Genomic DNA, 223,473 nt, shown 5'->3' on the forward strand with positions numbered 1-223,473 from the left:
TTAAAATACCCACTTGGCTATCTCGCTCTTTTTGACAAATGTACATTTATTGTAGCACCTTTGTGGGGTTTAATCCAGTCATTTGCAGTCTAGAATGTTGGTGACTACACTGGTTTCAAGTTGTGGAGCTGAGAAGATTTCCAGAAAAAAAAGCACCATGTGTTCATCAAGACTTGAAAAAAGAACACTTTCATTGAGTAAATTATGATGCAGAATTTCCCTGTTACCCCTTAGGGGTCCCAAGTTGGCCACTGCTTGTCTAGTGCATCAATAATTAATTCTTACGCTTAAACATCAAAGAGCACTGCTGTGTGTGGGCAGGGTCGGGGGGGGGGGGGGGGGGGGGGGGTACAAAATAATAATCATTAATACCACGAATGGTTTACAGTGCTGTGAAAAAGTATTGTATCTCAAATGCTTATATTTTTGCATAGTTTCCCTACTTTAAGATCATCAAACATAGCAAATATCTGACAAATATACCCCAACTGAACTTTAAATGCTGTTTTTTAGATGGTGATTTCATTTATTAAAGGGGGGGGGACGACGACTATTCAACGTTACCTGGGCCTGTGTTGAAAAGTAATTACCCCCTTTGTTAAATCATGACTTAATAATTGTGGCTAATCACAATTTATTTGGTTAATTTTCACTGGTCACGCCCAAGCCTGATTACCTCTAGACCTGTTCAATCAAGATATCACTTGATGAGGAGAAGTGGCTCAGAAAATGGATGGCTGGTCTGCAAAGAGTTACAAAGCCATTTCGAAAGCTTTTGAAGATTCCAGCGAACCATGGGGAGAGCCATTGTCCGCACATGGAGAAAACGTTGAACAGTGGTGAACCTTCCCAGGAGTGGCCGGCCTACAAAGTTTACCCCAAGAGAACAGCAATGACTCATCCAGGAGGCCACACAGGCACTCGGGACAACTTCTAAAGAACTGCAGGCCTTCGTTGCCTCACTTAAGCTTAGTGTTCATGACACAACAATAAGGAAGAGACTTGGCAAAAATACTTACAAAATACACTTCTGAATGGCTTTGTGTGGAAACTATGCAAAAATCCAAGAATTTCAGATGGGGGCAACTACTTTTTCACGGCACTGTAGAAGCCTTGTTCTGAATATCAACTTCAAATAGTTGACAGCGGACTTTGAGATAAGCACGCTCTTGAGAAACTTTATTGACACGCCAAACATATAAAGCAAACAGGCAACCACATTCATTAATGGGCAAAGTCAAAGGCGTAGTAGGCTACGGATGTTTTCAAATGTAGAGCGAAAGAGTAAAAAGTTCCCCGCAAAGTACCAATACCTGAGGTATTTACTTAAGCACATTAACTACCTGCAAGTATCTTATTATATTTTATTTCCCATCACTGGTCACTCTACAAATTGTAGTAGTGCACCTTTGAAAACACAATCTGCAGTTGGAGTTTTGCACTGTTGTACCAGGAATTGGGTGTATGTGTAGCTACATGCTGCCATCTAGTGTTGAGATTATTGTGGCGCACTTGAGATTGAGAAGTGAGTACATCAAAATCGAACACAGTCCAGTGTCGTAGTAGCAGGCCTATCTGCAAAGTCTATGAATTACAAATCATTATGGTAGGCCTACTTAAAATTTGAATTTAATTTGAATATGTTCCCTCAACCCCCCCCCCCCCGCGATTACTGCGCTAAAAAGCCTGACAATCTATTGAAAGGAATCACAGTAACCAAATAACCATTCAAAACTCATTTGTTTTCATTCTTTTATTTGGTTATTTTACAAAAGAAAGAATTTCAACATTGTTTTTCTTTTAAAAATGTATTTACAAGTTTATACAAAAATACAAAAATGATTCAAATCTGTTATGTCCTATCTACCTTTAAACCTGGAGCTTCTTTTAAATAGACAGTTACACTTGCGTATTTTCTCACATATATTTTTAAAATTTTAAACTCTGTTTAGTGCTATTCCATACTGTACACCTTTGAAAAAATTTCCAGTGGCTGTCACATTTCATTCGAGCGAAATTGAAACTTTTGGAACAAAGTAGTCATGAATTCAAGAATCTTGATTTTGTGGTACTCTCAAGTCAAATGAGGTTTCATCGTTTTAGAAATTAGAGCTCAAATTGATTTTGAACATTTCCCCCCGACACATTGTCTTACTTATCCAATAGTGTTAGTCATTTAAGTGCTTATTTCAGAAATGATACAACTTGTGTCACAACACCATTGGGATAAATGATGGGTACAGTACGGAAAAACAAACACACCACACAAATCTTCAACGCTGGTCGTGCTTTTCTCGTCTTTGTGTCCTAGTCTTAAAAAAGATTTTTCACATTGCATCCTTCAAGTGGCGGCGAGAAAACCCATTTGCTGTCATATTCAATGGGAATTCAAGTTTTCAAAATAACTAAAGTACAAGGACTATTTTACAAGTCACACTTCGAAACAGCGTCTTACCATCATGAATTATTATTATTATTATTTTTTTTTTCCAATTCAAAGTGAAAATATCTCTCACGCCAACTTTTGCAGCTCCGGCAATACTAAGACCCAGCACCGGAAATATTCCGATTTTTCTCTATAATTTTCTGTTCAGTCTTTTCAAACGTATGATTGTCCAGTGAGTAAGATATACAGTACAAGATAAACCCCTGTTGTGATCACACCTATACAGAACAGAATTAGCCAGACAGTTTGTACATCTATTGAACACACTATTTAACTTGACAATAGAACAGAAAATACAAATTCTTTTCTCATCTGGAGACATCCCTCAGATAAAAAATAATCATACAGTGGTGTCCCTTTTCTTCTTTTGTCACTTGTGTCTTATTGCATGCGATAGAAAACACGACAAATAAAAAAAAAAAAAAAAAAAAACAATGGTCAGGAACAAGTGCCATGAAGCCATGAAGTGTGCCATGAATGTCAAATTCTTATGAGCAATTCACAGCTTTTTACTCACTCCAACGTACACAGTGTCAGTTCTGTAGTTCAGGTTCGCTGAGTATGTTTGTCTGCTACGCGCTAGCTATCTATCTATCTATCTATCTATCTATCTATCTATCTATCTTGCATTTACAGTAAAACAGTAATATGTTTGTCGAGGTATTCACAGAATACAGTGAGTGGTTCCTATTGAAGTGCGGTCTCTGAATGTGAGTAAATGTTTGCTGTGATACGCAGGTGAGAGTTCAAGCTGTCAACCGATGGTCCTTTCCCTCGTAACACAAGTTCACTGATTCTCAAACTGTGTAGTGGAATGCGGGCTCCCTCTAGCAGTACGGGAAAGAATTACTGCCTAAGTACAGTTCGGTTGTATTTAACATTTCCATGTATTAAAAATGTGTTCAGGCGTATGTTTTATTTGAATTGATGTGGATTAATTCTTAATTCGGTACAAGTTCGTCCATCCATTCTATTTTCCATACCGCTGATGCTCACTAAGTTTCACGGGTGTGCTGGAGCCCATCCCAGCTGTCTTCGGTCGAGAGGCGGGGTACACCCTTAACTGGTCGCCAGACAATCGCAGGACACATAAACAAACAATCATTCACACCTACGGGCAATTTAGAGTCTTCAATTAATGCATGTTTTTTGGGATGTGGGAGGAAACCGGAGTACCCGGAGAAAACCCACGCAGGCACGGGGAGAACATGCAAACTCCACACAGGCTGGGCCGGGATTTGAACCCGGGTCCTCAGAACTGTGAGGCAGATGTGCTAACCAGTCGCTCACCGTGCCGCCGACAGTTTTGCTATTTTCCTATTTTTAAGCGCAGTGTTAATGTGCAAAATGTGTACAATCTTACAATAGGCGTGCGCCGCTTACTGGTTTCAAACCGATTTTGTGTTAAAAAGTCACAGTTTCAAAACCGCAAAAACTTTTCATCAGCGCTGTGAGTTGTGGTAGCGGAAGGATATGCAAAACGTGCTCACTTCCAATACGAAATCACATTTAGCAAAGTGCCACCCATCACTCTTTGACAAATTCAAGGTAACATTATCCCGTCCATCCATTCATCCATTTTCTGAGCCGCGGGAAAGCCAACATTAATATATTGCTATAACGCTGTCTTGAAATTTAACTTTTGCAACCAGCTACAAGAGCTAGCGTGCCGAGAATTAGTGATCGACTTGCTACCGAGGCGGATGGCATGGCTAACTAGCATGGCTATCATTAGCTCGTTTCCAGTCTGACGTTACTTCACAAAGTGGAGAAGTAGCTAGCTACTCATTTTCTAAGAAATAAGTAGTTTTACTGTTGTATATTTTGATTTTGTTAAGAAAAATTCGATTGTTTACTTTCGTTTTGTGTTTACGAATGTACCAAATATTCTGTGTTGTTTAAAAATAAAATATCTACCCGAATTTAAACAAACAAAGACAAAAACATTTTAGAGCTGTAATTGCAATAGCGTGACAGTGTGTCAGAATTGAATACACATACAGTAACTTGTCTCGGGTAACGTTCTATATTTGTGTCTTTGTTTTCCCTTGCCTACCTTACAATAACGATAAATGTCCAAGCTTACCAGAACAACCTCCCTTTTTTTTTTTATTTTTTTTTGTAAACACGTCGGCCTGCTGCGCTTCAGCACTTAACTCACTCACTGCCAGCCATCGCAGTTAACATGGATATTTGACTTCTAAAGCTGGCTGCGAATTTAATGTTGGCCATATTGGTGGTAGTCAGCGTAAAATGTCTTTCGAAATGCACAGGCGTGCTAAAATTAGTATCGAACGGTAACCTTGGTAGGAAAACGAGTCCTAAGGCCACAGCCATTGATGAATTGCTTTTTAAAACGTGGGAGAGTGTGTTCATTGTGAACAAAATATGTCAATTTGGATAAAATGGCGGGCACCAGTCAACGGGTTGAGCTCTCACCTGTCTCATGCTACTTGGGTCAGTGCAAATGAAGGATAGGCAACTCGGAGAGAACAGTGTTCATTGTTCAGATTTCGACGTCATGTTGTCAATGAGACCTGTTCTTCTTTGCTACACTCTTGATAAAAATGTCTTCTCCTTGTTTAGTTCTTTTTTTTTTTTTTTTTAATATAGACATGACTTTATATTCAATACAAATATACATATTCAAATTCATTATAAGATATAACTTCTTTTCAATATTCTCGAAGAATCGTCAAGTGCAAAAGATAGGTCGGTTATTGGAAAGCTTCGCAAATGACTCTGGTCAACCCGATTTAGGACCCTCGGAAGCATTTTCACCATCTGCACTGAATGGTGCCTTTTAAAACTTGAAATGCTTCCTTTCTACTTGAAGTTAGAACAGTATGAGAGGGTTTTAAGGTTCGTTTAAAATATGATTCTGGCCAGGGTCCATGGAGAGTCACCCCAAACAAAAGCAAATCTAGCAGAGAAAGGCCACTGTGCGATTGTCCCAAAGTTTTTCCACAAATTGATCGTCTACTATAGTAATGGGCCCCTCGCTCCTTAAAAATCCCAGAAAAAAAAGATCCATTTGGATCAACGGTAATGTGTTACAAATGTCACAAAAACTTTTCACAGGATCGTTTTTCCCATATGAGGCCGAGAGAACCCCCCAAAAAAAATACAAAATAAATAAGTGAATAGATAGCTGAGAATCTAGGGGATGTTTCCATTCGGGTCATGCAACATGATGAAACTTTAGCATCGTGTTTTGAGACGTTTTACAAAAATACATGCATCATATTAAAAGTTTAGGATATAATTTATGTGACGAAATCTGTGGTCGTCTCTATGTTATCTTGATCCCAGGTCTGCTGATGTAAATAATTAAAAACTTGGTTTTGTGTTGGGACCATTTTGTAACCTACGCATAAGACAAACCTTGCTTGTTGGCAGGAATATTTAGAATGCGCTTATGCAAAGTCTGGTTACTGCTTTTGGGCACCAACAGTTGGAAGAATATTACATTTTGTCTGAATTTTCCGTTTCATAAGAAAGCAGTTCCTCAACAGCACACACGCCCACACCACACAAAACAGGAAGTACAAATATCAGTGAATCTTGCATGTGCTTGTACATGCAGTCGTTTCACAAAATGTCTCATCTTATCTTTATTTTGCAACTTCATAGCTTTTTTTTTAATTACAAAAGACAGTTTGATCAAAATATGTATTTTATCTATGAGGGAGCTATCCTTTTTATATATAGTTTTAAGTTTTTTTTTTTTTTTTATTTGACCCTTTGTCATTCAATTTCTCACAACGTTTGGAACCCAAAAGTTCCATTGTCAGATTTGGGGGAGCATTAGACCAAAGGCATCAAGAGACACCCAGTATTATGAAAAAAGTAGGAAGGGGGCCATTTCAAAAAAAGAGAATGTCCGTCAACAAATTCTACGAAGATCTGTCATCATGGGGACTTCCATCTGAGTTCTCTGTCTCCCCTTCAGAGATGGCTTGCATGGGAGCAGTGTAGAGGCGGCTACGAGTACTATAGCGACTACTGTTGGCTACTGGAGGAACCCGAGAACGTCCCTGTCGAGATGCAGCTGTCATAGGCAGTATTTTCGGGGTGAAGCTCTCAGAGTTGGCCCTGGGAAAGAGGCCTGGTATCTGGATTGGGTCCAAGCTGGATAGTGGGGGTTCCTGATGCACTGAGGTGGTCTCTTCAGCTTGACCAATGGGGCCTTCCAGAATGGACTCCCCGTGGGTCTTTGGAGTTATAGGGCTCTTGAGAATTTCCGTGGCTGACATGCGGTAACTTGAATCAGATCTGCTCCCTTTCTTAAGCAACAGGAGTTTGAACTCTTCATTGGACGTACTGGATTTCTTAGCGCTGCGGTAGATCGGAACAGGGACACGTTGTGACCCAGAAACAGCGGCTACGGTGGCTGGGGTGCTGAGTGGAGGGGGTGGTGGCATAATGGCATTGGTGACACTGTTAGGATTCACTGGTGCTGAAGGGCAGGGACGAGACTTCACATTTAAGTCTCCGGAATCTTTACGGCCAAGGACTTTTCTCTTGGATCTGATGGGAAAAAGTCACAATAAAGTAATCATTACCAAGACTTTAAACACTCAGATGAGTACATATCACTGGATAATGAAAACCAACAAGCAGTAAATACACACTGTACTGTATTTTCACAAATGGCAAATGGGCTTTCACTTGTCTGACAATTTTCTACCTTGGAGGTACTCAAAGTGCCGTTTAACCCTTTGAACAACGGATTGAAAACAAATGGTTCTGCAATAACGTGGCAGATAATATAAAGGTACTTACAGTCATATCCTCTGAGGAGAACAACTCATTTTAGTGGCATACTGATGAGCTCAGAGAGGAGTTACGACATTATTAATCCCACTTCTTCTAGTTCGAGACAGGGCGTGGCCCGCTGCAACATGACTGGCTGCTGCCAAGTGGCAAGGACTGCCTGGAACTCAAGTGGGATTCATAATAGCGCCTCAATGAACAGAACGGCCGTTTGTCTGGCTTATACTGCCCCAGGTGGCCAAGGCAGAAAAAGCAGCATTTAATTGATGCAGAGTGACAAGTCTTTTAAATTCTATTTACTTATGTAGTGACTATATATTATGCTGTGCTAATTTCTGTCATTTAAATACACATTACAACCATTTCTGTTGTTTTTTTGATTGGGAAGGCTGGAACGGATTAACGTTCATTTAAATGGGAAAAGTTGATTGGTGATACAAGTGTTTTGAGGTACGAGCGTGGTCACGGAACGAATTAAAGAGACGGAATTTCACAGTAAGAGTGCAGTGGTAAATTTACAACACCTGTGTATCATGGCAAACAGATCCTCGGTTGTTCTGGACTTGTTGGGGGACGTTGTTATATCATCATCAACTTTGGCGTCATCCGTCAAAGGGGAAAGTGAATTGTCAGTGGGCGTGGAATCTGCGACAGTAAACAATCCTATCACACGTGAGCTATGTCTGAACATTTACGTTCAAATGCACACAAGCGTACCTTTACTGAAGTAGTCTTCTGTTTCGGGCGTCGTGGAGTCGTCTTTATTCTCATGTGGCAACAGGTGATGGGCACTTCTGGTAGCACCTGATGTCTCTTCCTCTTCTTCCTGCACCACTTGTCTTATTCTCCTCGCATCGCTGATTAGGTAAGGATGCGATGTCTCCACTGTGGTACCAGGCACTTTGACTGGACTAGTCCAGGGCCCTGAGTCCAGGTGGGATCCTCCGGCAAACTCATAGGCAGGAGGGGGAGGGTGATCTGTTCGCATGCCCACCCTGTGACATGTGGCCCTCTGTGATTCTTTTACTTGTTCTTCTTCTTCCTCATCTTCCTCATCGTCATCATCATCTTGGGAAAAAGAACGCTCCCCCAAAATCCGAAACTCTGGGTGGGCGCAAGCTGAATGTGTGAGCCCTCTAAATTCTGTGTGTGAGCGGATATGTGTGTGTAGATCCACTGGTGAAGGGTGAGGAGCACGTGGCACCGGCCGATGCAAAGGCGAACTGTCATCGGAGAGTTCTGAAAACGGGTCTATACGGGTCCTGAATGCTGTCATTGACCAGAAGGTACCAGGCCCATATCGATCTTGTCTGAGTAGTAGGCTTTCGTAAGATGGAGGTCCATCTGGGTGACGTCCAGGGGTAGGTGGTTGAGCGTGATCCGGAGAGGTGTGGTCCTGAGTTGGAGGTCTGGGGGGCAGTCTACGAGGAGGGAGCGGCCTTGTGTTGATTGGGGGTGGGGCTAGAGTGGCACCACTGGGAGGACATTTGGGTTTGGTAACAGTTCTTGCTGCGCTTGGAGATTCCAGGTCAGAGGTGGTCACGATATTACTAGATTTGCTGACAGAGTGAAGCTGCACTGAACGTAGAACTGATGGCGTTATCGCCAAAAGATTTGAGGTTGGAATTAAAGCAGCAGCGTTTGCACATGGCGGAAGGTTGCTATTTAATGTCTCAGGGACCAACGTCTTTGTTCCAGTGGGCATAACATTTGCGACTCGGTGTTTGCTGTGGTGAAGTGTATGCAGGTGTTGTGTTCTGTGGGACAGTGTCTGTCTGACATAGCCACCATGAAGAATATTAAGATCAAGCTGAGAAGGTGGAGGTGGGAAGTCTGGGTCTCTCTTGTAAGCAGAGGCAACAGAAGTTCCATCTCTCGGAAGGTGTTGCAACGAAGAGAGAGAAGACTTTCTCTCTGGCACTTTGGGCTTTCTTTTGCCGGTGGAGGGGGACAGCGGTCCTGGAAAGAACGCTGTTGAAGTTGACGGCAAAGTAGAAGTTGGTGTTTCTGATTGACTGGAATAACCACTGGATGGCGACGCCAGGCCAGCCAACTTCTCAGGTGACCCAAGTTTGAAGTCTCCTGGCGGCTGAGGTGGACTAGCAGCTCTCGTCTCAGAAGACTGGGAAAGATTCTGGGATTGTGTGTCAGTGGAGGAGGAAGAGCTGTCTGGGGACTTGATACAATCCATAACAGTTGTGCCTGTCGCTGTGCTTGAGTTAGACAGGGATTTGTACTCACAATTGTTGGACTTCAACTCAGCATTGTGAAGCCACAGGTCTGCATAGTCAGATTGCACAGCTCCTTCGTCCTTAAACGAGTGCGTGTCTGCTGAGCTAAAGGACATGGGTTCTACAATATCTGTTTCTCCTAGCCCCATGACCCATGTTCCCATGGGCTCTGCCACAAGACAGGATGTCTCTGATGGTTCTTGAATGCCTACAAGTTCCAGTTCCAACTTAATATCTGTGGAAGACAATGCACGGTCTTGTTCACTAACCATCTTTGGTTGGTCTTGATCTGCCTGAGTGTCTGTTCCTACATCAACACTACTACTAGCGTCTTTCAGGGAGGATGTCCGTATAGGTGGGGGAGGTTTACGTTTGGGTTTCCTCAGTGGACGACAGGGCCTACCCAGTGTCATAGTGCCTGTTCTGTAGTCAGATGAGGCTGGGGAATAAACAACATGGGAAATGGGATGTGCTGCCACAATGTTGGATTGACCACAATCACGCCCTTGGTCTGCATAGTTATATATGTAGCGTTTGTAACTCTCATTACTCTTACCAAATTGCTCAGATGTGTACAAACCCTCTGCATCAGAGGAGTAATGAGAGCCACTGTCTTTGTCAGTGTTGTTGGTCTTTTCACTGAAACATGTTTGGTCTTCTAGAGCTTGTTTGGAGCTATAGTCCTGGGATTGACATACGTTTTGGGTCTGGTGATGGTATTGGTCTGGGTCAATCTGGTCCTGGTCTGGAGGATATGCCCATTCCCCCTCACTGGCTGTACTCACCCCTGCATCATCCAGCTGGTCTGTTGCCGAGGATGTGAATGAGCTTGACCTGTGGCCTGGTCCTTGAGGTCTCATTTCAGAATGGTACGAGGGGTCCAGGGAAAATCCCTCATCCATCGCATTGGGTACAGTGTTAAGTGATAGCTCAGAGTCACAGTGGGACGAGCCTGTAAGTGGTGGAGAAGAAGGTGGTGGGATAGTTTCAGAGGTTTGGGATGGGCACGTAGAACTGGAGCCACTCCAATTGCCACTTGAAGACTGATGGTCTTCCTTGTGGTCTACATGGCTACTCAGAACTCCTGTTGTAGACACAGAATGAATTGGGCTGCTAAAAGTATCAGAACTTGATGAAATCTCACAGCTGCCCATGTCAGCTTTGCGTGGCAAGCGAGAACGGCCTCTTTCCATCCAGCAGTGCTCTGGGCTCCCTCCTCCTCTATCTCTTTCCCCAGATCGTTGCAACCGTTTTAGGCTTCCTAGTTGCAGTGGCTCAGGAGCTGCCTGGTCATCAGTGCTCTCCTCTTCATCCTTCATCATCATCATCTTCATCCTCGGACTTGGGCCAGGTGGAATAAAATCCTCTGCTTCATACGGTGACAATTCCTCATCGTCGTCATCATCATCGTCGTCATCGTAATTGTCGTCGTCATCCTCATCACTATCCATCAGGCGTCCGCCTTCTCGTGGGAGGCTGCGAGATCGTAAGCGTCCAGTGTGAGTTGCAGTGCTTGTGTATGTGGAGTCAGACTGGTCACCAAGGGAGGAAATGTTGCCTGTTGAGTGGGACAGAGATGCTGGGATTCCCTGATGGCCTCGTTGAGCTCTAATACGTCTCCTGGAAGGAGCAGCTGTACCTGCGGAGAATACAGTGGGAGACAGGGGGAGACATTCCTTAGATCACTCGATTATCGACGATACCATTTTAATTCCAGGGTGCTGGATCTACAGTGAACCCCCGCAAATTCGCAGTTCGGAATTCACAGATTTTTCTTTCTTTTAACCTAACCTCCATTAGTCACTGAAAACCTTTTTGTGCTCAGGCCAAAGCTATATAAGTATTACTTTGGCACCATTTTGTAGAATATTTGTGTTGTTGTTGTTCGGTTTAAACAATAAAACTCACAGGATTTTCTCACCCCTACAGCCCTACCAGAGGTACGCCGAATGGCTTCTTGGTTTGAAACTGCCTCCCACCTAGCCAAGTGGCTCCTCTCTGGGAGTTCTAGTGTTAACACTAGTTAACATGAATTCATTAGTGTATAAGAATTTTTTTGTGGCTTTTTGCTTTTCGCGGCAGGGCTCGGTCTCTATCCCCCGCGAATAGCATGGGTTCACTGTACTCGAAAATGGAGATGCTTGTTTGATATTGGCGAGGCCAACAGATGGCTGTCACCTTCAAACATAGCAATAGTGAAAGGTCAACATGAGACTATGCAGTCACAATATCCATCCATCCATCCATCCATCCATTTTCTTTTACCGCTTATCCTCACTAGGGTCGCGGGCTGCTGGAGCCTATCCCAGCTATCTTCGGGCGAGAGGCGGGGTACACCCTGAACTGGTCGCCAGTCAATCGCAGGGCACATAGAAACAAACAACCATTTGTGCTCACATTCACACCTAAGGGCAATTCAAAGTTTTCAATCAACCTACCATGCATGGTTTTGGGATGTGGGAGGAAACCGGAGTGCCCGGAGAAAACCCACGCAGGCACGGGGAGAACAAACTCCACACAGGCGGGGCCGGGATATGAACCCCGATCCTCAGAACTGTGAGGCAGATGTGCTAACTAACCAGTCGGCCACCGTGCCGCCCAGTCACAATATAGTTGTATACATTTTTATTAGGAATTCTACCTTGTTGGTTTTAGTGGGTAGTTGTTTTAACAACAAATGGGAAGGAATGACATGAGGAAACATACAAAGGAACTTACATGCTATGAGGAAATCATCTGTTTGGCAGCCAGAGTCTCGAGTGTGGTGAAGGCGACCACTAATTGAGAAGTCTTCGTGACACAGCGAGAGTTGGTGCGGATTGGCATGGACAATTACTGTCCGTTCTCTTGCTACTGGTGATTCATCTGAGTCTGAATGTAAAATGACACAGCATGCTGAGTCTCAGTAATGTCATGTTAAAGTCACTTTCATCATGGGATATGAGGGAGTGACGGTGAACCACAAGACTGTAACAAAGTGCTTTAGCATCCTCTGATTTGTTAAAAACGTTTTAGTTAGGTCCGAATGTAGGCAAATTGTTAATAATATAACATGGTCGTTTTTTTATGAAAATCTAATTTTAAATGCAACAATGTAGCACAATGTACATTACAATTGTAAATTGTATTGGAAGACTGCATGTGCAACCCCAATTCCAATGGGATGTTGTGTTAAACATAAATAAAAACAGAATACAATCATTTGCAAATCAAGTTCATCCTATATTTAATTGAATACACTGCAAAGACAAGATACTTCATGTTCAAACTGATAAACTTAATTGTTTTTAGCAAATAATCATTAACTTAGAATTTTATGTCTGTAACATGTTCGAAAAAGCTCCGACAGGCGGCAAAAAAGTTGAGGAATGCTCATCAAACACCTGTTTAGAACATCCCACAGGTGAACAGGCTAATTGGAAACAGGTGGGTGCCATGATTGGGTAGAAAATGCGCTTCCCTGAATTGTTCAGTCATTCACAAGCAAAGATGGGGTTGAGGTTCACCTCTTTGTGAACAAGTGCGTGAGAAAATAGTCGAACACTTTAAGGACAATGTCTTGCAACTGTTTGTTGCAGTTTTTAAAATTCCATCCATTCATCTATTTTCTGCTGCTTATGCGGGGCATGAATGGGAATCTGACACCTCAACGTACAATTGCAAGGAATTTAGGGATTTCATCCTCTACGGTCCATAATATCATCAAAAGGTTCAGAGAATCTGGAAAAATCACTGCATGGAAGCGGCAAGGCTGAAAACCAACATTGAATGAGCGTGACCTTCGATCCCTCAGGCGGCAATGCATCAAAAACCGACATCAATGTGTAAAGGATATCACCACATGGGCTCAGGAACACTTTCGAAAACCAATGTCAGCAAATTCAGTTCGGCGCTACAGCCGTAAGTGCAACCTAAAACTCTACTATGCAAAGCAAAAGCCATTTATCAACAACACCCAGAAACGCCGCCGGCTTCTCTGGGCCCGAGCTCATCTAAGATGGACTGACGCAAAGTGGAAAAGTGTTCTGTGGTGCAACGAGTCCACATTTCAAATTGTTTTTGGAAATTGTGAGCGTCGTGTCCTCCGGGCCAAAGAAGAAAAGAACCATCCTGACTGTTATGGACGCAAAGTTCAAAAGCCAGCATCTGTGATGGTATGGGATGTGTTAGTGCCAATGGCATGGGTAACTTACACATCTGTGAAGGCACCATTAATGCTGAAAGGTACATACAGGTTTTGGAGAAACATATGCTGCCATCCAAGCAACATCTTTTTCATGGACGGCCCTGCTTATTTCAGCAAGACAATGCCAAACCACATTCTGCACGTGTTACAACAGCGTGGCTTCGTAGTAAGAGTGCGGGTACTAGACTGGCCTGCCTGCAGTCCAGACCTGTCTCCCATTGAAAATGTGTGGCGCATTATGAAGCGTAAAATACGACAACGGAGACCCCGGACTGTTGAAGCAAGAATGGGAAAGAATTCCACCTACAAAGCTTCAACAATTAGTGGCCTCAGTTCCCAAACGTTTATTGAATGTTGTTAAAAGAAAAGGTGATGTAATACAGTGGTAAACATGCCACAGCCATAAAATCATTATTTGCTAAAAACAATCAAGTTTATCAGTTTGAACATTAAATATCTTGTCTTTGTAGTTTATTCAATTAAATATAGGTCGAACATGATTTGCAAATCATTGTATTCTGTTCTTATTTATGTTTAACGCAACGTCCCAACTTCATTGGAATCGGAGTCGTACATGAAAAGAATAAATCAATAAATAAAGCAAAGATGAACCAGGAGATAGCTCAGATCTTTTGGTGCCTTTCCTTCCTTTTATTTGGGGGTAGTAGAGGTTACATCACAGCAAATAGTAGACTTAAAACCATTCATTTTTAGTTTTTGCTTTTTGCGTGTAATTGTGATACAGGGGGTCCTCGATTTATCGTCATAAATGAAATTAATTATCACCACACAATAAACGCTCTATTTTCTCAGGAAAGCTTTGGAAAGTATTTGACAAATGTTTAACTTTAGCACAGTCTTTTACGACCTTGTAATGGGGCATTTAAGTATCATGTGTCATTTTAAAGAAAATTAAGGCCTTAATTTTGGAAAACCTAATGTAGCTACAGTCTAGGAACACAATGTTAGAAATGCCTCTCAGTATTACGCAGTACCTTTTTATGAACACACAGTACTACCAGTGCCAAGTACAATAATAAATAGGTATTACTTTAACAATACTGTATATCATATGTATGTATACTGTATATATAATCCAATGTAAATGAATACAATTCCAAATTGTTTTTGATTCAAAGAGATATGTATTTTTTTTCACACATAAAACATATTTTACCATTCGAGGGGAGGTCAGGTCTCGTGCAAATGCGAAACTGTGCTGAACCAGTCCCCCTCTACTGCAGGGGATGCCAACATGAGTAGGGCTTAGTGTTACCATGGCTGCCGGGGCAGAGCTGTTTTGAGCCCTGGATCTGAATTGGCACTTCATTACCCAGCCACTGAATTACAATCAACTGCGCATGCAGTGGACATACCTCCAAACAGAAATACGGCACCCACCCCGCATTTGATGGGTGGACAGACACTGCAGAGACCCAGTGACTCAAATATAAGCAATTAAAAAGTCAGTTTGCATAATATGTCCCCTTTAAGTAATACATTTCTTGTATTGAATCTCATTATTGTACCATGAAGCACTGGGTGAGTATAATATTTTGGTCCTTCACCAGATCTGAGCCATCCATAAATCTATAAAAAGAAGAAGACAGAAAAAAAAGATCAACATGACCCAACATACCCATGTCCTGTTGTACTCGTTTGGGTATTCCAGTGATGGTCTTCCTCCTCCTTAACTTCCTTCTTCTCTGAAGAACCGACTGGGAATGGACAAGGGAGCAACGTGCACTTGCCTCTCTATCAAATCCAACTCCTGGGAAAAAAAAAGAATGAATTTATGTTGTCTTTAATTTGAGTTTGCAAGTGTTAAAGGGTCATTTTGGTGATATCCATTGTTTTACTTCCACCTTGTGGTCATAATAATTCATTAAGATACTGGACAGTGAGTGGACATGATATTGATGCTGAATTCTGTCTGAAATGTTTCTGCCATGGAGACGAACAGTCACTGTGTAACTATCCAATACCTATGTGTATTGTAATGAGAAAAAAGACTGTTTGGGATTCCAATCTCGTTTATTAGCCATACTAGTTCTGTTTAGCTTGTCGCTTTACCTTGTTTTGCTTGTAGCTTGTACTGTAGCAATCTCGTTTGGGTTTTAGCTTGTAGCTACTTCGTGTAAGCTATTAGGGCTTCTTATAGAATAGGTAGGCAGTGATTGTATGGTGTGTACAAATGTACAGTGAATTGTGTAAAATCCTGTATACGGATTTAGTCTTATTTCTGTGGTACAGTTTTACAAAAAAAAAATAATATTACGAATGACTTCACTAAAGTACAAGAAAAGACCAAACCTTGTGTGTTTATTGGAGGACATTGAATTGTTTGCTGCCTGTCAAGCTACACACAAGTATACATGCTGCATTGGCCAGTACAGACATTATGAAATATTTAAATATTTGTGTACTTAGTGTCTATTTTCTAAATAATCAAATGTCAGGGTACTTCTATTGCTGTTGAATGTCAAATTGCACTCCTATATTTTACCTGTGACATTGATGGGGATGATACAGGAGGAGACGGCACGAGATTCATCAAAAGTTGTCTTCTGATCAGAGTGGGACACGTTTTCCTTCGACCGTTTTGTCTCTTTGTCCGGGGTAGAGGGAACAGCAGCAGGTGCTGAGGTCTTTGTTTTGTAACCTGTTAATACCTCCTCATCGTCTCCTTCGCCCGTTGAGGTAGCCTAGATGTATAAGTCAAGCGCAACATGCAGTATTCAAAGTGTAAGTAGGCATCCTTTCAGATACATCTTCAATCTAACTATAGGAACATCACCCGGTGTTACATGTGAGGACAGAACAATAAAGGATATGGTACTGGGTCATTCCAGAATTGGTGGAGAATTTAGGCACCAATGTTTCTGAAAAATGGAACATTTATTTTAAAATTTGGTTGCATTTTCAAGAAAAACTAATAATAAACCATGGTACTATATTGTTGGGAGGGGCCAGTGCTATGTTTAAGTGAATGGGAGCAGAGGACGAGCTTAACCTCAAAAGATTCCCCCTCCCTTTTTATTTTCTCCCATGTCGGAGTTCAGCTCATATTCCCTATTAGTGGGCCAACAAGCCTAAGAACGCTTGGCGAATTCTGCTTCACAATGATAGTGAGACCACATCGAAGGATGCGAACGGGACGTCACTATGATCGCTTGGCTGCCACAGGACGCTGTGAGATCGCCAAGCATCAATCAGAGCAAAACTGTTTTCCATATTTAAATTAAGAATAACAGCTATCCAATCAAAGTAAAGCTGATTTACATATCGAATATTCATGAGAAATACGGTCGTTTCCCCGGTCCGATCAGAACCCGAGCGGTGTTCTGTTATTGGACTTCTGTGCTCATCACGGACTGTCCATAACGAACACCATGTTCAAGCATAAAGGTGTCCACACGTGCACTTGGCAATAGGACACCCTCGGTCGCAGTTCGATGATCGACTTTGTGGTCGTGTCATCGGACTTGCGGCCGCATGTCTTGGACACTCGAGTGTAGAGAGGGGCGGAGCTGTCAACTGATCACCACCTGGTGATGAGTTGGGCTCCGATGGTGGGGGAAGATGCCGGTCCGACATGGCAGGCCCAAACGTATTGTGAGGGTCTGCTGGGAACATCTGGCAGAATCCCCTGTCAGAAGGAGTTTCAACTCCCACCTCCGACAGAACTTTGCTCACGTTCCGAGGGAGGCGGGGGACATCGAATTGTTCCGCGCCTCCATTACCGAGGCGGCCGGCCGGAGCTGTGGCCGTAAGATGGTCGGTGCCTGTCGTGGCGGCAATCCCCAAACCCGTTGGTGGACACCAACGGTGAGGGATGCCGTCAAGCTGAAGAAGGAGTCCTATCGGCCTTTTTTGGCTGGTGGGACTCCTGAGGCAGCTGATGGGTACCGGCTGGCCAAGCGGAAAAGCAGCTTTGGTGGTCGCTGAAGCAAAAACTCGGGCATGGGAGGAGTTCGGTGAGGCCATGGAGAAAGACGGACGCCATCGAGGAAAATTCTGGTCCACCATCCGGCATCTCAGGAGGGGGGAGCAGTGCACCATCAACACTGTGTATAGTGGAGATGGGGCGCTGCTGACCTCGACTCGGGACGTTGTGAGTCGGTGGGGCGAATACTTCGAAGACCTCCTCAATTCCACCGACACACCTTCCCATGAGGAAGCAGAGTCTGGGTTCTCTGAGGTGGGCTCTCGTATTTCTGGGGTTGACGTCACCGAGGTGGTTAAAAAGCTCCTCGGTGGCAAGGCCCCGGGGGTGGATGAGATTCGCCTGGAGTTCCTCAAGGCTCTGGATGTTGTAGGGCTGTCCTGGTTGACACGCCTTTGCAACGTCGTGTGGACATCGGGGACGGTGCCTCTGGATTGGCACACACTTTTAAGAAGGGGGACTGCAGGGTGTGTTCCAACTACACGGGGATCACGCTCCTCAGCCTCCCTAGCAAGGTCTTGTCAGGGGTGCTGGAGAGGAGGGTCCGTCGGGAAGTCGAATCTCAGATTCAGGAGGAGCAGTGTGGCTTTCGTCCTGGATGTGGACCAGCTCTACAGCCTCGCCTTGGTCCTCGAGGGTGCATGGGGGTGCTGATTCGGATGCCTACCGGACGCCTCCCCGGTGAGCTGTTCCGGGCACGTCCAACCGGGAGGAGACCCCAGGGACGACCCAGGACACGCTGGATAGACTACGTCTTTCAGTTGGCCTGGGAATGCCTCGGGATCCCCCTGGAATAGCTGGATGAAGTGGTTGGGGAGAGGGAAGTCTGGGCGTCCCTGCTAAAGCTACTGCCCCCGCGACCGACCTCGGATAAGCGGTAGAAAATGGATGGGTGGATGGATGGATACGGTCGTCTCACCTACCAGTTGTAAAAGACCGACTAGAATAGCTTGAAAAAGGGCATCCTGGACATTTCGAAACCAAATTATCTTGTTAAACCGGGTTAAAGGACATCAAAGATCATGGGGTGAAAAAAATGATGGCACTGGACCTTTAAACATGTTTTAACAATTATAATCCACAAAATCATACCTACAAAAGGTGATTTAAAAATGTTGAGTTATATTAGGTATGTAAGTTGGTCATCAAGCGGGGTGAGGTGAAAAAGAGCATTTTGGGGGCGCTCAAGAGCTATTTGGTATTTTAAATAATATTTGGGAATCACTTTTACTCTAGCTACTATTTTATTATTACTATTGCTATTTTACAGAAAATGTGCATGGATTATTTTGAAATTTCATGGAAATGGACAGAAAATGTCTTCCAATTCTGGAATGACCCCCTTGCGATTGAATGAAGCCAACAGAAAAAGTAAGAGCAGAACTAATGTGAATATGGCATAAACTGAAGTTGAACATACAACACAGATCCAATACCTTTCTATTCCATGGAATGAAGATACATCCCTCAAAACGATGAAGTGAGTAAAAGCACTGAAACTATAGATAAAAGGTGCAACAAAAGAAAAGACAAAAGATGCCATGAATAAAAAACAAAAATAAAAGGATGAACTAATGAGCGTTTCATTCCATTGGCAACACCTCAACAAAACATTTCCTTAAAATACAATACTGTACTGCCCTATTTCCTTGTATAAATATCCTCCTTATGATCACTCAAATCCTCATTTACATTCCTTTATTTGATCCTAATCAGCGTAAAAAAAAAAAAAAAAAAAAAACATGCTTCGCTGTTTAAGTCTTTGAAGTGCATCTTTTCATAATTGTCCTTACCTTTTTTTGCGTTGTCTGAATATCCGCTTCCCTCCCTGGTCTCTCCTACAGAGGCGGAAAACACAATAACTGTCAATGTCATGCACAAACTCACTACTTCAGCTGATACTACAGGTATATTTTGAATATCTTTGCATGGACAAAGATTTGAAACATGTTCTTGCCTCTCATCCTTACCTTTCTCTGAATTGTTTGGATTTCTGTTTCTCCCACTGTCCTCTCCTTAAGGAAGTGAAACCGAAATAATTAGAGTTAGTGACTGAAAATACATCTCATCAAACACAAAGCGGTGGAGATTTGATGAACAACTTTAATGGGCTATATTTACCATCAAAATCACAACAATGGAATTGAGTATGAAATGGAAGGAGAGTTTTTACAGTCCAAGTTGGAATGGAGTAAACACAGATGAACTTTCTTTTTTTTTTTTACCTTCCTGGGTTGAAAGTCTAATTCTCGCTCTCTCTCTTCTCTTTCTTGCTGCATGGCAACACCACAATGAGATTTTGTGTCAGTTTGATTATATTTGGAAAATAATATAATGTCAACATTACCATTTTTTTTCTCCTCAGTCTATCTTCCCTTCTGTCTGTCCATCCTCACCAATTACAAAATCTGTCTTAGAGGCTGAAGTCTCCCCCTTGTTCACTGGCTCTGCATCTGATCCATTGGCTTTACAGTGAACACCCTGTTTTTGATCGTTTTACCCTCCCGCATGCTTTAAAGACATTTAAACTGATTAAAACACACTTTTAAATAATTCCTTAGTGCATGTTCTCACTCTGTCAAGAAACGGGAGACTATCGTATAACAGCACTTCGAGTTAACAAAACGAAAACGCTCTCGCTTGCAGTTCTCCAAATTAGGTCACCAAACAACGCAGGGGAAAGCAACTGAAGATGGCAATCGCAAAAAAAATTTATAGTCGGGGACTCTACGCCTCACACCGCACATCTACCAACGCGCTGCAGCGAAAAACTGCGACAATGTGTCTGGTTTTGAGGCTCCAATTACAATATACAGTACTGCAGTGTATAACTTTTTATTAAACCACAAAAAACATGGTGCAATTGTCAAGGAAGTAGCGGATAGCTACAAAGAAGGCGAAATGGGTGTGGCTAAAGTTGAGAGAATGGATATTGAGAAATGATGGCGTGCCCCATTGACTGACTGCACCTGTGCATTTCAATGACGGAGACTCCCCATGCTTTGCTTTCTGGCCACATGTATGTATATATTAAATTACAAACAGTAATATAAAATAGTTAAAGGGACACTGTAACATTTTCACTTATTTACTGGTTAAATTCGATGTCTGTGTTTATATGTGTTATCGTTTGTTTACGTATTGTGACCTATGCGAATAATATGATACATTCGGGTAAACAAATAATTTTAGATTTATACATAAGAGTGGTGACCCAGTAGAGGAGCGCCATGACAGTCTGCCATCTTAAAACAGAAGTTGCCAGCTTTCTCCTCGACGTGTAAGTCAACACTGCGTAATTAGGCTTAGTAATTTTGGTATAAAATGTAGGGATGCACCAATCCGATCATGTGATAGAAAATCGAGGTCGATCACCTGATTTTCAGCTTATCGAGATTGGGTGAAAAAGATCGGTTTTATTCATTTTCTGACATTTTAAATGTCAGAAAATGACAAAATAATACAAAGGTACAAAGATCTTGCCAAATGGAACAGTAAAAGCTTCGTTTTATATTAAACAATGTAACTTTTCGGGGTATTTTTAGTACCAGTATAACATAAGTGACTGAAAGTGACACAAACTCTGTTTTTGTGGGCGTGCGTGACAATCACACGCAAACACAGTCAGTGCTTTAAACTGTTTAATGAGACCCCAGTTGTAGTTTTATTTTAAAGTAAACACGCAAGAAACATAAATACATTCATTGTATATTTAAATACAGTCGTTTAATAAATCACCAGCTAAATGCTAGCCGTCAATGAAACCCCAATTGACGGGCTAGCTAGAATTAGCAGGTCACAGGTGGGATTGACCTTCAAATAGTTATCCACAAACTTCGTAGTAACACATATAGACAGGTCATATAAAAATACTTACAGCCATATATTCTTCCCAATCTATGAAAAACGAGTTAAATTAATGTTTTATCGCGACGTTGTTCTTTTTTTTCCCCCCAGCAAACGTGTAGCTCCATCCACGCATGCATTCGAACACACTGCCCCTTAGAGGCCAAAGTGCGCACAGCAGGAGCAGAAGATACATTTTACCCCTGAATTTTCCTTTTTTCAATTAGGATTACCAAAATTATTTGCTAAATACATATTGTTTTTCATTTCATTTTTTAAAATATGACTATTTTACTTGTTACTAATTACATTTTTGGCATTTTTTTTAAAAAAAGTTGCGTTTCGGTAGTTATTTGTAGTGGATCTGGTCTGATCTACAATCAAAGACTTGTTGGAAAAACAAGAGTGCACGATTCGCTTGCATGCAATACACAATTTCAACGCTAGATGGGAGTAATTCATACACAGTGTCCCTTTAAGTATTATTTTTTTTAAAACACACACATATATATATATAAAGTAAAAACATTAACTACCATGTAGCGGATGTTCATTGTATTTGTTGAACAAGTTTACTGGGTAAACTGCTGATTCCCCCTCATGCTCTCGCGTTGACTGCGTCGTGCTTACCGCTCGAGCCAGGCGACTTCTCTGTTGCCGCCTGATGGAATGTGGTGAAGGGAAGGTGGGTATAGGGGGCACCGTTGAGATGGAGATGGTCACCCTGTTCTTCTCCCGACTCGTGGGGCGCTCGTTCTGTTTTTCGTCTGAAAATTGTAAACACACACACACACACGTGTGCGAAAATAAGCATCCAAATGGCCCAAACGGAACTCTAGGATGCAATAGTTGTCACCTCTGTGCAGGGCTCGCAGGCTGAGCTGAGTGTTTTTGTGCAGCTCCTCCAGACACGGCGGTCGGGTGCATGGATGAAACACGTTGTGTTGTTGGTGCCATGGGGCCTGATAGTGAAGGGACAGCTTGCTTTCTATTTCCAAGTTTGACACAGCTGAAATGAGAGATCAAATGTCTTTGAGCAACTTGACAGTAAGCAACTTAATGATGCATTTGTTTGGAGGGCGTGCTGTCTTCAGCGCGCATAGACATCCCATTATAACTTGCAGCATTTCGTCACAAAGCCACCAAAATCCACTCGTCAATTAATGTAGCGGTGTCGTGTGTCAACTTAGCGGATCATTACATCATAATAACATTATTTTCATAAACTAAAGGTGGCAAGACTGTAAACTAAAGGTAATCTGTGCCAACACTTGACACGATTGTGGTTTGGCCACCGTTTCAAAGCGCTTCCTTTAGTCTGAAACCTCCGCCAGTCATTGGATGAGAACATTTTGTGTGGGAGTGGTTATTATGTTAATTAGCCCCACTGTTTTGTAACAGTTGAGTGTAAGTCCAGAACGACTCACTCACAAACGCGCTTTGAGGTCATTTTGGAAAAACATGTCACGGTTGTAACTACGGCAGAATGGCACATGACCAGAGAGAACCAATCAAAAGCTTCTGCTTTACGAGGAAGTGATGTGAAAGAAAAGAAAAGAAAAAATCGGAGCTTTTGCAGCTATTTTTCAAATATAATTAAAATTGTAATCATTCCAAAAGCAACTGTCATTTAATTAAACATCTTCTCCCAGTAATGTCATGGATTACAATTACATACATTTTGTATTTAAATTACGTGATCTCGTTATGCAGTTAGTTAGTTTGTCACTCCCCAGTACTGGAGACCACTGTAGCCAGCATTTGACTTCACCTCAGTACATGTGTAACATTCCATCTAAAGGCACACATGCCTGCATTATAGGATCATCTAGTGCCATCTGTGATGAGTGAACTAGAGCACGAGTGCGCATACTCTGCATCGTAATTACACATGCCCACAGTTATCCTTGCGTCATGTCACAATGGATGTACAAGTATAAAAAAAAAAACCAAATGTGCAAATCTGTTACGCGTGACCCGATTCTTCGTCTCCATTGATCTTGGTGACACTCATTTTCAACATCTGTAAAAACAGGGATGTATTTCGGCGGGTTGCACTGTTGTCTAACAGGAGCTAGATCTGTGAGTCATCTGCATATAAATAGAAACTTGAATTGAATTCTGTAGGATCTATTCAAAGAGAGAGAGAGAAAGAGATAGCGTAACGTGCAAATGGGGAGAAAATAATAAATAGGAATCAGTAATCAAATATAAAAACACAGTCCAAATACACAACTCGGATGTGGAGGAATCAAATAAAGAATCCATGGACGGAAAAATCAATAGTCCGAGCCGGACGGCGGAGACAAGCCAAGATGTGGCTGAATAGAAGTCATTAAGCGAGGACGTATTAGTGTGTATCTGGGTCAAGCAGCACCATCTACGGCGCTAAGTGCAAAACCTTGTCATTGGCAGCTGTTAGATACAGTTGTGGTCGCAAGTTTACTGTAATCACCAGTTGCTCATAAGAGCAAAGCTGAAGAGCAATCGCACGACATCTCAGCGTTAGAAGTTGCTTGTGATGGCTGCTCGTTTTCAAAACGGATAGCACCTGTTGCTGGAAGACAATCGGCGCTGTGTTTAACCCTTACGTACGCTTCATTTTCAATAAACGCAGACGATGCTCAATTTTGAGCCGGGCGAAGAATAGGTTAGGGTTAAGGTTTCTAGCTCCCTCTCCAACGCTGTTACGACTGTCCCACAGAAACAAACACAAAGGGAAAAAAAATAAAACACACATTTATGCTATGTACAGTTTTACAGCATCAAAATCATTTCCACAATTGCCAGCATTTTTCTTGATTGACAAAGTGGTAAATGTAAAATCCATTTGACTTGACATGAGTCAAATTTGACCCACGACAGCCCCAGTGTACAGAATGACACTTTCAAACATTTTCAGTTTTGGTGTATTTTGGGTCACATTAGGAAAAGTCATCACATTTCATTGTCCATAAGGGTAAAGCTGTTATGGAAAAATGACTACATGGTAGATGACCAGGTTTCTGTTTTACATTATGTCCACACTTCATTCCACCGGTGCCATATTCACATACCTCTACAAATGATATTATTACACAAGTTATTGAATGAACCCTACCTTCAGATGGGCGAGGGGCACAGCCAATCCCAAGGCAAGCCAAAGCCATGATTAGCAGCTGTTCACTCGTTCCCCCTTTTCCCTGTTGTCTTTCTTTGTTTGCCACTCATCCCTTTCTCTTGTATGTTCCAGCTCTTTAGCCACTCTCGTAAACTCAGCTAAAAATATTTCTGCGCAAAGCGAAACATTTAGATGAGCAACATCTGTAGGCTCACAACCTCCCCTCTCCACCTCCTCGCCCGCCCACCTGCTGTTCCTTCTTTCCCCTCCCCTCATCACATGGCAACTGCCTGAAAATATCTCTTTCGTCCAGTGCAAAAGTGGCGGTCATTTATTTTGTATTATTATTATTTTTTTGCTTGTGCGTGAAATTACTTTGAACTTGAAACAAAATGATATTTCATCACAAATGTTGTGTTTTTCACATGAAACATTATTTGAATGCGGTGGTAGGGTCCCGCCTGGGTATGGCCAATCCCTGACCGTAATCTCCTCATGATGCGGGAATATGTGGAAGGGGGTGGCGGGGAGGGGAGCGGTCAGCTACAAAGTATTAATGCATTAATCCATCACATGCTGCGAAAGTGTATCACATGCTTCTGTGCAGTAAGTGACATTCGAAGTATGCTCATGTGTGTGAAACAAACACTTTTAAATAAACATACAAACACAACGCAATCTCATCCCAGTGATACGCAAAAAGAAGCAATATTTTTCACAAACATAAAAGGGGGAAAAGGACCCTGCTCGTAATCTTATGTAATCCAGAGCTCTGGCTGTCACATCTTCTGGTGTTGGCAGTTGACTTGAGGAACATTTGAGTTCTCGACCACAGCTGGCCAAGACGTCAAAAAGCCTTTTCAACGAAGATAACATCAACTATACAATCTAGACGTTATTAATGTGGTGAAAAAAAGAAAATGCTTTTCTTGTGCCATAGCACCAAATTTAACACACCTTGTAACACTAACGGACGAATGAAAAATGACTAATTTGACCGAATGTGGACATTTTCACTTGGGGGTGTACTCGCTTTTCCTTCCAGCGCTTTAGACATTAACGGGTGTGTGTAATTATTATATTCAGCGTTGCCACCAATTTAACACACCTGCTCCCCATTCACAACTGAGACCTTGAGACACTCATGAGTCAGGTGACACGGGGAGGAGAAATGGCAAATAAGACAAGAGCGTGCAAAATCCTCTTGGACCCTGCGCATCCCGGTTACCGGCTCCTCCGGCTCCTTCCCTCAGGTAGGCGCTACCGATCAATGCAAACTAGAACTAGCAGATATTCCAAACAGCTTCTTCCCTCTTGCGATCAACTTCTTAAACACCTAACCTATAATTCCATTACAATAGGCTGGCAATTTTTTGACTGGAGTTCGTTGTCACATTTCTGTGGGGCCAATTATGTATTACTCGTGCACTCACCGTGGTAGTCTCGCCACGCTGCACTATTTGCATATCTGTTGTTGACCAATACTGGCCACTCATGCCAGAGGAGCATCTGCACCACTTGCACACTGACTGAGGAGTATCTGCAACATTTGCACAATCAACATTGTCCCAGACTATCGCACTACCCGCTTGAAGTCTCATTGCACCGGACTATTGCTGTATTAGTCATTCAAAGTGCTAGACATCTTTTTGCACAATTGTCAAAAAAAAAAAAAAAAAAAACATGTACCGGCATTACCAGATAACTAGCAATCCTTTATTGCTCAGTGAGTGTTTTATTTTTTTTTGTCAATGTCTTCATGTCTCCAAAGTGTTCTCTGTCAATTGACTGTCTGTTGTCGTACGAGAGTGGCTCCAATTACTGGAGACAAATTCCTTGTGTGTTTTTTGGACATACTTGGCAAATAAAGATAATTCTGATTTGGACATTTTCGTTTAGGGGTGTACTCACTTTTGTTGCCAGTGGTTTGGACATTAATGGCTATCTGTTGGGTTATATACAGTGGGTACGGAAAGTATTCAGACCCCCTTAAATTTTTCACTCTTTGTTATCCATCCATCCATTTTCTACCAGGGACAGTGCCTCTGGATTGGCAGACTGGGGTGGTTTTGGCAGAAAAGGGCGGAGTTCCCTCTCCATGTTGAGGATGAGATCCTACCCCAAGTGGAGGAGTTCAAATATCTGGGGGTCTTGTTCACAAGTGAGGGAAGAATGGAACGGGAGATTGACAGGCGGATCGGTGAGGCGTCTTCAGTGATGCGGACTTTGTATCGATCCGTTGTCGTAAAGAAGAAGCAAAGCCGAAAGTCAAAGCTCTCGATTTACCGGTCGATCTCCATTCCTACCTTCACCTACGGTCACGAGCTGTGGGTCGTGACCGAAAGAACGAGATCCCGGATACAAGCGGCCGAAATGAGTTTCCTCTGCAGGGTGTCTGGGCTCTCCCTTAGAGATAGGGTGAGAAGCTCGGTCATCCGAGAGGATCTCAGAGTAGAGCCGCTGTTCCTCCACATCGAGAGGTGCCAGATGAGGTGGCTGGGGTATCTGATTCGGATGCCTCCCGGACACCTCCCCGGTGAGGTGTTCAGGGCACGTCCCACCGGGAGGAGACCCCGGGGACGACCCAGGACACGCTGGAGAGACTACAATTCTTGGCTGGCCTGGGAACGCCTCGGGATCCCCCCGGAAGACCTGGAGGAAGTGGCTGGGGAGAGGGAAGTCTGGGCGTCCCTGCTGAGGCTGCTGCCCCGCGACACGACCTCGGATAAGCGGAGGAAAATGAATGAATGAATGAAATATCACACAGCCATAAGTATTCAGACCTTTTGCTCAGCATTTAGTAGAAGCACCCTTTTGCACCCTAACACAGCCATGAGTCTTTTTGGGAATAATGCAAAAAACTATTTCCCACCTGGATTTGGGGATCGTCTGCCATTCCTCCTTGCAGATCCTCTCCAGTTCTGTCAGGCTGGATGGTGAACGTTGGTGGGCAGCCATTTTCAGGTCTTTCCAGAGATACTCAATTGGGTTTAAGTCAGGGCTCAGTCTGGGCCATTCAAAAACACTCTCGGAGTTGTTCTGAAGCCACTCCTTTGTTATTTTTGCTGTGTGCTTTGGGTTATTGTCTTTTTTGAAGGTGAACCTTCGGCCCAGTCTGAGGTTCTGAGCACTCTGGAGAAGGTTTTCGTCCAGGATATCCCCGTACTTGGCAGCATTCATCTTTTCTTCGATTGCAATCAGTCTCCCTGTCCCTGCAGCTGAAAAACACCCCCACAGCATGATGCTGCCACCACCAGGCTTCACTGTTGGGTCTGTATTGGACAGTTGATGAGCAGTGCCTGTTTTTCCTCCACACATGCCAATTAGAATTATGGGGGCCTGTGTGTACATTAATGAGGAAAAAATGTAACTAGAATGATTTTAACAAATGGCTGCCATATAGCAAAGGGGGTCTGAAAACTTTCCGTACCCACTGTAAATGAGCTATAGCACCAAATCGAACACACCTGCTCCCAACTGTCAACTGAGACATTATAACGCTAATGAGTCACATGACTTGGAGAGGAAATATAGCCAATTTGGCCGAATGTGGACATTTTCACTTCGGGGTGTACTCACGTTTGTTGCCATTGGTTTAGACATTAATGACTGTGTGCTGAGTTAGTTTAAGGGGACACATCCTGTCGGTGGCTGTAATAGTAATTAATACCTATTTTAACAGCAATCTTCCAAGAAAGAAACAAAGTATTATTAGCAATTAATAAAATATCGGCGATATGATAGTTGCCCCTGCGCACTGCTGTATTTCTTGGTTTGATGGCTCACTATTTAGATGAATTTCATCAAGCCAATTCCTTTTCTCATGAGGGCCATATAAAAAAAGGAAAACAAATGACACTACAACATTAAATGTGTAATCTTGGCAGAAAAACAAGGACTTTTGCATTCCCACACAAAAATATTTTGTCATTGTATGTTGGGAAGTGAAGGAAGGTTACTGGAGAAGTCTGGTACGAGAAAGTGGCGGCTCTCCGCCCGGCCTCGCTGCCAGAAGTGCGTGAAGGGCTGTGACGTCGCAAAATTCGGGACATCCACAGACGCCATGTTCAAAATTAGACAGCTGACAAAACATTTACTTGGCTGTATAAATTCACAAACGTGTTGTGCTGCACACCTGCGCTATTGTCTCGAGGCCCTCTTCCGCATCGCCTCTGACCTGCAAATCGTTTTCTGGCATAATAAGTGTGTGCGATTGAAAAGCTCATTTAAATTCATGTTTATGGCTTGTCTGTACAATGTGTTCAAAATAAGCCTTTTAAAAAAATAAATAAAAAAAAATCACTGTTACGTCACAGCGTGCTTGGCAAACAACATCGACAAAATAACTGCAGGTTAAATGTTTGAGGGATTATCCTGCTTCTGCACACTAGTGCTTCTGAAGGTTCTTTTGCTGCCCCCTAGTGACACAACATATTAGGTGGATGAACCGCTTAGTAAAATGAATAGTGTTGATAAGTTATACAAAATTGAAAATAAAATCAACATAAGTGCCAATTAAAACGGAAATAATTCAAATGATAGTAATATTAGACTGATTGTATGATAAACCTGTACAATAATTTGAGAATAGGTTAGAAAGATAGATAGACCCCCTTAATTTTTTCACTCTTTGTTATATTGCAGCCATTTGTGAAAATCATTTAAGTTATTTTTTCCCCTCATTAATGTACACACAGCACCCCATATTGACAGAAAAAAATCGGAATTGTTGAAATTTTTGCTGATTTATTAAAAAACAAAATATGAAATATCACACATAAGTATTCGGACGCTTTGCTGTGACACTCATATATTGAACTCGGGTGCTGTCCATTTCTTCTGCTCATCCTTAAGATGGTTCTACACCTTCATTGGAGTCCAGCTGTGTTTGATTATACTGATTGGACTTGATTAGGAAAGCCACACCCCTGTCTATATAAAAGACCTTACAGTTCAAAGTGCATGTCAGAGCAAATGAGAATCATGAGGTCAAAGGAACTGCCTGAAGGGCTCAGAGACAGAATTGTGGCAAGGCACAGAGATCTGACCAAGGTTACAAAAAAAGTCTGCTGCACTTAAGGTTCCTAGGAGCACAGTGGCCTCCATAATCCTGAAATGGAAGACGTTTGGGACGATGAGAACCCTTCCTAGAGCTGGCCGTCCGGCCAAACTGAGCAATCGGAGGAGAAGAGCCTTGTCTGAGGGAGGTAAAGAAGAACCCAAAGATCACTGTGGCTGAGCTCCAGAGATGCAGTCGGGAGATGGGAGAAAGTTCTAGAAAGTCAACCCTCCACCAGTCGGGGCTTTATGGCAGAGTGGCCCGACGGAAGCCTCTCCTCAGTGCAAGACACGTGAAAGCCAGAATGGAGTTTGCTAAAAAAAAAAAAAACACCTGAAGGACTCCAAGATGGTGAGAAATAAGATTCTCTGGTCTGATGAGGCCAAGATAGAAATTGTTGGCCTTATTTCTAAGCGGCATGTGTGGAGAAAAACAGGCACTGCTCATCACCTGTCCAATACAGTCCCAACAGTGAAGCGTGGTGGTGGCAGCATCATGCTGTGGGGAGACTGATTGCAATCGAAGAAAAGATGACTGCGGCCAAGTACAGGGATATCCTGGGCGAAAACCTTCTCCAGAGTGCTCAGAACCTCAGACTGGGCTGAAGGGTCACCTTAAAAAAGACAATGACCCAAAGCACACAGCTAAAATACAGAAAGGAGTGGCTTCTGAAAAACTCCGTGACTGTTCTTGAATGGCCCAGCCAGAGCCCTGACTGAAACCCAATTGAGCATCTCTGGAAAGACCCGAAAATGGCTGCCCACCAACGTTCACCATCCAGCATGACAGAACTGGAGAGGATCTGCAAGGAGGAATGGCAGAGGATCCCCAAGTCCAGGTGGGAAAAACTTGCATCATTCCCAAAAAGACTCATGGCAGTATTAGCTCAAAAGGGGGCTTCTACGAAATACTGAGCAAAGGGTCTGAATATTTATGGCTGTGTGATATTTCAGTTTTGCTTTTTTAATAAATCTGCAAAAATGAAAGGTCTATTCAGGGGTGCTGGAGGAAAAAAAAATATAATTTTTTTTCCGTACCCACTGTATGTAAACTACAGGTCATTGTATTAATTATTCACCAGCAAAGTAAATCAAGTATGTTTTAATACTCCAATAAATATATAAATAAATATATAAAAACATTTTTTTAAAAAATCACAAATATAAAATGAGGCTTCAAAGTCCAAAAAATCAAATGTCGTGGGTGTGTCCGCTGAATATGCCGAAACCTGCTCAGCTGTCAACTGTCAATCAAATACCACAACAACGAAATATATAAAAAAAAAAAAAAAAAAAAAAAAAAAGGATGCTACTTTGTCTAGCATCTTTCTTATGCCTAAACATCCCTACATGTTTGAAAATAGGTCCGTTCAAAGTTATCGGTGGCTGGTATATATCCCAAATGTATCTATTTACACGAATTTTGTACCGCACTCGGTGTTTTCAGGCCAAGAAAAAAAAAAGTCTTTCAATTTAACAGACAATCAGATTTAACGGACGACCCCTACCCCCTATTAGTCTGTTAATTGAGGTTTCACTGTATGGGCATTCTTATCAACAATGGGTTTTCTGCACTCTCTCTCTCTCTCTCTCTCTCTCTCTCTCTCTCTGGCCGTCTCTCGCTTTCTCTTTCTCAAAAGTGAAATGTACTTCTTATACCCCGCGACCTGACCCGGATAAGCGGAAGAAGATGGATGGATGGATGGGATTGAGAAAATGGGTGCAGCTGTCAAGAAATGTGTTAAAGCAATTGAGAAAAACTATAAATGTCCTCCACCAAATGGTAGAGGGTATATAATTAATCTGCGTATCCACCTGGGGATTATTCATACGACAGAATAATAGCAGTAATACTGGCTCACATTTCACATTTGCATGCCAATGTGGAAATAAACCCAAATGAGATCATCGCTATTCTAGTTGATATATTTTGTGACATTTTTGGTTTCGTGGTGTGCATTCAGTAATTTTTGTAATTATGTAATAATATAATATAATAATAACAATGATTATTATTATGTAATTTTTTTTTTCCCCTAATGAAAATTACGTGACTTGGCTCAATAAAGTTTTGGGACACGCTGCTCGAATAGACAATGGGCTGAATGTCTCGTCATCCGCTCTCTTTTCCCATCAGGAGAACAATGGATGTAGTATCTGTGACTACCTTGTACATGACACATTTGTGGACTTGAAATAGTAAACTATTGAGCCTGTTGAGCCAAAACTGCAGCGCCAAAAGCACGTAAACAGTGTCACAGTCCAGCGGTAAGCGAATGGGATTAAAACGGGCTATATAAGTTATTATTATTGCGTCCGGTTGAGAATGTATCAGCCATGTTGTCGGAATGGCGAAAAACAAGCCATCGCCCATGTTATTTTTAACGGTGCGTCTCCATGGAAACCGGCGCATCGTCAGCAAACGGGTTACTTGCGTGTGTCTTTGGGGGAAGTCTCCTACTGCTGGTCATTGCGCGTGTGTTCATAACAACTATTTTTAAATGGACAAAGTCTTAAATTTAAAGAAAGCACTTTTTAGATCATCAACCACAATTTATACCGTGATGTGGGACCGGACTTCAATTTGTTTGACATTCATTGAGTGTATAAATTATATTGGGAATACTTCTTTCCAGAGTTCAGACTGTTGCCATCATTAAATTATTTAAAGAAATTCATACCCTTAAAAATTTACAGCCCCACTCTATGAATATGTGATATGTTCCAGATCCAGCAGATCATCCAGGCGATAAATTTTAGAGACATACTTTTGGTCCCTTACAAAGTGTTCCATTCCAAATCCATTGCGTCGGTGTTGAAACCCAAAAAGATGCTCATTGTCTTGATGTCCCAATATTTATGGGGCTGAAGGATGAACCGCGATATAGCAGCGTGGGGTTGACTGCACGCTGTATCTGTCTCGGTGTGATGCGGAGGGTGGGCGCTACGCTAGCTGTGCTCCAAATGTCCTCGACAAACCCCAGCAAATGTACAAGCATATAAATTAGCAGGGGAGGGGGGGGGGGGGGAAATTCAGACTCCAAGAATAAGGACATTAATAATCGAAGTACTGCGTGCCGCATGGTCAGTACTTACTCTTCATTATTTCTAATGGATGGATCAGTGCGTCTGTACAGTGAGCAAGATGCTCTCTTTATTATTGGCTTGGGCGAGGGCGTGCGCTCACTGAGGACATTCCCCTATATACGTCTTGCTTTAGCAGCCATCTGACAGTTACTGAGCGAACATATCGTTTCTATGGAAACAACTTCAAGATTAAAGCTGTGAAGAGCCAGAGCCTTGCCAGAGAGAATCCCACAATGCCTTGTGCCTGGGGATCTCTGGGAAAGAGAAAGGCGGAGGCACATTGTCAAAGTCGTGGATGTGTGAATTTGGGTGCGTGTGTGTGTGTGTGTGTGTGCCCACATGTGTCTTTGCCAGCTGCAGAGGTGTTGTGCTACAAATTGGCTCTGTATTGTGACTGTTTGTTACACCAAAGTCAGCATCCATTAGTCTCTCCTTCCCTCAAAAACTATTTTTTTTAATTAAAAAAAACAGTGCCAATCAAATGCTTAGAAGTAAGCAAACTTTAATACGTGATGTGACAAACACACAATATTATTATCATGGCTTTAAGACGATTCGCTCCTTATCGTATATTTACCACACGAGAACCTTGACCGAAATTCCATTGCAGGAGCAGCTTCCCACACCCGATATGGGAATTACATGTAAACAATACAAATATGTTTAAACACTAGTGTCACGTTGACCTTGTCGCCACACGCTGCCTCCCATTTTTCATCCATCCCATCATATTTGCCTTTTCCTTTTTTTTCTCCCATTATTATTTTTTTAAATGTATGTGCCTCCACCCCATATCTTCATCCCCCCCCCGCCCCCCCCCCACCTCCTACCCCCACCCCCCTGGGTGATGCCAGTGCTGTTGTCAGGCTAGAGCTGAAAGCAGCCAATCACGCAGCTCCATGCTGAGGAGCTCTGGGGTGATGTTAGGCAGTTTCACGCTCATACGATGAGCTTTGCCAAATGTAGGTCATGTTTCTCCTCGCTCGCCCCGCCTTCGTGCGCTCGCTCATGTTTTCATACACACACACACACACACACATAAACCTCATCACCCCTCGCAGATGTACGTATACGCAGATAACGCACAAGTGCATTTTCGGCCGTTCACAAGCGACAGATGCGCTAAAGTGCCGCCTTGACTTACAGGTCTAATTCATTCCCTGACCAAGCTCGTAACTCAGTTCAACGCCATTTGGACCCAATACTGAGCCCCCCGAAACGATATTTTGGGGTTCTGTTTTTTTTTCAATAAAGAAAAATAGCACAGTATTGGATCAAAACATAACACAACGTAATAAGAACGAACATAAAGGAATAAAATGTTTTCTACAGTGTACTAGACCAGCCGATAGTCACAACAATAACCACTGTAGTATTGTACGAGTTCATTTAAATACTTTACAAATGTTATATGTTTTGCTATTTGATTTGGAGGAAATAAAAAACAATTTAGTTTAAATCCATACTTTAGTCATGTCCCTGGGTTTACACTCAGTCCTGTTACCCTCTGAACGTTTTAGTCACCTAGACTTCCATCATTTAGATCCTCTGCAGGCCATGGGGAGGCCAAAAGTAAGTCCACTCCTTTATTTGATGATATTTCAACTCCACCCGGTGGGCCGGGGTTTATACGGACGCGCATTGCTGCCACACCCCTCGAGGACTTCGTCAACCCTTGTTGCGACCCTGTGGTCACTTCAATCCTTCCAAGGCGGAGTGAGGGACAGTGAGGTGGCCTCTATCGTATCTATACGTACGTGGCGCTAGTAACTTTCATATATAAGACACAAAAAAAGACTCTGAAGTCAAATGTATTACGTTATAACTTTTTACATTATAACGTGAAACTTATCATGTTAACCATGAAATTTATCACGTGATAATAAACTTTTTTTTCTTTTCTGGTGTGGCAGCAATATGCTTGCGTAGGTTTACCAACTCGACTTAACTTATTTTATGATGTTATTTGTCTATTTTCAAAATATTGTTGGGGGTTGAATCACTGTAATGTGTTTAGTGTCGACATGCTACTTGCCTAAACGACGTGGTTGTACTTAACGTATTTGCTGATTCCACGCTTACCTGAGATGGGCTAATGCACATTTTGAGTAGTCCGGTATGTTTATGAACAGATTTAAAGAGCTACTGTATTATTTTGTGAGCGTTCCAACACCGGCAAGTGGCACCGATTCGGTGGCACAGATAACGCACTGGTGCATTTTCATGCATTTCGAAGCATCAGATGCAATAAAGTACATCCGTGCTGTGATGCAATTCAATTTGTTCTTTATAATTTGATATAGACAATTAGAATGAAGATCTTCCAAATTGACCCAGAACATACAATGTGAGCACGGAGAATGAACAATGTGTCAAGGTTTCATAAAGGTGGGGGGGGAAGAGTAAAATTAAATAAAGATCAAGCAGTAAGTGCTCTTTCTTCTTGTGAACTCCTGCTGAACCGCTCAACTGTGCTGCAATATAGCACTTGTGGGATTACGATGTAAATAGCAGCCACACGAGCAAGCAGATTATATATAAATGCATTTAGCGGAAACAATCAACGGCGCGTTTGACGTATTTGTGAAACACTTTAGATAAGCCTTTTTAAAAAAAATATATATATATATGTATGTATATATACATATACATAGCTGTAATTAGACTGAGGTCATCAGTTGTCAGTTGACTATCAGATTGTTTCAAGACATTTCTTTATTCCACCAAGGTCCAAAATTTGATGACAAAACAAAACATCGCGTGTATTTCTGGATGGCAAAATCTGGCATTTTCTCTGGTGGCACCGCTAGTAAACAAACCCTTACACGGCATTTGAGATTGAGAAAACAGGGTCAATGACTTGGAGGATGATTTTTGCCTTCTTCTCTACCGCAAAATATGTGAAGTGTCATTCAAAAAGAAGATGCCACGTGAGGTGAATTGCTTGGGAGGAAGATGAAACGCCAAGTCACAGTCTCTAATATGCATGTCAACAGGTAAGTTTATTTAAAAAATAGATGTAATAATAATAGGTGGAAGTGCTGACAAACTGTAGTTAACAAGATCATTGAGTGACTGGCAAATTAATTGACTTTTATGTCGCTCTGATTAATGGGACAGATGTGCCTTACCACCAAAATGGCAAACATTTAATTACGCTTTCGTGTATATATATTTTTGGGTAATTACTTTTGACTTTGACCGCTGAAATATATGTTTTCTGAAAACTCGCACACAGACATTTACAGTACGTGCAGACGAAACGGCCAAGTTCCTGATGTCACTCAATAGGCCACGCCTCTTAAAAAGCACTCATACAACACTACAGTTGTTGTTGTGATTTTTGGCTTGTCTCAACAAACAGTACTTACACTTTATAAAGCCAGTTTATTTCTTTGCATTGTCTTCTATTAGTTGTTTATGCAAAATGGTGGTAGAAATTTAAGTTGATTTCAGCGGCGACTAATGATTTGAAATACCGCTTGGTCACGGAACAAATTGAATTTGGAAATCAAGTTACCGCTGTACGATGTTGCGTCACAATCATCGTGATTGTTTGCGTTTCCGTAATGGCTTCCTTTTATGCACAAGATGTACTACTTATGTTTTGACATACACTCAACACGACTGGCTTACGCTGGTGGTGGTGGGGGGCTTTGTTGTCTGGTAGGAATAAGTGCTCGTGAGCTCCTTACAAATATGCAACCTTCCCTGACGCACACGCACGAAGACACACAGCGAGCTCCTCCTCAGAGAGAGAATCATTTCTACTTGCCTGGGTTGCCACAACTAGGTTGACCTATTTTTGTCCAGACCTCTCTCTCTCTCACTCTTTCTCTCGCTCTCTCGCTCTTTCTTTCGCCCTCTCTCGCTCGCTGCAGCCCCATAATTCACCTCTGCTTAATAATTCACAACAGCTTTGGAAGCCCCCGCTCAGCAGAACCACTGGCTCAGGAAAACAAGGGAAGGACATCAATAGAATGTATTGCACAATGTGGAAAATTGAGTCTATTAGGACGCTACATTCATGTCGACTTCAGTATACTACTTGTAGTGGCTTGAAGAGGTTAAGGTTGATGGACAACAGCCCCCCCTTCGCCCCACGACTCCCAGGCCTCCTTAACGAACATCCACGACACAAAATGAATGGTTTCAGCATGCAAAACAAAGCAGGTAATGCTGCAGAGAGATGGCTGTGCAGGTTGTGTGCTGTTATTGTAAAAGCGCAGATTATTTGCAAGTCTGTGCACACACTCGTGGCGCTAAATGTGATTGGATGGCCAGATTTGGCAGGAACCAATAAGGACACCAGGAGCAAGTGAGCAGGCACTGAGAGTACTCGTGCTGATGCTGGGCACACCCTGGAGCTGTGTGCACGTGTGTTTGTGTGTCCATGTGCATATAAAATGAAGATGGATCATAAATTTGTAATAAAACACCTTGGAAAGACACAATATTCATATTAAAAGAGCTTTCCAGGGTCTTTTTCATCTGTTCGTCTATGTATTGTCTTCCCAGGAATTGGTGCAGAAGACAACTGTACGTTGCATTGGCAGTTAAGGCTTCTTTATACTCGCGCGGGCGGCGACCGCGTTGACTTCACTGCGGCTGTCCCGCGCGTAGTTTGCCTTTATACTCGAGCGCAACCCACGCGCGCAGTTTTGAAAATGTACTGCAGTTCACCTCCAGGTCGGGGGTGTCGCCACGGCTGTTATTGTAACAAAACAACAGAGGAGCCGCGCGGGCCAATTCGTCGGTCACGTGATGCAATGCGGGCGTTGTCGGCCGCGCGAGCGCGGGAGTATAAAGGGGCCTTTACAGTACTCATTGCCATTATAATTTACAGTAGACTGAGTACTTAAATCCTAAGACCGAATGGGGGCCGGGTAAATCATCATTTAAACTCATTAGGCCTGATTTACTAAAGGTTTACATGCACAACGTTTTGACATCTTTAAATACGGCATCCCATAGGCAGGTGTACATCGGCATTGCCGTGGGTAACGATGACTGTGCTTATTGTGGCAAGGAGGATTCGAGTGCTCATGTAAAAATTCTTCAAATGCCAGAAACCAAAATGATCAAGACACATCTTCTATTCAGCAATAGAATTTTGGCGCATCTGAATGATCGAAGGGCTGAATTGAAGCGAGTCGCAAGAAGGAGTCATGCCATCACCTATCACCTATGACAAAACCTCTTTGGACTCTGCAATTCCTTGTTTCTGGGTCATTTCAGCCCACACAGCAGTTGTTTGGGTGTGCTATCCCAACTGTTAAATGTATTCTTACTCAGGAAGTGCTGAATTGAACAAAACATAGCTTTTATGGAGCTGCTACCTATTCCAAAATTAATGGAGCAATAGACTGTATTTGTGTAACTTGTTCCTCTTCAGACAGGAAGTTTATATTACTGCAATCGTAAGCACACAGATTCTTTGAATGTGTGCGATTCAAAATAACAAACATTGTGGCAAGATATCCAGTGTTAGGTTGCCTCTTCCACTAGCACTTCCAATTCCATCACTTCGAACTTCATTTTGTGCTTGCAGTGCGCTTCCAAATCTTCCATGGTGAAAAGTTCCCTGAATCACAAATGCCTCTTTTAAAATAGGGTGGTCTCTACCACTTTTACACCTGTTGCCAATTGTGCCAAAGTTACTGTAGAATAGATCACGCGCAACACGCCTACCAGCACATCATGCAGATCATATTTTATGCCTGTGTTTTAGGATCTTAATAAATCAAACCAATAGTCCCTACAAGCACAAGAACAATTTTAGAGGTGTTATTTTAAAGTCTCACTGCAAGTCACTTAGACAATATGACAAAGGAAGGCTATGTCTTCTACTGCGGACGTCTAAATGTAGAAAAAATTTCATCACATGCCAAACTATTTAGTACAAGGTGAAATTCATCTCTTCGATTAAAAAATCTGGCTTCCTGGCTTCTCTTATACCGATGCTATAGTTCCCATTAAAGAGAGGGCAGGAGAGGGAGGCAGTGTTGAGTGCGTGAGTGTGTGATGTTGTCGTCTGATTGATGTGACAGTGAGAGTGAGTCTCCTCCAAGAATTCTGGCCTTATTGCTCTTCTCGACACTGCCCCATCACACGTACAACATACTCTGTCTCTCAGCGTTACACACACATTCAGGAGCACACACCTCAGAGTGTTAAATGGCTACAGTTTGGTTTTTTTTTCTCCTGTTCGGCTGTTAGGTCAAGCAGAATGGAAGATCTGTATCCCTTTTATGCCGGAACAGTTTTACTGTGTCACAGTGGAGTTTTTAAGCTTCCCCGGAGGTTTCTTAGTATTATAATTGAAGTTTATTGAGAATCAGAGTCGATCAGTCGAACAGGACTGACACAAAGACAAAAGACAAAGCGCTAATTGTAAACAGGATGACAGAAGTAAGTCATTCCATCATCTACAACAATGAAACATGAAATATGAGTGTTGCATGGGGCTGTAGTGCTACACCCTGTGAGGGAAGGACAGGACAAGATAGGACAGGACAAGGACAGGAGAAGAAGCATGCAGGACAAGGGTCGTGAACCCGACTGTACAACTGTAGTGTGGCGGGCTTAACTATGTAAATGATCAAAGTCTACAGGATGAGAGTATAAGTGAGGGGATACACAAGCGATTTGCATATTCATTAGTTATTTGTCGCAATAAGTGTGTGACCCCACACCCAGTGAAAGAGTCCTAGGCGTGTGTGCCTGCGGATTCATGTCAAGTGAATTGACACCGTTTTACATGCACAAAGACTGAAAGAAGTGTCCTGTAATTGCTGTGCCCGCACCGCGGAGGCTGACGACCCCACCCGATCAATCGAGGGGTCCACCCGAGAGCAGCCCGGCTTGATGGGACACGTCCCACGCCGAGGGACTCAGGGCGCCCCGGCAACTGGCCACCCGGTGGGGGTCGCAGGGACCCAATGCCAACCCCCCAGCCACCCCCTGGCTTTCTGATACAACATTAGACCGAGTATTAATTTTCCATGCAAAACACCTTCAGACCTTTGTATGACATCTCTTTCCTATGTTTAGTATGCACAGTATGATCATTCTTATGTTATGCTGCTTTATTCTTTCAGTGTTTCCATGAGCCTACAAAGTCCAACCGATCAGGTCCATCCAGCCACTCGTGCCTTTTCGAGGTGTGCCTCGTTGTCTCGTCAGTTTGCTTGTATTTACTTCCCTGGTTTTGTTGTTGCTGCCGTTGTCAAGTTTCCAAGTAGTTTGTAGTGGGGACTGTTATATTTGTTGACTGTGTTTCTTTGTCCCTTTTTGTCTTGATTTTTTTTTTGGTGTTTAGTATTTAGATTCTTCCACAAACCTTGTTGGCCTTTTTAATAAACACTTTTGGGAGATTAGGAGTCTTTGCCTGCTTCTCTGCATTTGGGTTCACCACTTGGCTGCACTCTATCACAACCCATCCATCCATCCATCCATCCATCCATTTTCTGAGCCGCTTCTCCTCGCTTGGGTCGCGGGTGTGCTGGAGCCCATCCCAGCTATCATCGGGCAGGAGGCGGCCAATCGCAGGGCACATACAAACAAACAACGATCCGCACTCACATTCACACCTATGGGCAATTTAGAGTTGTCAATTAACCTACCATGCATGTTTTTGGGATGTGGGAGGAAACCGGAGTGCCCGGAGAAAACCCACGCAGGCATGGGGAGAACATGCAAACTCCACACAGGTGGGGCCGGGGATTGAACCCCTGTCCTCAGAACTGTGAGGCAGACGCTCTAACCAGACCACGCCTCCATCACAACCAAACCCTACAATTCTGACAGAAAACATTGAAACGACTGAAAGAAACCAGCGAACCAAATACAACCAAACAGATGAGATAATGAGGCACACCCGGACAAGACACAAGAGCTGATTGGTTGACACAAGGAACAGGGCTGACGAGAACAGGTAGAAATGAAAACCTAACAAGTTGACGAAACATGAAAAAGGCACACTGAAAAACATGACATAACTTGAAATAAAACTAAATCTAATACAAACAACGTGAACAAAAGTCTGCAACAGTCCTGAAAAATGCTGTGTCCTGCCGCGAAGCACATCATGGATAAAATAAAAAAATGTTGCTATAGTTTCAAAGCAGTGAGCACATTAGTGAAGCCAAAATGTGCCCTTGGCCCAGTAATTACATTTCATTACTTTGCATATTATTTCCGTTATAACACTGAATTACAGAAGCTATGACACGTTTTATCGACTTTATCCAAATTAGCAACCAGTCATTAACTGTTGCTGGTATGTTACACACTTGGCTGGTGTACTGGTTTGTGGGGACCACGGTATCCAACTCCACATTTGCTTTCACTGATGTGACTCTTCCAACCCTAAAATATATGGTATGATATTGTAGTATGACAGCAGACGTTTGTTTAACACACCTTTGGTTAGCATGTTTACTTAAAAAAATGCAAGGAAATTGTTTTTAATACGGTGATTGTGATACACAAATCCACAGTGCCACCCTCTTTCAAATGTTAAATATTCTCAAGTAAAAGTAACAGCTACCACAGTGTCTCCCAAGCAGAACCAAAGACTCATGTTACTGTATCAACAAGCTCTAAAGCTCAGACCTGCTGTCAATCCTACTTCTCCTAGACCCAACATAACAAGACCAGTGTTTATCCTATCCAAGCTATCTGTTTACTCCGGAGTTAAGTAAGGCATTTATTCCCTAAATCTGTTCAAAGGCTTTGAAACTGCCGCACTTGTTGTATTTCACCATGGATTTACCATTAGAGCAGGCCTCCACCATATGGACTCCAGCCATTACAAACTATTCCCAATGCTTCGTAGGTTTGTGGCCACCCTCAGAAATAAACTGAACTGAGCACATAGAACATACTAAATAGCCCATCATATCAGAGCAGATCTTAAATTCAGTGCACTGAACACCTGTTTCTGGCAGCGGATACGTTTCATACCCACCTGTGCTATAGTTAACAAATTTTTTTTAAAATAGTTTTAACCTTCCCACATGCTTGAAACACTTTTCATTTTATTCAAACACACTTAACCTATTAATACAACACACTTTTTAAAGTATTCCTTGGCGAATCACTTCTCTATCACTTTAAGGACACTCTCGCGCAGTTCTCCGAATAAGAAGCAAAGCGTGCTTTGCTTTGTTATTGTGTGCTTGCGGGGAATTTTTGACACAAACTGATCAATCAATTGTTTTTCTACACATCAATCGACAGATATCACAAAATGTCTATTAACATTATATCTGAGTATCACCTTTGACGATGAGGTTTTTGCGGCAAGCTTCATTCTCATCAGAAACTCTGTGTTTTGAAGCTGAGGCTGTAACATAATGAGCAGTTGAAGAGAAGAGGGAATGTATTATGCATTATCTCCACCCTCCCACTTTCATCCCAAGGATGAGAGGAGGGCCAGTTTCTCTGGGACTTCCAAGCGTTGGTCATGGATTTGTGCAACAGTCTGTTTGTCTGACTGTGTCGGACGAGCGCGAGTGGTTTTTCTGCATCTGCGTACCTTAAATTGATTGATTACCTTCAAACAAAGAGCCAACAAGAGACAACGTAACAACTGGCCTTGTGTGTCTAGACCATCCCCATCACTGCTGCATTGCATTATTTCATTCCGAATACTTGAGGGAAATCGCTTAAAAGATGATTGCAGCAAAATTATTTGCAATTATTTATTATCTGTGTGTGTGTGTGTGTGTGTGTGTGGTAATCCTTATGTCCTTGACGGCCCCTCTCATATTCTCAGACATCATCAAAGAAATATATAATCAGAAGAAAACAGGATATTGTCAAATAGTCCAATTAGCATTCAGCTAGCTCATACTTTTTTTTGTTTTTGTTTACATTTGGTACAAAATCTCGCCACAGCGAGTCCTATGAAGGGGTTACAAAACTGTCCATTTGAAATGCATTCAATGGAGAAGCGCATATGCTAATGTACAGTTTGTGCGATGATAAACATCAGATGGTGTAAATATGTTACACACACACACACACACACACACACACACACACAGGTTCAGATGGGGTCGTATCATCCTCAGGATCACTGCTTCTGATCCACTCCAAACCATATGGCTCTGCTTTATTTCAACCGGCGTGGATTAAAGGTCTAGGCTGCTCAACCACGGACTCATATCTTAACTCTCGACTGAATGCATTTCCTGAAGATGGCAATTCAATTCGTTTCAGTTCCATTTGAATGAAATACTGCACAGTGTGTAACGTTGCTCTGCTAAATTGTTGAAATTGCTTGCATGTCACTGTAATCTCGTGAGGAACTTCAAGGAAAAGCACATCGCCTTGATAGTTGCTTTTGTACATTAGTTACTATTTACTTATTAATTGGTTTAATTTGTCTGGGATCTGAAGTTTTCTCTAATGTCATGTGACACAAAATATCTGACTATAAAACACTCGGTAGAATATAAAAAAAACAACGTTTTTTTCCCCCCTTTTCTGATCATTGCACAGTTGAGTGAAATCACAGCGTATTATATAATAATCTTTGTGTACCATCTGTCAGTTAACTGTGATTCGTTTTGGATTATAGTGAAGGTGACGCCAAGTGATGACGAAGCAGTTCTCGATACAAAAGGGAAATAATAGGGACTGTGACTTTAATATGTTGAACTATTAATCTGCTATCATCTATCATCTGGAGGGACTTGAGCTCACGGGAATAATCTGCACACACACGTGCACGCACACGTGCGCAAGGGAGTCCCCGCATAAGTCACACAATCAGTTAATTGTAATTTGCTGCGAGTGTAATTATTCAACTCCGTGGCGATAATTACCGGCTCAAAGAACGGGGGCAGTATCTGTCGAGATACTGTAATTATTTTAGCAAGTTGTATTGAGAAACACGTGCAATGTCAAGGAATTAATTTCTGTCCTTATATAGAATTTGATCAATAACAGGAACGACACATTCAAACAAAATATTAAAAAAAAAGAAATCATCAATCATTTTTGGAAAATCAGACTTTGGGCGTGCCTGTTTCAGCATGTGAGACATTTATCCATATCTCAGTAATAACGCCATTTACTTTTCTGTCTGCTATTGGGTGAGATATACAATGATGGACTGTATTTTGTTGGCTACTCTGTTTGTATGTGTTGCTGCTCCATGTGTGTTAAAGTAGCAATGGTTTGAAAGTAAATATTTACTGTCAAATTGATGCTAATTAGGCTGCCAATCATTTTTTTTTTTTTTTTTTTTAATAACAATTCATTGTATTTAGTTTTCAAGCCACTCAGAGTCACCGTACAAACATCGTTTAAAGAAATCAAGCAATACAATAAAAAGAAGAGAACATAAAACATCAATTAAAATGGCAAACGATATGGGAAGTGTTAAAGTGTTTAGGCAGTCAGGAATAGGTGTGTCTTGAGTTTGGTTTTCAAAAAGGGTTCATGAGCCTGTATGTCTATGTGGTTCTGCGTTACAGGTTAGCATTAAGCTAGCGCGCATTTGTTCTACGGTTTGGTTGAACATGTCAGTGTTTAAATATACAATGTTTAATTGTCTTTGTTTTATGTGTCAGTTTTACAGTCAACATCAACTGGGAGTGACAAGTGAACAGCTTGAAGCAAGCGCACGTTACCTCTATTTGGAGAAGTGTGCAAGCGAGAGTCATCGTTTCATTTTCCCAAAGTGATGTTTTACAATCGTCTCTCCTCGGTAGTGAGACAGTTAAGAGTCGAGTGTGTCTTAACTTTAAACACTCCCGCACCACTTTAGCAGCAGACGATTTGTGCTAAAAAAAAAAAAGAAGGGGGCTAAAACGACAGCTGTTCTTAGAACAAAAGTGCAGGACAGAGCGAAGATGGGCAACACGGTGGGTTTTTTTTTTTTTCCTTCCCGACACTCTCTTCTCTCCACTGGAACAGCTGCGCTTGCCTGAAGCGTTTGGCTCACACATCTCTGGCCTGTCATCCAGAGGTACATTAACTCACTCATCGTGAAGGACAGCACGTGCATGTAATTAGCGCGGCGTGGAACGTCCACGGACCTCGTGTCGAAGAGACTTGCAGAAAAGAAGTTTGACTTTATTGTGAGGACAGAGGAAAAGAAGCTCGTTCCCAAGTGCGTATGCTCGTGTGGAAAGCGGTCAGCGTCATTTGGCTTCTCTGAAACAACTATTAGTGACAGATACACGGCTGATTAGTAAAGCCTCGTCTGTCCTCACCTCTCGACTACCCGCGATGAAATTGGATTAATTTACCCTGCCTAAGTAAACCACATCAGCTCAAACCCGCAGCAATTGCTTTTGATGGGATTTTGAACCAGTTTAGAAAGAAGCTTGTTTGTTTGTGTTCTATTCTGTGTTCCAAGCCAACAACAACAACAACAACAACAAAACGATCAGGACCTTGTCTCACCCAAGTACAAACACGCAGAGCAGCAGCGTGCGGTGCCAATGTTATGTAGTGCAAAATCCGAGCTTGCTACTAGTCCAATTAGGATGGGTCCTCTTCGCAGCGTGCTGAGGATCTCGCAAAGCCATAGTATTTTTAAGTTGTCAGCAAGTGTGCAGAAATGTCCTACAGTAGTGGAAGACAGAAGTGGGGGGAAAAAAACATTACTAGTAAGACAGTTCTACTAGTGTGCTGAATTGTCTTACTCGTGAGGACAAAGAGTTAACTAGTACATGGCCCTTAAAGTGGTTATTGAGGATATCGAATGAATGGTCAAAGGGCTTTCCATCAAACATGCTATTTGTCGTCACCAGTGAGACAATTCAGCGCACTAGTAGAACGACTCGGGTGCACAAGTAAATTGAGCTTCTTCCAAGGGTTAGCAATGCTGAAACGTAGCATAAAAACACCTTTTCTATTTTGTAATGGGCAGAAACGGGTACTTAAGAGAGTTTCCCCTCTCTCTGGGGGATTACGTGAAAACTCATCTCTCCTAAGTGGCGCTCCCTATGGAGGCCTGCCAGGGACAACCTATCATGGGAATAACGTTTTAGGGTTGAATGCAATTATGGCAAAACTCTGCTTGATTTTCCATTTGTTTGATTTTAGACGAAGAGTTTTGTCTCGCGGTAACCTATAGGTGTTTGGAAGTTGAATCCTCTTTGAAAGATATGGCGCTCCTTAGCTGGGGACGCAAAAGCAAACTCGGTGGAGGGAAGTATGCGCTTTCTAACGTGCTGTCAACATCAATTGTTTGCTATCATTTGAATCAGCGCGGAATCTGACCTGCCACATGGAAATATTCGATTGTACTTGCGGATACGACCAACAGAAATATTCACTGTCTTATTTTGTTCTTGATGCTAAATGTGATTTTGAGTTAGTGAAGGAGAGCCACGGTAGAAATACACATCATCTCAGGAAGTTGAATCATTTGAATTCAAGTTTCCAAATCGTCTGACCTTGTTACAGAGTGAGGTCATTTGCTAAGGAACAATGTTTGCTGCCAGTAAATTTACATTCTTTACGCAGTTAATAATCTCCCGTGCTTCGTACTCAGAGCTGAGCACTCACACTTGTCAATAAAAAGTCTACTGTTACGTAAAATCAAGCTGGAGGGAAAGTTACTCATGAATCCCCGTGGAATAACAGCCTGCTTACGCAGCAGAGCCCCCCCCCCCGGGAGGACCAAGATGTCACAGAGGTTGCCGATTTTAGAGTTTGGATTTGAAGCCAGCATTTCGCCGTCTCCCTCGTAGTTGACGGCGATGATTGAGTTTGACATGCTGCTGGAGCATGACACAAATATGTAAAACAAACACCAAATAGAAAACAAAACAAAAACAGTGAAGCTCCATTTATTGCACGCGACCATACGAACAACAAATGCTGTATACTGTTAAAAACCCATTAGAAATGATATTTGATAAATACTTTGTTTTTTTTCTTTACATTCTCTTTTTGTTATGTTGTATTATGTTTCTCTATTTCTACTTTGCAATGCACTGCTATGTTCCCTGATTTCAAATATGCAAGAAAAATAGTCGTGGTGTCGGGTTGAACGGATTAATGTCATTAATTAAATTCAATTAAACTGGGTGCCACTGTATAATGTGAGATTAGGGTTTAGGGCGATCAAATTACTGGCCATTTCATTCAGTACACCTGCACAATTAAATACTAACCAATTTAATAATGCTCAGTGTTTGTTGTGAGCGATAATATCATTGTTACAAATAATACTCTATTTTGACCATTAACGTTATTCGCAAAGGCAGGATTATTTATGAATTTTTTTGTATATATATTTCTTATATTGGATAAAATAATGTTGTGCAGGCGAAGCTAATTGAGAGTCCTACGTGTTTCTTGACAAAAGACCCAAGTGTAAATTGGAGAAATGACCATTTTGGCCTGAACTCCAACTCTCGTCTTTATTCTGACCTCCAGGCTTCAGACTGATGAAGAAAATGTCACTGTGCGTTTGCGCTTCAAATTTGCCCTTGTACATAAAACTGTCTATGTGCTATGTTAATGTAATGACGCGATAAAAATGTGCGCATCCCCAACTATCTCCTCACGGCCTATGCATTTCAATTAAAGAGGCTCGCCCTGCGCGCACACAGATGAGAGTCACGTCGTGCCTCCGATTGGCTGATTGCCCACACGAGTGAATAGTCTCTTTTACACGTTCGTGTACCCCAATGGCTCTCTGCGTGACAAGTGAAATCCCAAACTCCTAAATCTCTATGTATCGTTGACGCTAATGCTTCTCATGAAGCGAATATTTATGATGATCACTGAGATCAGTAGATCCGATCTCGCGAACCACATGAGGAGCTGGTGTGGTCCAGCAGCGTGAGGGGCCATTGACGGACTGTTGAATTAGCTTGTCTGAGTGGAGCGGAATCGTTTGTGTGTCAACAGGGCCGTGTGATATTGTCAGACAGCGTTGGGGAAAAAAAAATAAAAAATCCAAAATACACACGTCGCTGCAGAGAAGTCACTTGGGGTTATTTGTGTTGCATTTGTGACGCTGACAAAGTGTAATTCAGAGGCTCCGTGATGAAGTGCTGCCTCCATGAGGGAAAATACAGCGCAATCTTTTCGGAGGGGATAAAGTATGGTGAAAGTAAACATATGACGGAGCATTGACATACATGCATAGATAGATACAGTAGACACGATAGTGCTGCTATTGGCTATATCTAAATGTCGTCATATTTAGTATGTGAAAAGTGAACAACGCAACTCCGAAATGAAAACTGATCATTCTGCTTTCGTTGATGAAATCTTATAAAAGTTCCTAGGTTTGATCGTCATGTTGGAAATGATGGTGAAATATTTTCGGCAGCATCTTTTATTCCTAAACCTTTTTAAAGCGTCTTGTATTATTCTCCCTGTTCACAGCACAAGCGCCACACTTATGCTGCCACGTTTTTTTTTTTTCTTTTCCGTCTCTTATGCGCCTCAGTCTTTCACACTCTTATCAAACTTTCTCCTCTCCTGCTTATGTTTGGGTGGAAATCAAAGTGCATTAAACATTAAATACGCTGTCAAGAGGCACAAGTCTCTCTGTGCTGCTGAGGATGGGGAAAGTAGGGCAGTGTGGAATACGAGGTATGGATAGAGGAGGAGGAAGAGGAGGAGGAGAATGGACACGTAAGCAATGCATGGAGGCCAACACGAGAGGATTTTGATTTGCAAATCATGGTCAACCTATATTTAATTGAATTGTTTTTAGCAAATAATCGTTAACTAACACGTTTCAAAAAAAGCTGGGACAGGTGGCAAAGAAGAGTGAGAAAGTTGAGGAATGCTCATCGAAAACCTGTTTGGAACATCGCACAGGTGAACAGGCTCATTGGGAACAGGTGGGTGCCATGATTGCTTCCCTGAATTGCTCAGTCATTCACAAGCAAAGATGGGGCGAGGTTCACCTCTTTGTGAACAAGTGCGTGAGAAAATTGTCGAACAGTTTAAGGACAATGTTCCCCAATGTACAATTGCAAGGAATTGAGGGATTTCATCATCTCCGGTCCATAATATCATCAAAAGGTAAGTGCAACTTAAAACTCTACTATGCAAAGCAAAAGCCATTTATCAACAACACCCAGAAATGCCGCCGGCTTCTCGGCTTATCTAAGGTGGACTGATGCAAAGTGGAAAAGTGTTCTGTGGTCCGACGAGTCCACATCTCAAATTGTTTTTGGAAATCAGCGGGTAACTGACACTCCCCCCAAAAGTACAGCAAACCCCCACATATTTGCAAATCAAATGTCAGAACTTATCCTAGTATTTCTCTGGCACCATCCGGTGGCATCTTGGTACAGAGGACCTGTTGAAATGAGTTGAGGAGCTTCATTTTCACAAAGGTAGTCATTTGCCACCATCTTGTGGCATCTATATGAAATTACAGGGCTGTATAAACATGTTGGGGTGGTGTCAATTACTCACCGTTCCAGTGTTCGTGGCAGGACTCGGTCGGTATCACGGGTGAATAGCGGAGGTTTCGCAAAATTGCTTCAAAAACACAAATGGCTGCGCTCACAAATGCTGAATTGCAAATATGGCGCAACTCTGCGCCACAGACCGCTGTTGTTAACAGCTCACATCAGTCGCCGCCGATCACAGCGGCTCCTCTCATTCCCTTTAAATGCGGCACAATGAATTGACAGTCTCCACTGAGACATGGCAAGTTCCGTATCTGTCCGTCTGTACACCGGTCACGTTCACCAAAATCACATTACACCGGGAGTTAGACCATAAGTTCACATCAACTTTCGGCCACCAAATTGTCACTCCGGCAGGGTCCAGCTCACCGACGATCCTAATGTAGAAAAGTGCTATTGAAAATCGATGGATGGATGAGGGATGAAATTTCCGCCTGCCGCATACTACTGTTATCTGCTTTTATAGTATGATATCTGTCTTTTTATTCAGGAGAAACCTTCTCAACATGACCATTTCCAACCCAGCGGTGTCGAGCTGTACAACAACAACAAGTTCAAATGCAGGCCCAGGGAGAGAGTGACAGAGTGATTGACTCAGCGGAAAGGTTAAAGCGCACATCTCCCTCTCTTCTGTTACTACGCAGACTAGAGAGATGGGGCCGTTCCCCCCGCCGGCCGCACTGGCAACATTCAAAGTCAAGTTTGCTTTGAGGGCCCGCACACAGGAAAGCAAGAGTACAATCTTATTTGCCACAAGATCAATATCCGAAAATCCCTTCCGACTTGTGCTCAGTGCTCAGATCTCTACTAGAACGCTACAATTTCCTAGACTAGTAGATTAGTTTAATTTATGCAGAAGATAAACGTTTTGGGTGGAACTTATCCGCTGTTACTGTTTTTCGTGCTCCATGACTAAGATAAAATTTTGCTTTGATGCCTTCTTGTGGGCCGAGGAAATATGTTCAAGTGAAGCGAGAAGCTTTTTTTTTTTTTTTTTTTTTTTTTTTTTTTAGTCAGGCCATCGAATCGAAAAAAAGTGATTTGTTGCCATCGTGTTGCATCTATAAGCAAATACAATTTTTTCGGGGTGGCTGTCAAATACTCGTATCTCGTTACAATGGTGCCTTGAGATAAGAGTTGAATACTTTTTGTGGCCATGCTCGTAACGGAAAACTCTCACATCTTAATAAGGATCGCCATATAATATTGAACTCTATAAAAGCATACATTCATGACATAATGAAAGAGAATGTCAAGACACATTTCTACGCATTTATTAGTGGATGAGGCCCATTCTGCGGCTCCTTCTGGTGCGCACACCTTGGCCACTTGGCGGCAGTATAATACAGATTTATAGACACAGAAGAAGATTTGATACGCCTGTGAGTTTTGCTAAAGTATTCGTCTACATTTGTTGCGTCACTGTTTGCGTTCAAATATATGTTTCTTAAAGGGTCATATCACCCGTCTATGGCAGTTTGCATCGTTTGTTAGCATTAAGCTAAGCAGACTTCCTAAAGGCAAAGTTATGTTTTTGTTTTGAGTTGAGTTTGACAGTAAGTATTTTACCTTATATTACCTCATCTTGCCTTGAAATAAAAAGCTTTTTTTTTTGTTTTTTTAATGCGTAATAACATTCCAGTGACAGATTGGTGTGATGAAGATCGGTAACGGTACGCTGTACATCGCTATGCGACTGCTTTTCCTGTGTAACATCCGCTTCATGCGTGGACGTTAAATGATAGAGAATGAGCTCAAAGGGGTTGAAAGCACCACAACAAGATGTCAGACAATTCTCTCAGGATCCACAGTCGCTCTCGGGACATGACGCAGTCCCGTGAGTCATCATTCATCGAAAACGCGCCTGTTTGATGTGACATTTTCCCAGCAATTCAATGTTTCCAGTCTGCCTTTAAAAAAAGGGCAATAATGCGGAGTCTTTCAAAGGTTGAATTGATTGTAACGCAACGGACGGATGGCGTCTCGCTTCATTTGAATTGGGACCATTCATTTCATATGCGAGTCAACTGAGTCGGAAGCTTGGTCACGGGAGGGATTCAACTCGTAAGTCAAAACTCGCGTCACAAAGCTTTTTTTTTTTGTACTTTCTGTTAAAGCTGCTTCAGTATATACGGCAGTGTTCCGCTCACTTCCTCCAATTTGACGTGGAAGATCAATAGTAATACGAATCGAAGGCTTAAAAACCTCCATCGGATTGAGCGCGGCGCATCTGATTGTGTCATTAGTAACGTCTAACGGATGCTACTGACCGCCAGTAATAACAGCTTTTTTTTTTCCTGCAATATCGGCCATCTGCCCAACGCCAAGTCCAGGATCAATCCCAGTTTGCGCCATATTGACTGTCTTCTGTGTTGAGTGGCTCAACGCACAAGTGAGGAGACGCCGTTGGTTGGAACGGATACCCAATGCGGCCGCGTACAGAAATATTCATTTCCTCGGGGTCCTTTTCCAAAAAAAAAAAAAATAGAATAATAATAGCAAATGTTTGGTGAGCTTCCAAGCATGAGAGTTGGCGAAGAGGACGGGCACAAAGCAGCCGCCACCATGTGCTTACGATCGTCTAAAGAAATCTTGGTTACAACTCGTCAAATTTGACCCATCTCGAAAAAAACTATAATGTCATTCTTTTTTTTTTTTTTATGAGACAATGTTCTGAAACAGTCCTGAGAACTGTCTGTGTTTCCGCCACGTTTGCGCAGGTTGCCGCAGAAACTTGCACCTGCACCTCTTTCAAGGGGTCATGGGTCATGGGGGAATCTTGAAACAGTGAACGGGAATTAGAGTGTACATAAATAGGACATCGCATTCCCATTGTTTGGCAGTCGCGTGTTTCCCTACAACACTGATTAAGGATTAATCATCCATTTATTAAAGTCAGACGCGCTATTTGGATGTGCTAAATCAATGTCGTGTGCTTTGAATGCAGCAGGAATCCCCAGCCCAAGGCTTGTTTTACCTTTGAAGGGTGTGTAAAAACTTTTTTACAGTGCTACCTTGAGATTCTTTTTTTTTTTTTCACGGATGCGAGCCATTGTTGGTCCAATTTTCCGGTTTGAAAAATTGAGACTGAGCGCTGCATCGAAGCCGAGTGATCGACTCAAGCTGTTTTATGCCACTCCCACCGATGTTTAAAACTACGACATAAATTTGCCCTAAAGTCTGCTAGGTTAATGCTAACGCATGGTGAGAAACGCCATAGATGGACTAACCAATAGCTATAACTGTGCAGCAACACATGTAGACTAACAATATGGTAACAGTCACGGGTATATATTCTTTATCCTCTGTGCACTACAACTGTTATTACTGCAGCTTACTGAACAGTTGTGACCCTCCTCTTGGTGTACATGTGCATTATAATGCCCTCTGGTGGCGATGTCGCGCATGCCAGTTTAGCCGTAATGAATTACTCATGATACACCAAGCGTGGTACACGTTTTGGTCATTTTCAGCCATACTTTTTGCTCCTATTTAGAATAAATTGGCCTTACTCATTAAACGCAAGTGTACTATTTTTGTTGGCGTGCGAGAACACGCACAAGAAAAAAAAAAAATAATTATTGTGTTGCAAGAAGTGTAGAAACACTTGGGAACCACCCGGTAAGGGTTACTGACGATATTTCGACAGCTACATCCGTTCTTGAGTTTGACATTGCTCGAAACGTGATCAACAGGTGCGTGTTTGCGGGAACCGATACAAACGCGGTGAGAACACAGACAGTTCTCGGGATTGCTCGAGTACTGTTACCACTGCCCCTGTGAAAACACACACATTTATGTCGTTTGACATCTTCAAGATTCCCCTGGTTACCACCATCTTGCCTGATTTAACACACACATGGGAAATCTCAAATCCTTTTAAGTAGACACGGCTCAAATTTGACCTGAAACAGCTTCAGTGTACACAAACTTTTTTTTTTTTTCATTTTTGTGTATTAAGAGTCACTTTAAAAAAAAAAAAGTCATCAAATTTCAGAATTTAGGTTTTTATTTTTTTATTTTTTTGTTTAATTGTTGTCAAACGAAAAACAAATAGTATGTAATTATGTTAATTGCGCCGGCGTAGGCACGCGGGAGCAAACGAGCCGAGGCCTTGCTGTCGCTGCTGCAGAGGACATAAATAATATGTTGCTGTTGTTACACCAATGTCGTCTTTTGTTGATGCCAGTCAAGGCTTATGCTGCCCGTGCACGTGAACGCGTGCGTGCACGCGGGGCACATCCCGCACACCCTTGTCACGACCGTCGGATCCTGTCTACGCCGCTGCAACGCGGTCAACTGGACTCATTATTGATGCTGGCTTGGTGGCGCTGCGTGCGTGTGCAAAAAAAAAAAAAAAAAAAAAAAAAAGGGTGGGAATGGCGCGCGCGTGGGGGATTGGCGCGCGCGCGCACACACTTAAAAATAGTCGACTGGATTGATAACAACGTGACATTCTTCCGAGATAAACCCGACGTGCGCGCATGTGTGTGTCTGTGTGTGTGTGTGTGTGTGTGCGCGCGCGCAAACCGCAGTAACGGAACAGCGATGCGGGGCCAATGCAGCGGCAACACACGCCCCTCACACGCGCACACACGCACGCAAGCGCGCGCGCGCAAATCCCCCCCCCCCCCCCCCCCCCCTCTTCCAGTCTGGATAGTCAACACGTACCGGAACCAATGTGAAAGCACTAATGTGTTTAAAAAAATAATAATGTGTGTGCGTGTTTGTGCGTGCGTGCGTGTCAGAAATAACATGTATGGGTGGGCACCCTCGAAGCATGAACGCACACGTGTGCGTCATTAAATGAGTGTTTAAATAACATACACATGGCTCAGGTGTTTCGTTTTTTGTTTTTTGGGGGGGGGGGGGTGGGGTGGGGGGAGGGCGTCATCCGCTTCTACTTACGCACTGCCTCCTTTTTGGGGTCTAGGGCACTGGCACTCTGCTGGATCTGGCCTATTTTATTCTGGAGCCCCCAGACCCGCTGGCTGGTGCTGACGATGTCGTTCTCCAGCTCTTGGAACAAGGAGCAAGCGTGCCGGGCCAGGTCGGACAGCTGTCGCAAGGTCCGGGACAGAACCGCGTTGCTGATGGCGCACAGGTCCTCGAAGAGCAGACCTTCATCGTTGGGGATCTGATACCTGCACAGAAGCGGCGGCTCCACAATCCTTTTGGCGAAAGGCATTTTGCACGCCCCGAAGCAAACGTAAATTCCCAGTGTCTAGAAAAGGTGGAAAGAGGGACAACATCCAAACCAATAGATCCCTCCCAGAAAAAAAAAAAAAAAACCGTGCAGCCCGACGAGGTTCAGGTCGACCGCGCGTTATTCCCGAGCGTCAATCCAAAGTTCTCCTTGACGTCCTCCATGCTGCTGCTGCTGGACTACCGCTGGCATCGCTGGCTCGCGCGCGCGCACGCACACGCGCGCACGCTCGCATGCAGTCAGGACACGGCTAAAGCTCGGGAGCTCCCTCAGGTCAGTGGCGTGAGCCAGGAGGAGGAGGATGCGTGTCGCCGCTGCGATCGCGGGCGGGCTCGCCTCAGCGCACCGTCAAGGCACAAAAAGCGAGCGTCAGGATGCGCTCGGGTGCGATTTTCACAATTAAAGCGTGTCCGGAAACGCTATATACGGTTTGTCGCTGAGCGACGTTGACATTTTTCCCGAACGTTAACGTTCCGGTCGCGTGACGAACATTGGGCTTTTATTTTCAAAGGCAAGCCTCCCACTTCCGGTCTAATCTGGATCGCGTCTGTGTAACTTGACGCTACATGGTGCTGTGACCTGAGCAGTATAAAACCTCGAGGCTATGACCGGTAGTGAGCAAGGCCATTTTACACACGTTTTTTCTTCTTTGGAAAATATTTTTCAATTTGCACGGACCGGTTGTTTTATTTTTATTTTTATTTTTTTGTTATATACACCGATACTACCTCAAAAATAATTGTCTGCCAAAGTATCACTATAATGACAGCGATGGAAGAAAAAAAAACAAAAAAACAGCTGTGTAGTAGAATCAAGTGTTCATCAATCAAAAACAAGGCAGAGGTATTGCGGGAGGGGGGAGGGGGGAGTGGGGGGGATTGCAATGAATTTAACAAACAAGAAGAATCCAGTTGCTTCGATGTGGATTACCGTAACCTGGATAACTTTTTTTTACTGTCAATTTTAGACAATAAATATTTTGATAACTAGGCACAAAGAAGGGGGAAAAACACAAAATAGTTTCCCTGTTTGATTAACTTTCATTTGCTCATACTGAGAAGAAAGAAAAAAAACAAATACTGTACACGCTATGAAAACTATGTGCTCCCATATAGCTTTGCTAATTTTGTGCAATGAGTAAAAAAAAAAAAATCAAATGTAAAATATGTGCCTCGGCTCAATTTAGCTTGCGAAATTATGATTATTTTTCACTTGATTGTTGGCCAATTTGAATGGAACAGATGCAACATTGTATGTCTAATGGTCCAATAATATTTTATATATATATTTTTTTTGCTGTAACAAATAAGTAATTGGAGGACTGAAAGCCATTACCATCCACAACCAACAGAGGACACTGTTTCCTTCAGATAATCGTCCCTATTTACTGTACCTACTGTACAGTACTGATCTGTATTTTATGAATACAGGTTTATTTACTCAAGGTATTAGTGACACTCCAAAATACAAACAAAAAGAGAATAATATTTTTCTGTTGCTGTATATTTACATGTGATTTGCGGTGGGAAATTAGTGTCAAAAGAATCCTTTGGTGTTGTTGTTATAATGAATGACAATAATAACCACCCTTTGCTGCGGTGTTATCAAGATTTAAAGCCTAACAGGGCACTCAGTGTTTATGATGCAACGAAATCCACTGTTAGCTGATAAGAACTCGCACTGTTCTATTGTTTCCTGTTTTTTTTTGTGTTTTTTTTTTTATTGTTTTTTTTTTGGACACCTCAGGGTCACGTCATATTGAATCGCATTGAAATGTTGCTATGTAATAAAAGAAAGCAACATTTTTCATGTCACTTCTGCCAAGTCATGTACGTTCCATTTTTCTCTTCCTCTAGATCACCGGTGTCAAACTGGTGGCCCGGGGGCCAGATCCGGCCCACCGCGTCATTTTGTGTGGCCCGCGAGAGTGTGCGCCGACTTTGTGTTTCTTGCTAAAATTCCAAATTGGCTTCACTTTTAAAAATATTGAGATATTGCAAGCATTCTGTTGTTACCAACCCCACTTTTAAAATACAATTGATTCATACTGTAGTTGAACAAAATTTTTTTTTTACTGGCTTTTGATTTCAAAAGCAATCATCCATTAATTTGTGTATCTGTAATAATATGAGGCAATCCTACATTCATATGGGTTTGCAGCCATAACGGCCGCCCGAGTGGAACCGTAACTGCGATGTGTGTCCCGTGACAAAAAGGAGTTTGACGCCCCTGCTCGAGATGCTAAAATGTTTTAATAACGGGGTTGCGTGTATGTTGAGAGACACGACTTCACAGTCTACTGTACTGTACTTATTTGATCTGTTGTATTTGATATGTAAGTGTGTGTGTGCGTGTGTGTGTGTGTGTGTGTGTGTGAGAGAGAGAGAGAGAGAGAGAAGGGGGGGGGCATTGTAGGGTACTCAAGAGCTATTTGGTATAATTAAAAAAATATTCACGAATCACTTATTATTTCTACAATTTACACCCGTGATTCTCAAAGTGTGGTAAAATTGTACATAATGTAAGAGTGGTTGAAACTTTTAGTCAAACCAGTACAGTACATTTATTAAGTACTGCTCAGTCGTATTCGACTTTTAAGTACAATACAGTCGGGGGTCGTCCAGGGTCGTGCCTGAAGTTGAACCTTTGTGACGTGCCTGCGCAGCAACTTTTCAAATGCTCCTTCATAAAACACACGAAAGCCGTCTTACTATTATTTTTGTTTTCAAACCCTGTACTCTTCGGGAAGCCCGCTCAGTGTCCACTGGAGTGAACCACGCAGCGCTATCTGGAAATGAAAACTCAGACACACCCTCAGTTATGACTCTGTCCAAAGGCCAAGGCAGTACAGAAGATAATCCAAAGTGTTTAAGCATGTTACAGTGTCCTTCCTTCTCAGAGTGCGATTGTGCGCCAGCGTGAACGGATCGCAGCATGTCCGGAAAGATTTTCTTGCGCTTGCTGGCTCTCTGCGGTGCCGTCTCCGCTCAGTCGCTAGTGGAGAACCAGGCGAGGGACTTCCTGGAGAAGTTCGACGAGGAGGCCAGCGCGCGCATGTACCAGTACTCGCTGGCATCGTGGGCCTACAACACCGACATCACAAAAGAGAACTCGGACAAATTGGTGAAAATGTGTTGTGGATTGTCAAATCGACATCGGTCTAGATCGCGCTGGTGACATATTGAAATCGTTGTCTGTCTGTTTTCGTGTATTCAGTCCATAGCGGGTCAAATGTGGGGCAAGTTCTACACCGAAAGGTCAGAGGAGGCTCAGAAATTCCCCATTAACCAAATCAAGGACGCTCAAATCAAATTACAGCTCATCTCACTACAAGACAAAGGTGCCGGTGCTCTGTCACCGGATAAAGCTTCACACGTAAGACTCGTCTTGTAGTCGACTTCCATCTGGTCTACTCACACGCTGCCTCCGCTCTTGTGTGTTTTGGTCACCGCTTTGCTTCAAATCTGCCCCGCAGCTGAGCAAGATCCTGAGCGACATGAGTACCATCTACAGCACGGCAACCGTGTGCATGATGGACGACCCGCTTAACTGTCAGACTTTGGAGCCAGGTACACGCTCCGCTCTTGCGGAATCAGGCAGTTTAGAGTCAACGCACAGTTGTCTTTTTTTTTTTTTTTTTCAAAATGTCCCATTGAAACGGACACAATTTCTTTAACTGGCTTTTGTGTGACTCCTTTAACCTCTGACTTCCATTGTCAAACTCATTTTCATCTCAAGTCACATTGCAGTTATGGTTTTTCCTCAGAGGGGCGTTGTGACTGCGACCATCGTGTACATTTATTTATAGAAGGGCCATTCCACAATATCCCCGGGATATAAAATGGAGAAATGCACAGTAAAACTATCTATAAAATGATTTTGATCCAGCAAAGTGTCCTGCACATTGGTCTAATTGCATACTTAAGAAATACAATTTAAAACATTAATTTAAACTACCTTAAACACTGGAAAAATAACATTTGTAGCCAAGTCTCCGCTTCCTAACATTAGACTAAACCATGAAATAAAACATCTAAATTATTTAGAAAATATTTTCAAGTATTTTTATTTTTTTTTTTTTACATATTTGTGTTACTCCTTATCCTAACTCTACATTTATTATTCAAAAACTGTTTAGGTTTTCACTCAGTCCTTGTTACGCTGAAACAACTGATATTTAATTTATTATTATTATTATTTATTTATTTTTTTAATTCCACAAAGTTCACTCATTTCTTTTTCTGTATATTAAATGAGTCCCTGTGACCTAAACGATTTTTTTTCAAAATGCTTTGTTTTTGTTGAATCACTGCAATGTGCCGAATGCTATTGCGGCTATATTTCGTGCTTGCTCACTGAGTTGTGCTGAATTTTTAAAAACATTTTTTTGCAGGCCTGGAACACGTGATGGCCACCAGCCACAACTACTCTGAGCTTCTGCACGTGTGGGAGGGATGGAGGAGAGAGGTGGGGAAGAGGATGAGGCCTCTGTACGAAGATTATGTACTTCTGAAGAACGAAGCCGCCAAACAGAACGGTGGGCCGGCTCACATATAGGGCTGCGAAATTTTAAAAGTCGTAAATGTTCCACGGGAATTGATGGGAACAAACGGGAACGAACCGCATACTTACAAAACTGAAAGTTGGCTCTGAAAAGAGAACACGAGTTTAGTCCGGGAAAATCTATTTGAGCATAATCCATGTGCGTCGGTGGTATAGTGGTTAGCATTTTGGCATAATCATGACTTTAAAAAGTAAAAAACAGATTTCATGCAGGTATAGTATGACTTTGACTTACAAGTGCCCCGATTTAGGTTTTCTTTTTAGCAATCACTGAGTCGAATTTTTTTAATTATTTTTTTTTTTTCGCTTACGAGCAAGCTTTGCTGAGGGAAGCGGGTAGGGAAAATGAACAATTAAGCTACTTTAATGCCCTCACGTGGGCAATGAGAGCTATCTATTTTGTATTTTGCCTCTCCATTTAACACTGACTTTTGACTTCTAAAGCCGTCAATGGCAGTGAATGTTTAAATGACCCACAATTTGCCACAAGATGGCGGCAAAGGACTACTTTTGTGTACATGAAGTTCCTCGACTGACTTTAACAGTTCCTTGGCACCAAGATGCCAAAAGACGGCCTGAGCACAAAGGAAGTTTTTAAACCAATAACGGAGGACAGGCCCCCCCCCCCCAAAAAAAATTGCAAATGCCGAACCACGATTATGCTACATTTCCAAAATTTCCCATCTTAACTTCCTATGGAAATTTACTGAGAGCGTAGCAGAAAATGTTCACTCCTTTGCAATTCTCCTGACAAAGAAGAACATCATGCACTATTTTTTGAACTGTTCTCTCCTCTGATTCATGCACTTGAAGGGTTTGAGGACTATGGCGCTTACTGGAGATATAACTACGAGACTATTGACGAGAAAAGTCCGTACGATTACACCGGGGATCAGCTGATGGAAGACGTACGCTCCATCTATCAACAGGTAGGTCTGTGGAATCTGAAAGATGGAAGGTGAGAGGGAATTTACATTATGTAGACAAACAGCAAGATGTCTTCCAACAGATCCTGCCATTATACAAGGAGCTTCATGCTTATGTGAGGGCGAAGCTCATGAAAGTCCACAAAGGCCACATTGATGAAGAAGGACCTCTGCCAGCCCATCTCCTGGGTACAGAATGTTTACCTTTGCTGATTTTGGGTTATTCCAACTAATCAGACGTACTTTCAATTTGCAGTCCATATTTTGTCTTCTGTTGTGCATCTTGGATGACTTTTGTCCTTCGCATCCATGTGACTTTACCAGGCGACATGTGGGGAAGATTCTGGACTAACTTGTATCCTCTGTCAGCGCCCTACGAGGGTGAGATTGATGTCAGCAAAACAATGGTGGCACAGGTACGGCACCACTGAGTCTGTTTACACTCTTTAAAGTAATATGATAATAAGTGTTAAAACATTAAGCAGCTTTTTTGTTTGTTTTAATTGCCATTTTCACAGCAACCCCCACCCCCGACGAAAAGGTTTCAAATTGCCTGTAGAAGCACATTAAGCGCCTCACCTCACTTCAACATAGTTTGTTGACAGCGAGATGCCGGAGAAGCACGACGTGACGCTCCTCAATTTACTTTAACATAGTTTCACTATGCACCACGATGCCACAAGATGGTGTCGAAGCAATACTTTTACATTAGACAGCACAAAAAAAGCAAATTTGTTTTTCAGCAAATAATGAAGGAAAGGTCCGCTCCCCCCCCCCAGAAAAAAAAAAACAAAAACCTAAGCTGTGAGTAGCAAATCATGAATATAGCGTAGTAGCCCCAAAATTAGTCAGAAGTTTTATTCCTAAAAAGTTCATATTGTTGTAAGCCATTGGTAATATGTTGCACAGTTGGAACATTACAACTGTGCTTAAATAAAGAGGGGAAAAACAGACTCTACTTAAATGATGATTTAGAGGAGGGTTGGTGATAGGATAAGAAAGAAAAAAAAAGGTTATTAAAGGTTTATTTTTACAGTCAAGCGTCACAGTGGCATCCATGGAATCATCCGGCCCTCAGAATCTTAATGGCGTCGCATCCATCCATTTTCATTCAACATCAACTTGAATTTCAGGGCTGGACTGAGCGTCGACTATTCAAAGAAGCGGAGGATTTCTTTATGTCGGTGGGCCTCGACAAAATGTTTGACAACTTCTGGACCAACTCCATGCTGGTGAAGCCTGAGGATGGACGCAAAGTGGTCTGTCATCCCACAGCCTGGGACATGGGCAATCGAGAGGACTTCAGGTAGCGCACACACTCATTTACGTTCATAAACCAAGATGAGCAAAGCGGCAGGAAACATAAGAAATATTCAAAAGTGTATCTTTTGTTTTTTTTTAGTGTAGTTTATGATTAAAACATCAACTGCGCCGCAGAGGGTGTTAACATGTTTGAGCGTTTATTCAAAAGCCCTGTTACTAGAAAGGCACATTCCAGGAGTCTACTAGTGCATGACGCCTGCCTACTAGTTGGGCCAAGTAGTGTTACTAGTGCAGCACTATAGTTTACCAATACGGTTTAATTGTAGGACAAAAGTCACACAAGTAATGGGGAAAAAAAAACATTACTAGTAAGAAACAGCAGTTCTACTAGTGCACTGAATTTTCGTACTAGTGAGCACAAAGAGCGTGTGAGTACATGGGCCTTAAGCGGGATGTCAAGAATATTGAATAAATACTCAAACAGCTTCATGGAAATTGGATATCCAGCTTAAGGTTTGTGTACTAGTATGCTCTTTGTCCTCACTACTACAAAAAACTACATGTTACAGGTGAGGAAAAACTGTGCACTAGTTGACAACTGTGTACAGTATCAAATTTGACTACTGCTTCATAAGTAGTACGAGTAGCATGCAGATGTCAACTATTGTAGAGTTGTGCCTCAATAGTAACATGTAGTTAGTTGTCCTTTTAGTATGCCAAAATTGTCTTAGTAGTGTGCACAAACGGCATACGATAGTGGGACCAAAATGTTACCAGTAAGACAAAGTAGTTCTACTAGTGCGCTGATTTGCTGACTAGTGAGGACAAAGAGCATCCCAGTTCATGGATCTTAGGCTGGATATCAGCGATATCGAATAAATGCTCACATGGCTTTCCACAAACGTGGGCATCTCGTCATAGAAATCTTTTTTAGTCCTTAGAGTGACCAACTTCATTCTGTTTGATTTCACTATTTTGCCTTTTTTTTTTTTAATGTAATGAAGTACATGTATTTGCGATGATATTTATGCTTCGTGTCATGCTTTGACGGCAGTAATTTTACTGCTGATCAGCTACGACTGAACCGTCGGTGCTGATAAAGGTAACAATAGATATTTTGTCTGTCAAACATTAATCCGTATACTGCGCCCACGAGATAAGGTCGGACAGTCCAAATGCCAAATATAACTAAAATGATTATTAAACACCAATTATTCATCAAGAGCTATAGCTTTCTGTATGAACAAAAAACGAAACTCACTGTTCACTTATTGTCTCCCTTTTACAGTGCATACTAAACTACAGACACAAAAAAAATGGTTTAGAGCAATTATTCTTAAACTGGAGTACACAAAAGAAACAATGAGGGCAGTTCAGTTGTATTTAACTTTAAAGCTCAGTACATTGACATTCAAGCATTTTTACAACTGTTTGTTTTTCAACATTTATTAAAGTACAATTTATATTTAACTTTAACGGGAAATACATTTGAATTGAATTGAATTACAGTTTTGAATTGAATTGTTATTTAAGTACAGCTTTTTTTTCCATTGTCCTTTTTCAGTCTTGTTCAAACTGTGCTTGCTTCATGTGACAATAGCTTACGATAATTAATACTATAATTAATATTATAGTGGGCAAGGAATGAACTTTACAACTTGATTTAGCTCAGTCGCTTTCCTTGTCCTGTTCCATCACATCCGCCAACGTGCCGCTTATTTTCCTTTATTTATTGTTTGTACTTTATCTATGACTCATGAGAAACATCACCATCTGTTTTATTGGTACTGTATCTCGCTTATGGTATCATAACGCATCTTACTTCCACAATAAAACCGCTATCATCCACATATCTGTCGTACCACCCTCAGGATCAAAATGTGCACTCAAGTCAACATGGACAACTTCCTGACGGTGCACCACGAGATGGGCCACAACCAGTACCAGATGGCTTACCGAAACCAGCCCTACCTCTTGAGAGACGGCGCCAACGAGGGTTTCCACGAGGCTGTCGGGGAGATCATGTCCCTCTCTGCTGCCACACCCAAGCACCTGCAGGGCCTTGGCCTCCTGCCTTCTGACTTCACCTATGATAACGGTAAAAAGAAGGTTCCCCGAAACACGTGAAAAGATTTAGCGTGACAGATTCATCCTTGTAGTTTCGTAGCCTTGTTTCTTATTCGTATACAAATGTAACTTCAATATCGTATCGATTCGTTTACTGTCGATTCAGGTATTATATGTGGTGCTATGTATTATTTATTAGGTACCGACACGTAACATCAAATTTGAACGCCTATCCACCAACCCGCACATCTGTCCGTCCATCCATCATCCATCCATCTATCCATTTATCCATCTACTGTATTCATCTCTCCAGCAGGATCTCTCCATTTATCTGTCTATGCATCCGTCCATCCATCTACAGTATCTACCTATTGTACCAATTTACTGTATCCATCCTTCCATTCATCTCGCAGGGGTGTCAACCTCATATTTTGTCACGGACCATACTGTGGTAATGGTTTCCCTTCGAGGGCCATTCTGTGAATCCATATAAATATATAATCGCCTCATATTACATACAACATACGCCAAAAAATCTGGACAACTAGTTTTGAAGTCAAGGAAAACAATTTGTTCAACGATTGTTGAATGTAATTTAGTTGTAAGTGGTTTATGCCTTGAATCTCTCTGTCACTAAAAAAAAAAAGAAAATGTTCAATTTTGGAACAGATTTTAGCGAGAAACATTAAGTAGACCCACATGATTTGCTTTGCGGGCCACATGAAATGACGTGGCGGGCCGCATGTGGCCCCCGGGCCTTGAGTTTGACATCAGGGATCTACTGTATGTACTTACTGTATCCATCCCTCATCCATCCAGATGTCATCCATTATCCATGCACCCATCGATCGATCGATCTATCTATCGATCTATCTATCTATCTAAGCTCGTGTCCACCGCCATCAAGTGGCACAACAACAACCCAACTAGTAAATTTGCATAAAATGTCATTTTTCTTTTCTTTTTTTTCATCCCCCATAGAGACAGAGATTAACTTCCTGCTCAAGCAGGCGCTAACCATTGTGGCCACTCTGCCTTTCACCTACATGCTGGAGGAGTGGAGGTGGCAGGTCTTTGCGGGAAACATCCCCGAGGATAAATGGATGGAGCGCTGGTGGGAGATGAAGTAGGCCGACAAGACACTTTGCCTCCTTACATCATTCCATTGCAAACATGAGAAATCCCTGCTGGTACCGTCATCCGCTCCAATCAGTGTTGTCTGACGTAACAGGAGGGAGCTGGTCGGCGTGGTGGAGCCGGTGCCGAGAGATGAGACATACTGTGACCCCGCTGCTCTGTTCCATGTATCTGGAGACTATTCCTTCATCAGGTAAAACACCGAACAAATGGACATGTGCATTTCAAAGTTTAGAGAAGGCCAAATGAAGTTCATCTGTAAAGGTTACAGTGCATTATAGGTTGTCTTGTTATTTACTGCATCCCCTCAACATTCCCAAAGAAAGTATACATAAGAACAGATGTATGAGCTGCACACATACAGAGATCCATGACATGAATTTAAGTAGCTGATTCCCACAAACATATTTCTGTTTTTGATGTTTTGATGATGCATTTACATTCAGGTACTTCACAAGAACCATCTACCAGTTCCAGTTCCAAAAAGCCCTTTGTCTTGCTGCCAATCAGTCTGATGCGTTGTCTTCGTGTGACATTACCGGTTCAACAGCAGCAGGCACCAAGCTCAGGTACCATTACTACTTCTCCTTTCCGCCATTTCATTCACATCTTAATACCGCCGCGCACTATCATGCCACAATTATAGAAACCATCAATATTGAACAAAAAAAAGCAACATAAGAGCCTGTGTCTTTGCAACGTAAATCCTCTGGAGCAGTTCGCAAATCAAAATTATAGGCCAAATTTTCTTATTGGTACTCCATAAAAAAAAAAAAACTGTATTGTATTTGATCACATTAGTTCGTGTAGCTGTACCTAATGGTGTGGCCCGAGTCTTCCTTTCAGCAGTCATCACCAATCGTTGTTTTGTCAGGAACATGCTAGCGTTGGGTCGCTCCCAGTCGTGGACCAGGGCTTTACATACAATATCTGGAGATATTAAGATGGATGCCAGGCCACTGCTGGACTATTTCCAAAAACTTAACGTATGGCTTAAGGAGGACAACAAGAAACACAACCGCACTGTTGGCTGGGATGCAGCAGTAGAGCCATGTGAGTAGTCTGATGAAAACAACCACACGTTGTCAAAAAAAACTAAAAACTGCCAAACATGATATGGTTTTTTTGTGGGAAAAAACAACTTTTCTGGCATACCACAGTATGTTTACTCACAACATTTAACAAAAGTAGAACGCACTTAGCATACTGGACTCATTGACCCTCATTGCAGATTCCAATTATGCCATCAAAGTGAGGCTGAGTTTAAGAATGGCCATGGGTGATGAAGCTGTGAGTATTACGATTATTAATCACTATATCCTGTAAAATGACATGGGAAGTATTAATTGTGAAAAATTATGTTGCAGTATTCTTGGAACTCCAATGAGCAGTACCTGTTCAGGGCTAGTGTGGCTTACGCTTTGAGGCAATACTACAGCCAAAAGAACATCACTCTTCTCTTCACGTCAGTACGCTCCGCTTTGTCTCGACTTGAACTCGTTACCGCTGTTGTGTGACAACATTTCTCTCTTTTTACATTGGCAGAGCGGACAACGTCATAACATATAAACAAACGCCCAGGATTTCCTTCTACATTGTGGTTACCGATCCTAAGAATCCCTCCGTATACGTCCCAAAAGAAGATGTGAAGGCAGCCATACGGTGAGGGAACTTTACTGCACTTAAAACTAAATGAATGGACTTCGGGTGTACTGTAATTAAGTCATATAACCAGTTATAAAAATCAGGACAATTACCCTAATTTCTTGTGTATAATGTGCATTTTTTCCCCCCCAAAATTGTCAAAAGTCAATGGTGCGCATTATACATAGGTATAGGGGAAAATGGAAAAAAAGACTTTCACATTTTATAAACGTATGACGCCATCTAGAGGTTATGAAAAAGCTGTACACATCCATTCCTATATGCCACCGCCAGCTAGAGGTTATGAACTAAATGTACACTTTCATTCCAATCTGACAGGTTTACACATGACTGCATATATGTACAGTTGTGCTCATAAGTTTACATACACAGGCAGCATTTGTCAATTTATTTTTCTTTTTTTCTTTTTTTTAAATATGACTGATGACTGAACAACAACCACCATTAATTTCTTTATGGGTATGTTTTGTTTCATGGTAATGTTTTTCTGAACTGCTTGACAGTTTAATTTGAATCCCATTAAAATAAATGTAAAATTACTTAATAAAAGTAGAGCTTTCAAAATAAGAGCAAGTAAATTAAAATAAAGTATTACGTGTTCAAATAAAGTACTTAACTTCAGAATAATTCTTTGAAAAAAAACTAACAAAATAGAGATATTACTTCATGTTTTGATCATATGGGTAGAAGCAAAATCATGCATTGTAAAAATGCATTATATATAGGTGGAAGGGTTTTCCAGAATTTTGAGGTCAACTTTGGGGGTGCGTATTATACATGGGTGCGTATTTTACATTATACATTAAATGATTGTATACCTAATATGAAAATCCCTCTCCACCAAGATATTAGATTGATACATGTGTGATATGTCGCAGACTATCCCGAGGCCGACTCAACGACGCTTTCCAACTGGACGACAAGACGCTGGAGTTTGAGGGTATCCCAGCAACCCTCTCACCTCCTGTGGAGCAACCGGTGGAAGTGTGGCTGGTGGTGTTTGGAGTGATCATGGGAGTGGTGGTGCTAATGGGGCTCTTTCTCATCATCTCTGGCATCAGAGAGCGCAGGAAGTAAGTTTAAACGTGTAGGAACCCGGAACCAACTGTATACATTCTACGCTCACTTCCAATTAGATGACACATGACATGCGGTTCTCCTCCTTTTGCAGGAAGTCGAAAAACATGGGAGTGGAAAATCCTTACGAGCCTGACGGACACACCAACAGAGCCTATGAGGACAGTAGTGATGAGCAAACCGGTTTCTGAGGAATGGTGCAGTCTTCATCGACTTCTCTAAGCAAATAGAAGGAAAAAGTTGACCTTAGTTGGACATGCGGCCTCTTCTAAACATCATCATAAGACTTCCAAGGTGGAAACTTATTTTTGGGCTTTCACAGACACTTATAGATAGTATCATGGACAATTACACTACTCTCAAAAAAATTCACACAGAATGCAATCTCCCACTTATATTTTTTAAAAGCTCTGTACTATGTTCTAAAATACTTACATAGCAATATGGGAGAGCCTCACATACCTTGAAATAGATTCCTGGCTTTCTTTCATGTTGTTAAGGTGGATTTATTTATTCCGACTATGTAGGCTGTTTAATGTATAATTAAAAAAAATAATAATTATTATGCTGATTATATATAATGCCTCAATATAATTGTACCGTGGAATGTAAAGAGAGTTTGTAGATGAGTACAATTGTCTATTTGTGTAATGGCAAGCGTGTTTTCATTGTGTCAATTTAGTTTACAATTAAAAAAAAAAAATCATACCTCACGTGAGACGGGCACAAATGTAGAATATTCATTAAAAGCACTATTACTTGATAGCAGTATTTTATAACAGTAGTTTGGGATGCCGGCACGACTGGTTAACACATCTGCCTCACAGTTCTGAGGACCGGTGTTCAAATCCCGGCCCCGCCTGCGTGGCGTTTGCGTGTTCTTCCTGTGCCTGGGTGGGTTTTCTTCTTTTTGAAATTTGGGATAATGCATAGATGGATGGATGGTTCATTAAAGGATCAATAAATAGCAAGTTTGTCATTTTTGTACAAATTTAATCTTGGAGCGACACATTTAGACAGATGATATAACAGTACTCACAAGCATATGTTCTTTATTTTCTATTTAAAAAAAAAAAAAAAAAAAGTAGTATTACAGCATGGTACTGAGTCACAGTAGTGGTAGATGTCTATTCATCATCATTTATGTCCACACAACTGGACAGTATTATATTGCCTCCCGACTGCCATGGCAGGCACACCAGAAGGAGTAGCACAATGAATTGAATTGCGGTATTAACTTATGATTTACAGACTGTTTAATTCTTTACATTCTATTTCATTTTAACCATTTTTGGGGAGTGGGGCGCTGGAACGGAATAATGGAATTAACATTCATTGCAATGGGAAAAGAAGGTTTGAGTGTTTTGCGTTATGCGCTTCTTTATGGAACAAATTGAACTGGAATCTCAGGGCACCACCGTACTGTAATGTCTAATGCGCCTTCTGTTGTTGCTAAGCAACAACATTGCACTGAGGGGAGGAGCTTCATGTAGCCTGTCTTGTCTAATTGAAACATGTACTTTGCTGCCATCTTGTGATAGCTATATACAATTACAAACTTCTTTGGGGAGTGTCAATTAGGGATTTTTGCTTTTTGCGGCAGCTATGCCCCGTGAATAGTGGGGAAGACTGTATTTCCATTTTTTTTTTTTTTTTTTTTACATGTTGCTTTGATGATTGTCAAATTATGAATGCAATATGGTGTATAACTTTCCATCATTCTATGTTTGAATAACAAAGAGGAATGATTGAATTCCTTGCCGTCCGTCCGACTTTACCATTTCCACAGAGTCTGTGGAAGCTGAAGTCGCTATTTGGATGTACCAGCCACGGTAGAGTGCAGATTCAAACCTCCGCTGCTTTGTGCTGTCAGTTTTCATGTAGAAGACGAAGGAAAGTGTGGTCTCGTCGTTCATGGAAATGCTTTTCAGCTTCTTCTTATCCACTGCCTATAAAAACAAACATGCTTCTTATACATTTTAAAATGGGTCATTAATTTTGATGAAAATATATATATTTAAAAAATAAAACATTTACATTGGTACATTGACTTAGAGTTGAATTAATTCTGTGACCAAGTTGTAACTCAGTTTACTCAGTTTTTTTAAGCACCATTTTGCCACCCATGGATTTACCTATTCGCTGATTTTTTTTTTTTCCATTTCCCTCAGTTTTTTCATTTAAAAAAAATTTTTTTTTTTTGGGGGGGGGGTTAAATTATTATCTGCAGATTTTCGCTATTTCCGCTCCAGCCTGGTCCTTTGTTTTTAATAAAGAATATTGTATCATAAAATATAAACATTAAAACATCATAAAAGAGAATGTGAAAAAATAAACTTAATTTTATAAAGTGTAATTAAGACAAAAGTCACACACACGCTGTAGTGTGTTGTGTGCCTTTAAGGGGCGTGGCTTAGTGAGTGAGTCAGTGAGTCAGTTTACCACACAGTTAATTTAGTGTTAGCATCTGTTCCATGCTCCTTGTGAGTGTTTTCATTTCAATTCACCTATTTGCTGTTTTTGTGCACAGGCCACAGTCATGTCTAATATAAAAATATTGCATTGGCGCCATCTTGTGGCATTTGGGGCCAAAAAAAAACATTTTGAAGAGATGGGACGAGCTTGATTTACTCAGGCCATAGCCCTATCAAACACAAAAAAGCACTTTACCGCCATCCTGTGGCATCTTTAAACGGTGAACTTGCTGAATTACATGCAATATTTCCAAATTCGGAAAGACATTTTTTTCATACCTCTACTTGCAGGAGCACCTGCTCTGCTTTCTTGGAGCACTTAAGAAAACAGTCGGAGTCTGTGAAGTTCAAGACCACTGGGTAATGGTGGTCCAAACAAGTTGACTTGTAGCAGTAAATGGTCATTTTTTCTGAGTACAAAAACATACAGAGAATTGTCCTTAGTTAATGTGTGCACGTGAATCCATCTATTTATATTTCCTAGAAAGTACTTTATCGAGCATGTCTCAAATCTGATAAAGAAACGGAAAAGTGAGACAAGTTGTGTTATTTCTAATTTTAGGGTGACTAGTGCCCATTGTACTGTATGACAAACCTGGTTGAGGTGAAACATAGAGAGTCTTCTGCGAACAGAGTCCTCGTAGATATTTGTGCGAGGCCACGTGTTCAACTGGAGTGTTCAACATCTTAATTTGTTTGAAAGTGCCCCCTCCTCTTGAAACTGCAACACAACATCCCAAAGAGCAATGATATAGATCAGGGGTGTCAAACTCATTTTCGTCGCGGGCCACACTGTAGTTACGGTTTCCCTCAGAGGACCGTTATGACTGTGAAATAATAAAAATCTTTAAATCGCGTCATCATATTTACACACGAAATGTATGAACTAGTTTTGGAATCAAAAATCAAGGGTAATGGGTTTTTCAACTATTATCAATGTTTGGTAACACAAAAATGCTTACAATATCTCAATGTTATCATTTATGATATATGGCAATTTGAAATTTTGGTCCAGATTTTAACAAGAATCATGGAAGTTGACACACATGATTTTGCCTTTGCGGGCCACATAAAATCATGTGGCGGGCTGGATCTGGCCCCCGGGCCTTGAGTTTGACACCAGTGATATAGCTAGTTCTAGTTGTTTGTTTTCAATTCGTTGGTCTGATAAATATGAGCGAGGCTGATAGTGAGTATTATTGTTCAGCACTTTGTTGGAGAACAGCGAGTTGTGCAAGAAGGACTGGAACATTGAACTGTTAGACAAGGTCAAATTAAGTTCCCCTTTATAGGTCAGAGTGCATTTTAGGTTCAAGTCAATGCTGAGTTTCATTCCTGGTGATGCTTCTTAACTGGCCTTAACTGGAGTCACCTTCACTTGTTGCGTGTTTGTTTTTGCCTGCACTTTTGTCTTCCGTAAATGAAAAAGGTGAAAGTGCCCTTCCGAACAGTTTTGCATCTGTACAGTGCAACAGCAAAAAAAAATTGGAATGTGCTTTTAATGACAAAAGTAGCATTCTATAAGATTATACTTTGTAAAAAAAAAAATAATAATAATAATATAGTAATGGCATATGCAATCAAATACAATTTAAAAAGAATTAATCAGTTTACACTTTCTCCTTCAGTAGTGCTGCTCATTCTGGTGTGCGTACCCTGGCCACCGGGGGGCAAGACAGGCAGGCATACGGAGATACTGTACTGGAGGCTCGGCTCCTCTGTCAGCTTCTCAGTACTGCAGTAATATTAGTCATTCTTCGCAGAGGATAAAGAATATATGTCTGTGAGTATTGTTATATGGTATGCCTACATGTGTTGCAGCACCGTTTATGCTCCGATATCTGTGGAGTTTAACGGTGTGAGTGTGGCTTCGAACCCAAATGCAGCACAGCAGGAAAGTTTTCAAAAGACTTCAATCAATCGGATATCAATTGTGACAGGTCAACTCAAAGCCAGCATACAGTGCAGTGAAGGGCAGTTACTTCACACTTCACAGTCGAGAGGGTCAGGCTTGGAAGATCACTTGGCCTCGGTCCTGACGATGCAATGGTGTGTAATCCACACATAGCAGGTCAGGAAATGCTCAGATTTCACTGTCTTCTTAATTCGCAATTCGCAGAGAGCAGAAGAGGGAAAACGGGAAACTCCGACTGAGTTGACCTTGTAACAGAATTACGGAGACCGGGAAACAGACTTAGCAGGACTCGAGGTCATGATAGAAGGCTAGTCCAACAGCCACAGGAATAGGCAACCTTGAGCTGGCAGAACTCCCGGTCGTGGGTAGAAGTCAGAAGGCTGGCCAACCAGCCAGCAGGAACAAATAAACTCACGGGGTAGGGTTCTCGCATCTTGAACGCAAGATCACAACATCATCCAGGCCTTAAAAAGGGAAGTGTCACTCTGGCTATTCGTGATTGGCTGACAGATTGGCTGGCTGACAGATTGGCTGATGTCACAGAAGAAATGGCACACTGTGACATAAAGGGGAACAACACTGCTACATAGATGCTAATTGTTAGCCTATGTGCCTATGGAGTTTCCCATTGCATGTTAGGATTCAGGTGCCAGTGGCTGTGTGGTTGCCTTAAATATAGTTATTCTTCTGAGAGAGCTACATTGTTTTACTGGAGGAAAAAAAAATACTCACCAAGTGTCACAGTGCTGGACTTTGCAACCATCACAATGTCATTAAGGGTGCATCCTGTCCCATGACATCCACCACAGGCGCTCCCTGCATCGCAGCCCCTGCCTCTCAACACAGAGAAGCTAGTTTCTGTCATGGTGACAACAAGCAGATCGCTTTCCAGCTTGTTGGTCTCATCTTCAGCTGGGCAAATGTCATCCTCAGCACCACCATTCTCTTCTGCATCACCCCCTAAATCGCTCCCACTCTGCTGCAGGTTTTCCTCTCGCACCATCTCCATGCTGAACTGAAGTACGGTGACCTCCTTGGAGACTGGCTGAAGAGAACCCTGCATTGAGCATGACTGCTCATTGTAATCTTTCTTCCTCCTGGCCTTGTGCACCGTCTGATGACAGAAAAAAAGAGGTCAACATCGAGTTTGAGAGTCTTAAATTAGGATAAATGTTCATATGCTTCTTAAAAGGCAGTGGTGGGCCGTGCTTTTGGTACCTGGGTCTTCAGTGGAGACTTGGCAAACTGTATCCACCTCTTATTAACACCACCATCAAGTTGCAATTATGAAAACTATCAATACTATGCAAAGACACAATATAACAGCATGCAACTGTGCCATGTTGAGCATCTGGAAAAGTTCATTGTCAAACCTTATCTACTCACACAACAACAGTATTTTAAAAATTAATAAAATCTGTCGTACTGGAGATGAAGATAATAGACAGTTGGGAATAATTGAGTACAATTTAATGAAATGAATATGAGAATTTAGACTGTAAAGGTAGGTCAGTGCTTCTGATGGGAGGCTTTCGGCAAAAAGTAATGCCATGTTACTGGATTCAACTTCCGGCTCGCCAATGATTGGACAGACAGACAGACAGACTACTCGACCGGAAATGGAAGATGTCATCTCACCAACATAGGCTGACCCTCTGCTATGGCCTGAGCCACCTCCTCGGGGGTTAAATCCTGCAGGTCGGTGCCATTTATCTGCACCAGCTTGTCTCCTCTCCTAACAAAAAAGCAAGAATGGTGAGACGATGATTTTCCAGCACTCTCCAGGGACACAATGGATATCTAATTCGTAATCAAGTCATTCTACAAATACTGATGATAAATATATCACTGCCTCACTGTCTGATTTGCCATTACATAAGTGACACCGTGGCAGAGGATCAAAGAACTCACCGGCTACAAGGACAGCAGCACGACCCCCGACCCATCGGACAGTACCTCACAGGACACCGTGAAGCTGTTTTTCACCTGCTTTGACCGGCACAAAAGCGGAACCCACAGCTATCCTGCCCTTCCAGAGCGGTACGACGCCCCCATCCAGCTACAGCGCCACCATTTACGAATCAACGAAAAGAAAGCAACGGGTCCGGATGGATTGACACGAAGAGTTCTTAAGGCATGCGTAGACCAGTGAGCAGAGGTTTTCACCACCATTTTTAACCTCTCGCTACTGCAGTCTGCAATCCTAAAATGAACACAATAAGCTGCCCGAACGACGATCGGCCAGTCACTCTCGCACCCATTATCACCAATTGTCTGAAGACATCTATCCTGTCTCACATTAAGGACGCGCTTCCCGATGACCCCGAGACCCACCAGTTGGCATATTGGACAAAAAAGGTCAGCAAAAGATACAATTAACACAGCACGCCACGCAGCCCTCATAAACCTGGATAATGCTAACACTCATGTTAGGATGCTATTTGTGGATTTCTGCTTTGTATTTAATAAAGTTGGACCCCCCCAAAAACGGTTAGAAGCTAAGCAACCTGAGCGTTGGTGGCTAGCTGTGCACATGGATACTGGACTTTCTCAGCAATAAGACCCCAGAATGTCAGGATGAGAAATAATACTGCCGCCACGCTCTTCCATTCACCCCATCAACACCATCGTCAAATTTGCTGACAAGTTAGCCTGCGGGGCCCGGCATCTCAGGAATTCAACCTGAAATCAACAATCTGGACCTGAACACAGCCAAGATGAAGGAGATGATGATGGACTTCAGGAAATCAAAGAGCAGTGACCACACTGCCCTCTATATCGATGGAGAGAAGGTGGAGAGGGTGGAAAGCTTCATGTTCCTCCGAGTCCACATCTTGGCACACCTTACCTGGTCCACCAACATCTCCCATCCGGTGGGAGAAGCACGCCAAAGACTGCACTTCCTCAGGTACCTACACCAACCCCAGCTCCCAGGACTGCTGCTGACAAACCTCTACAGATCCACCATGGAGAGCCTCCTGACCTACTGCTGTACAAGTTGGTTCAGCAGCTATACTGCAAAGGACAGGAGGGACCTGCAACGTGTGGTGAAAGCAGTAGAGTGGGTGATTGGATGTACCGTACACTACCCATGCTAAGGGACACGTACACTGGCAGACTGCGGAAAAGCCAGTGGAATCACTAAGGACCCTTCGCACCCCAGAAACACACTTTCCCTCTGGAAAACACCACAGGACATTAAAGTCTAGAACCAGAAGGCTCAAAAACAGTTTCTACCACCAAGCTGTGAAATGCATTTGCCCACACCCCAAAACCCTCCATGGTACGACCTAATGACTAGACCTCCCTTAACACATACGTAAGTGCAATATACTGAACAAGCTCTTCGCAATATTGTCTGATCAAAAATCTGTACGATGCCTGTATGTTAATAATCCTATCCTACTATAACCATATCAAAATATCGACATGAACCCAGATGTGAATAACTGTACGTTCTGTAAATAAGTGTTTTTGATAATTGCGTACTTACATCTTTGACCTCAGTAACTGTAACAGTGACCATAAAGTTCTATTCTAGTCTATTCTATTTGAAGATATCTTTCCAAAGACAATTTGCAGTTGATAAAGTCATGACTGTTACTATTTCTTTGCTTTGCGCTGTTGAGTTTTATGTTATCGTCTTTGTTCAGTTTTTCCTTACATGTGAACATGTTCAAATAGCAAAAAACATAAAAATACTTCAGTGGTCTAAGTGCTAATACCTGATGATCTGTTTTGCTCCGCTTGAATTCTGAGGCTTGACAACATTTTCCACTTCATACTGGTGCTTCCCTTCATGGAGCTGGTGAACTATTAGCACACTTCCATTCACAAGTGAATCCTGCGGTGTGGAAATGAAGCAACCGATTTGAACCTGAATCCATCCAAATGTATCTGTATTAGAGGGCGAAAAAGGAGAGAAACCTGGGTTACCCACCGCCACATCCATGCTGCTGACGACGTCCACAAATGATGATTCAGATTCTGTTGAGCGTGTATTGCAAACACTGTGTTCTGTTTTATATTTGTTCTCTGAGCAGAAGAGGAAGCAGGAACCGGAGACCACAGCGAAAAGAGAACTTCACTTTGAGGGCCTTCACATCAATACTGCATCATAATGATACTATTTTGCTCAGGCCCACGTCAGTCAGGTGGAATCATTGTCGCTCCCCAGTGATGGCAGCACTCATGTAGCCCCATACCATGACACCCCTACCACCATGCTTGATTGTCTTTGTACTCAATTTATCGTGGTCTCATGAGACCACAGGACATGGTTCCGGTAATCCATGTTCTTTGTCCGCTTATTTTATGCAAACTGTTTCCAGGCTTTCTTGTGCATCATCTTCAGAAGGGCGTAAGGTCTGAGCACAGCAAGGCTGACCCCCCCGCCGCACCTCCCCATCCCTTCAACCTCTGCAGCAATGCTCGTCGCGTTCATACCGCTATACTCTACTTACTGTACATCAATGCCCACACTGGACTGCGATGTGCTCTCACTAAATACCAAGGGCGGGACACTTCCCTAAAGATTCAGCACCACCGCGTTTCTAATCCATGAGCAAACACTTTCAGAAGAGGAAATGCGAAGTCCTCGATTGTACCGTACGCTACTGACATGAGAACTTAATGGATACTACTTCCCCTGTGACTGTTCATTAAGGATGTATAAAACTACTGATATTAACGGTCGTGCCAGAAACGGAACTACTCAAACCACAGGGTCAGTATGTCAGTCAACGATTTTAACAAAGACTTTTGAACTTTTTAATCAGCACAACGGACAGAAATCATCTTTAATAATTTGATAATCTGATGCATTTCTATGCTCTTTGTCTTTACTAGTAAGACAATTCAACGCCGCCCGGGAAGAACGGCGAGGGCGCGCCTGTAGAATGACCGTCTTATACTGGTGTGCACTTTTGCTTTACCAGTAAGGACAAAGGGCATACTACTGCCTGCACTCAAAGCTTTCAACAGGTGGACACAAAAACCAAGAATGGTTAAGTAAAAAGCACTTACAAATATAGAACACCCACCCACCTACCCACACACACACACACACACACACATACAGTATATATAAACACTGAAGCTATTTCCAGCCATCCCTGTACGAGACGGCTAAATGCGTAGCTGGCTTGGGTTACATGAAAAAGCACATGGCACTGTTGCCAAGTTTCATGTCCTCACAACAGCTGGGACACACACAAAACATTTGAGAAGAGGACACAAGCGGACGGGCAAAACGCAACAAGGTGCGGTAATGTTATTCATTCTGAAAAATAGGCTATAATAGTAAGACTTATTGCTTAGCAAGTTAGGGTTTAGTGACTCATTTTATAACTTGAACGTGTCTTTAATTTAATTGTGGTTAGCGGCGATTTTCAGTACCGTGCAAAAGAGTATAAGTATAAAGTACTATTGTCATGTTGACATGTCTGCTGTGAAGTCAGTTAACTCAAAAATAAGAATGCTCGTTATGCCAAACAACAAATGATATGATATGAGAAAGTGTACCATTGATGTTTGAGCTGGACTCAAATGATTGTACGTGATGCCTAAATTGTCCTCCAATTCTGGACGAAGAGTCTTCCATAGTTGTGACGTCTAGCATATTAAGTGACTGTGTTCCTGTATCAGATGGTGATGCTCGATGTGTTGATAATTGGAGGCGGGCCTCACGCCTTGACCCTGGCCAGCACGCTGTCAACGTTCCTACGCCACACCGAACTCAGCACAGGAGCCACGCCGTCCCGCGTCCTGCACACTGGAACGCCAAGACTTGAGCTCAACCCCGAAATCCATACCATGCAACGCAAAGAGGAAGGTAACAAATGGTACAGGATTTTCAGCCATACTTTTCATTAGAAGTAATCATTTTTTTGGGTACAAACTATGAGAGCATTTCGTCAGTGTGTGTGTGAGTGAAAAGCTTTAATGAGTCTGTCTGAGAGAAAGAAAAAAAAATAAAACATTGAGTAGTTTGCGTAAGAATTTCAGTAGCGTACGATAATGCTTCATTAGCATGTGAGGGCGTTTTAGTGGTGTCTGAGAGCATTTCGGTAGTGTTCACAGGAACGTTTCAGTAGTGCGTGTGAGCTAAAACGATTTCATTTGTGTGTATGAGAGCATTTCAGTGGTGTAAGAGGTCATCCTTAATTACATCCCTGACGGCCTTTCGTATATTTCGGCAGAGCCGACGCAAGAGAAACACCTCGCCAAGTCCACAGTAGCAGAAGGCCTCATTCGGCCGCCGGTCGTCAGTCTCCAAGTGGTTGACACGTATGGAGAGTGGACTTGCTTGTGGAAGAGTCAATTCGCAGCCCTGAACATCCGGCACCTGCGCTCGCACACGCTAGTGCACACGGACCCGGGCGACAAGGTCAGAAACTCACACCGAGCATACGCCCGGTGAGAAAACAAATCGTTCAAGCGTACGTACATATGTGATGTTTGTTAGAAAGCGCTGCAGGAGTTTGCGTTCAAGCGCAATCGCTCGGCCGAGCTTCACGGCCTCCCGGACCAGGCGCGCATTCTGGATGGCAACGCTTTCTTCAACGACACGCGGCTGGGCAAGAAAGAGAGAAAACGTCTGAACGTCTCATCCAACCTCAAGAAGAGTTTGTCCTTCAGCCTGCCATCGACTAAACTCAGTTTGGATTTCTTCAAAGATCAGGTCGGGCTGTATGTCATATTGTTATGGAGCAAGATGGCTCCATATATTAGTGTGTTTGCGTGTTTACAGCATGACGTGTCACTTGTGTACTCTATTATTCACACATTAATAAACAAGGTTATGAGCATGAAATCTTGCATTTGTGTGTGTTTAGTATTATAATATTTTATACTATAATATATATTAGAATTCTTACGTTTGCATTTTGGTGTCGGCTGTTGTTGTGCCCATTGTTCTCTCGATCTTGACATGATTTATCTTGCTTGTAGTACATGCGTTCTTTTTTTATTATGTCACCATTGACTAGTGTTTTGTATGATTGATGTGTACCTTGATATTTTTTTTTAATCAACTGACCTTTTATGGGAGTGCTTTAAAAAGAAGTTCTAACAAAAAAAAACCATCTAATTTTAAAGGTCATCATACTCATTATAATTATGTTATTGGACAAATTTGATCAGTTAAACTATTTTTCTTGCACAAATACTTTCCAATATAGTCATTCTGGGATTATGCTTGTAACGTAAAACCTCCGTATCTCCAATCATCTTTCCCCATTAAAATGAATGGAAATGCAGTTTATCAAAAAAATAAGGAAAACAACGCTCTATGATACCGTATGTTATAAAAACAGACTAATCACAGAATTAAATAGCATGTAAAGAACTAAACAGTTTGTGCATCTTTGATTTAAGGCTTCAATTCAATTTAATGCGCTGCTCCTTCTCGTGCGCCCATCATGGCCACCGGGGTCAGTATAATACAGTAACGCTGACACAAATGAAGAATAGTTCCACGACTACTGTGACTGTAATATTAGTTGTTTTTCATAGAGGATACATAAAATATGCCTGTGAGTATTCTTATATTGTTTGTCTACAGGTGTTGCTCCACTGTTTTTTTTCTTTTTTTTTTTTTTTTTAAACATACTTTTCAGTCGCGGCACGGTGGCCGACTGGTTAGAGCGTCAGCCTCACAGTTCTGAGGACCCGGGTTCAATCCCCGGCCCCGCCTGTGTGGAGTTTGCATGTTCTCCCCGTGCCTGCGTGGGTTTTCTCCGGGCACTCCGGTTTCCTCCCACATCCCCAAAACATGCATTAATTGGAGACTCTAAATTGCCCGTAGGCATGACTGTGAGCGCGAATGGTTGTTTGTTCCAATGTGCCCTGCGATTGGCTGGCAACCAGTTCAGGGTGTACCCCGCCTCCTGCCCGATGACAGCTGGGATAGGCTCCAGCACGCCCGCGACCCTAGTGAGGAGAAGCGGCTCAGAAAATGGATGGATGGATGGATACTTTTCAGTCTCGGTGCCAAAGTTGAACATTATGAGGTCAACATAGAGCATATTGAAAATGGGTCACTCATGATTCTCGCAGTGTTTTCTAGTCAGTGTTTGTATGTGCATGGTGGATTGTGGATGCCTTACAGTTACGAAGTTCTGGGTTCAAATCTCAGCTGAGGCGAGGAGTTTCCATACTCTGCCCATGCTTGCGTTGGTTTTTGTTTGAGAACTCCCACATTCCGAAAACATGCATGCTCGCTTCACTAAAGTGGAAATGTTGTTTTGGGATTAAGTTAGTTCTATTAATTGCAAGTTGTTTAACCGGCTGGATATGAACATACAGGTGGCGAGATATAACTTGGACAAGGTGCTTGTGAAAGGAACCGTTAGTCGCATCACGGCGGTGCAAATGGGCCAAGAGGATAGTGCAATAGATGAAGAGGTTTTAAGAAGAAGTGACAAACAAGGAGGTTGGATGAGGAAGAAAAGAGTGAAACATTTCCAAGTCCAACTCGAAGGTGGCGTCGTGCTGGAAGCACGCCAGGTTGTTATGGCAACAGGGCCCACCCGGGCCCAAATGGCAAACATCCCACAGTGGGTGACTAATATCCAAGAGAGCTTTCCAGAAGGGCGCCTGCAGCACACTGTGCACCTCATGCACTGTCAGCAAAACCTTGAAGACACTGATGATGTCACAGAGGGTAAGACGATTGCGCCACAAAACATACGTCAAAAAATACCAAATTCTGTCTAGTAAGGATCATTTCAATATGCCTTTTTCAGAATTCAACATTTTTGTTGCCCAAGAATTGTAAAACGGAAGGAGTTTGTCTCTGCTAGTTTGAGTAGCTAACTGTAGTACTTTTGCTCATAGACAATATCAATTAAAATAATACACGTTTAGGAAATAAACAGCACAGGGAATGATTTTTAAAGTCATATGCACATTTATAATAGTTTAAAAGTCCCATGCCGTCCAAAGCTAATTTGACTATTTTTCCAGATAGGTTCCAAAACAAAAATCTGCAGATTTGCAAATTTGTTCACTATACAGTACTTGTTTACCTTTTGTTGTTGTTGTTGTTGTTGTTGTTTTAAGCTTTATCCTCAAAGTTGTGCATACCTGTGTGTCTCTAGGCTCATGTGTGGTGTGTGAGCCAGGCCACAGAGTAATGGTAGTTGGTGGAGGTCTGACCAGCGCTCATGTCGTCTCCATCGCACTGCAGCAAGGTGCCAGTCACGTGACGTGGGTCATGAGAAAGCACCTCCAGGTCCACTAGCACAATTGCGACACATTTGCAGAGGGGGAAAAAAATTTACTTAATTCTTCTTTGTCTTTGTTGTGTTTAACGGCAGTTTGCAAACCACAATAGTGATTTACCGCCCCCCAATGATCTGTAATGATTACTGCATTTGCTTCCAAGCTAAAGCACAGGTGTCAAACTCAAGGCCCGGGGGCCAGATCCGGCCAGCCACATCATTTTATGTGGCCCGCGAAAGCAAATCATGCGTCAAATTCAATGATGCTTGCTGAACTCTGTATCAAAATCTCAAAGGGTCATGTGTAATAGATAATAGCTTTGAGATATTGCAAGCATTATTTTGTTGCCAAACCCCTTTTTACAGTCACTTGAACAATAGTTGAACAAACTATTATCCTTGACTTCTTATTTCAACACTAGTTATCCCTCAATTGGTTGTGTACATGTAATAATATGATGAGGCCATTAAACGAGTGAGTTTCACAGCCCTGATCTGAAGTTTTTGTTTTCTTAAAAACAAATATATATATTAAATAAACAAAGGATATACGATTACAATTCAATTTGAGTTGTTCTGCTCATATTTGACACTACATAATTACCGATCAATGAATTCCAATTTGATACATAGATCCATTTTCCATTAAATGTTTACCCACAAGAATAATTTATACATATATATATATAAAATCCAAATTTCAGCACTTTTCACAACAATCGGTATTTCCTCTTCTCTATGTTTTGCTTATTGGGTGCAATTGATTACTGCAACCATAAAATATTGGACTTTTACCTAATTTACAATCATTTTGTCTTATTTTACAGTGCAAAATTTCTTTCCACTGCACATTTGACACTCCACGGGGGAAAAGTCATTCTTTTACTATCTCTGTGTGCGTCTCACAGTTGAAACAGTTTGATGTGGGCGATGTGGAGAGCCTGGTGGGTCGCTATTCGCACGTGGAGCATGGCATCAAGATGGATGGCCAAGCCTTCCTGAGACAGTTCTTCAATGAAAGGAGTCTCCACAAGCGACTGGCAATGATTCGCCAGGCGAGGAAAGGAGGTGCCATCACCCCGGAGGCCTACATCCAATTACAGCCATTTATTTCGAAAGGACAGGTGGATGTGAAGACATACTGTCAGGTAAATTGCATGGGCATTATACTGATGTGAGGTTGTATTGTAACCGATGGGACAGAACAGTGATAAGTATAAGTATTGTATAGCACTAGCGGTACATGGGCTTCCTCTAGTGCAGTGGTGTCAAACTCATTTTTGTCGCGGGTCACCTCGTAGTTATTGTTTCTCTTGCAGGGCCGTTATGAGATGAGGATGGGTAACAAATAAAGTGCTTGCAACATGTCAGTAGTTTTAATAGTGAAGAGAATTTGCAATTTCGGTATTTTAGCAGGAAACACGAAGTTTGATGCACATGATTTGGTTTCGCGGGCCACATAAAATGATGTGGCGGGCCGAATCTGGGCCCCGGGCCACCAGTTTGACACCTGTCCTCTGGTGGCACTGATACGCAAACTGTTCAGAATGTTACAGTTGCTAAAATCCAGTACAGTAAATTAGATAAGTGCAGTTCAGTTATATTTAACTTTTAAGTACATAAAATACTTTTGTTTTTATGTACTTAAAAACGGTCCCAAGCCTGGACAAATGCAGAGGGTTGCGTCAGGAAGGCCATCCGGCTTAAAACTTTGCCAAACAAATATGAGCGTTCATCCAAAGAATTCCATACCGGATGGGTCGTGGCCCGGGTTAACAACGTCCGCCACCGGCGCCGTCAACCTGCGGGACGCCGTTGGAAATTCAGCTACTGTGGGTTGAAGTCAAAGGAAGAAGAAGAAGAGGTGGAAAGCGGGTTCTTCGGCAGAAAGAGAAGAGGAAAGCACAGAGCCTAGAACTGAATGGGGGGACTTTGAATGTTGGGACTATGACAGAAAAATCTCAGGAGAAAGGTTGATATATTGTGTGTCCAGGAGACCAGGTGGAAAGGCAGTAAGGCTAGAAGTTTAGGGGCAGGGTTGAAATTATTTTACCATGGTGTAGATGGGAAGAGAAATGGAATCGGGGTTATTTTAAAAGAAGAGTTGGCTAAGAATGTCTTGGAGGTGAAAAGAGTATCAGATCGAGTGATGAGGCTGAAACTTGAAATTGAGGGTGTTATGTGTAATGTGATTAGTGGCTATGCCCCACAGGGAGGATGTGACGTAGAGGTCAAATAGAAATTCTGGAAGGAGCTAGACGAAGTAGTTCTGAGCGTCCCGGACAGAGAGAGAGTCGTGATTGGTGCAGATTGTAATGAACATGTTGGTGAAGGAAATAGGGGTGATGGGTAAGTACGGCATCCAGGAAAGGAACTTGGAGGGACAGATGGTGGTAGACTTTGCAACAAGGATGCAAATGGCTGTAGTGAACACTTTTTTTCCAGAAGAGGCAGGAACATAGGGTGACCTACAAGAGCGGAGGTAGAAGCACGCAGGTGGATTACATCTTGTGCAGACGATGCCATCTGAAGGAGGTTACCGACTGTAAGGTAGTGGTAGGGGAGAGTGTGGCTAGACAGCATAGGATGGTGGTGTGTAAGATGACTCTGGTGGTGGGGAGGAAGATTCGGAAGACAAAAGCAGAGAAGAGAACCATGTGGTGGAAGCTGAGACAGGACGAGTGTTGTGCAGCTTTTCGGGAAGAGGTGAGACAGGCTCTCGGTGGACGGGAGGAGCTTCCAGAAGACCGGATCACTGCAGCCAAGGTGATCAGAGAGGCAGGCAGGAGAGTACTTGGTGTATCTTCTGGCAGGAAAGGACAGAAGGAGACTTGGTGGTGGAACCTCACAGTACAGGAAATCGTACAAGGAAAAAGGTTAGCTAAGAAGAAGTGGGACACTGAGAGAACCGAGGAGAGGCGAAAGGAATACATTGAGATGCGACATAGGTCAAGGTTTGATAAAATTAGATTTTTGACATTTGGATTGAACTATTAAGAATGTTATTTTTTAAACATTTATTTAGGTCGAATTTTTATTTAACTTTAATGTGCAATACATATTAATTGAGTCATTATTTAAGTACAGTTTTTTTTTTTTTTTCAGCAAGCTGGATAATGGAGATTCAAGGGGCCTAATCATGACTCCTGATGCATTACACAGTACAGTATCATGCTATCATGCCCAGAAACTCAAGTGTGACTATCTTATCAGGTGACCGAGGCCAGCTGGTGCTACAGGAATCAGGCCTGGAGGCTATCCCTCAGCAATGGAGAACACTGGACAGGAGATACGATTTGGTTGGCCACTGGATGTAAACTTGATGTCAAGCAGGACCCTTTGCTTTCTGAAGTGATGAAGGAATTCCCGATTCAAGTGAGGCTTAAGAGTTTGGATGTCTTAAAGTTATTCGCTATTCATGAATTTTACCGAATCATGTTTTTTTTCTTTTTCTTTTCTGTGGAACCTGTCCTCAGCTACTCAGGGAATTGCTGCATATTTTGGGATATATGTATTATTGGACACAAGATGTCGCCAAAGCCCTAAATTATAAGACAGTAACAATTGGCGTCAGGGAACTACAGTGAAGTGATGCGCCTCAACTTTTCTCACATCTTTGTACAGTATGTCGAGGAGGAGCTAAATTTAGTCTGGGTTGTCAGCGGAAGTTGTGTACTTAGCACTGAGATGCCACCAGATGGCGCCAAAGTAATATATATATATATAATTTTTTTTTTTCTTTGCCATTGTTTTGGCATTGTTTTCACTGATTGTGAAGCACAATTGACCAAGCATTATATTTGCAAATAAGTACATTTGTGATTGCCAAAGTGTGAATATGTAGTGGTTCACTCACTGTACATGTGTTCTCATAAAGGTGCTGGATGGCTGGCCATGCATATCAGAGAGTTTACACTGGGCAGAAGGATGTCCTCTTTACTTGATGGGGCAGTACACCGCTCTTCAGGTAACCTTTTAGAGTATACAACAATGTAGTATATATATATGTAATTACTTTACAGACAGCATCCAAACCATGTGTGTTGTTGCTCTCGCCCACCCACAGATCGGACCTCATGCAGTAAACCTGGCAGGTGGACAAGCAGCGAGTGCGAGAATTGCCAAGCACATCCTGCGCCATCGCAACGGCATGGAGGCGACTGAGCTGAGTGCAAGGAGATCTAAAACTGAAGAATATATTCAGCAAATGCAAGGACTTTTATGGCTCTAACGACAACATTTCCCATCTCATTCTTCATGTGCTTAGTGACAATAAAAAGCATTCTAAAATGTGTACGAGCACGTCGGTGACCTTTCGTATGCCTGCAATGGGATTAGTTATTACTCAATGCTCTTTTCATGGTAACATTAGTCACCCTTACATTACTGATGTACCACAATATACAACATATTTTTCCTTTTATGTATGGTCTGTTGATGAATGCTTTTTTTTTAACCTTTACATACTTTCCATTGAACTGTTTTTTTTTTTTTGGAAAGCAATGTGTTTGAAGATTGTCAGTCATCAAGGTCATGGCAATCCGCAGAGGTTGTAAGTAACAAAGTACAAATAGAAAATTAATTATCGTGTCTGTGCTTGAGTATTTATTTTTCTGATGACTATTTACTTTTACTCCCTACATTTGAAAACCATGAAAAACACAGACAGTTAAGGTGTATTTTTATTTTTTTCCATAAGCTAATTTTCCTTTTTTTTGTGTGTGTGTTTTGTTTTTGTTTTTGTTTTTTTGTTTTCCATGTTCTGCTCTGTTTAACCTGTTGTCAGTCAGATCAGTCCTCAATACTTTTTTTTCTTCTTAGTGTAAACACGATGTAATTTCATTTTTTTTTTAATGGGGGGAGCTCTTGTGTGCAGGTTTTCTTTTTGTTGTGCAAAATTGTCCAAATGGTATAATACAGTTTGCAGCTGCTTACTTGTACTTAAGTGAAGGAGTTGAATATATACTTCTTCTTGATCAAAGTATCTTTTTTTTTCAAGTATCAGTACTTCTAAATACAGAGTCTACTACTTTTGCCACCTCTGCTGTGAAGTATGGAAAAAAAATCAATTCGAAGTATCTGTCATAATTATACAAAGTACACTCGATGTACTGTTCCTTACATTTTTGTTTATTTTCGTTCACCTGCTGAAGAACAAGCTTTTGGACAAGAAATCGCTGAGTCATTCTATGACTCATAGCCACGCCCCTCGAGGGACTTCCGTGTTTTGATGAAGCAAGTGGACAGAAAATAACTCAGTCACTTGGATACATTACCTTGAAGGTAAGTCTGCGTCCTATACTGTATCTGCAAAATTAAATATGACTTGCTCTCGTAAGGTATATAATATATACTATAAAGTAATATCGAACGCATGTGACGTTCCTCATTTTATTCAAACACAGTTGCACAGGGCGACACATGCAAAAGTATGCAATTAACGAGTGAGCAACGTTCCACATGAGATGTTTTTTTAATTATTTTTTTTAATCACATTCATGAATTGATTTCGCGTCTTTGCGATTTATGAACGGCAAAATAAAGGAAGCATAGCGTTGACGTCACCGAACCGCGACGCTCTGGAATAGCGATCAGCTGACTCGACCTCAGCTGATCGGCTTTTGATTATTTAATCCTTTATTTTTATTTTAAACCCACAACCACAAAGGTACCACTGCTAAAATCAAAAAATTAAGAATTTCAGACGTCATAAGAAACACCTAAAAATAATAAATTATACATACATATATATATATATATATATATATATATATATATATATATCATTACACCTGTATCTGTTTATTTAAAAAAAATAATGTTCTTTAAATCATTCATTCTCATGTATTTAAAATTTATATGTTGCTGTTATCTGGAAAATTTCTGGAAAAGCACATTTTCTATTCCGAAGTCATGGATTTGTCAAACAAAAAAACAAAACAATCACCGTTTTACAGCACAATGAACGTGAGAAAAGTGGAGAAAACTGTGCTGAGTGTGGAGCAGGGTGAGGGAGTTGGCGCTCGTGTTCGCAGAAGCATTGGTAGAAAAGAGGTACAGTATGTGTCTAGTTGTTTTCTTTTATTCTTTTTTTTTCAGAATATATCAACGTCTATTTTGTTGTGAATGCAGTTATTCCCAAGTGTCTCTCCCAGTTGCAGAACCTGGATCCTTTTTTGATGTTGGATGAGTTTCGTGTCAGCAAGCCAGCAGGTTTTCCAGACCACCCTCACAGAGGATTTGAAACAGTAAGGGTACTCCCCTCACTTCAACATAGTTGCTTGACACCAAGATGCCACAAAATGGTGGCAAAGCCCTATTTGTGTCTACATGAAACTCCTCAGCTCACTTCAATACATTTCCTTGACAGCAAGGTGCCACAAGATTGTGGCAAAGGACTATTGTCTTAATACATAATATTATTTTAGCTCCATCTTGTGGCATCTTGGGGCCAAGGAACTATAGTGAAGTGAGGGGAGGAGCTTCACTTCGTCAAGCCAAATCCATATCTAACAGAAAAAAGGGATTTGCTGCCATGTAGTGGCTTCTATAGGCAATTACAAGCCTTTTTGGGTGGGCATCAACTACTGTAGAGCAGCGCACCGTATCCATAAAGAGAAATTTCAAACAACTTTATCGCAGACATTCCAGATGTAATCTCCCAGTGTGGGTGCATACGGCAGAGCTCCCAGCATGCCTTTCTGCAGGTGTGTTTGCTCACACTCACATAACTTTGGAGGACGGTGCAGCTGTGCTAAAAGATCACAGGCAGCTCGCAGTAGGAAACCCAACTTTCAGATGTTCCCCAGTGAGTTCCCGACCCTGAACTCAGCACTTTTTTTTTTCCCAGCCAGCTTGATCACTGGGGCAGCGAAAAGATCACACACACACAAACATTCACGCACGCACGTAGAAAAAATTATCACCCAGGTTTGATCCAGACTGTGCATTTAACAGCAGTTCAAAGGTCATATGGAAAGTCCAAATTGTTCCAGCTTGCTGTATACATCGCAGTTCATCGTTCGCAACCCCCGCTTTATGGCAGATTTGTCAGCAATTTGTTTTTTAATCGCCTTTTACATTATTCGGACTGGCAAGTCCAAATTTAGAGTTGCGCACCTCGAGTGTTGTACCATGTTTTGCCGCAACATGCTGGCCAGCACTGAGGTCTACTGGAAGACATTTAACATAATTAACAACGGGAAGACGTTCCACAACGACTATAATCTCATGTAATAGTTATTGTTTCTATAGAGTGGAGAAAATATACCACTAGATGGCAGGAGCGGCACGGTGGCCGACTGGTTAGAGCGTCAGCCTCACAGTTCTGAGGTGCGGGGTTCAATCCCCGTCCCCGCCTGTGTGGAGTTTGCATGTTCTCCCCGTGCCTGCGTGGGTTTTCTCCGGGCACTCCGGTTTCCTCCCACATCCCAAAAACATGCATTAATTGGAGACTCTAAATTGCCCGTAGGCATGACTGTGAGTGCGAATGGTTGTTTGTTTCGATGTGCCTTGCGATTGGCTGGCAACCAGTTCAGGGTGTACCCCGCCTCCTGCCCGATGACAGCTGGGATAGGCTCCAGCACGCCCGCGACCCTAGTGAGGAGAAGCGGCTCAGAAAATGGATGGATGGATGGATAGATGGCAGGATACATTTCTAAAATGTGAACGTTTTTTTTCCCCAATTGCCCCGATACCTATGTATAATGCGCACTATAGACATGTGACAATTGTTTTTTTTGGGGGGGCGGGGGTGCGCATTATACACAAGAAATTACAGTATTTCAGGTGGGTCTACTCTAGAATGCCATAATGGGGATTAACTGTGTTTTTCTTAAGATCTTTAGGAAAATGTATCAGGTCAGATTATGCATTTTTCATGAAAATTGGGCCTCTGCATGTACCCCATCAGATTTTTGTATCACAGCAAGCACACACACTTAGTGACACAGTGTACATCTCATGAAGCACCAAGGGAGCAGATGAGGTGACCTACTTTTCCTATACTTTGGTCTGCTTCTCCCTCCCCATCGGTCGACCACACTGACCAAGCCAACTGTTGTGCTTATGTCGGATGTTATGACATTTCGTTCCCTTGAAACCGTCCTCTGGATCCAGATGAAACGTCCTTTAATCTTTCAGATGCTAGCCGTTGGAGGAGGTCTTGTTCTGATGACCATTTATCAAAGCGTTAGGAATATTAATGGGGAAGTAGAGCACGTTTGCTTTCATCTTTGCTACGTTCTCTTTTACACCGTCGCTGTGTTGTTCCCCGAACAGGTAACGTACGTGTTGGAAGGGGTCGTAGCCCATGAGGACTTCTGTGGCCATTCAGGGCGACTGCAACCTGGAGATCTGCAAGTACTTATTTTCCAACAATAGCGGATGAAATTTTAGAAGGGAAAATCCATGCCAATCATGTCTGTGGGATGAAGATACCTTTAGTGGTCCAAGCTCAACAAATCACCAGTTGTAAATGTTACAAATTACTTTTTTTTTGGTCATCTTGCCATCTTGTGGCATTTTTCTGCCAAGGAACTATGTTAAAGAGAAAGGAGGAGCATTATTTAGTCAGGCCATAGCCCTATCTAATAGAAAAGTGGTGCTTTGCTACCATCTTGTGGCAATTCTAAAGATTTTGGGGCGGTATCAGTGACTTACTTGCTGATTTTCACTATTCGCGGCAGGGCTCAGTCCATGTAAATTGTAAGTACTAAAATGATGTTCATTTCCAAATTTCGGTAAATCAGGGAGGTTTTACGGTCATCTGTGTTTTTCTCGCTTGTCGCGTAACAGGTATTGTGGATGCACAGGTGGCTCGGCGGTTGAGGGTTTGTTCGATTCAATGGGCTAGTTAGCATAATGGTCAAATTTACAGCAAGGATAAAAAATTGCGAGGACATTTGAAGGTACCAGGAGGGTTCATTAGGTATATTCTGCATTTGCTTTGCTTCTGGTAGTCAAGAATAAGGTGTACCATAAAAAATGAAAATGTGTGTGTGTGAATGTCTGTGCTTGTCCAGTGGATGACTGCAGGACGGGGAGTGGTTCACGCTGAGATGCCCATGTCTGAGGAACCCTTGGTGGGTTTGCAGCTCTGGGTGAACCTGTCCAGACAAAACAAAATGGTGGAACCAGCCTATCAGGAGCTGCGGAGCTCTGAGATCCCCAAACCAACTCAGGGCGGAGTCACGGTGGCTGTGATTTCTGGAGAAGCCCTAGGAGCAAAAGTGTGTGTTTTGTTTTTGTGCTCTTGCATTTGTTTGTGTATTGATTTGTGCTGTCTTACAGGCCAAGGTCTTCACAAGGACATCGACCATGTATTTGGATTTTGCGCTGAGGACAGGAGCCCAACATGTGCAGCCAGTTCCCTCAGGTAAATAATAACAGTAATATATTTGCTGTATGGAAGCGGTTTGGTTATTGAAATCGTCCTGTTGTGGTCCATGTAATAGATTTGTTCAGACCAAATTGAGAAACGCAAACTTCAGAATAATTCCATTGGTTTGAGTTTGAGTTCTTTGGCTATCAACGGAGTAACGGACAGTTGGTAGTGATTTTAAAAAGCAAATTATCTCACCCATTGTGAGGAATATGCAAGCTGTATCACTGAAATAAATGGACTTTTTTTTTTTTTTTTTTTTTTTCTCTCAACAGGATGGACTGCTTTCATTTACACTCTATCAGGAACCATTGATGTTGGTGAGTGTCTGGTTTTAAATATCAAATATAAAAAGATGTTTCTGTTAATAGTTTTACGCCTCCCACATGCTTAAAAATTTGTGAGCAATTCAAAACGGTTCATAATTTCCAAAGCAGAGCCAGGCACTAGTTCTGTCCAAATGAAGCTCCTCAACCCACTTCAACACAGTTCCTTGGCACTAAGATGTCACTAGATGGTGGCAAGTTACTACTTTTATTTCTTTGGCCTGAGCACGCAAACAGCAAATGGGCGGATAGACTGGAAAGAATTTGCAAATTTGAATTTGCAAATTTGTTGTGAATTTGCCGGGCTTCACTGTATACCGATGAGGACATCATGGCTTCATTTCATTTGACTTGCCATGTTAGTTGTGCTCTTTGAACATTTTCACTTGATTTGGCTTGGCGTGAGAGGAAAGGTAAAGATCAAGGTTTTATTCGGGGCAAGCAAGCGTTTCTCAGTTTTTGGAAATATTGCCGTCAGATGTTTTGATGAGAGCAAAACAATGGAAATTTGAATTTACTTGAGTTAGTGTCCACCACCACGTTTACTGGACAAATAACAAGGAGTCAAATACTTTTTGTCAAGTAGATCATTCTTAGGCTGAAATTGATTGAAACTGAGATGTTCCATTTGGACTGTTTTTCTTTATCTTTTTCTTTTTGTTTTATTTTTAAATAAAGGTCCAGATGAGGAGCAGCAGAAGGTGGAGCCCCATCACACGGTAGTTTTTGGGGATGGAGATTGTGTGCGATTTGAAAACAAAGTAAGAGATACTCCATATATTCTCTCTCTTACTTATTCTTATTAAGTACTTATTCCACTTTTTGTCTTTTCCTTTCAGGGTTACGACATTTCCCATTTTGTCCTGATCGCCGGAGAACCAATCAACGAGCCTGTGGTGAAACACGGTACGTTTGTTCCACAACCTTTTTTTTTTTTTTTTTTTTCCTGACGTGCGTACGGAAAGGAACAAACAGCTTGATGTGTTTTCCCTTCAGGTCCATTTGTTATGAACACGCAGGAAGAGATCAGCCAGGCGATCAGCGACTACAGGAATGCTCAAAATGGCTTTGAGCGGGCCTTAAATTGGAGATCTAAGATCGGGGATGCTGTTTGACCACAATGTTGTACAAAATATCTTGTTGTTTGTCTATATGAGTAATATTTTATATCATAAAAAGGCATTTTCATTTTACCTTTCATTTCATTAGAGCAGCAACCGTCTAGCACTGCGGTTCTTAAAACTTTTTGCACTAAATCGTAAATGCCACATCCTAAAAAAATCGTGGCTCTTCAAGTACCACCATAATGACCGACATTAACATACAGTAGCATAGTAGGTCTAAGTGTTCATTAAAAAAGGAAAAAAACACAGGTTTTATGCCTAAAAGTTTCATTTGATAATATTGTTAGCCACCGTAACATTATGCACAGTTTGAACATTGTAACATTAGAACATTTTTAAAAATGACATAAGTAATGCTTTTATTCAAATGTACCTGACAAAAATTGTACCGAAATAAATGTTTGAAAGCAAACAGTTCAAAAAGATTAAATGCTAAGGTACTGTACTTAAAGGTTACATAACTGTACTCAACAAATGTACTCTCTTGGACTAACATTATGAACAGTTTGCGTATCACTAGAGAGCCCACATACCAACCCTTGAGAACCACTGGTCTCGCAGACGTTCTTGATTAAGCCTTTGAAATCTGTTTCAACAGTAACTTTGTCCGTCTTCTGCATCCTCCTTGTGTCCACAAAATGTCTCCTGGAGATGATAATTGGATGGATGTGCATGTATCTTATCCTTTTCATCTGAAGGTTTTGAATGCAACGCTTTATTGGATCTCATTAGATGAAACAAGGGTACCTAATGAAGTGTCTGCAGTGATTGCATTCCCTCCTTAATGTTAATTCCATCCGAGCAGGGGGGGGCGTCGCCGGTTGCTTGTTTCTCCCCTCACGTGTAACACAAGTCTGGATCACATTTAAAACACGTTAGCGGTCGTGCGTGTGCAGAGTGAAATGCTTGGTGACGGCCTGGAAGGAAAGGATGGTAGCAAGAAGCAAATAAGTTGGGGGGGGGGGGGGACAAAGAGGTACAGTAGGTGTCAGGGATCCGATGGCTTGAACTTCTAAACTTGGGCGTGTAACCGAAGAGAGAGGAAACAGACTTCAACTCTCTCGGGCCTTCCCACTCTTTGAATTTTATGAGGTCATTTTCAGCTTACTCAAGTGAACACTGCGTCAAAGCTTCACAAGACGTTCCAAGTTTTAAAGCCCCTCCATTTGGCTGGCGGGTGTCTGGGGGGGCTTCTGTTGTGACAGGTTACGACTGGCTGACGTGCACGCACGCAGTTGTGGAGGAGTTTATGCAGCACATACACAGAGGAGGTCAGCTGGTCTGGCAGTCAAAGAGAGGAAGCCAGCTGTGAAAAAGAAGGAAGTTCATAGCGAGTGTTTCTCCCAGACGACGAGAGGAGAGGGTCCAGGCGGGACGCTGATGGAGATGAAGCGGACTCTTTGTCGAACCTCCTGCTTGGTGACTCTGCTGGCGGAGCTCAGCTGGATCAACGGGAGCCTCGGCCTGCAAAGGGAGGCGGGAAGTAGGGTGAGTGGCGTGGAAGGTCATCTTTTGGGCGGCTTGTAGGGCAGAGATCGATAGATATAGGGGGGGGGGGGGAGAAAAAAGAAGTAAAAGCACTGATTCAACTGCGCTACTTGGGTAAAAGTAAAAAGTGCAGATGAGATCTACGGACGTATGTTGACAAAGTATTTGTTACTGAGAGTTAGCAAGAATAAGGTAGGCGTGAATAAAAACGTCGTCCCCTCGGTGGGCTTTCTGTGGTTGAGTGAATATAAATGTAAATGTCCCATTTGGGGATTTTCTTGACGCACTGAAGTTGGAATCTATGAAATTGGAAGCAAGGACAGCAGTACTTTCATTGGAGAAAAACACTCAACTTCCCATTTCTCTACCTTGATTTCATTTTTTTTCTCGCTCCGTGCCACATGCTGTTTCACTTCCCCCTTCAATATCATCATCATCATCATCATCATCTCGGGAGCTGTTCCTCATTAGCTGACGCGACTCTTTTGGGCAAAATTGCATGTAAACTTTGTTTCTCCTATTAAAGTGGCAGAGCACTCTTACACACTGATGGTTTATGATTGTCATTGTGCCTCCTCTGCAGTAGTTTTTAATTTATTGTATTTATTTTTGCTCATACGCTAATGAAATGCCCCCCCCCCCCCCCCCCCCCCCCCCACACACACACACTGATGATTTATTTTATTTAAATTTTGTGTAATCCCAAATTACGTCACACGTGTGTGTGTGTGTGTGCATGAGATCTGGCAGGTTCGTGTTAGGATTGTTATTCTTACGTTACGTAAGCACGCCGACGCGGCACTTGAGAATGAGAAGTGTTGACGGAGTGAGCTGTGAAGGTCGTGACCCGCTGCATGACGGTCAGATTCTGAGTACTGACCGAAACCCTCGAACAGAAATTGTTTCGGGCTCGCGTAAGACAAGACGTGTGCGTGAGATATTGAGTTTAGAGATGTGTACGTAACCTTCAGCGCTTCAATTTTGACGACGCTTTCAGCTCATTTGTGGCCATGTACTGTTGATGAAAACATGCAGGTGGCGAAGCAGTGGGAAAGGAAGGTGCGCTCGGCCTCCGGCCTCGACGAGCTGCTCGGGCTCGCCGACTTCCCCGACTGGAAGTTGTGGAAGTGTCGCATGAGACTGCAGCAGTCGGACTCTCTTTTCTGGCCACCTTTGGCCGGCTCCCATCGCTCGACGCGTTACGCGGCGGAGTCTTACAGCCTGGAGATACTCAAAGGTAGGACAACGGGCTCGTGTCCAGTGTGTCTGCGCGTACCGCATTTGGTTCATTCCGCTATGATGTGTGGAAGGATTTCAGTGGCGTGTGAGAGAGGCGATTGTGAATTCTGTCCACGATGGCTCCTTCATAGAATGTTGCGTCTCCCATGCAGCCATCGATGAGGAGTGGCAACGGACACAGTGCATGCCGAGAGAGACGTGTGTGGATGTGGCCAAGGAGCTGGGCACTGCCCCGTCCATGTTCTTCAAGCCACCTTGCGTGTCCGTCCACAGGTTTGTTTAGCACAAAACCACAGCCGCATCATTCGCTTAATCTTCAAGCTACCGCGTGATGGAAAGCCATCGAATCGTTTCTTCAATATCCTCGATATACAGCCGAACGTGACAATGCTATTTCAGCGATGTGTTTTTATTTTCCTCATCACAGATGTAGCGGCTGCTGCAATCAAGATGGTGTCACATGCAGAAACACAAGTACAGTACTGGTCAATAAAACTGTAAGTGGGCCAGCGTACTTCTCAATGGCGTCACAGTCTTGAGGAGACGAAATCTCTCACGCGCGTCTTCTGTTTGCGTGCACTGCAGGTCCTTAGCGTGTTTCCGTTCAAGTTCGTACCGGAGCCCGTGTTGATAAAAGTAGCGAATCATACAGAATGCCGATGCATGGAGCCGGCCATTATACGACGCAACGCTCAGCCTCAGAGGAGCAGTGGGTGAGTCTGAAAACTGTCACTTCGCTCTCTCAAATAGATGGAAGATGCGGTTGCTGTACAGTATTAATCTACTTCTTTTTTTTTGCAGTTGTTCTCTGATCAGTCTGCTTCCAGAGGCTGAGAACTCCATGAGACTTTGCGTCAGCGGTTGGATTTGGGATTGTGCAAGTGACAGATGCATACCATACCCCTCCGGTGGTAGACCAGGTGAGCGTAGAGTCTATGTGGTCGTATGGCGGGCGAGGGGCCTCATTCTTCCGTATATTCAAAGCAAATACGCTTTGAAATGTACCTGCTAATTTGTTGTTCATTCGTCACGCTCCGCTGTAAAAGATAAGTAAATACCACCGAATGCCCAGAACTGAATCAGCGATCGTGTACATTGTCCATCAATGACTCGCAGCGATCCCAACATAATATAATGACCTCCTGTTTAGAGTTGCCACCGACGTCACGGATGCCCGACTGTGAGATCGATGTCGAGCGTTGCGACTGTATTCCAAGAGCCGAACCCACCGCCCAACTAAGACCGGTCCAACGCTGTCACCTGAACAGCTCCATCTGTTCTCACAGACGTCAATATTTTGACCCCTCATCCTGCAGGTATAGGACACACAGGACCTTGGCATCATGGAGAAGTGCGCAGGGCCCTTTTGCTGTGTCTAAACGCATATGTTTTTGTTTTTGTTTTCTCTCTCCTAATGGCAGGTGTAAGTGGCCCAAGTAGCTGCAATTAGGACAAACTCGGGCCCGGTCTTATTGGAAGCAGAGAAATAGAGGCACATAATTTATTTCCAATACTATTTATGCAAATCACGTGAACTAATGGAGATGATAGTTAGTCACAGGACCATGTTAAGCGATTTTTAACGTGCTGATCTTATATTTGAATCAATGTGTGAATTTTTTTTTTTTTTTTTTTCGTGTGTGTGTGTGCACTGAATATATAGATTATAAAAAAAGATTATTTTTGTATAATTTATATTTGTGCAATTGTGGATTATTGCTCCCATTTTATTTGATTTGTATTTTGCATTTGAAAGTATCTGCATTTCCTCTCATGGGGAAACGCAACTTTCGGAAATAACAACGTGAAACTCCATCCTTTAATATTCATCTGAAATTTAGATCATTTACACCAAGATAAAATCATTACAATAAACACATCGGTAATAGGACAATACTGGTTTCTGCAATGGACAGCCACTAGGAGCCAAATGCCATGCGTAGGTACTTTATTGTCACGAGTCATTTTCTATTTTTCACTTTGTTCCATCTCCGTGACAATATAATTGACCGAAGTTGCAAGTACAAGTAACCCATTTTGTACAATAAAGGAGATTTAGACGCAAGTCAAAGCTTGAGGGTGCCACGGAGTGGCGTGGCAGAGGTCATGCGCATGTCACGATTTGGACTGTGCGTGGACGCTTTGATGATCTCAGGGCAGAAACAGCAGAGGTTCTCCTTGAACTCCTTCTGAAAGTTCTTGCTGAGCAGATAAAGAGCAAAAGGGTTCAGGCAGGAGTTTGTGAAGGCCAGGATCCGAGCAACAACGCTGCACACAAAGTGGATCAGGGACGTGTCCACCTAATGGATCCACAAAGATATTGTATAGACAATAATGTATTTATGCACTGGGGAATTCAAAAAATACCATTGGTAGGCAGCATTTCAAGTTGTTTTGCTTTGAAAAAAGAACAGTTGTGTGAGACAGTGAACTCCTGCATATTTGCACTTCAGCATGAGCGAGCCTGACTACTCGCTGGTTTTTTGTCTGTGAAACTATTTCTCTGGCGCCATCTTCTGGCATTTTAGGGACAATCAAACAATTATGACGTGAGGGGAGGAGCTTCATTCAGTCAGGCAATAGCCTTGTCTCCTAAATAAATTGAAGTGCTTTGCTGCCATCTCCTGGCATCTACACGCAATTACAAGTATTTAGGGTGTGAGTCAAGAAACAATATTGCCTCACGTATGCCCTGAAATGGACTCCAAAGTCATTCCAAAGACTGTGCATGACAAAGATTGACTTTGAGCCAAAACAAATGAAATGAATAACAAACTGCACAACAATGTAAAGTTGCAGGAAATGACTATTTAAAAAAAAAAAAAAAAAAGCTGTTTAAAAATAATTAGAATGAAAAAGCTTGTGGCTATTTATAGCTGTTTGAGCATTTATTTGATATCCAGCTTAAGGTCCATGTACTAGTATGTCCTTCGCCCTCGCTCGTAAAGCAATTCCGTACACTATTTGAACGACGAGGGTGCAATAGTAGGCGGCACTTTAAAAACCTTAGTGCCTTTGTGCCCGTCTAGATCCAAACTGAGCATTATCGTGTTTGTAAAAGCAGAATATTTATTACCTATCTTGTATTTGGATTTGGATTGCGCAAGTCGCAGCTTGTTGATGCCTACCTCTGAGTAGTGGTAGGAGCGGTATAAGAAGATGACGTGACTGGGCAGCCAGCATACGGCGAAGAGGGCCACAAATGCCAACACTGTCTTGGCCAAGCGTTTTCTGGACTCGACCTGTTGAAAGTTTGAGAAGGAACATTTCAGAATATTGGAAGAACTAGTTTCCTCGGGCACATCAGTCAAACGGCTCAAGAATACAGCTATACCACGCAAGAAATGCTTGTTACAGTCTGTAAGTAAGTACGTTTTATGGGTTGCTGTTCTGTGTGTGTTCAATAAAGTAGCAGTTGTTTCAAGATTCACCTGTAATATTGATGCTAATTTACGTTAGACCGTCTATGGCGTTTCGCATAATACGGTACGTTGGCAATAAGCCAGGAGTCTTTTGGTAATATGTGATTTTGCTTCATTTTTGATGTTTGTTTGACCTTTCCAATGTTTAATTCTCTTTTGTTTGATGCCCTCTTTTGTATGTGTGTGTGAAAGTCGCGGTTGTTTGAAGGTTTCTAATCACCTCATGCGTCCATGTTAATATCTGTTAGCCTGCTATGGCGTTTGACATTATATGTTAACATTCAGCAAGTGCGCTTTTTTTTTTTAGAAGAAATTATAACGTTTTTGGGAACATTTTGATCTCCAAGTAGAACATTTTCTTTGGATTAATACGTCGGTTTTACAGTAAACTTCAACCGGAAGTCAACGGATAGCTCGAAGCAAGCAGGTCTGAAACTTCCCTGCTTGTCTTGCATGTGTTTTCCCCTCCACAGGCAGCTTGCATACACTCCTCGTCAGGCTACTAGCGATGAAGCTATAGTACACCGCTATGACCAGCAGTGGGAGGATGTAAAAAACGAGGAAGGAGACAGTGGAGTGGATCTTAGGGTGCAGCTTGCCACGAGGGGGATAGGGCGCACAGGTGACAAAGCTCTTATTGCTGGAAGGAACGTTAAAGACGTGAAGGTCAGAGAAGATGGCCTCGGGAGTTGCCAGGACGAGGGAAACGATCCAGATGAGCGTCGCCCGCAGGACGATGCCGGTCGTAGAACTCGACGTCTGGATGTCGAGCGGCCTCACGGTGGCCCTGTACCTAATGTAAGAAAAGCCGGTGGAGCGTTTATTCAACAATCCTTGATATTTATCTTCAAGTCGCACTAAAGTGGACCAACAAAAAGCCGTCATCATTTGGCACGCCACAGTGAAGTGTTTTTTTTTGTTGTTGTTTTTTTTTTAAAAAGGCTGCCAAATTTGAATGGATTAAAAATAATAATAATAAAGTCAACTACTGTGCTGCAGACATAACACTAGTAGACATCTGTCAAGCACTAGTAGCGGCCTGGACCCTTAAAAGTAGTGCTCATATACACTACTGAAGCAGTCTCATATGGACTACTGAAATTCTCTCATACAAATGACTTTTTTCATACTCGTATACACTACTGAAATGCTCTCATTCAAACTACCGGACTGAATTATTTTTCACTCATATACACTACTGAAATGCTCTCATACAAACTACCAGACTGAATTATTTTTCACTCATACAATACTGAAATGTGCTCATATACACTACTGAAATGCTCTCATACAAACTACCGGACTGAATAATTTTTCACTCATATCCAATACTGAAATGTGCTCATATTCACTACTGAAATGCTCTCATACAAACTACCGGACTGGATTATTTTTCACTCATATCCAATACTGAAATGTGCTCATATACACTAATAAAATGCTCTCATACAAACTACTGGACTGAATTATTTTTCACTCATACAATACTGAAATGTGCTCATTTTCACTACTGGATTCTCTCATACATGCTGATGTTTTTTTCACTCACGCTGAAATACTCATTCACATTACTGAAAGACTCTGAGACACACTATTGAGTGCTCTCATATTCACATATTTCTTTCACTCATACACACTACTGAAACACTCTCATATGCTGCACTCTACTGAAACAGTCATACATCCCTCCTGAAATACTCTCATCCTTTTCACTTATATACACTACTTAGACGCTCTCATACACACAACTGAATTTCCTTCCACTCATATACTGTACTGACACTTCTTCTTCTGTGCTCCTCACTATAAATGTTTTCTGCGGCCCCGCCTCCGCCCTCTTGTGAATCAAAATTAAAAACAAATTCAAATGTACCAGCAAACTCTCAACCACCAAACAAAAAAAACCCTCTCACACTCAACAATAAAACTCTCACAGGCACCCAAAAAATGATTGCATAGATCAAGAGACCTCTCACACGTAAAAAAAAACTTGCACTCAACAAAAAAAACAAAACAAAAAAAAAAACCCTCTCACTGTCCCCACAAAACCTCTCACACAAAAAAACTTCCACTGTCAAGACAACCTCTCACAGGGACCGGGAAACCTTTCAAACTCACCCAAAACCTCTCGCTCACATGAAAAATTAACTTCTCACGCACAACCCAAAAAACACTGAAACAGTAAAAAACTCTAACATACCAAAAAAAACCAAAAAAACTCTGACACAAAAAAAAGAACCTCTCACACACATAAATAAAACTCACACTCAAGAAACTCTTACACACATGAAAAAAAACTCTCTCTCTCTTCCTCTCTCTCTCTCTCTCTCTCTCTCTCTCTCCTATCTCTCTCTCTCTCTCTCTCTCTCTCACACACACACACAAACCTCTTACACCCAAAAAACTCTCACGCTCACACACACAAAAAACACATACAAACAAAAAAAAATTCACACACCACAAACCTAAACACCCACACTCCCCCAAAAAATGTTTACACTCACCAAAATACCGCTCACTCATGTCAAATAACTCACAAAACAACTCTCACACTCACCAAGAAACCTCTCTAACTTATCAAAAAACGTCTCACTCACACCCAAGAACCTCTGTGGCAAACAAGAAAACAACTCTTTCTCTCACCAAAAAAAACCTCTCACATCCTTCAAAAAAGTTCTCACCACGATGCCACAAGACGGCGCCAAAGCAATATTTTTAGATTAGACATGGCTTTGGCGTGAGCACAAAACCACAAAGTTTTCAGCGAGATTATTAGACTGAGATAGTTTCAACTCAAATAGCGAATATGCGGGGGGACACTGACGTTCAACGCACGAATCAGGGAGTGACTCATGTGCAAGAAGTTCGAATGTTTGCACAGACTGACTGCTCAAACTCCCCCACCTTCCTGCCTCCACCTCCTGCTCGTTGTCTGGGGCTCTCTTCCGAAATCCATAGTTCTCTTGTAGCTTGCCTGCTTCAACAAAATGGAACTTCGCAGGTACCACAAATGAAAAGGAGCGAAACCATCAGGAGACACTCAAGACGCCACTTAACGGTCATGTAATATAATGATGCACACCCAAAAAAAATAAATTAAAATATAGAAAAATACTGACCAGTAGGGTGTACGAGGTAATATGCTGGAAACAGAACATCTTTTCATCTGGTGGGTTTAGGCCTGCAAGGTGATTTTAGGCTCTTTTGTTGGACGTGAAGGTGAGATGATCCGGCCGAAAGAAAAAGAAACAAAATGGGTTGTAGCAGCGGGGAGTATGTTTTGGGGAAGAAAGAAAAAAAGCAGAATTGGAGGGCGCAAGAAGAGTTCATCACACATATGAAACCTCCTTTGTAAATACGCCGGTCTTTGGGAAAATACAATCCAAATCATTCGTGACAAATACAAGCGGAAGGAAACGTAGCGCAAAATGTCATGTAAATATCAAACCGACAATTTAGTCAGGCTTATTATACGCAACATTCAGTAACGACTTAGTGACGCAATAATACGGTCACTGCTTTTCTTACGTCGCTGCGCTTGCTCGTCTCACTGCGTCAAAAAGCCAATCATTCACACCTATGGGAAATTCTGTCTTCTAACATAAACCGATAAAATCTCACACTAACAAAAGCAAAAAAACACTTACATAAAAAAAAAAAAAACACATACCAAAAACACCCTCACATTAAAAAATCTCACGGGAACCCAAAAACCTCAAAAGAACTCCCACACCCACCCAAAAATCTCTTGTTCACACTAAATAACTTTTCTCACACATTACAAAACACACACACACCCAAAAAAAACTTCAGACACGCACATAAAATCTCAGTTAAACCAAAAAAAAAAACTCACACCAAAAAAAAAAAAAACTCTTACACGCCCTCCACAAACTGTCACACACACCAAAAAAAAAAAACTCTCACTCGCCAAAAAACTCTCACACATCCAAAAACAAAACAACTCACCAAATATCACCTCGCATTCTCCAAAGAAATCCCACCTTCCCAAAAATCTCTCACACAATCTCATTCACACCAAAAAAAACTCACATGCACCCACAAAAAACTCTCACACACACTAAAAATCCTCTCGCAATCACACCCTCTGTGACTCACCTCTCTCGCTATTATTACTCTTACTCACACACGAAACAACCTCTCACTCACAGGAAAAAATCACACACCTCCAAAAACCTTAGACCGAAAAATGTTCTCACTCACAAAAAACATTTTACTCACACCCAACAAACTCACACCCACCTAAAAACCTCTCGTGTATAAACCAAAAAAAAACAACTCACACCCACCAAAACCAAAAAACTCTGTCACAAACAAAAAACGCGTCAACAAACCTCACATACCAAAGAAACTGTCACATACCAAATACCTCTCACACACCCCAGAAAAACTCTCATAGTCCAAAAAAACTCTCACACACATCCACCCAAAAATACTCTCACATGCAAAAAAAAAACCTCACATGCACACACACGCACACAAAAGTTCTCTCTCACACACCGAAAAACCTCTCTTACCCAATCAAAAACTCATTGTCTATTGTACTTAAGCACATTTCAGCATCTGCACTTGTATACTATTATTTCAGTAAATGAGTCAAACCAGTACTTTCTGTCCAACCAGTGCATTCATTTTTACGCAAGTATCTGTATTTCTATTTAAATACAGGGGGTGTGTACTTTTGCCACCTCTTCCAGGTATAGTACGTTAAAAACACACAGGTCAGATTCTCATCCGACCAGTCTGACAGGTTCCAACATCTGCTGTCGAAACCTGTTTGCTGTGCCACCCCCCTCGCCCGTTTTGACATGCCCGATGGGTTAACTGAATCTGCTCAGTTTGGGCACTTTTTGTCAACAGTGTAACTAAAATTTATAACAGACACTATTGAATGTGAAAAGAGTCTCTGGTAAAAACTCCTTTCCAAGCCAGGTGGTCGACATTGGAGGAGCGGACGGGCCAAAACATGTTTGGTGGGCGGGACAGGAATGTTACCTGTTCAGCGAGAGAGGCTGTGATTGGCTCAGGGGAGCTGTCAGTCAATAGCTGAGCCCCGGGCTGAAGCGTCTCACCTGGAGCAGCGCACAGTTCGACGAGGACTGGTTTCGAATGCGCTACTCGATACCGGTTTCAACTAGTACAAGACGCACAAGGCCACAGTCCAACTCGTCGCGTTGGACATGGAGATGAGGATTTTCACCTTCACTCTTCTGTATCTGAGTGAGTCATTGCACACGATTTTTATTTTTTTTTAAGAGGCCACACCAGTTTGTGTTTGTGCTAATTGTAAAGCGTTCTCAAAGGTTATCACTCATGTGAAGTGTTTGTGTAGTTACTAGAATAGTGAAATTGGTCTGATTTAAAAAAAAAAAAAAAAGGTGGCTAGGGACGTAACTGTGTTTCTCTGTCTAAATTGAATGTTCTTCAAAACCGATGGCAATAAAACGGGGAAACGCCCAACATGGCTGTCTCCCTTTTGCTCGACAAAGTGCATAGAGGCTGAGTTCATAATCACTGCCTGTGACCTATAATGACCTCTATATGTATTGCAATTTTGTGGTGCTGTTTGAATGTGTAGTGAGTATCGCTTATATATATATCTATATATCTATATCTATATCAGAGGTGGCTTTGTTCTGTTTCACTCTGATTTGTTTGTCTGGGTTTTTTTATTTTTTTATTTCTTTTATTTCCATTCCTTCATTCAAAAACAGGACATTTCAAATGGACAGTGCAGGAAGTGCCCAAACAATTTCATTATAAGTTGTTGATTTTCATAAAATGGGCAAAAATGTTGTTCATTGTTTTTGATGATCACTTGTTTTGTTTAAACACAAAGATAATCAGCGTGCTTTCATGGAGGACAACAGAAATGTGAAACTATTTACTGTTGAGATGGTGAAATTCCGAAGAGTTTGACAATTTTAAGTTGTCTTAAAAGATTCATCAATTATCAACATAGTTGTTGATTAATTTGGTAATCTATTAGTGGCCGATTGAGTAATTGTTGCAGTCAGTTATATGCAGTGCCCGTTTTGATAACTTGGCACAATGAAAACTTCTCTCCACACAAAAAGTTTACTTCTCTTATTAATTTGCATAGTGCTCGTACCGAGAAGAAAAATAAATCACGTTCCATTTTTTTATTTAGAGCGAGCCAAGGTTTGCTTGACTTTTGGCATCAAAGCGTGTTCCCATAGCTTTGCTAATGTTGTGAACTAACAACAACAAAAATGCTAAATTAGCATTGTATGGTCCACGGAGCTTCAAAAAGTACAAATGTAAGGAGTAAGCCTCATTTAGTCTATATTTTAGCTTAGCTTATTTACAACCCCAATTCCAATGAAGTTGGGACATAGTGTTAAACAAAAACAGAACACAATGATTTGCAAATCATGTTCAACCTATATTTAATTGAATACACTACAAAGACGAGTTATTTAATGTTGAAACTGATAAACCTGATTGTTTTTAGCAAATAATCATTAAGTTAGAATTTTATGGCTGCAACACGTTCCAAAAAAGCTGGGACAGGTGGCACTGCGTCAAAAACCGACATCAATGTGTAAAGGATATCACCGCATGGGCTCAGGAACACTTCAGAAAACCAATGTCAGTAAATACAGTTCGGCGCTACATCCGTAAGTGCAACTTGAAAGTCTACTATGCAACGCAAAAGCCATTTATCAACAACACCCAGAAACGCTGCCGGCTTCTCTGGGCCCGAGCTCATCTAAGATGGACTGAAGCAAAGTGGAAAAGTGTTCTGTGGTCCGACGAGTCCACATTTCAAATTGTTTTTGGAAATTGTGGACGCCGTGTCCTCCGGGCCAAAGAGGAAAAGAACCACCCGGACTGTTATGGACGCAAAGTTCAAAAGCCATCTGTGATGGTATGGGACTGTGTTAGTGCCAATGCCATGGGTAACTTACATATCTGTGAAGGCACCATTAATACTGAAAGGTACATACAGGTTTTGGAGAAACATATGCTGCCATCCAAGCAACGTCTTTTTTTATGGACGCCCCTGCTTATTTCAGCAAGACAATGCCAAACCACATTCTGCACGTATTACAACAGCGTGGCTTTGTAGTAAGAGTGCGGGTACTAGACTGGCTTGCCTGCGGTCCAGACCTGTCTCCCATTGAAAATGTGTGGCCCATTATGAAGCGTAAAAATCGACAACGAAGACCCCGGACTGTTGAACAGCTGAAGCTGTACATCAAGCAAGAATGGGAAAGAATTCCACCTACAAAGCTTCAACAATTAGTGTCCTCAGTTCCCAAACGTTTATTGAATGTTGTTAAAAGAAAAGGTTGAACATGATTTGCAAATCATTCTATTCTGTTTTTATTTGTTTAACACAACATCCCAACTTCATTGGGGTCGTAGCTGCAAGAGGAGGAAGCTGGATTCACTTCTGTATGGGTACTAAGCATTTATCATTTTTGTAAAAATGTGCATAATGTTGTGCCTATGTTCAAAAACAGTCATTGAAATCAAAAATCTACAGTATTAACTGTTGTGACATCATTGCAGTGGTGATAGGTGCTGGTGCCTTACAAGTGAGCATCGCAGAGGATCAGTACGAGTATGCCAGAGGTGACAACGTCACGTTGCCATGTTTGTTTCAATCTACAGTCACCAGGCCGCCGGTCATGGTCATCTTGTGGTCTGTGGAAGGATTAGAAGCTAATGCTGACGAGGTTTGTTGTTTATCTAGCCGTCTGTCTCACTCTCATAGCAGTAAGTAGATAGAAAAGACAATATGGTCTTCAACTTTTAACCATCGGGCCTTTTTGGTTTTCAGTTCCCCTTCAGCTTGTTGGTGGCCATAAATAAATGTAACTGAATGATTTTTTTGTTTGTTTGTTTTTGCCTTCTTTTACTGCATAAAGTGTTGAACTAACATCGGCGCTTGTCATTAGTATAAAGCATGCATTGAATGCATGCATTTCTTTTTTTGTCCAAAAATTGTGAAATGGTATCATCTGGTAGAAAACATTGATAACTAAAAATTTCAAGTGATGAGTCTGGAATAGAGCTGCTGTCAAATATTTTTAGAATCGAGTATTCTACCGATTATCCGATCAATCGGGTAATGCGAGCACTTTTGATGCAGAGATTTGCTTCAGCCTTTTTTTGAAAGAATTTAATTTCCCCAGTTATTCAATTAATCGTTGCAGCCCTTGTCTGGAATTACATCCACTGGATCCAAATTGAATGATTCAATCCAGTAAATTCAACACTGAATTAAAAAGTATAGTTTTTCCATGCGTTTAAATTTGACAAGAATTGCCACAATAGTCAAAAGGTCCCATTTGATGTAAACAATATATTGTTGAGATATTCAGAGCTTAAATTGGAAAAAAACCAATCAGGCAAGAATCGCCATCCGTGGTGTTTTACTACATTTGCCTTAACGCAGTTAAAAGGTTTTTTAAAGAAAATGGAACGAGCCCAGATAGTGAACCGTTCTGATGTTGTTCATTTGAACAGAAAGTGATCGCCGCTTATTACTTCCCTGGTGCGTTGACGGACATCAAAGAAGCCTACAAAAAGCGAGTGTCCATGGATGTGGACTTGGCCGCGGGAAAGGCCGACCTGAAGCTTACCTCCATCTCACTCGCGGATAACAAAGAATTTGAGTGCCGCGTCCAGATCCCAGGCGACACTGAGGGCACGCTGTTCGACACTGCCCGCTTGGTGGTTCTAGGTAACATTTTTCATTGAATGCAAAAGAAATGCACCTCACATATTGCCTGTCTTTTTTGTTCATTAGACATATGAACACCTTTCCCCTCATATATTGCGTGAAAATCATCATGATAAAGATCTTAAAACATTTTCAAATATTTTCACTCCTCCCACATGCTTTAAAATTGTAGGACGAGTGTACTTGTTCTCACAAAAAGAAATGTACAGGGGGTGCAGAAAGTTTTCAGAATCCCTTTTAAATTTTTCACTCAGGAAAAAAATGGAATTTTTCGATTGATTTATTAAAAAAGAAAAACTGAAATATCACGCAGCCACAAGTATTCAGACCCTTTGCTGTGACGCTTGTATATATTAACTCAGGTGCTGCCCATTTCTTCTGATGGTTCTACACCTTCATTGGAGTCCAGCCGTGTTTGATTCTACTGATTGGACTTGATTAGGAAAGCCACACCCCTGTCTATATAAAAGACCTTACAGCTCAAAGTGCATGTCAGAGCAAATGAGAATCATGAGGTCAAAGGAACTGCCTGAAGAGCTCAGAGACAGAATTGTGGCAAGGCACAGAGATCTGACCAAGGTTACAAAAAAAGTCTGCTGCACTTAAGGTTCCTAGGAGCACAGTGGCCTCCATAATCCTGAAATGGAAGACGTTTGGGACGATGAGAACCCTTCCTAGAGCTGGCCGTCCGGCCAAACTGAGCAATCGGGGGAGAAGAGCCTTGCTGAGGGAGGTAAAGAAGAACCCAAAGATCACTGTGGCTGAGCTCCAGAGATGCAGTCGGGAGATGGGAGAAAGTTCTAGAAAGTCAACCCTCCACCAGTCGGGGCTTTATGGCATAGTGGCCCTCTCCTCAGTGCAAGACACGTGAAAGCCAGAATGGAGTTTGCTAAAAAAAAAAAAACACCTGAAGGACTCCAAGATGGTGAGAAATAAGATTCTCTGGTCTGATGAGGCCAAGATAGAAATTGTTGGCCTTATTTCTAAGCGGCATTTGAGGAGGAAAAACAGGCACTGCTCATCACCTGTCCAATACAGTCCCAACAGTGAAGCGTGGTGGTGGCAGCATCATGCTGTGGCGGTGTTTTTCAGCTGCAGGGACAGGGAGACTGATTGCAATCGAAGAAAAGATGACTGCGGCCAAGTACAGGGATATCCTGGGCGAAAACCTTCTCCAGAGTGCTCAGAACCTCAGACTGGGCTGAAGGGTCACCTTAAAAAAGACAATGACCCAAAGCACACAGCTAAAATACAAAAGGAGTGGCTTCTGAAAAACTCCGTGACTGTTCTTGAATGGCCCAGCCAGAGCCCTGACTGAAACCCAATTGAGCATATCTGGAAAGACCTAAAAATGGCTGCCCACCAACGTTCAGCTGACAGAACTGGAGAGGATCTGCAAGGAGGCATGGCAGATGATCCCCAAGTCCAGGTGGGAAAAACTTGCATCATTCCCAAAAAGACTCATGGCAGTATTAGCTCAGAAGGGGGCTTCTACCAAATACTGAGCAAAGGGTCTGAATATATAAAAACTGAACTTAAATCATTTTAGCAAATGGCTGCAATATAAAAAAAGTGAAAGTTTTAAGGGGGTCTGAATACTTTCTGTACCCACTGTATATATGCAGTATTCCCTTACTGACACTGACCACTCTTCAAATGATGCTAAACATGAGTATTGGTACACTTATTCCTATGTGATGATTTATTTCTGTTACTGTTACTGTTGCTTTCAGTGGCTCCGTCTACACCCACCTGTAAAATTGAAGGGAAAGAAGAATATGGGCAGAACATTAATCTGACCTGCATCTCAGAGGAAGGCTCGCCACCACCCAAGTATGAATGGACCAGTCTCGACGTACGTAATGTTCCCCATATCAAAGACCGAAGGACTACTAGCAGTAAGTACACGGTACCGTTTCTCATCCTGTCAACTTACTACTACCTGCCATCAAACCAAAATTCGCGTGAGAAACAAATGAATGACTGACATGTCATTTTTACCACATAAAGTGTGAGGAAGTAAACCACAAGCGCAGTGTTCGTATGTTTCTGTTCCAAAGGCCGGTTTAAATATTTTTTTTTTGTATGCCAACATCAAAAATGTAGACTGTTTATTCCTGGTCATGAGTTTCATGTAAATGTGTACGAGGAATGTCAGGAAGTCCAATCATCTAATCATCAATGTCATTCTGATTGTTTCTGTCAGAGGGCGGCGTCCTTTCTCTATTCAACATCACCAAAGACACGTCGGGATACTACACCTGCACCTCAAGCAACAAGATCCGCTCTGCCAGCTGCAACATCACCCTCACAGTCATGCCACGTAGGAAACGCCTCCGCTATATATTTTTTTGCAACAGTGTATTGTCATGTCTTCTCCTCACGAGTTGGTCTTCCGCTCTGTTTGTGTAGCATCCATGAACGTCGGCTTCACAGCAGGAATAATTGCAGGAGTTGTTGCAGCGTTGATCATACTGGTCGTTGTCATCTATTGCTGCTGCTGCCGCAAGAAGAAAGAAAAGGAGGAATATGCAATGGGGTAATAGTTTTTTGCTAAAACTGCTAAATTATCGAGTGCCAGCGCTCTGGCCCTGTGAGGACCAACATGAAATCTGATTGGGTACAGAAACGGTGCCATTGCTAATATACGCATTCGTTGGGCAGCACCATTGATTCTCAAGGTCCTGGGCAGATTAGATTGACATGGCAACACACGGAGGCTGAAATCTGATTGGACAAACGTACACATACTGGAAGAAGTGAAACTCTACAAAATGAAGAGAATAAGTTGAAGAGAACAATTTCTGTCACGTAACGTTGTTAACTTTTCAGAGTTCGCGAGGAAGGGCACCCCGACAAAGTGCCAGACAAGAACGGAGCTGAGAGGTCAGCTGTTAGACGCGATGAGGACGATTCGGATGTGAGGGCCCCCCTTCGGGACCAGTACGAAGAACGACGCGAACGTGACCACAGCCCCCGCAGCGACTACGACGATCGTCACGGGGATCCTGACAATCGCCGCAGGGATCCTGACGACCGCCGCAGCGACTACGACGACCGCCGCAGCGACTACGACGACCGCCGCAGCGACTACGACGACCGCCGCAGCGACTACGACGACCGCCGCAGGGACTACGACGACCGCCGCAGGGACTACGACGACCGCCGCAGCGACTACGACGACCGCCGCAGCGACTATTCCAACGTACGTGACGAGTACAGCCGCGAGCGCTATGACGACAACCGCCGTACCGATCCCCGCGATAAGTACAGTGACCGCCGTGATCACTACGACGACGACAATGAGCAAAACGGAGATAAGCGCAACCATGATGACGACCGCTACGATGAACCTTATGATGATCGGGAAAGGCCTCCTGTCCCATCCGATAAGCCACGCCGAAGAGACAACTAAGCCATTCATCTTGGTTTTGAACCTCCAAGGGCTTTTGTCACGCAGCAGGAACTGATTACGGATGAGCGCAAAAAGTGGGAAAGTCATTGCCATCTAAAAAAGAACCCATGGGACCGGTGTCCAACTTGTAAACTTCATTCTTTGTTAGATAATATTGGAGTTTCAAAGGGGTGGAAAAAGTATGGACATTTTCTGGCAAATTTCAATGGGTGTTTAATATGGGGGGGAGTAACCCCCGCGATTGGTGAACGTTCGGGAGATTCTTTTTTTTTTTTTTTAAATTGAGGACAAAAAAAAGTTGATACTGTACTATAATTGCCTATAGATGCTAGAAAATGGCAGCAAAGCACTAGTTTTGTCAAAATGAAACTGCATCTCACTTCAGCATAGTTCCTTTGAATTCAAAATATGCGGGGGTTCACTGCATTCTAAATTGGAGACTTTCCATGGGAATTATTGGAATTTACATGACATTGAAGCTAATTAACGGACATCTTGGCGTCAAGGAACTATGTTGGAGTTGAGTAGTTTGATTCAGACAAAATAGTGTTGCTTGCACGTACCTCAAATTATGACAAAGCGACAACTGGTAATTTGGGAGAAAAAAAATAAAAATAAAACTCAAATTGAGGCACTTGTAAGTCAAGCCTCCTGTTCATGGCCGAGGCCTGTTTGTTGCATTTGAGATGTGTGTGAGTGTAATTTTACGACCGTTCAGTCGGGTTCGGACACATTCTTCCGAACAATGTGACTGCAATTGAACATGTAATTCTGATTGTACTTACTGTTTGTTGCGTGCTTGTCTCTCTGTAGAACAACTGCTTGAGTTACCTGCTGCAATGCTTGGGCAACCAGAAAAGCTAACCAAAATCATTGTTTTAAGTTTTGGATGCAATACGCTTCGGTAGTTTTGTAGTTCAGCTTTGATACATTTTTTTTTTCCACACGCCACAGTGATGTGCGTAATGTTTTGTTAAACGATGCAAATATATCCTATTATTGTATTTTATTCCATCGTAAATATGAAATAAAGTAAGGCTGATAAGACTTTTAAAAATGGTTCAATAAATCTTAAACACTAGAGGGCAGTACCTCACGATTTAAGAAAGTAGTCCAACTCAAGCTGTGGCTTGGGTTAGATCCAGAAGGGTACACATACTAGTACAGTAGAACAATTGTCTTACTAGTAACTTTTTTTGTTTTCTTCCCCCCACTAAGAGTGACCTCAGTAACACTATTATGCTCAACTAGTTGGCATATCATGCACTAGTAGCCTCCTGGACCCCACTAGTAGCACCAAAATTGTTTTCCCTCATTAGTAACATATGTCAACATAATGTCAAGGACTAAGGACAAAGAACGCATACCATTAAGATGAATATCGAGGCTATTGAATAAATGTTCAAAAGGCTTTCTCATATGCTGTTGCCGCAGTTGTAGTTTCTTTCACTTTTATCCTGAAAGGAAATCACTGACAGTAGCGCTTTTATTGTGGAAAATCTTGACCGGAAAAGGCTGCGTTAGTAGTGAGCTTGACGCTTCGTGTCCCGTTATGTGCCACTCGGTCAGTGCGCCGACGTGCCAAGATTGTGGGAGTTCAAAAAGGTGACATCCAGGATGACCGCAAAGAGAATGGAGTGCATCTTCCACTTGGATGCAATGGAATACACCCATGGCGTCTGGAGGATGTTTTTCATACCGAAGTGGTGGATCTGGGTCGCTTGTTTGGCAGGTAGGTGGACGAGAAGAGAAAAAAGAGAGCGAGCAGGTTCACACAGTGAGTGCTCGTAAGTGTACGCTTCACTGGCTGATAGATGGATGCAGTAACTACTTTTAAACAACAAACAACTTCAACGTTCTTTTGTTTTGTTTTTTTTCTTCCCAGAGCTCAGTGATTTTGAAAGTCTAGTGGAATTTAAGTTTTCTTAATGGCCAGTAACCTGTGTAGTAGACTGTTAAAACTAAGTCATGGGTGAATAATCTGAGTTTGGAGGAGGGGGGGGAGGATTAAAAGAGGTCTGAGTGACTGCAGCCAGGTTTATATGGTTCCCTCCCTTTGGTCATTTTGGGAGTTTTGAATTATGACAAGATAATCAGGACTAAACTGACAAGATCAAAAAGCTAAATGACCTAATGATAACATGAAAAATTACACCTTGTCTTTTTTCAGCCTCGAGTCATTCTTGGCGCTGACAAAAAGCACACAATTCTCCGAGGTCGGTTGCTTAGCGGCCTAGCAGTAAGTAGCCTGGTGGCTTTTCCCACTGGTTTGGACGTGAAGTAGACCGCTTGTCATTTTTCTTGTCAATACAATTACTATATTATGACTTCCTCCATTATGTTTACAGTACAAGCGCGCCAAAATCTTTTGCTGATAGCAATAACTTCGCCAATCCCTCTCCTGTTGGATACGCCGTCTGACATCACAATGACACCGCTCCGGAACGAAAATTTTTTCAATTCGAGGAAGCGTGGGAGCGAGGTTTGTCAGCGGCGCACTGCGCTCTGCTAAGTGCGGTGTGAAAAGGCCTTAAGGAGTAGAAAGTACAGATCAAATCAGAACAGAAAAAGACATATTAAAAAAAAAATAATACACATACCTGAAAACTCTACTTGAGTACCGTAACAAAGTATTTTCCCATTCCTTATTTCCCACTAATGTACACATTGTATGAGTAAAGTTTTATTCACCGAACAAAGCAATAACAGGGATAGTAGATATGCAGGTTTAAGTCTGATTTAAGATCTCAACCTTCACACCACGCCTTGGGAACATTCTTAGCGCCTCTTGTAATATTGCAACAGGAACCCCCAACCCACCTCCTTCTGCTGCTTATATGTTCTCCACGGGAGGGATTTTGTTCTAAGAAAGTAATAAAGCGTTGGGTTGCTCGAGCCGGTCCTTGATCCAAGCAGAATCAGTCTTCTGTGCTTTTGCAGTCGGGGATCCGTGGAAAAAGCACAAACTGTTGCCTTGGAGTCCTCTTAGGAAGGACACCGTCCGTCAACCTCTTATTTGTTTGGATTTGGGGACAATTTTGAACGGAGAGAGAAATCATTTGTTCGGGGGTCAGACAGTCACCACTGTGAAGCTATATTAACTGTATAGATGTTCCTTTTAATTTATTTTTGGAAGTAACATCTATCCGCTGAAGCGGAAGATGGATTGGATGGATGGATAAAAGTCACGTTCAAATTCATAATGGTTATACAAGTGGGAAAATCATGTGTACTAGACATACTGTTTGTGTCAGATTTGACAATTTGTTTGACATTTCACAGCAATCAATAAAAAAAAAGATACATTTTCCTAAATTAATCCAAAATACACAAAAAGGAAAATATTCTTGTATACAAATTTTCTGGATCAAATTTGACCCGTGTATCCAAAAATAGATTTTCAGATTTACCAGTGTGTCTTAAAGGAAGGTTGTTGTAAAGGTGGGAATCTTGAAATTGCAAAATTGTACATCCCATAAATGTTTTTATGAATGAATTTTTTGAACAGTGTTCAAGAGGGATCTTGAACTGTCCGTGTCGCCGCCACATTTGCACAGGTTGCCGCATCTGTTGGTCTTTGAAGCGGAACGGCGGAATCTCAAAACAGCGAAAGAGTAAAACAGCATAAGAAGGATCATACATACCAAACATAAGCAACAAATGAACAGACTGGAAAACACCATGGAATCAGGAAAGACCATGTTAGACCGTGCCCACCCTAAAACACCTGATCCTTGGACCTGATCTGTTTTCACAGATGTTACTTGGTGTGGATGTTTGTGTGTGTGTGTGTGTGTGTGTGTTTTTTTTCTGGGGTGTGTGGTGTTGCTCCTGAAGTGCCGGGTTCAAGCTCCTGGTCATCATTTGACTCCAGCAGCCTGCAGCTTCACAGCCTTGAAAACAACACCAAGTGCACCTCAGCCTTGGTTTTTTTTTTAATCACACCAAACTGCGCATTCGCTCGGAGGGGTTTTGTTTTGCATTTCTCCGAGTGGCTTTTTTAGACGCAGCATGTTGTTATCTGTGGTCTTTTATGGAAAGCGGTTTGAGCATTTATTCGATAGCCTTGATATACAGCTCAAGGTCCGTGTACCACTTCATTCTTTGTCCGCACTAGTAGTCCTTACCCTCTCAAAAACCTGCACCTTTTCCCCTCCAGATTGACAACTCCTCAGTTTCCAGTAGGATATCGAACAAATGCTCAAACAGCATTCCGTAGGGCCTAGTAGTGTTACTAATGCTACACAATAGTTTACTCGTAGTAAAAGTGGCATTATTACTGGAAAAAAAAAACATTACTAGTAAGACAAAGATGTGCTAATAGTGTGGCAAATATTCGTACTAGTGGGGACAAGGAGTGTACTAGTAGATGGACCTTAAGATGGATATCAAAGGCATGGAATAACTGCTCAAACGGCCTTCCGTAGAGCTCTTCACTGTACATTTCCAGTTATTTCTTGAACCTGTGTTGTGCGAAAAAAGAAAACCTTGCTGTTGTTCTCCCACAGGTCTCCTCCCGCAGCAGTGTTGTGGAGTTCACGTGTTAGTAAAAGATGAGAAGAAGTACGCGGTGTTGTTCCAGTCGGTGGTGTTGCCGTGCCAGTTCAACAGCGTGTCCACCCAAACGCCGATCGTGCAGTGGGTCTACAAGTCGTACTGCCGGGACCGCACGAGGGATTCTTTCAGCCTTTCCGACAGCCTGAGCGGAGGGCCGGGAGGAGCGGGTCACGACATCGGGAAGAAAGCCAGCTACCTCGACTGCTCCGACAGCAGCCGCACGGTGCGAACCGTGGCCTCCGTCTCCGGATCCTCCATCACTCTGTCGGAGTACTACAAGAACAGAGATGTTTCCATCATCAACAGTAAGGACCGCGCAAATGTGTTCCCAAATCAAATTCATGCGGCGCGTTTTGTGAAAAAAGTTAGCTAGGCCTGCACTGGTGCCTTGAGATACGAGTGACCTGACTTGGCTGTTTTTTTGTTTTTTTTTGCTTTGACATGCAAGCGCAAACTTGAGATACAGTACATATATGTATGTTTGGGTGCAGTGAACTCAACTTAACTCACTTCTCAATTTGTTTGTCAGTTTTTCCGTGAGTCCATTTATGGAACGCATATTTGAACACAAGAGGTGGGGCAACACATAGACAGACAATATCACTATTATCCCTGGCATGTATTCTTTATCCATTGCAAAAAAAAAAAAAAAAAAAACTACTAATATTATTGCAGCTTATTGAGTCGCTGGGAGTAGTGATTCTTCCTCGTTTGTCAGTATAACTGTATTATACTGCCCCCCGGTGGCCCAGGCGGGCACACCAGAAGTAGCAGCACATTGAGTGAATTGAAGCATTATATCATGATGCACAAGCTGTTTTATTCTTTACATTAGATTTAATTATGATGATAATATGTGCATGCATAAAGTACAATATTATATTATTATAGAGTTGGTGCTATATTCATACTTTAAAAAAACATTCCAGCAATTTGTAGGTTTTTTTTTTTTTAGGAGGCTGGAACAGATGAATGGCATTTCAGTTCATTTTATTGCGGAAAGATGATTTGAGATATGAGTCTTTTTGCATGGTCACGGAACGAATTAAACTCATATCTCAAGGCGCCACAGTACACTGGGAAATATTTGCGCAGTGGGAATATTTTAACTGATCAAATCTCTGCAAAAACATAACGAGGATGAATATGATCACCTTTAAAATGTTTTGGTTTTTGTACGAACAGCAACCTTTTAAAGTGCTCCTTTTAAAAGTCAGTAATCATACGAAAAAAACCCAAAGAAACAGTCAATGGACTGATACATTTGCATTTGATGGCGTGAATGACACATTTGATGACACATATCGAAGGAGAGCTTGCCCACTGTAAGCGGTGCATGTCTGGACCGCTCCGCCCGCTTCCTTGGCAAACAGGAAAGGGAAATCGAGACTACAACCCGTTTCCTGGCTGTGGTTTTTTTTTTTATGTCTGATCTCTTACAATAGAGTCAGCAGCCTTGTGTTGTCCTGTGCGGATAGCTCTCCAGCCAAAATACACCAGGCATTATTCAAAGCCGCGTTTATTCCATATCCTTGATATCCAAATTAAGGTCCAAGTGCGAGAACGAGCTCTGTCCTCACCAGTATGGCGATCCAGTGCACTAGTACAACAGCTGCGTCTTACTAGTAACCAAGGATATCGAATAAATGCTCAAACAGCTTTCCATATCTGAACAACGTAAGCAAACACATTTATTCCGTCGCCCTTCATTCTTTTGTGCAACGCGTGATTCGTTTCCATCACTGGCATCTTGAAAAAAAGTACCAACGGTTGAATGATTATTTTGGTGAATTCGATCTTTTCGTGTCTTGCAGAGGCAGACCTGCGCATCGCAGAGGTCCAGTGGGGAGACAGTGGAGTGTACACATGCAAAGTGGTTATAGCTGATGATGTGGTCGGACAGAATGAAGCCTCTGTGGAGCTGTTGGTTCTGGGTAAGGTGCTAATACTTTCTGAGGACAAGCTTCAGTCCGCCTAGAAATGCAGCTGCCGCACTAGGATGTTGTAGTGAGTCCCATTGCCTCTTGTTGTACAGTAGAAATCCCATCACACACACACACACGAGTCAGCTATTATTATTGAAGTAAAACGTTTGACAAGCTTTGTAACAAACAAATACTGGAGCCCAAATACTGTAGATACTGTTGCATAATGTGGCATTCCTAAGTGGACCGATTCATCACCAGGAGAACAAGAGAACCTCATTAATAAGCTGATTTATAACGAGCAGTTTTAATTCTCTGGAACTAATGGCCTGTTGTCGTAGCAACTCTTCTCACTCATTTTGTTTTATTGACGCTCAGGGCTTGTTTGATTGCGCTTATTTTACGATCCTTTGTGTGATTCAGTCCAGTAAATCCGAAATATAAAAATGGAGTCGGCCATGATCCAGCCAAAATCTACAATTTACAAGCGTAAACATTATAGTATGAATACATTAAAGCGACTTAGAGAAGAGTGTCGTTAACAATCATTCAAACTTGAATGATTAAAGAGATCGGAAAGTATGTAAAATAAAGCTTTCGAAATTGGGAAAAAAATGAAACCGCTCGCTCCTCCCTCGAGTGCTGCGGGCGCGCCCGCTGAATGCGCGGGAAACCGCGCTTTCGTTGTCAACTGTCAATCAAATAGAACCAGTCCGACCGGAGGGAAAAAAAATGGATGCTACTTTGTCTAGCATCTTTCTTATACGCTCAGATAACTAAACCAAATGACTGAATAAGTCATAAATCTCTGAAAATAAATCAATAACTGAAATGCTGTAAAACCGTATAAAGGTATCTCTCCAAAATTCCGTACGACATACTGTAGTTCTCAGTCTTTTCACGCTTATCAGCTATCTTCCAACATATACTGTATCATGTATTCATAAACAAACCTCTGAATTCACTTGACAGCGTCTTTAAAATAGCGTCACTTTTTTTTGTCACTCTTTTTTTGAATCTGCCGCATCTGTGTACCGTCGTTCTATTATGTGTATTTTGTTGCACTTTACAGTGACAGTGTACTGAATTTATGGGCGAGTCCAAGCGTCACTATAGCAACCGTCGAGAGGCTCGGTCCGCTCATTCATCCTGAGGCTGAACCTTTTGTCTGTCTGCCACTCGAGGACTTATGCGTAGCGCACGTCAGCGACTCGCCAGTATATGTTCGCCGGCAAAGATTATTGGAATCCCGTCACACGTTGAGTTGGACCTTTGCGGATCATCACAGGGTAGAAGAACGCCGCAGGATTTTACTGACTTGAGCGCCACCTGGAATTCAGGAAAATCTGCGAGATAAAATGAATCACCTTGTCTCAGTGTCGGGCTTGTGAGCCACTTCTGTTTCCATAGCAACTGTTGGGGCCTCTGAGAATGGTTGGAGGTTTCTTTGTTTTATGAGCAAATGGCTCGACTGGCAATAATATAGGCATGAGTTCATGACACGGAGTGGGTAGGGGGACGGGATCGTGTAAAACAATCGACGGAGGGGCACCTAGCTCATATTGATCACTGTAAGCCTGTATGTATTGCCCACACGAACCAACAAAACACACTGGTAGGATGGCCTTTCATATTTGGCTATGCCGGGCAGGAGTATTGCAAAAATATATCAATAAAAAGATAATACACACAAATGAAGATAACACAATACGTCGGGTTTGTACCTGAAAACAAACACATTGATTCACATGTAGACTACTTCGAAAAGTGTTGTATTCGACAGTTTGGACAAGATCAGGACAAATTAAGTTCACCTGTAAAGGTTATACTGCGTTTTAAGTCAAATGCCACCTGAAAGCCCAACAAGGACTTAAACACCACACAATCGCAAAATCCTAAAGTCATTCAAAGAAAGGTCTTTCGATTGATCTTTAAGCCTCCCAAGTTTCAAAATGTTTCCACACAGCCTATTTGTCTGCTGAGTGCTGACTGCCACCAATGATATTTGCCGCGCAGCATTTAATAATACCCACTGCAGCCCTCATCACTTCAAGGATATCGGCACAAATCAAACGATCAATCTGCTTCGATCACATTTCGATTTTTCATCCGTTTTGAAATGAGAGTGAATGGTGCATGCTGATTTTCTTTCACTGCATACCTGATACACTCACATTCTTTATCTGTGCCCAGCCGCATAATTTACACCTGTACACACTGATGTGATCCAATAGAAAAGATGCCTTTACAACTATATTAATGGTCATTTTTATCAACAGTAACAAACCCAAGGACACACACTAATCTGAACAAAAGTGGGAATTGGAAGATTTTTTTTTTTTTATGTTAGTGAAAAAAAACAATCAGTTGTTGTAATGAAATATTGCTTTAAAAATGCTCTGGCATTTCGAAAACAGGAAAAGTTTAGCCTGATTTCATGTCAGACAGTGAGAAAACAAAACAAAACCAAAAAAAGCATGTGTTTTTATATAGTGTATGGAAACATCTGCTTTCAGCTGTCGTTGTAGAATGCAGTCAGACATACGTAAATGCAAGAAACATTTGACATTTTATAGTTAACACAAGAAAACAAAACAAAAAATCATATCAAAATAATGACAAATACAAAATGCAATATGAAAAAAAACCTAAATGTATGAATTAAAAGAATATATAATTTAACAGCAAATACAAACAATCTAAATTCGCTTTCTAAATTGCTGAATGGATCCCCAAGGTGAGTACAGGTGTACCTAATAAGGTGGCCAGTGATTGTGTTCAATTGCTGATATTTCTCATTGTCTTCATGCATGTTGCCGCACCAATAACTTCCTTTGATGCAGTACTCTTGGTTACTTCCACTCCATTCCCTTTCCTCTCCTCCTTCACCTGTGCTCTGTCTCTCACCAGGTTTCTCAGGTGTGCCTGAAGATTTGCTTCCTGACTTTGAATTGAAGATTATGCCAGGTAGGGGAATAATGTATCCCCACCCTCACCTGCTTCCTTTCACTTATACTAACACTAACTATGCACTAACTGTATATCTCTGCTTACATTAACTGAGCAAAAAAAAAATGTGTCATGGATTGGTCATAGCTATACGAAATCATTGCAGAAACATCTTGAATAGGCTCATGTGAACACACAGTCTCTGCGGATTTTTAAATCGTACATTTCTAATTTTATTTCTTCATTTATTTATGTTATTTTTTTTTTGCTATATCACAGGATTTTGGAGTCACATTTTTCACACGGACCGGTGTTACTGCATACGCGCGTAGCTATATGCTCAAGCCAGGAGGAAAGAGTGTGTAACAGAATAGTAAATAGAACAGAAAGTCCAAAGTTTGGGATGATTTCAATTTCACCCTTAAAGCAGAACTCAACCGTAGATGTCAAAACGTCTTGTTATATTGTAAATATGCATATCGTCTTTCATGTTTAATGTTGTTTACTTAAATCTACTAAGTACTGAATTTATTCTTCAAAAAAAAAAAAAAGAAATAGAAATGTTTAAAACACCTTCTACTCGCCTACGGGGGCCACCATTTTTACAGAATGATGTGTGCAAAAATGATTATTGGCTGACAGTCTGCCTCTAGTGGTATGCAAAGGAATCCCTGAATGAAATACAAATAAAATTGACATTTGTAGCAATGCAAATAGCCTGTTTAAACTTGTGCTTTTAAATCCAGTACAGTACTTTTTTTTTTTTACTTTTTAAGCGCAGTACATATTTTAAGTACATTTCAGTTCTATATAACTTTTAGTACAATACATTTCCATTTAATCTTGAAAAAATGGTGTCAAAGTACAATTTTGAGGGCTGTTTAAGGCCCCCCCCCCCCACATGAATCCGCTCCCGGCTTTTGGTGCCCAGCTCCCAGATGAGCTGTGTTGGGAAACGGCTATTATGGTCATTCAAGCTATATTTATGTTTGTGGTGTGCGTGCTATCTCATTGTTTGAAATGAGTACAAAATTCGTCATCTACAGGGAGGGACTTTGATTTATGTGACATCACGTTCCCCTCACATATTAAATCATCATAGTGTGCTGCCGGTGGAAGAATGTATAGATGTGTCTTGACAACATGACATGGATTAATTGGGTCATGCAAAAAGCTTACTGGAATCTTATCTTTGGAAGGGATGTGTGTGGTAATGTTTGTTAATGAGATCCCATTACAAAAACGGATTTGTTGATACAGCAGCGTGAACTATTCCTTTCCTTCCTGTCGCCAAAACAGGTTTCCTCTCTGTGCGTGTGTGCGTTTCGAGAGATATTGTTGTCCTTGCTTTCACATAGTTTGAACGTCTTTATCTGAGTCTTTATCCTTCCCATTCTGACATTGTGTCTACGTGGAGTTCATCTGCTTGCTGAATGAAAGTGGAATCATCAGCACTCACATTTTTTGAGGGATTGAAAGTTTGTTTGTTTGTTGGTTTTTTTTAATTCAACTGGTTGTTTCTCTCGGACCCGCTTTCCTTGAGCGAGACCCCCATACCCCGAGCTTAATTAGCCCCCTGCCCCCTGCTCCACTGTGCGCCACGAACAGTGTGTGTTTGCTGTGTCCACAACTGTGATGGGTTAGATGCTGAGGGAAAAGAAATTGTGTCCATGCGTGTTCACAACAATCAAAGATGTTTATTCTTCTTCTGGAGATCAAACAAACAATGTGTCAGTCCACTTTTGTCGTAAAGAGGATGTATTATGGAAAATTCTGTTGACTCCAGACCTGCAACATACTATGTGATGCATGGAAAATGTACAGTATGTAAATGTTTATGAAATGAAAAGGTCTCAATCAAATGCTGACTACTGTCCACCTCTTATTGGAATTTTGTCTTGTTGGTGTCTGTGCTCATTTCTTTGTTTATTCTCTTCCAGAGTGGGTTTTTGTGGCTGCTGTGGCATTGGGCAGTTTGTTATTCCTTCTGTTGGTTGGCGTGTGTTGGTGTCAGTGTTGTCCTCACTCCTGCTGCTGCTACGTGAGCTGCTGCTGCTGCCCGGACACATGCTGCTGCCCCAAGCATTGTGAGTAGCCACACACAAATAGAGTCAATGCCGCACAATGCGGACAGCTGTTTGAGCATTGATTCAACATCATTTGTATCTAGTTTACTAGATAAGAGCGAAAAACTCAAAGCACTCGTATTGTGTCTTGGGTTTTCTAGTGTACGAGGCAGGTAAAGGTATAAAGACGGGAACCTCCACCCTGCAGACACCCGCGTACCCGCCATACTTTGTTTCTGGCGTACCAGCAATGGTACCCATTGCTCCCCCGTCCCTGGTGGAACAGATGTCATCTGTCCCCCATTCAGATGGTAGTCTACTCACAGCGGGTAAGTCCAACTCTCTTCTAGCTCAATATAGGATTAGGAGAACTCACAAAAAGTTAGGGTTATTGAAATTTCACATTGAAAAGTCGGATGTGCATTCAAGTTCACCTGTAAAGCTTCTAGTGTATTTGAGCTTCATCCTGAAATTTCAGAAAAAGAGCGCAGTATCTGTAACTTTTTGTGAGTACTGCGATTCAATGCTAATTCAACCACAGCTAATAATATTGAAGACAAGCAAAGGCATCAAACATAGTGTTTCCTGTAGAAAAATAAACAGAAGCGCCCAGTGCTGATGGGATCCAGTGTTTATGTCCAGTTCCAATACATGCTTTAGGTGCTCCCTACCGCTTGCCGTCACCTCAGGACCAGGACTCTCTCAGGGTTCTACAGTATGTAGAGAACCAACTGGCTCACTTCAACCCTGCCAGGTCCACCAGCCACCAGTGTAAGCTTCAGAAACCTGTCCACGTGCTATCAAGAGATCCTTCAGCATGCTCATGTCATCCTGGGATACTCATTTTAGTATTACTTATTAGCTTACTAGGTTTGTCTTTGCATGTTTCTCTGGATTCAAAAATTCGGCCTCTTCGATAATTCTGATATCCAAACTTGCATGTTTGCTTGGCTGGCGGACTATTTTTAACATCGCTCCCTCAGATACGTTTAAGCTCTCACACTTTCTCGCTCTCTCTCTCTCTCTCTCTCTCTCTCTCTCTCTCTCTCTCTGTTCATCTATTAAATCAAATCGAAAGTGTGCTATTGTAGTTATGCGAATTCATCCATCTATTCATTTGTACCAATCCAGCCTGTGGCGTGTCCGAACTGAGTTCCCTCCACGAGGGAGAAACCACTTTTCGCCAGACATTTCGAAAGGTCCAGAAGAAAGCACTTCCGCCCATTCCGGATGGCGATCCTCAACCCGAACCGAGACGATACCGGGACAACCGCAGCCCGGAGCCGCAGCGCTTCTGTGACAACCCCCCTTCTTCACCAGAGCGTTATCGCCAGGACCCTGAGTCGGAACCCCGTCGCTGTGCGGAGGACTCCCTCCTGCCACGCCGCTACAGTGACGACCCTCCTTCCTCTTCCCAGTCTCGAAGGCACATACGTGATGCACGGCAACAGAACCGCAGTGAAGAGAACCGCCACAACAGGTATGGCTAGGCAAACCGAAATCTTATACTCTACTCAAATGAAGTCAGGGATAGGCTTGCAGGTGCAATTTCAGGAACTTCAATCCCAGAGTAATTGTACATCTGTAATTGCCTCTAAATGCCGCAAAATGGCGGAAAACGACTTTTTTCAATTACACAAGGCTACGGCCGGACTAAATGAATATCCGCCCCTCACTTCACTTTGTGACCACGCTCGTAAATCAAAACACTCCTATCTCAAGTCATCTTTCCCCATTTCAATTAATGGTGAGAAATAGCACTCTATAATACTGTCATTTATAAAAACATACAGGAATGAAAATGAAATAGAACGTTAAAAAAAAGAAAAGTTTTTGTAACACCTTTTTTGCTTCAATTCAATGGACATTGTGCTGCTCCTTCTGGTGTATGCGCCTTGGGCCCCTTATACCGACATGCAGATATACAGTAGAGGAAGATGGTCAGTCCTCAGTAAGCTGCACTAGTATTAGTCGTTCTTCCCAGAGGATAAAGAATGTATGCTCTCCAGTTTGTGTTCAAATATCCGTTGTTTAAACGGTTATACCAACGCCACATCGATGCCATCCGTTAGCTAGCTGTCAATGGCGTTTCCCATTATGTGTTAGCATTAAGCTAGCGGACTCAAAAGCGCAATCACAATGTGATTGTTTTAAAGACACAACATGTAATTCCCTATTTATGTTTATAGTAGTTTGACATTAAACTTCAACTGGCAGTGGCATTAAGCAGCTTTTCTATCTGCCATACCGCTGCTTGGTGTGAAAAAAACGGCCGAACGACAGCTCGTATCTCGAAAAACGTCCAAAAAAGTCAGGTCTGCACTGTACTCACCTCCTTTTTTTGTCCTGCCTTGTCGTGTTCTTGTATTTTGCAGGTGGAACCCTCGATCGGAACATCTGGAAAGAAAAACCTACCACACTGCGGGACGGACTGGCTCACTGGATGAACTGGAAGAGTTCGCTGCTACCTACAAGCAAAGAGGACGCAGACAGGCAGAGAACAGGGACGACGAAGACGATGAGCCAGAGCATCGGGAGTTCAGACGATATCCTTCATATCGGCACGGTCCGCCGCAGCACCGCTACGACGATCCCAACGAGCTCAGAGACAGCGGTGACCATGAAGACCGACCCAGAAGAAAGAAGAAACATGAACATGACATAAGTCCACTCTCATCCCCTAAAAAGGGGCGGGGCACCTGGGTAAATGGGCGTTCTGCCTCACCCCCTCCCATTGTGACTCCATCATCAACTTCTTCTCAAGATAAAGACTATGACAGCGCATTCCTGAACAGCCTTTTGGAGCATAAAGCTAAGTTACGAGGAGTCAACCAGGGGAAGCGGGGCGCCCGGGGAGAGGACGATTCAGACACACCCTCGAAGGGAAGCTCGAAAAAGAGCAGTGGGGAGTCCGGCCGGCACTGTAGCAGGTCACCTAGCAACAGGCCTGACGCTGATTCACTGGCCCTTTACTCTGATACAGAGCGAAGCCGCAATGACAGGCCCTCTCCGCGGCCACTCCCAGCACGCACCCGCTCTCCACAACCTTCCGCTCCTTCCCCGCTCAATCGCCGCGGGGAGACCAGAGACAAGGCTCGCAAAGTGGTGAGTTATAGTTGCTAGGGCTGGATGCAGTACAGAAACATGACAGTGAACCCCTGTTCCCTGTTTCGCTTGCTCGCGCTGTTCTCCAAGTACGAGGCAAAGAAAGCATGCTCGCTTCGAGCTGCTTAATTGTCACTCCCAGTTGACGTTTACAGTGAAACTGACCAGAATGTTAAATGAAACCATATCATTTCGTCTAACAAAGGTCCTCTATCTTATTGCTAATATATCACGTGACACACCATATACAGTAAGGGCAAATGGAAAGTCGCATACAGGCTCTCTGTTCTGTTGGAACAATGACTTTGGCTGGAGATTAGTTGATGACCATCTCTGCCTCCACTTCCTGCTCTTAATTACTTGTTGCATGCTTTCAGAAGATAACAGTGCCGCCCGGCATTTTGTGGCACAGCATGATATTACACTCAAGGCACGCGACACTAAATTAGGATTTGGATGTATACTGTAAAAACACACCAAAAATAGTCGCTTAAAAATGGGCGAATTAGATGGGGCTCAAAGAAGTAACTGCGATATATATGTATCCACTTTAGTGTCCATTTTGTTTGGTTGTGTGCTGTTCGAAATTTTTTTTTTTGGATATAAAATACATGCCTGGGCTCAATAGAGATTGCTAAACACTTGTCTACATTATAAGAGAAATGTATAATGGTGAAACTTGTCATGTCTGATTGGATTCTTTTGCGTTTTTTAGTCGCGTTTCCTCAAATGTTATTGCTTAAATAGCATAGAATATGTCGCTCTTTTCAGTGTATAATGACTTTTTTACCTTTGACAGGTCAGATTCGCATGCTACCAGGATGAAAACTAGGTAGAATTTTGTGCTCTGCATCCAACGCCCCCACCTTCACTAACATCTACCCCCTTACAATATTGGGCAAAACGCTCTTCAACATCCAAAGTGCCACTCCAAATTGTATATTTACCAAGTTTGGGCACCTTTGAATGATTATGACATAAGTTGAAGCGTTGTTGGTCCCAGGTTCTGCTTCACCACTATAACAATGTGTGGCCTAACCTGGGAACGTCTTCATTTATAGTGACATTTTTTATTTTTTTTTATTTTGTTATCCTCAGCAGGGGACTCTTCTCAGCCGGGATTCCCTTATCGTGTGATTGGCTGAAAGAGCCTCGGCGCTTGGAAGGGGGCGGACTGTCCGACCATGTGATTCAATGGGCGCTACAGTATGTGTGAGCTGATAATAGGCTCAGTGTAACTGGTACACTTGAATGGAGACACGGATGACACGCGTATAAACTAAACTGCTGATGTCATTGGTGCTTCGTTTGTGTCACTGGTCGCCAAGCATATGTCTCAGCTGGACTAATGTGGGCTTGGTGCGTGACCTGGAATGTCCCTCCTGGCAGGACCACGCCACCCCCCCCTTCCTCCCTTTTAAAGGGGGATGGAAACCAGTGAAAGTAGCTTTATGCCTCCTCCGCAATGAGTGCTTTCATTTCTGTTTGATGAGACAAAAAAAGGATTAAAAAAAGAGTGGAGAGTATATGACAACAATATGGTAGACTACCAAACACAGACGTTGAAATAAAATGTTTTTCAATTTAAAAATCAATACATGTAGTACACAATAAACAAAAACAAGAATAAATGTACAGCAAATAGCGAAAATCCACGTAATAGCATTGATGCCCCCAAAAGATTTACAATTGGCAGAAAAGCACTTTTTTTTATTATTATTAGACAAGGCTATGGCCTGACTAAATGAAGTTCCTTCCGTCACGTCAACATAGTCCCTTGGCACCAAGATAGCGAAGTGTATCCGTGCCATTTAAGTTTGAATAGGAATTTCTAACACTTTTTTTAACCATCAAATTTCTTAGCACTGAAATGTTCAACCCGAAAAAAAAATTCAGATACAAAAATGTTAACGTCTTAAATTCGAATTCAAACTCAGATGGCAGAAAAATACTACAATATATAGCTGTGCCACCTATATTAGCCTTTTGGTTTTTTTTACACGGAATTTTTAGATGCTAAAAAAATTCTGTGTTAGATCTTATTGTATTTTTGTGGCATCTGGGTTTCATCAGTGTTCGTAATTTCATGAATTTAATTGATTAAAAAAATCAGCATCTTAAATTCAGATTCAAACGCAGATGGCACAAAAATACCAGAAGATCTACAGTATCTGTGACACCTGAATTAGAATTTATTTATTTTTTTTAATTAAATGTCTTAAATTCGAATTCAATATCAAATGGCACAAAAATACCACACTGACTTTTTGAGTGATGAAAAAAATTCAGTGTTAGAAATTGAAACTCAGATGGCACATACAGTATATACTTCCCTACCAAGATGACACCAAAACAATATTTTTTTATATTAGACATGGCTTTGGCCTGGACACAAAAACAGCAAATAGGTGAGTTTTTCAGCAAATAACAGGACAGATTCCATATTCCAAAAAAATCAGCAAAACACGAATATGCGGGTAACACTGTTTCACCCAATAAGGAAATCTGTGCAATTTGAACCTGGAAGTTAACATGGATAGGGAGCTCAATTAACAATGTTAAATCATTTGTGACCTTGATCGCAAGCCTTCATTGGATTCGTTTATCTTTAAATCAACCATACTCATAACAACGCAGTCGTTTAAACAGCGAAGAAACACAAATGAGTTCACCAGTCAGGTGACTTTAGGAGTTTGTTCTCCATCCAAATGCGTGCAAGGTGAAGGTAACACTGTTTTGAGATGCACATGCGATGCATTAACGCCAGTCTAGTAAGGGTTTGGACTAACACTGCTGCCTGTTCTCTGACACAACATGACCCACATTTAATTCGCCATGTGCAGTGTGATTATTTTGTTGTAAGTCCCTATTAATCAAACTATACATGATGTACTGACCCTCTGTGTAAGTGCAGCTTCCGTCCCCATTAAAAGCTGTGAAATTGGTACTCGAGGTTTTCCTTTGTTTTGTAAAACATTGACAATACAGAACGTGACATTTTTCAGAATATATGTTCACAATGTGCATCCAGTAACAGGTACAGTATTTGTGTGTTGTTGTTTTTTTTTTTTTTTAAATGAGAGAATATGTCGTCATATGAATATGAAACCTTTGTTTGATTGTTTCCGTTTCACCTAGTTTTCCCTCTTGGGTGAATAAATGTCAACTTGTTATCAGTCAAGTATACAAAGGTGTTTCAGCATTTATTTGATATCCTTGAGCTGCAGTTTAAGGCCCATGTACTAGTAATAGCGCGTTGTCCTCACTAGTAAGATAATTCAGCGCACTAGTATGACAACTATGTTACTAGTTAGGCAAAACTGCAATGGTTGACATGTTTGCTACTAGTACTACTAGTTAAGTGCGGGATGTGAATTGGTAGAATTTTATAACGGCAGTAGTATTAGTAGGACGCTGTTGTGAACTGGTGTGCAGATTTGCCTCACTTGTAACATGTAGGTGCCCTAGTAGTACACCAAAGTTGCTCTACTAGTGAGCACAAATAGTGTACTAGTACAGGGACCCTGAAGCTGGACATCAGGGATATTGATAATAAATGCCCAACAGTTTTCCATAAAGATCCATGTACTAGTATGCTGTTTATCATCACTAATAATACAATTGAGCGCACTAGTAGAATGACTGTATCCTACAGGTAAACGTTTTCCACTACTGTAGGACATTTTTGCACGCTATTGGACAACTTTGGTAATAGGACAGTAGTTTACTAGAAAGGTTTAGTTGTGCACTAGTAGACCTAAAGTTGCAGCACTAGTGGATAAAACATTACTAGTAAGACACAGATCTTAAACACAACCTACAGTAGCAGTTACATGTCAAGTTTACCTATTTAGACAGAACCTGGTACGATGTTGGAATATCATCATTTGTGTGGAGATGCCTTTTTTTTTTTTTTTTTTTTTACTTTTTGCTAACGAAACAGTGCCAAGTATGACTCACGTCTTTGTCCATTGTTTCAGTGACAGGCTGCCTTTCTTCAATGCACAACTGGAGTGAAACTCACGCAGCACTTCTGCTTGCTCAGCCTCGGAGATCCGCGCAAAACCGTTTATTCGATACCTTTTATAGCCTGCCTAAGGTCCGTGTATTAATGTGCTCTGTCCTCACTAGAAAGACAACTAGTAGAATTAATATCTTACTAATAACATTTTGTCCACTACTAGTGTCACTTTTTGCACCCTGATATTTGATGACGTTCCCTAAAGTGTTCCAAAATACACGCACAAATTTTTTTTATTCTTTTATACAGGTGCTAAAAGGTTTTTTGCATACAGTAAGGCTGTTCCGGGTTGAATCTGACCCATATCTACTAAAAATGGATTTTAGGTTTACCAGTGTGTTATTTTTTATTTGCCGAGTGTGAAGCGGCTGGGATGAGAATCAGCACTTCCAAATCTGAGACCACGGTCCTCAGTCGGGAAAGGGTGGTGTGCCCTCTCCCGGTCGGGGATGAGATCCTGACCCAAGTGGAGGAGTTCAAGAAGCTCGGTCATCCGGGAGGATCTCGGAGTAGAGTCGCTGCTCCTACACATCGAGAGGAGCCAGATGAGGTGGCTTTGGCATCTGATTCGGATGCCTCCCGGACGCCTCCCCGGTGAGGTGTTCCGGGCACGTCCCACCGGGAGGAGACCCCGGGCACGACCCAGGACTCGCCGGAGAGACTACGTCTTTTGGCTGGCCTAGGAACGCCTCGGGACCCCCTCGGAAGAGCTGGATGAAGTGGCTGGGGAGAGGGAAGTCTGGGCGTCCCTGCTAAAGCTACTGCCCCCGCGACCTGACCTCGGTAGAAAGCGGTAGAAAATGGATGGATGGATGGAGTGGTAGCAGTGTTCAAGGGGGAGCTTGAAACTGTCCCAGTAACTGTTTGTGATCCCAACACATTTGCACAGGTTCCCATAGAAACATGCACCTGTCTTGGAGAGGTCATGGGAGAGTCTCCAAACATTGACAGAATAAAGCATAAGAATGATCGTATACTAAAGATAAGGAACAGAAGTCAAACGCAGGTCGGAGGCTAGCTCGACACATCTGAACCTGCAAAAACAAGTACTGTACAGCGGTGCTTTCAGATATGAGTTTAATTTGTGCCGTGACCACGCTTGTATCTCAAAATCGCTCATATCTTAAATCATTGCTCCCCACTGAAATGACTGGAAATGCAGTTAATCTGTTCCAGACCCCCCAAGAAGCATTCAAATTCGTTTTCAATGTTTTTTGTTTTCAATGAGAAAAAAATGCACTGAACAATATTCCATCCATCCATCCATTTTCTGAGCCGCTTCTCCTCACTAGGGTCGCCGGCGTGCTGGAGCCTATCCCAGCTGTCATCGGGCAGGAGGCGGGGTACACCCTGAACTGGTTGCTGAACAATATTCTACTGTAAAAAAAAAACAAAAAAACAGTAATAACATTTGTTCTTTGCATAACCTGCAAACATGGAAACTGCAAACATTAAAGACAACTGCATCTAATGTTATGGTCCTCGCTTGTTCTCCTTCTTCTGTGGGGTCTATTGGCAGTTGGCAAAGCAACTAATATTGCCTTTCCACTACGAGGAAACCAATGTGAACTGATGGTGGCCAGATGTTGTGAAGTTTGTTGGCGCCATCTAGCGGTGGGGGTTCTGAAGGGCACCCATATCCCAAATTGCTTTTCGTATCTCAAAATGGCCAAGAGATGGGTCATATCTGAAAAACATGTCTATCAAGGCACCGTTGTTTCTACAAAGTAGCAAATAAAACGACACTTTGATTTTCTCTGAAGCATGGATTAAGGATTAAATGTCAGACAGGCTATCAGTGGCGTGCTATTAATTTTTTGACAAGACCTGTATTTCATTATTTTACCAAGGGGATTATAGTTTTGGCCCATGTGCGCATGGAAAATGCACAGTATGGGGTTAAAAGAAAACTGACATTTGGAAGAATCCCTTCGAGGTGGTCTTGAGTGTTCGATGGGAGGTCAATCCAGTGACCGCTCATGTTTACAGATTTTGTTCGGAATGCAGTTGAGCAACTCCCTGATCTCGCTGAGATCATGATGGCATCAATAGATTAGATATTTGAGGAGAACACAAATCTCACTTTATTATCTATTTTTTAGATTTATTTTTTTTAAATGTGCTTATGCAAAATCTAAGGATATCTGAAACTGCACCGTCTGACGCTGAGGTGACATTTCCACCATGCTATGTGTTAAGCTCTGTAGCGTTAAAAAAAAAAAAAGCAATAAAAGTAGAAACAAGTCTCAAGAGAATTATATCCAGGTGTTGTGGTGGTGGAAAGAAAACCGTTTGGATGGTGTATTGCAAGTTTAGACTGACACCTCGTGGCTTCAGCCAGACAGCGTCTGGAAGAAGAAAGAAGACCACAGAAAGAAATATCAGTGTGTGTAAATATTGATATCATATTTTAACAGCTTGCTCTTTACAGGTTAGCACCCATGAAGTATTTTGAAAATGACTTCTCTCACTTTGTTTTGAATTTATTTTTATTTTATTTTCACGAAAAAAGCCAAGACGATTTCCAGTCTTTAGTTATTCCAGTTTTTTTTTTTTTAAGTAAAACTCGATTTATTTTTTAATTTTTTTCAAAATCTAACTCAAAATTCCCACCGTATATTATTCTCCTAAACACAGTCACGCCTCGTGACGTCACCCCACAGGAAGCGCTCACCTGTTTCGGGGCGTGGCCTCGCTGCTGAGCCCAGTGACTTCACTTCAGTCACATACTGAACCATTCAAGAGGGACCAACGAATAGCTTGTTGTTAAATACGGCTTGAAACCACCACTTCATTATACTTTTTTTTCTATTTTGTACGGTTTTTCTTCTCGTTTTAAAAAGAGGTTGTTGTTTTTTTTAAGTCTACTGCGCCGTTTTTACAACATGCGGCGATTATTGGCCGCCTGTATCCTCTCGTCGCTACTAAAAGGTACGGAACACTTTTTTTTTCTCTATCTGGAGTGGAAATGTTGTGGGTTTTTTTTAAAATTATTATTATTATTATTATTGTTTCATTTCATATAAATCTGTTCAAGGGGTAATACAATCGCCCTACCCGTTTCGCGGTACTTTCAAAGGATGACATTTGTTTGCATGATATGTGACCTGTTTTATTAATCATGAGGAGCCTTTTGCAAATGGAATTGAAACCAATTTTGGAAGTAATTTCATATATATATATATATATATGCATCCTGCAATATGTCCGAAAGAGCTGATTTTGGAGTTGATCGCACGGTTTCATCCCACCCACCTTAATGTTTGTTGGTTGGTTTCACTTCCTGTGCCTTTGTCTGTGTCACCTGTTTTTCTGGTTGGGCCACTGTCGGATGAGCTCAGTGTTGTTTTAGCAAAACACTCACTGTTGCATTCTTACCATACTCCTTTTATTTTGCTCCGAATAAGGTTGCAAAAGTCCAGGAATTTCTATGGGAGCGGCACGGTGGACGACTGGTTAGAGCGTCTGCCTCACAGTTCTGAGGACCGGGGCTCAAATCCCGGCCCCACCTGTGTGGAGTTTGCATGTTCTCCCCGTGCCTGCGTGGGTTTTCTCCGGGCACTCCGGTTTCGTCCCGCATCCCAAAAACATGCGTGGTTAATTGACGACTCTAAATTGCCCGTAGGTGTGAATGTGAGTGCGAATGGTTGTTTGTTTGTATGTGCCCTGCGATTGGCTGGCAACCAGTTCAGGGTGTACCCCGCCTACTGCCCGATGATAGCTGGGATAGGCTCCAGCACGCCCGTGACCCTTGTGAGGATAAAGCGAAGATGGATGGATGGATTTCCATGGGAATTGATAAGAATTTGTGGAAATAAAACCAGGAAATTACCAAATTAAAGGCTGTATCTTAGGGAAGTAAAATATAGTTGGGGGAAATATCCATCCATTTTCTGCTGGTTATCCGAGGTCAGGTCGCGGGGTCAGTAGCTTTAGCAGGGACGCCCAGACTTCCCTCTCCCCAGCCACTTCATCCAGCTCTTCCGGGGGGATCCCGAGGCATTCACAGGCCAGCCAAAAGATGTAGTTTCTCCGGCATGTCCTAGGTCATCCCTGAGGGTCTCCTCCCGGTGGGACGTGCCCTGAACACTGCACTGCTTCCCCCTCCTGAGACGCCGGATGAGTTGGGGGAAATATATTTGAGCAAAATCCTGATTTAAAAAAAAACAAAACAAAAAAATACAAATAAAATCATAATTCATGCAACTACAGTGGTACCTTAACTAACGAGTGCCTCAACTTCGAGTTTGAAGCCATCAATTGGTCGTTTTTTTGTTTTTTTGTTGTTGTTGTTTTTTTGCTTTAATTTGTGTTGCGAGCCCAAATTGAGGTAACACGCTCGATTCAGCTACGCTGCCGCTCAGGTGAAATGACCAGAAATGGAACAGTTCGGCTACAGTACAGTGGTACCTTGACGTACAAGCAGTCTTGGGAACATGACTTGGAAATCCAAGTAATTGGTTACAATTACAAGTTACCCTGTTGAAAATGTAATGGTAGTGTAACTATTTGAATTAATTTCTCAAAGTAATATAATTGATTACGTTTGGTTGCATTTTGATTACATTTTTAATTTTAATTGAATGCATCAACAGGACCCTTGGATGTTTCCTTTGGGGCAAAAAAAATGGATTAAAACCATAGATCATTGTTTTGGAATCAACCCCATACAGTATTTGTTCTTTACACAAATAATAAACTCGTAAAAAATACAAACTGTCTCTATTTTCATTAAAATATTACATTACAACCAAGTACTGTGGTTTTACACATTTCTTGGTTGTTTAAAAAACGAATTATAATTTAAAATATGGTTTGATCCCTCAAAATAATAATGTGATGCTGTACCGCGGCATCAGTGATAGTTTCGTTATCACGTCTATGGTGTTTTGCATTGTGTGTTAGCATTAAGCTACCGTACCTTTTTTAAGGCAAAGTTATGTGGTTTGGTCAAATGCACAACGAGTAGTTTTCTGTGTTTAATGTTTAGTTTTGCAGTAAACATTAACTAGGAATGGCAATGAACAGCTTGAAGCAAGCACACGCCGCCTCTTATTTGAAGACGCGTTCGCTATCGGCCAAGCTACCTGATGTTGTGAAGCGCGCTGCCGCCGTTTAGGGTCGTAACTCAAATCATTGCTCACAAAATTTGCCAAACGGCGGGTCGTATCTGGAAAAAACCCACTCGTAAATTGCGGTGCCTCTCGACTGTTATGCCCTCGCAATCAAGTCTGATTCTCAATAAAGCTCAATTATAATACCACAGCGGAAGCTTAAAAACTCCACTGTGACACAGTAAAAATGTTCTGGTGTGAAAGGGATACAGATTTTCCATTCTGGTTGACCTAAATATATGTCATTGTGTGTTTGCCTTACCTTTCCAGTGTCGGTGTGTATTCAAGTGATCGTCCCCCAGCTGGAGCGCAGCACTGCTCTGTTTGCCTCAGTAACCCTGCGCTGTGACTTCTCCACGTCGGCACCCCTCCAAGATGTACTGGTCACCTGGAGGTTTAAGTCCTTCTGCAAGGACCCCGTGCTGGAGTACTACTCCACAGGTGAGAGATGTTTATTGATCTATTCATCTTTTATGCCAGTGAGAGATCTATGGAAAGCCATTTGAGTATTTAGTTGATATCCAGTTTCCGGTTTATTAGTGTGCTCTTTGTCCTCGCCAGTAACTTTTTTCGTGATTCCAGACAAAACAAAAACAACCATAAAAGAAGAAGGGGAAAAAAAAAAACCTATACCTATATAATATACAGTGGGTACGGAAAGTATTCAGACCCCCTTAAAAGTTCACTCTTTTTAATATTGCAGTCATTTGCTAAAATCATTTAAGTTCATTTTTTTCACATTAATGTACACACAGCCCTCCATATTGACAGAAAATAAAATGGAATTGTTGAATTTTTTTGCAGATTTATTAAAAAAGAAAAACTGAAATATCACACAGCCATAAGTATTCAGACCCTTTGGTCAGTTTTTCGTAGAAGCACCCTTCTGAGCTAATACAGCCATGAGTCTTTTTGGGAATGATGCAACAAGTTTTTACACCTGGATTTGGGGATCATCTGCCATTTCTCCTTGCAGATCCTCTCCAGTTCTGTCAGGTTGGATGGTGAACATTGGTGGGCAGCCATTTTCAGGTCTTTCCAGAGATGCTCAATTGGGTTTCAGTCAGGGCTCTGGCTGGGCCATTCAAGAACAGTCACGGAGTTGTTCTGAAGCCACTCCTTCGGTATTTTAGCTATGTGCTTAGGGTCATTGTCTTTTTTGAAGGTGCACCTTCAGCCCAGTCTGAGGTTCTGAGCACTCTGGAGAAGGTTTTCGTCCAGGATATCCCTGTACTTGGCCGCAGTCATCTTTCCTTCGATTGCAACCAGGCGTCCTGTACCTGCAGCTGAAAACCAAACCCCACAGCATGATGGTGCCACCACCACGCTTCACTGTTGGGACTGTATTGGACAGGTGATGAGCAGTGCCAGAGATTCTTATTTCTCACTATCTTGGAGTCCTTCAGGTGTTTTTTCTTTAGCAAACTCCATGCGGGCTTTCCGTACCCACTGTATATATGCATTTATATATTCTCCCATATAATAATAATGATATACCGGTAATTGATACTACTTCCTCCTCATATTTTGTATTTGCATTTGTTTGAATTTGTTTTTACATTGGTTGATGTTTGGACATTGTTTCAGCTCCTCACTCAGTCTGTTCCATAGTCACACTCGATTATTTGATTTTGTATTCATTTATTTATTTTCATTGTGGTTCTGCATTTTTTAATTAAAAAATTTGTTATATCTCTGAATTTATACTCCCCCTCCCTTTCTTGAAATATTTTGTTAATTTTCTTCGACGATATCATTCTTCTTTTCTTTGGGCTTGTCCCGTTAGGGGTCGCCACAGCGCGTCATCCTTTTCCATGTGAGCCTATCTCCTGCATCCTCCTCTCGAACACCAACTGCCCTCATGTCTTCTCTCACGACATCCATCAACCTTCTCTTTGGTCTTCCTCTAGCTCTCTTGCCTGGCAGCTCCATCCTCATCATCCTTCTACCAATATACTCACTCTCTCTCCTCTGGACGTGTCCAAACCATCCAAGTCTGCCCTCTCTGACTTTTTCTCCAAAACATCGAACCTTAGCTGTCCCTCTGATGAGCTCATTTCAAATTTTATCCAACCTGGTCACTCCGAGAGCGAACCTCAACATCTTCATTTCCGCCACCTCCAGCTCTGCTTCCTGTTGTCTCTTCAGTGACACTGTCTCTAATCCGTCCATCATGGCTGGCCTCACCACTGTCTTCTAAACTTTGCCCTTCATCCTAGCAGAGACTCTTCTGTCACATAACACACCTGACACCTTCCTCCACCCGTTCCAACCTGCTTGGACCCGTTTCTTCACTTCCTGACCACACTCACCATTGCTCTGGACAGTTGACCCCAAGTATTTAAAGTCCTCTACCCTTGCCATCTCTTCTCCCTGTAGCCTCACTCTTCCCCCACCGCCCCTCTCATTCATGCACATATATTCTGTTTTACTTCAGCTAATCTTCATTCCTCTGCTTTCCAGTGCATGCCTCCATCTTTCTAACTGTTCCTCCAGCTGCTTCCCGCTTTCACTGCAGATCACAATGTCATCTGCAAACATCATGGTCCACGGGGATTCCAGTCTAACCTCATCTGTCAGCCTATCCATCACCACTGCAAACAGGAAGGGGCTCAGGGCTGATCCCTGATGCAGTCCCACCTCCACCTTAAATTCGTCTGTCACACCTACAGCACACCTCACCGCTGTTCTGCTGCCCTCGTACATGTCCTGTATTATTCTAACATACTTCTCTGCCACTCCAGACGTCCGCATGCAGTACCACAGTTCCTCTCTGGGTACTCTGTCATAGGCTTTCTCGAGATCTACAAAGACACAACGTAGCTCCTTCTTACCTTCTCTGTACTTTTCCATCAACATCCTCAAGGCAAATAATGCATCTGTGGTACTCTTTCTAGGCATGAAACCATACTGTTGCTCGCAAATACTCACCTGTCCTGAGTCTAGCCTCCACTACTCTTTCCCATAACTTCATTGTGTGGCTCATCAACTTTATTCCTCTATAGTTGCCACAGCTCTGCACATCACCTTTTGTTCTTAAAAATGGGCACCAGTACACTTTTCCTCCATTCCTCAGGCATCTTCTCACGCACTAGAATTCTATTGAACAAGCTGGTGAAAAACTCCACAGCCACCTCTCCTAGATGCTTCCATACCTCCACAGGAATGTCATCAGGACCAACTGCCTTTCCATTTTTCATCCTCTTTCATGCCTTTCTAACTTCCCCCTTACTAATTATTGCCACTTCCTGGTCCACCACACTTGCCTCTTCTCCTCTCCCTTCTCTCTCATTTTCCTCATTCATCAACTCCTCGAAGTATTCTTTCCATCTAGCTAGCACACTGCTGGCACCAGTCAACATATTTCCATCTCTATCCTTAATCACCCTAACCTGCTGCACATTCTTCCCATCTCTATCCCTGTGTCTGGCCAGCCTGTATAGATCCTTTTCTCCTTCTTTAGTGTCCAACCTGGCATAGATGTCATCGTATGCCTCTTGTTTGGCCTTTGCCACCTCCACCTTTGCCCTGTGTCGCATCTCAATGTATTCCTTTCGGCTCTCCTCGGTCCTCTCAGTGTCCCACTTCTTCTTAGGTGGACGTTGTTAACCCGGGCCACGACCGATCCGGTATGGAATTCTTTGGATGAACGCTCATATTTGTTTGGCAAGGTTTTAAGCCGGATGCCCTTCCTGACGCAACCCTCTGCATTTATCCGGGCTTGGGACCAGCCTACAGTTTGCACTGACTTGTGCCCCCCATAGGGCTGCATTTCTCTTCGACAATATCATTAATTTTTTCATTTTTTTTTAGACTAGACTTTACAATCAGCTGATTAGTGTGTTCAAGATAACCTACCTGATGGACTCCTCATGGCGTTCTTGTTTTTTGCAGTATGAAAAGTGGACGTAGTTACCTCGTATATGTATTGCCCCTATTCTCTGTGTTGTAATTTAGGTAAGATAAAACCATTGAATTGGAATGCCGCATTACATCCTGATGCACAAACTGTTTAATTTTTTACTTTCTATTTAATTATCCTATTACTCTGTTTCTATGACATACAAATTATATTTGTTCTTATATTAGTATTCCTTGTCGACAACACAATTTTTACGGATTAATAGCATTTCCATTCATTTCAATGGACAAAGATGATTTGCGATATGGGTGTTTTGAGTTACGAGCGTGGTCTGGGAAAATGTTTTAACTTCTATCTTAAGGCATCACTGTATTTCACAGTTTGTTGTGCACAAATTAAACATTGAATTGTGGTGTTTGCACAGTTCCGGCTTCATGAGAGGAGAGGAGATTTGATCATTGTACCGATGATGGCTGCAGATATGATAACCTATGGATCTCTCCTTTTTTGTGTGCGTGTGTAGCTTACCAGTCAGCACTTCAGTTGGGGCAGGATCCAGCGAACGACTGTCCCGATCGCCAGCGCACGCTTCGCACCGTCATTCAAAAGAGAGGAAACAATGAGCCGATACGTGGCGCAGAATACCGTAATCGCAAGATCTCCATCGAAAATGGTGAGTTCATCCCACAGCATGTTTGCTTTTGAAAAGGTATCGTTAAGAACATCTAATTGCTTCACAGATGTTATTCTTCACTCTACACGGAAAATAACTTTATTATTTCCAGGAAACCAAGAAATCTTATACTGTATTGTTTCTACTTGTTAAATATCACAATACTGTAGGCTCACCGGGCAGATTACAAAAACAGGAACAAGGCTGCAGTGGACATAAGAAGTATACACACCCTTGTTCAAATGCGAGATTTTTGTGATGTAAAAGAATTTTGACCAAGATAAATCATTTGAAAACTTTTTCCACCATTAATGTGACCTAGAATTTGTTTGTACAACTTAACTGATTTTATTTGTCTATCTTTTTGAGAGGGGAGGTGAAAATAAACAACTGAAATAAACCTGATTGACTTGGACTTGATGTTTAACAGCCTGGAAACATATCAAATATGTCAGAATTTTATTGTGAAAATGAAGCCAAGACCTTTGAACTTCTTGTTAACAACCATGACTCTGAGTCTAAACTTCTACTCGACTGTTCTTAATTATTGAACAATTGTGTTTGTGCAGATGCCGATCTGGTCATCAATGAAGTGATGTGGTGGGACAACGGCGTGTACTTTTGTGCAGTTGACGCAGCTGGAGACACCACTGGAGACAATGACAAAGAAGTCAAACTGATTGTTTATCGTAAGAAAACTTTTCATATATTATAAATGTCCAGTGACTTGTTCCGAGGTTGTTGTTAGCGTTTCTTTGGACGTACGATGGTGAACGTGACACTTCCTCTCCCGCCCTCAGATTGGTTAACTGTTCTCTTCATCATCATCGGAGCGCTGCTGCTCATCATCTTATTTGGCATCTGCTGTTGCCAGTGTTGTCCTCAGAAGTGCTGTTGCTATGTGCGCTGTCCCTGCTGCCCACAGCAGTGCTGCTGCCCAGAAAAAGGTAGTCGGGCTTGATAGTTTGTAGGGAAACTACTACATTGGCTTCGAGTATATGGAGTCATTATGTTGAGAGTTGACACAACCCTCGTCGTCTTCTCAATATAACGGCGGCGTAACTGCGTCCTTCCCAAAGCATGTCCAGGAGTTGTATCTTCTCCTGAATGTTCAGATCTTCTTCTGGCGCTTAGGCTTACTACCAGCATCAGTAATTCAATTAACTTGAAAATTTCCGCCCCGGGCAACTGCCCCGTGTCGCCCCACAACAAAAATTGCCACTGAATGGAGGAAATGTAGCGTGTTACTAGCTAACTCTGCCCAAAGTATATAATATTCTTTGGTAGTGAGGATAAACCCTACAGATGGATGATCTGAGTTACTGTATGATCATATGTTTTGGCTACCCGTTTGTAAATGAGTAAATTCATTGCTGTGGTTGTCTTTCAGCGGTAATGCAGCATCGTATGATGAAGGAGGCTCAGAGGGCTATGGCTCCCTGGATGGGAGGACAGCCCGTCTATGGACCAATGAGTCATGTTCCCTCCTCTCAAATGAACCCACTGCTATACGCAGGTAGGTCTACAACACGCACTGCAAGAAAGATACTTTTGATTTTGTAATCTGCTCATTTGGGACTGTGATTTGTCCCGATAGGATCTGTGTCAGGGAAGAGCATGCATATGAAGCCCATGCCCTTGCCGCCACCACCACAGTCCTCAGCTTACGGCATACCGGCCCCTAGTATCCACGGCAGCCACACACCTGCCAACACCAATCACATGCTTGACTACATGGAGAGTCAGGTGAGGGGGTTGGACGTGAGCAGTCCGCTGCTTCAGGTATGCACCGTACTGTTATTGCCATTCAAACCAAGCTCTCACAAACTTTCATAACTAGCAATTTGGTCACTCAATTGGAACCCAGACCTGCATAAATAAATTGACATGACATGAAGGGAACCCCCGCTTATCGTAGGGGATACCGTATATTCTCGACCCACCCACAATAGGGGAAACACTGCCATATATAGAGACCATATGAAAATATATTGATATATAGTTTAAACCCCTCGCAGACACTTCAAACACATTTAAACTTTTTTTTTTTTTAATAAATTGTCTTCCTGCCTTCAGGTGCAGCCGCCTCCACCCCCTCACATGCAACAGCTTCCACCTGTTCCCCAGCACATGCCCATCAGTGTCCCCTTTTCAGCCGGGCCTCCCAGCATGATATCTGGACTCGGTGAGGTGCCATCAGACCGCCGCGTCATCACCCTTCCACCAATACGTGAACCGGGCCGAGTGCAGCCCCCCGCGCCTAAGACTCGCCCCCCGAGCTCCAGCGACAGCAGCCGTGGCGGTTTCGGACCCCGCGAGGAGCGCAGGACACCGGGTCGACGCTATCCCTCACCTCCACGGTCCAGAGGCATTCCGAGGAGCTACAGCGAGGAGTCACTGGATGGGCGGTCGCGTGGCGGGGCACGGGGAGGCATGGACCCCTCTCGATCCCGTTCCAGGGATGATCTATTTGACAGCAGGTCCAGAGGAAACTATGCCCCACCGGGAGCACGTCAACCAAGAGGGTCATGGAGCTCTGATGATGAGGACATTAGTCGGAGAGGAGGGGGCGGAGGAGGAGGGAGGAGAGGGGGCAGCGGCGGCTGGGGTGAGAAACCTCCCAGCTACACAGAGTACGAGCCTGGAAACAAACCAGGACCAAGGAGGAACGAACACTACTCTGTAAGAAAAACACTGCTTTAGTTCAGTTGCACTTGATAATTGAAAGTTTTTTTTAATTGATTCTTTTTTTTTTTTTTTTTTTTTAAAGACAAAAGTCAATCAAATTTTTCTGGCTTTTGAGAAAAATGGATCTAAAGTTAGTGTGTCTCTCTCAGGTTAAGAGCTCTCGGAGTGGCACCAGCGTCGTCATCTGAACGGAGCTGTGAAAACGCCCTTTGACCTCTGTTTCTGAGCGCACGCACGCCTCACTTGAACTGGGAGTTGTTAGCAGCCTTGCTGTCAAACTCCTGGTAATTTTGAAATACCTTATGAGCCACCAGGATAAGTTTTGTGTTGCCCAATACATGTTCAGAAAATATATGCTTGAAATACACTTGTGAAGTATTTGGCTTCATCTGGAAGCACAGAAATAACCCTGGTAGCAGAGAAAACATTCCACTCAGCCCGGGCGCGTAGAAATAGCTCCCGGTAGCATAGAACTGCTTTAAAATATACAGTACGTCAAATGTATGAACGCCCTCGGCTGGTTCATCAATGAAATTAGAACGTTGGGGAATGTTGATGGCCTGCTGGTTAGGAAAGCCGTTTGAGCATTTATTCAAAATCCTTGATATCTAGCTAACGGTTCCTGTACTAGTACCTTCTTTGTCCTCACTCGTAAGACAATTCAGTGCACTAGTAGAACAATAGTGTCGGACTAGTCATGTTTTTTTCCCCCACTATGAGTCCCACTTTTGGCCTACTCTTACTCGGTTAACAACTAGTACCACTAGGCTATTGACTAAATGCTTTCCATAGTTATTGAAGTTATTGTTTTTAGAGTTGACTTAGTTTTTTTTTTCTCCAGGAAGTGACCAACTTTGTCTTTATTTTATAAATGCCAACAAAAAGTAGGAAGGGTAATAAAGCTCTTAAAGGGTTAGTAGGATTGGATCACTCACCAAAATATTACAACTGCTATATTATATTGAAATTATTTAAAGCTACACAATGTTTATTTGTTTGCCTTAATTGTGTGCAGTTTTTTCTGTGAAGCCTTAAATTACAATGATGAAGCTTTTTTAGTATAGTTGTACGTAAAATCCATTAGTGTAAATAATTGACATGCTATACTGTAGCTAACGTATCATTTTGTGGGAAATCAAGGATGCTTCTATCATTGTAATTTCTAGGATCCAATTTTACCGGTAAATGTTGAAGTATGAACCTTTTTTTTTGTGTGTGTTTGTAAAACACATTAAGTTTGTGTAAGACAATTTTTTATAATTCAAGTGTTTTCTCGACATTATTTCTCTTTGAATTTGAGTAATAAAAACTTCACATACAAGCTTTCGACTTTTTCTGGATCCCCATACGGGGGTCAAACGAGTATGTTAGAGATTTTGCTAAAAATGCACTAAGAATTGACCATGTGATACACATACCTCAAAAGTTGTATTTTATTTTTCTATTTCCTTAAAAACAAAATCTAAATGAATCCAGCAGAAGATGTGGAGAAGGTGATCCATCGAGTGCACGTCATAAATAGTTGTAGAGAGATCGCAAAATCGTCTGTGCATGTAGGAGCCACTTCCAAGCAGGGGTCAGCAACCTTAAATCAAACCCAGTCACAGAGGGCCACACCTGAAGGATGAAAGAGCCACCTTGGTGCTCGAGATTCCAACAGACTCTGTACAGAAACTGGGGCCTCAGAACACGTGTGTGAATACCGAAACGTCACATTAATGCTCGATTGCACATAAGTGAACTTCATTTCAGAATCAGAATCCGTTTCATTGGCATTGTCACTGAAAGCTACATTCACAATGAGGATTTTTTTTCTCCCCCCCCTCTAATTATGTGACTTTTGGAGGTAATTGGTTGCATTTGAGCTTCAAAACAGTTCCTAAAAAATACATTTCAATTCAAGACTTAAAGACTATTTTATGCGGAGCCATCAAATAAATTGCCGATTTAAAAATAATAATAATTAGATGTAACACACTTTTGAAAGTACTGTACAGCACCGTAAATTTCTTTGACTTACTACTTTAAATATGAATAACTGCTTCCACTTGACCAGTTTTTATCCCACAGGTATCTGTACTTCTACTCAGGTAAGTCGAAAAAAGTACCACCATAATGACCATCATTAAAATACAGTAAATTAATTGTTAATCAATCAGAGGTTTCATTCCTAAAAATCTATATATCTATCTGACAGTTTAAAAAAAAAAAGATCTACTTTTGTACTCGAGTAGATATCCGAGTCTGTGCTTTTTTTCCCCCACTTACGTACAGGAGTTAAATCAGTACTTTTATCTGAGACGTTTTCCTCCACATGTATTTGTACTTACACTAAAATACAGCGTGAGCACTTTTACCACCCTTGATGTCGTATGTAACGATGACTTTCAAACGCAACGGTTAAAAACCTTTTTTTTTTCTTTTTTTTTTTTTCATGTTTACGATTCATGTCGCGCAATGATGACGTCGTCCCGAGGAGGTGCGGGCTTGCCACGTCGGTCTCTGTGAAATGCATTTACACAGTCGCTCCTCGCAGCTTTGGGCTTAACTTTTTGAAAAAGACTCCTTTTTCATTCCGACACCGAGTGACCGGGGACCGCACCAACTTGTCCGGAGCCACGGTAGCTCATCGCCACGGTGCTGCGTTGGGTCTTATTGGAGTATTATTATTATATTAAAAAAAAAAAAAAATAAAAAAAAAAGGAGTCGGTGGAATGCTCGGTTCCGTCTGGACTCGTCCGGCTGGAAGCCACACAAGTGACTGATGCATCCTCGTTCACTTCAGCCTCCCGCATGTTGTCGTGTGAGTAAAATGTGACTTTGCACAGAGCTTGAAGCAATCTATACGAATGTTCCAGACACACGCGCTCACGTATATAACCCCCATCTTTGAAGCTATTTGCTGAAGTTTCTGACGGGCGTATATTAAAAAAAAAAAAAAAAAAAAAAAAAAAGAAAAAGAAAAGCCATACTGCCTGGTGTCATGCTTGAGAAACGCCAGGTTTAGTGCACGTCACCGCGGTGTCATCAACATGAAATCTGCCCACGGTTGTCTCGCGTTTCTTTCCGTGTCGTTAGTTTAGGGCAACACAAAAGGCTAAAGTCTGACGAAATGACAAAATACTCTCCAATAGTTCCCGTTTTCTCCAGTGACTTTCAACTGAAACGTTGCTCCGTTACTGTTTGTTTCTCTGTGTTGAAGTGACTGACTTAAGTCATCCAATGTTTTAAATCTGTGGTTCTCAAACTTTATACTCCCAGTACTACCTAAAATTAAAAATAAAATAAAATAAAAAAATGCTTTGCTATGCATGTGTTGACAAAATGATTGACATTGATGATGGTAAAGTAGTAGGCCTAACTTTCTATCAAACACGAGCCAACATTATTTCTGCGAAGTATGTATTCATTGTTATCCACTGTAGCATTAGGTACATTTGACCATTAACACAGCAATTACATGTAAAAACTGTACCTAAATGTATTGCACAGAAAAGTCACACCTAAATTAAATGTCAGTCATTTTCAATACAGACTTCCCCATATTGCTATTTTAGAACATTTTGACAAAACGTACCACAAGAAACGTACAAGGCTTTCTAGCTTTTTCCAGTCTTTAAAAATCAGTAGAACAGATTTCACGAGAAACATGTTTCATTGAGCAAATGTGGAGAAAACAAAGTTGCTGTGAAAAGAAACAGTCAGTGGCATTTGTACTTAATCAAACCACGTGTGAGCTTCAGTTAGCTTAATGCTAACACACGATGAAAGACGCCATAGATGGGCTAATGAAACTCGCATCAATGTTGCGGTGGATGAGGGATGGGTACCTTTCACATTTGAACTGGTACGGTACCTGGCAATCGATACCAGCACTCACCGGTAACAATCTTTGGTACTTTTGTGTGTTTATGTCGTAATGTTAAGTTGTCAATTAATAGAATAGCAACATTTTTCAATTTAGCATTTGCTTTTCAATACAGCGATAAACACTTTGACACTTTTTAACAAAACGACATCCTAAGTTTAAAACAAAATAAAAATAAATACATCCATCCATTTTCTGAGCCGCTTTATCCTCACAAGGGTCGCGGGAGTGCTGGAGCCTATCCCGGCTGTCATCGGGCAGGAGGCGGGGTACACCCTGAACTGGTTGCCAGCCAATCGCAGGGCACATACATACAAACAAACAACCATTCGCACTCACATTCACACCTACGGGCAATTTAGAGTCGTCAATTAACCTAGCATGCATGTTTTTGGGATGTGGGAGGAAACCGGAGTACCCGGAGAAAACCCACGCAGGCACGGGGGAGAACATGCAAACTCCACACAGGCGGGGCCGGGGATTGAACCCCGCGCCTCAGAACTGTGAGGCAGACGCTCTACCCAGTCGTTCACCGTGCCGCGCAAGGTATAATATTTTACAAATAATAATAAAGTATGAAAATACAAACAATAAAATTATAAAAGTACAAAATGTGTGAAGCAAACCTCTTAGCAAAGAACTGCACAAGGAACAAAGATATACAGTAACTGTATTTCGATGTATTATTATAACTAATGCAAGTTAAAAATTGAAGCTTTTCACTATGCACTATACTGCATGTATTACAGTAAAACAAACGGTGTCGCTGGCAAGCTGCACCACTTCCACTGTTTTCACTATTTTGTATTGATTTACTAAAGTATGTCTGATACGAATGCTAAACTTTAAACCCATTTGTTTAAATCAAACTTTGACTATAACAATTTGCAATACACCTGTATAGCAATGTGTATTCAAAAAAATCGCATAGCAGCTACAAATGCAACACTCAGTGCTTCACAAAAAAAGAAAAGAAAAGAAATCACAGCAATACGACCGAAAGGAAAGACGTATAGTTACGTGGCTCGGCACTGAGCTAAGGTGCTAAGGCTATAGATTGTGCTGCGTCTGACTCTCAACCTTCCATCCATAGTTTTTTGTTGCGAGTGACATCGTTACGCTCTTGTGCGGCACTGATGCGTTCAAGTGCGCCATGGGAATTGGCCAACTCTTCGCGCAGTCCCAAAAAAGTACCGATTTTGGTACCAAACCTTACGGTGGATGTAATTCGATTCAATTGTATTTACATAGCGCCAAATCACAACAGAAGTTGTCTCAGGGCACTTCATGACACACCCAGCGCATTAAAATTGAACCCCACTGGAGCGAGCAAGCAAGGGAAAACTCCCTCTTGGAAGGAAACTTCGAGCAGACCCTTTATATAACCCTTTACACAAATGGTGCAGAAACATGTTAGCGTCCATGTTGAGGGCAAATAAAAAAAAAAAAAATACAAAAAAATTGCTATTCACATGTAAAACATTTTGAATCGTGAGTAAAAAAAGAAAAGAAAGAAAATCTTAATTTGAAACAAGTGTGACTCTTGACTACTTCAGAGTATGCAATAGTTGGGGGTGGCATTCCATGACTGTGACACATATTGACTTATTTTCCTATTGTTCATTGCAAAAGCGCCTTAAATGTGTCAAATTGTGAGGGCACCATCGCCTGTGCATCAGGTCACACCAGATTTTCAACTTGATTCCAATCAGAATGGATCATTACAAAACTAAATTAATCAAGCAACATACAACCACTCAAACCAACTTGATGTTAAGGAAAGCCGCTTGCTCCTCTGGCTTTTGTTCTTTCCTCATACAAATACTTTACAGTACATGTTTTACTGCATGGTGCATTATCAGTGTTTGTGTTCTGGAGGCTTCAGGTCACACCGCACTCGTCAATATTAGATCAGGATTGTATCCAAACTAAAACCATGATGAAAGTGCTCAGGACATGAATTAAGTTTCCAGACGAAAAATCAGCCTTCAAATTCTTAAAATACAATCACATTCAGTTTTTTTGGTTCCCAATGAAAAGTGAAAGTTTCCTGTGATAAGAATCCCTCTTTTGCTCTCCTTCGCAGTGGCCTCAGCGTATATGGTCGCTCATTAAGGAGCAAGGGAGGTGTCCCAGCGTCCGGGGTTGCCACGGTAACCGGCGACCATGCCAGGGGGTCGCAGGGGTCCCAGCAGACAGCAGTTGAGCCGCTCTGCCCTGCCCTCCCTGCAAACTCTTGTTGGAGGCAACCTGGGCAATGGTACAGGCCTCAGGAACAGGTCTGGCCTGCATTGTTTCTCTCAGCCTTCATCTTTGTGTCACTTCCAGAGGCATCTCCACCCTATCTTGAACTTCTTAATTAGATGCCATGAGCTCAGCTTAACTACGGGAAGCCGTTTAAACGTTTATTAAATATCCTTGATATCCAGGTTAATGATCCATGTACTCCACTTTGCCCTCACTTATAAGACAAGTCCGCACACTAGTAGAATGACTGTCTTATTAGTAACTTTTTATTTTTATTTTTTTTATTATTAATAATAAACAGCTTCCCAAGAAGCTGTTTGAGCATTTATCCAATATCGTTGCTCAAATGGCTTCAATATCCTTCATGGCTATGTCCATGGAGTCCATGTACAACCCCAATTCCAATGAAGTTGGGACGTTGCGTTAAACAAATAAAAACAGAATACAATGATTTGCAAATCATGTTCAACCTATATTTAATTGAATACACTACAAAGACAAGATATTGAATGTTCAAACTGATAAACTTGATTGTTTTTAGCAAATAATCATTAACTTTGAATTTTATGTCTGTAACATGTTCGAAAAAGCTGCGACAGGTGGCAAAAAAGAAAGTTGAGGAACATTGTGTGAGCAACAGACATGTACTTGAGTGACTGGTGAAGGTCGAGGAGGGCATGTTTTCAGCGCATTCAGCGGACACGCCCACTGCGTCCTACAGCTGAGAGGAGGGCTCTATGTTTCATGATTTTGGAGCCTGATTTATATACCGTATTTTCACGACCATAAGGCGCACTTAAAAGTCTTAAATTTTCTCCAAAATGGCCGGGCCGCCTTATAATGCGGCGCGCCTTATGTGTGACTTTGATGAGCGCCCCGCTTGACTGACTGGGAGCATTTCCTGCCGACACGCTGCTTATGTAGCGGAAAGGCGGACGTGACTGAGGACAACATGCGGACGTAAAGGGGGGAAGGGTATACCGTGCCGGGGTGTGCATTGTGCAAAAACAACATCGGTTTGGCTAAGGACCCCCGAAAATGGCACCTACGAAGAGACACGCTTACGAAGCACAGTTTAAACTGCAAGCTGTCAGTTACGCGGGGGAACGTGGGAATCGAGCAGCCGCGAGAGAATTCAAGATCAACGAATCCATGGTTCGCAAGTGGAGGAAGCAGGAAAACGAGCTTCGCCAAGTCAAGAAGACGAAGCTGAGTTTCCGCGGAAACAAGGCGAGGTGGCCGCAGTTGGAGGACCAACTCGAGCAATGGATTAATGAGTAAAGAACAGCCGGGAGAAGCGTCTCTACAGTCACCATTCGACTGACGGCAAAAACGCTCGCAGAAGAAGTTCAAATCGAACCTTTTCAAGGAGGTCAGTCTTGGTGCTTTCGTTTTATGAAACGGCGCCATCTATCCATCCGGGCCAGGACTACCGTGGCGCAGCAACCTCCGGCGGATTACAAAGAAAAGCTGGCCATCTTCCGCTCCTACTGCAGTAAAAAGATTGCCGACAAACACATCCTGCCCAACCACATCACCAACATGGACGAGGTGCCGCTCACTTTCGACATCGCGGTGAACCACACTGGAGAGAAGAAGGGGACCACCACGGTAGCGATACGCACAACGGGGCACGAGAAGTCTGCTTTTACTGTTGTGCTTTGTTGCCGTGATAATGGACAGAAGCTGCCACCTATGGTGATTTTTAAGAGGAAGACGCTGCCTGAAGAAAAGTTTCCAGCCGAAGTCATCGTTAAGGCCAATCAAAAGGGCTGCATGGACGAAGAAAATGAGAGAGTGGCGTAGGGAGGTGTACGTAAAGAGACCGGATGTTTTTTTCCACGCGTCACCGTCCCTGTTGATCTGTGACTCCATGCGCGCCCATCTCACAGCCGCTGTGAAAAAACAAGTGCAACTACGACTGGGAGGCAACGCCGGGCGAGTTACGCCACCATATGTGAATGGATTGTGGATGCTTGGGCTAACGTGTCTGCTTGCACTGTTGTTCGAGCTTTCGTAAAAGCCGGTATCATTTCCGAGGAGCCGCACGGCAACGAGACGGACTCCGACAATGACGAGAGGGAACCTGGCGTGTTTGATGGAGAACTTGCCCAGCTGTTCATTTCGGATACAGAAGATGAGGACTTTGATGGATTTGTGGATGAGGATTGATCAAAAAATAACGTGAGTACATAGTTAAATACTTCAATAAAGTACAACCGAACTCAGTTTTGCTCTCGCTGCCTTTTTAAAAACATTGTTTTACCGTGCATGCATGCAACAGTATGTTTTAAGCTAGCGTATGTTTTACCATGCCTGCGCCCAATAATGCGGTGCGCCTTGTGTACGTGTTAAATACGGAAATAGACCCCGTAACTGAGACTGCGCCTTTTAATACGGTGCGCCCTATGGTCGTGAAAATACGGTACTTGACGATTTTTGTATTCAAATTTGGCAGGCTTGTTAACTCCTCTGTGGTGTTTCAAATTTACAAGACATTACATTTTCACTTTACAGGTCCTTTAAGCTGGATATCAAGGGTATTGAATAAACGCTCAAACGGCTTTCCATACTTAATAGCCCTGCCCTTTCACACTACTGATACATGACCACAAATGCTGCTTTGGTCCTCTCATAGTGCATCTGGCATCTGGATGGGCAACCATGTTGTTTGGTGGCGAAGTTTTGGTCACCCTATCTTAAGTGGTTGGTTTGTCTGCAGGTCATTCAAGTTTGGGAGGTTAAATATTTTTTACAGGCTGGGTAGTGTGGATTGGCATCCTCGTTGAATTTAAATCACTTGATTGCGCCATTGTTGTAAATCCAACCACTGTGAACCCCTGTTTATCACTGGTCGATATCTTCCAGATCCACGTGCGATTGATAAAAAAAAGCAAAATAGAGCGACTATATTAAATAGTTGTAAACAGTTTTACGCCTCTTCCACACTTTAAAAACATTTAACCTCGTTAAAACACTTTAAAAGTATTCCTGAACACAGTATTTCCCAAGTAGCACCCCTTTTGCAAGAGAAAAATGTCAAAGCACACCACCAAACAAAAATGTCAGGGAACGTATGAATACTGAAATAATGACGTTCTCATCTCAGTTTACGCACAAATTTACTTGTTAAATTGAACACAAAACTGATACTGTTAGGGTATTGATTGTGAGGAGGACCCAGGTGCATGTAAGCGAGATGAACAGCAGAGTTATGATGCACAGATGTTTAATGTACATGTGACTATTGTTGTGGCTGGACGGAAAGGCTTCTGTTCGGAGATATTTGGAGGAAATGTGGTGCAGGGTCCAGGCAGGCAGGGAAATGGATCCAAAGCAAGAGTTCAAGGGATGATCAGGAGGCAGGCATGATGCAACCAGTGCACAGAGCTGGGTAAGTATTGCAATATATTAACTCGAATATTCGGCCTGATGCGACAAAGAGTTGACGATCTGGCGGCTCAGTGGTGTCTAAGAGTCGATCTCATTTCCCATAATTGCAACGGTCCTAGCTGCTCGATGCTTTAAAAGTGACTCGGAAGTTGTTCTCTCGCTGTCACGTTGAGAAGCAAGTCAACTGTCTTATGTCGCATTGAAGTGTGAGGATCGAGCATCGATGAAGTTCTATGGGCGGAAGTCTTATAGCTCCTTGACAGTGACATATAAAATTGGGCGTGTACCAGCTGGATTGTACACTGAGCAGGTCGTAAAATTAAATAGTTAAAGTAAAACCAAACGGACAAAACAACTGTGTTGTAAATATGACACATTACAGAAAAGAGTCTTGTTTACAAGCCGGACAATTAATGAATAACTAAGAAAAATTGTAAAGTGTGTGAAATCATTTTTCAAAATGGACAAGAGACTTTTTTTTTAGCTTGCAGGCGTTGAGGGCTTGTCGCTAAATGCTCTGATAACCCCGCCTCCCCGGAACTTTCATCTGTCAATCAAATATGTGCCGCCTTTCACCGCTCCTAAGCGGGAAGAGGAGAATTGCTCTACTGGTCGTAATGAGTCAGGTTATAATGAACGGGGAAGTGGCAATTCCGCCGAATGGACACTGCATGGAATAGGGTCCATCCATCCATTTTCTGAGCCGCTTCTCCTCACTAGGGTCGCGGGCGTGCTGGAGCCTATCCCAGCTGTCATCGGGCAGGAGGCGGGGTACACCCTGAACTGGTTGCCAGCCAGTCGCAGGGCACATAGGAACAAACAACCATTCGCACTCACAGTCAAACTCCACACAGGCGGGGCCGGGGATTGAACCCCGGTCCTCAGAACTGTGAGGCTGACGCTCTAACCAGTCGGCCACCGTGCCGCCTGGAATAGGGTCGCTTAGTGTTAAATCTAGTGGGGGACGGCGTCATGCTACAAATTACACGCCCCAGCTCGCTATCGCGACGTCACGCTCAAAAGATCTAGCCAATTCAATTCAGCACTAAATTGTTCAGTCTTTGCACATTTTCACAATTTACCTTCATATTTCATTATGAACAAACAACAATGAGTTTGGTTCAACTTTAATCTTTAGTTTGAATGTACATATTTTGCTGAGTGTTACTAAACAATATTTAATACTAAAATGATTTAATTACCATGGCCAACCGTTATATAGCAGGGTGCCACTGTGTTTTACCTTATCACTTGTGTGTTACCTTATAGTTTGCGTGTCATTCCCTGGTAGAGTTAAATCAACATAGGGAACATACAAAATCTTCTGCTTCGCAGCTCCTTTACTAATCACTTCCTGGACTAACTGAAAACTGAACATTTGCTCATGTAAGCGCTTGTGCTTCTCAGTCTTCTCATGTTTGTTTGTGGTGTCTGTGTGCACAGTTTATCTACACTGTTTACCCACATTAATTAAGATCAAGTTGCACACACTTTTAATAAACAAGTGGATGAGATGTTTCTTGCAGGCTTTATTCAGTACAATTTGTTTGGTCAAAAAAAAAAAAAAAAGAATAAAAATGGATGTATAGTTTTTGTTTTGCACACTTTTATCGCTGGTATTTGTGTGTGTGGGTGGGGGCTTCTTTTAGGAACAGTGGCTCCTTGGGTCTGTCTGCACCACCTATCTCGGCCGTAATAAGACCAGAGCCCGTCCGCCACTCAAAGATTCCCGTACTGCCATTGGACAGCAGCCTGCTGTTTGAGTTCCTGCTCTTTGTTTATCTTCTGGTGGCCTTGTTCGTCCAGTACGTCAACATCTACAGGACAGTTTGGTGGTACCCATACAGCCAGCCACCCACCTCTACCTCACTCGTAAGAACACACACACTTTTGGAAGCGCCAATATGGTAAGAGAGCTAACTTAAACCTGTAAGCAGTAAGTCTTTTTCACCCAAGCAACTACTAGAGGAGATGACACACTGCTGATTAAGCCTATCAACACCTGTAACATCTTGCTGTATTTTTCAGTATTTATATTTAGTGAATGCCCGATTCATTTCCCGCACTGGCGCGCCGTAAATCACAAATGCCGCATTTTACCTGGCAATGGGCGGAGCACCGCCTCATGTCTTTTGTAAAAAGCTCACTAAGATATTATTTTGCGTTTCTGTAGGAGAAAATAATCATACAATAACAAAAACAATAATTGCCGTGAATGAACAAAACCTCTTTGTGAGGACCCCTTAGCTGCCCAACAAGGTGCCTGACGTTAAATACATGCACAGAACAATGCATGCATAAACAGCAACAATATGGAATGACTCTGTCTGCATTTTACTGCCTGGGATATTTTGGATGTCTCTATCACAAATGCAGACAGGCTTCGATGATAAAACAATATAAACTGTATGCTGCGACTGAACGCCATACAGCTTCCTGAGGACCCCTTAGCTGTCCCAACAAGATGCCTGATGTAAAATACATTTTGTTCAGCAACGTCCGAGCAGTGCATGCATAGAACGCAGCAATAATAGTAGTGAATTTACAACAACTGTCTCTTGCGAGGAATCCATCTTTTTCTTTTTTCCCCACTGGTTGTCCTTTAGAAAATATAATAAAAATGTAGAATGTTGGAGACTCAACACATAAAGCAACAGTTTCTGTTGTAATACTGAATTCCAGCCTAAGGGGTGACACAATTTATGGATTATAGCTTTAACAATTAAAAACCAAACTTATTTTTCTACCCAATGAGGAGTAAGGTGTGCTTTATTTTTAGTAGGTAATTCTTCTTTTTTCCATTCACCAAATTTAGTCATTACAGATATAGCAACAAGCTCAAACAATATTTAGATTTTTGTGTAGTAATTGCTGTAGAAATTGTGCAAATTAATAGCTTTTTTTGATCATGTTTGACACAAATCAATATAGAATTAAACTTTGTATATTTAAACACCAAAATGATCAACCAAGCCATATAATTGTGTCGAATGAAAATGATCTATTGCTGGATTCATTGCTCAAGTTGTGCGCATAATACTTGAACATTGAACAGTTGGTCATGCGAAAGTTTAGAGAAGGTCAAATTAAGTTGACTGTAAAGTTTATAGTGCCTCATCCTGAAATTTCAACCGAAATCCCTAACGTTTTGTGATTACCGTAATTTCTCGTGTATTAGGTGCACCCATGTATAATACGCATCCCCCGAAGTTGACCTCAAAATTCTGGAAAACCCTTCTACCTATGTATAATGTATTTTTACAATGCATGATTTTGCTTCTACCCATATGATCAAAACATGAAGTATTATCTGTATTTTGTTAGTTTTTTCCAAAGAATTATTCTGAAGTTAAGCACTTGATTTGAACACTTAATTCTTTTTTTTTTTTTAACTTCACAGCCCTACTTTTATTTAGCAAATTAGAAAACACAGTTGTGCTCATATATTTTATTACCCATGCAGAATTTGTAAGATGGGTACAATTATTTAAAGAAAACATGAAGGACCAGGTGAAACACATTTTATTTTAATGGAATTCAAATTTAACCGTCAAGCATTTCAGAAAAGCATTATCATTAAACAAAACATAACCATAAAGAAATTAATGATGGTTGTTGTTCAGTCATCAGTCGTGTTTAAAAAAAAAAAAAAAAAAAAAGATATTTCACAAATTCTGCCTGGGTATATCAGAATCATCTTTATTTGCCACGTATGTCCAAAAAACACACAAGGAATTTGTCTCCGGTAGTTGGAGCCGCTCGAGTACGACAACACAGTCAATTGACAGAGAACACTTTGGAGACATAAAGACATTGACAAAAACCAGTCACTGAGCAATAAAGAGTTGCTAGTTATCTGGTAATGCCGGTACATTTTTATTTATTTTTTTGACAATTGTGCAAAATGATGCAGAGTCCTCTAGCACTTAGAGCAGTTCGAAAGACTAATATTGCAATCGTCCGGTGCAATGACCATTGTGCAAATGGCGCTGAGACTTCAAGCGAGTAGTGCGACATTTCTGAGCACAACTGTGGCATATTAGAATGAAAGAGTAAACCTCTCTCATAACCACTAGGTGGCAGCGTACATTTATAAAATGTGTAATTGTTTTCCCTTTGCTCCTATACCTATGTATAATGCGCACTATTGACTTTTGATCATTTTATGGGGGGGAAATGCGCATTATACACGATAAATTACGGTAAGTGTATGTTTGCTTGATTCTAGTTTGATGTTATGCAATGAAAACGAACCATAATTTTTTATCTCTCCTTCTGACCGTTGCTTGTTTACCTACAGAGCTTCCATCTAATGGACTACCACCTGGCTATCTTCATCACAGTCATGCTGGCCAGGAGGCTTGTTTGGACTACAGTTTCAGAGGTGAACTCAAGTTTTCCCAGAGAACCTAGGAGAAATGCAGTGGTACCTTGACTTATGAGCTTGATTTGTTCAGTGACAATGCTCGTAACTCAAATCACTCCTCTCTCAAATCAGCTTTCCCCATTGAAAAGAATGGAAAGGCCATTATTGCATTGTAGCCTCCCCCAAAAACCTTTTTTTTGTGACGTGCATTTTGATAAGAAAAATACCACTGTACACTAATAAACGAGAATGTAAAGAAAGTTTTCCTTGATTGCATTTTTTTTAACATAGAAATTGTTTGAATGTCCGTGGCTGGTGTTCTAGCCTTTATCATCTACTGCTACAGTATAGTACCTATCGTAGAAAGTAGTACTACAAAGCAAAAAAGAAAATTGACTGAGCGATACTTGTAAATCAAGGTATTAATGTTATCTGACAGCTGATGAATCCATGTTTTATCTCATAAGTAAAGATATCTGTCCTGCTTCTGTTCAGCTGTCTCTCAGCAGCAGGGAGTCGCTGGTCTGCTATTTGGTTTTGCTCACAGCAAGATTGTGTCTGCTCACCATGTGTTGTTGGGTGCTCTGCTGGACGCTGGTCAACCTTTGCAAGAACCACTCTGTTCTCAACCTTCTCTTCTTGGGATACCCGTGAGTGTTTAGTACCAACCTGGTCCACTCTGCTTCCATGGAACTAGTTCTTAAAACCTTTGATGAGAGGTGGACGGAGGGCCAGCGTTTTGTAAGGACCCTTTTCAAAGACATTAGTGATTATGATGTCAGAATTTATTCGATATCCTTGATATCCACATTATCCAGCTTCATGCCCATGTACTAGTTCGCTCTTTTTCTTCACTAGTAGAACAACTTTGCCATACTGGTAGAACGACTAGGGCGCACAAAGTAATGTTTTTTTCCAATAATTTCCATAAAGCTGTTTGAGCACTCGTTCGATAACTTTGATATTCAGCTTAAGGTCCATGTACTAGTATGTTGTTTGTGCTCACTCGGAAGACAATTCAACGCACTAGTAGAATGACTACGGCGCACTAGTAATATTAGTTGCACTACTAGTGAGACTTGGATATTGGTACGCAATTAAACCATACTATTAAACTACTGTGCTGCACTAGTAACATTGCACTAGTTATTTGTCACACACTAGTAACTTTCTTGCCCACTAGTAGTTTTGCCTCACTTGCAACATGTCCTACTAGAGTGCAGAAATGTCATACTGTAGTGCAAGGCAGTTGTGAAAAACACTTCACTAGTAAGACACGGTAGTTGTACTAGAGCGCTGAATTTTCTTCCGAGTCAGGATAAAAATTTTGACATCTGCCTGCTACTACTACTACAAGTTACACTATAAAATTCTACTAGTTTACATCTAGTGCTTCACTAGTAGTTACTGTATGTAAAGACTTTTAAGCATTTGGTTTCTGTCCTTTATATCCAACTTCAGGTCCATGTACTACACTCTTTGTATTTATTTGATACCAAGGATATCGATACATTAAGTAATATGAGCATACAGTGTATATTGGGTAAAAAAAAACAACGTTACTAGTAAGACGGTCAATCTACAAAGTGCACCAAATCGTCTGACACCAAAGCGCTTACTAGTACATAGGCCTTAAGTTGCATATCAAGGATATGAAATAAATGCTCAAACGGCTTTCCATACGTCACCGTTTGTACATTTTGCACAGTAGTCACATCAAAACAGCTGATTATAATAATATGGTACATTATTCACAGCTTTAACATTTTTTCACCACTGAATTTAAGTACTTTCTAGTAAAACATAAGAAACAAAGGCAGTCAGTGGTTTTTAGGAACTGTAAATAAAAGGTCTACGTTGGACTAATTCTTTGTCTACTTTATTTTCACATTCTGATGTCGCTCTCACTGCTCTTCACTCAAATGATGAGTCAACAAGGATTTTTTTGGGCGTAAACTTGCTTTCATCCTTTCTTCCACTGGAAACCAGCACAAAACCCTCGTAACTATTGTGATATCGCTCATCTAATGATAACAAAATAGTGATTAATCTTGCCAGACCCATGCGCTAAAGCAGTGAATTTTATCTTATTGAAAGTCAGCATGACAACCCGATTTTGGTGTGTAGGCACAACTTCCCTTTTTTTATTTTTTATTCACAACACTCAAAAGACATTTTTCTCTATGCTAATCAGTGACTGCTATGTCTATACACTCTTGTCGAGGCTTTCACATGAGGATACACTAAATCGATTACTTCTCCTGCTTGTAGGTTTGGCGTGTATGTCCCGCTCTGCTGTTTCCACCAGGAAGGACCCAAGAGCCAAATGTCAACGGGCGACTACGATTACTCGGCCGACCACCAGCAAACGGACCTAACGGACGCCGCCTTTTTTCGACCCCGGGATTTCCTCCTCTTGTTAAGAGAGAACCTCAGAGAACAGTTTTCCGCACCGCAGCACATGCCCACGCACACCTGCCCGCCCCACACGCACACTCACACGCCTGAGCTGATTCGATCAGAGGTGGAGGAGCTGAAGAGCGATTTTAATCGACGGATTAAGGAAGTGCTGTTCAACTCGCTGTTCAGTGCTTATTATGTTGCCTTCTTGCCTCTATGTTTTGTGAGGGTGGGTTTGCTCTTCTGCTTCTGTTTAAATTCATCTCAACGCTTGACTGCATGTTTCAGATTAATAAGACTCATTTGTTCTTCCAGAGCACCCAATACTATGACATGCGCTGGTCATGTGAGCATCTGATCATGGTGTGGATCAATGCCTTTGTAATGCTGATGAGCCAGCTGCTGCCCCCAAACTACTGCGACCTGCTTCATCGCTCGGCGTCCCACCTGGGCCGATGGCAGAAGCTGGAGCACGGCTCATACAGTAATACACCTCAGCATGTGTAAGTGAATCCCTCTGTCCTGGAGTTCGTAAGTCTCATGGTTCTTCTCTGAATGCAAAAAAAGTTTGGTTTTTGCCCCCCCCCCACCCACAGATGGTCAGAACACACTGTTTGGCCTCAAGGTGTGTTAGTACGACACAGCCGCTGTCTGTATAAAGCAGTTGGACCTTATAATGTTGCTATGCCATCGGATGTTTCACACGCAAGATTTTATGTGAGTACCTACACCCATAAATCATAGTAACCGGTAAATGATTCACTTGACTGATCAAGGGTTGCAACCCCAGCTAGTGGTAAACTGACGAGTTCAAGCGCAAAAAGCCGACAACCGCCATTTAAAAAAAAAAAAGAAAAAAAATCACATCACCTACTAGCAGATTGTCTGTCACGTCATTGTTCAGTGTTGCATTTTCTAATCCTGCAAAACAACCGCTCCTGTGTAAAACTCGTTGAAAATAAAGGTTTTATTTCAGTAACAAGCCAATCACGTGCTAATACGCATTGATGTCACATTCTCGTCACTCGTTACATAGATTGTCAAACATGTCTTTCTTGTTAACTTGCTGCTTATTATAGCTTTGATTGCGCTTGAAATGCCAACTGTGTTGCTTGTGGTTAATTGCGTGAAGCATTCCAAGAGTGAAAATGTCGAGAAACTCACCGGTGAGATTGGTGTTTGTGACCAGGTTTGCATATTCTACGAGGAAACCTTATCAGTCGAGGTCAGGTGGGTCGACAGGCTAACTGACTCTGTGCAAAAGTGACTTTTCTCTCACTTTAAAGGGTTAGGATTAAGGGTGAATTTAAATTAAGGTCAAGGGTTAGTTCGAGATTGTGGTTCAAAGCATAATACCATTACCATTTCAACCACCAATTTCATAGTTATGTGAAAAGGTTGGACTTGTCTCTTTTTAGGAAAATTACTTTCTTGGAGTTGTCTGGTTTTGCGATGTAATGACGTTAAAGACCTCTTTGAAAGACTTTCCCCCCAATTTAGCCTCTTAATTTTGTAACTTATATTAACTTTAGAATACACTAAATACAATTTGGCTTTAACACAATTCACAGAAATTGGAGGTTGCAATGTCTGCTTTTGTGGTTGAACTCTTCAACTTAACAGTTAATATTACAGTGGACCCCTGCTATTTACAGGCAATAGGAACTCAGCCCTGCCGTAAATAACGAAAATCCACAATTGTCACCTTTAGCCCCGGAAAAACAACTTTATTGTAGTCTATAGATGCCACAAGATGGCGGCAAAGCACTCATTTTGTGTAAATGAAGCTCTCCAACTCACTTCAACATAGTTTCTTGCCACAAAAATTTAAAGGTGAATCGCAGAATCACAGATAAGCGCGGCCGCACTAGTTTATCTTGTGCAGAAACTAATTCATATATAATTTTATACATGAACTACAGTAGTCAAGACAACAATGCTTATTTTATTTACATTTTTATCGGGAAAACAACTCCTACTTGGAGTTCCATGTAGAAACTTAGTTTTGCTTGTACAGAAGTGCCTTCCACTACTGTGTAAGCAAAAGCATGCTAGCCCTCACCCCGAAATGGTGGTGTGCAGTTGTAGTTGCTTCTACATGCCGCAAGATTGTGGTAGAGCACTTGGAAATGAATCCGTTTGGATTGTTTTACTTCCTGTGGTTTTTAACAACACAAAGGATAAGCAACAAAGCTAACATCTACACGGACACCTGGTTTATGTTTTTCTATGACGACAAACTGTAATCAGGAATTCAATTATGCAGCACAAACAAAACCACCTTGACAAGAGGCTCAATAGTATTAGCTAGCATACAAATAACATGCTCGCCCAAACTGACGTGACATGGATAAACAAGTATGTGCTCTTGTACACAAGAATAAATGTTGGCAAAGCAGACAAGTGCAATGTGAGAAAAGCAATAGCATACTTTGTTTCACTCTTAAACGACACCACACATATTCCCAAAGATGGCGCCAAAGTGCTACTTTTATTGCTTTGGCCTGAGCAGAAAAATAGTGATTTGTCAGTTATTGCAAGCAAATGAAGGAGGATAGTTTCCAAGAAAATCTCTCCATAGAATAGGTGAATTCATGACAATCGAATGGTGAATACGCAGGGCAACACTGTAGTTCAGAAAAGATGCAGCGCAACATGTACTTCTATTTGTCTTGTTTTAATGTTTTATTTACTGGTGTTGCTTGTATGCAAATGTACATGATATCATAATGAAATGATGAAAATAATATTTGTGACCCGTAAGAATATGCCCTTGAAGTTTTCTGACCGTTTCCTTTCTTTTGGTGTTGCAGTTCCTCTTCCACAAGCCATTGCGGATCTTGAACCTGCTGATCTGGATTGAGACCAGTGTGGTTCTGTATCAGTTATACTCTTTGTTCCTCTCCGAGCGCTGGAACCACACTCTCTCTCTGGGCCTTATTCTCCTCTGCAACTACTATGTCCTTTTCAAGCTGCTCAGAGACCGCATAGTGCTGGGCAAAGCCTACTCGTACCCTCTGTCCAGTAGTTTGGGCTTAAAGTCGCAGTAAAGACTGAAAGCTGGAGGTGGGAGACGTACGGTAGAGTTGAAATTGGGAGACCAGAGGGGGTGTTTGGCGCTCACAATTGGAGGATAAAGGGACAGGACTCTGAACTCATAATCGTGTTTTGATACGGTTATATTTTTAATGCAATGTTTATATAAACCTATTTAAAAGAATATTTTATTTTGTATACTATTTCGAGTTTCGCCGGGCATTACCACGCTGATGACATTAGCATGCTGCGTTGTGTTGTTGCTGGAAGAAGAGGAGGAGAAGTTTCGCCAAAGATGTCAAAAGTGGCTACGTAGCCACATAGCCTCACAGGTCAGTTAGCACGTAAACCTTCTGTCCCTGATTGGTCTGAAATTCTAACCCTCGAACCACAAACTTAATTTCAAGACGAAGATGCAGCCGTTTTCTCGGGAAAACCTACTGCCGACAATTAAGACGAGCAAGTCGCTACCCGTCGCACAACAAATCGTCAAATATTGAGCGGCGGACAGCGTATTCAAACGGTACGGGCAGTTGCTTGGCAACCAGCAGAGACCCTTTCTATGCCCCCCAAAAATGGGCTGGCTTGTAACCATAACATGCAGATTAAGGGATGATTTTATTTTAAGTGTCTAAGATGTTTAAGGAAAGTCCTGGCACTACTGACAGAAAGTTAGGGATATTAAGTATTAAGAGGAATTTCACGATGAACCTAAAATGAACTATAACCTTTACAGGTGAACTTAAATTGACCTTCTCTAAACTTTTGAATGCAAATGTCAGACCTTTCATTGTATCAGTAGCTATTGCACAACTTGCTGTTTTCTAAAACAGACTGCACACCTAATCTGGTGGATTGAGAATAAATTGTGACTCCTGGTCTTCAGGAGTGGGGAAACGTTGAATAAAAGCGGTCGCAAAGAAATGTGACAGATGAGAAAGGAGAAAGTGTAAATATTTGAGAGGCTGCTGGCAACCATGGCTTCATTCGTTGACTGCACTTCTGCATTTTAGTGACAGAGACTCTCCACACTTTGCTTTTTAGCCACAGCTACACGAGTGGATGTCCTAGGAAATGATCATGGAGTAAACACGTTCTTCAGAGAACAGCAAGTTGTTTTGTTTGCATTTAAGGTTAATCCTGAAATTTCCCCCAATATCCCAAACGTTTTGTGAGTAGTGTATGTTAAGCTGCCTCAGTTATGGCATCCGTTCAAGATGATATGTTTCTTGTCGGCTAGCTGCTCAGTACTTTATTACTTCTACTCACTGTATTGACAAAAACTGCTGCATGCTTTTCCTCATTTACTTTGCGCTTGTGTTGCGCATTCATTTGGGTTTTCGCAATTGGCATGTTCTTTTTTTGTCATCATAGGCTGTGACCCCGGGGTGTCTTCACCCTGACACGGAACCCTCACAGCTCCAGCCATGAATGCTTTAAAGGTACACGGTGCTATTGCTTTTTCTTCCAACGTTTTGGCATGAAGTCCTTGCTATGATCGAGCTCAGGCATCGTTTTTATTCTCCTTAAGTTCATCCGCCTTCATCTTTTGACTTGCTGTCCCAATGGGGCCCATGTGGGTTAGTAGAGCTTGATTAATGTGGCCAACGAGGATGAAACCTCCCTTTTGCATTTTGAATGTCATTTTCAAAGGGTGTTTAATGGCACGGGTGCTGAATGGCGAGTCGCCGTGTTGGAGTCATCCACACCTGCCTTTCTCAGTACCAGTTCATGTATTCTCAGCAGGAGGGGTAACTGGGGTAATGTGGGCCACTTTTTGAAAATGACCTGTATTTCTGAACCAATTGCAGTGCCGCCTAAATTGAGACCAGAATAAGCTAAAGTTAGATTGAAATTTCACAATTTTATCAACATATACCAAAAAGACATGACATGACGTTTAACTGAATTAGTTTTGTACTGAAACTGCATTACACTGTTGACGAGAGAAAAACATGAAAATATATCAAACTACACTTTTACCAGGCAAATAACGAAAGAACACCAAAAGAAAGTCTGCCACCAATTCTTGATCCTCCACCAAAGAAGGTTGGTGATGATGCATTTCACAGCTTCTTCTATCAATGCAGGAGAGTTGGGCTCCATTCTTTTGTAATTTCCAGGCATGGTAGCTGGTATTTTATCTACAGAAGAAATATTCGTTGTTGGTAAAGTGGTGTATGCCAGTGAATTTAGATTAATTTATGATCTAATTTTTATGGGGCTAATACAGACCCGGTCCATTTTCCCCCCAATCTGGTGGCGCATATTACCCTTTTCATTATGTCCCAGAATTTTTTAAATGTTCCAGAAACTACTAAATTTGTGCCGCCCTGTTCAGTATTGTAGCCTGTATAATTATGTATCGGCCTTCTGGATGTATGTACTATTTATTGTAAAAAGTAGTCTTTTATGAACTAGTATCGAGACTCCTCTTTCTGTACTGTTATAAAAGGCCGAGATAGCCTGAGTGAAAAAAAGATGACTTAATAAGGTGCGTTTCTTGTACTAGGAGGAGGTCTGTTTTAAATTTAGTGATATAATCTTAATTCTCTTTGCCTGCAATTGAATGCCATTGACATTCCATGACGCAAACGTGTATTCTTTGTTGTTGGTTTTTTTGACCGTTTTCGTGACGTTTTTTGGTCTTGTGTTGACAAATGTTATGCTAAAAAGGGTGATAAAGATGATATATTTAAGTACAGCAATTATACAACCCCAATTCCAATGAAGTTGGGATGTTGTGTTAAACATAAAAACAGAATACAATGATTTGCAAATCATGTTCAACCTAGATTGAATTGAATACACTACAAAGACAAGATATTTAATGTTCAAGCTGATAAACGTTATTATTTTTAGCAAATAATCATGAACTTGGCACTTTATGGCTGCAACACGTTCCAAAAAAGCTGGGACAGGGTCATGTTTACCACTGTGTTACCTCACCTTTTCTTTTAACAACATTCAATAAACGTTTGGGAACTGAGGACACTAATTGTTGAAGCTTTGTAGGTGGAATTCTTTCCTGTTCTTGCTTGATGTACAGCTTCAGCTGTTCAACAGTCCGGGGTCTCTGTTGTCGTATTTTACGCTTCATAATGCGCCGCACATTTTCAATGGGAGACAGGTCTGGACTGCAGGCAGGCCAGTCTAGTACCCGCACTCTTATTACGAAGCCACGCTGTTGTAACACGTGCAGAATGTGGTTTGGCATTGTATTGCCAAAATAAGCAGGGGCGTCCATGAAAGAGACGTTGCTTGGATGGCAGCATATGTTTCTCCAAAACCTGTGTGTAACTTTCACCATTAATGGTGCCTTCACAGATGTGTAAGTTACCCATGCCATTGGCACTAACACAGCCCCATACCATCACAGATGCTGGCTTTTGAACTTTGCGTCCATAACAGTCCGGATGGTTCTTTTCCTCTTTGGCCCGGAGGGCACGATGTCCACAATTTTCCAAAACACTTTTCCACTTTGCATCAGTCCATCTTAGATGAGCTCGGGCCCAGAGAAGCCGGCGGCGTTTCTGGGTGTTGTTGATGATAAATGGCTTTTGCTTTGGATAGTCGAGTTTCAAGTTGCACTTACGGCTGTAGCGCCGAACTGAATTTGCTGACATTGGTTTTCGAAAGTGTTCCTGAGCCCATGTGGTGATATCATTTACACATTGATGTCGGTTTTTGATGCAGCGCCGCCTGAAGGATCGACGGTCACGGGCATTCACTGTTGGTTTTCGGCCTTGCCGCTTACATGCGGTGATTTCTCCAGATTCTCTTAACCTTTTGATGATATGATGGACCGTAGATGATGAAATCCCGAAATTCCTTGCAATTGTATGTTGAGGAACATTGTCCTTAAACTGTTGGACTATTTTCTCACGCACTTGTTCACAAAGAGGTGAACCTCGGCCCATCTTTGCTTGTGAATGACTGAGCAAATCAGGGAAGCAATCATGGCACCCACCTGTTCCCAATGAGCCTGTTCACCTGTGGGATGTTCCAAACAGGTGTTTGATGAGCATTCCTCAACTTTCGCAGTCTTTTTTTGCCACCTGTCCCAGCTTTTTTTGGCCATAAAATTCTAAGTTAATGATTATTTGCTAAAAACAATCAAGTTGATCAGTTTGAACATTACATATCTTGTCTTTGTAGTGTATTCAATTAAATATAGGTTGAACATGATTTGCAAATCATTGTATTCTGCTTTTATTTAGGTTTACCTCAACGTCCCAACTTCATTAGAATTGGGGTCGTATTACCCAGTGTCCTATATTGCCCCAGTTAGCCCTACGCTTCTACAGGTCACTTTGCATGTTGCCTTTTTTTTTTTTAAGTTGCGCTGTTTATGCACCTTTCTGCCTTAAGTTGCGCCGTCTGACTTTTGCCTCCTTTTAACACACATTCAAATCCACAGACAAAGCATTTATTTGGTGGTTCATTTAAATGCGTTTGACATGGCCTGAATGATCATCAAACCGATGGAATCTGATATATTCAGTCAGGGGTCAGGATGAGTGAGGCTCGGGAGGAAGAGGAATTTGCCTCTTTGTGCCTTGCAGTTTTGCGTTTGCTGTATGTGTGCAGTTAGCGCATGTCGACCTGAATGTAGCGACCAGTGTCACTTGAAAGAAATTCTCTTATGACAACACCTGCCCTTATCTAGTAAACCCTGATAGGAAAACAGCTTCAGCTTTTGCCGTTTTATTTTTTTTTCTTCCCACTTAAGTGCTTGCTCTAACAACACATTCTGCCTGCCTTTGTTGGTTTGCTGAAAGCCCCTGACAATAAAGTGGAGTTGAGGTTTTGATATTTGGAAAGCATTTTTTAAAACCAAAAAAAAAACAAAAAATGAGTCTCCTTTTCACTTCCATTCCCTTGTTTCCTTTAGCATGAAACAGACGGGGGGTGCGAGTAAAACAGATGCCGGTGTCGATGAAATTTGAGTTTGTTTCGTTCTGTGTAACATATCCAGCATCACATCTCTGTTGCAGACGTTCAAGGAGCTGGTCCTCATATTTCGGCTTTTTACAGTATTCATTTCACCCTGAGGATCTTTTTTTGGTCATCTGAAATAAAACATGGTGTTAAAATAAACACAGTTGTGTGTTTGTATAATTGACTGAGCATATGTGCACACTAAAAAGGATCTCAGAAGCACTTTTTTTCCATTTATTTGCCAGAGTTATTCATTTCCCGAACACAATAATGCAATTCCACAAAGGTTATTGAAGAATAAAAAAATACTTGCAACTCCCACAAGAGGGAGCAAACGGTTGCCCTACAAAAATCGTGTGCTGCAGTTCCATATTTTCAGGTTTTTTTTTTGTGTCCAAATAATTATGAGATGTATGATTTTGGATAGTGACAATATGCACCTGAAGCTGAACTTTGGAAAAACACTTCTGCACAATAGCAACCCATCAGAATTCCAAACATTTGATTTAGCAGAAATAATACATCATGCTTGTAAAGAACTGCCTTGCCCATTAAAAAGAATATAATTATTTGGATACAATCAAATGACACCTTTGGTAGCTCACGTGTACATTCATCCACAAAAATACAAGTAGATCTGTAGAAAAAGTTCAAACAGTGCAATCACACTTTGCATTAAAAAGAAAGAAAACTGCTCTCCCAGTCCTGACGTTCATTTTCTGTATATTCCATCCATCTGTTATCAATACGTTTTTAGAGCCACAGGCAAATTTCTAATTGTAATCAACGCTCCAGAGGATTATAAGATTTCCTGACGGGTTGGACATACAGTGGTGCCTTGAGAGATGAGTTCAATTGGTTCCGTCGCAACGCTGATAACTCAAAAAACTTGAATCTCAAATTATCTTCCTATTGAAATGAATAGAAAAATCAATCGGATCCAACCTCCCAACAAAAAGGTTTGTAATGTGTGTGTGTGTTTTTTTTATAAGTACATCTATAACATTGTCCTTTTATAAAAACATGAATAACACGATTAAATGAATCTAAGTAATGAAACAGTGCATCTTGATTAATCTGCTGTGGCTCCTGGAGTGCCTGACTTGGCCACCGGGGGGCAGAATAATGCAGTCATGCATTATAGACATAGAAGAGTTTCACAACTACTGTAAGTGACTCACTGAGCGGCAGCAATAGTAGTCTCTACGCAGAGGATGTGCATTGTTATTGACTGCCGCTGCCACTCGCATCTCCAATTTTTCCTCGTAAATCAAACCCAAAACTTCTATCTAAAAAAAAAATAAAATTAAATTAAATAAAAAAATAGTGAGTTGGGACACTTTTATCTCAAAGCACCACTGTTAATTGTCCCTCGAAGCAAATACATTTGCCACTTGCCTGCCTCTGTTGTGTCTTAGGAGGTAAATTGGCTAATGTTGGTTACATATTTCAATGGTAATAGTTAAGCATTTGCAAACTCGCTTATTTGCAGATTTTTGAGGGGGAACCTATCCGCCGATAATTGCTGAAAATCTCAAGCCTTGGGGCCAAGCAACTGTGTTGAACTGAGGGGAGGAGCTTCAAGGCCATAGCCTTGTGAGATAGGAAAAGTGCTTTGCTGCCCTTTTGGGTCTATAAGTAATACTAACGTTTTGGGTCTGTGTCAAATCATTAAAAACAAATTAGCGGGGTTCACTAATAATTTTGCATCAGCAACTTTTGTTGCCTTCAGTGATTTTTAGAGATCTTTTTCTTCAGTGCTGTGAGTGGTTCTAACAGGTCAATGTACTACCTCAGCCTTCTCGACAGTCCACAAAATTGCCTTTAATCCAGTAACAGATCTGAGCATATTTTAGAGGTGTGATTCTCACAGCTACATTAAATTCCTGAGACGCGCCTTGGCGCTCCACCCACTGGTGCCCAGAAAACACGCCTATCACCTTCCTCTCCCAGCGCCGACGCCGTCCATCCCACATCCGGGCATAGACCCCGGACCCACTGGCCCCGGGCTGGGCGTCGCAGTGCTGGTAGAGGAGATCTGACGTCTCCTCTCCGGCCTGACAGAAACGATACACCAGCTGTCCCGGACGGTCATTGTCGAATCCTGAGAAATGCACCCGTCGCCCCGGCAGCCTCCGAGAAGGAGGGGTGACACCCAACTTCATGTGACGCCGTTTGTGGGCTTTCTTGAGTTCTAAAAGAGCGTAGTCATAGTCCATCCCAATGTCATTGGCATTGCCTTTAATCCATCCTTTGGGAACATGTGTGCGCTTGGCTCGGATCCATTGGAACTTCATTTTCTCAGACACTATTGGGGCGTCGTTTGGACCGCCCTCAACGTGGTTGGTCAAGTTAGAAATCGAAGACTGTATGTCTCGTTGTTTGAATTTTAGAAAGCCCACTCTGAGCCTCTGGGCACCCTTCACATAGTTTTTACCATCATGAACACAATGAGCAGCCGTTAGAACATGCCGATCCCCGACCAAAGTACCAGAACAGCCGGTGGACAGTTTGACAGCCACTGAAAAAGGATATTTAAGCACAAAGTTGTGCCCTGCAATGCTGTAGCGCCCGTCGTGACCAAAGATCTGACGCTTCCGTCTGGTGTGCGACTGTTTGCCTTTCCCAAAAGGCCTAGAGGAGTATGCAGAGCTTTTGTTGGACCCAAGGTTATATCCATAGATCCCAACGGCGGTCTCAGTGAGTTGACCATCAGAGTGAAGAGTCTCATAGGCCAGAAATTGACGTAGATCCCAGTAGCTGGGCAGAGGCGCCCTTTTGTGGCATTCTGGGTCACAGGGGGAGGTGACATCAAGCCGGGCTTGAGACAGGAAGCGTGGGGCCGGCCGACTCTCTCTTTGCTGTGGGAGGACCGCAGGGACACGCTGAAGAATCCACTGGGGTCGTGAGAAGGAGAAAACCACAGGAAGGACTACAAGGAAGAGAAGGATATGGATGGAGGGGAACCTGTGGATGGAGCAGACAACATCAGATGGACTAAAAACATGGAAGATCACTCATTGTCGTCAGGATAAAAGCAAACCACATAGCGTAGCATTCAAGTCCACTAGCATAATGCTAATGTTAACACAAACATTGTGTACTTAAAACAACCACATAACATTTATGTGCACTAGCTTAATGCTAATGCAAATACATAATGGGAAATGAATAGTGTCTATGTGACTGTGCTCTAACCCTTTAAGCAATGGCTATTTAAACAAGAAGATGGAACATATTCTTTATCCTCTGCAAAGAATGAAACATATTCTTTATCCTCTGCAAAGAATGACTAATGTTACTGTTGGGGAGTTGTTTCTGTCGCCGATAATATCCGTATGTCTATTATTACCCCCCCAAGGTGCACACACCAGAAGGAGCGGCACAATGTCAATTGAATTGAAGCAGAAAGTGTGACAAAAATGATAATTTTTTTTTTTTTTTACATTTTCGTGTATGTTTTTATAAACTACAATGTTAAGAGTGCTATTTTCCTTATTGGGGCACAGTAAACCCCAATTTGGCCGCACGGTTGAGACCCTCTGACTGCATTCCCAAAACCGGCATCATGGATTTCAAATTAACGTCATGAGAGCGTTTCGTTTGCGTTGGAATTTAGCAGCTGCAGACACGCAGTGTATTTCATGAGCAAATATGGCAGACAGGGCAAAGATCAGGCCTTAAGAGGCTCGCATGGAAAATCCCCAAAGTGTCCTTAAGGGATTGGCCATTAGCCTACAAGACTGTCTTAATATTTTCATAGACTGGGTATATTTAGGATGCATAGATCAATGTAGACTTTAATCAGAGTTGTTAGACACTTGGTCCCTTCCATGTTTTCTACGGCTGACTTTAGGACCAAGATATAGTTACTGTAAAGTGTTGCCATAGTAACTGGGGTTAAGATCATGAATATCATCAAACAAACACCCAGAACATTTTAAGACTGTACGTGGCCACTTTTAACATGTCAATAACACTTTTCTCCTCTACACATTTTGTAAATATGTAGTTAGTCATATAACAATGATTAACATTCATTTCATACTTTTGTCCTGCAGCGGTGGGAAGTAAGAAAGTACAGTACAAATCCTTTCTTACTGTTATTATTTTTTCCTCCCAATAAAAACAAAGCTTCAGAAATACAGGAGTTGAATCAGTACTTCTCCTTTTATCAAAATATTTGTCTCAAAAAAGTGTATTTTCCTTCTCCCTATCTACATCTGTACTACTACAATGTGTAGATGGTGAGTACTTTTCTCACCTCTGTTGTCATGTGCAATGAGTCTTAGAAAACTTTGACAGGTGCCTTTTTTCTTCAAAATAAGGTAATTAATTCAAAGATGACATTTTATATTATTATTTTTAGCATCACATGCAAGTTCCCATTTTTATATTTTAGAGTAAAGCTACTAAAGACCCTTGATTTGGACACACATTACTTACCGTGATGGTCTAGTGCTGGAATTCATCGTTCATGCAAGATAAACGCAGAAAGTCCAAGTTGGAAGTTTTGCAAATAATTTATTTCGTCAACTGTTGAGTGGCAGGTGTAGATCACGACGTCTCCGTGCTAGTCCCGGGCCAATATGCATCGATTTGTCCCATGACAGTGCACTGATGTCCTGAGGGCTGCAACACCGCGTCGGTGCATGCAGGAGGAGGAAGAAGAGTAGGACGGAGGGTATGGAGAAAAAAAAAAAAAAAGGATGGAGGAGGTCTCCTGCAGGTCAGTCACGTGACACAGCGAGTCACACAAATGTGCTGCTGTTTGATGCGCGTCATTCCAGAATTGGAGGACGTTTCCAAGGTGCGCCAAATAAACAAACATGCACGTGTTGTGAAATTCAACAAATAAAATACGTTTGGGGTATGATTTTGTCGATATGTAACTACAACCTATCTTAGCCAGGCCTATCTAACAGAAGATTAATTTATTTTTTTAAAGGGCTTTGGAAGAGGTAAAAAAAAAAAAAATGCGCTGCATGATTCAATCGCTATGACGTCATAAAGGTGATCGCTCTAACCATGGTAAGCTAAGTCTATTTTTCATATTTTGTCAGTTTTCCATGTTACTCAAACCAACGCGACCTAGTTACTGATATGACCAGATATGTTTATTTTCTATTACATAAACTTTAATATTTGTTGTTGCCCAGTTAGCGTAGCGGCTAACACATCTAGCTAGCATGTACTCTTTGTCAAAAACCCTTTTACATGCAATCCTGCTACTGTAATTGAGTAATACTAAAATTAGATGAGTTTGTTTTGTTGTAACGGATTTATTCAGCAATATTTGTGAATATGTTTTTCATATGCCTCAGTATGTGTAACAGGGTTGTGCCAAACTCATGAAAATATGATAGGTCCAATAAAATGTATCATAAAAAGTGTATTGTTGATGGTTGAGCTGGATGAATGAAATTACATGATGGTTTATTACTTTTTTTCCCCCCTTGAAAACACAGCATATTACAAAATAAATGGTATGTTTTTCAAAGAAACAAGTAAATTGTCCTGTAATTCTGGAAAGAACCATGTGATTTCACCCGCAAGCTCAATATCCCTAAATGTTGTGTTTTCACACACCCTGGACTGGTCACCGGTCAGTCACAGAGCACATACAGACAAACAGGCATTCACACTTACTTTCACATCGGAATGTGGGAGGAAACTAGATGCTCATGCAAGTGTTCATGTAAAACAAAAACAAAACACACACACACACTAGAGACTAATTGCTGAACGTTTGTGGTACTTCCCTGACCTCATTTCTGTTTTTTTTTTGTTTTTTTTGCTTTGCTTACTGAATTAAAAGGCATGTTGCATTGATTTTGCCAATTCACTGAGTCACTTGATATATTTGAAGGTAAAAACATGTCATTGACTACATCTCTTTTGTAGGGTGGACCTGCTGGCTCAAACACTGCCCTCAATAACTCGCAACCCCTCCTGTCCCACAACACACAATTAACACACGTATCTGAAAATGAATTCGGGGCACGGGGTCCTCATCCTCTCATCAGCTATGTAAACTTTTATACGTCATGGGTGGAGCAAATTTTAACATTTTTGAAGTGGAAAGGAAGTTGCTTTTCATAAACATGTATTGCTCGGTGCTTGTGAGAAAGACGCTTGAGATGGTTATGAAAGAGCCCATGTGTTTGGCTGTGCCCTCTGTTGTCACGGAGACCCACATTCCCTGGACTACTGTCCATGTTAATTGTTAAATTCCACCCACTCTCATGCTTCTGACCCCTGACACAATCAAACAAGTATGGACACTCTCATGTATTTCAATCTGCTCTCTTTGCCTCCGTCTCCACTCCTTTTTGTTTTCCCATTTTTGTGCCTCTCACTTTCTCATTTCTTTCTAATTTTCTCGTCCCTCAAGGCCACAAAACAGCTGTTTGGCTCCAGCAGATCACCACAGCGGGCCTTTAAGAAGTTCTTTGCTGTGAAATGTTTGGGAACTTGGGCCAAGTCTCAGGGCGTGTCCAAGAAGTGCATACAACCCAAAGTGCATTTCATATACAACTTTTAATCCCTCATGACGAAAGGTAAACACTGTCAGTTGATACTAAACACAACCAACAAATCATGCTAATTTATAGCTTTATTTTGTCTTTGTGGTGTACAGTACTGTGTTTTTGTTTCTTTATATCACTGTCCAATGAAAAGCATGTACACAAAAGTGAGTGCACCCCTCACAGTTTAGTAAAAAAAAAATTTTTAAATATCTTTTCATGGGACCTGAAAGAAATGACATTGCCACAATGTAAAGTAATAAGTTTATTTTATATATATATATATATAACTTGTGTAACTGTAAATGTATTGTCCCCTCAAAACAACTCAACACACAGTCATGCCAAAAACCATTTTTTTTATAAATACTTTATATCCTTTCATGGAAATAACTGTAGTCAGTATACATCTTGTATAACAGTGTAAATATACTGTCCCTCAAAATAACTCAATACATAGCCATTAATGTCTAAACCCCTGGCAACAAAAGTGAGTAGACCCCAAAGTCAAACTGTTCAAACTGGACCCAGTTATTTTACCTATGCAGTGTCATGTGACTCATTAGTGTTATAAGGTCTTACATTTGAATATTGAAAAAAGGGTGTTTCCCTTTGTGGGTGTACTCACTTTTGTTGCCACGTTGCATTAAAGTGTCATTTGTTTTGTCCCAAAAAAAGAAAATATGAAGGGCGTACTCAGTTTAAACAGTGGCCGACTGGTTAGAGCGTCTGCCGCACAGTTCTGAGGACCGGGGTTCGATCCCCAGCCCCGCCTGTGTGGAGTTTGCATGTTCTCCCTGTGCCTGCGTGGGTTTTCTCCAGGCACTCCGGTTTCCTCCCACATCCCAAAAAACATGCATGGTAGGTTAATTGAAGACTAAATTGCCCGCCGGTGTGAATGTCAATGGTTGTTTTTTTTATATGTGCCCTGCGATTGGCTGGCAACCAGTTCAGGGTGTACCCCGCCTCCTGCCGAAGGTAGCTGGGATAGGCTCCAGCACTTGTGAGGATAAGCGGCTCAGAAAATGGATGGATGGCGTATTCACTTTTGTGAGATAATGTACGTCTACCTTTTTGTGTTTTTTTCTTCTGAAACAAAAAGAGAAACATTTTCTTTGTTCAGATATAAACATCATCTAGAGATAATAAAAACAAATCTTAGATGTTAATGATATGATCTGTTATTTACGTTATGAATGCCATTTGAAGTGCAACATTTGTGCTCTCTCAATCAGATCAGTTATAGACTACTGTAGGCAATTTGCTCGGCAGACAAGGTTATTCATTCACTTTTAATTTTCAATTGAATCACTGCTGCATATTAAATATAAAATATATATGAAAGGAAAAATAGCACCATTCTCATCTATTGTTTTACTGACCTCAGTTTGTTTTATTTTATTGAGTGTTCTTTTCCATCAGTGGCTTTTGGTAGGTGGATTGTCATTTTCGAGATGTACTGCTTTTTGATCCTCGCTTTAGCAAGAGTTCTTGGGGGTTTCCCATAATGATGCACACATGAATTATCACTTGTTAATTGAGTGATTTTAACCCTCCCTTGGAGCTTGGCCTTTGGACTATGTGTACTGTATGAGTAAAACATTTGGCATGGCTCAGCATGTGACTTCCTGCCCCTTTGGAAAATGACTCATGACTGGTGAAAGATGCGCAACAACACTCAAAGCAACAATATGCAGTCATTTGAGCTATAAAATCACAGTTCAAAATATTTTGTATGGCACACTGGCTATGGTGGGAATACTGTCTGTTCCACTGTTGTTGTTACCATGGAGCACCTGGACTATAATATTAGTGGACAAAAATGGACATCATTTTGTGTTGGTGCTAAAGTTACTATTACTTGAGCTGTGTGCAGTGTTTTTTACAAACTTTGCCAAATCCTAAAAATTACAACATACACATGGTTTTTGTTAGTAGTGTGTACATTTGTGCCATTTCATTTGTAAGTGTCATGAATATTTCCATCCATCCATATTCTATACTGCTTATCCTGTTCAAGTTTGCAAGTGAAATTGAGCCTATTTTAGTTGACTTCACATTCACACCATCACTGAATTGGAACTGAACCCACGCTGCCTGCGCAGAAGTCAGACGAGGTAACTATTACGCCATCAGTGACTCCCTCATGAAGATTTATAAGACAGTGAACCCCCGTTTATGGCACACGATATGTTCCAGACCCACCAGCAATTGTTGAAATTCCACGATATAGAGAGACCATATTTGGGGGAAAAAAGTCATTTTACATTGCATTTAAACTTCCATCCATCCATTTTCTGAGCCGCTTATCCCCACAAGGGTCACGGGAGTGCTGGAGGCTATCCCAGCTATCTTCGGGGCGAGAGGCGGGTTACACCCTGAATTGGTCACCAGCTAATCCCAGGGCACATAGAAACAAGCAACCATTCGCGCACATATTCACACCTATGGGCAATTTAGAGTCTTCAATCAACCTACCATGCATGTTTTTGGGATGCGGGAGGAAAACGGAGTGCCCGGAGAAAACCCACCCAGGCACGGGGAGAGCATGCAAACGCCACACAGGCGGGGCCGGGATTTGAACCTCAGAAATGTGAGGCAGATGTGCTAACCAGTCGGCACGGTGTGCTGCATTGAACAGAGCACTATTATTTATTACCAGATGGATCTTGCATAGACCACAGCAAATGATTTATCCCAGCAGTCTGCACAGTAAGAAGTAACAAGTTGAAGCATGTCTCATTCATCATCAGACTTGGTTGAATTTTGTCTTTTGTATTTTGAAAGGCTTGTCTGCTGCAAGGAGCAGTGACTCAGTGACTGTGGTTGCTCGGTCTCCATCTAATCTGATCTCCAGCACCGAAGCTTCCGCCAGTCCTTGAGAGAAAGCCTCTCATGGAGTCAAGTGCAGTCTATCTGCCAGATAGAATTAGATAGCCGTAATTACGGTGGATCAAGTCTTCATTCATTTAGACTCGGGTTGCAAAGAGCCAGAACATTTCTCATAAACGTCTGGAAAGTTTTCAGTAAATTTCCATGGGAAGTTAGGAATTTTGGAAATATTCTAAATTGAAAACCTTCTATTCGCAATTCGACATTCGCAAATTTGCCTATTGACTATTTTTTTCCTCACCTATCTTGTTATTTGCTGAAAAACTCACCTTTTCTGTTTTTGTGCTCACATATACACATAATATATACAGTATATACAAATATAGTGAAAAGTATTTGAGAGAAATAGGTCTTTTGTGTATATGGAAAAATAGTTTTCTTGAGCAGAAATCCATGCAAAACAAATAGCTCTTCTTCCCCACATGCAAAGGAATTACAGTACCTTATTTTCTCCTTTTTTTCCCCCACTTCACTGGTTTTATGTCAGAAAAGCACATCGACAAGAGCGATTAAGTTCATGTCACCTTTGTTCCTGCCACGGTGACACTTAATGACTCACATGAACCAGCCTTTCCTGTTTTTGAACTTATTCTTCCACTGTGTTCGTAGCCCTCTGTGTGCTTTTTAAAGCTCAAAGGTCCAAGTCTTCCATCCTGGATGAGATGGTGGTGACGTGTGACACATGTTGAACATGAAGTGTCAGCATACCAAATAGCAGGAAAGCATCATCTTCATTTTTTTTTTCACCAGTATCTCTTGTTGCCTCGTCCACAAACCAATTTTGTGTGTGTGTGCATGCGTGCATGGGTGCGAGCCGTCGGGAATTTAGATTTTGAGGTCACTGAGCTGCAAGCTAATCGGCTCCATTCTTCTCTCAATTGTGTTGCCAAATGTTCTGTAACGTCCTTTCTGGCATCAATCATTTACATCCTTGTGATTTTACCTTTGTGGGTCGTTTTGTTTACTTTGCCTATTACTGTATCGTGATTCTCAGGCATGCAGTAGTGTAGCGCAGTATTTGCCAACATTTACTAAGCCAAGACACTAAGACTAAGGCATTATTAGTGGACATAAAAAGTCTACACACCCCTGTTTAAACGCCTGGTTTTTGTGATAAAAAAAAATAAGACTAAGATAAATAAATTAACTTTAAGTCCCATCCATCCATTTTCTGTACCGCTTCTCCTCACTAGGGTCGCAGGCGTGCTGGAGCCTATCCCAGCTATCATCAGGCAGGAGGCGGGGTACACCCTGAACTGGTTGCCAGCCAATCGCAGGGCACACATAAACAAACAACCATTCGCACTCACATTCACACCTACGGGCACCGGGGCCCCCCTCTGCAGTCCGGTTTGGAGGTGGGGCTCGAAGGCGAGCACCTGGTGGCCGGGCCTGCGCCCGAAAGGGTAACATGGGTCCCCCTTCCCATGGGCTCACCACCTGTGGGAGGGGATATAGGGGTCAGGCGCATTGTGAGCTGGGCAGTGGCCGAAGGCGTGGACCTTGGCGATCCAATCCCCGGCTACAGAAGCTGGCTCTCGGGACATGGAACGTCACCTCTCTGGCAGGGAAGGAGCCCGAGCTGGTGTGCGAGGTCGAGAAGTTCCGACTAGATATAGTCGGGTTCGCCTCCACACACAGCTTGGGCTCTGGTACCAGTCCTCTTGAGAGGGGTTGGACTGGAGTTAGACTGGAGTTGCCCACGGTGAGAGGCCCCGAGCGGGTGTGGGTCTACTTATTGCCCCCCGGCTCAGCGCCTGTGCGTTCACCCCGGTGGACGAAAGGGTAGCCTCCCTCCACTCCGCCTTTGGGTGCGAGGACGGGTCCTGACTGTTGTTTGTGCCTATGCACCAAACAGCAGTTCAGAGTACCCAACCTTTTTGGAGTCCTTAGAGGGGGTGCTGGAGAGCGCTCCCGCTGAGGACTCCATCGTTCTGCTGGGGGACTTCAATGCTCAGGTGGGCAATGACAGAGACCTGGAAGGACATGATTGGGAGGAATGGTAACCTCGACTCGGGACGTTGTGAGTCGGTGGCGAGAATACTTCGAAGACCTCCTCAATGCCACCGACACGCCTTCCCATGAGGAAGCAGAGTCTGGGTTCTCTGAGGCGGGCTCTCCTACCTCTGGGGTTGAGGTCTATGAGGTGGTTAAAAAGCTCCTTGGTGGCAAGGCCCCGGGGATGGATGAGATTCGCCCCGAGTTCCTAAAGGCTCTGGATGTTGTGGGGCTGTCCTGGTTGGGACGCCTCTGCAAGATCTCGTGGAGATCGGGGACAGTGTCTCTGGATTGGCAGACTGGGCTGGTGGTCCCCCTTTTTAAGAAACGAGACCGGAGGATGTGTTCCAACTACAAGAGGATCACACTCCTCAGCCCCCTGGTAAGGTCTATTCAGGGGTGCTGGAGAGGAGGGTCCATCGGGAAGTCGAATCTCAGATTCAGGAGGAGCAGTGTGGTTTTCTTCCTGGACGTGGAACAGTGGACCATTTCTACACCCTCGGCAGGGTCCTTGAGGGTGGATGGGAGTTCGGCCAACCAGTCTACATGTGTTTTGTGGACTTGGAGAAGGCGTTCGACCGTGTCCCTTGGGGAGTCCTGTGGGGGGTGGTTCGGGAGTATGGGGTACCGAACCCCCTGATACGGGTTGTTCGGTCCCTGTACGACCGGAGTCAGAGTTTGGTCCGCATATCCGGCAGTAAGTCGGACTTGTTTCCGGTGAGGGTTGGACTCCGCCAAGGCTGCCCTTTGTCACCGATTCTGTTCATAACATTTATGGACAGAATTTCAAGACGCAGCCGAGGCGTAGAGGGGGTCCGGTTTGGTGCCCTCAGTATTGCATCTCTGCTTTTTGCAGAGATGCAATACTGAGGCTATGATATTATTCTGTTCGCTTCATCAAGCCGTGATCTGCAACTCTCACTGGAGCGGTTTGCAGCCGAGTGTGAAGCGGCTCGGATGAGAATCAGCACCTCCAAATCTGAGACCATGGTCCTCAGTCGGAGAAGGGTGGAGTGCCCTCTCCGGGTCGGGGATGAGATCCTGCCCCAAGTGGAGGAGTTGAAGTATCTTGGGGTCTTTTTCACAAGTGAGGGAAGAATGGAACGGGAGATCGACAGGCGGATCGGTGCGGCGTCTGCAGTGATGCGGACTTTGTATCGATCCGTTGTGGTAAAGAAGGAGCTTAGCCGAAAGGCAAAGCTCTCAATTTACCGGTCAATCTACGTTCCTACCCTCACCTATAATCACAAGCTGTGGGTCGTGACCGAAAGAACAAGATCCCGGATACATGCGGCCGAAATGAGTTTCCTCCTCCCTTAGAGATAGGGTGAGAAGCTCGGTCATCCGGGAGGAGCTCAGAGTAGAGCCGCTGCTCCTCCACATTGAGAGGAGTCAGATGAGGTGGCTGGGACATCTGATTCTGATGCCTCTTGGACGCCTCCCTGGTGAGGTGTTCCGGGCACGTCCCACCGGGACCCCGGGGACGACCCAGGACACGCTGGAGAGACTACGTCTCTCGGCTGGCCTGTGAACGCCTCGGGATTCCCCCGGAAGACTTGGATGAAGTGGCTGGGGAGAGGGAAGTCTGGGCATCCCTGCAAAAGCTACTGCCCCCGCGACCCGACCTCGGATAAGCGCCAGAAAATGGATGGAGGGATGGAGGGAGAGAACCGGAGTGGCAAAGAGAAAATGCGCGCAGGCACGGGGAGAACATGCAAACGCCACACAGGCGAGGCCAGGATTTGAACCCCAGTCCTCAGAACTGTGAGGCAGATGTGCTAACTCGTCGGCTACAGTGCGCTTTAAGTCCCTGTAAAGTTAAAATAAAAGTCTTCTCAATTTGATTCACCACAGAGAAGACCCTGCCAATTTGAATGAATCTTTTTTTCTTTTTTTTTAACATCTCAAAGGAGGTTCCAGATTGTGAAAAATCAAGCTGTGGCCCTGTCTACTGAATATACTAAAACCTCACTTGGGCCTACTCATCATAACTAATGGGAACAGAGGTGTTCTTATAGTTCTTATAGACCTATAGTGGGGGAGGAGGGGCTCATGCTGGACTCCAAAGTACGTCACTAATTTTAGCCACATCCCAAAATCAGACAGAAATTTTATATATATATATATATATATATATACAGTTGCACGCTTTTTCTCCACAAATGAGTACTGCCAAATTCTCAATATTTGAATGTATTCAGCCATTTTCTTCAAATATGTATAATGTATCTAGAAACAAATCTCTGAATTCACTTGACATAGTCTTAAAGTAGAGTGTAAATACTTTGGCCACCGCTGGAGAACAATGTGCAGTACCTCACGGGTTTGGCTGTATGACAAAAGCATCTTTTTTTTTTTGGAAGACGGCCTTTGTGTCTGCTATCTTTCTACCCCTTCCTCACATGAAATAACATGCAGGAAGTGTGGAGCCTTTTGGGTTAATTAGAGCTTCCGTGTGGGAAATGGTGTACTGGACTGGACGAAGTAGGAGGGAGACCTGTGCGTCATGCTGACAAAGGGGTTTTCCATGTTGTTATAACAGTGGGATTATTGTTCCACCACTGTTCAACTATTTAACTCAGTATCAATCCAATCAGGGCATTTAATATGAGGTCATTTTTTTCAGGTCAAGTCTAATTTTGGACCCCTTATGCATAGGTTATGCTGCATCGTTATGTCACAATTTTTTTAACTGATCTTTTTTTGGGGGGGGATTTTTACAGTAAATAGCATAACTTAAAACTAATAACTTAAAAACTGGGTAATCATCATTATTCCCACAGAGCAGAGAGAGAATACTGTATATGCCTGTGACTCCCGTTGTGTGCTACAGTATATTTGTATGTGTTGCTGCTCCATGTGTTAAAGTAGCAGTTGTTTCAAGGTTTATAATTACCATCACATCTACGCTAATTTCCGTCAGCCCGTTCATTGTGTTTCGGATTACTTTTCAGCATTATGCAATAGACTTGAATTCGACAAAATGATGTGGTTTGGTGGAACATTTTGCCATTTACAATGTGTAATTCTCTATGCTTTGCTTCTTATTTGGACTCTGCGCAAGCCAGTCTTCTTTTCATTTCCCCAAAGTGATGTTATGCAATTTGTTGGCAGTGAGAGAGTGAAAACAGGCGCTGAGGAATACTTTCTAATAAGTTTAAATGTGTTTTAGCTGTGTGTGGGGGTAAAACTGTATATAAATATAGTATTTTATACAGTATGGTCTCTTTATGTCAGAATTTTTTTTTTTTCACCTATCGCGATTGGGTCTGGAACATATCCCCTATATTTGTCAGTAAGTCGGGTTTAAGTAACTAGCAAGGGGGATGGGGGGGAATTTCTTACAGACAGGGCTTCATGTATGCGGGAGTGGTAAACATTTGGAATTTACCATCCATCTGCTTTGGGGATTGCGTTGATTGTAGGTTAGTCACCATCATTTATCAAACTATACTAACACACACACAGACCCGCAGACTGTATCTACTAGTGCACTGAATTGTCTTAGTAGTAGTAGTAGACAAAAAGCATAGCAAGTACATGGACCTTAAGGTGGATATTAGATATTACTCAAATGGCTTTTCTATACACAATGACACAACTGTTAAGACTTTTACCTGGATCCTCTTACTGGATAGTGTTGAACCCCCCCCACCACCACCCCCACCCACATAAAGTGTGATCAAACTGTGGAAGTATTGTGTGAAACCCCCCTTCGACTCGCTTAGCTCAAATTACAGTGAGATACAGTGAACATGTCCACGGGGAATGGAGATAATGAATTGCAGTAGATTGCGAACCGATGAGATGACGACTGGTCTGGGATCGTGTGTGAATGTGTGTGCTGTCGAGCATGTGTGCCAGTGAGACTGAAAGTGAGGTTTGACACTTCATAAACCGCTTTTTGCAAGTGGTCAATTTTTGCCGCATCGTACATTTTCTTTTAGCACAGTGGTTCGTAACCTCGTCGGAGGTACGGAACCCTGCCAGTTTCATCTGGAGTTGATCCGAGTCGATTGAGTCGAGTCCTCCGTTGAACCCCAGCGACTGGCTGCAGTGTTTTAGCAGGATGTAAAACGTGAACATCATCATCCATCTGGAACATGTTCTGTGCTCTGAAACCCATAAGAGCAGTTTATTTGGCCATAAAAGGACTCAGACTCAAGAACATTTTATATATTCGGATTGACTATTAGTTTGTAACATTGTATAGTGAACCTCGCGATAATAATAATAAAAAACAACAACATGCAATATATTTTTTGTGATAGTTGAACCTCTCCCAAGCACTTTAAACACATTTACATTCATAAAAACAGTATTCCCAAGCACCAGTTGTCACTGTCTCGCCGTCAAAAAATGGGAGACTATTGTATTACATCACTTTCAGGAAATGAAAAGAAGACTCGCTCGTAGAGTTCTCTAATTAAGAGGCACAGCATGCTTGCTTCAAGCTGTTTGTCACCTTCACTTCCCAAAAAGTAGTTTTAAAACATTGGTGGGGGATTTTCAGGCTAGCTATGCTTGTTTTAAGAAATCTTTCCATTTCAATTTTTCTAGTTTAATTGGAAGATAATTTTGCTTAAATATTATATATTCCTCATTTTATTACCCTTTTCCTTGTTTTCTTTTCTCCATTTTTGCATGTAACTATGTTTACTTTTTACGTTTTAAGACCTAATTTCCTTACTTTTTTCTTGTTTTTTAAAAAACAATGCAGAGAACAAATTTTTGATAAAAGGACAATAAAAGGTGATTCTTCTAAGCCCATTTTTTTTGCATATACAGTGTATATAAAAAGTCTTCACACCCCTGTTCAATTGCCAGGTTAGTGTGATCTCCATCCATCCATCCATTTTCTATCTTGCTTATCCTCACTAGTGGCAGGTGGGTTGGTCCCCATCCCAGCTGACTTTGGGAGAGTGGTGGTGTACTTTCTTGACTGATCACATTCACACACAATTTAGAGTCTTCACTTAACCCAAGAAACATGTTTTGGGAATGTGGGACAAAGCTCCCAGGAGAAAAATCGAAGCAAACTCCACTAAGGAAGGTCGTAGCCCGGATTCAAACCCCCAACTTCAGAACTGTGATGCGAACCACTCCTCTAAACCTGTACAATTTAATTGAAAAAAATATATATATATTTACAGCGGAAGTAACTGAGATGTTGTTGCATAAGTGTGTACACCCTCTTATAACTGGGGATGTGGCTTTGTTCAGAATAAACCAATCACATTCATGTTAAAGGAGAGTCAGCACACACCTGCTGTCATTTAAAGTGCCTCTGATTAATGCCAAATAAAGGTCAGCTGTTCTAGTAGGCTTTTCCTGACATTTTTGTTGTCACATCTTACAGCACAAAAAGCTTCCTCGGTATCAGAGGGATCTCATTGTTCAAAGGTATCTGTCAGGAGAAGGGTACAAAATAATTTCCAAGGCATTAAATATACCATGGAACATGGTGAAGACAGTAGGTTTATTTATGTAGTGTAAAAAAAAAAAAAAAAAAACGGACAAGGAAACATCCGGATGTATTGTAGCTTACGATCAGGAAGAGGAACAGGATAGGTGGAGGCTTAAGTCGAAGTGTGACACGAGAGTGAGGGAATGAGGCTGTGTGTGTACATTTTAATGTTCAAATGTCAGACATGCTCTTATGGGACCGAGGGAGCAGGCGCGGCTCTTTCTGCTGGACCTTTGGCCTGGTCTTTTGAGTGTTTTCATCACAGGAAAAAAAGTTGTTGTTTTTTTATTTTTGGGGGGGGATTGGGTTGCTTCAGATGTACTGAAAATGGTTATTTTTCACTGACAGATCCTTCTTATGCCGATAAAAACAATGGGCCTCATTCACCAACACTCCTGACAGACAAAATTGTTCTTAAATTCTCTAGAATTATGCATTATCTCGTCTATTATTCTATTCTTACATTCTAGACGATTATAGAAGGTTTTGGAAATAAGGAATGTGCACTCAACAACTTACTGACACACTGGATCAGTGCTGGCTCTGTGGAACAAGTTTGAGTTTAAATATTTATATTAAATGTTTAATTGGACAACTATTTTAATTGGTACATCTCCCACTGCCTTTTTAAAATTGAGGTGAGAGTTCCACCAAAAATATTGAAGCATCTCATCATCCTTGATGCTACAAAAAAATTATAGCTCTCTACTGACATTTTATAAACTCCCAAATTACATTACTTGTAAAAAGTTAAGGTTACTGGGCTTTCGGGTCAACTATATGGATAACCCTAAAAGGCACTATAACATTTACAAGTACCGGTAAACTAATTTGACCGTCTCTCAACTTTTGAATCCATATAACATTACAATGAGCTGAATGGCAAATTCACATGTGTTTGACCCATGAAAATTTCCGAGGTCATCCTTTTGCGATACCGTTCTGTGACTCTCCTAGTCTCTCGGTGTCTCGGTCTCATGACGTCAAAATGTGAACAGCGTGATGAAGAGTGTTTAAACACCAATTCTAATTGAACCAGGAAATATGTTGGTCCAATCATAGATCAAACACCTTTTTTTTTACACGTCAGACAATTATTATGTTGTAATAATTTTGTGTTATTGGTAAGGTTCATCCAGGAGCCTCACATATATGAAGTATACAGTCTGAGTCGAGGCAAAAATCAGATCTTCTGATTTGTCTCATATTGTTGTTAGACTGACCTCAGTTTGGCAAGGAAGAAATGTAATTATCCTCGAAGTGACAATCAATTTTATAACAATAGATTTGTGTGGGAATTGGTGTGATTGTGTGTCTGGGTGGGTCCTCTTTTGGAGGACATTTCTCATACTTAAAATATTTGCTTTAGATTTCAGTGCCATCCGATTGTTGAGAAAATGACCGAGGTCGGGCTGAAGACGCACAAACACAGAAACCAGAGGTAGCGAAAGTACACAAACAGTGTACTTAGAGGTAGACAATGGGACTTTTGTTCAAGAAAAAGAGATACAAGTGGAAGCACTGAGTCAACTCCTTAAGTAAAAGTAAAAAAGTACAGACTCAAAGAAAAAAAAAGAAAAGAATTTTAACTTTTAAAAAAAAACCTGAGTAATAACAAAATGCCACATTTACTGTCACAAGACACAACACATTCACTGCACCAATCATTCATGTAGCCGAAAACATTCAGAAATCCTCTTGAATAAGGAATATCTTGCTGCTGGGTCATTTGCAGAGGCTGAAAAAAGTAACAAGTACGAAAAGCACACAGATATCTGTTTGAAATCGTAAAACATGAAAATGCAACAGAAAAATACTCAAGTCCAGCTACCCTTAGTACTCTGTCCAGCATAAATCGCACACTAAATGAACCTGCAAGTCATATTATTCTTTTTGGCTTCTTTGGTCTTAAATTTCATTTGTTAACCTATACTGACACAATTTGAACTCCCAGTGATTTGTGTTGTTCTGTTTTGCTGCCTCCATCCTTTCTGAGCGGCCCAGCTGAGGCCCTCTTGTCTTACATCCATCCCAATAATGTACTGGTGCACTATCATGTTCCATCATTGTGCGGTAGGGTCATCTATAGGACAGTGACCCCTCAAGAGTGCAAATAAAAGACACCACAATTTTACTTCCCCTATGCACTGCTAAAGTGCATTAATGATACGCAGAAGGTAAACACAGCCTGTGTATGCGTTTAAGAATATAAACCGCTCATTTAGTTTGGGGGGGAGGGGGGGGGTATAAGATATTATATATCACGCAGAGGCAACCTAAAAGCCCTCAGAGAGCACACAGTGAAAACACATGACTGAAACATTACCACAGTTTGAAGGCAGAGTAAAACAAGCAAAGTGCACATCATAAAAAGAATAAAACAAGCAAGCCGAGAAATGTTAATGGCTCGGTTTTAGTTGGAGGTAACGGCACACGTAAAGAATGTTGGGGCCTTTTTCGAACAGCAAATTACTCATTGCTGCATTATGTCTTGATGCCTCAGTGAAGGTCTTTCTTGTTTCATTTGAGGTCGATACACCTCCTCATCAATCAATCAATCAATCAATCCCCACTGAATATTGATACGATAAAAAAAAAAAAAAAAAAAAGAATCTATTGTGTTGGCATTCATTTTACTAAACCAATTAGAACGTCTGTAACGGTGTCGTTGGATGAGTTTAGTGTGGAAGAACTTGAAAGCCCTGACCTCAACCCCATCAAACAGAGACTGTGGAAGGGAGGACCTACTCAATATTTGCTTCCATTTTCACTTCTTATGTGTGTACAGTGAAACCCCGCATATTCGCAGTTTGGCACAATTCACAAATTTGACAATTAGTGGATTTTTTTTATTTTATATATATATATATATTTTTTTTTTTTTTTTTTTTTTTTTTTTTTTTTTGCAGCGCGGGGAGCTATCCTCGGGTTCCCTGTTTTTGTGCACAGGTCAAAGAAATGCCTATTCTGTCGTGTATAATATTATGAAATATTACTTTGGTGCCATCTAGTGGCATTTTGGTGCCAAGCAACTATGTTGACCTAGGGGGAGGACCTTCAATTAGTCTGGTCATAGTATTATCCAAAAGAAAAAAAGTACCTTGCCACCTTCTTGTGGCATTTCCAAACCTTTTTGGCTGGGTGTAAATTACTCATGGATTTTCGCTCATCATCACGGCAGGGCTCGGTCTCGCTCTCTATTCCCTACAAGTAGCAGGAGAACACCGGAATGTGTCCCGATACCTTTGTACACAGAGTATTTTATAGGATGTTGCATGTTGGATTCTGGTGGCTTCCGAGGTGTTGTCACGTGCGTTACAATGTGTTGTGGTTTTACCCTTTCGCTGTTTCTGCAAGAATTTGTGCTTATGTGGTGAAACGCAGACAGTTCTCCGGACTGTTTCAATCACCCTCTGTAACACTGTTACCACTGTCCTGTTAAAAAAATGTTTTTTTTTTTTTTTTAAATACACACATTTATGTTATGTACACTTTCACACTATTAGCACCATTTACCTTTAACAGACACTGGTAAATCTAAATCAATCAATCAATCAATCTCTATCTATCTATCTATCTATCTATCTATCTATCTATCTATCTATCTATCTATCTATCTATCTATCTATCATTGCAACAATAAGGAACATAATTGCCAAATCAATACTCTGATAATGCCAATTCAATCAAAATGCAATTCGTTCATCAGTGAATGTCTGCCTACAACTCATGAGTAATTGTCTGGTGACGAGAGTCAAACACATTCGTTTATTGGAAACCCGAGTGGTGTGTTTTTTTTTTTTTTTTTTTTTTTAAACAGCCTTTCTGTAAGTTTCACTTTAAGACAAATATCAAAAGAAACCGTTGAACGTGTTTTCAAGGAAGTCTGTTCGGCTCGCATTTGCTTCAGTCATCGTCATGAGGGCACCTCTGCTCCCACTGCTTTTACTACTTACATCTTTAACAGGTCAGTGAATAAATACGAAGATTTCTGCATTATAGTTGATGCAAATATACACTACGAACCAAAAGTTAGAGCTATTGGGCTGAAATTACGGGATCAACCTAAAATGTACTGGACTATAACTTTTACAGCTGAACCTTCTCTTAACATAAAGTATTTTTGATAAAGCAACAACTTTAAATGCTTGTGTCACTAATACGTTGCTGATACGGGGACTTTTGTTTTTCTTGGAACCACAAGATTTTCAGATGTACAGAAATGAGAATGTGGTTTAAAAAAACAACAACAAAAAAACATTAACCCATAAAATATATGATGATCACTCCAGATTGGAGGACAATTTACACAGCGACATTTCTGAGAAGTTGACCATTTATTTGACATTATTTTTAATAATTAGATTTGTCCAGCTCAAGCATCAAAAGTACACTTTTTATGAGCTATTTGTCATATCATATATTTTGCTGTTTGGCACAACGCTGTTATGTAGATACTCAGCCACCTGTACATGTACATTTACAAAAGTACTGAAAATATCCCACACAATTAAATAAAGTTTTTTTTTCAAAACTAATTTGATTTCAGTATTACTGTAATGACAGTAACAGGGTCGGTTACATTTTGTATCAGGAATATAATTATATAGCAAAGCAAAGCAAATTTCTTTATATAGCGCATATTTTCATACACAAGGTAACTCAATGTGCTTTACATGATTAAAAGCATTTAAAAACAAAGGGGGGGGGGGGGAAACAGCTTATAAACATTTAAAACAAAGAGAAACAAATAAAAGTACAATTAAAACAGCGTACAGTGCAAGAAATATCATTTAAAAGTGGAAACGCTCTAGAAAGCATAGGAAAAAACAAAAGTTTTTAACCTGAAAAACTTAAAAACATCACGACTTCTGTTGGCAACTTCTTCCATTTGTGTGCAGCATAATAGCTCAATGCTGCTTCACCATCTTTGCTTTGGTCTCTTGTGCTCCACTATTTGACCTGAGTCTGTCGATCTCAGAGACCTACTGGGTTTATATTCCGTTAGCATTTCTTTCATGTATTCGGGACCTAAACCATTTAGTGATTTATAGACCAGTAGCAGAACTTTGAAATCTATTCTAAAGCTCACTGTGAGCCAGTGTAAAGACTTTAGAATTGGCGTAATATGCTCTGACGGCTTTGTTTTGGTCGGAACCCGAGCTCCAGCATTCTGAATGAGCTGCAGCTGTTTAATGCTTTTTGGGGAGTCCAGTCAGAAGACCATTACAATAGTCCAGTCTACTTGAGATAAAAGCATGGATGAGTTTCTCCAGGTCTGCTTGTCACATGCTAGCCTTCACTCTGGATATGTTCTTCAGATGGTAGAAGACAGTTGTAGTAATTGATTTGATATGACTGTTGATTGAAAGTCAGGTGGGAATCGATCAGTACACTAAGGTTTCGGACTTGGTCTTTGCTCTTTAAAGAGAGTGACTCCAGGTATTTACTAACAGCAATCCTCTTTTCTTTATTCCCAAAAACAGTGATCTCAGTTTTGTTGTGGTTTAATTTTGCCATACCATACGATAATTATATACTATATATAAGCCTACTATAACAATAATTTGTCAATAAATCACAGCAAATGCATGTTTCTGTAGTTTATGCTTGGTTTGTTAAAATTTCATGCGGGGGGGCAAAAATGTCCTCTAATTCTGGAATGACCCGTTGAAAGGTTCCCCTGAGAAATGAACACATTTATAATCCACAGGTGTGTGTGTGGCGAGTCTTCCTCTGGAAATATATGTCAAGGCAGGTGAGATGGTGGTGCTGGAGTGTCCTCAACAGGCAGGATCTCATCATGACCGTTGCCCAGTAATGTGGACCAGTGAGAACAAGCTGCAGATGGACCGGAGCAGCATGTCACCGGCAGAACGGAGAGAGACAGGTCTACTGTGTCTTGGCAGGAGCCTTTTTATTCTCACTGCTTCAGTAAACCACGAGGGCAACTACTCGTGCTCACAAAGGTGAATTAGACTGCGAACTATTGTGATGAACTCGAACAGAGATTGTGAAAAGTTCTTTTGGTTGAATGCACAAAATTCCCACACACTCCAAACTTCCTCTTCACATGACAGGAACGTGAGCGGCCAATCCTGGTTCCGGCTGACCGTGTATACCACACTGAGCAGGGAGTTGAAGGACAGGATTCCGTACTTGCAGGAATGTTACACGCAAGAGTCCTGCCTTTTGAACTGTCCAGAAAACAACATCCCAAACCCGAATAATCCCAACTTTACTGCCTACGACATTATATGGCGCAAGGTATTTGAACCGTTTCCCCCAGAATTTTCCATAATTTGAATGAATTGAATTAAGAATGAAACTACATCGCATTCTAATTAATCCTGTAGGAGGGTGAGTCAACGCAGGAGGTTGACGGCTCCTTCTCAAGTGTAGTAGACACAGACCATGGGGTCTACACTTGCACCAGGCCTTACCTGTATGATGGTCAAATCTACAACATGAGCTTCACGGTGGTGTTGGACATCCGGCCTAGTCAGCGTAAGCCCACCCAAAAAATATTTGCCCCTTTCCTGAGTTCAGATTTTGATTTTATTTTTTGGGCAAATTTATCACACTTAAACATTTCAGATTCTACAGCCAATTTGAATATCTCACCAAGACAAACCAAGGGAATATCAAATGCAGTTTCGAAATGAAATGTCCATTTAATAAGGGGGGGGCAAATCCAAATCTGACCCAGGCCGAATTAACGCTAGTTGTGTTTGTACCTGTCAGTAAAAAGTAAAGTAGGCTACAAGATCTCAAAAAGCAACGCATCATGCCACGATCCAAAGAAATTCAACAGCACGACAGTAAATTAAATCCATATTAGTCTGGAAAAGGCTCATTATACGTTTGCCAGAAACATCTTGATGACCCCCAAGACCTTTTGGGAAAGATTCTGTTGATTGACGAGAGAAAAAAATCACCTTTTGGCACGTGTGCAGTCCATTGCGTCTGACCTAAAAATAACAGCATTTGATAGCTTTTCCATGGCACTGTAGAGGCGGAAGCTACAAATATTTAACGTTCTTGTGTTTTCACAGCAAACGTGGACAAACACACTGTGATATCATCCCCGCAGCCAAATACAACCTTTTTTGTGGATGTCGGTAAGCATCACGCTTCCATTCCTTCCATCCATTTTCTACTGCTTATTCTGTTCAGGGTCACGGTGAGCTGGTGTTGATCCCAGTTGACGATTGTCAATTGGAATGGTCATTAGTCAATTGCAATGCTAAAACTGAAAACTATAAACTGATTTGCTGTTTCAGGCTCACCGTTTGTGACTGGATGCGAAGCTGTCTTTTATTCAGACTTCACTCCATTGTTTTGGCTGAGCGGGAACACATTTGTGGAAATGAATGACTCCTTCCCAGTATTCAGCAATTACACGCAGTAAACAATCGACATGGTCAACATGCAAACAATAATGAACAAATATCAACTAATCTTGCTGCTCTGATGTCATTTTCCAGGAAAAACGTGACTGAAGGAGTAAAAAAAACAGTATATCTGGTGTTCAAAGAAGCAACGGAGGAAAATCTATTAACTAATTACACCTGCAAAATGGAATCCATCTTGGGCAACTCAAGCTTTGTCACCATCACCTTGGCCAAAAGAGGTAAGAGTGTTAGCTAGACAAAACATTGTTTTATACATTAGTATACTGTGTGTGTTCATGTTTAATTCATGCTAAAAATGTTTCAAATTGCAAACTATTGCCAAGCATTGACAAAAAAAAAAGTCCTGTCCTCTCTTCCGACATCAAATGAATTGGTTTTAACTCGAAATTACACAAGTGGCAAAAGACTGTAAGAAGTTACAATACAGGAGTGGTACAGTAATAATTAAAAAATATAATAATCATTTAATTTTATTATTATTCTGATGACGATGATGTACTCAAGACATATCCCATGTTCTAAAGATTACTGATTAGAAAGCTGGAGCCTTTCGTCGAGAGGGGGGGGGGGGGGGGTACGCCCTGAACCGGTCGCCGGCCAATCGCAGGGCACATATAAACAAACAACCGTTGGCACTCGCATTCACACCTACGGGCAATTTAGAGTCTTCAATTAACCCACGATGCATGTTTTTGGGATGTGGGAGGAAACCGGAGTGCCTGGAGAAAACACTGGGGAGTAGGAACAAAAGACCCACGCAGTACTTTTCAGTACTGTCGTGTGTACTTTGACAAGCCAACAGACTTTCCGTGCGGCGTGTTACGACGCGACTCGAGCAAGGGGCACACAATATATAGGAATACTGCATCCTATGGAAACGCTTGTGCCGTGTCACTGAAACATATGAATATATATAATGCGTATAGTCGCACTCAAAAATATTGGCACCCCTGGCGTGCAATTATTCCAACACGATGGTGGAATGTGCTGACCATCAGCAGTGGTGGGGCGACACCCTAGTGCCTACCATTGATCAGCCACCACTGTTCAATGTTGTTATCCGTCTACAATATTTCTGTGTTGGGTGTCTTATTTGTCCTTTCAGTTCGACCTTCCCACATTTCTGTGGCACTCTGCCCTTTGGTTATCGTGGCAGTAATGGCTGCAACTGTCATAGTTTATGTCAAATTCAAAATTGAAATCACTCTCTTCCTGCGAGATACTATGGGCTGCCACAGAAGAACCTCAGGTGAGAGTCAGTCAGCTGCTGGCTTCTTTGTTCATTTAAAAAAAAAAAAAAAAAGCACTATGTACTATGGGGATTCTCCAATATTACTGTAGTACCTTGGTAACAAATCATTTTAAAAATGGTTTTCTTTCAGATGGGAAGATCTATGATGTGTTTCTGATGTGTTATAAGAGCGACAGAGTCACAGGATTGAATCCATGTGATACGAGGTGGCTGGTGAATGTTCTGGAAGAGAATTTGGGTTATAAACTCTGCCTCTATGATCGTGACGTGCAACCGGGAAAAGGTATTCGATTTGAACACAGTCGCAATATTGTGAGTCAAATAAACTCACCTAAAGTAACGTTTTGAGGGTTTATTGCAGCTCTGCCCGAGGCGTTGCTGGACTGCATAGAACAAAGCCAATCGGTGGTCCTGGTACCTTCCCCTGTGGCTCAAAGTCTGGAGTCTGGCTTGTTGAGTGCCATCCATGCAGCCCTCGTGGAACGGAAAACAAGCTTGGTTATCATCAAACCTGAGAGTGCAGAAGAAGCTAAATGGGGTTCGCTACCAGAAGCCTTCCAGCTCCTCGACAAGACTGGCCACTGTGTCACATGGCAGGGCTTAAACGCCCTGCCGCCTTCCGCTTCCTTCTGGAAGAAGCTCCGCTATCACCTCCCAGCAGTATGCACTGGAACCAAGGCTTTTCCCTTAGATGCTCGTCTGTGTTAGCGTGTCCTCGCCAGCCTTAACCTCAAGTACACCTGCACACGAGCCGATGCGATCCTAAGATCATGCTCGGTTTTCTTTGTCATAGAACTTTGAAGTGACGGCAAACTACATTGGCAACTGTACTTATGAGTTTAACTTGTCACTCAATTTACTCTTATCTCAAATCAGTATTCCCTATTGAAATGACTTGAAAGTCTATTAATCAGCCACCCGAAATCACCGCAATTTTTTAATGAAGAAAAATAGCACTGTATTGTAAAAGTTACATATAAGAAAGATAATAAATCATAGTAAGAGAATGTCAAGAATAATAACGTTTGATTTAATAAAGTGTAATGAAGCCAAAAGCCACACATTGTCGTATCCGTGTGTTGACGTGTGCCTTTAAGGGGCGTGGACTAGCGAGTGACGTCAGGACCTCTGACCATTTACACCGAAGTTAGTTCCGTATGAGTTTTCATTTTGTGTTTGTGTGTTTGACTGAGAGTGCAAACCCTGTAAACCTCCCCCAAAAATGATTTATAATTCCATGCAGAAACCACAGGATGGAAGCAAAGCACTACTTTTTTTCTAAATTAAATCTCTCAACTCTCTTTAACATCGCTCCTTGGCACCAAGATGCCACAAGATGGTGACAAAGGACGGCTTTTGTTTAAATAAAGTTCCTCAGTTCACTTCAACATAGTTCCTTGTCACCAAGGTGGCACAAGATGGCCTTAGCACAAAAACAGTAATTAGGTGATTTTTTTATTTATTTTTTTATTTTTTTAACAACCCTTGTGTATGGTGGGGGGTAGTTTTAAGACCTCCCACACGATTTAAACACATAAAATTATTAAAACACATTTAAACTTATTTAAACACACTTTTTAAAAAGTATTCCTTAGTTCACAGTTGTGCAAATAATAAGCACTCTAAAACTGACACAAAACAAGAAATGTAAAAACAAAAAAACATTATATATTTAAATACCCAAATGTTCAACTAAACCATATCATATAGTTTAACAAAAGTCAGCTAGCCAAATGCATATGATAATTTTAAAAAAGCATTTAATATTAACATATTATGTGAAATGCTATTGATGGGCTAACAAAAATTAGCATAGATGGTACAGTAATTATAAGCATTCAAAACAACTGCTACAATCACAGAGCAGCAACACATACCACAAAAGAGAATTCCCGTAATTTCTCGTGTATAATGTGCACCCATATATAATACGCACCCCTCAAAATTCAGGAAAACCCTTCTACCCATGTATAATGCATTTTTACAATGCATGATTTTGCTTCTACCCATATGATAAAAAAACCATGACGTATTATCTGCATTTTGTTAGTTTTCTCAAATAATTATGCTGAAGTTAAGCACTTTATTTGAACACATAATACTTTCTTTTTATTTACTTGCTATTATTTTGAAATTCCTAGCCCTACTTTTATTTAGTAAACGAGAAAACACAGTTGTGCTCATATGCTTGATTACCCTGGCAGAATTTAGAAGATGTGTAAAGTTTTTTAAAGAAAACATGAAGGACCAGGCAAAATAATTTATTTATTTTAATGGGATTCAAATTAAACTGTCAAGGATTTCAGAAAAGTCTTATCATTAAACAAAACATAACCATAAAGAAATGAATGATGGTTGCTGTTCAGTCATAACTCGTATTAAAAATAATAATAATAATAATAATATTTATAAGCTCCTCGGTGGCAAGGCCACGAGGGTGGATGAAATTCGCCCGGAGTTCCTAAAGGCTCTGGATGTTGTGGGGCTGTCCTGGTTGACACGCCTCTGCAACATCGCGTGGACATCGGGGACAGTGCCTCTGGATTGGCAGACTGGGGTGGTGGTCCCCCTTTTTAAGAAGGGGGACCGGAGGGTGTGTTCCAACTACAGGGGGATCACAATGCTCAGCCTCCCTGGTAAGGTCTATTCAGGGGTGCTGGAGAGGAGGGTCCGTCGAGAAGTCGAATCTCAGATTCAGGAGGAGCAGTGTGGTTTTCGTGCTGGGCGTGGAACAGTGGACCAGCTCTACACCCTCGGCAGGGTCCTCGAGGGTGCATGGGAGTTCGCCGAACCAGTCTACATGTGTTTTGTGGACTTGGAGAAGGCGTTCGACCGTGTCCCTCGGGGTGCTTCGGGAGTATGGGGTACCGGACCCCCTGATACGGCCTGTTCGGTCCCTGTACGACCGGAGTCAGAGTTTGGTCCACATATCCGGCAGTAAGTCGGACTCGTTCCCGGTGAGGGTTGGACTCCGCCAAGGCTGCCCTTTGTCGCCGATTCGGTTTATAACTTTTATGGACAGAATTCCAAGGCGCAGCCGAGGCGTAGTCCAGGCTTTCCCTTAGCAATAGGGTGAGAAGCTTGGTCATCCGGGAGGATCTCAGAGCAGAGCCGCTGCTCCTCCACATCGAGAGGAGCCAGATGAGGTGGCTGGGGAATCTGATTCGGATGCCTCCCGGACGCCTACCCGGTGATTTGTTCCGGGCATGTCCCACCGGGAGGAGATCCCGGGGACAACCCAGGACACGCTGGAGAGACTATGTCTTTCGGCTGGCCTGGGAATCAGAATCAGAATCATCTTTATTTGCCTCAGAATCCCCCCGGAAGAGCTGGATGAAGTGGCTGTGGAGATGGAAGTGTGGGCGTCCCTGCTAAAGCTACTACCCCCGCGACCTGACCTCGGATAAGCGGTAGAAAATGGATGGATGGATGGATGGATGGATGGATAATAGTATTTCACAAATTCTGCCTGGGTATGTAAACTTATGAGCACAACTGTACATATATGCAGTCATATGTACCCCTGTCATATTGGAATGAAAGTGTAGGCTACACCTTTTTCATAACCTCTAGGTGGCATACTAGAATGAATGTGTACAACTTTCTCATAACCTCTAGATGTCGGCATACATTTATAAAATGTGAGTCTTTTTCATTTCCCCCTATACCTATGTATAATGCGCACTATTGACTTTTGACAATTTTTTGGGGGAAAATACACATTATACACGGGAAATTATGGTAAACATTGTATAAATGACAAAATGTTACTCACAGGGATGAACTTTCACCGCTGTGTTGATGATACGCAGCTGTACATCTTTGTGTGTCCTGATGACAGCAGTCCAACGTACGCTGTAGGTGTGAATGATTGTTTATATGTGGCTGGCGACCAGTTCAGGGTGTATTCCGCCTCTCGCCCGAAGATAGCTGGGATAGGCTCCAGCATGCCCGCGATCCTAGTGAGGATAAGCGCGACAGAAAATGGATGGATGGATAGATCCTGGATTGCAGAGAGCTTTCTCCAGTTTAACGGGGACAAAACTGAAGTTTTAGTCAGAGGCCCAAACAGAGAAACTTATTACTAAACTATAAGTGATGTCCTTCCTCACAGGTGAAAAAGCTGGGTGTAATTGTACACTCTGTATTGCACACATTACAAATATTACAACTTTATCACTTAAAGAACATAGCGAGAGTCCGCCCAATTCTCTTTCAGGCCAACATGAAGACCTTAATGAAGGCTTTTATCTCCAGTCAGATTGACTATTGCAACGCCCTGCATTCTGGTCTTCCCAAAGAGACGACCAGAAGGCAGGAGCACATTATACCAATTTCAAAATTGGCTCCTTGAGTCTTTCAAGAGCGATTTTAAGTTCTTTTGCTGGTTTTTAAGTACCTTAATGGTCTTGGGCCTTCTTATCTCTCAGAGTTGATTTTACCCTACAATCCCTTGCGTTTGCCTTTGGTTCTGGCCTTTCAGTTATTCTCGATAATCTTCACCCGACTAGATTTGCCGTATAGATTGAAATGTATTTGCCTTTGAACTAATAAGAAGTGTTATTTTCTATCATCATTTTAATGAGCTGTTTCTTTAGGGGAGATGTGCTTTATACGAAGTGTCACACATCACAATTGTCGGATTCCTCTCCTTTGTAGTTGACCTAGTTCGGCTTTCAGCATGCACAAGCAAAGGCAATTTCCATGAGATCGTTGCGGTCGCAGCAACACAGGAAGCCACTGTTTACCGTAGCTACCACCTACGTACCTCAAGGATCTTCATACCTTCTGAAAAGTTCTGCACTACCGCTCAAGACACAGAGCACATGTTGCTTTGAGAGAAAGTGCTTCCATAGCCTCGTGGTATTGACAAGCCATGTGATGATTTAGACAAGCAGGATGCCAGCTGGATGTATGCTGTTGTTTTGGGTAGTCCTATTTCCAGTTTGTTTGGAAGGGTGCTGTGTGAAAGGCAGTCAACGTAACAGAAAAGGTATTTGTTTTCGACGCAAAAGAATATTTCAAATGGGCACGCATTTGTAGATCTAAGTCTAAGGTGTTGTTTCTGCTAATGTTTGCAGGTCCTCGCATGAATACTACACAGCAGCACTATCGAGTTGTGGCTGGTGAAATGTTTCTGATGCCGTGCACAAATAAGAAGGTGACATGGTCCAAGATTAGAGTGGATGGCGAAGGAAATGGAGGCTTTTATTTTGACTGTGGAAGGGAGTTCCTAATCGAAGCCAAACATTCGGGAAATTACACTTTGCTTACTGGGTAACGTTGCTTATTTTGTGTGTGATTATTGTATTACAGCAGTGGTGCCCAAAATTTTTGGACCAAGTAACACCGGAAAATATTACTTGGCTCTCAAGTAGGAGGCCCAAGTGTTCCTTAAAAACAAGGCAGGTTTTATTTCTCAAAAGTATATTTCATATCATTATAAGTCAGTAAGTCACAACATGAACACTGCGCTTAAATATAGTAAAATAAAAAACTCAAACGATTCAATGACAATTTTACCTAAATAAATGCTTAATAAAAAAACAGTTAAAAAATAATAATAATTAAGCGCTAATGTACTGTACTTAAAGGTTCAATAGAATTGAACTATTACGCAACAGTAACGTTACGCACAATTTGAACATGTAATTCAGTGATTCTTTTGAGTCCCAAAAGTAAGCGGCTCAGAAAATAGATGGACGGATTATTTAAGTACAGGTTTTTTATTTTCCCTATTTTTAAGCGGAGTGTTAATGTTGCGGTGGCTTATAATCATATTAAATGTGCTTTTTTTGCAAGAAAAACTCGTTTTTGATGAACACTTGGGCCTACTACGCTACTATATTTTAATGGTGGCGGTATTTGAAGAGCCAAGTATTTTTGAAAATGTTTGAGAATCACTGCGCCGCTTCAAATGTTACATCGGGCTTCATTTTTCTGACAATTTCCTATTGAATTGTCATGAGTGGCATTTGTTTTCCATCTGTTAAGTTTTTAGACATCTCTGCTGTCAAATGGCAGCAAAATGTTCCTCCATCTCCAGGTGTTGGAGAAACAGAACCTGCCATGTTACAAGGCTGAGGAGGTTGATGTCATGCTGCTTGCGGGTGCGGGAGGGAAAATCCCCTGCCCCGGTTTCAACTGTACACTGAGCACAGGTGTCACCTGGTACAAGGTGAGACATGGGCAATCCTAAATTCACGCCTAATGCTACATTCTTAACAATAGAAAGACGAAGGTGTGCTTTCCCTCAGGGTAACAAACGTGTGTCAGAACAGCATCGAGCCTCCTGTGAGAAGAATGGCCAGTTGCATCTCTGCACAGTTCGCCAATATGACACGGCCCGATATTTTTGCGATAAGCATTTCGAAGAACAAGAACTACAATGGACCTTCAGGAGGCCTGTTCATGTAACGGCCATACGTAAGTGCTGTTCTACCTTACTGGATTTTAAATATTAAGTATGTCAACTTCATGTTCAATTTTGAGAGCGTGCAGTTGACAGGTCCCGTTTCCCCGCTCACCTGATGGCCCCGAAACCCGCGAGTCATCGACACCCTGCCAAAGGGTTTACACTATAATTGCTTTTAGATGTCACAGGATGGCGGCAAAGCACTGCTTTTGTCTTAAGTGAAGCTCCTCAGCTCACGTCAACATTGTTCATTGGCACCAAGCTGCCGCAAGTTGGCAGTAAAGCACTACTTTTGTCAAAATGAAGCTCCTCGACTTACTTCAACTTAGTTGCTTGCCACATGATGGTGAAAAACAATCCTTTTGTCTAAATGAAGCTCTTCGACTCGCTTCAGCATTGTGCATTGGCAGCAAGATGCCACAAGGTGGCAGTATAGCACTACTTGTCTAAATGAAGCGCCTCAACTCACTTCAACATAGTTCCTCGGCACCAAGATGCCACATGATGGCGGCAGAACACTAGAATTATCTCAATGAAGCTGCTTGACTAACTTCAACATAGTTCCTTGCACCAAGATGTCACAAGATGGTGTCTTAGCAACACTTAAATTGCTTCATAGACTCAGTGAAATGTTCAGTGAATAACGGAGAATAGTTTAAAAACAAAAATGGGAATGTATGAATTTGAAAATGCCAAGAAGGGAATTTGTGCAGGTCAACTGTACTTTTTTTTTTTTTTTTACCCCCCGTATAACTGTACAAATAGGTTACATTTTAACCTAATCTGTCATTTGTATTCTGTAAAAAAAAAAAAAATACAAATAAAATGAGCTCATGTCCTTTCATCAGCCTATAAAGAAGTGAGTTCCTCTCCAAGGATTACAATTCCTGATGGCAACACAACAGTGGAAGTGGAGCTTGGTAAGTATTGGACATCTAAATGAAATCATTTTACCTTACATTAAATAAAAGTAGCATCAAAAACCTGCTGAGGACCTACTTGACTTAATCCACCTCTTAATGCCACTACTGTCACGTCGCAAATATAGAAACCAGCAATTCTGGAATGACCCGAATACAAAAGTCTACAGTAGTGTTTTAAACAGCATTTAGGAGTGTTCCATTTCCACCATTAAGATGAATGGTTGCAAACTCATGAGTGTGTAAAGCCTTAATGATTGCATTGTATTTTGTTGCTTGTTTCAGGAGAGCCTCACACTCTCAAATGTCAGGTACATTTCCCTTTTGATGTCAACTTTTCACCACAAGTGCAATGGTACATGAATTCCAGAGATAACATGAAGAACAGGACTATGCTACACAATCAGAGCCAAGAGTGAGTCACTCTCTTAAAAAAAAATCCCCAAATTCAAATTAAACTCTTATCATGTTTGATAATTGATGGAATTTTTTTTGTTTCCATAATCAAATGAATTTCTATTTTCCGTCTGATTCAGACAGGATAGGGTAACATTTAAAGAGCTCATGGTCACACGAAGTGCCATCATACAGGAGGTGACAGCTCTACATATCAACCGTACGTACGCTTGTACGGCCACAAACTCATTTGGGAACAGCAGCGTCACGGTCAAGCTAAAGAGGAAAATTAAAGGTACGTCACTTTATTGACATGTACAGTGTTTTCACTGAAGTTATTGTTAGTGGCTGGACATTATAAAACAATTTTAAAACACACACCACCATTTTTCCAGTAGGGTGTCACTCACCAAACATTTCTCTCACAAACCCCCCCCCCCCCCAAAAAAAAAAAACTCACACCAAAAATACTGAAACTAAAAAAAAAACAAAAACAAAAAAAACACAAAAAAAACTCACTTACACCAAAACAATAGGCGCCACAATACTTACAGGTGTCAGGAAAGACAACCACTAACCTGAACGTAAACAATAATCAGAAACGTGTGTGCTATTGATTACAATTTTAAAAGACAACCCAATATATGACCAGTATGCATTTCACTTGCAGAGGAACGTCCATCGCTGGTTGGTTATCCAATTGCAACATTACTGCTGGTTGCCGGGATCGGCATCGTTTTGCACGTGAAATGGTTGGAACTTCAGCTTATTTACATATCACGCTTTCGACGCGGAAAAGTTGATGGAGGTTGGAACGCAAACACACACAGTCACGCAAAACACATACTGCGCGATTAACCGACAATGCATGCAGACATTCATCTTCACAGGGTGTGGTTTCATCACAGGGAAATTGTACCAGAAAAATGAAAATATTTGAAAATGTGAGGCTGTTCCGGGTCAAATATGACCCATGTGAGCAAAAATGCGTTTTAGATTCACCAATGTATGTTAAAGCAAGGAAAATGGTGGTAAGAGTGGTAATCTTGAAACTGTACATGGCATAAATGTTTTTTTTTTTGAATGAGACATTGGTAGTAGTGTTCACGGGGGAGTTTGAAACTGTCCCCAGAAGCTTTTTGTGTCACCACCACATTTGTACAGTTCCCGCTCAAAAACTTGCACCTACCTGTTGGTCTCCATAAGGTGCAACGGTAAATAAGGCTAAAGACAAGTGTCAAATGTTTTGGTCTAGACAATAGCTGTGAATTGAAATATATTTAGAATCCCTGATTGTATCCATCTAAACAATGAATATGTCTTTTGCTCTCCATCAGATGAGAAAGAGTTTGATGTGTTTTTGTCTTATGTGTGGGCACCTCCATGTGAGGAAGCACATTTGACTCTATCCTCACAATCAGGACAAGAATCACTCGGTAGGAGGAGATGTTTCTTGATTGTAGATGTTTTTACATTTGTAGGTAAGTGTCGTTGAAAGTTATACAAATAAAGAAATGAAAACATTCATTTTGCAGATTATCCATCTACACTAGAACCGTTCAACTCTGAAGGTGTTATCGGTGATTTGAGGCCACCTGAGGTGCTGATTCCCATGGTTTTGGAGGGCCGGTGGGGATATCGGCTCTGTTTGCTGGAGAGGGACATACTTCCTGGTGGAGGTCAGACCATCAACTCACAAGTACACGTGCGCGTTTCGTGGTTTCCAATGACGTGTATTTTTTGCTTTGCAGCCTACACAAACGATGTGGTCCGTGCAATACGAAGAAGTCACATCCTCATCTGTATTGTGTCTGCTCACTATTTGTCCAACAGCAATGCTGTGTTTGTTCTGGAATCAGGAATTCAGGTAAGTCGAACTCTATCAGAGACAAGTTAAGAAAAGGTCTTGCTGCATTTGTTCATTAACAGAAAAGTTGATCTTTTTTCGTCAAATCTTTCACCAAAAAACCTCTCACGCTTACGAATAAAACTCTTTCACACACAGACGGTCCAATCCAATTCTTCCCAATTACCACAGGTGTTGCCCAGGGCTCTGCTTTTGGGCCTCTTCTATTCATGAATTACCACCTTCCAATTAAATTTATTCCACAAATGTAATAGTCTTTTCCCCTGCTTTGCAGATGACGCCTAGTTTTTTTTTCTGGCAAACCAAACTCAACTCTTCCTCCCTTTTCGCCTGTCTATCTGAAATTAAATCCTGGTTCACCACAAATATAATCGGGGTAAAACTGAAATAGTCCGGCATGAAAACAACACAATCCAAAGATGACAATTTCTCCCACACAAGTGATAGTTCCTCCGTTCCCGATGTCCCCCCAGGTTAAGAGACTGTTTTTCAGCCTTGACAGCACAGTCTTACATAAACATTCGCCCCTCCCTCACCCCCCACACTGCCGCTTTTTTTTTTTTTGTCCACAGCCTTGTCACTTCTACTGTACTGGGCACAAATACTGTAGGTCTTCCAAATGGACAATGACCCGAAGTATATTGCCAAACTAGTTACAATGTGGCTGAAGGATAACAAAGTCAATGTTTTGGAGTGGCCATTGCAAAACCCTGATCTCAACCCCATTGATAATTTATGGGCAGACCTGTAAAGGCATGTGCGAGTAAGGTGGCCTACAAACTAGGTTGAGTTACGCCAGTTCTGTCAGCAGGAATGGGCCAAAATTCCTGCCAACTATTGTGAGAAGCGTATGGAAGGATATCCAAAATGGTTTTAGAAAATAATTTTGTTAATCCTAATGGACCTAAAACAAGAAAAGTGTAGTCAGATTTCATGTCAGTGAGGGAAAATAAGCATGTTTTCAAACATGGTATTGTATATACATAACATACTATATATACATAATTGTGATTACATCCACTATTTTCTTTAGTGTCCTTGAGTTTCCTGAGAGGCAGTTGAAATAAAATATGAAATAACTTCTAACACACCCAAAAAAAAAAAACTCTGCAGTATTAGTCTGCTAAATGTGGCAAATATATAGTCTGCATAAAATGGTTATAATTCAAAAATGTTTGTGAAGCCTCTTAAATTAAATCACATTTTCTTTTAACTCTATTTATGGTGGCGTATGCAGAGTTATGTCATTGACCAAATATTTCTGGAGCTATTTGTCAATTGTTTTTTGAGAAATATTCATATACAAGTGTGCGAATGTAATTTAATCACACTACCTTACTCTTTTGTCTTCCTAGGTTATGGTGCAGAGCTCGACTCTTAAAATTCTCCTAATACAGACGGGTACAACTTCCACATCGTTCGTACAGCTAGATTCACCTCTGCCCTCATTGGTCAGAAGGGCCTTGAAGGTGCTACCCAGCCTGGACTGGAAGTCAGGACCAACTGAAAGCGCAACCATCCAATTGTGGAGGTCGCTGAGGAAGGCCTTACCCAAACACAGAGTAACACGTGTCACTGGAGTCATATCACATGCCCATTTTGGACAAAAGAGTTACGAATAGGGATGAATTGACTTTTTCAGACCATGCGAGAGTATGAGCACTCGCCATTACTGATAATGACACTGGATGCCATTACATTGTGCAATTGTCATGAAAATGTTTGACTTGAATCAAAAACTGAAATGACACAAATTTAAAATTTGACCTTGAATTATCGCCACATGGCAAAAATGCTCCTACTCCACCAGGCCTGGAATGTACAGTATGTGTGCTGCTTCTGTTGCGCGAACCTTGGCCTCCAGGGGCCAGCACGGTCCACGCATGCAGATAATACATACAGCTGATGAAACGACAAAAGAAAACTGGCACAGCTGAGCTGCAGTTTTCTGCCGAGTAGAAATAATATATGCTAAATTATCTCTGTATTTGAATATTCGTTGCTTAGATTTAAGATGGCAGACCTTTTAACATAGCTTTATGTTGTATAATATAGATGCATTCTTTTCATTTTACGTTAGTTTTAACAGTAAACTTCAACTGGGTCCGTCAAACAGCTCGAAAGAAGCCGAAGTGGACTCCTTTTTAAAGAACTGTTCATCATCTGCCAAACTGCTAAGGAATTGACCTTGCCATTCCAATACTGTTGGAGGGGACCGTAAGTAGGAGTACAGACATACAGTATTAGCATCTTTAGTTATGAAACGTGCAGATTTAAAAAAAACAAAAAAAAGTCATTGTGAGACACGGCACATCAACATATTGTGTAACGGGACAAATTGTTCCACGTAGAAATGAACCTTTTCAATGTTTTTGTGCAGGTATTTGCAATTTTAAGCCATAAAAACAAAACAACACCACAAAAACATTTTCCAAATTGTTTATTGGACTGTCCATTAAAATGTATTCTGTTAGCGAGCAGTCATAGGAGTTTAGGTAACCGATTCTGAAATACAAATTGTTAATATTGTTGATTTACGAGTTGCAGGGAACTGAAAGGAAAGAAGACAAAAGATCTCAACATCTCATCTTAGTGAGCACTAAGCCTGGGCAGGATTTACAGTATGTCTTTCCATGTACTCCTTTGTGTCTAAATAGGCTTACTACTCTACTCTCATGTTATTTCTCCAGTCAGTTATTTGCGTGATTCCACACTTAAAATACGATTTGAGTTTTCGGGTGACCAACAAAACAAGAGACGCTTCATGTGTAATTTCATTAAGTAATAAACCGCTAAAATACATCAGAGGCTGCCGTGTCGGGGGGTCGGGGGATTTGTTTTTTTTTTTTGGGGGGGGGGGGGGGCTGTTAGGGGAACTAGCACAGCTGGCAAAAAAAAAAAAAAAAAATGGATGCAACAAAAGAATATTTCACAGTCACTCTAGAACATAACATGAAGCTATGGATTAGGGTTGCAAAATTCTGGTAAACTTGGAAACTTTCCATGGGAATTTGTGGGAATAAAAAGGAATTACGGTCGGGGAAAGTATATTTTGGCATAATCCTGACTAAAATAACCCAATTTCATACAAGTACGGGGTCCTTTGACTAGTAAGTGTCCCAGTTTACAAGGTTTTTCTACCATCACTGGGTTAATACTCATAATTTGGAATATTTCCCCAGCTCAACTTTCTATGGAAATTTACCAGAAATCTTCCACTCTGACACATCCCTACTATGGATAAAAACAAACAAAAAAATAAAACGTAACAACCACACTTCTATATACATTTATACACAAAATATCTCCAAAGTACACCTCACTAGCTACACGTACGAAGAAGCAGGAAGAAAAGGGATCAGTGAGCTTTTCTTATTGGCCATTAGATATGACGTGCAGCAAATGCTACACATTGCCGTGTTTCTCATTGCTCAGCGCACAGCTGCGAGGTCATAAACTGAGAATCCTAAAAGGCTTAAAGTATGCTTTGGAGAGCATCCGCAATGTAAGCCATTGCAGAGCGCTAAGGTGTGGTTTCACCATAACTTTATAAAAAAAAAAAAAAAAAAAAAAAACAAAGCCATGATTGACGAGAAAAGGTTTTGTTTCACTATTTGTCACTTTGTGCCTTCAGCTTCCTCTCCCAAAGTTTTTGATTATCGGAGAAGCCCTGCTTGCCCTTGTTGAAGGAATTAGGCCCAGCCGACGTCGGCGTCTCCCTAAAAAGATTTCAGATAAATATCACGTTAAATGCTGTGTGAACAGATTTAATAGACAAAGAAATGCACTGCAGGAAAACTACAGCTAATGCAGTTTGAACATTAACACTGCACTAAAACATAGCAAAATCCTCTTAAGTAAGGATTCAATTCACATCACTAAAATTTGTACCTGAATAAATGTTTGAATTGTACTCAAGTTAAATACAACTGAACTGTACTTGAAAAATGTCCTGTGGTCCTATAAAAAAAAATAAAAAAAATAAAAACAAGTTTAACTCACACCAACATTTAATGCATGTTTGAACCTTTCAGTGATTATTTGTTTTCCTTTTACCACTACAGGGAGCCTGCATACCACAATTTGAATCAATGGCATATATTTATATTAATAAGTTAAAACAAATATACCACAACCAATGATCCCAAAACAAGTTCATCATTTTAAACTCAATTTACACCTTAAAAATAACTAATGTGTGCACGTGTACATACACTACTTCTACGGCTAACAACCTAGCCTAACCGTAGTTCCTCCTCGACATACAAAGCTTCTATCTTCGTCAAAATCTATCACTTCGACGTAGTCTCTTAGTACCAGTGTATTACGCTCCTATTTGAGAGGACTTTCAGAAAGAACACTGGGGAAAAAATGTAACTAGGCAGGGGATTGGTGTAGTGCCATAATGGGAAATATGTTGCAGCGGGACTCCCTTTTCATTATTTAACTCGAGTTTGTCACGATAGGCAGCATTTCTAGAAAATAGTACTTATTAGTGCTCAACTTTCACTATACTGTCCAATACTACTCGCTACTGCATAATATTACCAGTTGAGACAAACACAGCAAATAGCGGGGTAACCATTTGCAGGGGATAGGTTCGGAAGCCTGCCGCGAATAGCAAAAATCTTTTCAAATTTAAGTTTTATAAATCGCTTACAGATGCCACAAGATGACAGCAAAACCCTACTTTTGTCTAAATGGAGCTCTTCGTGTAACTTCAACATAACTCCTTAGCATCAAGATGCCATGAGGTGTCAGAAGAGCACTGCTTCTGTCTTAATGGAGCTCCTCAAGTCACTTCAATGTCATTACCGCACAAACTGGTGCTAAAGTTATACTTTTATTCATGCGGGGGCTCACTGTAATGTCAAAAAAAATCAAAAAAATAAATAGCAAGCTAGGCTGAGGCTTTATGAAGTAAAATAATGCATTTGTGAATGTACCTGCCAATGTTCTTCATCCTCATCTTGGCCTCTGGGGGCATCTCCTCAGGCTCGCTCTGCAAGGCGAGAGCATTTCATCTATCAGCTCATTTACAGCCGTGGTGCTTTCTTCAAGTCATACAGATATGTCAACAGGAATGGACACCTGCGTTAACGGCTGCACTGCTGTGGAAATTCCTGTTCGTCCGTGGGAGATGCATCTCTGACCCATACTATACACGCATTATTATAATACATCCATTTATGTTCCGAAACCTTACAAGCGAGGAATTTAGCAGACCTTGCTATCTGAATGTTTTGCAGAGCGTGAGAGAGACGTTCAGTGACTACTCCCCTCCGCGGACGTGGGAGAGGTTGCCTTTATCAGTTTAAGGCCAGATGTTTCAAGGCTTTCATTCACAATTGTCGAGTTAGGAAAAAAAAAACATTACATTAATGTCTAACATTTTTTTTATCCATTCCAGTACTTACATCATCATCCTCATTGAAAACAGATGCCAGTCCAAGCTTTTTAGGAGGGGCTGATGGTACCGGCTCTTTGGGTTTCTAGGGCGACATAGGGACAACGGGAGGACAGTCAATGAAAAGTTACAGCGTAATCCATAATTATCGGCTTCATCGTGACTCCTCGAGAACAAATCCAGATTGCCTGAACTCATTAGCGTCACAAGTGAGCTCCAGCCTATCCCAACAGACTTTGGGCAAGACAAACACTTCCTGGTTATCTCTCAAGGACAAGAAATACTGATATATATGTTTTTTTTCATTACTTCGAGCAACTTGAAGGCTGGTGTTTGCCCTCCCTTAAATTCAATGGTGGGAAATAACAAAGTACAAATACTTTGTTACTTTACATAAGGAGATCCAAAAATTCGGTCTAATCTAAAAACACACAAAAGACTGTATTTCCCCCCCCACTCTTTTGTTACTCTGTTTTTTCCAAGTCAAGACAACGTTAGCCAGCTCCTAAACATCAACATCCAACATGTAACGTGACTTTTTTTCTTCTTCTCTGTACGAGCACTATGTGGAATAATTAAAGAGGGAAACTATTTTGTGTGCAGGAGTTTGTTGTTGTTGTGTCAAGTTATTAAAGTGGGAATGGTACAATTGAGTGTAAAACAAAACAAAAACATTTTTACTTTAGTAGTAAATTTCAAAGTCTGCACTTTTTTTTTTTTTTTTTTACTTGTTCCTAAGGGGTCCAATCAGTAAATCTACTCGAGTATTTTTTTACTTAAGTACCTGCACTTTTTACTACAGAATGTGAGTACTTGTGCCATCTCTCGAGACAATCATTGACCCCCCCCAACAGACCTGACATGCATGCTTTAGGAATACGGGCAGAAACAGGAGTAACCGGGGAAGGCCCACGCAAGTGCGGGGAGAGCACGCTAACTCCATACAGGAAGGCCGGAGCATGGAGTCGAACCCTGGACCTGAGAAGGTTGACGCGCCAAACACTTTTTAACCGTACTGCCCCTCAAAGCCAACACAACAAATAAAATAACAATCAAAGTTCACACCTATGTACTCACACTTGCTCCAAGCTTGATAGAAATGGGATTGGCCTTTTTCCCGGTTTGGCTGCTCATGCCGAAGCCTATTTTGGAGGCTTTGCGGGGCGCTGGTGGGTCTGACCGGCTTTCGTCCTCATCTTCGGATGAAAGATGCTGGGACGTGCGTTTGAGTTTGCTCGCTCCTCCGCCCACCGTGCTACAAGAGACAGGCTTAGTTTTCACTCTGCCTCCCTCCTCCAGCGGCCCTGCTTGAGGCAAGACAACTCACCAAGGTGAACAACTGTTTTGATACAACGAACAAATAGATAAATGACATTACCTGCATTACGGCTATGCTTCGAGCCACAAAATGTGACACACAAAACGCTCAAAATTAGTTCATGCGCGCACTGCCCAGTCTGAGATGTGTTTGACAAAAGCTAACTTTCTTGAATACATTTCCACCACTTGTAAACAAGCATACAAACCTGGTTATTTTATTTAATATTATATTTTTAAAAAAACAAACAAAAAAATGCTATTTCAACATACACCGATGGTACCTTCGCTAAACAACACCTGACATGTTAGCTGCTGGGTTACATTTTGGGAATGGCTCCAGAAGTGACGTATTTTCGAACTGGTTTGGGAATATGGGAAACAATGCAGACAAAGTCTAAGTGGAAAGTGTGCTAAAGTGATTAAATTAGCACAAATATAACCTCTGTCGTCGCGGTGGTCTCTCCTGTTGCGATCGAAGTTCGCCATTTTGAGTTGAATGGCGATGGAGCTGGCGCTTCTTCTTCTTCTTCTTTTTTTCTTCTTCTTCTTCGTCTTCTTTTTCTTCTTCTTCATTTTTTTCTCCCTTTTTCTTCTTTTCTTCTTCTTCTTCTTCTTCGCTTTTGTTGTAGCGCCACTCACGGAGAAGAAGAAGAAATGTTTTCTTTTCATCCCCCCACTTTGCTTTGACGGACATAAATTGACATTTTATCAGACATGGCAAAAACCCTAAGACTCTTAACTAAACCCTCACATACTGGTCATTTTCCATACATACGTAGTATGCTCTGGGTCAAGAATATCTTCGTAATAACTGTCTGACATTCAACCAGCCGTAGGTGCAGTAACACGGTTTTGCCAGCCCCTGTCATAGTGGGGCTCTAACATCAGTTTACTCTTCTTCACTTTACTACAGAAGAAGAATGTTGATCCATGACGTCAGAAAACCCGAAGGTGCAAAGCCCGGTGAAGCTAGCAGGTAAGCTTCCATTGCTCCATATTTCAACATCATTACACACTTTCGTCAGGTAAAAAAATGCCTCCCAGATATGATGTTGACGTTTTTTGATGGTTTCTCTATGTTTATATCAGGTGAGGGAGTCGTGCGGAGTGCATTTTGTCCCCCAGTACTGTCATAAAAATTTTAGACCTGTAAACATACACCTACTAACCACATGTAATATTTTTGTGTAGCTATTTAACTGCAATAAAAGGTCAAAATATTACCCTAACGGGGTGATGCAGTGCAGATCTCCCAACACTCTAGGCCACGTTAGGTAACATTTGGTAGACACTTTCCCTTGCCCAAATTATGTAAATACTGTAATAATGTTTGATTTAATATTTCACTGACAAAACAACAGGCGAACAAGCAAGGCCTTCTTTTCTGAAATACATTGACAACCTAAATTCTAATAGTTGTAAATTGTTCCATGAAATTGTATTTTAAAAATAATTTAAAATATCCCAACAGTCTATTTTCTTCATTTCATAGCATCTCTCTTGGCTGCACTAATTCCTGTGAGGGTGTGGATTATTATTATTATTTCATCTAATCAGATTTCAGCCTCTATGTGTTGCCATGCCAATCTAAAATGCACAGGGCCTTCAGAATCACTAGTGCTGGCCTGTGTAACTTAAACCATTTGTATATTAGCTTATGGGACTGTTTCTTTAGCCAATCAGATTTCAAATTTGTCTTCACAGGGCCAGAGTGCTGGCCCTTGATGACGGCAGCATTTGTCCATCTTCTGATTGGTTGCTCAGGGAAAACCAAGTTCAACTAGCAAAACATGTCTGTAACGAGCTGCACACTTTAATTCATTTAATAATTGGCATCTCTGATAAGTACAGTGTATTGAGTTTAAATATTTAAAATTGTCGTCATGTTATTAGATAAACTTAGATTCTGAACTGCTCCAAATAGCAGACATAGCACAGTTGTGTGCTGTTATAATGCGTGTTTGTATGGTACTATTGATGGTTTCTATAATTGCGATGTGATGGTGGTGGTATTAAGTTGGATTAGGTCCCCACTGAAGGCCCAGGTACCAAATGTATCACCCACAACTGCTGAACACCTTTACTCTCCTCGTGCAAAACATTGCATATAGATTCCATTCGTTCACATCCTTCTAATTGGCTTTGTTTTTCATTTTCACAGGCTAGTTTTTTAAATAATGTAATGTTCCAGTCAAGATGGGGCAGACTATGTGCATCTGCTCCCGCGGCTCCATCACCATTGATAGCAAAAAATACTACTTCTTGCAGAAACTTGACGAGGGGTAAGAAAAGTTGTATGGTACATTTGAGTAGCAAACGTGCATAAGTCTGCTGTGGTATCGTATGTTTTTTTAGACAAAAGTTGCCTTTCAACAAAATTCATTTTTTTTTTTCTCTCTCTCTCTCTCCTTAATTTCTCTCTCCAGTGGTTTCAGTTACGTGGACCTTGTTGAGGGGGTAAAGGACGGTCGCTTCTATGCCCTGAAGAGGATCCTGTGTCATGATCGAGAAGGCCGCCAGGAGGCCCAGACAGAGGTGGAGATGCACCAGATGTTTAATCACCCCAATATACTTAGCCTTGTGGCACACACCTTTGTTGAACGCAACGGAAAGAGTGAAGCCTGGCTGCTTCTGCCGTACATAAGAGTAAGTTGCTTTTACAATTTATTTATTATTGTTTTTTTTTTTGCAAAGCAATAATCTTGCATCAAACACTGTGATGCTCATACTGTCTCTCTGTGTGCCAAAATCAGAAGGGCAGTCTGTGGTCGGTTCTGGAGAAGCTTCAAGAAAATGGGAGCTGCATGCCTGAAAAACAGATTTTAAAAATCTTTCGTGGGATCTGTTCAGGTCTCAAGGCCATCCATGACAAAGGTTATGCCCACCGGTAAGAATTTTCCATTCAACTACATTCAGTAGTACTTTGATTCTTTCTGGGACCAAGCTCGCAAATCAGTTTTACTTGCATCAAATTTTCATCAGCAATTTTTTGTTTGTATGGGAAAATGAAAATATACAACTTAAAAAAGAGAATGCAAATAAATAAACTGGATTCATCAAGTGTAATGAAGCTAAACGTCTCTGTCAAACGCACACACAGACAGACACACAGTACTAAGACGGAAAAACATGTGATTCGAGAGATTCTTTAGTCAATGTAGTACTCGAATCTTTTTTGTTACTCTCAAAATGAATAAGACATGAATCGTAATAGTCTGTATGTGTTTGGTCAGAGATCTTAAACCTACAAATGTGCTTCTGAATGAGGACGACAGCCCCGTCCTAATGGACCTGGGCTCTATGAGCAGAGCGCGTGTTGAGGTGAGAGTCTTTCAGCATTTTGAATATTTAACAGAATAGCTCACTAGCACCTTCCAAAGCACACTCAAGTTCCATAAAGTCTCGAATGACTGTTGCAGTAAGATACTGCCAGCGGGCTCACGAGCCATCTTGAAAGACTGGTTGGGTTAGGTTACTTGTTTAACAGTGTTGACTGAGAAAATTGTGTTGTGTATTTTAAAAGCGATTGGATAATGGAGAGCCACCAACAATGAGTGGCAAGCTTTAAGGTTTCTCCGGAAGAAGTACTCTGGGAGTGGACTGCACCAGTTGCCACAGTGTGCTGAAATGACCCAGACGCAAGGAGTGTTGTCATTGGTGATATCGCATGGCTCCTTCTTGTGATTGGCTCCAAGGCGGTCCTCCCGTCATCGAGGAGCCGCAAAACGGCATAGCTGAAAAGCCGCAACTCTCAACTCAACTCAAATGACTTTTAATTACGGAGCCCTTCATATCTCGATAATTTTGGTTTCAGGCATTTCAGAAATGGCGGAAAGGATGAGTTTTCCCTGTTGTTTTTGCACAGGCAGACCTTGACTAAATCAGATCCAGGTGTCTGCGCTCTTTAGGGCTGACAGTCCAGCTGGCCCACAAACACTTTATTTCTACATTTCTACGACTCAATTCCAGGTCCGGGGATCTAGAGAAGCAATGACTCTACAGGACTGGGCTGCCCAGCGATGCACCATTTCCTACCGCGCCCCCGAGCTCTTCAATGTGGAGAGCTACTGTGTTATCGACGAGCGCACAGATATCTGGGTAAAACCTGTCATCGCACTTCAATTGCTGAATATTATTCGCCGTAGTGACAACGGCGAAAGCCCAATTGGAAGGAACTGTGGATCAGCGTCTCGCTTGTTTTTGCTTTTTGCTGCGCTCGTCCAGTCACTTGGCTGTGTGTTATACTGCATGATGGTGCTGGCGGGACCCTATGACCTCGTCTTTCAGAGAGGGGACAGTGTCGCCTTGGCAGTTCAGAATCCTGTGGTCCTTCCACAACCCTGCAGGTGAGTCCTCATCACTCGTAACAACACGGATGTAAATATTCATCAGCTACACACAATGATTCCATGACAGAAAAAAACACACACACACACACACATAAAAAAGAGTAGAAATTCTCTCAGTTGTCCATGTTGCAGTGTCCCCTGGAGGTTGGAACTCTGATTCTGGAAAAGACATCACAGCGCACATTCCATAATAATACATCCCAGTTGTGTTCATTGTAGTGATTTGGAAAGGCTGCATTAAATGGAGCAGGTAACATTTGAAAACGTACGCATGTTGTAGAACTTCAAAGGTGAACGCCAAAGAAAATTCTGTTCATCCTTTCGAATTTCCTGTCAAGCTTGTATGTCGCCGTTTACACTTAATGTGCAGCGTGTCCGCTGTCGGCAACATGTTGTGTAGCTTCCTTTAATGGGCGTTTGTCTGTCTCCCCCTCAGTTACTCGGAGGGGCTGCAGTTGCTGCTGGGCTCCATTATGGTGTCCAACGCCCAGGAGAGACCGAACATCAGCTGGGTTCTTGAGCAGGTACAGGACCTGCAGAGTTGCAGCCCAAATACCCAAACCAATATGGTCTGAAAGGACTTTGGCGCACACGGATAAACGTCTCCTATTTTATGCTCCGAAATGGAAATCCTTAATTTATTGACCAGTGTAAAGGTGGAAACACAGATATGAATTTTGATTTAGTCTGGGAAGTTGCGTGACATTTTGAATGGACTCATGTGGTCCACATAAGCTTAGAATCTCCCTTGCCCGCTTTTGCTTTCCATTGTATACTTGCGTTTTCAAAACTGTTCTTATGTGCCTTATGTGCCCGAATGAGGTCGTTACAAGATGGAGACTCAATGCGGAGCCAGAAGTTTTCACCAATTATTGGAATGGGTTTACAAACACCCGATAGCTCAACAATAATCAATATTTGCATTATCGATCTTGTTGTGCTCGGTTTAATCCTCACAAAATCATCATCAGATAAACACATTTCCTAACAGCACCAACAGTTCTTTCAAATATATTTTATTAATTGACATTCTGTGCCAAAGGAAAGATGTTAGCTTCGATGACATTGCCACCTTTTTTAATTGTGTTGTTATTGGTTCGTAACATTTGCATTTTGTAGTTTTGGTATGTGTAACGCTGCTGTGTTTGCACATGTGTACTATAATAAGTACATGGAGTATGGGTCATTTTGATATCATTTGTGCGTCACGGTAAAGACATAAACGCCTTCATAAAAATCGTGTGAGTTGCAAGATTTACGTGTTGCCCTTAAAAACTGCGCAGTTTATTATAATTTGAAACATCCTATATATCCAAAAATGTGAGAAGCATATTCAGGAGAGATGCTGCAAATCATGAAACTCCATTTGGTAGACATAAACATGAAAGGAATTTTGGCTTTAAAAGTTTGAAAAATACTGCTTTCAAATATTTTTTTCTTGGAGACAACTAACATCTTTTGATGGATAACAGCTGCAAAAGGAAGTCCAGTGGCCCATGTGTTTACCGTTATTGATCAAATGATATGAAAGTGACCCATATAGTAAAAGGTTACCACTAAAGTTAACTCTACAATAGTATAAAAGTAGCAACGCCTTATTGCAATGCCGCTTGTAACCATACAGTGGCGCTGCATCATCACAGGCGAGTTATTACTTTTCCACAGACTGTATCACAAACTAAACTTTTAATAATTAGCTGAGACGTTTTAAGTGTAATCTTATTTTATTTATTGTATTCACCACTGCAGGTAAACATCAAACAACATCAACCCCCCCCCCCCCCCCCCAACGTGCTCATATTAAGTGTCGGTTTGCATTCATGTATGACTTTTATACACTTTTGTTCTCTCAGGTCTCGCCCTCAATGGGTTTCTTAATTCACTCTTTATAGACTCAAATGGTACATCTCAAAAATCAAAATTAAAAAATCGCCGACAACCTGATTTTGTCTGTGAATGAAAACACTGTTAATTATTTCAATGATATTTCATTCTCTGGTTCACAAAGTGTTTGGAAGTCTATGTTTAATATTCCAGTAATGATAAACATGATTTGTGGGTGCTGTTTATAATCATAATTTTATCAGTGCTCAGAAAAAAAGAATAAATGTCATAAATAGATCTGGTATAGTATTGTATGTGTGTATTTGATGTAAAATTGTGATTGAAACATTTTCAGTGGTATAAAGAATTGACAATTTTGTTCTTGTTAATACCATAGGCAATTTTAATAACATTAGGAATTTTAGAAATACCTTTTTAGTATGATGCCATCAAATACATGTATACATGTATTAAAAACACACCTTCACCCTCAAATGACATCCAATACATGAGTTCACACGCAGGCAAAATTGTTGGTATCCTTCCATTAATGAAGGGGGGGGGGGGGGGCTCCTCAATTGTCACTCAAATAACTTGAAACTGATTAAAAAAAAAAAAAATGTTATTATAAATAAACATTTGGTGAAAATGATCTCATGAAACACAGGTGCTGCTTTATTTTTGTGGTCCAACTGCATTATTTAAAAAATCTAATGAAACTGACCTGGACAAATATAATGGTACACATGAATAATCTTTTGAGGCAATTACTGAATTTTGGCCCACTTCTCATGAGACAATATCCAGCTTTGTCAAGTTTGAAGGGAGCCTTCTCCAGACTGCATGTTTCAGCTCCTTCCACAATGTTCAATAGGATTCAGATGAGGGCCCTTTACTGTAGAATCCAAGTACAACCTTCAGTGGCGAGGGCAGCCCACCCAAAACCTACCGTAGCCCACCCTATTAATTTGTCCTCAAATGTATTTTGAAAGAAAATATTTTTATTTTTATTTTTTTAAGGAAACATTTTTATGTTGTGATAGCACACACTTTGGCATTGTCAAACAAGTAAACCGTGAAAAGCGGTTGAGAAATGAGCAACGTATGACTTAATTTCAATGTCCATGCATTGCCTTTGAAGGGAACATCGACCTTCCCAACATGGCCGCCACGTAGGCACGACGGTAAACCGGTCTTGTTATAGTCTTCATATCTATGGTCAGAACCGCTACACACATTTCCAGCTGTGTTAACACTAATTACCAGGTAATGCTAGATTTACAACCCTGACACAAGCTATGAAATGACATTTGACCACATGGCGATGCTTCAATGTCTCCTCTTGAATTGCTCTGTTATCTGTCGGTATTGACTAGGCAGGAAGGGGCTTGTAATAGTGCGTCCTGCGAAGCTATTAGCTAATATGCTAATTAGCCTCTTGAATAGCAAAGCGTTTTTGCACAATGTAGCTAAAACGATATGAACTGTCTCGTTCAATACCTTATGCCAAGATACGTGCTGTTTTTTTCTTTGTTTGTTTTAAGAGTATGAAACGGAAAATGCCATTCAAAATCTCGAACTCATACCAAGAAAATTTTATTTCTAGTCAAAACTAATTAAAATTAGATGCATCACGTTAAAAAAAATAATTTGAAATTGCCAGTGACGTAGAAAAAAAAAAAAAAAAACTTACTCTCCTGGAAAAAAATGTTGTCTACTTATTTCTCGTAAAAAAATTGCTTGAAACAAGTGAAAATTGTCTAAAAACAAGGTGATGAGTCCATGTTTAATATTTTGAGTTTTTGCAGTGTGGGTTTTTTTAGTTAAAAAAAAAAAAAACGCTGGCACTATTAGGTCGCTTTCATTGCCATAACTGCATGTGCTGAATCTAGTTAAATGCTAGTTTAGGACAAGAAACCTTATGGAACACTGTTTGCAAATGTCTGTTTTTCAATAGCTGGACATACGCTATTTTTTCAAAAGAAGTCAGCCAGGTTCAGGTGAGAGACTAAAAAAAAATGTTCCAAAAGACAAAAAAAAAATGTTCCAAAATACTAGAATGTTTTGTGGATAGCCATTCTTGGGTATTTTAAGCTTTGTGTTTTGGGTCGTGACATGGCATATTTCCCTCCAGAATGCCTTGATAGTCTTGAGTTTTCATTGAACCCTGTACAAATTCGAGACACCCTGTAGCAAAGCAGCTCTCGAACGTATCGGAACCTTCTCCATAAATATATACTGCATATAACTTTTTACAAATCTTCATTTTCGTTCACCTACAAGAGCATTGGACCCACACATTCAAATGTGTATTCAAAATGTCTAATCAGAAACGAGGTTGAAAGTTTGTTTGACAAAGTGCGCTTTGTAAACAACAACGAACTTAATACAAGCTCACACCGCTTTTTCATGCGAAGCATTTTCACCCATTTTCCCTCATTTCCTGCAATGAAAAATAAAAATCAACAAGCAAAAAAATACATTAAAACAAAAACAAGTAACTCATTTTTCAAATGTACGTCCACAAAAGTAATGATATAATATTTTAATAATTCATATTATCATAGTTTTTTTTCTCAGTAGCGTAGGACTGCATTGCATCATACTGAGGCGTTTCTAACATTTTACTCCTCTTGCGTAGTTAAATAGTAAATGAAACAAATGTTGATTTTGGCAAATTTCGAATTGGTAGTGTATATGATAAATCTTTCAGGTTTTTTTTTTTTTTTTTGGTCATATCGCTTCAGTCTTGAATGAATAGTGCCCTTTTATTACTCACCCCAGTTATATTTGTTTTCATGTGCAAATTCCCTGGTAACAAAAATGGCTGGATTTATTACCCCCCCAAGTACACCCAGATCAGTCAGATGTCACACTTCAACTGCTGCCCCAATTACATTCCAAGGCACAAACACACAAATGACCAGCCATAAAAAAAAAAAAGCCAACTTGTATTTACAGTGCCCGTGCCTTTTTTATTCACAAACATTAGAATTCATTACACTTGAAATAATCATATCACAGATGATATCTTCCCCAGGTGCCCCTTTGAACCCCAGACTCCCCTGGGCCCCACTTTATCCCACACACACATTTATATTCCCTATCAAGCACCTGCAGAAATGATGTCATAGCGTACAAGTGCAAGGTCAACCTTCATTTGAGTGCCACACTCAATAGGATTTTCCACATTATCCAGTTAATCTGCGTTTGTGTTTCATTTTTGCAACTGCCTTCAACTCTCATACCAATAAACTATCCACGGGGGTTTATTGATTTGCTACGAATCAATTAGCGAGGTATTTAATTAGCAAAGCATTACGGGTCAGTGCTGAACTGCTCCCAGCCAGCCTGTTTAAATCGTGACGCTTATGTTGCGATGTATTGCCGGAGTCTGTTTTCCCGGTACATTCAATTCACAAACCAATGTTGTGAGACCTCTTTAAAGTTTGTGCCAAATAAAAGATCCTATTTATTTAATGTTTTATTTGCAAAGACTCCGAACGTGTGCTGTCACTCACATCCAAATTACCCATGGCGGGCGGGGAGTGAAAGAAGGAGAAATATGGCCCTTACTTCTCCACCGCTGAGTGGGTGATTTACAATCTGTTTTTTTTTCCTCCATGCAGACGCTTTCCTCTCGCTCATTAATTCATGGGTGTGTTTGGGTTAAAATGCATAATGAGTTCATTAAGGGGGATTGGCGTAATCAGGAAAGGTATTGCCTTAATTACTGGCTCAGGGCCAGACCGATCCATTCTCCGCGAGATCGCCAACCCGCCCTGTTCACTGAGCTCACTAATTTAATTAAGTGCACAAAATGCTGCACCCTAACGTCACCCTTGGGGGCAATTATAGCACTAGAGATTGAAATATCTCCACCGGGGGTATTTTACTTACTGGCAGGAGATTGCCTGTGTCAGTTAGCTGATTGCATTGATTATATTGATTTGTAACAGCTTTTCGGGTAATTTCATCTGCAAAGGTGAGAGCAACACGTTGGCCCAGAGACGGTTTTATTTATTTGTTCTTCCTTTCTCTATTTAGACGCCAGACATTTTTTGCCAAGTGATTAGCCGGATTGGACCTCAACAGTATGTCTTTTAATGTGGTAGTTGGGGTGGATGGATCGGTAGTTTTTATTTGCTGTATAAACTCAGAGCAGGTTGGATGTTGGGATTTCTTTGAAAGGCACAACAATTCTTTCACTACAACTGTACATGTTTGTTTATGCAGGAACAGCAACCTGAACCTTTGTGAAAAACATAATTTGGTGAAGATTCGATGAAAAGGTGCTTTCTTTTGAACATAAAAGACAGCACTGCTTAAAAGGAATTAGACTGACGTTATCGCAGGACGGTGAGTATTGCTGACTGAAGTCTCTAGTTTACAACTGCAATAAACTTCGCTGGTGGCCTGTTGCTTTAAATATTGCCTCTGTAAGGGATTACGGGTAACAAATATCTCCTTTCAATTCGTAAAGGTTGGTTTGGAGTAACCTATTGCTGGCGTCAGGTTGAAATCCTGCTATGTCCAAATTTGATCAATTTCTTCTTTTTTATTCTTTCTTTCTTCATAATACTTCCTGGTCAAGAAAGTTCTTAAGCAAAAAACAAACAGAAAAAAAACAGTCCAAAATGGCCCCCTGTTTCCACTGTTAATCCCCTAAACTTCAACAATTCATTCATTCACTGCCATGGATGTTTATATTCAAGAAATGGAATCCAACCGTTGACTGCCTTCGACGAATATAGTCGTCAAGTACAGTGCTGTGAAAAAGTTTTTTTTTTTTTTTTTTTGCATAGTTTCCCCACTTTAATGTTTATGATCCTCTAACAAATATAAATGTCAGACAAACATTACCAAAGTAAACATCAAATGCAATTTGTAAATGCTAATTTTAAACCAGGAGGAGACTATATATATATATATATATATATATATATATATATTCAAAGCTACCTGTCAAGTCAAGAAATCACTTAAATAGAACCTGTCTGACAAAATGAAATTTTCTGTGGCTGATTTCAGTGTTCACTTTCAAGTAAAAAAAAAAAGGAGAACAATATTGTTTTCCTTGTTGTATTAGTTACAAAATCCAGTGTGACATTTTACCTTACCTTTTTAACTTACCCGACGGTGGGGGAACCTGTCACTTGTTCACAGTTTCTATTAGATTGCTTATAACTCTGCACTGAAACAAAACATGAAAATGACATGAATACAGAATATATACCCGAGACTTAGATTTTTCATCTGTTATACATTTTGCTTATACATGACGTCTTGATTCCAAGAACTATATGAGAGAGTTAAAAAGTGTGACATCTAGCCCCGGTCTCCCCTACCTTCTACAGCATCTTGTTTTTGACTGACACGTCATGCTTTCAACCTGCGTCGGTAGAAAAGACTTTCCCGTAACACCTCCCAAGAAGAAAATCATTCAGCCAAACCAATTACTTTGTTTTCGCCATCACTCTGCTTGGGCAAAATAACATGGAAGTGTTTGTGGACTCGTGGCGCCCCCAGAGATCGCTTCCGCTTTTTCAGCCAGGAAGAACGTGTGACGTTATGGTGAATTGTCCTACGGTTGTTTGAGTTAGTATATTGTCAAGGGTGCGAGGCAAAGTCTGTCCTACTGTGAAGGTGCTTCATAACAAACAACAATACTAGCTGTTGTTGCCAATTAAAAAGAGATGCCTGACCCAGTAGATTGTTTTTTAATGCAGGCCTATAACCTTTTGCTGAGCGTGGCAAAGGCAAAAGGAGGCTAATAGTTTGATGAGCAGTTCATCAGCACTGATTAAGAGCATAAGATGACAAGCTAATCCTGCAGAGGCGCAGTCATTAATGGCGACCAAAGAAGAGTAAATTAGCTGATTAAACATGTCCCCCGCCCGACAAGTGGCAAGCGGGCGCTGGAGGGAGGTGCTCATGAGTGATGGATGAGGAGGCGTGTTTATGGAGCGCGCCAGTAGACTTGTCACTGAATGAGTGAAGTGTCTTCATCAATTTGGATCCATTACCATGTCAAAAAGGGAGGATGGCGCTCGAGGGAGGGGAACACGATGGGGGGAGGAGAGGAAAAGTCCCATCTGCATACGACAAGCATTTTCATTCTCACACACACACACATTGGGAGTTGCGCTGCCCCTCCCCCCAGCCACCGGGCCGGTTTACCGTAAGGCCGTTTAATTTTCCTGAAATAGGGCCGTGACAGCTGTGTCACGCTGATGACAAGCGTGGCGGGCCTGTCACATCTCATCTATCTGGGTTTGTATTCAGCCCAAGCTCCTCCCCCTGCCTTCACCTCCGCACGTCTTGAGCTGTCAAACATTTTCTTCAAATAAACAGCACTCCCAGTCTGTTAAAATGATGTGGAAGGGAATTGACGGCGGAGAAGGACAAAAGTGATGAGTGGGAGCTGTTTTTCACCTGCATTGATTATTATGGGTCTCTTTATCATGTGACCCAGCTCAATTATGCCAATTGGATGCAATGACACTGAGGTTGTGGGGCCAATAAATTGAAACCCGCAAAGGTTGCATCGAGGCAATTGGACTCTTCTTGTTGGTTGAAGACATTTGAGCTTTATTCCAAAAGCCTTCTCCAGTACTAAATTTTACATGTGGAGTCCCGCTATTAATGTTGCTGGTGGGGGTTGTTGTCGGTGTGGCCAGGTAAGGCCGGTGAACAACCATCTTGCATACCAACCAGTCGTTCACCTGCTTGGTAGCTGAACTCTGAATTTCCATGGAATGGAGACAATCTCGGAGGGAGAGATGTCAGGACATTGTACTAAGAAAATGATTGCTGAGTAGTGGCATAAACATCTTCTTTCTAGTTTCACATAGATGGCTTCTTTCAAACCAGCGATACATTCTGTCCAAAATTTGGAGGTTCGACTTTTTGTTTTTCTTATGGGAAATGAGGTAATAAGAAACACAGCTGAGTTGGCTTTCTGTCTGTTGTGTAAAATTCACAATTTACTGTATCTCTACAGTAACAACACTTTCACATTTTTTATTTTTTGATATGCATGGAAAGAAAGAACATTGTATAATTTAAAACCGACATGTACTGATTTCCTGTGGACTGCACGGTGTGTTAGTGCTTAGCACACCTGCTTCACAGCTCTGTGGTTCTGGGTTCAAATATCAGCTCAGACCCTCCTATGTGGAAGTTTCTTGTTCGCCCTGTGCTTTTGTGGATTTTACACCAGCTTCCTCTTCCATGAGGTTAATTAGACCCTCTAAATTGTCTTTACATGTGCACGTGTGTGAATGGTTGTTAGTTATGTTCCCTGCGATTGAATCTTGAGCGGTCCAGGGAATGCCCCGCCTCTCACCCTGAGATAGGGTCCAGCCCACCCACAACCCTCATGATGACAGGTGCTATAGAAAACGAATGGACGGATGATTTACCCCATCGTCTTCATGAAAAATGGATATGATCTCGTTTTTTAGGTACCTGTGTTTACATGCAAGGTGCTGTATAATCCTCACAGTGAGTGGCGCCACCCTGAGTTGACCTCTATTGATGACGCACTGGGCTTTGATGATGGCAGGTAGACAGATTGCCCCACTCTTAACCCTCTTTTGAACCCGGCGTGCCACACAAAAATCCACCACACGCCTCCGCACCACAGCAAACACGCATCCACATTAATGCCACTTAATTCCCTTTGAGTCATTACTTCTAAGGGGAAGAGGAATGACACATTTGTTTTGAGTCAACGGTTAGACGGCAAGTCAACGAGTGCAAATAGGTTGGATGACAGAAGGTCAACAGCTCAAACGTTCATGTTTGAAAGATAAAAAATCATCATCATACTGTACGTGGTCGAGTTAAACAGCCCTGGAATAGCACAATTAACTCAAAGTGAATCCAATCCAAGAAGGCTATTACAAGATTAACGCCCATCTTCCGGTTACTGTACATGTTTTGGTTGTAATTGACCCTTGCGCTTGCATACAGTGTTAATGTCTTTGTCAGAGTTCAAAAGAAGAATCTTGTAAGAGGGCTTCATCGAGCACTCCTCTGAGTATTTGGCTTCTCTCTGTTAGGAGATACAGTACATTGCTCAACTTGCAGTAAATGAATATGTTCCCTTTGAAAAGTAAGCTTTGTATCCATTTCTCAGTGCTGTGCTAGACTTTCATTTGTGTACTGTCGTTCATTATTGCAACATTTGACTTTCCAATGTAAGAATGACGTTTTTTGTGCGCGAGCATTGACAAATCGCATTCGGACTGCATTGGTGTGTTTTGTGGGTATGGTATGTAGAAAAGGCTGATTTTGAAACGAAAAACCCAAGATTTTCTAACAGTCTTTTGGGCTATGTTCATTTATGTTGAGCGCTGTATTGATAAGATAATAAGATACGATAATGGCACACTCCATCATGCATGCGAGTCTGGTTTAATCAGAATTCCATAGGTTCGGTATCAGAAGTAATGCATTGAAATTAGTAGAAAATTGACCTGCTTTTTAGGTTATCTTAAAAGATTTGTTTAAAAAAAAAAAAAAAAAAACTTTTTAAACAGGAGCATACAAAACCATTTGAGCCTTTATTTTTGCCTCACTAGTCACAGAGCAATGGAAATGATGAAGTATTTTTTTTACTTATGTGTTCCTTGTTTTATTGCTATAAGCGAGTGATTTTTGTTTTAATTCTATGACAGTGCTTATGTCGGATTTCATAACTCATTCACTGCCAGCATTTTTAGAGCCTTTTGACTGAGCTTTCAAAACCCACAGAATCTCGAGTTATTTCACAATATAAGCACCGACCGACCCGACCAAAAGAAAGAGTAGATTGCCTTCTTTCACCCAAAAAAAGGTAGTTTCTCGCTTTTTCCGTTATATGGGTTGGTTTTCCACAAAACATGGCGTTTGCCATTCACTCCATGAACTGCGTCATCATTTCTCACGATCGTGACACACATTTTCTGTTAACCACCCCGACACATACTCTATTTATACCATTCACATTCATACTCTGTTCGTGTGTGAGGTGCTTAAACTTTATTTGTTTTCCTTTTATCTTGTGCGTCAACAATAATTTTTGAAAATTAAATGTTTTTTGTTTGTGTGTGTGTGAGAAAACATCGCACCTCGAACCGATACATCTGGGAAAACAACGAATCGGTTGAAGGGTCTGTGTGTCTCTGTTGCCCGAGGAATGTTTGGGTAGGAAAAGAGTGGGTAGGTGGAGGGGGGATTTAATTAGAGCAAGTGCCTGTATCCCCCTCTGGTCACCTGCAGAGGATTACTACTTGCTGCCAGAGGTTAGGCCTGGCCTGATAAATTGGATATGTGACACTTTTGCATACACGTGCACGCTGGCGCTTGTGCTGTAGAGAGTAGCCAAGGACTGACATGGATGTGATATTGAAAGAGCTTGTACAACATTCTGATGAAGAAACTTAGGGATTTTATTGCTGAGACAAATTTAGCATTGGCACTGGAAGTTTTTTGTTCTATCAGCACATTGCACTTACAGCGGCTGAAGTAAGTGTTTAACACATCACCATTTTTCTCACTAAATATAGTTCCAAAGGTGCTACTGATGACATTTTCACCAGATGTTGGGAACAACTGAAGTAAACCATACATACAAAGTACGTTTAACAAATAAGATCAGAAATTAAGTTGTGTGTAATCATGTGAAATGACACAGAAAAAGTATTGAACACATAAAGAAAGGGAGGTGCAAAAAGTCATGGAAAGTCATGATGGTGTGGGGCTGCTTTTCAGCAAATGGTACTGGTAAACTTCACATTATTGAAGGAAGGATGAATGGGCAAATGTACCGAGACATTCTTTACAAAAATCTGCTGCCATCTACGAGGGGGATGAAAATGAAACCAGGGTGGACATTTCAGCAGGCTAATGATCCAAAACATACCGCAAAGAAAACTCTCAATTGGTTTCAAAGAAAAAAAATAAAGCTACTAGAATGGCCCAGCCAATCACTGAACTCGAACTCACCATCTAAATCACCAATCGCAATTTGCATTGACAGTAACAAATGACTAGCAAATCACAATCGAATCATTACTCCTTGTACTATTCCAAATTAAAGACATGTCTTTGTCCAACAAATTAAAAATCCTATTTGATTACTTGAAAACGATATATAGCCCCCTGGTTAAGTCCTGGTCGGAGTTTTTTGAGGGTCGCAGATTTTGTCACCGCACTAGAAAAAGACTCATTTTGGCAGGTGCAAGCAAACACTTTTCTCTCCGGCAAAAGCTATTACCAAAACGCTTCATGTTTAAATGGCTTAGTTTAACCAGGATCCCTCGCCGGATCGTCACATGGTCTGTTTTAAACCAGTCTCAGTGCCGTAAGATGCAGCTACTACTAAACCAGCTTTTTCTCATGGCCTAAAAACACCTGTACAGTACCAAATTATTGTTGTCTACTTTTTTCATAGCCAGTGCACCAAGTACATTACAACATTATTGTAA

At 41.8% G+C, this 223,473-nt stretch overlaps 16 protein-coding genes across 54 annotated transcripts; 11 read left to right on the plus strand and 5 right to left on the minus strand.

Moving 5' to 3' along the window:
* Positions 1-1,738: 1,738 nt before the first annotated feature.
* nhsb (Nance-Horan syndrome b (congenital cataracts and dental anomalies)) lies at positions 1,739-54,673 on the minus strand. Of its 8 annotated transcripts, none has more exons than XM_061752568.1 (13): positions 53,997-54,673; positions 22,288-22,440; positions 22,062-22,198; positions 19,811-19,858; positions 19,556-19,600; positions 19,379-19,423; positions 19,022-19,084; positions 16,146-16,344; positions 15,279-15,410; positions 12,172-12,324; positions 7,940-11,092; positions 7,747-7,867; positions 1,739-6,976 (listed from the first exon to the last, which is right to left on the minus strand). In XM_061752568.1, exons 1-13 carry the CDS (start codon positions 54,274-54,276, stop codon positions 6,343-6,345), a joined length of 5,163 nt encoding a protein of 1,720 aa, XP_061608552.1. In that variant the 5' UTR covers positions 54,277-54,673; the 3' UTR covers positions 1,739-6,342. The 8 variants fall into 8 exon arrangements, with proteins under 8 accessions (XP_061608552.1, XP_061608586.1, XP_061608560.1 ...); XM_061752602.1 differs by lacking the exon at positions 53,997-54,673 and adding an exon at positions 24,532-24,734; XM_061752576.1 differs by lacking the exon at positions 19,811-19,858.
* Positions 54,674-57,164: 2,491 nt separating this feature from the next.
* On the plus strand, positions 57,165-67,959 carry ace2 (angiotensin I converting enzyme 2). The gene is made up of 18 exons (XM_061752637.1): positions 57,165-57,417; positions 57,511-57,669; positions 57,770-57,863; positions 58,688-58,831; positions 59,671-59,786; positions 59,867-59,972; positions 60,108-60,199; positions 60,917-61,089; positions 62,918-63,144; positions 64,095-64,239; positions 64,345-64,443; positions 64,697-64,819; positions 65,125-65,303; positions 65,482-65,540; positions 65,618-65,715; positions 65,796-65,912; positions 66,794-66,988; positions 67,087-67,959. The coding sequence occupies exons 1-18, from the start codon at positions 57,229-57,231 to the stop codon at positions 67,181-67,183; spliced, it is 2,412 nt and encodes an 803-aa protein (XP_061608621.1). The 5' UTR covers positions 57,165-57,228; the 3' UTR covers positions 67,184-67,959.
* A 148-nt stretch (positions 67,960-68,107) lies between these two features.
* il1fma (interleukin-1 family member A) lies at positions 68,108-81,656 on the minus strand. Of its 2 annotated transcripts, XM_061752663.1 has the most exons (7): positions 75,322-75,453; positions 75,107-75,225; positions 73,020-73,116; positions 72,114-72,495; positions 70,062-70,187; positions 69,746-69,876; positions 68,108-68,941 (listed from the first exon to the last, which is right to left on the minus strand). In XM_061752663.1, exons 1-7 carry the CDS (start codon positions 75,331-75,333, stop codon positions 68,714-68,716), a joined length of 1,095 nt encoding a protein of 364 aa, XP_061608647.1. In that variant the 5' UTR covers positions 75,334-75,453; the 3' UTR covers positions 68,108-68,713. The 2 variants fall into 2 exon arrangements, with proteins under 2 accessions (XP_061608647.1, XP_061608651.1); XM_061752667.1 differs by lacking the exons at positions 75,107-75,225; positions 75,322-75,453 and adding an exon at positions 80,469-81,656.
* zgc:113276 (uncharacterized protein LOC553748 homolog) lies at positions 76,186-85,074 on the plus strand. Its single transcript, XM_061752648.1, has 10 exons — positions 76,186-76,642; positions 77,028-77,214; positions 77,582-77,769; positions 77,848-78,063; positions 79,689-80,046; positions 80,483-80,616; positions 81,514-81,753; positions 83,819-83,980; positions 84,483-84,572; positions 84,672-85,074. Exons 2-10 carry the CDS (start codon positions 77,028-77,030, stop codon positions 84,834-84,836), a joined length of 1,740 nt encoding a protein of 579 aa, XP_061608632.1. The 5' UTR covers positions 76,186-76,642; the 3' UTR covers positions 84,837-85,074.
* Positions 85,073-91,506, plus strand: pir (pirin). Of its 10 annotated transcripts, none has more exons than XM_061752689.1 (11): positions 85,073-85,157; positions 85,759-85,888; positions 86,563-86,659; positions 86,738-86,853; positions 88,748-88,966; positions 89,629-89,835; positions 89,897-89,981; positions 90,263-90,307; positions 90,992-91,074; positions 91,153-91,219; positions 91,310-91,506. In XM_061752689.1, the coding sequence occupies exons 4-11, from the start codon at positions 86,785-86,787 to the stop codon at positions 91,426-91,428; spliced, it is 894 nt and encodes a 297-aa protein (XP_061608673.1). In that variant the 5' UTR covers positions 85,073-85,157; positions 85,759-85,888; positions 86,563-86,659; positions 86,738-86,784; the 3' UTR covers positions 91,429-91,506. The 10 variants fall into 10 exon arrangements, with proteins under 10 accessions (XP_061608673.1, XP_061608660.1, XP_061608666.1 ...); XM_061752676.1 differs by having other exon boundaries at positions 86,761-86,853; XM_061752682.1 differs by having other exon boundaries at positions 86,767-86,853.
* Positions 91,507-91,655: 149 nt separating this feature from the next.
* vegfd (vascular endothelial growth factor D) lies at positions 91,656-95,859 on the plus strand. 2 transcript variants are annotated; one of them, XM_061752772.1, is made up of 9 exons: positions 91,656-92,708; positions 92,785-92,925; positions 93,961-94,162; positions 94,296-94,437; positions 94,592-94,661; positions 94,750-94,877; positions 94,966-95,084; positions 95,315-95,480; positions 95,586-95,859. In XM_061752772.1, exons 2-9 carry the CDS (start codon positions 92,818-92,820, stop codon positions 95,602-95,604), a joined length of 954 nt encoding a protein of 317 aa, XP_061608756.1. In that variant the 5' UTR covers positions 91,656-92,708; positions 92,785-92,817; the 3' UTR covers positions 95,605-95,859. The 2 variants fall into 2 exon arrangements, with proteins under 2 accessions (XP_061608756.1, XP_061608747.1); XM_061752763.1 differs by having other exon boundaries at positions 91,656-92,925.
* Positions 95,860-96,164: 305 nt separating this feature from the next.
* Positions 96,165-102,205, minus strand: grpr (gastrin-releasing peptide receptor). Of its 9 annotated transcripts, none has more exons than XM_061752794.1 (5): positions 102,125-102,205; positions 100,706-100,787; positions 98,186-98,379; positions 97,293-97,406; positions 96,165-96,464 (listed from the first exon to the last, which is right to left on the minus strand). In XM_061752794.1, the coding sequence occupies exons 2-5, from the start codon at positions 100,750-100,752 to the stop codon at positions 96,316-96,318; spliced, it is 504 nt and encodes a 167-aa protein (XP_061608778.1). In that variant the 5' UTR covers positions 100,753-100,787; positions 102,125-102,205; the 3' UTR covers positions 96,165-96,315. The 9 variants fall into 9 exon arrangements, with proteins under 9 accessions (XP_061608778.1, XP_061608787.1, XP_061608769.1 ...); XM_061752803.1 differs by lacking the exon at positions 102,125-102,205 and adding an exon at positions 101,706-102,064; XM_061752785.1 differs by lacking the exon at positions 102,125-102,205 and adding an exon at positions 101,556-101,699.
* A 462-nt stretch (positions 102,206-102,667) lies between these two features.
* LOC133467750 (cell surface A33 antigen-like) lies at positions 102,668-110,795 on the plus strand. 2 transcript variants are annotated; one of them, XM_061752967.1, is made up of 7 exons: positions 102,668-102,827; positions 105,147-105,313; positions 106,107-106,323; positions 108,057-108,221; positions 108,530-108,646; positions 108,736-108,862; positions 109,156-110,795. In XM_061752967.1, the coding sequence occupies exons 1-7, from the start codon at positions 102,788-102,790 to the stop codon at positions 109,736-109,738; spliced, it is 1,416 nt and encodes a 471-aa protein (XP_061608951.1). In that variant the 5' UTR covers positions 102,668-102,787; the 3' UTR covers positions 109,739-110,795. The 2 variants fall into 2 exon arrangements, with proteins under 2 accessions (XP_061608951.1, XP_061608962.1); XM_061752978.1 differs by lacking the exon at positions 105,147-105,313 and having other exon boundaries at positions 102,682-102,827.
* Positions 110,796-111,304: 509 nt separating this feature from the next.
* LOC133467703 (immunoglobulin-like domain-containing receptor 2) lies at positions 111,305-127,285 on the plus strand. 4 transcript variants are annotated; one of them, XM_061752865.1, is made up of 10 exons: positions 111,305-111,470; positions 114,247-114,600; positions 116,110-116,229; positions 119,131-119,187; positions 121,110-121,256; positions 121,397-121,564; positions 121,878-122,006; positions 122,367-122,715; positions 123,611-124,340; positions 125,439-127,285. In XM_061752865.1, exons 1-10 carry the CDS (start codon positions 111,356-111,358, stop codon positions 125,475-125,477), a joined length of 2,208 nt encoding a protein of 735 aa, XP_061608849.1. In that variant the 5' UTR covers positions 111,305-111,355; the 3' UTR covers positions 125,478-127,285. The 4 variants fall into 4 exon arrangements, with proteins under 4 accessions (XP_061608849.1, XP_061608856.1, XP_061608872.1 ...); XM_061752872.1 differs by having other exon boundaries at positions 121,896-122,006; XM_061752888.1 differs by lacking the exon at positions 121,878-122,006.
* Positions 127,286-131,056: 3,771 nt separating this feature from the next.
* LOC133467743 (immunoglobulin-like domain-containing receptor 1) lies at positions 131,057-142,019 on the plus strand. The gene is made up of 9 exons (XM_061752954.1): positions 131,057-131,292; positions 133,746-133,916; positions 137,861-138,010; positions 138,580-138,699; positions 138,811-138,957; positions 139,401-139,526; positions 139,608-139,792; positions 140,087-140,692; positions 140,848-142,019. The coding sequence occupies exons 1-9, from the start codon at positions 131,247-131,249 to the stop codon at positions 140,884-140,886; spliced, it is 1,590 nt and encodes a 529-aa protein (XP_061608938.1). The 5' UTR covers positions 131,057-131,246; the 3' UTR covers positions 140,887-142,019.
* A 1,143-nt stretch (positions 142,020-143,162) lies between these two features.
* Positions 143,163-165,112, plus strand: tmem39a (transmembrane protein 39A). 5 transcript variants are annotated; one of them, XR_009785301.1, is made up of 12 exons: positions 143,163-143,501; positions 146,653-146,845; positions 150,082-150,207; positions 151,856-152,078; positions 154,507-154,590; positions 155,068-155,222; positions 156,844-157,201; positions 157,288-157,475; positions 157,569-157,689; positions 159,786-160,340; positions 161,383-161,450; positions 165,006-165,112. XR_009785301.1 is itself a non-coding variant. In XM_061752923.1 (10 exons), the coding sequence occupies exons 2-10, from the start codon at positions 146,733-146,735 to the stop codon at positions 160,020-160,022; spliced, it is 1,605 nt and encodes a 534-aa protein (XP_061608907.1). In that variant the 5' UTR covers positions 143,163-143,501; positions 146,653-146,732; the 3' UTR covers positions 160,023-165,112. The 5 variants fall into 5 exon arrangements, 2 of the variants coding, with proteins under 2 accessions (XP_061608907.1, XP_061608927.1); XR_009785300.1 differs by having other exon boundaries at positions 159,786-161,450; XR_009785299.1 differs by having other exon boundaries at positions 161,383-165,112.
* Positions 165,113-165,169: 57 nt separating this feature from the next.
* LOC133467758 (serine protease 23-like) lies at positions 165,170-169,609 on the minus strand. The gene is made up of 2 exons (XM_061752985.1): positions 169,396-169,609; positions 165,170-167,916 (listed from the first exon to the last, which is right to left on the minus strand). The coding sequence occupies exons 1-2, from the start codon at positions 169,419-169,421 to the stop codon at positions 166,743-166,745; spliced, it is 1,200 nt and encodes a 399-aa protein (XP_061608969.1). The 5' UTR covers positions 169,422-169,609; the 3' UTR covers positions 165,170-166,742.
* Positions 169,610-169,690: 81 nt separating this feature from the next.
* LOC133467717 (interleukin-1 receptor-like 1) lies at positions 169,691-191,578 on the plus strand. 2 transcript variants are annotated; one of them, XM_061752909.1, is made up of 11 exons: positions 169,691-169,980; positions 171,344-171,509; positions 187,547-187,802; positions 187,914-188,100; positions 188,190-188,340; positions 188,889-188,954; positions 189,117-189,240; positions 189,321-189,466; positions 190,354-190,497; positions 190,631-190,783; positions 190,862-191,578. In XM_061752909.1, the coding sequence occupies exons 2-11, from the start codon at positions 171,500-171,502 to the stop codon at positions 191,206-191,208; spliced, it is 1,584 nt and encodes a 527-aa protein (XP_061608893.1). In that variant the 5' UTR covers positions 169,691-169,980; positions 171,344-171,499; the 3' UTR covers positions 191,209-191,578. The 2 variants fall into 2 exon arrangements, with proteins under 2 accessions (XP_061608893.1, XP_061608884.1); XM_061752900.1 differs by lacking the exons at positions 169,691-169,980; positions 171,344-171,509 and adding an exon at positions 185,691-185,800.
* A 3,599-nt stretch (positions 191,579-195,177) lies between these two features.
* Positions 195,178-202,900, plus strand: LOC133467774 (interleukin-18 receptor accessory protein-like). 2 transcript variants are annotated; one of them, XM_061752986.1, is made up of 12 exons: positions 195,180-195,493; positions 195,582-195,777; positions 196,525-196,678; positions 196,758-196,926; positions 197,764-197,835; positions 198,121-198,250; positions 198,372-198,526; positions 198,902-199,039; positions 199,569-199,667; positions 199,767-199,910; positions 199,983-200,098; positions 201,454-202,900. In XM_061752986.1, exons 1-12 carry the CDS (start codon positions 195,400-195,402, stop codon positions 201,718-201,720), a joined length of 1,734 nt encoding a protein of 577 aa, XP_061608970.1. In that variant the 5' UTR covers positions 195,180-195,399; the 3' UTR covers positions 201,721-202,900. The 2 variants fall into 2 exon arrangements, with proteins under 2 accessions (XP_061608971.1, XP_061608970.1); XM_061752987.1 differs by lacking the exon at positions 198,902-199,039 and having other exon boundaries at positions 195,178-195,493.
* Positions 202,524-207,534, minus strand: LOC133467827 (PEST proteolytic signal-containing nuclear protein-like). Of its 2 annotated transcripts, none has more exons than XM_061752990.1 (5): positions 207,266-207,534; positions 206,583-206,760; positions 205,516-205,590; positions 205,045-205,100; positions 202,524-203,817 (listed from the first exon to the last, which is right to left on the minus strand). In XM_061752990.1, exons 1-5 carry the CDS (start codon positions 207,517-207,519, stop codon positions 203,709-203,711), a joined length of 672 nt encoding a protein of 223 aa, XP_061608974.1. In that variant the 5' UTR covers positions 207,520-207,534; the 3' UTR covers positions 202,524-203,708. The 2 variants fall into 2 exon arrangements, with proteins under 2 accessions (XP_061608974.1, XP_061608975.1); XM_061752991.1 differs by having other exon boundaries at positions 206,583-206,809; positions 207,266-207,399.
* Positions 207,535-207,663: 129 nt separating this feature from the next.
* On the plus strand, positions 207,664-215,946 carry stk16 (serine/threonine kinase 16). 2 transcript variants are annotated; one of them, XM_061752988.1, is made up of 8 exons: positions 207,676-207,801; positions 208,987-209,107; positions 209,252-209,471; positions 209,579-209,712; positions 210,059-210,146; positions 210,795-210,923; positions 211,050-211,171; positions 211,611-215,946. In XM_061752988.1, the coding sequence occupies exons 2-8, from the start codon at positions 209,022-209,024 to the stop codon at positions 211,747-211,749; spliced, it is 918 nt and encodes a 305-aa protein (XP_061608972.1). In that variant the 5' UTR covers positions 207,676-207,801; positions 208,987-209,021; the 3' UTR covers positions 211,750-215,946. The 2 variants fall into 2 exon arrangements, with proteins under 2 accessions (XP_061608973.1, XP_061608972.1); XM_061752989.1 differs by lacking the exon at positions 208,987-209,107 and having other exon boundaries at positions 207,664-207,801.
* The last annotated feature ends 7,527 nt before the right edge of the window (positions 215,947-223,473 follow it).

Source organism: Phyllopteryx taeniolatus, chromosome 2 (assembly GCF_024500385.1).
Source record: "Phyllopteryx taeniolatus isolate TA_2022b chromosome 2, UOR_Ptae_1.2, whole genome shotgun sequence".
Classification (NCBI taxonomy): Eukaryota; Metazoa; Chordata; class Actinopteri; order Syngnathiformes; family Syngnathidae; genus Phyllopteryx; species Phyllopteryx taeniolatus.

What these genes read in the sequence shown, in the direction of transcription:
- LOC133467703 (XM_061752865.1), top strand. Translation starts at nt 111,356, where the DNA reads ATGACCGCAAAGAGAATGGAGTGCATCTTCCACTTGGATGCAATGGAA. An exon ending in ATGCTGCTGCCCCAAGCATT is followed by an intron (nt 121,257 to 121,396) that starts GTGAGTAGCCAC and finishes TGGGTTTTCTAG; the next exon opens with TGTACGAGGCAGGTAAAGGT. An exon ending in GAGACAAGGCTCGCAAAGTG is followed by an intron (nt 124,341 to 125,438) that starts GTGAGTTATAGT and finishes TGTTATCCTCAG; the next exon opens with CAGGGGACTCTTCTCAGCCG.
- nhsb (XM_061752568.1), bottom strand. Translation starts at nt 54,276, where the DNA reads ATGCCTTTCGCCAAAAGGATTGTGGAGCCGCCGCTTCTGTGCAGGTAT. An exon ending in GAAGTCGCCTGGCTCGAGCG is followed by an intron (nt 19,859 to 22,061) that starts GTAAGCACGACG and finishes GTTGCCATGCAG; the next exon opens with CAAGAAAGAGAAGAGAGAGA. An exon ending in TAGACTTTCAACCCAGGAAG is followed by an intron (nt 19,601 to 19,810) that starts GTAAAAAAAAAA and finishes CACTTCCTTAAG; the next exon opens with GAGAGGACAGTGGGAGAAAC.
- LOC133467750 (XM_061752967.1), top strand. Translation starts at nt 102,788, where the DNA reads ATGGAGATGAGGATTTTCACCTTCACTCTTCTGTATCTGA. An exon ending in TAGAAGCTAATGCTGACGAG is followed by an intron (nt 105,314 to 106,106) that starts GTTTGTTGTTTA and finishes TCATTTGAACAG; the next exon opens with AAAGTGATCGCCGCTTATTA. An exon ending in AAGGAGGAATATGCAATGGG is followed by an intron (nt 108,863 to 109,155) that starts GTAATAGTTTTT and finishes TTAACTTTTCAG; the next exon opens with AGTTCGCGAGGAAGGGCACC.
- zgc:113276 (XM_061752648.1), top strand. Translation starts at nt 77,028, where the DNA reads ATGGTGATGCTCGATGTGTTGATAATTGGAGGCGGGCCTCACGCCTTG. An exon ending in ACACGGACCCGGGCGACAAG is followed by an intron (nt 77,770 to 77,847) that starts GTCAGAAACTCA and finishes GATGTTTGTTAG; the next exon opens with AAAGCGCTGCAGGAGTTTGC. An exon ending in TCATGAGAAAGCACCTCCAG is followed by an intron (nt 80,617 to 81,513) that starts GTCCACTAGCAC and finishes TGCGTCTCACAG; the next exon opens with TTGAAACAGTTTGATGTGGG.
- LOC133467743 (XM_061752954.1), top strand. Translation starts at nt 131,247, where the DNA reads ATGCGGCGATTATTGGCCGCCTGTATCCTCTCGTCGCTACTAAAAG. An exon ending in GCTGGAGTACTACTCCACAG is followed by an intron (nt 133,917 to 137,860) that starts GTGAGAGATGTT and finishes GTGCGTGTGTAG; the next exon opens with CTTACCAGTCAGCACTTCAG. An exon ending in GGAGGAACGAACACTACTCT is followed by an intron (nt 140,693 to 140,847) that starts GTAAGAAAAACA and finishes TGTCTCTCTCAG; the next exon opens with GTTAAGAGCTCTCGGAGTGG.
- grpr (XM_061752794.1), bottom strand. Translation starts at nt 100,752, where the DNA reads ATGAAAAGATGTTCTGTTTCCAGCATATTACCTCGTACACCCTACTG. An exon ending in TTACCTCGTACACCCTACTG is followed by an intron (nt 98,380 to 100,705) that starts GTCAGTATTTTT and finishes TTCTTACATTAG; the next exon opens with GTACAGGGCCACCGTGAGGC. An exon ending in TGCGCCCTATCCCCCTCGTG is followed by an intron (nt 97,407 to 98,185) that starts GCAAGCTGCACC and finishes AACTTTCAACAG; the next exon opens with GTCGAGTCCAGAAAACGCTT.
- vegfd (XM_061752763.1), top strand. Translation starts at nt 92,818, where the DNA reads ATGGAGATGAAGCGGACTCTTTGTCGAACCTCCTGCTTGGTGACTCTG. An exon ending in CAGCCTGGAGATACTCAAAG is followed by an intron (nt 94,163 to 94,295) that starts GTAGGACAACGG and finishes GCTCCTTCATAG; the next exon opens with AATGTTGCGTCTCCCATGCA. An exon ending in CAGCCTCAGAGGAGCAGTGG is followed by an intron (nt 94,878 to 94,965) that starts GTGAGTCTGAAA and finishes TTTTTTTTGCAG; the next exon opens with TTGTTCTCTGATCAGTCTGC.
- ace2 (XM_061752637.1), top strand. Translation starts at nt 57,229, where the DNA reads ATGTCCGGAAAGATTTTCTTGCGCTTGCTGGCTCTCTGCGGTGCCGTC. An exon ending in CACCGGATAAAGCTTCACAC is followed by an intron (nt 57,670 to 57,769) that starts GTAAGACTCGTC and finishes TCTGCCCCGCAG; the next exon opens with CTGAGCAAGATCCTGAGCGA. An exon ending in GGCAATCGAGAGGACTTCAG is followed by an intron (nt 61,090 to 62,917) that starts GTAGCGCACACA and finishes TACCACCCTCAG; the next exon opens with GATCAAAATGTGCACTCAAG.
- LOC133467758 (XM_061752985.1), bottom strand. Translation starts at nt 169,421, where the DNA reads ATGAATTCCAGCACTAGACCATCACG. An exon ending in TCCAGCACTAGACCATCACG is followed by an intron (nt 167,917 to 169,395) that starts GTAAGTAATGTG and finishes CTCCATCCACAG; the next exon opens with GTTCCCCTCCATCCATATCC.
- LOC133467827 (XM_061752990.1), bottom strand. Translation starts at nt 207,519, where the DNA reads ATGTCCGTCAAAGCAAAGTGGGGGGATGAAAAGAAAACATTTCTTCTT. An exon ending in AGACCACCGCGACGACAGAG is followed by an intron (nt 206,761 to 207,265) that starts GTTATATTTGTG and finishes TGTCTCTTGTAG; the next exon opens with CACGGTGGGCGGAGGAGCGA. An exon ending in AGGATGAAGAACATTGGCAG is followed by an intron (nt 203,818 to 205,044) that starts GTACATTCACAA and finishes AAATCTTTTTAG; the next exon opens with GGAGACGCCGACGTCGGCTG.
- tmem39a (XM_061752923.1), top strand. Translation starts at nt 146,733, where the DNA reads ATGCCAGGGGGTCGCAGGGGTCCCAGCAGACAGCAGTTGAGCCGCTCT. An exon ending in TTTGGACTACAGTTTCAGAG is followed by an intron (nt 154,591 to 155,067) that starts GTGAACTCAAGT and finishes GCTTCTGTTCAG; the next exon opens with CTGTCTCTCAGCAGCAGGGA. An exon ending in TGCCTCTATGTTTTGTGAGG is followed by an intron (nt 157,202 to 157,287) that starts GTGGGTTTGCTC and finishes TTGTTCTTCCAG; the next exon opens with AGCACCCAATACTATGACAT.
- LOC133467774 (XM_061752986.1), top strand. Translation starts at nt 195,400, where the DNA reads ATGCCAGCTGGATGTATGCTGTTGTTTTGGGTAGTCCTATTTCCAGTT. An exon ending in CAGGTGTCACCTGGTACAAG is followed by an intron (nt 196,679 to 196,757) that starts GTGAGACATGGG and finishes GCTTTCCCTCAG; the next exon opens with GGTAACAAACGTGTGTCAGA. An exon ending in TTCTGGAATCAGGAATTCAG is followed by an intron (nt 200,099 to 201,453) that starts GTAAGTCGAACT and finishes TTGTCTTCCTAG; the next exon opens with GTTATGGTGCAGAGCTCGAC.
- pir (XM_061752676.1), top strand. Translation starts at nt 86,567, where the DNA reads ATGAACGTGAGAAAAGTGGAGAAAACTGTGCTGAGTGTGGAGCAGGGT. An exon ending in GAGAAGCCCTAGGAGCAAAA is followed by an intron (nt 89,836 to 89,896) that starts GTGTGTGTTTTG and finishes GCTGTCTTACAG; the next exon opens with GCCAAGGTCTTCACAAGGAC. An exon ending in CGAGCCTGTGGTGAAACACG is followed by an intron (nt 91,220 to 91,309) that starts GTACGTTTGTTC and finishes TTTTCCCTTCAG; the next exon opens with GTCCATTTGTTATGAACACG.
- LOC133467717 (XM_061752900.1), top strand. Translation starts at nt 185,752, where the DNA reads ATGAGGGCACCTCTGCTCCCACTGCTTTTACTACTTACATCTTTAACA. An exon ending in AACTACTCGTGCTCACAAAG is followed by an intron (nt 187,803 to 187,913) that starts GTGAATTAGACT and finishes TTCACATGACAG; the next exon opens with GAACGTGAGCGGCCAATCCT. An exon ending in TGACGTGCAACCGGGAAAAG is followed by an intron (nt 190,784 to 190,861) that starts GTATTCGATTTG and finishes GGTTTATTGCAG; the next exon opens with CTCTGCCCGAGGCGTTGCTG.
- stk16 (XM_061752988.1), top strand. Translation starts at nt 209,022, where the DNA reads ATGGGGCAGACTATGTGCATCTGCTCCCGCGGCTCCATCACCATTGAT. An exon ending in TGCTTCTGCCGTACATAAGA is followed by an intron (nt 209,472 to 209,578) that starts GTAAGTTGCTTT and finishes TGCCAAAATCAG; the next exon opens with AAGGGCAGTCTGTGGTCGGT. An exon ending in GACAAAGGTTATGCCCACCG is followed by an intron (nt 209,713 to 210,058) that starts GTAAGAATTTTC and finishes GTGTTTGGTCAG; the next exon opens with AGATCTTAAACCTACAAATG.
- il1fma (XM_061752663.1), bottom strand. An exon ending in GGAGCAAAACAGATCATCAG is followed by an intron (nt 73,117 to 75,106) that starts GTATTAGCACTT and finishes CTTTTTTGTTAG; the next exon opens with GAGAGGAGACAAGCTGGTGC. An exon ending in AGGTGCTCCTGCAAGTAGAG is followed by an intron (nt 68,942 to 69,745) that starts GTATGAAAAAAA and finishes TTGTTTTTATAG; the next exon opens with GCAGTGGATAAGAAGAAGCT.